General features: G+C 38.8%; 9 protein-coding genes across 30 annotated transcripts; 2 read left to right on the forward strand and 7 right to left on the reverse strand.

Annotated features, from left to right (window-relative positions):
• Positions 1-17,546: 17,546 nt before the first annotated feature.
• On the forward strand, positions 17,547-23,845 carry LOC102225576 (prolactin-releasing peptide receptor-like). Its single transcript, XM_005814275.2, has 3 exons — positions 17,547-17,660; positions 20,250-20,730; positions 22,485-23,845. Exons 2-3 carry the CDS (start codon positions 20,270-20,272, stop codon positions 23,119-23,121), a joined length of 1,098 nt encoding a protein of 365 aa, XP_005814332.1. The 5' UTR covers positions 17,547-17,660; positions 20,250-20,269; the 3' UTR covers positions 23,122-23,845.
• Positions 23,846-26,185: 2,340 nt separating this feature from the next.
• LOC102218111 (rab11 family-interacting protein 1-like) lies at positions 26,186-64,763 on the reverse strand. 2 transcript variants are annotated; one of them, XM_023344086.1, is made up of 6 exons: positions 64,070-64,763; positions 56,634-57,070; positions 55,580-56,501; positions 52,429-54,102; positions 51,711-51,813; positions 26,186-27,368 (listed from the first exon to the last, which is right to left on the reverse strand). In XM_023344086.1, the coding sequence occupies exons 1-6, from the start codon at positions 64,417-64,419 to the stop codon at positions 27,165-27,167; spliced, it is 3,690 nt and encodes a 1,229-aa protein (XP_023199854.1). In that variant the 5' UTR covers positions 64,420-64,763; the 3' UTR covers positions 26,186-27,164. The 2 variants fall into 2 exon arrangements, with proteins under 2 accessions (XP_023199854.1, XP_023199855.1); XM_023344087.1 differs by lacking the exon at positions 52,429-54,102.
• A 1,232-nt stretch (positions 64,764-65,995) lies between these two features.
• Positions 65,996-113,615, reverse strand: adgra2 (adhesion G protein-coupled receptor A2). The gene is made up of 19 exons (XM_005804363.2): positions 112,584-113,615; positions 93,310-93,381; positions 77,032-77,103; positions 76,105-76,176; positions 75,939-76,010; positions 75,092-75,255; positions 74,024-74,237; positions 73,766-73,930; positions 73,483-73,681; positions 73,252-73,401; positions 72,749-72,910; positions 72,312-72,512; positions 72,008-72,197; positions 71,359-71,567; positions 71,143-71,270; positions 70,935-71,058; positions 70,704-70,852; positions 69,634-69,723; positions 65,996-69,489 (listed from the first exon to the last, which is right to left on the reverse strand). Exons 1-19 carry the CDS (start codon positions 112,883-112,885, stop codon positions 68,073-68,075), a joined length of 4,152 nt encoding a protein of 1,383 aa, XP_005804420.1. The 5' UTR covers positions 112,886-113,615; the 3' UTR covers positions 65,996-68,072.
• Positions 113,616-119,342: 5,727 nt separating this feature from the next.
• LOC102232818 (PDZ and LIM domain protein 2-like) lies at positions 119,343-157,778 on the reverse strand. Its single transcript, XM_005804333.3, has 10 exons — positions 157,456-157,778; positions 148,570-148,697; positions 146,449-146,600; positions 143,635-143,704; positions 143,053-143,204; positions 140,516-140,579; positions 126,517-126,635; positions 122,683-122,831; positions 122,411-122,522; positions 119,343-120,477 (listed from the first exon to the last, which is right to left on the reverse strand). Exons 2-10 carry the CDS (start codon positions 148,660-148,662, stop codon positions 120,285-120,287), a joined length of 1,104 nt encoding a protein of 367 aa, XP_005804390.1. The 5' UTR covers positions 148,663-148,697; positions 157,456-157,778; the 3' UTR covers positions 119,343-120,284.
• Positions 157,779-158,499: 721 nt separating this feature from the next.
• On the reverse strand, positions 158,500-190,732 carry LOC102218622 (vinexin-like). Of its 11 annotated transcripts, none has more exons than XM_023343524.1 (22): positions 190,555-190,732; positions 188,904-189,345; positions 178,206-178,276; positions 176,114-176,296; positions 175,694-175,766; positions 175,342-175,475; positions 175,182-175,245; positions 174,378-174,410; positions 174,212-174,299; positions 172,588-172,696; positions 170,444-170,497; positions 170,175-170,282; positions 169,500-169,552; positions 165,413-165,483; positions 164,783-164,841; positions 164,616-164,662; positions 164,312-164,426; positions 163,532-163,657; positions 161,720-162,235; positions 161,509-161,594; positions 161,318-161,424; positions 158,500-159,810 (listed from the first exon to the last, which is right to left on the reverse strand). In XM_023343524.1, the coding sequence occupies exons 3-22, from the start codon at positions 178,215-178,217 to the stop codon at positions 159,749-159,751; spliced, it is 2,100 nt and encodes a 699-aa protein (XP_023199292.1). In that variant the 5' UTR covers positions 178,218-178,276; positions 188,904-189,345; positions 190,555-190,732; the 3' UTR covers positions 158,500-159,748. The 11 variants fall into 11 exon arrangements, with proteins under 11 accessions (XP_023199292.1, XP_023199295.1, XP_023199293.1 ...); XM_023343527.1 differs by having other exon boundaries at positions 162,134-162,235; positions 164,783-164,844; XM_023343525.1 differs by having other exon boundaries at positions 158,500-159,243; positions 164,783-164,844.
• A 1,265-nt stretch (positions 190,733-191,997) lies between these two features.
• LOC102219017 (E3 ubiquitin-protein ligase NEURL3-like) lies at positions 191,998-194,860 on the reverse strand. 8 transcript variants are annotated; one of them, XM_023343280.1, is made up of 5 exons: positions 194,694-194,860; positions 193,799-193,897; positions 192,683-193,186; positions 192,405-192,557; positions 191,998-192,319 (listed from the first exon to the last, which is right to left on the reverse strand). In XM_023343280.1, the coding sequence occupies exons 2-5, from the start codon at positions 193,863-193,865 to the stop codon at positions 192,132-192,134; spliced, it is 912 nt and encodes a 303-aa protein (XP_023199048.1). In that variant the 5' UTR covers positions 193,866-193,897; positions 194,694-194,860; the 3' UTR covers positions 191,998-192,131. The 8 variants fall into 8 exon arrangements, with proteins under 8 accessions (XP_023199048.1, XP_023199052.1, XP_023199047.1 ...); XM_023343284.1 differs by having other exon boundaries at positions 193,835-193,901; XM_023343279.1 differs by having other exon boundaries at positions 193,799-193,901.
• A 3,873-nt stretch (positions 194,861-198,733) lies between these two features.
• Positions 198,734-203,427, reverse strand: LOC102218753 (E3 ubiquitin-protein ligase NEURL3-like). The gene is made up of 5 exons (XM_023343257.1): positions 203,245-203,427; positions 201,522-201,696; positions 199,780-200,286; positions 199,511-199,663; positions 198,734-199,401 (listed from the first exon to the last, which is right to left on the reverse strand). The coding sequence occupies exons 2-5, from the start codon at positions 201,550-201,552 to the stop codon at positions 199,241-199,243; spliced, it is 852 nt and encodes a 283-aa protein (XP_023199025.1). The 5' UTR covers positions 201,553-201,696; positions 203,245-203,427; the 3' UTR covers positions 198,734-199,240.
• A 3,041-nt stretch (positions 203,428-206,468) lies between these two features.
• On the forward strand, positions 206,469-208,921 carry nkx6-3 (NK6 homeobox 3). Its single transcript, XM_005814912.2, has 3 exons — positions 206,469-206,938; positions 207,416-207,585; positions 208,515-208,921. The coding sequence occupies exons 1-3, from the start codon at positions 206,527-206,529 to the stop codon at positions 208,743-208,745; spliced, it is 813 nt and encodes a 270-aa protein (XP_005814969.1). The 5' UTR covers positions 206,469-206,526; the 3' UTR covers positions 208,746-208,921.
• Positions 208,922-210,880: 1,959 nt separating this feature from the next.
• On the reverse strand, positions 210,881-230,780 carry LOC102217982 (type I inositol 1,4,5-trisphosphate 5-phosphatase-like). Of its 4 annotated transcripts, none has more exons than XM_023343941.1 (16): positions 230,441-230,780; positions 223,634-223,675; positions 223,293-223,393; positions 223,118-223,205; positions 218,431-218,494; positions 217,723-217,826; positions 217,462-217,514; positions 215,256-215,375; positions 214,754-214,838; positions 214,547-214,642; positions 214,384-214,458; positions 214,109-214,182; positions 213,902-214,013; positions 213,743-213,811; positions 213,599-213,658; positions 210,881-212,589 (listed from the first exon to the last, which is right to left on the reverse strand). In XM_023343941.1, exons 1-15 carry the CDS (start codon positions 230,465-230,467, stop codon positions 213,617-213,619), a joined length of 1,152 nt encoding a protein of 383 aa, XP_023199709.1. In that variant the 5' UTR covers positions 230,468-230,780; the 3' UTR covers positions 210,881-212,589; positions 213,599-213,616. The 4 variants fall into 4 exon arrangements, with proteins under 4 accessions (XP_023199709.1, XP_005814967.1, XP_023199710.1 ...); XM_005814910.3 differs by having other exon boundaries at positions 230,234-230,780; XM_023343942.1 differs by lacking the exon at positions 230,441-230,780 and adding an exon at positions 230,062-230,174.
• Positions 230,781-233,581: the final 2,801 nt, after the last annotated feature.

The raw sequence follows: 233,581 nt of genomic DNA on the forward strand, positions 1-233,581 counted from the left end.
CCAAACAGGAGTCTGGGCGCTCGCATGCTGCAGGTTCTGGCTGGGTTCCTGATGAACTGACCCAACAATAGCGATGATGAAAAAGAGATGAAGAGGGCGGTCGACCATGATGGGAGACCCAGGAAGTCATCTGTCCATGTTTACAAGTCAACCTCTGCAGAGTCGATTCCAGAAATAAGGCAAGGCTGAGCCTGTGGGCAGGAAGAGATGAGCAGCATGCTGTTTCTTTGGGAAGTTTTATTAAAACTTTATTTTGTCTTGGAAAAGAACCTACCTCACTATTGGTTTTAGTAAAAATAGCACAATATGTCTTTACCCATTCAATATCTCAGAGACAAAGTGTACATGTCATTGCACTACAGCCTAAGCTGTTATCTACTGATTTCATTATGTCAAAGCTGCTAATTTCTCAAACCATAATCAGACTTTTGGAGTTTAATACTTAAGGAATGGTGAAGGTTCTGTATGTCTGGATAGTCTAAAAAAAGTCAACCCCCCCCAAATTACTATGACATTCAAATCCACAATAAACTTATGTAAACTTTTAGCCAACTCTATTTAAGTCAGAGTACATTTTGAAGTTACCTAAAAGAAACAAATGGGTGTGATGAGATTTAAATTACTTTATTGCACAATGCAGAACAATCTGTATTTATCACATAACAATAAATTATGAGGATCAACTCTTGATTATACCTGCACTTGTGGACTTTTAATCCTGTTCCAGTTTCTGGAAATCCAGTCTCTTTGATTCCTGATGACTCATTTGATTTTCAAATGATGAATCCACAAAAAAAAAAACAAAAAAAAAAACCCCAAAAGAAACAGAAAACATTGATTTGCTGTCAACATCATTCTCATTTCTTACAATTGGAAGGACACATTTTAAAAATAGACAAAACTGTTTAAATGTTGATGAATTGATGACAGCTGTTCATTACTATTCTGGAGATGAAGTCATACATTTTCTGAGAAAAATCCTTACAGAAAATCCATGTGAGTTTGACAGGCTGAATGTGCTATAGAAAATTAAAGGATGAAAGATTTTTTGTGATGTAAAAGAAAAGGCCTGCAAACACGTCAGATATCGCTAAAAAATTGCTCTATATGTTGTATGCAAAACCTTGTCATTTTCACTGAAATCAGTGAAATGCTTGGAATTTAATAGCCTTAACTCTCCCCAAAGTTGCTTGTGCTTGAAAATGCTAAATCTATTTGATGTTACGGTTCCAGCAGCTGAAAACTACAACAAGCTCAGAAATGCTGCTTCTACCCAAAGGACAAAAAATAATAAAGACTTTAACGCCATTTAACCTATTGTAATTACATGCTGGGGGATCCAGATTTGCTTTAGGTATTTAATAAAATACTGCCTTGATCCTCCCTGCAGATTTTCTCAGTGTTCCAGGCAGCAGAGATCCAAAGAAAACCCACAGCTATTGTTACTGGGATGTAATCAGAGGGTCGCCGGTTTGGAGAAGCTTCTGGAGGATGAGGAGAGACTTTCGGGGTGAAGTATTGGTTTTCCAGCCTCTGCCCACAGTCAAACCGAGGCAGACCTCTATCAAAATTAAGGTTTTCAAGGTGAGTGATGATCTGTGTAATCAACCGTATAAAAGAGGCTGTAATAATATTTTCTTTATCAGACAAATAGTTGTTTATTCCAGCTTAAATCATCATTGCTTTCTTGGTTGTTGTTTTTTTTTTTCCACAGGCAGAGACTTTTTCTTTTCTTCCTAGTTCCTTTGCAGACGCTGTTATGGAAATTAGGAGCAAGATGTTGGCCGATGCAGTAATAGAAATGAGCTCTACTCCATCATTTTCCCATTGCTCTGTGCTATACAGCGAGACAGCAGTGCAAAAAAGTAGGAAACAACTGCATTACAAAGTCATTTGTGGTGTGAAATTGATTTACTATACAGGTCTGGTTCTCTTCTGCTTTCATAAAAGAATGAAAAAAGGTCCCTTTAATTTTCTTGTTCCTCTTGTTATTGTTAATGTTGGCGCCACACAAAACAGCTTTAATTAATACTTTTCCTGAGTGTTTGTCACCAAAGATACATGTACCCTCAGTTATTCAAAGTGCAGCTTAATAAATCATTAATACAATGGAAAAGTTAATTTATTTCAGTCATTCAATTCAAGGTTTGAAACTCACATTTAAATTCATTGCACGCATTATGTTAGTTATAATGATCATGGTTTTCAGCCTACAAAAGCACAGAACTTAATTTCTCAAATTTCAACAATCCATAGAGTAAGACCAATAAAAAATATTTTCTTTTACAGAAATGTTATGTCTTGTCTGTATTACGGTCTGCACAATCAAATGAAAGGCTGGTGACTCAACAGTTGTTCAGTAGATAGTCAGTGATTGCCTCCGAGACAAGGGTAAGAGACAAAAGGAAATAGCTAAAAAAGTTGCCCGTGTTGAATCTAGATATAAAAATGGAAAGTTAAGCAGAAAGAAAAGGTGTGGAAGAAAAAATGCACAAGCAATAAAGATAAGCAGAGGAAGTAAATGTTACATTTAACTTGGAAATTAAGGTTACAGAGTCCAGAGGAAGAGAGTGGGGCTATGTTAAGATTTTGTGGCAATAGTTTGTGCGATGTTGACTATTTATGGTCAGAGTGAAATTTGTCTCGTGAAGAGCTATTCAGGGGCTGTCAGCATGTGATGTTTTCAAAGCATAAGCCGCTGTTGTGAGAAGAGTGTGAGAAACCTTGAGCAGTTTTTACATCATTTGTGTGGAAACATTTTGGGTGTGAAAAATCATGATTCGCTTGTGGTGAACATTGGTGAAAAATTCAGTGTCTCAGGATTGCACATAATTCTTCCTTTTTAAAAGTAAATCCTGATCCATTGTTAGGATTTACATGCTGCTTACACCACAGTAACAAAAGGAAAAACAAAAACAGATAAATATAGTTCTGCCATATCTCCTAGTCCTCCATTTCTCTGCCCCTTCAGCTGATTGCTTCCACCTGTCATGCTGCCCATATAAACACCTGAGCCACACTGAGTCAGTGCACTGTCATCCTCGTCCAGGTATTTTATTTTGTCCCTGGTCAGTTTTCCTGACCATTATCTTTGCCTGCTACCCATTTGTACAGTCTGTGACTCTCAACCCCACTTCATGCACCTGGATCCTGATTGTTGCCTCAGGGATTCTGGATCTGTTCTGCTGTGTCTGCCTGTCTTTTTGCAAACTTGGACCGATTCCCTGACCGTTAAGCGTTGTCTTCCATGGCGTTCCCAGTGAAGAGGATTGGAGTGTGCACACTGGCATTCCCCACCTTAGTCTGATATATCTACTGGTTTGCACTGGTCATCCTGACTGCACTGATTTCCTGTGAGGGAAACAGTCTTCCGGTAAGCAGACCATGGAGAACCAATCTTGCCTTAATTAAGAATGAAAATAAATTAATGCTCCATAAATAAATAAGCATATTATTATGGAGCAAAATACAGTGAATAAATGAACATTGGCAGTAATTTAATTATACATTAATTAAATATCTTTATAAATGTCTAATCAAGAACATTACCACAAATAACTTTTGTACTGAATAGATCCCTTTATCTGAAATTAATCTAGATAACACATGAGCTTCACATTTTGAAACATTTAAATCCATTAATTTTTTAACAGTGTGTGAATGTGTGCCATCTGGATGTGACTGTGGAGTTTTTCCTTGTTTCTGAATGATGTCCTGTACAACCTCCTACTCAGAACTGACTGATATTTTTATTTCTTTCTAATATCAGCTGGACAACATCACATCCCTGCCATTCACCTGGTGAGGCTCTAGTCCTTTGTGTGTGTGTGTGTGTGTGTGTGTGTGCGTGCGTGTGTGTGTGTGTGTGTGTGTGTGTCTGTGTGTGTGTGTGTGGGCGTGTGTTTGTGTGTGTGTGTGTGTGTGTGTGTGTTAAAGCAGAAATCCAACTTGTTAAACTGCAAGAACTGTATGGCTGTTTGTGGGGTCAGAGTGTGTGACGACCACATGGCTCAGTAACTCAGGGCAATGAGCTGATGACAGAGACATGCTTGTTAATAAAAGATTGTGAGTGCTTGAAAATAATCTTTGCTGCTTTATGAGAAGATGACTCATGACACACAAGATCTACGTGTTTTTACTCCTACTGAGACGGTTTAAAATGCTATATCTCATCAGAATCTGTTCGAAACAAAACTGGTGTTTCTCCAGGACGATTTATTGAGCATCTTTTAATTCTGTACAGATATTAAACTATAATCTTTTTTTCTAAATAGAGTAAGGGAGATCTTCAAAGCAGGGTTAGTTTCTAAAATATAATCCTGTGTGTCATCAGAAGACCAGGACATGGAAATTATGGATATGATTTTGTTAAAAGAAAATCATAAGAAGGTAAAGTATATTGGCACCATCAAGATGGTGAAACATGGTGGTGGCAACATCATGCTAAGTAGAGACAAGTCCCCAACAAAAAACTGTTGATGTAATTGCAGCAAAATGAGGTTTTACAAAGTACTGACTCGGCAGGCCTGAATAAAAATAAGCACTACATTTCTCTGATTTTTATTCTAAAATGAACGCTGAGAATATCATATTTGAATTCCTTCCCACTTTACAATTGTGAATTTCTTTATGTCTTCCATAACATAAAATATCTCCCAGAAAATGTACTGTATACACGGAAGTGGAAGTCTCAATGTGACAACATTAGAAAAACGTTTAAATGGCATGAATACTTTTCCTGCCATCTTAAATTGGCCAGAGCCTCATGCTTTGAAAAATGTAGACAGCTTAGAGACGTTACAGCTGAATTTTATCCAGCATAGACAAAAAATAAATAAAACCAAACAGATTTGAATTATTCAACGCACAAGGCTCTTCAAGAACAAAATCACATGTAGCTATATTAATATTTAGTTTTCCTGCTTTTCCTTCCTTTGTAGTAGTGAGTAACCCTTTGCAGCACAATTTTTGCATATCAATGAATCTTTACAATTTTGAGCTTTATGCAAGTTTTGAAATGCATTTAGCTCTTTATATACTGAAGCAGTCATAGGTCTCAGCCTTAATCAAATCATTCAGACCACTTTTCCGATCACACTCATTACATAAACAGGAGTAAAAACCCTGCGCTGCTCTTCTGACCTTCATCAGTATTAATTAAGTTATTATTCAGAATGCAAAATAGGATTGCATAATTGCAGAAGATTTGATTACTTCTTGTTTTTCTCAACAAAACATTCTCACCATTTTTATCTATCTTCTTTTCCCTGTTCACCAGCTGAAGTGTGCGCTGCCCACTGTTCCCCTCATCCTGAGCACAATCAGAGACCATAACCTGGACAGTACGATCGGATCAGTCCTTCTGGCTCAGAGCACCTCCTGCTGATCCTGTGCCTTTTGATCAAGACCCTAAAATCTTTCTGACCAGAGCTTTTCAGCCCCAGCAGAGCACCGCAAACGCAAGAACCCGAACGTTAAAATGTGCCGTTTCTGGTTCACCCGGTTCACTGCTGCAGGTTCAGCTATTGCTTTGTAAATGCCACAATGCTGTTAAAGCTCCAGGAATATAGAGCACATGATACTAAAGCTAATTTAGTTTTTACAGCAGAGGTATATGTAACATTTAATGTATCAGAGAGCAAGCTGTGAAGGTAATGAGCAGCATGGATTCATGCTTCATGGGTATAAATGCAGTGTAAACAAGAGAGATCAGTTATAATGAAAACCTTTGAAGCACAGCTGTGGAGGGATTTTCTCATAAAACATTATGTTCTAATATCTGACTCTTTCTGTCTTCACTTTATGGAAATGAAGACGTGACTAAAATGTATACTTTTATAATTGAACTGAGTAATCTCCAAATAGGCAATGCTCTGCGTAGTATCACTCTGTGGTTTAATTGAGGAAAATGCATGACTGTTGTGAAGACTGAGCAAAAAAGTTCTTGCAAGGTTTTCTTCAGGTTAATGGCAATTTAAAGAGCCCTTTGGCTGATTTTGTACAATTTGCTTTTTTTTTTAAAATGAAGTAAACTCAAAAAGCAAGGAAGAAAGCAAGACAAAAAAAGAGATCAATAAAACAAAACACACAAAAACTGATGGTCAAACACAGCAACAGGTGAAGCAGAGGCTAATAATAAGAAAACTTGGCAGTGACTGAATGACCTTGAGAGGACAAAAAAGACGAGGAAACTGAAGGAAAACTAATTAGAGGTAATGTCTGAGCATGGACACAATACCCACTAAAACCATTGAGGGATACTGGGACATGGAGCAACAACTAAACAAGACATGAAACTAAATGATCTTCTAAAAGATCAAACAGAAAACAAAGCCCATTGTATCAGTACCAAAGTTCTATACATCATGATATTTTTCCCATACATCATTTTCTTAAAGAAAAAATAATTGCCGATGAAGATCCAGTCACTGAAACGCTCCAGCTATCTTATTTTTTTTTTTTGCTTCAGGAAGGAGGAAAAATAAAATGAGATGGTGCAGCTTGTCAATCATTATTTTGTCCTTCTTCAAACTTGTGACCTCGTTCGTAATAGTTGTTCCTCTTTGCCATGATAGCTGTGTTCCTAGACTGGAACGCAGCTGCACATACGTCCAAACACATACTGTACATAAAGTATGTGTGCAAAAACCAACGTCCCTCAACCACATGACCGCTTGCCGACTGTTGGAATTGAAAAAAAGAAACGTTATATCCTGCTTAAGATCAGAGCATTTTATTATCTCCAGATATTGAAAGAGGATGTACCTTGTTTTAACCACCACTGTAGTTTCGGAGCCAAAAATGTAATTAACAACAATCCTCAAAGAGCTCACTCTTGTTTGACCGATGCAGACAGAAATGAGAGGATGGGGATTTCTTCGGGGTATTTAACACAACACAATTCACTGTGAGAACATCCAGGAAGGCCCCAGATGGCTCCAACATCTCCTGCAATATTGACTGCCTGGTAAACAGATCACACTTTGTGTGAAGGAAGGATAACTTGATAAGGCGGGTGGGTGGTCTGCAGTGCAGGACCCCTGCAGGAGCCTTTTCTCCTAGTTTTTCTGTAATTTATACACCTACACTTCCAGTCCAACTCAGAGCTCTGTCATCCTGCAGAAATGCTCAGATGACTCTGCAATTTAATTTAGTTTTTTTTTTTTTTTTTTGCCATGGACGGTCGTAAACCAGTTCACATTATTTAAATCCTCTCAGTCACTGTGACAAATGTATTTCCTGCCTTAAAGAAGTTTTCCCTGGAGATTATTGGTTTTGTTTTTATGTGGCGGGAAAGTTATAATAGTGAATTTTAAGAAGGAAAGTAGATGAATATGAAGTTAAGCAAAGTAAGAGTTAACCATAAATTTATTTGTAAATGGGATTACAAAGAAATGTTGCAGCTGGAAAATATAATAAACAGCACCACCCAGGTTTCAAACAAAACACAAATTGGGCAGTACTGTGTTAGCAGTCATAAACCTTTCCTAAATTAGAGCTTAGTGCATGAAATTGTTCTATTACAGACCTTTAATAGTCTAATATAATGACTACTTTTAATGATGTCTATTTGGTCCTGTTTGGTGTTTCCTTGTGACTGATTATATCCGTTTAATTTTCTTTCTGTGTGATTTTATTTTGTCTTTATTTGGTCTTTAGTCATGCTGAAATAGTGAACAAACACATTTTAATTTCTAGGGTTTAGTATTTTGATTGCATCCATTCAAGATGCATACATGTGGGCTCTCTAATTATGTGGCCGGAATGTTTTTCTTACATCTTTATGAACAGTTCTTTTCTTCCATTAAGTTATTGCATATGGAATCTACAATGGTTCCATATGCAACCACTGAAGGGGCATGCCCACCTACATCACCTTATAGCGCGTTTGACAAGGAAGCGGATTTAGATCACCAAATCACGTCAGTTTGCCACAAATTTTCCAGGACATGTTAAAAAAAATCTTTCTTTCCTATCACTAGTATTATAGTAAAAACCAGCTCCTTGTTCTACGCTTTGCTTCGTAAAGAGAGTCTGAGCCCTCAGCTGTTGAGAAACGATTGTTTCCTGGAAGCATGGTCTCTGTTTGACTTTGGATCTGATTTCACCCAATTGCTAATGTTTGGTCGTGACTTGCGTAATGAACCAGCTCTAACTTGAATGGAGCAACACAATTAAGCTGAAAGGAAAACTGGGCGAGCTGTAAACAGCCATCCCTTCACTACTAAGAGAGAAATGCCGAGCAGAACAAGATGGCAAACTTTGCAATTCACAAACAGTGCAAATATTCAACGTTATTAACTTCTTCTGTTCTCTGATTGGCCAGGATTAAATGCAACCTAAGAAGTTGAGCTCAATGGGACAAATCCAAGATGGAGGACTGAAGGTACATGAGAATTGAGCGGAATGAGCGCAGTAGCCAAGCTAATGTGGCGTACTACAAGGTCTGGTTTTGGGCTCTTGTAGTTCTTTTCATATCCATTTTCTCTTTAGCATGTTTTATTTCTTGTCACTGCTTTATAGACTATGTTCAGCTATATATCTCTAACACAGAAGACCTAAATTGCTTTTTACATACTTGCTTTTGGTTAGTTAGTTGTTTTACTGGTCTCTTGCAGTATTTTTGTCTTGTTGTTAAGCACTTTGTAATATTTATTCTGAAGGTTAGGTAAGCCACGTCATTATTTAAATTAAATCTGGTAAGCTATCCAAATTTTAGATCTTTCAAATCCAAAATTTGAAAGATTTTAATTCATTTTGGATTATTTAGGAATTTAAATATTTTATATTTTCTCTTGTGTTTTTCACTCACATAAGAATCATTTTAAAAAAAATTGCGCCTGAATCACACAGCAGATGACTGTTCATCCGGAAGCATCAGTGAGCGATGCTCTCCTCACAGTAATTCTCTAATGCTGCAAAAGAAATATCACATAATTTCGGAAAACACATCGCTTTCATCTAACTAACTTTCCATCCCCGGCAGTCCTGTTCTCCTTTGAGAGATGCAGCATTGTCGTCGCTGGTCACTGTTTAGCTCTATGAAACAGGTTGGAACACGATATTTAATGGAGGCAGAGTGCTCAGTCTTTTCATTTCAGTGACCCAAAGTGATGAACCACAATAATCAGCATACACCACCATAAACAGTCTGAGGCACTAACATCTATTCAGACCCCCTTTGATTTAAATCTTAACATACCTGCAGGCCGTGAGTGTAGGCTGCAGGATTTCTTTTTTAGAAAACTTGTTTACATTTTTACCTACATGAATAAATGTTTATCTTCTGCGTGTAGAAATAAAGGGCACTGCAAGGTAAGTAAATGACATGTGAAACCTTGAGTATTCAGGAACCTTTGCATTTTGTAAAGATACGTTTTGACCATTTGATTTGATATACAGACTTTCAGTGATTCAAGTCCAGTTTGAATGAATGGCTGAATGATTGAACGAATAAATGAACGAACAAATGAATGAATGAACAAACTCTATTGAATGTAACGAATGAACAAACTGTGCATCGCATAGCAAATCCACTGTCGGTTTATCATAAAACCAAATTTGTTTTTGCAGTCTGATTTTCGACAGTTTTTTTTTTATTAACGTTTTTAGTGATTTAGAAAGTAACAGCTAATGCACTGTAGTCCTCATTAAGCTCAATTAGGCTCAGTATTCATGATGCAAAAATAAGAAAGAAACTGACTCAAAAAAATTTTCACTGCAAACTCACACACACACACCAACGCCCACACGCACGCCGAGGTACCGGTCTCATATGCGCCAAAGAAAAGCATCTTGATTTTTCCCAACATTTCAAGGAAACTATTTTGTGAACCAGAGAGACAAAACTGACACGAAGGAGTAGACAACACCAGGATTGATTCTTGATATACACAGATTTTATTAATGCACACAGAAAATTCGAATTAACTGTACTTTTGCCATTTTTTGCTTGAAGATAGGTGTAGAATGTAACAATGAGCAAAATACAATAAGATCAAATAATAAGCTGTGGCTGGTGAAATAACTGAGGACAGGTACATTAAAGTGATTGACAGGAACCCATTAATCCCTTTAGTGAAGATATGGACGGCAAACATTGTTATCCCTGACGGGCAGAAGAATCAGGATTAAATGGAGAATAAAAGATAGTGAAAAGATGAAGGTACGGTACTTGTTAGCTTAGTGGGATTGATTGGTGGAAGTGCAACACATTTGTTAAACATTTTTATCAAGTAATTATTATTAGCTCAGCTAGATTCTAGTTAGCGGGCTAGATTTTTATTCACACACACCTAGCATTTGCTCAAGTTCATGTCAAATCCATTTAGTCATGTTATAGCAGGGAAGGGGATCATTGTTTCCATCCAAAGAGAGTTGTTTCTCACATATTTAGCACTTAATATTACTTTAGGATTTCTTCTGATTAATTTATTAGGTATTGTGCACATCCTATTTGCCTCTAATTAGTTTCAGTCAGGAATGATATTGCATATTTATTAGAGTATCTATTTTGACCATTGTGTGTCCCTGTCGCTTTTGTAAATGAGTACCTGATTAATTGTTGTGCTTTCGCCTTGCAGTTGATTGGTTGGAAGGGATTTAAAAGGATCAAGCCCCACCCACCAGGCGAGAGAGGGAGTTTGGATGAGCACCTGCATGTTCATGTCACTCTGAACCTCCTGTTTTAATAGATGCCACTTTCTGTTCATAAACCACCTATATCTGTTAAGTTGTTTGGTCTGGGAATCGTAAAAATAGATCATGAATATCTGTGTTAGAGCAATATTGTACATGCTGATGATTTATTTAGCCTGTTTAGCCAAGGAGTTCTGCCTTTGCAGGATCAATCCTAAATTATTGTAGAGCTCCGGGCGCGTGAAGCATCAGTGTGTTCAGAACTTCCTGAGACCACGTTCATAAATTTTGCAGCTGTTGTCTCAGCAAAGGAGATATTCTCAAAACTGAAGCTGATCCAGAACTACCTGAGTGATCTATGGGAGCGGATCACCTTGCCTTTCCTGCCATAAGCAGTTTGAGTGATGAGGCGGGTAAGCAGCTTTCCTGTGAGAACGTTATCAGTGAGTTTGCATCTGGGTAAGCCTGAAAGCAGACATTTTGAGAAGAATAATAAACTAAATTAACTGCAGACTGGTATTTTTAAGTGAGTGGGTTTGTTTTGTTGCTAAAAGAAATTCAAGTTTATTGCATTTTTTTATTATTATTATTATCCCAGGAAACAACCTGTGTTGATTTCTACAGTCGAGTTATGTTTTGAAGCACACTAGCAAGTCTGAGTGGTATGTATTAAAAAGGTTTTGGCTTGGCCTAATCAAAACGTTTGGACTAAAAATTGATTGATGATTGATGAGGACATCCATAGATGAGGACATTGTTGTTACAAAAAAATTGTGACTGATTTGTGACAAGCCTCCAAAGATAAATAGCCCATAATTCCTACATTTGCTGATGTAAAAGACACAATGGCAGTTGTTTTCTCCAAGGGCGACAACAAGCAAATGCTTTTCCAACATTATCAGGCTTGTTTGGACAGACTAGTAAAGACTTTTATTTATAGCGTCTGAACTACATTTATATGGAAATCCTGTGCCCACATCTGGCTTTTACTCTATCAATATGCTGACTTTGAAAGTCAGAAACCAAGTACATTAGGCCAGTGGTTCTCAAATGGGGGTACGTGTACCCCTGGGGGTACGTGGAGGTACTGCAGGGGGTATGTGAAGCTTTTCAAAATATCTTTAAAAAATCAGTAGGCTCCTCATAATAAGTCTTGGGAAAAATTATTTTGTAAAAAGTTCGATAAAATATAAATGTGTGTTCATGCATTGAATTATTATTTATGTATATATTTAATTTTGTACCATTACAGAGACCAATATAAATTAGCAGCGTTTTGCATATTTCAGTTTTGACTGGTTTTATACCTTCCTGGTGGTCACCGTCTTCTGTTTTTCTTTTTGTTTAACCATGCAATGTTTGCAATATGGATGTATTTGTCAGGTTCACTGATATAAGTTGTTTGGCTTTAATAAATCAGACAGTGATTTTACACTGTCCCAGAGAGAAGCGTCGTTTTTTTTCCAAAAATGTTTTGCCCGTGTCAGGGGGTACTTGACTAAAAATATATTTTTAAAGGGGTACATCACTGAAAATTTTGAGAACCACTGCATTAGGCAGTTCGGTATTTTAACTAACTAGAATCACCAGAATGAGTGAAAACGCCAGTCATACGCATTTTTGCAGTCTTTTACATCCTGCTTTGAAAGAATTATTTAAACACTTAAAAACAATCATAAGAACCCTCAATAACAATGGAAACTTTTTTTTTAAAACCAGGGTTAGATGAGAGGGACGTTCAGGAAGTAACATGTCAATTGTGACCCTTTTGTTGCAATTTTAACCTAACTGAAGTCATAAAATCAAGATAATGCATGGAATCCATACCGTCTTACCTGGAGCTGTGAATCTTTGATTGAGCTCAAAGTGTTATCACAGCAGGAAAAAAACCCCAAGCGCTTTCATCCTTGGTCATCCGCTGTTCTGCTCAGCGCACACATCCAAACACACACTGATGTCAGTCGATACAGCAGGGCAGGCGCCTGCCATGTTGTAAATGTGTAAATAATTGTCCATTGAACCTTTTGTTGTTTCAGAGTAGACCTTTCATTTGTCTCAGAAAGAAGCAGACTAGGCAGTAATTTGAGGTGCCTCAAACTGAAGGCACACTAGGCTTCACTTGCCAGCAGACTTCAGAGGCTCCTGCACTTTCGCTATGAAAGGGATGAGCTAGTTGGCTGAGATCAGTAATTAACTATGACTCAAACTGAGCATTGAGAAAATGCTACTAACACAGAGGAGACCGTTGTACAATCTAAGTGGCAATTATCGCAAATTGTCTGGCAACACAATTGCCTCATTGTTTCAAGCAGATTATGAATAGAAGTGATATTCTCTATGACTCCCTCCAGATGCAGCATTTTAAATTTATGTCTTTTAACGAAGGTTTAAAGTCTTAACAGCCTTTTTACACTGAGATGCGTGACTCATTGTCAAAACCTTTATCAAGCCTGAGTGATATCCGAGTTCACCAACCGTTACCTTCAGGCAATGAGTAAGAATTGGAAGACTTTTTAAATGGCAGACTTCAGAAGAGGAAATACACGCCATGCAGTCATCCTATTAGGAAACCAGGCAATTAGATGAAAATCTGACAAAAATGAAAAGGTCATTTTGGAGAAAAAAAAAAAAAAAGCTGGTGTAGACTGTTGGAAGAACAGATGAGGGGAAAATGATCTGGGTCACTGCTGCAGGCATCCTGAGGGTGACCGTCACGGAAAGCCATAAAAATATATGTGCTTAATGGCAAGGGCGGAGTGGAAGCCTCGATTTTTGGAAGGAGGCTCTGAAAATGTAAGAACATCTCAGGGTAATCATGAATCAAAGGCGCACTCTGTTACACTGATGAAGTGGATAACTGTGATGCTTTTAGCAAGTTGTTAGACATGTTTTCACAGATTTTCTATAAAGCATTCCAGAGTGTACTAAAAAGCATTGTCATTAAGGATTGCAGCCCAATATCAGCTGCGAAGAGGCTTAAACACATCCGTATCGTTGGGCTTTTATGCAAAAAATAATAAACTCTTCTTGATGGAGAGGCTTCAGAGCATTTTTCACTGTGTTAAATGGGCTAAATGTCAGTTAGCACATCAGGGATAAGTTTTCTACTTTACTGAAAGCCAAAGTGACCATTAGGTAGCCTACCTGTGCTCTCATCTCCCCTCTGAGGCTACCATGAGGCTATTAGCTTCTGGTCAAAGCACTGAAATTTGAACCAGTGCCTCAGTCTTGCAGCTGCAGTCTATCTTTGTTTTTTATCCTGGTGATGCTCTATGTAGACAGGGGAGTGTACTTTAAATGTATGACTCTTGGCAGATGCACAAAATGAAAAAGAAAATGGCATTTAGGTGAACACTGTGGATGCACCCAGCAAGGTGAAGGAAGCAACTGAAGGCAAGTCAGATTGTAGAAAATCCTGTTAGAGCAAGAAAAAAAGAAACAAATTCAAAACAACACTGCAGAAAAAGTATGGAATGGGTTGCAGGGCATCAAGGTCTTCTTTGCAAAAGTCGTAGAAACTGAACATTTCAATCAAATGCGATTTTTCAGCTCCAAGTGAAACAACAAGTTCACATTTACCTTGTGTGTTTTCTCTCAGCACAGTAGAACTGTAGACATGAGAACATTTTTGAAATTCCTAACATGTGTTCAGTGAAAAGACTTGCACATTTATGTATAACAGATTTATCATGTTTACAATCTTAACTGCAAATTCACAGCATCAGACAGGACTGAGCAATAATGTTTGATTTGGATCTATTAGAAAGCTGGTTATTATCCTGAGGGGGAATTTAGAGATTCTCACAAGCCAAATTCAAGCACATTAAATTGTCCATGTTGGTCCACTGAGTGGGAAACATGTGTTTTCTGGCAGTAAAGCTGTTTGCAGGCTGCAGAATGACACCACATTTTGAATCATTGTTTCTCCATCCTCTTTCCAGTCCCAAGTTTCCTTGGTGTTTTTCCTCAGAGACTAGTGATCTATAAATGTGGAGCGCTTGAGTGGCTCACGACATGCTGAGCCTTATTTAATGGTGCTGGGAGCTGTTATTGAACTCAACCAGCCAAGTGTTTGTTGCTAAAAACAGAAAATTCAACTGAAATTGCATTATTTTGTAATTTTCCTGTCAAAAATGAATAATAAAAAATAAACACCAAGGGGGTGAACTGCAGCTTGAGTTGTTTGAAAATACAAAAACTCAAGCACTTACTTGAAAGTGTTATTATTTTGGATGATAAATGTCATAACAAATGGTAATCAGCAGCAACTATGCCTAAACCAAAGGGTCTTTTGTTAGTAAAAACATCAACAACAAAAAGATTCTGCAACTCTTAAGTTTTCCTTGAATATTTAAAGGACATTTTAAGCAGTTCTTTTAATTTTCCATCATGTTGTTTATTCAATATTTGAAAAAAATAAAAACATTTTGAAACAAATATGGTTTCCTTTACAAAGATATTTAAAGGTTAAATATCTTTAAAAAAGTCAAAAATCATTGGAACTCAAATTGAAAGACAAAGTGTTTACTTGCTGTTCAATCAGAGGCGATTCTGTTTGCCTCTTCGGCGCCCCGGGCAAAACAACCCCACGGGCATATGAATTTTTAATATTCATGAAACGACAAGGAAATTACTTTTATGGGGAGCATACAAGGAGGAAAGGAACTTCTACTCTCTAGGAGAATCATAAGGTCTAGTGGACGGTGACAAAGGCATGTTTGGTTTAAACCAAACATCAATTCAGGAAAAGAACCTCATGCAAAACTGTGAAGCAAGGACGTGTCATGGTTGGGGGATCCTTTGTTTGAATTGAACCCTTCAACATGACAATGAGACAAAATATATTTACTTGACAGTTAGTCACTGACGCCCCCCCACAATGAGGGAAACCATTTACTACTAAAGAAATGACCTGTTCACAGAAAGTCAAGTGGAAGGAAAATGTGTGGCATAAAAACAAATGCAAAAGTAACAGGGACAGCTTCAACCTTTGGAGGAATGTGAACTGAAGCCCATCCTAAAACTGTAGGGGGATTCATAAGGAGCGTAATACAACTGGAGTCAGTTCTTCCAGATACATGGACATTTCCTGGACAACTGTCATGTTCCTCTTGTTAAGGCATTTCTGCACCAGAGACAATGTCGGAAATGCCTGGGCATGATTTCATTGCTTTAGTATGTAAGTTTTATAAAGAATACGTTTTTACATGTTTGTTAAAACTGTCATGTTGTAGTGACAGTGTAATATGAGACAGATAATCTGTGAAAAGATTGATCTCCACCTCCTCCTTATTAATGTCTGAAGAAATGCATGAGCCCGACCAACAACAACCAATCAGAACCAGGAGGAGGGTCTGAGCGTCATTTAGTTAAATGAGCTAATGGCAGAGAAACAACTTACAGTCCAGGAAAACTGTTTATCAGCGCCTATGCTAGCTAGCCTTAGCAGTCAAAACTGGATAAAAGATGTAGTGGCAGCAGAGAGGAAGGGGGAAAGAGGAGAGTTTGAGCGGTGCCACACGTGATTGTGATTGACAAGCGCTAAGACCTGCGTCCAGGCTCTGATTGGTTGATTCTAGATAGCACTGGGAGCACTGGGAGAAGGCAGAGGAGCTTGATTTTCGGCACAGATTATCTCTCATAACATAATCTCACAACATGGTGCCAGCTTCAACAAATATGTAAAAAAAAAAAATTAAAAAAAAATTCTATAAAAAGTTACATGCAGCTTTAATTGCCATATATTGACCTTTAAATATTGATCAATGACAAGTTGATAAATTGGATTTATGTCTCCAAATGAATTTCTGCTAAATGCCACAGCCAACTCTGCATACATAAATAAATAAAAGAGTATAACCTTCCATATGAAAAGCACTGGTTGTGGTGCTTCATCATATTTCCAGAACAACTGATTGCAGGTTTTTATCAAGTGACCTTTCGTTCACAACAAAAGGTGGGAATTTTCTTGCGGACAGACTGGACATAAGCAGCCTTACTTGTTCTCACCATCTCAAGTAGAATCTGGTAATCAGGAGCTCCAGCAGGTAAGAGGTTTTGTACTTTTACCAACCGGCACCACCACTGATTACATCTGTCTTTATAGGAGCGTGCCTACACCTTAGAAACACTAGATAAAACTCCTGTTGTGAGCAGAATCCCATAAGGATCTGGACCATGTCTGGCCATAGCTTCACACAATGATGGGGATTCAGGATCGGCCCATCCCCTGACAGCATAGCTGGTGCAACCTTTTCCTCTGCTGCAAACTGGCTTGCTTTAGAGAGGAGGGGGAAAAAAACAACAACTGAGATTTCATTTACATAAATCAGCCACTGCTCTGAATGTACAGCTCAAAAAATGTCACTTAATATTCACATTACATCACAGCCTTGTCAGCCTGCCCCTTTGCCCTTTTTACAAATATCTAAGCATAGAAGGATACAATTCAGACCCTGCAGTGATGTGAACAATAACAAAAAGGAGTCATTTTGCCCATGAAGAAAACTTATTTTTAACAAAAATCAACCAGTCGTGACTCACATTAGCAATCAGAAAGCAGCTATTTCACGTCTCCTTTCGCCTTTTCAAAAACATTTATCAAAAGCTGGTCCAATTTCTTTTTAACATTCCCCGGAGTGAGGGATTACTATAAGATCACAAATGGAGCTGTAAATCTCTCCAACATTACATCCTGCCTTTTCTCGGGGTGAGGACGTTTGAGATTTTCTGCTGGATTTTGAGGGCTTCACCACCTCACAAACTCCTTCAGTCGGCCGAGCCGTCAGTCAATTTCGAGGTAACTACTAAAGCGATCCGTCTCCGAGAACCGAACTTGTTGATTTTCCTGCAGCACACAAACCCCGAGCGCTTATCTGAGTCTGACACATGAGCAATAAAAGCGCACATCTGCTGCAGCCTTCATCTGTGAGAGGAGCGCGCAACGCAACAACTCCTGAGAGGAGGCGCACAGTCTGTCGAAGTACTACCCTGCCACTAAAATCTGGGAAATTGAGCATAAGGTAAGAGGATTTAATCGTCTTTGAAACAAAATGTGTCGGCTTTTTTTTGTTTGTTTGTTTGTTTTGTTTTGTAACCCCAAAGATAATTTAGCCTGAGCACAAGTGAGGACTTGATAAATAGGACAAAAAGAGAAATTACGCGTGGGAACGCTTGTAATTTAAGGGAATAAGTAAAGTTCTTCAAGTATGTTTGTAAATCATTCCATCGGTCTTTAGCCAATTATGTCCAGATGTCTTGCCTGACATTTTTTTTTCTGCATCCAATTGAGACAGTGGAGATAAATAAACACTTTGAATTTCAGATAAAAGCCAATATGAGAATTAACAAATATCAATCGGCACTACTATCTGCATTTTAAAAATGTATTCCAAACACAAATCGGCATTTTGAGGAGAAATGCGTTCCTTTAACCTGAAATCCCACATGTTGAACCGTTCATTTCAAGCGTCCTATTGTTTAAACTGAAAATCTTAAGAAACAAGTCATACTTTTTAAATGCTGCCTGCACAACTGGGAACATCACCACATCCATGCCAGGTGCAGCCCGCGCTGACCGGCAAGCGGCAATTAAATACCGTTTAACAGCTGATTAGAAGAAACAACTACACACATTTAACGATAACTATTGAATTACCTCGTCTTATAATCAAATATTTATTTTCTGTTTGATTTTTTTATATCCGTGTTTATATGCACTGATTAGAAAAATAATTGCATCACGATTTGAATAGCTTTGTCCTCATCGTGCATCTTAACAGATATTAGTTCATCTTGTAATTCATCACCATCCACTTCATTTAAACTGCCTGAATACAAATTGTGAAAATGCAAGTTTTTCTCATCAATTTGTTTCCCACCTAGCTGAGTCAATTCAATATCCCAAATCCTACCCGTGCCCTTGCCAGGCACTGCTGCGCATTTCAGACCGCATGTGTATCCTTCAAATATCCTTACATGAGCTAAATATAGTGCACCCAGAGCCACCACCTCTGGGGTTGTGCACATGAAGCTGCGCAGAGCATGGACAGCAGTTTGTCCACAGCAGGTGAGTCACGCAGCAGAATTTGCTTTATTATTCAGTGTTTGAGCTGAAGGTCTGCTGAAGCTATAGATAAGCTGAAGAGAGCTTTTCTACTGCATACTTGATGTCAGAATTACACTGCAGCTGCAACTTTCATTCATATCTTTGTGGTCTCTAAATATGGCAGTGAAATGATTCCATTTAAATGTGTCACTTGAATCATTTGGTCAGGGATTCTCATTGTTCACACAAAGTTCTGAGATACATTAAGAGGAAAAACAAAAGTACGGAGATCGCCCTGTCTTAACACCACCACTACTGTTGACATACAACTAAGCCCACTTACAGCAACAAGTTTTCTACTACAGCTCTTATAGAAAGATTAAAAGGGGTATTATTTAAATTGAACTTCATATCATGTTACATTGTTATTCCCTCGTCCAAAACATACCTGGGTTGTTGCTCTAATCTCCTGTGGCAGCCATTCAGGAGAATCTCTGCCACACAGAACATCCCAACACGGCTCCTCCAGACTAGCGTCAGCAACTGTCAGCAAACACCTGGTGAAACTTTGCGTCTGTTGAGCTCAACATACGAACAACTTCTCAGTCCGTGGGTCCTAACAGTATTTATAGACTGCATATTGAAAAGCACTGTTGCGGGCATGTCGCAAAGGGTGGGAGCTCGTAAAAGAGACAAAGGTCCAATTTTCAAGGTGTTCAATTACAAAGTAAAATTTCTTTTAAATTATGTTTTTTATATATTAATATATAGTATTTCTATAACAACATGATGGAATATTTTATTTGATTTTCTGAAATGTATGTTATTTTTGGAATGAGTGAGAAGCTAGGCATCATCTTCATAATTCAAAATAAATAATACAAAGAAACATAGTTACTTAATTGTGCTATATAAGCACCACATGTGCCTGGAAAATACACTTTAAAAAGTAAAAAAAAAAGAATTCTGTTTTATCACATACAGTGGAGATTTCACAACTCACTAACTCTATTCTAAAACATCTATTTTCAGTAATGCCTCAACATATGGTGTCTCTATTAACAAGAAGGCCTTGAAAATGTTTTGCGTGTGCGTGGGGGCGTGTGTGTTATTCACAACAAATAAAGGTACCATAAACATTAAATTAAAAGAGCCAATTATATGTGCAGACTTAATCAGTCAAGATCCAACCACTATAAATACTGCATGTAAGATTTTGAACCAGTAGTGACGTAATGCAGTACACCTGAAAAAGTGTGAAGTACGCTGCTTAATTAGCACCTATTTCAGCCACTTGTCTCCAAGTGGCTGAAATAGGTGCCACTTGGCACCTATAAAGCTTTTTTATACACCACAGGGTGGCATCCAATCCTGTTGAATAGAAAGACAAATAAGGAATATTTAAAAAAAATAATAATAACTTGATCAAGCTCTATGACGGGTAACTTTTGTTTTTGCTTCTTTTGATCCCTTTTTGGCCAGAGGGCCCACTTCAATAACTCCACCGTGAATGTTGCATGACTACACACTGCACATGATGGTAAACATTACTTCCTCCCTTCAGGTCCACACCGTCCTCTCTGGATGGAGGGCACAGGCAGCAGCTGGACAGCCGAGCACAGCGCCACATACGTGGAGCGTGGCGACGGCGGGAACGACACGGCTCCGGTGTTTGAGGTGGTGCTGCAGAACAGCTCCTCCGCGCGCATCCCTCAGTTTGCTGGTGTGGAGCTACTTCAGTCATTCAAGCTGCTTATAATACCCTGCTACACCCTTGTGGCCATCGTTGGCATCTTTGGCAATTACCTCCTCCTCTATGTGATATGCCGCACGCGCAAGATGCACAACGTCATCAACTTCTTCATTGGAAATCTGGCTTTCTCTGACATGCTGATGTGCGCCACGTGCGTCCCCTTCACTCTGGCCTACGCTTTCAACCCTCATGGCTGGGTGTTCGGCCGGTTCATGTGCTACCTGGTGTACCTCATCCAGCCGGTGACGGTTTACGTGTCGGTGTTCACGCTTACTGCCATCGGCGTGGACAGGTAAGTCTGTCAACTTGCGGAAAGCTCAAACACAGACATTTTAGCAGCGACATTTTTATTTCTGGTGAAAGTGCTCACTGTTTGCTGCATTGTGATAAGTGACAGTGCGTCAATGTGACAGATTATATGAAATAAGAGGAAAAAAATGACAGAATTTAAAAATTTATTACCAAAAATTCCCCCTGAAAAATATGGCATGGATTTTTGTGTTCACTTCTCTTTACGCTCATTCTCCTAAAAAACAAACTAACAAAATAATCCAATTGTCTTCAGAAGTTATCAAATGTAATTAGAGTCCACCTGTTTGTTCCCGTTTGCTTAAAGCATAATTTAGAATAAAACAACATCTGACATGACTTTCCTCCTAAACTGAGAGCATTAATTAGGGAACTAGTTAATAATCTCATAGTAGGGCTGCAGGGATCCATATTACAGGAGGGAGAATCTGCAAATAGGGCAACTATTAGATTCCAGGACAGGAATTATGAAAGAGTCACAATATGCAAGCTAATATTTAATCAAGTCAGAGCTTCAAGCTTACCAAAAGTTATTTAGAGGACACAGCATGCATGTGGAAAAAGATAAAACGCCCTGAGTCTGAAAAACTAGGGTTCCACCACGTTGCATGGACACAGTACTTCAACAGTGAAACATGGTAGAGGCAGCATCATGCTGCAGGGATCCTTTTTCTCTGAGTTTACTGAGAAGATTAACCAAAGATAAAAGGAAAATCCTGGAAGAAAAACTGAGACTTGAGACTGTGGAAAAGGTTCACCCAACAAACCTTCACCGAAAGAACTACGATGGAATGGTTTAGATCAGAGGAAGTTTGTGTCGGAATGGCCCAGTCAAAGTACAGACCTAAAGTCATCTGTTTCTACTCAACTTGACTGAACTTGAGCTATTTCACTAAGGAGAATGGGCGAAACCTTTAGATGGGCAGCTGCAATAGCTGAGAAATGCGGCTCTCGGAGATATCGACTCTGGGAACTGCATAAGAATGTGGTTCCCAGAATGTAGTTTCAGATTTTTGAATGTGTAAAGACACATTCATACCTGCGTTTTTCCTGCGTTTATCACATTAAATTCAAATAACACACATGGAAGTTTGTGGTTATTAATGCAACAAAATGTGAAAATGAAGAGTTATGAGTACTTAAGTTTGCTACACTGATTTAATCAGATTTAATGCCCTTCCACATGTCCTGAACTGTACCCTTTTATTAATGGGATATGCATGAGAGGATTAGAAATCTTCAGGCCGTTTTCTATGTGCACAGCAGGGCTTTTGATGAAGATTTCTTGTCATCATAAAAGTGTTTTTTCAATTCTTTCTCACAGTGTTCTTTGGCTCTGAACACATATTATCCATTAACCTTTATTTTAAGTTTGGTTTATTCAGATGTAAATCTGCCTGAATGAAGGACAAGCAGGATGAAGGATTATTTGTCATATTGTAATACATTTTCACTCTTGCTGTGTTGCACAAAGTCTACCCTATCTGACCCGAATATTTTTGAGGCCAGAACAAAGTCGTATTTTCCTGGTTTAAAAAGTACACATTTCACTTCCTACAAGTCTGTTGGCAATTTCTGAGCAGGTTTAATTTGCAGTGCTTCAAAGCTTACAATAATATGTTAATTCCTAATGGCAAGCATTGACTGAAGTTGCTCATCTTACACCCCTGCATTGAGTCATGTATGATGACATTTTCCCAATGCCTCTTTTGTAACTTTCCTTCTGCTTCCTCTCAGATATTATGCCACCGTTCACCCGCTGAAGAAGCGAATCTCAGTGTTGGCGTGCACCTACCTTCTGTCTGGGATCTGGCTGCTGTCCTGTGGCCTCGTGGCTCCTGCTGTGGCTCACACCTACCACGTGGAGTTCAAGAACGAGGGCTTCACCATCTGCGAGGAATTCTGGATGGGTCAGGAGAGAGAGCGGCTGGCTTACGCCTACAGCACTCTCCTCATCATTTACGTCCTGCCTCTGTCGGCGCTCTGCATCTCCTACCTGTGCATCTCGGTCAAGCTGAGGAACTGCGTCGTACCGGGCCACCACACCCAGAGCCAGGCGGAGGCTCAGCGCCTGCGCAAGCGCAAGACGTTTCGCCTTGTGAGTCTCGTGGTTGCAGCTTTTGGCATCTGCTGGATGCCCATTAGCGTGTTCAACGTCCTGCGTGACATTGACATTGGTCTTATTGATAAGCACTACTTTCTGCTCATTCAGCTGCTCTGCCATCTGTGCGCAATGAGCTCGTCTTGTTGTAACCCTTTCCTCTACGCATGGCTGCACGACCGCTTTCGCGCCGAGCTTCGCAAAATGTTCACATGCCGCCGCCGGATTGGCATCTCTGCCAACAACTGCGCCACAGCAAGCGTGGTTTTGTGAAGTTCCTCTGCTTTGTGCCACAGTCAAGTAGAGTCATCTCATTCTGATAACTGTCTAAGGTAGATCTGTTCAAGTGCAGAGGATATCTTGCACTTGAACAGATCTCACTTTCTTTTAAAAAAAAACAGACCCTTGTTCTACACTTTGCTTTGCACAACTAGGCGATTTTTTTACTAGTGAGAAACAAATGATTGCTTCCTGTAGGCGTGGATTGTTTGAGGTTTTAAATTTCATCCAGTCGCTAACATTTGGCCATGACGTATCTATGAAGCTTATTGGAAATTGCCTGCACTGTGAACAACTATCCTCCACTGTGAACAGAGAAGTGCCGAGCAGAACGAGGCTGCTGTTGATGTTAATTCGATATTTGAAAACGTGACCAACATAGACTGAACGGCTGCGTTCATGTCCTGCGCTGAAGTTACTAAAACTACTGGCAGTCTACGATTCTAAAACAGTGCAGAAAATCTACATCATCATTCACAACTTCTTCTGTTCGCTGATTGGCCAGGATGAATTTCAACCAGAGAAATTGAGATCAATGGAAGAAAGCCCAGACAGAGCACTAAAGGGAGATTAGAAACTAACGTATTTGCGTAGAAAGGCAATAGCCAGGCTAGCTCCAAACTCAGTGTAGCCATATAATATAAAAATGTAAAGTGTCCCATTTTGTCAAGTGTTTTTTACTTACACACTGAACTGAAAATAAAATCTATTAAATGTATATTGCTGGGATGTCAAATTTGAATGCTTTCTTTTTTTATTTATTTATGTTAATATGTTAAACAAATAGTTATGTATATTTTAAGCCTAGGTTTCTGTTAACTTTCATAATTATGGCTCACAGCTTTAATCCAAACCTGAAATTCAGTTTCCCCAGACAATTCTTACTGTTATGCTTTGTCCTACATGATTATGGAGGGAGATTAATGACTTACAGATTATCTGGAAGACAGTCTCCACATGTAGCGTAAGCCACAAAAGGTCATTTCTAAACAAGCTGGCTGTTCAGCGAAAGCTTAATCAAGCAAACTATTGGAAAGTTGATTGGAAGGCAAAGGTACAGTAAAAAACAATGCTTGAGCAATGTTTTTCAAATCAACAATCTTGAAGGGATTGTTGATTTTACAACAATCTTGAAAGGATTGCAAAGCAAAGTCCATTCAAGAGTTTGGTGGAAATTCACAAGACATGGAATGTGGGTGGAATCAGTGCTTCAAGAGCCACCAGACACAGGCGTGTCCATCTGTCACATTCCTTGTGTTAGGCCACCTGTAAAACCAGACACAATGTCAGAAGAGCCTCACCCGGGCAAAAGGTTTTTCTACATGGTTTAACTGATGTAGATATGTTTTTTTTAAACATATTACTGGCCATTTAAAAATTTGCCTTCTCTTTTCACACTATAACAATTCTAATGTTGCTTTTTGATACTGTATGAGTGTTGCTAATTGGTTGAAGAAGCAGCTTGATATTTCATCAGGGGCGTTCATAACAGAGACATCCTATGGTTGATCACATGCAGCAGCCACTTACTGGCAATAAAAGACAGAAAGATTAAATGTGAGCGCGCTGTGGTGTGATGGTGCAGCGCCGCATCACACCATCACTTGTGGGTCTAAAAGCATGAATGCTGGGTTAATTTTAGACCTGTAATTGTAGGCCTGAGTGTGTTTGTATATGGTTGTTTTCTGATGGATGAGCAATGTGTTCAGAGTTCGTCCCACCGTAAACACAAATATGAGCAAAGTGAGTACAGAAAATGATTAAGAATTGTTGGTGCCAAAAAACTTGCATTGATCATTACAGGTGATCGTGAGTGTTATTTAAAGTTATCCTCTAGTAGTGTGTTTTATTTCCACTAAATGTATTCTGACTTTTAAAAAAAGTATAGATTCCACACCCCAAAACACCCTAAATAAATAAATGCTAATTCCTCTTTGTGTATTTTATGACATCACAAGAGGCATGTGAATTGAGCTGCACTATGGCAGATGAGCAACGTTTAGAATGTTATAAAAAATATATTTGTATAATACAGTATTTTCCAGTGTTGCTGGATGTTTCAACATTACAGGCTTGTACCATGAACTGTGAGTATTTTCAGCTTCAATGAATTGTGAGTATGCCAGCACTGATGCCTGTCTGATACTTCAGCTTATTCTAACAGTTTCTTGGTTTCTGAGCACCAGGAAGTGGGAGTTTTGTCTCCTGTCTTTCCTTTACTGTTGATTAGACTGATGACATCAAAGGCCTTCTTCCTTTTTGCTTGTCTAAACCATGGCTGAAAGGTTCTTCTTATTTTACAATAATGACCTGCAAGTAAACATGAAAAAATAATGATTAAAGTACAGGCTTTCCTTCCTTTAAAAAGTGTTTTCAACATGAAAGTTTTCAAAAGTTGTGTGTTGCCAGGTAGCTTCTAGCACATCGAAGTGTTTGTCTTATAGGTGAGTATGAGACGGAGGCATGTGCTTTTCTGAAATAACCCGTTTGGTCCAAATAAAAATAATTATCAATCTTTGAAGGCAAATTTTAGACTGGTAGCACTGGTGATTTTTTTTTTTTTTTTTAAAGAAATACCTTTACATACATTTCTGGAGTTCCTCTTTTAACCTGAACATTAAACATGATTGTTGACCATCTGCACCTTGCAGGATGTTTAATCTCTTAGACAAGTCAACATTTATCTATTTTTCACCATCATTCTCATACCCAGATAAGAACAGGATTTAAAAACGGAAAAAAAACAAAACAAACTTGGATTGTTTGATTTAGTACAAGCTGTTGCAATAGGTCATGTCATTACATGTTTCCATGGAAACACCTTGGATCCGTATCTTGTTGGTTATGACAATAGGCAACATTCTTTTCTTCTTAGTGTAATTCAAAACTGGCACAAGTGGGAAAACCCAGCACCTTGCTTTGAAACCAATTAAAGATTGTAGCTATAAATGGCACAAATCTTTTGTTTTGGTACCAAATTCCATATTAAAGTTTCTTTAGACGAAATGTAAAATAGATCTTCTTGATACTGTTGAACAGAAAACATCTCAGACAAATAATCTGGTAATATTTAAGTGTCTTTATTCCAAATAAAGCAAAATTACAGATTTTTTATGTACCAATATGTTGGATAAATACTTCATCAACCTATGCATTCCAGAGATGAAAAGGAGATGTTGTCCATCAAATCTTTGGGGAAAAAAAGGCTTGAAGGCAGTTGTCTACATACTGTATGTAAATATTTCTGCAAAGGCTTTAATTACTATGACATAGGCAAGGTTGCATTAGTGTTATCTCTGGTTAACATTAAACACATAGGAAGACAATCACAGTGATCAATACATTTACCAATTATAGAAAGGCAGGTTTCAGTACTATTGCTTTTTCATATCCTAAACTGTGTGTACGCTGCTAAAAAACAAAATCATATAACATACATTATGAAGTAGCTGCTTGCTTTGAGCCACTTATTTCCTAAATAACAGCTCCATGTAGCAGCAAAGGGCACAAAATGCCTGAAAAGATTAAAAGGACAGTGTGATATTCCACAGTGTTCGCTACAAAGTGATGGATGTCAACAGGTTACAAAACAGATGCTTTCAAAAATAATAAAATCTAGAATATAATAATTAAGACTTCAGCGTTGGGAGGAAAGATGAAGTGAGTGAAAAGGGATGGGTATGGGATGAATCATCAGGAAGCAGTAAATTACACAGAGCACCAGAGTAAAGAGATCAAAGAGGTAAAGGATAGTCTCTGACCTTTGAGTTTACTACATAAAGTTCATTAGGTAAGGTTTTAAAACAACCCAATCAAACGGCAGTACCTTAGAGTTAAATATTGTCTTTTATGTCAATTATAAAGCTTTGTTGCTTGTTAGTGATGCTAAAATTCTCCGAAAACTTTTTCCCCTCTAAAACTAATAAAAGTGCATGTATTTAAAAGACATTCATAGTGCATCTACCTCTTTGAACAACAGCAGTACAAACACATTTCTGAAACATAAAGAGTTCATAAGCCAGGCTCACTCTGATCCCTCACACTGGCTTGGCAATGTCGAGCGCCTGCAAGATGGTGGGCTTCTCCTCTATGACCCGAACCAGGAGGTTGTCGATGTACTCCTCCAGCTCTGTGATCTTGGCGGCTTTCTTGGACAGGTCAGTCTGCTGTTTGACCACCAGCTTGACCAGCTCCTCGGTTGTCAGCTCGCTGTAAGGGCCGCTTTCCCCCGACTCTTCGAACTGACAGAAACAAAGACAGGGAAATCCTTTGATTCTATTGCTGGAGAAAAATGCTTGAATACTTATTACAAGAGACAGGTTTACATTTACAGCATGTCACAGTGAGAAAACAAATGCTTGCTATATCAGTTCTCAACCTGAATTTTCTTAGGCCTTTCAGTGACATACAGTACCTTGCAAAAACAAACATTCATTTTTTTTACACTACAATAATTTGTGTAGTTGACTGGGATTTTAAGTGATACAGAAACCCAATATAGTGCATAATTGTGAAGCAGAATTATGTGTTTTCAAAATGTTTTACAAATACAAATTTGAAAGTGAGGCAGTGGCAGTTTTTGTCCTTTTAGGCAGAAACCTAAAAAGAAGAATTTAACTTTGTTTTTTTTTGTAGAATGAATGACAAACAAGACTTTTGTTGTGTGAATGCACCTGTGGAGAGTAAACCTGGACAAACTGACCTCATAGACATGAGCAAATTTTCCTGGTAAGAAAAAAAATCTGTAATAAATTAATATAAGTGGATTAAATCAAAATTTTTAGGACAGGATTTTGAGGGGGGATAACATTATATAAAGCTCAAAAAGTACATTTTACATGATACTGCCCCTTTAATAAAATCTCCATCCATCCATCCATTTTCTGTACACCCTTGACCCTAGTGCGGTCAGGAGGGCTGCTGGTGCCTATCTCCAGCTAACGTTCCGGGCGAGAGGCGGGGTCACCCTGGACAGGTCGCTAGTCTATCACAGGGCAGGAGAGACAGGACAAACAACCATGCACACACACACACACACACACACACACACACACACACACACACACACACACACACACACACACACACACACACACACCTAGGGAGAATTTAGAGAGACCAATTAACCTGACAGTCATGTTTTTGGACTGTGGGCGGAAACCGGAGTACCCGGAGAGAACCCACGCATGCACAGGGAGAACATGCAAACTCTGTGCAGAAAGACCCCGGGCTGGGAATCAGCTGTGATTTTTAATAAAATCACAGCCGATCAGCTGTGCAGTCCTTTAATAAAATCTGTTGCAATAAATTTCTTCCAGAAATTACTGAATAATTCATTTGTATTTTAATATCAACTCCAAAGACCAACATCATAAGTAGTAGTTGTAATTTAAAAAATGTTCTTCCAAAATACATAAAGGCATTAAATCCTGAGTTGTTAATGGACAGTTGAAATTGTAAAAAAATTTCGGAAGAAATTTAGCCGGGGCCTGCCGAGGCGCGCCCGTGGGGTTCGGGCCCGGCGTCGTCGCGCCACAAATCGGCGTCGACGCCAAAGAACGCCGCGACGTGATCAGTGGCACGCGGAGAACCGCAAGAACGTTAAGCGAGGCGGACGTGCACCGTTCGGTACGATTTAAAATGTTGTCAAGGCTTTTATTTTGGAAGTTTCAGTATGCTTCATTTCAAAGGGCCAAACTAATCCCATGCGTAATAGTCCTTGGGTTAAAATAGTTATATATTGCTCAAAACACAAGTAGCTGATGTAAAAATATTCAAGGCTTTTATTTTGAAATTTTCAGTATGCTTCATTTCAAAGTTCCGAACTAATACCACGTGTAACAGTGCTTTGGATGAAAAAGTCAAATAAAGCCAAAAAGAGCAATTACATGATGTAAAAATATTCAAGGCTTTTATTTTGAAATTTTCAGTATGCTCCATTTTAAAGTTCCAAACTAATCCCATGTGTAACAGCGCTTTGGATGAAAAAGTCAAATAAAGCCAAAAAGAGCAATTACCTGATGTAAAAATATTCAAGGCTTTTATTTTGAAATTATTATTATGCTCCATTTTAAAGTTCCGAACGAATCCCATGTGTAACAGTGCTTTGGATGAAAATTCATATAAAGCCAAAAAGCGCAATTACCTGATGTAAAAATATTCAAGGCTTTTATTTTGAAATTTTCAGTATGCTTCATTTCAGAGGGCCAAACTAATACCACGTGTAACAGTGCTTTGGATGAAAAAGTCACATAAAGCCAAAAACAGCAATTACCTGATGTAAAAATATTCAAGGCTTTTATTTTGAAATTATTATTATGCTCCATTTTAAAGTTCCGAACTAATACCACGTGTAACATTGCTTTGGATGAAAAAGTCACATAAAGCCAAAAACAGCAATTACCTGATGTAAAAATATTCAAGGCTTTTATTTTGAAATTATTATTATGCTCCATTTTAAAGTTCCGAACTAATACCACGTGTAACATTGCTTTGGATGAAAAAGTCACATAAAGCCAAAAACAGCAATTACCTGATGTAACAACATTCAAGGCTTTTATTTTGAAATTATTATTATGCTCCATTTTAAAGTTCCGAACTAATCCCATGTGTAACATTGCTTTGGATGAAAAAGTCATATACGGCCAAAAAGAGCAATTACTTCATGTAAAATATTCAAGGCTTTTATTTTGAAATTTTCAGTATGCTTCATTTTAAAGTTCTGAACTAATACCACGTGTAAGAGTGCTTTGGATGAAAAAGTCAAATAAAGCCAAAAAGAGCAATTACGTCATGTAAAAATATTCAAGGCTTTTATTTTGAAATTTTTGTTAAGCTTCATTTTAAAGGGCCAAACTAATACCACGTGTAACAGTGCTTTGGATGAAAAAGTCACATAAAGCCAAAAACAGCAATTACCTGATGTAAAAATATTCAAGGCTTTTATTTTGAAATTATTATTATGCTCCATTTTAAAGTTCCGAACTAATCCCATGTGTAACATTGCTTCGGATGAAAAAGTCATATACGGCCAAAAAGAGCAATTACGTCATGTAAAATATTCAAGGCTTTTATTTTGAAATTATTATTCTCCATTTTAAAGTTCCAAACTAATCCCATGTGTAACATTGCTTTGGATGAAAAAGTCATATACGGCCAAAAAAAGCAATTACCTGATGTAACAATATTCAAGGCTTTTATTTTGAAATTATTATTATTCTCCATTTTAAAGTTCCAAAGTAATCCCATGTGTAACAGTGCTTTGGATGAAAACGTCAAATAAAGCCAAAAACAGCAATTACCTGATGTAAAACTATTCAAGGCTTTTATTTTGAAATTATTATTATGCTCCATTTTAAAGTTCCAAACTAATCCCATGTGTAACAGTTACTGAGTTAAATCAGTTATATACAGCCCATAGCAGCAGTAGTTCTAAAGGCCAGTTCTCAGTCCTGATCTGTTTCAACTGAGGATAGATAGAACTACAGTGATGCGTATTCGTAGTCCTAACCAGCAGCCAATAGCCTCTTGAGTTCCGTTGCTATGGCAAATAATGGTCTCAGCAGGTGTGAGCTCTGAGCTGTGAGCTCTCAAACACACAAGTGTGTTTGAGCAAACACACTTTACTGAAAAAAAGCATTGGAAACAAATCCTTCTTGTTCGGGAACCGTAATACATATTCGAAAAGCGTTTCGAGCGTATGACAGTTCAATGTGTCTTCTGCGATAGTCCCGAGATTCATATCTGTACCTCACTCAGAGCATTTACAGTGATGAGAGAAAGAAATGTTGTGCCCAGATATGAACCGAGATGGGCTGTCACTGTAATTTCAGCAAAAATGAGAAAGTTTGGGTCGCTTAGAGGCAAATTGTGGACAAACCGTAACTGGTATCGACGAGCCGTCTTCACTTTCGAAGAGATCACAGACGTATCTACAAAATGAAATTTGAATGGCATTTCTAGGTGAATTTGTGACGACACAGCAAATCCTCAAAAATAGGGTATTTCCAGGATTTTTCCCATTGACTTATAATGGGGGTTTTTTCGTAGTTTTTTGCGAATTATGTCGCCACGTTAACCCCAAATCCCACCAAAAATAATAGCTCCAATGGCGTGAATTTTCTGCACGTTTTGATACCTCATTTGTAGGTGTGCACCCAGCGGTACGAGCCGCATTAACGGTTACGGAAGAAAAATAAAGCTCTATAACTAGAAAATTTCGGAAGAAATTTAGCCGGGGCCTGCCAAGGCGCGCCCGTCGGGCATGGTCCCGGCGTCGTCGCGCCACAAATCGGCGTCGACGCCAAAGGACGCCGCGACGTGATCAGTGGCACGCGGAGAACCGCAAGAACGTTAAGCGAGGCGGACGTGCACCGTTCGGTACGATTTAAAATGTTGTCAAGGCTTTTATTTTGGAAGTTTTGTTAACCTTCATTTCAAAGGGCCAAACTAATCCCATGCGTAATAGTCCTTGGGTTAAAATAGTTATATAATGCTCAAAACACAAGTAGCTGATGTAAAAATATTCAAGGCTTTTATTTTGAAATTTTCAGTATGCTTCATTTCAAAGGGCCAAACTAATACCACGTGTAACAGTGCTTTGGATGAAAAAGTCAAATAAAGCCAAAAAGAGCAATTACGTCATGTAAAATTATTCAAGGCTTTTATTTTGAAATTTTCAGAATGCTTCATTTCAAAGGGCCAAACTAATACCACGTGTAACAGTGCTTTGGATGAAAAAGTCAAATAAAGCCAAAAAGAGCAATTACCTGATGTAAAAATATTCAAGGCTTTTATTTTGAAATTATTATTATGCTCCATTTTAAAGTTCCAAACTAATCCCATGTGTAACAGTGCTTTGGATGAAAAAGTCATATAAAGCCAAAAACAGCAATTACCTGATGTAAAAATATTCAAGGCTTTTATTTTGAAATTATTATTATTCTCCATTTTAAAGTTCCAAAGTAATCCCATGTGTAACAGTGCTTTGGATGAAAACGTCAAATAAAGCCAAAAACAGCAATTACCTGATGTAAAAATATTCAAGGCTTTTATTTTGAAATTATTATTATGCTCCATTTTAAAGTTCCGAACTAATCCCATGTGTAACATTGCTTTGGATGAAAAAGTCATATACGGCCAAAAAGAGCAATTACTTCATGTAAAATATTCAAGGCTTTTATTTTGAAATTTTCAGTATGCTTCATTTTAAAGTTCTGAACTAATACCACGTGTAAGAGTGCTTTGGATGAAAAAGTCAAATAAAGCCAAAAAGAGCAATTACGTCATGTAAAAATATTCAAGGCTTTTATTTTGAAACTTTTGTTAAGCTTCATTTCAAAGGGCCAAACTAATACCACGTGTAACAGTGCTTTGGATGAAAAAGTCAAATAAAGCCAAAAAGAGCAATTACATGATGTAAAAATATTCAAGGCTTTTATTTTGAAATTTTTGTTAATATTCATTTCAAAGGGCCAAACTAATACCATGTGTAACAGTGCTTTGGATGAAAAAGTCAAATAAAGCCAAAAAGAGCAATTACGTCATGTAAAAATATTCAAGGCTTTTATTTTGAAATTATTATTATTCTCCATTTTAAAGTTCCAAAGTAATCCCATGTGTAACAGTGCTTTGGATGAAAACGTCAAATAAAGCCAAAAACAGCAATTACCTGATGTAAAAATATTCAAGGCTTTTATTTTGAAATTATTATTATGCTCCATTTTAAAGTTCCGAACTAATCCCATGTGTAACATTGCTTTGGATGAAAAAGTCATATACGGCCAAAAAGAGCAATTACTTCATGTAAAATATTCAAGGCTTTTATTTTGAAATTTTCAGTATGCTTCATTTTAAAGTTCTGAACTAATACCACGTGTAAGAGTGCTTTGGATGAAAAAGTCAAATAAAGCCAAAAAGAGCAATTACGTCATGTAAAAATATTCAAGGCTTTTATTTTGAAACTTTTGTTAAGCTTCATTTCAAAGGGCCAAACTAATACCACGTGTAACAGTGCTTTGGATGAAAAAGTCAAATAAAGCCAAAAAGAGCAATTACATGATGTAAAAATATTCAAGGCTTTTATTTTGAAATTTTTGTTAATATTCATTTCAAAGGGCCAAACTAATACCATGTGTAACAGTGCTTTGGATGAAAAAGTCAAATAAAGCCAAAAAGAGCAATTACGTCATGTAAAAATATTCAAGGCTTTTATTTTGAAACTTTTGTTAAGCTTCATTTCAAAGGGCCAAACTAATACCACGTGTAACAGTGCTTTGGATGAAAAAGTCAAATAAAGCCAAAAAGAGCAATTACGTCATGTAAAATTATTCAAGGCTTTTATTTTGAAATTTTCAGTATGCTTCATTTCAAAGGGCCAAACTAATACCACGTGTAACAGTGCTTTGGATGAAAAAGTCAAATAAAGCCAAAAAGAGCAATTACCTGATGTAAAAATATTCAAGGCTTTTATTTTGAAATTATTATTATGCTCCATTTTAAAGTTCCAAACTAATCCCATGTGTAACAGTGCTTTGGATGAAAAAGTCATATAAAGCCAAAAACAGCAATTACCTGATGTAAAAATATTCAAGGCTTTTATTTTGAAATTATTATTATTCTCCATTTTAAAGTTCCAAACTAATCCCATGTGTAACATTGCTTTGGATGAAAAAGTCATATACGGCCAAAAAAAGCAATTACCTGATGTAAAAATATTCAAGGCTTTTATTTTGAAATTATTATTATTCTCCATTTTAAAGTTCCAAAGTAATCCCATGTGTAACAGTGATTTGGATGAAAACGTCAAATAAAGCCAAAAACAGCAATTACCTGATGTAAAAATATTCAAGGCTTTTATTTTGAAATTATTATTCTCCATTTTAAAGTTCCAAACTAATCCCATGTGTAACATTGCTTTGGATGAAAAAGTCATATACGGCCAAAAAAAGCAATTACCTGATGTGAAAATATTCAAGGCTTTTATTTTGAAATTATTATTCTCCATTTTAAAGTTCCAAAGTAATCCCATGTGTAACAGTGCTTTGGATGAAAACGTCAAATAAAGCCAAAAACAGCAATTACCTGATGTAAAAATATTCAAGGCTTTTATTTTGAAATTATTATTATGCTCCATTTTAAAGTTCCAAACTAATCCCATGTGTAACAGTTACTGAGTTAAATCAGTTATATACAGCCCATAGCAGCAGTAGTTCTAAAGGCCAGTTCTCAGTCCTGATCTGTTTCAACTGAGGATAGATAGAACTACAGTGATGCGTATTCGTAGTCCTAACCAGCAGCCAATAGCCTCTTGAGTTCCGTTGCTATGGCAAATAATGGTCTCAGCAGGTGTGAGCTCTGAGCTGTGAGCTCTCAAACACACAAGTGTGTTTGAGCAAACACACTTTACTGAAAAAAAGCATTGGAAACAAATCCTTCTTGTTCGGGAACCGTAATACATATTCGAAAAGCGTTTCGAGCGTATGACAGTTCAATGTGTCTTCTGCGATAGTCCCGAGATTCATATCTGTACCTCACTCAGAGCATTTACAGCGATGAGAGAAAGAAATGTTGTGCCCATATCTGATCCGAGGTCGGCTGTCACTCTAATATGAGCAAAAATGAGAAACTTTGGGTCGCTTAGAGGCAAATTGTGGACAAACCATAACTGGTATCGACGAGCCGTCTTCACTTTCGAAGAGATCACAGACGTATCTACAAAATGAAATTTGAATGGCATTTCTAGGTGAATTTGTGACGACACAGCAAATCCTCAAAAATAGGGTATTTCTAGGATTTTTCCCATTGAGTTATAATGGGGTTTTTTTCGTAGTTTTTTGCGAATTATGTCGCCACGTTAAGCCCAAATCCCACCAGAAGTAATAGCTCCAATGGCGTGAATTTTCTGCACGTTTTGATACCTCATTTGTAGGTGTGCACCCAGCGGTATGAGCCGCATTAACGGTTACGGAAGAAAAATAAAGTTCTATAATAATAATAATAATAATAATATTAAAGAGACGCTTCTCTCCGACAATAGTAATAGGTTCCTGCCATTGCTTTGCATGGCAGGCCCCAATAATAATACTAGAAAATTTCGGAAGAAATTTAGCCGGGGCCTGCCAAGGCGCGCCCGTCGGGCATGGGCCCGGCGTCGTCACGCTACAAATCGGCGTCGACGCTAAAGAACGCCGCAACGTAATCAGTGGCACGCGGAGAATCGCAAGAACGTTAAGCGAGGCGGACGTGCACCATTCAGTATTATAAAGTAAGTATATCAGCTAAAATCAGCAGAAACGCTAATGTTAGCGTCATTGCTTTCATCAGTATGTGGGAAATCACTAGGATATTTTCTGTAATTGATTTACTCCATTCAGTATACTAAACATTGCTAAAAAGTAAAATAAATAGCTAATAGCTTATTGAAGCTAAAATGCTAACGCTAATGAACCTTGCATTGAACTGTTTAGTAACAGTTCAATGCTCATAAACTGCAGGAAGGCAGTTCATTAGCATTTACCTAATGATTGTCACAAATATAAATTTTCAATAACGCACACACACAACATATTACAGTTTAAAAATATATATTGACCTTATGTTAAAGATTTCTACAAACTTTTTACAGGTAAAGTTTACAATGAACCAAAATTACAACATTTAAAGAATACCATAAAATTAAGAATCTAATGTCTCTGCAATAAAAAGAAATTGCTATCTTTTTTATTTTTAAACAACACCTCATATTGTTAAATAACTGATTTTATGTATTCAAGTTTTAAATATTACATTTGAGTTTGCATGGATGTAAAATTACTGCTCAGTTTAAAAATTACAGTATTTTTAAACTGAGCAGTTTAAAAATATGCTCAGTATTTTTAAACTGCTCAGCTAAACTTCGCTCTTTAGCTCGTTAGCTTGTCGATGTTTCAGTTTTATTCGCTGGGAAAATTATTCTTTGTCTGCTTTGAAGATAAGCAGACAAATAATAAAAAACAAGTTTTGATATTAACTCTCAACTTCATTCACAAAACTTTTTCGTTATTTATTACGCAACGAACTGTCCTTGAACACAACGCTGATCCCTCTTCACCCTGTCACCAACTCACACACATCCTCATTGTGTTGTGTTCTGTAAATAAACAAAACACAAGCAAAATCAATAAACTATATGCATATTCCAGTATACTGAGTTTTGGTTTTACATTCATTCTATTTAAATGTAGTTTGTTTGTGCTTACCAATGTTTTCTGGCCGGATGTCAGGCACCGTTTTCCCCTGGTCAGTTCGTCGATGTCTGGTTTTAGTTCTATTCTGTGGCAATCCGCAAAACGGCGTGTAGGTTTTCGTCAGTAATGCGCGATCTGTGCTTGGCCTTGTTTAAAGTCATTATTGAAAACATCTGTTCGCACAGATAGGTGCTTCCAAACGTGGACAAAACACGAGCTGCATGGAGTCGAAGCTGTGGCATCAAATCAGGGGGCAGTAGACGGTAAAAGTCCTCGATTGAAACATCACGGGACTTCGCTCTTTAGCTTGTTAGCTTGTCGATGTTTCAGTTTTATTCGCTGGGAAAATTAATAATCAGCTTGAGGTGACTCTGCTGCACTCTAGTGGCGAGAAGCCGTAATGTTGGTTGGTAAGAATCGGAAGGCATTATGGGATATGTAGTTTGTAGTCAATTCGTGCTCAAAACCTATTTTAAGTCAATCAACGGGGCTGTCAAACGGTGGTAGGGGGGAGAGGGCCACATAAAACGACGTAGCCGGCCACATGTGGCCCGCGGGCCTTGAGTTTGACACATGTGCAATAGAGGATCTATCTGCTGCTCATGCAAAACAGTCTATTTTAATCCCATGTGTAATAGTCATTGGGTTAAATCAGTTATATAATGCTGAAAACGCAAGTAGTTGATGTAAAAATATTCAAGGCTTTTATTTTGAAATTTTCAGTATGCTTAATTTCAAAGTTCCGAACGAATCCCATGTGTAACAGTGCTTTGCATGAAAAAGTCAAATAAAGCCAAAAAGAGCAATTACATGATGTAAAAATATTCAAGGCTTTTATTTTGAAATTTTCAGTATGCTTCATTTCAAAGGGCCAAACTAATACCATGTGTAACAGTGCTTTGGATGAAAAAGTCAAATAAAGCCAAAAAGAGCAATTACATGATGTAAAAATATTCAAGGCTTTTATTTTGAAATTTTCAATATGCTTAATTTTAAAGTTCCAAACTAATCCCATGTGTAACAGTTACTGAGTTAAATCAGTTATATACAGCCCATAGCAGCACGTAGTTCTAAAGGCCAGTTCTCAGTCCTGATCTGTTTCAACTGAGGGTAGATAGAACTACAGCGATGCGTATCTGTAGTCCAAATCAGCAGCCAATAGCCTCTTGAGTTCCGTTGCTATGGTAAATAATGGTCTCAGCAGGTGTGAGCTCTGAGCGCTGAGCTCTCAAACACACAATTGTGTGTTTGAGCAAACACATTTTACTGACAAAAAAGCATTGGAAACAAATCCTTCTTGTTCGGGAACCGTAATACATATTCGAAAAGCGTTTGCAGCGTATGACAGTTCAATGTGTCTTCTGCGATAGTCCCGAGATTCATATCTGTACCTCACTCAGAACATTTACAGCGATGAGAGAAAGAAATGTTGTGCCCAGATCGGAAATTCTATTCAAATACATGGGAGAGAGCCTCAGACAGCCTCAGAAAATCCTGTCGCATGACTTTGCTCTGAAGCACCGTGACAGAAAACCGTACGGTCTAGATAAATTTCGAAAACATTTTACTGGAGCAGACAGGCGTATCAATGTCAGGACCAATTTTGATACTAATCGTGCAATATTTGTGGGCGTGATGGCGATTTCAAAAATGATTTGGGTTGAAAAAGTTGTCTTCATCTCTCACTCTAAGCAGCCAGAAACGCACTCTAACTTGAGCAAAAATGAGAAACTTTGGGTCGCTTAGAGGCAAATTGTGGACAAACCGTAACTGGTATCGACGAGCCGTCTTCACTTTCGAAGAGATCACAGACGTATCTACAAAATGAAATTTGAATGGCATTTCTAGGTGAATTTGTGACGACACAGCAAATCCTCAAAAATAGGGTATTTCTAGGATTTTTCCCATTGAGTTATAATGGGGTTTTTTTCGCAGTTTTTTGCGAATTATGTCGCCACGTTAAGCCCAAATCCCACCAAAAATAATAGCTCCAATGGCGTGAATTTTCTGCACGTTTTGATACCTCATTTGTAGGTGTGCACCCAGCGGTATGAGCCGCATTAACGGTTACGGAAGAAAAATAAAGAAGTATAACTAGAAAAACAAAATTTCGGAAGAAATTTAGCCGGGGCCTGCCAAGGCGCGCCCGTGGGGTTCGGGCCCGGCGTGGTCACGCCACAAATCGGCGTTGACGCCAAAGAACGCCGCGACGTAATCAGTGGCACGCGGAGAACCGCAAGAACGTTAAGCGAGGCGGACGTGCACCGTTCGGTACGATTTAAAATGTTGTCGAGGCTTTTATTTTGGAAGTTTTGTTAAACTTCATTTCAAAGGGCCAAACTAATCCCAAGCGTAATAGTCCTTGGGTTAAAATAGTGATATAATGCTCAAAACACAAGTAGCTGATGTAAAAATATTCAAGGCTTTTATTTTGAAATTTTCAGTATGCTTCATTTTAAAGTTCTGAACTAATACCACGTGTAAGAGTGCTTTGGATGAAAAAGTCAAATAAAGCCAAAAAGAGCAATTACGTCATGTAAAAATATTCAAGGCTTTTATTTTGAAATTTTCAGTATGCTTCATTTCAAAGGGCCAAAGTAATACCATGTGTAACAGTGCTTTGGATGAAAAAGTCAAATAAAGCCAAAAAGAGCAATTACGTCATGTAAAAATATTCAAGGCTTTTATTTTAAAATTTTCAGTATGCTTCATTTCAAAGGGCCAAACTAATCCCATGTGTAACAGTGCTTTGGATGAAAAAGTCAAATAAAGCCAAAAAGAGCAATTACGTCATGTAAAAATATTCAAGGCTTTTATTTTGAAATTTTTGTTAAGCTTCATTTCAAAGGGCCAAACTAATACCATGTGTAACAGTGCTTTGGATGAAAAAGTCATACAAAGTCAAAAAGAGCAATTACATGATGTAAAAATATTCAAGGCTTTTATTTTGAAATTATTATTATGCTTAATTTTAAAGTTCCGAACTAATCACATGTGTAACAGTGCTTTGGATGAAAAAGTCATACAAAGCCAAAAAGAGCAATGACCTGATGTAAAAATATTCAAGGCTTTTATTTTGAAATTATTATTATGCTTAATTTTAAAGTTCCGAACTAATCACATGTGTAACAGTGCTTTGGATGAAAAAGTCATACAAAGCCAAAAACAGCAATTGCATGATGTAAAAATATTCAAGGCTTTTATTTTGAAATTATTATTATGCTCCATTTTAAAGTTCCGAACGAATCCCATGTGTAACAGTGCTTTGGATGAAAAAGTCACATAAAGCCAAAAACAGTAATTACCTGATGTAACAACATTCAAGGCTTTTATTTTGAAATTATTATTATGCTCCATTTTAAAGTTCCGAACTAATCCCATGTGTAACAGTGCTTTGGATGAAAAAGTCAAATAAAGCCAAAAAGAGCAATTACGTCATGTAAAAATATTCAAGGCTTTTATTTTGAAATTATTATTATGCTTAATTTTAAAGTTCCGAACTAATCACATGTGTAACAGTGCTTTGGATGAAAAAGTCATACAAAGCCAAAAACAGCAATTGCATGATGTAAAAATATTCAAGGCTTTTATTTTGAAATTATTATTATGCTCCATTTTAAAGTTCCGAACTAATCCCATGTGTAACAGTGCTTTGGATGAAAAAGTCAAATAAAGCCAAAAACAGCAATTACCTGATGTAAAAATATTCAAGGCTTTTATTTTGAAATTATTATTCTCCATTTTAAAGTTCCAAACTAATCCCATGTGTAACATTGCTTTGGATGAAAAAGTCATATACGGCCAAAAAAAGCAATTACCTGATGTAAAAATATTCAAGGCTTTTATTTTGAAATTATTATTATTCTCCATTTTAAAGTTCCAAAGTAATCCCATGTGTAACAGTGCTTTGGATGAAAACGTCAAATAAAGCCAAAAACAGCAATTACCTGATGTAAAACTATTCAAGGCTTTTATTTTGAAATTATTATTATGCTCCATTTTAAAGTTCCAAACTAATCCCATGTGTAACAGTTACTGAGTTAAATCAGTTATATACAGCCCATAGCAGCAGTAGTTCTAAAGGCCAGTTCTCAGTCCTGATCTGTTTCAACTGAGGATAGATAGAACTACAGTGATGCGTATTCGTAGTCCAAATCAGCAGCCAATAGCCTCTTGAGTTCCGTTGCTATGGCAAATAATGGTCTCAGCAGGTGTGAGCTCTGAGCTGTGAGCTCTCAAACACACAAGTGTGTTTGAGCAAACACACTTTACTGAAAAAAAGCATTGGAAACAAATCCTTCTTGTTCGGGAACCGTAATACATATTCGAAAAGCGTTTCGAGCGTATGACAGTTCAATGTGTCTTCTGCGATAGTCCCGAGATTCATATCTGTACCTCACTCAGAGCATTTACAGTGATGAGAGAAAGAAATGTTGTGCCCAGATATGAACCGAGATCGGCTGTCACTGTAATTTCAGCAAAAATGAGAAAGTTTGGGTCGCTTAGAGGCAAATTGTGGACAAACCGTAACTGGTATCGACGAGCCGTCTTCACTTTCGAAGAGATCACAGACGTATCTACAAAATGAAATTTGAATGGCATTTCTAGGTGAATTTGTGACGACACAGCAAATCCTCAAAAATAGGGTATTTCTAGGATTTTTCCCATTGAGTTATAATGGGGTTTTTTTCGTAGTTTTTTGCGAATTATGTCGCCACGTTTACCCCAAATCCCACCACAAGTAATAGCTCCAATGGCGTGAATTTTCTGCACGTTTTGATACCTCATTTGTAGGTGTGCACCCAGCGGTATGAGCCGCATTAACGGTTACGGAAGAAAAATAAAGAATTATAATAAAGAGACGCTTCTCTCCGACAATAGTAATAGGTTCCTGCCATTGCTTTGCATGGCAGGCCCCAACTAGAAAATTTCGGAAGAAATTTAGCCGGGGCCTGCCAAGGCGCGGCCGTGGAGTTCGGGCCCGGCATCGTCGCGCCACAAATCGGCGTCGACGCCAAAGAACGCCGCGACGTAAGCAGTGGCACGCGGAGAACCGCAAGAACGTTAAGCGAGGCGGACGTGCACCGTTCGGTACGATTTAAAATGTTGTCAAGGCTTTTATTTTGGAAGTTTTGTTAAACTTCATTTCAAAGGGCCAAACTAATCCCATGCGTAATAGTCCTTGGGTTAAAATAGTTATATAATGCTCAAAACACAAGTAGCTGATGTAAAAATATTCAAGGCTTTTATTTTGAAATTTTCAGTATGCTTCATTTCAAAGGGCCAAACTAATACCACGTGTAACAGTGCTTTGGATGAAAAAGTCAAATAAAGCCAAAAAGAGCAATTACGTCATGTAAAATTATTCAAGGCTTTTATTTTGAAATTTTCAGAATGCTTCATTTCAAAGGGCCAAACTAATACCACGTGTAACAGTGCTTTGGATGAAAAAGTCAAATAAAGCCAAAAAGAGCAATTACCTGATGTAAAAATATTCAAGGCTTTTATTTTGAAATTATTATTATGCTCCATTTTAAAGTTCCAAACTAATCCCATGTGTAACAGTGCTTTGGATGAAAAAGTCATATAAAGCCAAAAACAGCAATTACCTGATGTAAAAATATTCAAGGCTTTTATTTTGAAATTATTATTATTCTCCATTTTAAAGTTCCAAAGTAATCCCATGTGTAACAGTGCTTTGGATGAAAACGTCAAATAAAGCCAAAAACAGCAATTACCTGATGTAAAAATATTCAAGGCTTTTATTTTGAAATTATTATTCTCCATTTTAAAGTTCCAAACTAATCCCATGTGTAACATTGCTTTGGATGAAAAAGTCATATACGGCCAAAAAAAGCAATTACCTGATGTAAAAATATTCAAGGCTTTTATTTTGAAATTATTATTATTCTCCATTTTAAAGTTCCAAAGTAATCCCATGTGTAACAGTGCTTTGGATGAAAACGTCAAATAAAGCCAAAAACAGCAATTACCTGATGTAAAACTATTCAAGGCTTTTATTTTGAAATTATTATTATGCTCCATTTTAAAGTTCCAAACTAATCCCATGTGTAACAGTTACTGAGTTAAATCAGTTATATACAGCCCATAGCAGCAGTAGTTCTAAAGGCCAGTTCTCAGTCCTGATCTGTTTCAACTGAGGATAGATAGAACTACAGCGATGCGTATTCGTAGTCCAAATCAGCAGCCAATAGCCTCTTGAGTTCCGTTGCTATGGCAAATAATGGTCTCAGCAGGTGTGAGCTGTGAGCTGTGAGCTCTCAAACACACAAGTGTGTTTGAGCAAACACACTTTACTGAAAAAAAGCATTGGAAACAAATCCTTCTTGTTCGGGAACCGTAATACATATTCGAAAAGCGTTTCGAGCGTATGACAGTTCAATGTGTCTTCTGCGATAGTCCCGAGATTCATATCTGTACCTCACTCAGAGCATTTACAGTGATGAGAGAAAGAAATGTTGTGCCCATATCTGATCCGAGGTCGGCTGTCACTGTAATTTCAGCAAAAATGAGAAACTTTGGGTCGCTTAGAGGCAAATTGTGGACAAACCGTAACTGGTATCGACGAGCCGTCTTCACTTTCGAAGAGATCACAGACGTATCTACAAAATGAAATTTGAATGGCATTTCTAGGTGAATTTGTGACGACACAGCAAATCCTCCAAAATAGGGTATTTCTAGGATTTTTCCCATTGAGTTATAATGGGGTTTTTTTCGTAGTTTTTTGCGAATTATGTCGCCACGTTAACCCCAAATCCCACCAAAAATAATAGCTCCAATGGCGTGAATTTTCTGCACGTTTTGATACCTCATTTGTAGGTGTGCACCCAGCGGTATGAGCCGCATTAACGGTGACGGAAGAAAAATAAAGAACTAGAAAATTTCGGAAGAAATTTAGCCGGGGCCTGCCAAGGCGCGCCCGTCGGGCATGGGCCCGGCGTCGTCGCGCCACAAATCGGCGTCGACGCCAAAGAACGCCGCGACGTGATCAGCGGCACGCGGAGAACCGCAAGAACGTTAAGCGAGGCGGACGTGCACCGTTCGGTACGATTTAAAATGTTGTCGAGGCTTTTATTTTGGAAGTTTTGTTAAACTTCATTTCAAAGGGCCAAACTAATCCCAAGCGTAATAGTCCTTGGGTTAAAATAGTTATATAATGCTCAAAACACAAGTAGCTGATGTAAAAGTATTCAAGGCTTTTATTTTGAAATTTTCAGTATGCTTCATTTTAAAGTTCTGAACTAATACCACGTGTAAGAGTGCTTTGGATGAAAAAGTCAAATAAAGCCAAAAAGAGCAATTACGTCATGTAAAAATATTCAAGGCTTTTATTTTGAAATTTTCTGTATGCTTCATTTCAAAGGGCCAAACTAATACCATGTGTAACAGTGCTTTGGATGAAAAAGTCAAATAAAGCCAAAAAGAGCAATTACGTCATGTAAAAATATTCAAGGCTTTTATTTTGAAACTTTTGTAAAGCTTCATTTCAAAGGGCCAAACTAATACCATGTGTAACAGTGCTTTGGATGAAAAAGTCAAATAAAGCCAAAAAGAGCAATTACGTCATGTAAAAATATTCAAGGCTTTTATTTTGAAATTTTTGTTAATCTTCATTTCAAAGGGCCAAACTAATACCATGTGTAACAGTGCTTTGGATGAAAAAGTCAAATAAAGCCAAAATGAGCAATTACATGATGTAAAAATATTCAAGGCTTTTATTTTGAAACTTTTGTTAAGCTTCATTTCAAAGGGCCAAACTAATACCATGTGTAACAGTGCTTTGGATGAAAAAGTCAAATAAAGCCAAAAAGAGCAATTACGTCATGTAAAAATATTCAAGGCTTTTATTTTGAAATTTTCTGTATGCTTCATTTCAAAGGGCCAAACTAATACCATGTGTAACAGTGCTTTGGATGAAAAAGTCAAATAAAGCCAAAAAGAGCAATTACGTCATGTAAAAATATTCAAGGCTTTTATTTTGAAATTATCAGTATGCTTCATTTTAAAGTTCTGAACTAATACCACGTGTAAGAGTGCTTTGGATGAAAAAGTCAAATAAAGCCAAAAAGAGCAATTACGTCATGTAAAAATATTCAAGGCTTTTATTTTGAAATTTTCAGTATGCTTCATTTCAAAGGGCCAAACTAATACCACGTGTAACAGTGCTTTGGATGAAAAAGTCAAATAAAGCCAAAAAGAGCAATTACGTCATGTAAAATTATTCAAGGCTTTTCTTTTGAAATTTTCAGAATGCTTCATTTCAAAGGGCCAAACTAATACCACGTGTAACAGTGCTTTGGATGAAAAAGTCAAATAAAGCCAAAAAGAGCAATTACCTGATGTAAAAATATTCAAGGCTTTTATTTTGAAATTATTATTATGCTCCATTTTAAAGTTCCAAACTAATCCCATGTGTAACAGTGCTTTGGATGAAAAAGTCATATAAAGCCAAAAACAGCAATTACCTGATGTAAAAATATTCAAGGCTTTTATTTTGAAATTATTATTATTCTCCATTTTAAAGTTCCAAAGTAATCCCATGTGTAACAGTGCTTTGGATGAAAACGTCAAATAAAGCCAAAAAGAGCAATTACCTGATGTAAAAATATTCAAGGCTTTTATTTTGAAATTATTATTCTCCATTTTAAAGTTCCAAACTAATCCCATGTGTAACATTGCTTTGGATGAAAAAGTCATATACGGCCAAAAAAAGCAATTACCTGATGTAAAAATATTCAAGGCTTTTATTTTGAAATTATTATTATTCTCCATTTTAAAGTTCCAAAGTAATCCCATGTGTAACAGTGCTTTGGATGAAAACGTCAAATAAAGCCAAAAACAGCAATTACCTGATGTAAAACTATTCAAGGCTTTTATTTTGAAATTATTATTATGCTCCATTTTAAAGTTCCAAACTAATCCCATGTGTAACAGTTACTGAGTTAAATCAGTTATATACAGCCCAAAGCAGCAAGTAGTTGTAAAGGCCAGTTCTCAGTCCTGATCTGTTTCAACTGAGGATAGATAGAACTACAGTGATGCGTTTTTGTAGTCCAAATCACCAGCCAATAGCCTCTTGAGTTCCGTTGCTATGGCAAATAATGGTCTCAGCAGGTGTGAGCTCTGAGCTGTGAGCTCTCAAACACACAAGTGTGTTTGAGCAAACACACTTTACTGAAAAAAAGCATTGGAAACAAATCCTTCTTGTTCGGGAACCGTAATACATATTCGAAAAGCGTTTTAAGCGTATGACAGTTCAATGTGTCTTCTGCGATAGTCCCGAGATTCATATCTGTACCTCACTCAGAGCATTTACAGTGATGAGAGAAAGAAATGTTGTGCCCATATCTGATCCGAGGTCGGCTGTCACTCTAATATGACCAAAAATGAGAAACTTTGGGTCGCTTAGAGGCAAATTGTGGACAAACCGTAACTGGTATCGACGAGCCGTCTTCACTTTCGAAGAGATCACAGACGTATCTACAAAATGAAATTTGAATGGCATTTCTAGGTGAATTTGTGACGACACAGCAAATCCTCAAAAATAGGGTATTTCTAGGATTTTTCCCATTGACTTATAATGGGATTTTTTTCGTAGTTTTTTGCGAATTATGTCGCCACGTTAAGCCCAAATCCCACCAAAAGTAATAGCAATCATGGCGTGAATTTTCTGCACGTTTTGATACCTCATTTGTAGGTGTGCACCCAGCGGTATGAGCCGCATTAACGGTTACGGAAGAAAAATAAATAAAGAGACGCTTCTCTCCGACAATAGTAATAGGTTCCTGCCATTGCTTTGCATGGCAGGCCCCAATTATAATAAAGAGACGCTTGTTGGGTGTAGAGTAATAGGTTCCTGCCATTGCTTTGCATGGCAGGCCCCAACTAGAAAATTTCGGAAGAAATTTAGACGGGGCCTGCCGAGGCGCGCCCGTGGGGTTCGGGCCCGGCGTCGTCGCGCCACAAATCGGCGTCGACGCCAAAGGACGCCGCGACGTCACCAGTGGCACGCGGAGAGCCGCAAGAACGTTAAGCGAGGCGGACGTGCACCGTTCGGTACGATTTAAAATGTTGTCGAGGCTTTTATTTTGGAAGTTTCAGTATGCTTCATTTCAAAGGGCCAAACTAATCCCATGCGTAATAGTCCTTGGGTTAAAATAGTTATATAATGCTCAAAACACAAGTAGCTGATGTAAAAGTATTCAAGGCTTTTATTTTGAAATTTTCAGTATGCTTCATTTTAAAGTTCTGAACTAATACCACGTGTAAGAGTGCTTTGGATGAAAAAGTCAAATAAAGCCAAAAAGAGCAATTACGTCATGTAAAAATATTCAAGGCTTTGATTTTGAAATTTTCTGTATGCTTCATTTCAAAGGGCCAAACTAATACCATGTGTAACAGTGCTTTGGATGAAAAAGTCAAATGAAGCCAAAAAGAGCAATTACATGATGTAAAAATATTCAAGGCTTTTATTTTGAAATTATTATTATGCTCCATTTTAAAGTTCCAAACTAATCCCATGTGTAATAGTCATTGGGTTAAATCAGTTATTTATTGCTCAAAAGAGCAATTATCTGATGTAAAATATGTCAAGACTTTTATTTTGGAATTTTTGTTAAACTTCAATTCAAAGGTCCAAACTAATTCCATGTATAACAGTCATTGGGTTAAATCAGTTATATAATGCTGAAAACGCAAGTAGTTAGCAAAATGCTAATGTTAGCATCATTGCTGTCACTAGCATGTGGGACATCACTAGGATGTTCTCTATAATGGACTTACTCCATTCAGTATACTAAACATGGCTAATAAGTCCAATAAATAGCTAATAGCTTATTTAAGCTAAAATGCTAATGCTAATGAACTGCCTTGCTGTGCAAGGCAGTTCCCTAACCTGAGAGAAACAGATAATGCAGAATAATATTATTGCACTGCCTGCGGCGGTGCACTAACCTCAGGGGCATGTTGAGGCTTTTATTTTGAAATTTCAGTATGCTTCATTTTAAAGTTCTGAACTAATACCACGTGTAAGAGTGCTTTGGATGAAAAAGTCAAATAAAGTCAAAAAGAGCAATTACGTCATGTAAAAATATTCAAGGCTTTTATTTTGAAATTTTTAGTATGCTTCATTATAAAGTTCTGAACTAATACCATGTGTAACAGTGCTTTGGATGAAAAAGTCAAATAAAGCCAAAAAGAGCAATTACGTCATGTAAAATTATTCAAGGCTTTTATTTTGAAATTTTCAGTATGCTTCATTTCAAAGGGCCAAACTAATACCACGTGTAACAGTGCTTTGGATGAAAAAGTCAAATAAAGCCAAAAACAGCAATTACCTGATGTAAAAATATTCAAGGCTTTTATTTTGAAATTATTATGCTCCATTTTAAAGTTCCAAACTAATCCCATGTGTAACAGTGCTTTGGATGAATAAGTCATATAAAGCCAAAAACAGCAATTACCTGATGTAAAAATATTCAAGGCTTTTATTTTGAAATTATTATTATTCTCCATTTTAAAGTTCCAAAGTAATCCCATGTGTAACAGTGCTTTGGATGAAAACGTCAAATAAAGCCAAAAACAGCAATTACCTGATGTAAAAATATTCAAGGCTTTTATTTTGAAATTATTATTCTCCATTTTAAAGTTCCAAACTAATCCCATGTGTAACATTGCTTTGGATGAAAAAGTCATATACGGCCAAAAAAAGCAATTACCTGATGTAAAAATATTCAAGGCTTTTATTTTGAAATTATTATTATTCTCCATTTTAAAGTTCCAAAGTAATCCCATGTGTAACAGTGCTTTGGATGAAAACGTCAAATAAAGCCAAAAACAGCAATTACCTGATGTAAAAATATTCAAGGCTTTTATTTTGAAAATATTATTCTCCATTTTAAAGTTCCAAACTAATCCCATGTGTAACATTGCTTTGGATGAAAAAGTCATATACGGCCAAAAAAAGCAATTACCTGATGTGAAAATATTCAAGGCTTTTATTTTGAAATTATTATTCTCCATTTTAAAGTTCCAAAGTAATCCCATGTGTAACAGTGCTTTGGATGAAAACGTCAAATAAAGCCAAAAACAGCAATTACCTGATGTAAAAATATTCAAGGCTTTTATTTTGAAATTATTATTATGCTCCATTTTAAAGTTCCAAACTAATCCCATGTGTAACAGTTACTGAGTTAAATCAGTTATATACAGCCCATAGCAGCAGTAGTTCTAAAGGCCAGTTCTCAGTCCTGATCTGTTTCAACTGAGGATAGATAGAACTACAGTGATGCGTATTCGTAGTCCTAACCAGCAGCCAATAGCCTCTTGAGTTCCGTTGCTATGGCAAATAATGGTCTCAGCAGGTGTGAGCTCTGAGCTGTGAGCTCTCAAACACACAAGTGTGTTTGAGCAAACACACTTTACTGAAAAAAAGCATTGGAAACAAATCCTTCTTGTTCGGGAACCGTAATACATATTCGAAAAGCGTTTCGAGCGTATGACAGTTCAATGTGTCTTCTGCGATAGTCCCGAGATTCATATCTGTACCTCACTCAGAGCATTTACAGCGATGAGAGAAAGAAATGTTGTGCCCAGATATGAACCGAGATGGGCTGTCACTGTAATTTCAGCAAAAATGAGAAAGTTTGGGTCGCTTAGCCAAATCCCACCAAAAATAATAGCTCCAATGGCGTGAATTTTCTGCACGTTTTGATACCTCATTTGTAGGTGTGCACCCAGCGGTATGAGCCGCATTAACGGTTACGGAAGAAAAATAAAGTTCTATAACTAGAAAATTTCGGAAGAAATTTAGCCGGGGCCTGCCAAGGCGCGCCCGTGGGGTTCGGGCCCGGCGTCGTCACGCCACAAATCGGCATCGACGCTAAAGAACGCCGCAACGTAATCAATGGCACGCGGAGAACCGCAAGAACGTTAAGCGAGGCGGACGTGCACCATTCAGTACGATTTAAAATTTTTGTCAAGGCTTTTATTTTGGAAGTTTTGTTAAACTTCATTTTAAAGTTCCGAACTAATCCCATGTGTAACAGTGCTTTGGATGAAAAAGTCATACAAAGCCAAAAACAGCAATTGCATGATGTAAAAACTATTCAAGGCTTTTATTTTGAAATTTTCAGTATGCTCCATTTTAAAGTTCTGAACGAATCCCATGTGTAACAGTGCTTTGGATAAAAAAGTCACATAAAGCCAAAAAGCGCAATTACCTGATGTAAAAATATGCAAGGCTTTTATTTTGAAATTATTATTATGCTCCATTTTAAAGTTCCGAACTAATCCCATGTGTAACAGTGCTTTGGATGAAAAAGTCACATAAAGCCAAAAAGCGCAATTACCTGATGTAAAAATATTCAAGGCTTTTATTTTGAAATTATTATTATGCTCCATTTTAAAGTTCCGAACAAATCCCATGTGTAACAGTGCTTTGGATGAAAAAGTCATATACGGCCAAAAAGAGCAATTACATGACGTAAAAATATTCAAGGCTTTTATTTTGAAATTTTCAGTATGCTTCATTTCAGAGGGCCAAACTATTCCATTGTGTAACAGTGCTTTGGATAAAAAAGTCACATAAAGCCAAAAAGCGCAATTACCTGATGTAAAAATATTCAAGGCTTTTATTTTGAAATTATTATTATGCTCCATTTTAAAGTTCCGAACTAATCCCATGTGTAACATTGCTTTGGATGAAAAAGTCATATACGGCCAATAAGAGCAATTACGTCATGTAAAATATTCAAGGCTTTTATTTTGAAATTATTATTATGCTCCATTTTAAAGTTCCAAACTAATCCCATGTGTAACATTGCTTTGGATGAAAAAGTCATATACGGCCAAAAAGAGCAATTACGTCATGTAAAATATTCAAGGCTTTTATTTTGAAATTTTCAGTATGCTTAATTTTAAAGTTCCAAACTAATCCCATGTGTAACAGTTACTGAGTTCAATCAGTTATATACAGCCCATAGCAGCAGGTAGTTCTAAAGGCCAGTTCTCAGTCCTGATCTGTTTCAACTGAGGATAGATAGAACTACAGCGATGCGTATCTGTAGTCCAAATCAGCAGCCAATAGCCTCTTGAGTTCCGTTGCTATGGTAAATAATGGTCTCAGCAGGTGTGAGCTCTGAGCGCTGAGCTCTCAAACACACAATTGTGTGTTTGAGCAAACACATTTTACTGACAAAAAAGCATTGGAAACAAATCCTTCTTGTTCGGGAACCGTAATACATATTCGAAAAGCGTTTGCAGCGTATGACAGTTCAATGTGTCTTCTGCGATAGTCCCGAGATTCATATCTGTACCTCACTCAGAACATTTACAGCGATGAGAGAAAGAAATGTTGTGCCCAGATCTGAAATTCTATTCAAATACATGGGAGAGAGCCTCAGACAGCCTCAGAAAATCCTGTCGCATGACTTTGCTCTGAAGCACCGTGACAGAAAACCGTACGGTCTAGATAAATTTCGAAAACATTTTACCGGAGCAGACAGGCGTATCAATGTCAGGACCGATTTTGATACTAATCGTGCGATATTTGTGGGCGTGATGGCGATTTCAAAAATGATTTGGGTTGAAAAAGTTGTCTTCATCTCTCACTCTAAGCAGCCAGAAACGCACTCTAACTTGAGCAAAAATGAGAAACTTTGGGTCGCTTAGAGGCAAATTGTGGACAAACCGTAACTGGTATCGACGAGCCGTCTTCACTTTCGAAGAGATCACAGACGTATCTACAAAATGAAATTTGAATGGCATTTCTAGGTGAATTTGTGACGACACAGCAAATCCTCAAAAATAGGGTATTTCTAGGATTTTTCCCATTGAGTTATAATGGGGTTTTTTTCGCAGTTTTTTGCGAATTATGTCGCCACGTTAAGCCCAAATCCCACCAAAAATAATAGCTCCAATGGCGTGAATTTTCTGCACGTTTTGATACCTCATTTGTAGGTGTGCACCCAGCGGTACGAGCCGCATTAACGGTTACGGAAGAAAAATAAAGAATTATAATAATATTAAAGAGACGCTTGTTGGGTGTAGAGTAATAGGTTCCTGCCATTGCTTTGCATGGCAGGCCCCAATAATAATAATAATATTAAAGAGACGCTTCTCTCCGACAATAGTAATAGGTTCCTGCCATTGCTTTGCATGGCAGGCCCCAATTAAAGAGACGCTTCTCTCCGACAATAGTAATAGGTTCCTGCCATTGCTTTGCATGGCAGGCCCCAATTAACAGAAAAACAAAATACATATTTGCACTCGAAGGTGTTGAAAATCTTTGAGGTTTTTAAATTTCCCCCCTCTGTAACATGTGTAATTATGGTTTACCTTAGTTTTTCCAGGGGTGGTGTCCCAAACTCTGTTCTCTCTTACAGCAGAAGAGCTGGTGGCTTGGTTCTCAGCTGAATTCAAGGGCTTCACTGGATGTGGCCTGTTGAAGAACAAAAAAAAAAGGTTTAAGTTACTATAAAGTCCACATAGGAGCTAAAGTGGGTAGTAATATTGTTAACATATTGTTCAAAATGTTAACAATAGATTATAAACAGATGTTAAAACCAATTAATGTAAAATTAAAGATCACATGTTATGCTTTGGAGGTTTCTAAAGCATTATTGCTGTTAGTCTGTTTTTCCATGCCTTGGACACATTTCTACCAAAGAGCTGCCTCAGTGCTGGATGGAGCAAGAAGAAGAGATGTTAAAGAGCAGAAGCTAAAAGAGTGTTTCGCAAGTAGAAAATAAAAGTTTAAATGGACCCCTTAGCCGTTCCCAAATGAAATTGTAATCTGTAAATAAGCATAATAAGGACTCCTGAAGAATCATCCACCGCAAAGTGATTCCAGACAAAAAAAAAAGTAGGAAAAAATCAAATCAAATCAGAATGAGGACAGTTTCCAAGAGCCAGGGTCAACATGACACCCAAGATCCATATGAGAAACCTCGCCTCCTGCCTCTGAATGCACCGTGTTGGAAACAGTTTGATCACAAGTGAATCAGAACAAAAAATTCCCAAATACAAACTCAGAAATCAGCCTGTTCGATCTCACCTGCGTGGACTCAATCCTTGTCCACTACTGACAGGTTGAGCTTCAGAGGGGGATACCCACGCTTTCAAGAGCGGTTTTCCCCCTGACACATTTTCTGCCTGTGCTGCTGGTTCCTCCAAAAGAATAGAGAGGGGCTGCGAGGAAGAAAAAGCTGAAGTCGCAGTAAAAGATTCAGCTGGTGATTGAGCCTCCTCCCCATGAATTTCAGGCTGCGGTGGGACAGATGAATTGGAGAGACCTCTTGCAGAGACCACCTGATTATCTGTGGGTAAGGCTGTCGCCTCTTTAGGTCCCGGTTGTTGCTTTGGCATAAAAATGTTCTCGGAGCGAATTGAGGACGGGAGAATCTTTCTTCTCGATGAATTCCTCCTTTGGAAGGCGGGACTGCCCGGGTTTGATTGCTCATCGTTTTTGCTGCTCTCACCTTGTTTAACTGATTCAAAGCCATTTACATCAGCAGATGATTTGTACTGATTTAAGGTGTTATCAGAATTATCTGGTATCTCTCCTGTTTTTTTAGGTTTCTGTTCTCTTTGCACGTTGCCTGAAACAATATCCACTTCCTGATCATGCTTCAGCTGTGCCATTGAGTCTTGAGGTAGGCGTTCAGAGCTGGAAAACTGATTAGACTGTGTAAAGTTCTCCTTTTCTTTCTTGTTCATGCCGCTCATGTTTAAACTGGACAATGCTTGGATGTTCGCTTTCGCAGCAGGTTCCTCTTCGTTTGCTGGCTTCGCGCCACTAGCCCTTTGTCTTGGTTTAGCTGTTGGTGCTTCTTTGTTCAAGGCGACTTTTCTTTGATCATCTGCTGGGGTTGTATCGGCAGCACTCAATCGACTGGGTGTAGGTGTAGCCTCAGATGAGGAATATGGCACTTTCCTTTCTCCATCTTTTGACTTTCCGGTGCTTGTGGAAGATGCTTTTACAGATAATGGGACTGGAGGTGAGCTGGACCTCAGCAGAGATTGAGGAGTGATCTTCTGACCGTGTCTCTGACTGGAGTCCACCACTGCAGGAGGGACCCTAGAGGCCATGTGCTGAGGCGGAGCAGGGGCTGCCACCTTTTTTGATGACACAGGTCTGGTCTCCTGATGTTTCTTAATATCAGGAGTCTCCTGTGTTACTTGCAACTGAGGACTTGGTCCCTTTACTGGTCCATCCACACTCATCTCAGGACCCATAAGTTCAGGTGTACCGTCTCTATGCTTCAGACTGAACTCAGAGACCAGATGGTCCCATTGAGTTTGGCCTTTCACACCGTGTCTCTTCTGGGGATAGAGCATGTTGTAATCCGGAGGAGGCAGAGAAACCTTCTTTTGCTGTGATCCATCATCCTCTACATACGCAGGGTTCTTGAACTCTCTGACAGGAACCTGACTTTCTTCAGGCTGGGTTCTGCGTGCAGAATATGAGGGTGGTTGGGTTGATCTCCTGTGATCCGCCATGGGTTGTGAAGATCCTTTGTATCCGACAAAGGATAAATCTTCTGTGCTGCCGCGAGGAGAACCAGATGGGCTTACGTTAGGTGGAGCCAATGATGAGTGCAAGCTGCAGAAGGTATTGGGGGAATCTGGTGGAACACTAGAAAGGGTAGACTCAAATTGGGCTGGGGAAGGACATGGCTGACTGGGGCTTTGGTAGTCAGCTGGTTCAGACTCCAAAATCTGAGGCAATCTGCCAGGGAATGAAAACAAAGGCCTACAAGTCAGTGTGACCAAAGTCGCTTTTAGCAACGTACAACCCGCCACCAGTTAAACCAGGGCATCACATGTCAAATTTTGAGAAAGGGCTTTATAACTTTGACAAAGAAAGTATAGAGATGCACCAATCAATTCTCAAGATTGACATGGAATAACAATAACCAGGTCAAATACTGAAAAAAAATCGGACATCTCCCCTGTTCACAAGAAAGACATCAAGTCAAAATCTGTGGTGTATTTTGGTCTTTACACCCATCTACGAACAAAATTTACTTTCAGGTGGGATTTATTTTTTGAGGTTACAAAAATCCCATAAAGTTGGGTATATACATATAAAATCCTAATTGTGGATATCCTCTAATATTCTTTTGAACTCAAACTACTACTTCTATTAGAGAACCTGCAGCTTAGGCTTTTTTTTTGTTTTATATCTGATGTTCTATTTCAATTTGAAAAAAAAAATTAAATTAAAACTATGATAAGTGTGTCATATTTCAAAGAAAAGTATTTAGTATTGGGTGGGAAAAGAGTAATTGGTGCATCCCTAATCAAAATAATGCTTCACACATAATAAAAAAAATAATAATAACAATTAGCAATTGTTGATCATAAAGGCCAACAACTAGACATTCTCGAGTGTAGCGCATCATGTTTCTATTTTTATAGAATGACTGTACAGAGATCATCACATATCAGATATAACAAGCAAAACAACATCTTGACAAAATGTGAAGAAACTGAATGACATTTAATATGACCTTGAAAGGACACAACCTTGTCCTGTTTATACACTGTAACCACTTAAAACCTTTTAGAAATCAAGTTTGAGTGTAAAACAAAAAGGGGAACAACAAAAACAATCTTACCATTTTGACCAAAAAGCCTCCAGATCAGTCCAAAAGACAAGCAAAGAAACGAAAAGAAAAGCTAAAAATCAGCCATAGTCTAGAGTTGCACAAAGAGAGAGATAGACGCCACGGCTTAGTGACTGCTTATGAGCTCTGGTCAGTCCACAACCTGTTCAGCAGCATCTTTCCTAACAACAGCCACGCCTACATTCAGCAGCGAGACAAAACTAGTTTAACAGGTCTGTCAACCACTGGCTGGCATTGTGAGCTGAGATAATGCAATTCGGCTAAAAAGGCAGAGTCACAGTGAATATGAACAGGATGAAAACTTGTGGAAGGACCCAGTTTCAGTGTTTTGCAGGGATGATAAATAGAAAAAGTGTAAGAGTTTCTGACTCTATGTTTCTAACATATCTGTGAATATTGCTCCAGTATATGTGTCAGTTTATGCAGTGCACTGCTTAGGTAAAAAAACAAAAGTATATGGCAGGGTATTTATATTTCAGTCAAGCAAGACTACAAGGAAAAGGCTCAGGGTCACAACGTTGCAGTGAATGGAATGACATAACTGGTGCAGTTTGGTGTAATCAGTGCAACACCTACCTGGGTTTGACTGCAGACACTTTGGCAGTACGGTTGAGGAAGAGCGTGGCAGAAGGTGTTTGCTGGTTGCGGCTGAATTTCTGGGGGTCAGAAGGACTTTCGTTGCCGACAGGTGGAGGATCTGAGTGAAGAGGGATGTTGTCAAATGGATTAGTGGAGTGGTGGGAGACGGGGAGGTCAGGGCTCTTGGACTCTGGTGCTGCAGGAGGCTGCTCATCTTTGCTTTGCCGTTGCACCTCGTCCTTCTTGTCCTCCTTCTTTCTGATCATCCCGAACAGAGATGACAGCCTTTCACTCATGGAGGCCTCTTCCTGGCGTTTCTGCTCTTCTGCTTTCCGGCGCTCCTCTTCAAGCTTCTGGTTCTCAGCTGCTTCCAGCCTCCTGCGCTCTTCTTCATTCCTCTTTTCCTCCTCTTCCTGTTTTCTCCTCTTTGCTTCATCCTCTAGATAGCGCCTTCTCCTCTCCTGCTCTTCCTGCTGCCTGCGCTGCTCTTCCTCCTGCAGTCTCTTGGCCTCTGCCCTGTATTTCTCCTCTTCCTCCAACCTCTTGGCCTCTGCGATGCGCTTTTCCTCAGCCTGCCTTCTATTCTCCTCCTCTTGATGGCGCCGTTGCTCCAGTAGTTCTTTATCTGCAGCATCATGACTGTATGAAGGCACAGCTACACTTTTACTGTCATCTGCAGAGACAGACGTGCGTTTGTGGACGTCCTCCACAGAACCCAGGCCTGAGCTGTTCAGACTGACAGTAGATCCGGTTTTAGCTTCGGCCTCCTCTGTGTACACGTGGCTGCCGTTGATGCACAGGTTGTTCTGCTCGCTGTTGCTGTGCTTGGAGCGGCCCAGTAAGGAGAACGCACCCACAGAAACCTTGCTGTCAGAGCTTCCTGTTCGCTTGTGCCCCAGGAGTTTGAATTTCTTTTTTCCTGCAGGAGGAAGGGAAGCATGATGTCATTGTATAGATGCAAAACACCACATTTAAATAGAACTGCACAGCAGAAGGAAGCCAGAAATGTCAACACAAACAGAGCACGCAGCATGCAGGGAGGTCAAATTACCTTCAGAGGAATCCACATTGAGGCCAGAGGAGCGGCTGGCAGAGAGCGATGAGTTCTTTTCAGGGAGCGTCCCGAGTGTGGACAACGACAGGGATTTGTTATGGTGCAAGTTTGATTTGGAGGCAAAGGGATTCTTGATTTTTGACTTCTTCTTTAGACCGGGAGACTGATTCAGTGACTGCGCATCAGCTTCCCCCTCACTGTCTGTGAGCACCTGGCTGACAGGGGGGACGATAGCTGAGACAGAGTCTGAGGGACCCTCCTTCTTTTTTCCCTTCACTTTGTCCTTCAGCTTAGAGAGGCGAGAGCGCGGCTTGTCCTGCATCGAAAGGTCGAACATGCTAGCTGACATGTTGTTTCTCATGAACTGGATATCTAGGAGCACCTCCCCTCGCACCTTGTCCTCCTTTCCAGTCTTGTCCACCAGTTTGTACCAGCTGTAATAAGAGCAGAATGTGACACATGAAATGACACCATTTTGTTTTATGACAAACATCTTCAAACGAGCTTTAATATGCACAGATTTCCTCCTGCAGCAAACTGTCCCCTTAATATGACACCGCAAATCAAACTGTGGCCTGAGACATTTATTAATAAAATCTGATTTAGATGTTAACATTGCGTCAGTACATACAGTTGATTTGTACAGAATACAGGAGGAATAATACTAGCTGAACATTTTTGGGACTGACTTTTATATGTGGCTAAGAAAAAAAAAAAAACCTAAACATTTCAAGAAAAATATTTTATAATAAGCAAAGTGGACATGAAATCTAAAATTTGACCATTTTTACCAACATGAACTCTGCTTCTCCATTCAAAATGCCCAAGGCTGATTTGTGGTCTATTCAAAACAACTCCATCCAACACAGGGCGCTCCCAAGGTCTAAAAACGTAAGAAGCTTATGACCTCATCAGCTGAAACGCTGAGAAAAAGGATTCGCTCGAATGCCTGTTAATTAAGAGATCCAGCAAGCTTTGAAATAAGTCATAATTAGTGGCTACCTTAGTTTGTCTTATAATTTATAGGTATAATCTTTGACGCTTTTAATACAGAAGTTCTACACAAATCTTAATCCTGGTAAAAATATTGAGAAAACTTTAAATTAAATACCAAATAAAAAAAGGCATTTTGTAAAAACATTTTGTTCTCTAGATGTCTTTTTACCAAAATTACTCAAACCTAAAATAACATTCGTTGAGAGATAGAGAGTTGTTGTAAAGGTTAAAATTGAATTTATTTTTTTTATGTTTTGTGACTAACAGCAGAAGAGCTCAGAGATGGTGTGTTTACTTAAGCCTGTCACTTTAGCTTTTCAGATTTCTCAAACTGTTTGCACCCTGAAATATTTTGACATATTAATTTGTTGCATTTCTTCAAGGTTCCTGTCAACGTCTCAGTTTGTGCGCTACAAACTCATTCTAACAAATATAACAGCTGCACAGTTTTCTGTCTTCGTTTTGTCTTGCTTTTGCATCTTTTTTTTTTTTTTTTTGCAAAACACTGATACATTAACGCCCTAGTTACCAATATAAATTACTTTTGGAAAAATGAGACCAAATGAGTTTCGAAAACATCAACACAATAGCCTCAAAACAATTGCCATAGCTGAGGGTGGGGTAAGAATTTGGAGCAGCTACATGACCTGAGCGCCTCGCAGGCATGAAGCTGATTAGAAACCCAATACTCCAACCATCGGATTGTGTAGTGAAATGTGGGGCACAAATAATAAGAAAATGATCCCCACACAGACAGAGGCTTAAAAAAAAATCAAAGTATTAACACTATACTATCAAACTAACACAGGAACTATCAAAATTTGAGCCTTAGGACACATGAAATGTTGTGGAAAGATGCCCAGGAGAGCTTTGCTTGACAAAATACCAGCGAACACAATCAGCTGAAGGTATGCTGTAAAGACAAGAGAACCCAAATTCCTCACTGATGAGAGCAGAAAGGTCACCCCAACCTGAAATACTTAAAGATAACGCTCTTAAACTAGCTTTACAAGGGTTTCAACCCAAGCTTGTTGGTTTTTTAATTTTCTCCACATGCACACTGCCTCTGTATTTTGACCTATAGTCTGTAAATAATAACACTGTGGGACCAGATAATATGTATATAATCTCATGTCCTGAAATATGAATCTCAAATCAATTAAATGTTTAATTTTAACTGCAAAAAGTGTTTTCAAGCATACCTGAAATGTTAGCAAGACAATGCTAACATTGTCTACTTCAGGTGAATACAAGTTAGGTTATATGAACAAAATAAAATGTTTAGTTTTATTTGGGGACATGTTCAAGTGGAAACAGTTATTAATGGCGTTAAGATACATTTTGAAGATAGAATCTAACAAGCTTGTTTTTAACCAGAGAAATTAGAACGGTGTGCATGTTATTAATTTGTGTCAAAATTACACTTTTTTTTTTTTTTTTACTGTGAATAGACCAGATACTGCCAACCTTAAAGGTTGTCTGCTGTACGCATGTAAGCAATGCAGTCAGGCTGTTATACATACATTGTTAGACAATTATAGAGTAAATTATTGTTAGTGGGCAAAAAAAGTTTAAGATAAGAATTGTGATTTATTATGAAGATGAACCCAAATGAAACTGATTCAAATTCAACTCATTCCCACACCCACTTTTAGCACCATAAGAGCATCAATAAATGTCAATATATTGGAAAATATGATTAAATGGAATTACTGCACAATGTTTATTTGCAAAACTTTACTCCTTAATGCATTCAATGTACCAAGCTGATGTTTCACCAAAATAATATGTTATCTTATTGAACTTAAAGGAATATTTCTTACTTTTAAAGTGACTACAGTTTAAATGATTTATGTTGGTGACAAGGTCAGTATTTTATGCTTTCTGGCAACAATAATGTAAGTAGGGTTGTTGGAAATCTACCATTTTAAATTACAGTTATTGTGAACAAAGAATCACAGAAATGTAAAATGATGCAAGTAAACTCGCAGAGACCAGACATTAAAGGTGATGTGACGACAATTTGAAAGAAAACTGAAGTTTGATCCAGCTTATCAATTTTTAGCAATGTTTGGCAAAACGACTTCTTCATTTAAAAAAAAAAAACAAGAATGAACATAAATTGTTGTTGTGGCTGTGATTTTGGATAAGAACTTTCTTGTGGGGATTTGTGCAGCGTCGTAGGTCTGTGTGAACCGACCTTTGAGCTAGCTCTTGTGAAGAGTGAACTTGGACAATACATTTGCTGTACAAAAATCTCACAAAGCTGGATTCGTTCTAATAACTTCCACTTCAAATACTTCAGGAATGAAATTAAACAACTGTCTTGGCGGATTGGCATCATCAAGCTTTGCACAGTTTGTTCCAGGTGATTTTGCGATGCTAGAATAGGTGCAAACAAAGCCAGACAATTGCAGCTTTGTTCAGGCAACCCAGTCCACACCCCAGTCTTTTTGTTGTGCAGCATCACCACTTATTGTCAGTAAGGGCAGGTAAGAGTGTTCTGGACAGCCCTTTTTAAAATGCAAACCAAAAACAAACAAAGTAATGAGGCTGGTAATTTCAGCTTTAATCACTCAAATTTGACAGTCATAGATATACTAATACTGTGGCAGAATGGCCAATATTTTCACTTTAATAGCTTTTCACTTTGAAGGGAGAGTCCTACAGCTCTCTGACTTTAAGTACAAATTCATGAATCAATGTTTTTCTTAATCAAACTCCTGAATGTGCTAATCTTACCCATATATTATTTGAGGAGATTAAGAGGTCTGCTTCAGACATGAATCAGTGCATAAAGGCTTGTCTGGAATGAACAAGTTAGTTATCTGCAGTCCATGTGGGATTGCTTCACTGAGTTTTCCTGTCGTAGCACACATCTAGACACCCTCTTGTGGGAATAACAGCCAGGAAACAAGTTTGGGAGTGAACCAACATTCCTCATGCACTTTCAAGCCTGCAGAGAGGATCTGTACAGCAATCAGCTGGAGTTACAAAGAGTCTAATTCAAATATTTCACATCCTCCCTAAACTGAAAAGGCTGAGTCAAACAATCCCTAATGAACCACAAGGAGAGGCCAATAACACTCTCCCAAGTCAGGCGAGAAATGGTTTGTTGCTGTTGTTCATAGCAATTACAGGAGGGCGGGCATCTAAAGTAAAAACGTTGATATGGTTATTAAAGGGATGTCAGGGTGTTTTCAAGTTCTGTTTGTTTGCATATAATAGAGCTTTAGCCCTGACGTTATGTGCTTACTGGTCCTGCTGAACAGGTTTCCTCTGTTAACTGTTAAAAGCACTTCTGTTTTAAATGTAAATGATTAACCTGAGACTGGGGTCAGACTGAGCAGGAACAAGCTAATTAAAGGAGCCTCACAAAAAAGATAGAAAATCTCTCTAATATTATGTCTTTACTGTCAAAATTCACTAATATTAAATTGTTAGGAGAAGCTTTCATAATAAATAAAAATCATTTTAAGGGCACTACAAGAAAGAAGTGTTCAGCTATGATTAAGTTCAGTGTTACTGCTGGGTGAGTTTGTTAGCTTTGGTCATACGTCAAGACAAGAAACTTTGAATGTAATTGCTATGCTCTGTGTTTACAAGAAAACACAGAGGCTCAAGTGTCTGGACACCCGACACTAGGGAACTGCAAGACCTGTAACTTCCCCCATGATGACCTCAGTATACTGGTATCTAGGAAAAAACATCCCAAGGCACTTTGCAAAGAATTATTGGCACAGTAGAATTTGGGTCAATCAAATTCACCCACCACCTCATTAATGTACAGTGGTGGGGCCTATTTTCCATCTTTTGCCTTCTCACCGAGATGTTGAGCTAAACTGTGGGTTTTGGGCAACAATTTATAAACTACTGATGCTCCATTTTATCAGCCAGTCACTGAAATTACCCATAAGTCACACATTGCTCAATGGCACTGTCTTCTGAGTATAGAAAAGAAATGTTATCAGATTTTTTTAATTATCATTATTATTATTATTATTATTATCAATAGTCATAGAGGTGTGAAAATCAGGTTTAGTCTGAGATTCTGGTTTTCTGCCAGTATTTCATCTGACAGCTGGAGATTTTTTTAAATGACTAAAAGAAAAAAAAAAGTAAAGAAAATTGGTGAGAGTTTCACAGACAAATCCCACAGAAAAAAAAATAATCATTTGCATTTATCTTTGAGCCAAATGCTTTGAGTATTTGGCTCAAAGGATTTTAAATTCAAAAATACTGATGCATTTGTAAAGAGAAATAGTGGACATTCTTAATTTTAATGTATGTATTGATAAAGAAAAAAATAAATCTGATTGGTCAGTATTTGAATTATTGACCTCCAATTGGTACCAAACTTGTTTAAATTAGCCGATAGGTGCATATTTAATTGTTTAATTATATTAAAGTTGACAGAAATGTATGTCTAAGCGTTACGATTCTAAAAAAGATTGTTTTTGAGAGGTCAGATCTGAAACACAACCTGAAATTAGTACCGACAAGTAAAACCCTAATCAGTGAAATCACAAGATAACCAAAGATGTCAACCTATGCTTCATAAATATGTTTAGAAGGATAATAAATTTTTTTATATATTCTAAAGATATTATTTACTACGGAAGTGCATATGGCATCCCAACGCCAATAAAAGAAAAATAATTCCTACTTGCAGTAACAAATTGTAAACAAAAAAAGATTCAACAGCATATCTCAACTTTTGTATAAGAAAGAACAGAAAAAAAGGCTCCCTTTCAGGTAGAAAACAAAGACTTCAATGTCACACACTGTCTCAGCACAACAGGGAGGAAGGACAGTAATCTAACACCACACACTTCAAGGAAAAAGCAGAGCATCCAATTCCTGTCTGCACACTAAACCTTGTGGGAGTCTGAGTGAGCAATGTGGGTAGGGAGAATGAAGGAGAAGGAAACAGCAAGATCTGAACTTCGACACTGAGCTATAAAAACAACCTGAGCAAACATTAGATATCATAACCAATGAGGTCATTTCAGAGCAATATCTAGGGATCTCCTGATTGTGTGGTTACAAAAAACTTTCAGTCTCAACTCAGTTTTTCAAAAAGGTCATTTTAAAAATAAAGGCAAATCATGAAAACACATCAAGAGTGACGAAAACACAGAGTCCAAATTAGGCTTCTTTTATTTGTACATTTTCTAACAAAAGAGGGTGTAAGCCTTCCAATTCAACAATCGGGAAGTGTTATTTTTACCGTGGCTACACTCACACCGTACGTCAAACCACGAATGTCATCCTGCTTTATGTAATGCACATCTGGGTGTGGACACATGCAGTGTACACATCTAAATGCGTATGAGTGAGATTAGCATGGTGTGAGGATGACTCGTAGAAAGGCCTCTGTCATCAAGTCGGATGACTTTGACTTCAGACCAATTTAACAAGTAAAAGTTCCAGACAAATATTTGGAGCTGGTCTAATGATGACAGACAAAGCAGTGAAATGTTTTCAATTTTTTTCTATGAGACATGCAGGAAAGAACAGTTAAAACATTTTCATAAAAAAAAAAACAACCCATAAATACATTCCTGCTTCTTTTAATTTTAATACAGTTCACACTTTCATACGGCTTAATTATTATACGCCTTCCCTAAGCAGGCCTAAAACCCATTACCTGCTCAACCATGATGGAGCTGGCAGGTATCTAAAATATTAATTCAGAAGATAAACCCTTGAGGACTGGAAAAGGACATTGCTGGCCTCAATAAAACTCAGTATCTGAGGTATTATTCTAAAGGTGCATGAAAGTTCAACCCAGATCAGGTTCCTCTTTTAAAAAAACAAAAAAAAAACAGGTTTTAGTGGAGCAGGTAGGTAAAGTAAAGAGGACATATTGATAAAAAGTACTAAAGTCATCTTTAGAAGAGCTGTTTCACTAAATAAAATGACTTGGAATTAAAGTTAGTTTTAAATGATCATTTCTTGCTTAATTTATTTAACATTTTAATATTCACATGTTAATTTAATTTGATATTTATTCTACATGTTTTTTACTGTATAGTGCAATTATTTCAGATATAAAGTTATTTGAATGGGACATTTTCTGAGTTTCTTTTTTACATTTTAAATATTAGGTTTAGACTGAAAGTTATTGTTGCTTTTTTTGTTTTTGTAAAATTTTACTGTTTTGAAATTCGGAAATAAATGTATTGTGATGGGTCTTTCTTTGTAAAAATGTACTTTTAGTGTACTAAAGTTACTCTGGTTGGTCATTTTTTTTCCTTTGTAAAGTATAATTGTTAATGTAACAAAGTATAGTTTTAAAAATGAGAAGGTATAGCTACTAGCTGTGTATCTATGTGTTTTAGGATGAATCTTATTAATCATAATCAAAACTGGACTTAAGGAAATAATAAAAATGTTTGACCCAATTTGAAGAAAACGTCTCTGAAGCCACTTACTCCGTCTTCGTGCGGGACTTGTTTGCATGATGGTCCGTCAGGTTGATGACGGCCTGGCCCAGGAACTTGTCCAGTCCCACCTGGGCACGGTGCATGACTATAACGTACAGCGTGCAGCGCTCGGCATTTCCCGGGTGGAAGAGCGGGAGGTCAAACGATGCCTCCTCTTTCCACACCGGAGCGACACACTTCTCCGCCACCGAAGTGGAGAACTTGTCTTTGGCCACCTGGATGATGGCGTAGGCGTCGTTGGTGCCATTCTTGCCCTTGGTGCGCAGGTTCCGAGCCTGGTGCACCGTTACCACAACACTCGTTGGGAACAACTGCTGGCTCTGGTCGAGCAGAGACATCTCTAAAAGTCCGGCAAGTTTGACTAAAAGTTGACTCGGGTTGTGTAGTAACAACAACTTAAAACGTTCAAGTGCTGGTCGTGAACTTTTAGTTCTTCACCTTCGCCGTCCTCCGTTGTTGTAGGTGGCCGATTACCTCAGCGTTTGTTCGGTTCAGGAAGCTCGGTGTCGTAAAAGTCCACCTTCCTACTTCACCCTTACAGACCGTTTTATTAACTTCTGGTAAACATGGCGCTGAGCTAGCCAAGATAATACATCTTTTACTGAGTGGCTTTCTGTAGAGCGACTTATAAACACAACTCCCTCTTTAAAGCTCCGCCAAGTTTCACAGCTCACTTCCCTGATGCCATCAAGTCCCCACCCACAGGTTTGCATACGGCCCTCTGATTGGCTGAAATAAGAGTCAGTTCTTTAAAGTCTGACTATGATTGGACAGAGAAAATGTTGTGAGTACCGTTAATTTGTTTGTCCCACTGCTGTGGACTAAATAGGAAATTAGACGGTATATGACAAACCACAATATATTTATGCAAATTTTCATTTTCAAACACAAAACAAGTTAAAAATACAGTACAGACCAAACGTTTGGACACACCTTTTAATCCAATGAGTTTCCTTTATTTTCATGACTATTGACATTGTAGATTCACACTGAAGGCATCAAAACTATGAATAACACATGTGGAAATATGCACTAAACAAAAAAGTGTAAAACAATTGAAAATACCCCTTATATTCTAGTTTCTTCAAAGTAGCAACCTTTTGCTGTGATTACTGCTTTGCACACACTCTGCATTTTCTTGATGAGCTTCAAGAGGTCGTCACCTGAAATGGTTTTCACTTCATAGGTGTGCCCTGTCAGGTTAATAAGTGGGATTTCTTGCCTTATAAATGGTCATGAAAATAAAGAAAACCCATTGAATTAGAAAGGTGTGTCCAAACTTTTGGTCTGTACTGTATTTGTCTGTTTATACGTAAAAATTAAATGCCACATTTTTGGTGAGTCAGGGAGATATTTATCTCACGCCCAGTTGTCAACAAGAAAGCAAGCAGCCTTTTATGAAAAGAGTTTTAATGCATCTTGGGATTATTGCGGTGTTGGAACATCCAAGATTCGGAAATCGGACCCTCACTGTCTGAACGCTACCAATGTCAAGTACATTATAATTAGGTAATCCAGAAACACTAGGGACACTGTCCACAGTCAAGATAGTTCAAGGTTATCTTGGAGCGAGAGAGTGCCAACTAGAAACTCCAAAATTCTCATATCAACTTAACTAAAATTTGGAGCAGAACTCTCCTAAGCCAAGTTTCTCTAAATTATTTTTTTTCAATCCCAAGACTTAGTTGCAAGAATTATTTTTAAATAACTCAAGGTGAGACTTCAAATCTGAAAACACTGTACCAACCAGGCACAGTAGTGTAGAATCATGCTGAGGCTCTGCTTTGCTGAAAGTGATGCTAGTGCATTACAAAAAGAAAGGGAAGTAGGAAAGATCTAACTTCACATCCAATCATTTGTTATACGGTTAATACATGGACACAATTGTGAGCTCCAGCAGGACAGTAAAAACAAACTGGTTAAAAGTCAGATCTGTACCACGAAAAAAAGAAACTTAAAGGAGTTCTACCATTTCTGATTAAAAAGAGTAGTAGAATCTTGTCAGGACCTTGTTGATGGTTACAAAAAGTGCACTCTAACTTGCAAAAGGACATTTGTTCCAATGCATGTGTGGTTATGTCTAAAATTCACCCTGAATGTATAATTTTGTCACTCTATGGATTAGAGAAAATCTACAATATATTCAAATGTGCAAACTCAACTCTCGTTCTTAAAATCAATTGAAAAATGTTTCAATACCAACCTTATCTTTAAATGCATTGTTAAAAGCACATAATGAATGTGATCATAATGTTGAGCAGTGTACTGTATGCAAGCTTCTGACTGGAACTTAAATTTGTTTTGAAGACACCCAGCTGTCAATTAAATATTCATAAGGTGGCAACTATTAAACCTACAGGACAACTTAATTCAAATAGACATGCGAGTAGAATGGATCTATTTAGGAGTTTAAAATAGCCACGAGAGATATGACTCACAGTCACATCCTGGTTTGGACTGACGTAATTTTACCCACAAATTATTCATCACCAGGAGCATGTTGAAAAACCCAAGATTAGCAAACTGTAAGACCTTACCCATAGAACAATGGAAAACTTTACAGTGTTGTGGGCAGACGTGCTTTTTCCTGTTTGGGTTATTTCCTAAACATACTAAAAATAGAAGTACGCCTGTGTTTGTTGTGCATATACTTATATGGACAGGTATTTTGTGAAAACTAATTGAAAAGGACTTCATCATCTGTATAGTAACAACAAATGTATGTATGTGAAATAAAGTTAGATTTTTGTGTTTGGAAGATTTTCAGTCTAAATATTTTGCTGCTATCAGAGCAGTGAATCCAACATAGTTGGGGGGAAAAAGTCTTTGTCAAAAGTAAAAGTTGTCAATACATTTGAGAATAACTCTTTCTTCCCTCATAGAGTGGCTTGTATATTCTTGAACATTTCACATTTTGTCATGTCGCAAGCACAAACAGCAATTTAATTGCTATTTTATCTGACAGAACAACACAAATTAAATGGAAGAAACACAGTCTCATTGGACATTAAATCTACAACACTGATCTTTTAGTATATATACTAAAAAAAAAATATATATATATATATATGAAATTTCTTCAAATTTTCCTTCATAAATATTATCTGCCAATGTGAAGGCTTGGTGAAGCAAGCCAAAGTAATCAGCACTAGATCAAATCATGCAGCTTTTAGCCAATCAAATTACACTCCTTTGATCACATGTCACACAGTAAGCTAGTTAGCATGTCTATCACATACAAATGTGAATAAAATACACCTTTGTATTTTTCCTGTTCATTCCCACAGAATAAAACACACCCTTGTATTTTATTCAGTGTGACAAAATCTGAAAATATTTATGTGGAATACATTTGTAAGGCACTGTATATTGTTTTCTTCTCAAATCATAAATAATTTAATGTAATCAGAAAACAGGTAACTTCTACTATTGTCAAATATCCCACATTTTTAATTCACTCTGAGATTGTACAACATCCATACACAGCTCTCTTTATGTGTGCGCACACGCCCACACACAAACACACCACACACTTACACACAACCACTGCAAACATACAAGTGCATACATGAGCACATACATTAACATAAGTGTCAAAGGTTTTCTTCAGATTAAATGCATATACATGTGCTTTGGAAACAGACGGCTTGCACTCCATTTTATGCTATAGTTCAAATGCATAGAAAATGTACAACTAAAACAATAAAGCTTTCATGAGGCATCCAAATACAACATCAAATGCCAAATTAAAATATCTTCTACACATTCTTTTGTAAAGTGATTAAAATAAATGTGTACGCTTGAACATGTCAATAACAGAAACTGCCTTAATATTTCACATCAAACTTACAAAGCTACAGAGGCAAACGTACCAGTTTAGGGTCCTGGATGCCTTCATGATATTATATCTTAAATTATATAATTGTTAAGTGGACATTAAAACACAACCCAGTCATTTCATTAAGGTCATGCATAGAAGTTCACCCAAAATTTATACTGTGGTTTCACTTTTCCACAAACCAGTTTTCATTCCAACAGAACTCTGGGATTGGTCCGTGCCACTCATGTCCTGCTCGAGCTCGAGCACTGAGGTTTTCAGGGTGCCATTTGGGGCAGCAGCCCCGGACACGGTGTTGGCGACACAGTTCAAAGGATATGAGCAGCGCTTAGTTTCTCGCTCTGCAGATGCTGCCACTTTCAAGTTGTCTCTGCTGGAGCATCGTCTTTGATTGCTGTGCATGGCCACTCTGCTGGCAGCAGAGGGCGGCAGAGGGAAGGGTTTGCGGCTCCCGCTGCTTCCCCCGTCGCTCCCCTCAGAGGGGCTGGTGGCTACCGACTCCTCCACTCGCTTCCCGTTGGTCAGCAGGGTGGCCTGGTTCTCTGAGAGACTATGATGGATGCTGCCATTCTCACTTGTGGCTTGCTTGTAAAAAGCATGCGAGGAATTGAGGTGCTCCGAACCTGTCGGCCCTAAAGCGCCAAGACTGCCCCCTCCAGCAGTCCTCAGAGCTTTCAGGCGGTAGTGGCCTCTGCCCTCACCTCGATGATAATGTTGACTACTCCCTTGTTTAGTTCTGCTACTCACTTTTTTTCTCTGGGGGTGTACTGGGGCCGAAGAGTTTATGGAGGGAAGAACATTGTTTGTTGGCTTTGTGATGTTGTCTGTACTGGTGCTCGTGTTGTTGCCTGTAGGGACTCTTGAAGCATTGCTGGGATTGTCCTGTGCCACCTGCAACAGGTTTGTGAGTTTGCATGGCCCAGGTCCGACGCTGCTGATCCCACTTGGTGTGGACGATGACCTGGCTGAGGACGAATTGTGAGAGTCAGCGGGTGGATGGCAGTTGATGAAGAGCTGGGATCCTTGCTCCGATGTCTGCACTCCACTCACAGTGGTGCAAGTGTTCGTGTAAGTGGACATAGGATGGGAGCGACGATAACCTGGGAAACAGCCCAGCCACGACGTCTGCACGTCACGGCGTCGAAAGCAGTGGTGCACCACCAGAAACACCCCTAAAACGGTGGCGACTATCCCATAGAGACAGCTGAACAGCAAGCTAGTGCGCTCTGTTAGCCACACTGCCATGGCTCCACAACACCAAAGAGTTGCGAACAGGAAGTGGGTGGCTACCAGTATAGAAAACTGTGTCTTCAGCGAGTACTGATCCTCTGGAGGGGTGGCTGGGGTTATAGGTCTCCCCGCTGAGTCTGTGGAGAGCAGGCTGGTGCTTCCTGCCAGAGCAGGATGGCCTTCTGTCCCAGGAGAAGACAGAGTGGTTCCTGTGCATTCTTTGGACATACGATGCCTCAGGCGAAGCACAGTGCACAGGAAATAAATCCAGGTCACCAACACCACTAAACCAGCAGGGACAAAGAAAGATCCTAGACTTGAGCGCCAGATCAGCCAGCAGCTGAAAAAAAAGAGGAAAGGATGGTCAATGCAAAACAAGGATTTCTTTGTGTATTTAACGTTGAATAAGTCAAAGCTGCACCAAGCAAAACAAAACAAAGTCAAAAGATCACATTTCTAGAGGATAAAACAGCAATGGACATACTAAGGGCTATTGTCTCCATAGTTGTTGACGTTGACAGCTGCAGTGATTCCACAAATGATGAGAGGAACTCCATCGGCTATTAAATAGAACCTGAAAATACAAAGAGAAATGTGAGCACAGTTTCTGAACTCTAATAAACCAAGACAATCTATTCCAAAAGAAGCAGTGGGAACATTGCATCAATGTTGACTCTGAAAGAGCTCTTCCCTTTTGACTCTTCATATAAATGAAGATATACATAAACAGAATCTTGTGAATCTGAAATTGTGATCTAATAAATCCTGTTCAGAAAATAATAAACCAGTGTAAGTACTTTACATTTTTAATTAGATTACCACATGCAGTCCATTGTTTTTCAAAAACATTGAAATAGCCTTTCAACTCAGACTTTGTTAATAAAAGACCTTCTCCAGTGTCATTCAGGGCGTCCTGAGTGGGCGAAACCAGCACCACTTATTGGGACTAAGTGGTATACGTTGACCTAAAATATTGATAATGTTCATTTTTGAGTTTTTGAGCTACACTATTACCAAACAGACAGTCAAAAGGGAAAAGTGTCAGAGCGCATGCCAGAAGTCATTGATTTATCACCTCCTGACCCATTTGGTTCTGTGGACAACAAAGGCACTGACTGGAGATCCAATGAGGTCAGGGGCACAGTGCACAACTGCAGTTTTAAGATCACAGGCAAAGGAAAAAAAGGGTTGGGGAACAGAGGGAAATTGTGATGAAGACAGTGCAGTCCTTGAATCACCCAACTTCAATTTATGACAACTCCCACAGTTTCTGTTCTGTTGGTGTCACAAATTCTTCCTGCCCACATCTCTAAAATTATCCGGTAGCATGTCTTTTTCTTGCCTCACAGCTGTACTCGGTCAGTTCCCCTCCTCCCTTTCTAAATCAGTAGGACTATGGTTATCGGACACAATGACCGCCTTCATGGGATGGCAATTTGGGTGGCCAAGCATGGGAACTTCTGCAACTGTCTAAAGTAAAAAACATATGGACGGCACACAATACTGTCATGGTGCAGAAGGTGAGTATGGGATCATGGTGGCTTGCTCACTGACCTGAGCATAGGTCGCTGAGTAGGTGGAGGGGAAGACTCTCCTTCCGTCTGCCGGGGTGTTCTCCACACAGCCTCTTTGTAAATGACCCTGGCGCTGACCCCAATCCACAGCAGTGTTGACAGAGAGGAGTAGTGAAGAGCGATACCCACCTGTCACATACAGCAGCAATGTGACTGGATGTGAAGCATAACATACAAGTAGTTAAAAATAGCACCGTAAGGTAAAACATACTGCCTGACAGACAAGAGGATAGCTGGTTAGGCTTATGCCTCCTGCATAGATAGCTGATGTCATGGCGATGTGGAAACAGGTATTCAGCAGAGTGTGCCAACTTTTTCTTGATATCTGTATGGAACTGTAGAAAACATACAGAAGAGAAAATTATTAGAAAGAAGCAGCCAATGGCCAGCGCTAGCAGGACGTTTGACCAACACACTACCTGTGGTGTAGTATGTGCGTAATGATGATGGTGAAGAGGCAGAGAAGCAGCACTGCAGTGCATGCGTAGACCACAGGGTGGAGCACCCTCACAGGGACTAAGCTGGAGTTCGGGAAGGTGGGAACTTCCTAGAGAGAAATTGAACATGAACTGGATTAAGTTTTCATCAACAATCTGTCACAGTCATCGGGATTTAACTGAATACGCGTCTGTTACCTGCAGCACTGCATAGTTGCCGAGCACAGAGCAGCGCATCAATGAAGTGCTGCTGTCAGTGTGAACAAGCTGGCAGCCTTGCTGGCTCCAGCCTCCCTGCTTCCCTGGTTCTGTGTGGCTCCACTGGGCTGCCACTGCATCTGTGCCCGGGGTCAAGTGGCGCAAGGACACCCAGATGTGATCAGAATAGTTCCACATGGTGCAGCCATCTGTCACAGAGTGGGAGATATTTGTCAACATAAAACTACACAAATTGTTCTCTGTTCTTAAGTATAAAAATTGCCTGCAAAGAGTTAAAACAAAGGCTCAGATTGCCAGAAAAAGGCAAGGGTTCATGCACTTTTACCCAGATCTGAAGTTATTTATATAATTTAGTTTTTGCAACAGAAGTGTTTAAGTATCAAGTCTGTAAGATGCAACAAGTGCAACATTGATTAGTAGCACTTGGTGCAATTTGTGAGAGCTAAACATGAATATGTTAAATATCTGATTATCAGATTTTTGGCATTTGAAAACACAAACTTCTTGACTACTAGGTTGTTTAGTCCTTATGGGGATTAATGTTCTCTTTGACTACAGATCAAAGAGAGCTTTAAGATATTTTGTCATAGCAAAATTAAAATAAATTGTTTTTTTTTTGGTTTATTACCAAGGCCTACAAAGATGACAGGAGTGTTGACACTTCGTCTGCGAGATTGTTCAACAGCGTTGCTTGAGTTTGGCAGTAGAGGAAAAAAGCTTCCCGTTCGGAAAGCCACAAACTGCAGCTTGCAGTCCGCAGCAGCATCCGGGGCAAACAAAGTGGCTGGAACAGTCACAGAAGCAAGGGCTACAGAATTCTGAAGAAAAGAACAAAAAAGCAAGCAGATCATAGTAAATGAAGTCCATGATTATGGCTTCACACAAAGAGCTACGTTTGGTTGCTAATGGAGCAGCAGAAGGAAAAGCCTCACCTTCAAGGGGAAGTTGGTGAGAGAGATGTTATGGGAGCCAGTGCTGCAGCGGAAATGAAGGAGTTGTTGAGGTGCAGACTCTGACGTCTCCACTCCTGGCCGTCCTGTTGGCAACTCGCGGCGGTAATATGCGGTGCAGGTTATACCGGTGAAGTGTGCAGGTCGGATCAGGTGAGCTTCCATCACTATGTTTTTAGACACCTTCAAAAATCAATTTGAATATTAGTGAAAAGAAACACTCCACATATGCTACATACGTTGAAATGAGACGATTTACAACAACCACTCCAAAGCTTTGTTTTATCACACAGGCAAAATAGATTACCAATAATAATTTCATATCCTCACGAGCGCCCTACAATGTTGCTATCACAGAAGTACAAGAAATATGTGTGTCACGAAAACAGACAAAACTTTAGATCAAAATTCTTACGTACCACAGAGTAGTCTTGTGCTCGGCCGTGTAACTGAGGCCAGGCTAAAGTTTCCAGAGAGTAGACGATGGAGCTACATGCTCTTTTCTCTCTCTGAGAAAGAGCAAGGATCTGGTCGTCCACCTGCATCAGGTTGCTGCCCATATCAACAATCACCTCCGACAACTACAACAAACACAATTTGTTATTCGTCATCTATAAGGATAAAATCATTAGCGTTAAAAAAAATTCTTATACATAAAAATCTCACTTTATGGCGCAGCAGTTTAAAAGGATGCTTAGTTTTAAAAGCTGTACACAGGTAATGTGTTTGCATAAATTTGTATTCACTGTTAGTATTGATTTCAATTGGATCTTGTTCAGAAAATTGTATAGTTTGGGATAAAAAAAGGGAATTGGAGAATTATAACTTTGTTTAGCTCTTAAAGAAAGATCCAATCAGAAATTGTATCTCAAAACAATATGAGTGCATCTCTAAAGAGAGTGAACTTTGAAAATGTTCTCACCTTTCGCTCCTGCCTGGCATATTTCATAAATTTTTCCATTATCTGGGCAATGTACAGCATTTCTACAGAGTCAGTGAAGCCAGCCACTTCAAGCGTGTATGTCCGCACTTGATAGGCCACGGTGATGGCGTTGGACGCGTTTATGGGTGTCTAAAATGGAGACGTAAAACAGGGTGAGTATTGTTGCCAGGCCTTGAATCAATGTAAGGTGGCATCAGCAGTGTTACCGACCAAAAGGAAGGTATGCAAGACACGAGTGATGTCGTTGGTGTACTGGCAGTTGGAGTAGTCGCCCTCGTGCCACTTTCCGGATCGGTCACAGTATCGGGAGGCTTTTTTCTGCTCCGTTACCCCCTCCACAGACAAGGAGGGGTAACGAAGCTTCAGACAGTACTGATGGGAGGTGATGCCTGCCAGAGTTCTTGGCCACCTGAGGAATAATAAAACACAAAGCTTTCAGTGAAATGCTGAAACTCAAATCTACTCAAAGCAAATCACTGTCATGACAACTAACCGGAACTCCCCACGGTTGTTTACAACTTTATCTTCTGGGCAGAAGGAGGCGCTGTTCTCCAGCACTACGATTTCAACAGTGCGCGAGGCATTGCCCCGCCCAGTAGTGACCACACACTCCCACTCTCCACTTGCCTCCATGTGAACGTCGGATAATATAAGCTCGCTGAATGCAAACAGATTGTTTTAAAAGACTGGCACGTTTTCTACTTGGACAATACATCATAAACAGGTTCTCAAAGAGCAGCAGATACTGTACCTGGTGATGAAGGTGCAATCATGCACCACACTATCCTCCAGCTGGATGCCTCTGTCACGGTCAGATATCACTACTTGACCATTGTGACGCCAGTGTATGCTGGTGATCTTGTCCATCAAGGCAGCAGTGCAGTGGAATGGCAGCCGGTCGTATCTGAAGACCACCTGACGCTGGGACGGCAGCAGCGACAGGGTGTGCAGCTCCAGTGGACCGTCTGAGCAGCAAAGTGTTAAAAAACACATGTTTAGCTCTTACAGAGTAAAAAAAAACAACATATTTTTAGCCTTTGGACTTTTCCATATTTTGTGACTAAACAACCAAAGCTTTATTGTATCCTCTTGAAATTTTAGGTGATAGAACAATACAATGCAGTGCGTAGTTGTGAGGTGGAAAGAAAAAGATCTTAAAAACACCATATATGAAGCTCTGAACTTTGACTAGGTCATTTAAACAAAAGAGAATGCCCTGATCTGAATCATTCCTAAACATTTCAATTGCAGCTCTGCCTGTACGTTTAGGATTCATCTGTTCACCTATTCTGCAATAGGTGAACAGATGATTTAGTTTATTTGCTGTGCAAATAAACTAAATCAAAGGTTATTTTTGTTGGCAATAAAGGGGGTGAGGGGCAAAAAAAATCCCAGCCATATCTTTCAGATTGTTTTTTTAACCCTCCCGCAACTTTATTGTTCAAATTGACCTGTGTAATTTTTCTTTCATGTCTCAGTTCTAGACTACTTTGTGTAAGTCTACTACTTAAATCAGAATAAATTGCAATGAAGTTTGTGATTGCCATGTGACAAAAATTTGCAAAAGTTCTAGTGGTATGAATAGTACTGCAAATAATTGTGCTATGAATTTGCTTTTCAGCAGCAGCCAACTGGACGCAGACAGCAGCAGACAGTTAAAGTAACCCACAGGGATGGATGCCAACACAACATTGCTGAAACTTGTGAAAAGATGGTCTTGAGCTTCATTACAGAGTGACAGTCATTTGCATGGTAACGCTCTCTGAAGTAAAGCGGTAACCCGCCTCATTCCTGCGCCTCAGCGAAGCCAGGAACTCACCACAGCTTAGCTGACTTTCTCTCAGGCCTCGCAGGGGCTTTCCCCTCAAGGTCCTCGGGAAGGCGCACAGGGTATCTTCTCCCACACGCACCGAGCTGCTGCGGAGGAAGCTCGGCATCCAACGCAGCCCACAGTCACAGGACAAGTAGTCTGACTCGAAGTTTCTGCGGAGGGAATGATCGTTCATTTAAAAAAAGAAAAAGAGTCACGTGAATTCTACCTCTGGTTAAACTCATGGAAAAGCATGGAAATGAAATGAAACAAATGCATGTTGTAGCTGATAAAAACTATAAACTGTCTTAGATTTTCTGCAGTCCTTAGCAGAAGTATTTATTTTTTACAGACTTTTTCACTTTTTGCAACATTATAACCAAAAGTCTCTGCATTATTTTTCCCAGGACTTGTTTTATTCTAATTCTAGAAAATAACAATTCTGTGCAACTAACCATGTTCATGTATTAGAATTGCCTAGTTAAAGTCCAGACCAAAGTTCAACCAAATATCTATTTCAAGCCTTGAATGTTGCTATTCCCATTTGTTCTCCATTTATTTGTAAAGAACAATGAACCATTGTGAGTGAATTGTAGGGACAAATAGTAGCGTATACTGTACATGCTACACTTTACATGCTACACTGTGAAAAATTTTTAACATGTAAAAAGTGTACACTTTTCCTTCCAATTCACAATTATACACTACTTTATGTGCTCTTTCACATCCAATCCTAAGAAAACATATCAAATTTTGTGGTTGTAACATGCAAAAAGTGGAAAAGTTTGACTGCCCTACTGAGGAATTGAGTGTAATTGAGCCATAGATTTGAGTCACTTTTTTTTTTTTTGCTCACACTAGTTTCAGGGAAGGCAGCTCCTCAAACACTCCTGGATCCAGGGTTGAGATGATGTTGCCAGATAGGTTTCTGTAAAAACATAAATTAGGCATAAACAAGTTCTCTCAGTACCTCAACAGCAAGCCAGAGTTTAACACATTTCAATGTAAGTGATGGGTCTTACAGCCTGGTGAGGTTGGTCAGTCCTAGGAACATGTCTGCGGTCAGGCAGCCAATGCGGTTGTTGGACAGGTCGCTAAGTGTGTGAAAGAACAAAGGAATGTGTTAGCTATTATCAAATGAATATCTCCTTGGCAACAGATTGTTGTGTCTTGACTCATTCATTGCCCCCAGATGCTATATTACGTGTCCATTTGACATGCAGCTGAACTGGGCCGGCCCTCTTCTGTGTCTGCTCAGACCACAGCAGAATGCAAACTTAATTTCAGAATCATAGACGGCTCACATCTAAAAACTCTCCCCGAAGGACCCGGCCAAAGCTTTATCATCGGCAGGGTAAAGCAGGGCCCCTGTTCTACAGTCAACCCCTGAGTGTGATGTATAGCTGAAGCCAGAGAGGGATCTGCTCTGCTGCACCTCTGACACTACCCAGCAGAGAGCTGTCCAGAGCATGTGTTTATCTCCCCCTGTTTGTTTTGAGAAGCCCCAGACCTTGCAGGGAAAATACAAGAAGAAGGAGGAGGGACGAGGACTCACGCGGCGTAGCGCAGACAAACACTTTCGACCCACGCTACAACCAAGCATCGGAGTACAGAGATACAAGACATGAGCAGCAAGCTGCCGCACAAGGTTGGCTTGTCACATTCAGTGCCTTGTGAGGAGACTTGGAGCAGCCCTGATGTTTTCCACATCATGCCACAGGGATGACATCTGATGGTTTCTACTGATGTCAGATGAAAAATTTGAAAACCTCAGGTTTAAACTGAACATAGCAGTTGTTTTATAACATATGTAGCTGCCAAAACAATTAATATCTGTTTAACTCAGCTACTGACTTCTGGATAGAAAAGGGGTTTTCATTAATTTACATTTGCATGTTTGTTGCTCTGTACATAATCACACTTTGAGAGATGTTACTACGTCTACTCACAGCTTCCGAAGCTCAGACAGGCCTTGGAAGGCTCCAGGCATGATGGTGCTGATTAGGTTGTGCTTCAGATCCCTGGAAACAGAAAAAGAGAAATGTTGGTGTATGCATGCAGAGATAATAATCACAAAGATTCTCTGTTTTGCTTTTTATCTGCGTGCAAAATGTTCAGGTTTTTATTGTATGTCTGAGCACCATTTCTAGAGAGCAGTCAGTTCACACACCTTGGGTTAAAATGTTGAACATGCAGGTAAAGGATTACATGAAGCCCATTTATGGTACAAATGTTTCCTGATTAACAGAAAGCAGAAAACTCTCATTCCAAGTCCAAATGTTGAAAACACAAGTTGAGCTGAAGAGGTCACAGTTTACTGGTTTAAAGTGAAATAAGATAAGATAAATCTTTATTGTCATTGTCACAAGGACAACGAAATTCAAAGGGTGCCATCAGTCGGTGCACATTGCCCAAAAACAAAAAATAACTGTCTCACAATTCACACACAACGCAAGAATCAACAAACTGGCAAAAAAAAAAAAAAAAAAAGTAAGAACAGCCACATTCTCACATACATCATTTATGATGATTAATGGTTGTTTTTGATTGCATTTAGTTTTGTTATTGCTATCGGGTAGAAACTGTCTCTGAGACGGTTGGTTCTTGTTCTGGTTGCTCTGTATCAAAATGGAGCAAATGATTGAAGTGATGTTTGTGGACAGTGTGTACACGCCACCGTACACTGTGAAGCATGATGGCTCAGGCATCGTGATGTTGGACCTGATGAATTTTAGGCATCAGTGGTCAGTTTAATACAGGACATATTGTCTTTTGCTGAACAAAATAAAGGCCATAGGAAGCACTTTTCTGAAACAGTGGCTACACAGCTAAATATTAGTTAAGTAGGGTTACTAGAAAGCTAACTCATCGAGCAATTTGACGAGTTAGCATTTGTAAATGTAGAATATGTAGCTACATTTGTAGCATACAAATGGGTCTGTGTAGCATACAAATGTAGCATAGAAATGTATGCTTGTATGTTTGTATGCTACATTTCTATGATACATTTGTAAATGTAGCAAAGAATTGTTGGTGTACGCATTCTTTACAAATTTCTTTACAAATTTACAAAATTTGTAAAGAAAAATGCTACATTTTGAACATCCTAATATTTCTTTTTTCTCACTTACTATTATAAATAGATTGTTTGAAGAAATTGATTTTTTTTCTTCATGTTTTGGCTGAAGCAGCCAGTGCAATGTTCGCAAATCATTAATGTGTTTGGGAGTAAAAGCTATCGTTAGGCTTTGGAGGTTTAATCACCTTTTTAAACATGTTGCTGTTATTTTGAACATAACTGTAAATACATATAAATGTTTGCCGTATGAATTATTACCATCATTTCTGATTTCCACTGTGCTCTGCATTGAAACAGTGGAGATAATATCTTTATCCCTTTCTGGATGTTTCATTTTGTGTTATCTGCTACTTTTATCTCCACCCTTCTCTCGTTTCACTTTCCAAACTATTTGTCAATCCACTCAGCCAGATGTTACCAACCAACCTGCATATGTTTGGAACCAAAGACTTTAATAGCTCAGTGGAAGCAACAGAGCTGAATTATGGAGATGGATATGTGTCCACAGGTCATGAAAGTTTCTGCTGGAGCTGATATAGAAGTTATTTTTGGCAACAAAAAAAAAAAGATCTGTAATGTTGTTGCTGTTTTTTTTAACCACAATAGCTCAGTAGTATGGAAGTCCTCATGGGACTTTTAGGGCACATTTTCAACAATGATTGTCTGTGATTGCTGCTCTTGACCACACTGCCTCATGCAGTTCAAACCCTCAGGCATCTCCTAACCGCTGCTCGGTCCATTTTCCAGGAGATGGGCTTTTTTTGGACAAACTAGGGTAGGGGAAATTGTTTTAGAAAATGGCTTCCAGCAAAAAAAACAAAAACAAAAAAAAAACTACAACATGCGGTGTGGTGGGGCTCCGCTCAACAGATTATTGGTTTTGTCCTGGTCCAAGATCTTTCTAAGCCCTTGCTCATATGATTACAGACGGAAGAGAGGTTCTAATGATGGGGCAGAAGCTTTCTGGCCTCAAACCAAGGCATTGTGTTGGAGAGCACAGCCAAGCTCTGTAAGTGTAAGGCACCGTCTCAGACAGGATGTGAGGAAATGATTATTTTCATAAAGGCTGACACATATTCACTTTTTACCCTCAAGTTAAAACATATGTAGCCAATAATTTACAAAACAAAATAGTGAAGATAAATATAAATACTTTATATTTCTGCATTTGTCAAGTGTTTATGGCTTTGTGGATCTGTTACAGTTTATGTGCTAATTGTCTTACTCTGAATATACTTGTTTTTTTTCTGTGTGTCAGTTGGATTTGTTGACCTGGACAGCAGGAGAACAAAGCTCCGGCTTCCTGTTTGTGTGTCGCTGGGCTCATTAGCGTGGCGTTGAAAGATGAGGCACTGCTCGCCTTTTCCTCTCCCTGAGGTGTCTCTCTCTCTCTAACTCTCTCTCTCTCTCTGTCTGTCCCTTTCACAGACATACTAAAGTAAGCGTTTGCTGTGTTAATGCTGACCTCCATGCATTTCAGTCCAATATTTCCATTTGGTGATAACATGCTACAACTATAACCGTGTATGTCGAAAACCAGCTCAGATTTAGTGAGGAGATTGATATTTTGCTTTCAACAAGATAAACAATTAAAATGTTCATATTCTTTTAATAAACCACGTTTGCACTACTGCTGCTGCCATCCTGAAACTATAGTTAGCATAAATTAATTTGCTTTCATTTGGTTATAAGGGGATTATTTTATTAGCCTATTCTGTATTAGTTGATTCCATCTAGCATTGTGTTTCTGTGTTTTTATGATGTAAAGCACTTTGAAATGCCTTGCTGCTGAAATGTGCTATACAAATAAAATTTGATTGATTGATTGTGTAATGCCACATGATTATTTATTTCATGTAGATTTTTGGTCAATGTTCTAACTATTGAGAAAACCTGGGACTCTGTGCAGAGCAAAAAGGAAAAGAGAATCAGTTTATTTTAAATAATAAGTTAGGAAGAATATATTAAAATTTCATCCATCAAGTTTCTAAACTTTCTTAGTCCTTCAGCTAACATGTATGTTTTTGGACAGTGTTAAAATGCTTAAATCCACATTACGAATCCAAAATGCTATTTTAAAATTTTTTTTTTGCTTTCAAACTGGTTTAAATTTGGAAGTTTTATCATTGTAACAAATTTGTCATTTGACATTTTAGTGCATAAAAGTCAAAAGACAAAGATGAAGGTTTTGCTAAAAATAGTGTGGCCTAACAAGAACACACAGCAAAGTGAGTATGTTTTGCTGTAAATTGGGGATTTACTGACGTAGACCTGTGTATCCATCTAAGCTGCTGGTTTTAGCCTGAGGTCTCTTTCTTTATTTGTCAAAAGATATTCCTGCTTTCTGAGGAGAATTCAAATCTTCGGTTTACAAGATCACAGCACGGGGTTTCCTTTCATCCCTGCCCATCTGAAGAAACTTGGACAGCTTGTACAAGATGGAGTGAGGGAGCGATAGATTATGCTGCACCACAATGAAACATCAGAATATTGGAGGTTGAAAGACAATGCTCAAATTATCCCATCATCTCTTAAACATGTACGCACAATGTTGAAGTAAGCCAGTCTGGTTCTGTTATGTTGAGAGAAGTCTTTTTTTAATCACAAATCATTTTGCAGGGTCATTGTTGTGTGTAGAAACTCAAACGTGGCTTCAGCATCTAACAGGCCACAACAAAATGGCATCTAAAACACAATCAGGTTATAGCAGATCTGTAGAAATCAGGAATGTACTAAGCAACACGATGTTACCAGCTGTCTATCAGTCACACAGCAAGTTTTTGAAGGTGAACCTTTTAACACAATCTAGTGGTGATGCATTAAAAAATGAACTGAGTAGAATCGGTCAATTTTCTGTTTGACTGGGAGATGACCTGTGACCAGTCAGAAACCACAGCGTCCAAGCTTTTATTCAATCAATAAATGCATCATACCAAGTGCCGTCTGGTTGCAGTATCAACAACACGATCACTGTGAGAATTCAACTTAAAGTTATTTACTTTTAGCATCAGTGAGGTGTTCAAAATGGCTTCCAACACAAAATGTGTCATGTCTGTATGGGTTTCTTCAGGCTGTGAGAAGGTGAGAGAGAGCAAGACTTTCAGTACATAACAGAAAGACTTAACTGAGCAGTAGTGCAGTAGTTAAGAGCAGTAGTGCTCTGTTTGCTTATTTGCAAAGTGTCTATAGAAAGGTTGGCAGACTTTTTTTAAATCACAGAATTAAACACTCTCATACAGGGACTGCCATTTAGGTAATGCTAGCTTTACTTGCTAACATAAGATTGTAAAGCCAGATTAAACTGTCAGATATTGAATAACTGGCTTTGTCTTAAAATGTTAGTGAAACAACTATGAAGTTGTATGATAAGTCATGATGTTGCCTCTGCTGCTAATGTAGCTCATTATTAACTGGCCAGGCTAGATGGAAAATATTTTAAGAGCTCTTAATTATAGGTCTTTGGGAGAAACCTGCTAAAATTTGTATTGGCAAGACAAAGCTTTACAAAAGTAAAGGTCAGGAAAGTTCTGGTTGGTGAATCTCTCCTTAGGATTTGGGTGAAGACATATAAACACATCCCAGATATGTATTTCCTGTCTGAATAAATGGGTGAAAATTTGTTTGTCCATGGATCTACTGGGTAACAATAGCTAACCAACTCTCATTCATCGCACTCTCTTATCACCAAGCTGGGGAATGTGGAGGAGCTCCCACCGAGCCAGGATGTGAGGCTCATGTGTCGGCCCTTAACACCATCTCAGTCCACCCAGAGCCTCAGGGACTGAGCCTTAGCCGTTAACTGTACACTTCTGATATATTTCCAGCCTTATTTTTAACCTACAGTAGCTTTAGCTCCAGGTTTCACCTCAAACTGAGGCGATGACTTGTGTCTACTCCCTCTAGAGTTGGCTTTCGCTCTCCCTGACAACAACTTCAAAGCTCAGCGGTCTTGACACTGATGACAACAGTTGTCACAGAGGGAGAGGACAAATGCAGTGAGAAGAGATACTTTGAAGCCTCATTATTGCTGACAGTGAATATATCTTTGTCTAAGATCCTAGAAATAAATGTAGCTTTATTCTTTTTCTTCTACTGTGCTCCTCAGAAGCAGCATTTTTCAAAAAGCAGCATTGCTGTTGTTGAATCACGACTGTGAGCGGTTCGTCTTCTTGAGTTTCAGATTATGGACTCCAAAGTGCAGTGCGCTATCCAATTCTCTAAATGTGGCCTGTATCACTTGACTGTGACAGACTCAAGCTCCCTCCCTGCCAAAAAAAGAGTCATTGTCTGACATCTGAGGCTGCAATTAAGAATGTCCTCTTTTTTCTCTTCATTCCTCATAAACTCCCCCTGATCAATAGAGCTGTTCCTCCGGCTGTTCTGAAGAGTCACCACTCTGCGGGTGTGCAGGCGATGAGCACCTGGGCCCCATGCAGTCCTACAGAGGAGCCGTGTGCTCCTACGGCAGCGGGAGGGTTTTAATGGAGACGTGGAGTGCTCTATTATCAGAAGGCCAGCAGCAGGGCCTGGAGAGCGGACATTGTTTGAGCCTTTGGGCCAGGAGGGAGCTGGGAAAAGCACAGGAACTAAGCAGTGGCCGCTCATTATCGCCAGACTCTCTGTGGTCCACATCGTGAATGGACCAGTTTTCAGACTTCTCACCTGGTTAAATAAAGATTAAATATTAAACAAGGAGTGGAATCAAGAATTTCCTGCTGATGATTATTCAAGAAAAAGAAATACCAATTAGGAGATCAAATCTTTACTTTAAATGCACCTTTCCCTTGATTTCAGACCAGTTTGTTTCTAATAAGTACCTGGTATTAACTTGCACCTTGGCTGCTGACAGAGATCACTGGAGACCATTCCTATGCCGCGTGTCATTTCCTGTCTGGTTGGCGTCTCTCGCTGAGGCCCTCGCTCGTTTATTTTTACAGTTTCCTTTTTCTGCTTTTTTTACTAGCTAGCTTTCCCTCAGCGGGAGGGGCAGGTGGGTTAGGGGATTCAGAACTGAGCAAAAATTGCCCCTGCGTTTGGCCCTGTGGAGCCCACCTCCCTACTCAACAACACACTTGCTCACAATGGGGTCTCTGTAACGCAGGGCCCAAACGAGCTCCTGCCTTCCCCCAAAACAGGAAACCAGGATTTGCAGAGCTCTTGTTTTTTATACTAATTTCCTGCTACGCTGCTCCTTCCCCAGATTATTTTCTTTCTTTTTTTTCTGGTTCCTCTCAGATTGGACACACCTGATTGACTTTAGGGTTGGAAGTAACTGCTGTGCCAGGAAACATCAAGAAACAAAAGGTACAATTACTTTCATAAATCTGGTGTTATGCCAGCTGGCATGTGCTCGAAATACGTATGTCTCTACAAGCATATAAAATTTTTCATTGATCATTATGTGCAGATTGCACGCACGATAGACGTGGACATAAACTCTGCATGGCAATCAGCAGTCTGAACGGGCATGTTTTTAAAAGCATACTTTTATTTGAATTCTCATATTACCTTAGTTGATTATATGTTTCTATAATCTGTAGCACAAAGAGATGAAGACCGTCCCTGCCAAGAGAAACACTGTAACCATTACTGACTCCAGCTGAGGCTTGTTGAGAGGCCAAACTGAGTGGTTTTTAAGAGACCTACAACCAATCAAAGTATCCAAAAACAGACATTTCAGTTATGGGTTTGATGGCAGAGTACCTTGCAAAAGTTTTAAACCTCCTTGAACCTTTTCGTATTTTATGACAGTAAAACTTCAATGTGCAGTTTATTTGAAATGTATGCTATCAATCAACGCAAGGTAGTGCGTAATAGTGGAGCATAAAAGGTTTTCAATATATTTTAGAAACAGAAATCTAGAACGTATGGTGTGCATTTGTGTTCATTCTGCACTGAAAGGCCTTTAACACTTATCAGTTCCAGGTTTGCACATCTTTTAATCCACTCTTATGTGCAAAATAGCTCAAACTCAGACAGATCAGATGGATCATGACAGGGAACAGCAATTTTCAAGCCTTGCTGTAAATCCTCAGTTTGGACTTTGACTGGACCATTCTAATACCTAAATGTGTTTCGATCTGAACAGTTTTAGAATAGATCAGGCCGTTTGCTTAGCTGCTTCATTTTAACCAGTTTCCCTAACCATGCTCAACATGGTGTCGGTGCACTGAAGTCGCGTTTGACATCAGTTTCTCAGTAAATTTATTCCTCCAACAAAAGTTTTAAAGACAGCTTTTCACTTTTTTTTTCATCAAACTGAAGTCAATATTACTAATTGACTTCTCATTGAAAAGGAATGTTTTTTCCAGTAGGTGGATCACAGCCTGCAGAGAGCCTAAAATGGAAGGAATGACCAGAGAGCCAAAGAGCTGACATGTAGAAAAAGAGGAAAAGGAGCAGAAAAGGAAGTGAAGGAAGCAAGTCCAGAGACTGCTTGAGTGCCTCCAGAGGAAAAAATGCCAACATGTTTGCAGAAAGAGTATGTGACAAAGCAAGGGGGATATGAAGCATACAATATAGTAATGGACTTATGAGACGACTTGCTCGCTGTTTGAATAAACCCCCAGAGCCTTGACTGAGCTAGGCTTGCAATACAAACACACCCCTTTCCTACAGTTTATCTGAAAGACACATCTGGAGTCTATCAACTCCAGCAGCACCCCCTTTTCTGTTTCCACTCTCGAGTACGCTTAACCCCTTCCTCACCCACTCCACCCCTTAATGTCATACAGTCTTATTAGGTAACTTCTGCCTAACAAGCAGCGACTCACTGTTGTGTGGGTGAAAACAGACTTACGCAAATGTGCATTTTGTTGTTAAGTGGAAACAAGATTCCTGTCTGTAACCTCCACAGCTGTCCTTTGTTTCCTTTGGAGTGGTGGGTTGCTGCAATCTGACCCTCGTCTTACTGAGCCTATTCAAGACTGAGAGGCTTCTCGCCATTTCTGAAAACGATCCACTGTTTTTAACCCACTATACTGCTTCCCACTTTTGATATATCATGAATATAATTTCCTAAGCCTAGGCAGATGTAAAGTTAATCTCTGTTAATATAAGACAAACTGTAGTCGTACATTTTTGTCTTTCTAACCCTTCATCTTCCTCTTCACGATCCTCTCTGTTCAACCACTAGCGTACCATGTTTAGCCAGCTTGGCTCCACTTCCCTTGTATCAGATGGTAAAGTTGTTTAAGTTGGACCTCTTCCTAACCCCAGCTACATAGAATGGCAGAGGTAATTTTGCAGTTCGCTCAAGAGAGACCCAGTCACTGTGACCAAATGCAACCTTCTTGTAAAAGCAGGGAATATCGTTTCCAAAGGTTATGAGCTGGGTTAGACTAAGCATGAGGTAGTAAAGAATGTCAAGGTTTTAAAATGGTTTATGGTTCAAAACCACAAAAATTTTCCATCCAACTGTTGCTCCAGTTCAGGGTCCTTTTTATGAGACATCAGAGAAAGTGTCGGAGTGACCCGGGTTTTCTCCAGCTGCATGGGCACAGCACTGACCCTCCCACATCTGTTGCTGCACCCTGCCAGTCAGCTGGCTGAAGGAAATCACTTCCACTTTTCCTGGTGTGGAATCTTAAGGATCATCATCCATCACATTTATTATGTGTGGCAATAACTCTCACACTTCTGAATCTCCGTCTTATGCTGAAGAAGGAGGCTGCCTGTAAGTGTAGTGATATAGTAACAGCACAAAAGCTGATGGGTTAATTAATCACCACATTGATTAAAGGAGTAATTAGTAGCATCATCTAGAAAATTGTAGATTAAATTAGATACAGGTTGTAATATCTATTTTGGTTTGAGGTAGTCTGAAATTGGGGCATATTACATTATTAATTAATGATAAATGATAACCTGGAGGGCAGAGAGTCGTTTGTTAAGATCAAATCCAGGAGGTGGGTTGATTGAGGCTGCGAGAAGCAGACACTTCTGACACTCTGTTGGTCACTAGTCTTCACTTACAGGGTCTTGTTTGTCATATTAAAAGTACATTTTGAAAATAACCTTTAAGCAGTATTAAACTAAATCCACATTTCAGTTTTCACATATATATATATATATATATATATATATATATATATATATATTGGTCTGATGTAATATTATAGTAGCCATCTGTGTGTAGCTAATCTATAATGTGTTTCACTTTGTGATAAATTCACTTTTTACATTTATTGAATGAAAATAATACTCTTTCTACACTCTTAGCATCATTTCGTGTATGTGTCAGATTAGTTTGCACACATTATATGTGCATCACCATAACAACATTTACACAATTGCTTATCATATATCGCAGCAATAACTCAATAGAACCATCACTTCATCTCGTGAAAACACTTTAGTCGAATTGATGAAGATTCATTACATCAGCATGCCGAATGCTTGAAATCAAAAGCCAAACTGATAGTGTGACAATATATTCAATTAAATTGGCTAATATTTATCTGACCACTAGGGGGCTTTCATAAGGATTAAATTACATTACTAAATGTTCTATTGATTCTCAAATATTGAAAAAATATTAATTTAAAATACAGTGTTAATTTCAATAAATATGTACAATTTAAATTGGGAGACATCAAAAGTGACACACTGACTCTAAAAACTTGACACGGTTCCACATCACTTTTTCACGGTTATTGTTTTGACTGCAGTAGCAGTAATAGTTGCTTTTGTTTCAAATTAAAATAACTAGATCCTGCTATTTTGTTTAAAACTATTGTGTACATAAAATGATATCATGAAACTGTTTTCTAAGCATATCATCTTATTCTCTTGCCCTGAGAGTCACTTCACAAACCTAACCTATAACTTGTTGTTTTACATGTGTAAATCAAAACTAACCCTAAATTTCCTGCTGTTGAAGAAAGCTAATGTGAAATCCGCCTAATATTTTGTGTGCATTCTTCTTTAAAATGCAGCAGGCACAGCAATATTTTTACTGTACCTACTGTGTTGGTCACTTCAGACTCTTTTGGTGACATATCCCATCATGCTGCCAACACCTCAAACCATCAAATACTCCCAACCACAAGCCTGGCTCCTGCCTCTCAGAGCTGTCCACTTCAAACACCCTGCTGATGCCTCATCCATCATCAGTGCTGGGCCTCTGCACCCCTCCTCTCTGCACCCTCTCTCCATGTTGGGTGAACAGACCTGGTAATGAGGGCCCCTTGTGCCCTGTCTGCCTGTCCCGTGTCCCATGGTGCAGTGGGGCCTAGTTGGACAGTAGCCAAACTGCCTGGGCTCTCTTTGCTCATTATTCTCATTACCTTACCTCAAATCAGCACAGGACAGGCTGCTGGGATCTGTCCACAACTCATAAAGTTCTTGGCTCTTTAGTGCAGCTGCCAGTGAGAGCTTCTGTCATTAAGGGTTTGCACTGAGGTGGAGAAACTCAAATAAGTACAGAAGAAGAGGACTCATGGTGGATCTTAAAGGGACTTTTGAAGTAAGGCTCTGTTAAGGTTGCAAGCAGGTAATATATTACCTGCAGATAAATTGTCTTGTAGGAGTCATGTTAACTTTGAATACACAAATATCATGGCTTTACAGTACTGACACAAATATTTAATATGCATACATAACACATAAAGCCCATATCACCGCAGCTAGCTACTGAAAATAGATGAAGTTCATGGGTCCTGATCCATCCCAGAGTAACTTTTAGATTTGTCTCTAGGTCAAACTAATGAACTTAAAACCACTTAACCAGACCTCACTTTAAAAATCCAGAACTATCTTGTAAAGGTAAATTATTGTGCATGCAAAGAGCATGGACTGCCCCAGGATCCAGATATGATTAATGGTTGTGTTCAGCCTTATAGTGGTGGAACGACACAAGGTATTCCAAGATTCAAATGTAGCTGTTGGATGGAAAGTCAGTTTAAAAGAGTTACAAAAACACAGCAGTCCAGTAAAAGGGCAAAACCAAACAAGCCTAAATTGCTCCTCGGTACTTGGGTGGTTTGGCAGATTTTGAAGGCAACAGTGGCTTTGAGGCGTTTTGTCCCAATGAAAGAGCTAACTGTGTGGACTGCTGCGCTGTCTGGCCCCAGCCTGAAGGAGGGTGGCCTGCCCACGAGCTGGATTCTCCCAACACCAGCAGATCAGTCTGCTTTCAGCACTGAATAGATGATGGTGAGAGCAGAGTGTAGGGGTGAATGTGTGTGTGTCTACCAGAAGAATTACCAGACACTTTTAAAAATAACAGTCTATATGTTAAGCTTTCCATATTAGGAAGTAAAGAAGTCGGTGTTGGAGTCACACCAGAAATAGACCAAAACTGTGTGCGTGGGTGTGTGTGTGAGTGTGTGTAGTTAAGGGAGCAGGCTTTGTTTATCCTTGTCACTTTGGGGCAGAGATGCAGTGTAATTCCCTGATGTGTGTTTACTCAGCCCCAGTGGGCTGGCCTTTGATTACAGCACTGACCACATAATATGAGTAAGTGTTCACAACTACTGCAAATGACAAGCACATGTAGACGCCAAACTGGAAACAATGAGAGGACCTGAGGAGTCACTGTGGGGCGAGGAGACAAAACAAAAACTGTAATCTCGCAGTATGACGAAAACTAACAGTGAAACCTTCGCTGTAAGCTCACATCCCGGTCGATCCCATCAAACCCTTCCAAGGCTACAGCTGTAAATTTCAACGGGCGTTTTTTTTTATTTTAATTTTATTTTATTTCTTTTACAACAGACGGTGATTTTCCTATGAGCTCAAATGTAATTACAAGCTATGTTGAGTACTCAATTAAAAGTTGGAGACGTCAGAGTGAGCGGAAAGACCTCCACTGCTTTGCCTTAGAGAGGAGGCCGAGGCTGCGGCGGAGGAGTGAAATGCGGTCCGCATGATTTATGTTATCTCTTCACAGCAAAAGCTTGCATCTCCCACTGTGGACCATAAGCGACTGTCTGTGTTAGTTGAACTCCATGTTGTAGTGAATACAAACACATATATCTGACCTTTCCTTCTGCAGGTCATTTTCAAATCTCGTTGATTTCAAAGTGTCCTCCAGGAAGAGGGCCACCATCAAATCTCATTGTTGGACATTGAGATTTGACAACATTTCTCCCGCAAATGTCGTCAGAGGTTCTGACGTGTGAAAAAAAGTATTATTTGAATTTTTATTAGCACTTTAATGCCTGAATTTATGTATAATTATAAATACTTTTAATTCAATCTGTATCTACAAATAAAACATATGAATCCTGATATTTAGTATGCAAATGAGCTTAACTCTTACTGTTGCTTCCAGAGCAATCTTTCATATGAGTAGAATGTGTATTTGAAGACATTAGTGTACATTTACCACCTTGGCTGTGTAAGTAGTTTGAAGCAAATTCATACATAAATAGCTTGCAATGAGTTTATTTACATATAAATGATCTAAATCAGAACTTCAGAAAGGTTTAATTAGTAAATAACTAATGCACGATGAGTCATGACTTTAAACATTGGTTAACATACAAAACCATGATGCAGGTAAATATTCTGTGCTGCTTATGTTACATCTGACTTCAGCTTTTCATACTGTTGGCCATCCGACCCTGTTAAATGGGCTAAATAGGTGTTGGGTTAGTATATCAGGTTCTGTTTTGAAGTGGTTGTCCTCATTCTTATCCAGTAAATTAGTCTTCTTGTTCAGTTTGGTGTTACACAGGGTACTGTTTTAGGCCCATAGTTGTTTTTGCTCTCTCTGCTCCGTCTTGGTTCCATACTGTCATATTTTATTAATATCTCTGGTCATTGCTATGCAGATGATATCCGGTTGTACATTTCTTTTCCTCCTAACGAGGTTTCCAAACTGCACAATTTGGTAAAAGGCCTACATTCAATAAAAAAGCTGGATGTCTAACTGTTTTCTGAAATTAGATGAAGAAAAATAATAATCTTTGCACCAGATAAATTAACTGTAAAGTTAAAGGAGATCCTTGGTTTTTCTTGGTATTTTAGCAAAAATCTAACACTAGAAACCTTGGTGTAGCCACTGACTCAGTTTTTACGTTTTTTATCATTTTAGAAATGATAAAAATGGAGCTCAGCCAAACTGAGCTCCATAATGTCTCATCATGAAATGGAAATCTTAATCCATGCTTTTGCTTCATCTCGTCTGGATTACTGTAATGCGCTCTACACAAGTCTAACCAAATCTTCCCTACAAGATTTGCAGTCTGTACACAATGCTGCTGATGCCAGGCTTCTGACTAAATCTTCAAAATTTTCTCATGCAACTCCACTGCTAATGTAGCAAATGCTTTGTGCTTCCAGTGCATGTTGAGGTGCATTTCAACATCCTGGTTTTGACTTGGAGAGCTCTTCATGGGAAGTAACCAGTTTATATCAGCGGACTTCTGCATCCCGACACCCCCACCAGGTCCTTGAGGTTCTGTGATCAGAGCCAGCTTACAAAACTAAAGGAGACTATGGAACGCTCTACCTCTGTCACTGAGATCAGCGGACCTTTAAAAGTCAACAAAAGACATACTTTTTAAAATCTGCTTTTATTTAATGCACCTTGTATTTTTACTCTTTGTTGAAGCACTTTCTGATTTTTCTTCTCTTGAAAGATGCCATATTAACAAAGTTTTCATTACTTCCATTGCTATTAAGTTTCTGTGTTGCTTGTCCTTCATATCACTTGCTTCTGAACCCGACGTAAGAACTCACAAAGACAACCAATGAAGTGACCCTGTCTCTGAGCACAGCTGTTGTGTCAAGCAGAATGAAGCTACTATGGGAGCCGCTCCCTTGGAGTGATCCAGTCAGCTCTGTAAGTTAGCTAACACCTCTATTTCCAGGCAACAGCAGGCACTCTTTTTCTGTCCTGTCAACTGGTGTTCTGGTTTGGGAAGCTGGCACGTCAAAGGTTGTTTTGAGACTTTGAATTTGTCCTCCCTTTTCATTTTTCCTCAAAATTAAAGTTCAACATTTCAGAATACTCATCCGTAAATTCCCTTTACTTCCATTTCTGAGACTCTGTAAGTTAGATAAACTTTCTAAAAGTTATTGTTTAAGCAGCTTAGATAATATTTTGAGTATATTATCTTAAGTGTTTATTTTACAACCCAATTGCATGTCATTAGTTTTATCCCTACATCAGGTATACAGCTCTGTTTGTGAGCAGGCTCAGGTTACCTAACCTATTGACCCTGCAACACCATAAGGAGCTCTGTTAACAAAAACAAACAACTTGGGTTCATTTCACATGACCTCCTTTCAGCTACCATCCTCTTTTGTTTTTAATTTAATATCCATGACCATCCAAATTGCATTATCACATTTTTGTCTTGTGATGTCGTTCTTCCCACAGATCGATTGAGTCCATGGTGCAGCACTGTTGAGGCAAGAACCAACAACTCTGGTGTTCTCTGCATATTTTGCTCGCTGTTCTTTACTAGTACGTCTGATGTGAGCTCCAGTAGGTAGGCACTAACAAGTCAACAACTGCGGGCAAATTGCCGTATTTTTCTTTCTCTCCATGTTTTTTTAGAAGCTCGTTAGCTTCATGGGTGGCATCTCCGACTAGCATGTGGTAGTAATATTCTGTCAACATAACCACAAACCTCCCCAGCAAAATAAGCGTTTCTGCCAATCTGCAGGAACCAAACTGGAGCTGCACATGTTTATTGTTCCCATTAAGATTTACTGGGAAGTAGACAAGACATGCTGTTACATCTCAGAGTACATAAAAGCACTAGTTTGCTATAAGCACCGACATACTGACCTTTAAAAACTTGATTACTATAAATTTCCTTTAATACATACAGGATCCTGTTTATATATATACTGTACTGTATATGCAAATGTATACATGCACCACAACGATGTCTGGATAAATGCCTAGCTGCAGAAAAACTGCAAACAGTTTGTGGCCAATAGCAATTTCCTAGTATAAGACTATGTCAATATAAATGAATTTGAGGGCATTGTTCTGTGTTAATGTCCAACTGTGTGTAAGATTAAACCTTCTGATCTGAATTGTCATCTTCAGATGAAAGAAAACTTCTAAGGATGTTGAGCAACAACTGGAGGATTAAGCATATCATAAAAAAATATTCATGGAAACTGTTGTAAAACAAGTATCTGTGTCCTCAGAGGGGTTATTAGACTTAAAGGACCAAAAAAAAGAGGCATCAAATATAAAATCAATTCCTTCCAGCTGCACAAGCAAAGCATTTCAGAAGATAATTTCTGGAGTCAGACGAGATGAAGATTGAGCTATTTTCCACAAACATGAAGCAAGTTTGGGGGTACAGTGGCACAATATATTAAATAGCTGTCATCATTGCAATACTGAAATATTGCTGTTGCCATGCAAAAGAAACTCTGATATCCAAAAATATATTTACACACTCTAGTGACCAAAATCAAAAGCTCAATAAGAGTTGAGACGGATTGTGAAGAGGTAACAGAAAGAGCGTAAACAGGACAGTGTTGTTTAGTGTTTGTCTCTATCATCCCCAAAAGCCAAAAAAATGATTCAGGACAATCTTTTCTTTTAAACACTTTAACACGTTAAAATCCTTCAGACTTCTTCCCATCTTATCTGTTGTGTGTTTATGGCTGCTGCATTGTCAAAGAAAGCTCCATGACCGTCACCAGAAGCCCCGGGAATTGTCAGATTCGTCCCCAAAGTAATCGTGTCCATCCCTTGTCTCACACTCCATTAAGATTAAGGGAGATTATGAGTCTGTGAAGGAGGGCCAGACTGTTTGAAAGCTGCAGGTAGAACTGCCAACACAATCCTCTTGCCAGAGATCTCTCTTATCTTGTCTTCTTGAGTGGAGTTTATCAAATAATGAAGGGCTGAAGTGTAATTATGTGAGGTTTTCAACATAACTCTGCGATAGCCAGTCTGAGTGTATCATCCTCCCTGCTGGAATCAAGCCCGTCTGAGGGGAAATGCACACAAAGCTGCTCAGATTTTCTCTGATGCCATTCATCTCTGGAAGGGCAAGTCCAGAGCCAAGCAAAAAAGAGGCATCACATAAATCTATAAGATAGGTTACCGCTGATGCAGAAGTAATGCCCACTAAAATCGGGGGGGAGCTATTCTAAAATGCCAAGTGTACAACTGAGGCTGTCAGTCGTTTAGGGTTTTGTCAAAAAATGTAAGCTTAATACTCACAGCTTTTCCAAGGAGTTAAGTCCAATGAAGGATCCATTTTTCAGAACTCGGATTTTGTTGTGGCTCAGTATTCTGCGAATTAGGAAAAAAAAAAGTTACAGATCATCTATTTTGGCCCATTAGGAATGCAAAACTAGCCTATAACATCTATTTCACAGCCCATAGAGATTTAATTACACGTGAAATGAAGAACAAAGTCAAACAATAAAAACAAGAAAAAAAAATTCACTTGCTGCAGTCACATGAGAGATTAGCCTGACCAAAGACATTAGCTAAAGATGGTTCCTATTAAAGTTAAGACAGCAAAGAACTGGAGAGACGTTGTGATCTTGATAATCATTCAGAATGGTTTTTTTTAACATCAAAAGAATGTCTTTACAAATGTGACGCAGGGCTTGTTTATTACTTCTTTCTCTACCAGCAAGTCGGGCCTGGTAGAGAAGTCTTGTCAGGCCAAAGGTCAAGGCATTGCAGCAAAGAGGAATCATGGCTAGGAGCACTTTGTCTAACATGGAAAATGGAACCATCAACAAACCTCTGACTATTTACAAGTCATTGTACATTAATGGCATAGTTCTGGGCTGCACAGTGGCACAGAACTGTTGGTAGAACTGTTGCATTGCTTTCTGCATGGAGTCTGCATGTTCTCCTCATGCTCTCTCAGGGTACTTCTAATTCCTCTTCCAGTCCAAAAACATGAATGTTGGATGAGTTGGTCTCTCCAAATTGTACTGCAAACGTGTGAAGCCCAAAACTCATTTTAACTCCATTCTAGTTACAGCTGGGAAAACATCAGGATTTATCAGCAGCTTCCCTCATAATAACTATTAGCACAATAACAAAGCATGTTTCTGCATCTTCTAAAGTCAAACTTCAAATGAACACTTTGACAAACAGATTGTAGTACCTGCTTGCATGAGTGCATGTAAACATTTTCATGAGACACAAGATGGCAAAAGTTTAATAAACTGTTAAAATAAACTGTTACTGGAGTTTTTTAAGTTTTAAACACACGGTGGACATATGGCATTTTGAGGTCTGGGTTTTATTTGTCCAATTTATAGGCTGGAAGTTTTCCATTCAAGACTGCAGTGCAAACTGAGATTTTCTTTTTAAACTTAGTTTCTTTTGTGTGATAAAATACAACAGATGGAAAAAGACAAAATCCAGTTGCATTACTTTTTGCATGTGCAGAATTTAGTGGGGTGGAACTTGCTCTGACACCACACCATAAATAAGTATTTATAAAATAAATATTACCGCTTACTATGAAACCAGAAAAGTCAGTGCTGGTTTTTTTCAATATTAAAACTTAACCAACATCTGTGACCTCGCCAGTTTAATTTTAAGGAAGCAGACTTCTGCACGCTTGCCTCAACTCTGTCTGGATCCACAGACCTGCCACGGCCTCGCCCTGGCAACCGGCAGCGATCATTAACACACCCTTCAGTTTCACATCGTCTCTGCTCCTACCACATGGTGCTTAATGGGCTGTTTGTGACATTAAGTGCGTTCTTAATCGAGAGAGGGAAACTGTGTGTGTGTGTGTCCCTTTAAAAGTGGGAGCTGACTGTGAACAGTCTGTGAGATTTACAGATTCAGCAGCAGCCGTCAGCCCCTTCTGCTCTCCCCCCCCCCCCCCCCCCCCCCCCCCCGTTTCCTGCCACATCAATAAAAACGCTGCCTTTAGCTCCGCGCCTTGCAGCTCAAGTTAATGACCACATTTAATCGTCCAGTCTTGGTAATATGGGGATAAACTGGACTGACTCACCTCTTTACTTTAGTCTTCCACAACCACCCACGACATCAGAACAGTTTGAAAACAAAAGCCGGCGCATGAAGCAAATACATTTCTGATCCAGTTACCGTGGAAATGTTGATCGATATTGTCAGGAAGTAGCATTTTCCATAATTACGTTGTTTAAAATCAAAAGTCTGACACCTCCCCACTAATAATTACTGTAAATTTGTTTTACTAAGCTTTTAAGACAAAAATGATTGTAATATATTTAATACAGTTGCCTAATATGTTCCTTATCAGAGTTATGTTTCTAAAAAAAATTAAAATAAATAAATAAAAAAGAGGTGATGTTTATAAACCCATATAGAGCCACTTGTTAGAGAAGAACAGCCTTTTCACAGCATAGCCTGAATTTGAACCCATGACTCCTGAGCCTTAAGGTCTTTCACTCAACTTTGGGCACAGAATCTATTCTGTAAATGGATGCAGACTGAAGCTGAAAACTGCAGAAGACCCGGAAGTGGCTGAATAATTCAAGACAGATAGGAGAAAGTCACATCTGGGAAAGACACAAAGCATTTAACTCAAAGCAGACAGTTCAGATATAGATAGTTCCTTTTTGGCTGAGCTTATTATGCTGAATAATGATTATTTGATGGGGGTAGGACACTTGTTGGCTTTGGTTGTGCTAGGATGCCCACATGTGTGTCTGTTCACAGGGACAACATATTTCTTTTCAAGTGTTCACACTACAACCATTGACAGAGGTGCATATTGATGTGACTTGTAAGATGTAAGTCACAATTTGTCATCATAATTCTCAAATTAACACATTAGAGCAATCTAAAATATACATTTCTCCAACAGACCATGAAAATCAGATGCCTGCAAGAGCCAAGATGAGCTGCAAAACCTGGATCTTACTGCATGGACCCCAAAGCCTGAAGTTTGAAGTGTAGCTATAGCAAAACACATTGTTCTTTCATAAACAATGCAGGGAGCACAACTCCGAGAAAGAGGGCCAGGCACAACTCTGTAAACAGACAGAAATAGTCAAGCATTCCCATCAGGCTAAACAGGAAACCCAGCCAATTAGCTGTTTAGTCGGAAACCGGTTTCAGAGGTCAGGGGTTGTGGAGAGAGCACTTCCTGGACAGCCATCAGACAGACAGAACAGTGTCCGGAAGCAGGTGACAGCCGAGGCAGAGCGGAGTGCATCTTTTCATCCCCGCAGCGTATAAAGAAAGTGAGGCAGCGACTTCATCCTGCAAGTCCACATAGTGCAGCACTGGCTGAATCACTCCTGAGGTTTTGGTTTACCTGGGTTGCTTGTTTCTGCACGCCATGAGACATTGATCAGAGGCCAAATTGGCCCAATCTGCCTTCAAGACCTATCAGACGTACAACAGCACACGCTGCTAATTTAGTTCAGACTACACCATGGATGCTATCTTCAAACCGTTTTTATCATCTCTTATTCACTTAACCCCTTCAGAGCACAAAGGGGTTTTAAGAAACCAGATGAGCTAATTCAATTTATCCAATCATGCAAAAAAAAAAAAAAGCGGCCACATGTCAGGCTTCAGGATCTTCTTCAGCCATTTTATTTAATTTAGTTATGCAAAGATCAAAAAGCTTAAAAGGTCATATGAAGAGGGAAAGGTGAAAAGGAAGAACAGCTGCGAAATTGTCTTCTACTTTTCTCTCAATCTGCGCCGTGGTTAAGCTTATGGCAAGAAGAAAACTAATTTGATCAATAAATCAATCTGCACAAAAAAGAGATGAAGAGGTTTTTTTAGGTTTCTTGAAATAATAAAATGCATGATATTTCTCATATAAAAGACATATTTCACAAAGTACTCCCCAGTGACTTTCTCAGGTGAAATAAGTTTAAACTGTTATGATGAACCTCAAACATGAAAGTGTGCCCTTAAGGCTTGGCATGACGTTGTACCGTATAATTGACTCTTATTTTGAAGTAAAAAGGAAGGGCGCCTTTTTCTTCATTTGTCCTGTTGTGTCAGACTCAAATGGTTAAAGCTTCAGTTAAATTGGCACAGAAGAAGAATCCACGTCTCCAAAAAAACAAATAATGACAGACAACCAATCACAATGAGAATATTAAGCCTGGCTAATCGTTAGCTGCTGATGATGCTAAAGTTAGCTGCCGCTTCAGAGGCTGATCATGAAAACTAAAAGCATGTTTCACTGTTAATTATTGATCACTTCTTGTTCAGAATCAAATATAAGCAGAAGGAACAAAAGTGAATTTTCTGCGCTTTTTCACCACTTTAGAGTGTGATCATTGATTATTTATATCAGAATATTACTCTGTACTGATGGCACAGTTGTTTATTTACAGGCAAGTATGGTTGCAATAGTACGTCAGTCACAATTGTTTAACAACAAATTGATTTCAAATGCTGAAAAAGATGAGAGGTGTTTTCAAATGAAAGTAAAATCCCTACAGTTTTCCTATTAATCGTATTGGGAAAGAAAAAAATCCACGTAAAAGCCAGAATGCTGTAAATCCAAACACAACAGGATGTCCTGTGAGTTGGTCCTTCACACTGTGAGTTCGGTGTCTGTATGCTTTCACTCTTCATCCTGCTTCTCTGCCAGACACACTTCAAACTTATCTCTTTTTTTTGTTTTTCTGAAAGCATTTACAGGAAATACTCCAGCGTGGTTTGGCATTTAGCGTGGGATATTGATGAGAAACACTTGAGTAAAAAGCACTGATTTCAAATGGTCTTTGTTGCCCAGTAAATATTTAGCTGGACTCTGACGGAGAGCTCTGCCTACCCCGATGGTTCCACAGCAAACAAACAGAAAAAAGGGTCACAGAAAAGATGTATGTACTAAAGATTCATTAATTGAGTCCACTCTTTCTTCATTCTCCTTTTTTTCAAAATGTGCTGAAACTCCAGCAAAATTGTTTGCACTCCATCATGATCAATGCAAGTGTTAAAGCCACCACTATATGCACTAGCTTCTCTCCAATATGGTATTACTGTTTCAACAACAACTTACCCTTATTGACTAGTTAGTGAGTAGCGTTCTTAAATAAATGACCTGGAGATAGCCAAGCCCAAACCAAAGACGGCCAAAGTCTGAGACAAACATCATTCGTGGCTTCCTTGCAATCATGAGAGTGAAGAAGACTACTATAACACCAAATCTGAATATCAGGAGGAATTATACTCAGAACTGAGGTTAATAGTGCACGGAGATTTTATATAAATACTCAAGAGGAGTCAAGGGTCAAGTGTTCAGAAAGTTCACACATTTACAAAAATCTGGAGGTTTATTTTCACTACCGTGCACTACCACAGGTTTTTTTTGTTTAATAGACAGAGTAACTTGTCTTGAGACACTTTATGGGTGTCGTCTCGTAATCAGGAAGAAGCCTCAGGGTCACCTGCAGAAGAGCCAGTCCGCTGACAGAACTACCATGTGCATGACTGAATCAACAGCGTATAAAACAGGTCTACCGTTACGGCCTTTCTCTACTTATTTTAGTCCCTTGGATCATGAACAGCTGCAAGTACTTTTGGACACTTGAAGATTAGTCAAGGTTGTGCTTTTGTTTTTGACTGGCTGTACAGCCGGAGTGAAGAACTACATTTCATGGAAGTTACTATCCCTTCTCCAACTCATCTGAATTACCTCATCAGCATAATTCAGATCAGCAGAGGTCTGGTAAAGATCAATTCATTCGATTCAGGTGTGTTAGAGCGGGGACACATCTAAAAGTTGTGGGATGATAGCAGTCAGGAACTGGAGTTGGCATCCCCTTTGGTCTCTGGCATTGTATCTCTTTTGCATTTAGCAAAGAGACACAATGACCAGCATCTCCTTGCAAAGAGGCAAACATTGTTTTTGTAAAGTATCAACACATAGATAATTCTAAATATTTATTTGGTTTTACGCTTCCATTTCTTTTGCGGAGAAAATAAAATTGCTCCAACAAGCAATCTCTTGGCCACTTAAACACTGATCTAACTCTTTGAGAGTAAAAGACTCAAGCAGCTCAGGTTTTGGTGTGACAGCGGGAAAAGGGAGCCCGTCAGGCTGGTGTGTAAACATCAATTTAACTCTGAAATGGTCCCTTACCCTCAAGGACCTCACGCAAAGGGAAAGACAAGAGATCCTTAAAAGAGTTGGTAACATGGCAAAAATCCAGTCCTGGTTTGGAGACCAATGGGAGCCACATAATGAGAGTGATTTCAAATAAGGGTCTCAAAGAGTCATTACTGAGTTAAGCTGGACTTAATTGGCATGCTGATTTGATAATACACATGCTGGCTTGTGCCATGGCAGTGCTTAAGTTAATGTAAAATATAATAGAAAAACATTGAGCCCTGAGGGGACAGATTCTGCTGAAAGCAATTTGATTTGGTCCTTGAACACTAACAACTCTGCATTGTTTGTATTATAAAAAAAAAATGTACAGTCGGTTTTTGTCCAATTTTCCTCTTTGGGATTTTCCATTTTAGCAGCGAGGCAGGACTAAGTGGATACGTCACTATTTAAGAATATAAACACATGACTCAAAGAGATGAGGAGAGGAGAGAGAATCAGAATTTTCATTGAAACAAAAAGAATGTAATGTTTGTCATCTGTTAACTATCAGCTTAATGGATTTGCTGCTAAGACATTTCATGTCTCATTTTAATTAAGATCAACGAATTGAAACTGGGGAAACTACATATCATCATCTGTACGTTAGAAATAATTCATGTTGCAGCAACAGGCAGTATCTCTGTTGGTGTCTTACAAATGTACATTAGATGAGAATTTCTAATTATTTATTTATGAAAAACACAATGTTTGCATTAGATTTAGTTATCAAGTGACTTCAAAGCTCTAAGCATACAGAAGTTATATTATAACGTTTCATGCTAATTTTCATTAACGCAAGCCTGGATATATTATTCTCTCGTGTAATAAAGTAGATTAATAAAATAAAATGAATTATTCTGCATTATTGTATTGCCATTAATATGGTAGCGTATTGTCGTTATGCCAATGGAATAAAATACTCTTTAGAAATGACACTATATGCCAACTGGCAACTGAATATTATAATCATGGATAATTGATGTGTAAAAGTAAATTGCTCTTCATGCAAAGTGGAAAACACATTGAAAATAGGAAGGAAAATGAAACCTATACTAACAATGAATCTTTTTTAACTTATAAAAGTCCAGTTCCCTGTTTCACCAAAGTCCCTGTTAGTACAAACGCGGTCGTTAGAAGTTGTTTTGCTGCAAATTTCCTGTCAAGCTTTTATGTTGTCATCAAATGAAAACAAATGGGATGAAATTACTGGATTTGACTGCTTTCTTGGTCTGAAGCTGTCTGTGTCCTGATTTATGGGGGTTCATTTTTATTTCTGCAGTATTTTTGTCTTTGGCAGCTTCTGCATATCATCTGAAAGGGGGGGTGGGGGGGAATAATGTCGCTTCATTTAGATGGAAGATAATATGTTATGAATAAAATGTTTCATTTTGTCTCTGATGACTGAGGTTTTGGCTCAACTTGGTGTGGCTTTTGCGTCCTCGTATAGTTTCGGGAAAGTAAATTGAAATTTTACAAAAATGGCTGTCTGCAGACTTTGAAGGAAAAACTGTGAGAAAAAAAAAATCATGATGGCGGGTCACTTAGAGCCAGCCCAGTATAAAAATAATCTGCTGCAGATGCAGAATATTATCTTATTTTGTTTGGGTGAACTATTGTAGAGTGGCTACTGCTTTGGTTACGTATAATGTTTTTTTTTCATTGCATTATAAATTCTAAAAACTGTTTTATGGACTAAACATCCAGTTCACTCATGTGAAATGAACTTGTAAAATCTATGGCGCCTTGTGAAAAGTGGTTTGCATTTGTATTCAATCCCTCTGAGTAAATGCATTGTGGAACCAATTTTCTATTAACCAGCTTGGTGTTTCTCAACAATTATTCCCTCCCGTCTCAGAAATTCATAACAAAGTTTTTTCTCAGACACCTATAACAAAAAATGCTGATAATCAAGTACCATGCCAAATCTTCACAGTTTTATCACAGTTTATCAAACAACATCCTAATAAAAATCATTTGAAGTTTGTGATACTCCAGCTACTAACGTTTGCAACCGTCCATAAAAAACATGCAGTCTTGTCTTTCATTGTTGCTAGCGGACACATTTGAAGAGGGAGGCACACAGAAGAGAGATATGGAAGTGCATGAGCTGAGAAATCTCTCAGGCTGGGAGGTGGTTGTGTCATCTTTGCTACAATGAGTACTTTATAAGAGGCCTCCAGACTATGGAGGGCCATTCAGCGCATTGGTGCATCCAGAAAGCTTAACCCTTTCGTTGTTAGAAATACAGAGCTCTACCTATAGCCTGTGGTCCTGGGAGCCCTTTGCACCCTGAGCCTTTCCTCGGAGAGTCACGACACCGAGCGCAGCAGAGAGACTAAATGCCCTTGAGCACAACAGGCACTTTAGCAGCAAACACATGTCAAGATGTGAATGTGCCCATTGTGCCTGACCCACCAGAGGGCTTGTAGCAGCAATAAGGGAACACTGCCAAGCTGAAACTCCCATTTACCGCCTGTCATGAAAAGGAGCATCCATGTAATTGAATGCCAAATATTTTTTATGAAATCATTCTGCGTAGCCTAAGTGATTCAGTTATTAAACAAGGTTTCAACATGCATAAAGGAGGAAAATATTAAACGTGTTTAAGACAAAATCTTGATATCCTTGGTTATATGAACTTCTCATGACTCATAAACCCTTTTACATTCTGTCGCACAACAAAAAGTCAAACGCTGATTGAATTTGATTAGCATTTTTGCTAGACAAATCTATACCAAGCACCATAAAAATTTTCTAAGAGAAAATTGAGACAGTTTTCATTTTTATTAATGAATAATTTGTTATTGTTTATATTCAGCCACCATTACTCTTATACTCTTAGTAAAACCTGCTGCAGTCCGAAGAGACGACCTCAGTATGACTCCAGGTGTTCTTGTGAAGGACTCAAAGGTGTGTTTGAAGCCTTAGAGAAGAAACTGCATCACAACACCAAACAAAACAGCAGACAGGACATAGATAAAGTTGTGGAGATGTTAAAAGCAGGGATGGGTTATAACCAGCTAGAGTGAGTTTTGAACATCTCACTAAGAATTGTTCAAGAAGCTGCAGAAAACAACAAGTGGAGTTTGATTTTAAAGAGTAATGCACAATTAAGACATAGCTATCCACCTAACCATTCAAGCTGGGTAAGGAGAGCATCAGTCATAGAAGCAGCCAAGAAGCCCTTGGTAACTCTGGAGGAGTTGCAGAGAGCCAAAGCTCAGGTGGAACAACCTGGATAACTATTAGTGTTATGAGATACAGCTAATGCTTGTCCGAGTTTATTTGACCCACTTTCAGGACAAACATGCAGGAGGTAACAGATGACTGGACACTGGGCCAGAGGCTCATATTCCAGCAGGACAATGACACTGAACAAATATCCAGAACAGAATAGTGTACATTAATGGCACAACTAAAGTCCAGACTTAAATCATTTTTTGAACCAGTGGCAAGACTTGAAATTTATTTGTCTAATCTGCAGCTGCATGTGTCTGCAAGGTCAGGGATGCTGAATCCAAATGCCTGTCGAGTTTTTCAGAATTTTATTTTTCAAACATTTGAATACTACACAAAATATTCTTCCCACTTTACAGTTGTGCACTGCTTTGTGTTAGCCTATCCAAAACAATACAGAGAAGTGTATGGCTACAGAAACACAAAAATGTGAAAAAGGTTCAGTGGGTACAAATGGTTTTGCGAAGCGCTGTAGTTCCCTGTCCTGATGCTCAGCATAGTGAGCGTGCCTCTGCATCTGATATGTCCAACCACTTATTACAGAGTGCACTGCATTGTGCCTGGGTTAGCAGGCCGGGCCAGGGAGTTTGGCGTTGTGGTTGCAGGGTGTGCGTGCGGATTTAAGATGCACAAGTGTGTGACCTATCAGTTATTTTTATGGAAAGTGTGCATTTAACTCTGTGTGTATGAGCAAGTGGCCCAAAAGCTGCCAGTCTAAAATTAAAATCCGGGTTTTCAAAATGTCTCTAATTAGAGAGGGGAGGACTGGGGTCTATTTTGAGAGCTGTGGCGGTGCACGCCCTTCCCACATGTGTGTGCACACGCCAACTAACACACATCCACATTTCCCCTGCTCGCAGTAAGTCTTATTAGACAATCCATCAAGTCCTGCAAACAGAATGTGTCCATGGAATGTGTTTCTATACACAATTTATTACAACAGTACAACCAGTGGCCTTTAAAGACATAAACAAGTAGCTGCCACACAATATTAACAAAAGCTGAATCACAGCTGCTTTACTGTAAAGCTTCAAGAAGTTATTGCAAAATGTAAAGTCCTAGATTCATCAAAACAGCCCAAACTGGAAGGCTTATGGCTGCAGAGCAGGAACACAAAGGCCAGTTTAATCACTGTCTAAAGTGTTTTTACAATTTTAATGAGGCAATTTAGTGCATTTAGCTGTTTGAGAGAGAGAAAAAGAGAGAGGAAGGAATGTGGTGTATGCCTGGCTAACATTGTCTCATTGTTCTGTGTCATAACAAGGCTCTGTTTTCTGCTCCTGAGCAAAGGTGGCTGGGAAATATGGCTGCTAATTTCTATAATTGTTTTTCAAAAGGTTGTCTAAACACATTTCTGATCATTGTTCCTTTCCTAAAATGTATCTAATGAGGAACAAAACGCTTTGTTTGTAGCCATTTTTCCTAAATCACAATGACCCTGTTTGCTACCCGGCAACGAGTTTCAACATCCAGCGCGTACCGCAAACTATTAAACAACCAAGATAGATGTTACAAGAATATGGTAGACCAGCATGCTTTCCAGTGACTGATGTGATTACGCATTGAGGAATATGGGATTACATTATATCTACAAACAGTGGGTTATTGCATCCGCAGAGATTTTAATAAATGGCCAATGTTTCATTTCACAACTGGCTCTGCCCCTCTGATTGGTGCAATAAACCAAAACAGATAAAAGTGAATGTGGCAAAGGACTTTAAAATTTTGCAATCTCTTGCCATCTTCATAAAATCACAACTAAGGACACACATTTATATGCAACACATTATTTATTGCATATCTTGCTGAATTCATTAATGACATTACCTTAAAAATCCTAACAAGTTCTATAGTACATCAAGTAGTTATTCTTCAGCCATTAAATGGACAAAACTAGTTAATTTCTCACCTTACTAAAATAATGGCCTAAGTCTTTTTTTGTTTTTTTGCCAAAAGTTATTTTTTTCTTTTACTTTTTTTTTTTTTCAAAAATCACTTTATGCAAAAAATAACAATAATAATAAAATGTATTTGTATTATAAATGAGTTTGTATATTTGTATTGGTATATAATACATGTTATTATAAGCTTGGATTTAAAACACTGTATTTAGATCATAACGGCGCCTTCATAAAATGAAGTTACTACACTGTAACAATTGCTAAAGAATGCTCATATCAGAAAGAAGCCCACACAATGCAGCCGCAGGCCTCCCCAGAACAGACATTATCTCAGCCTGTATTCCTGTGTTGTTGACCCCGAGCAGGAACTTTACGGGCCGCTGTGGTCAGACACAGGGAGAGGGAAGTTAGCGCTGGCAAAGAAACGCCGAAGTCAGGCATTTTTGGAGTAAGATAAGAAGAGAGCGGCGAGAAAGGAAAAACTAAAATAACACAAAGCCACTTGGGGGGGATGAAATTACTATGACAACACGCGGCTGTTTTTGCCAAGTTTTGAAATATGTCAGCCGCCCAATCAACAAACACAACAAGGTGATAAGTGAAATATGCGTTCGGCATCCAAATATGCAGGAAGCTCCGGTGCTGGGGACTGGGGGCGTGCGCTGGTGTCCCTCTGTCTGTGGTCTTCCTCCAATGACCTGCATTGGCATAATAAAGTCCAGGGTTTGTGTGGCACTGGCAGGTGCTGCTCCAAGTATCCAGTGTCAGGCCTTTGTTTGCTTTTTTGATTTATTGCTCACCACTGCTCCGCCTAACATGTGCAGAGGAGAGCCTGCTGCCCCTTCCTCTCAACACCTTTCCACACAAAAATAAACCTGATCGCTGCAGGAGTTCCAACTTTCTGCCCACTATTGGAATTCTCTCCGCTGATAAGAAGAAGGCCTGGGACATTTTGTCAACATCTCAACACGTATGAACCAAGGATAAACCTTGAGAGCAGATGCAGGCTCCTCAGTGGCACAGCTGAGAGAGTGGCGATGTGACTCAGAAGATAAAATGGTTTTGAAATGCACACAGAGATGTGCTGTAGCTTTTAAATCACACTGTGGTAACAGGGAGGGGGGCTTTGAAGTGACACAAATGCAGAGGAGTCACCAGACGCAGAACCAGAAAATAAAAACATTAGGGTCAACCACAGGGAGAAAAAAGGAAAACAGACAAATGTGATTAGATTAGATTTATAGTGCCTTGTAAAATTATTCAGGTCCCTTAAACTTTAATGTGAACAAAGAACAAATTTCAAGCTATTTTATTAGGATTTTATGTGGCAGAAAGTACAGTGGAAATGTGGTCAGACAATGCTATTCACGGATTTATCTTTCATTTTATTTGATGAGAACCTACACTTATTCACACAATTTTTTATATGAGTATATCTAAAATGTTACAAAGAAAATGCAGCTGGAAGCTACAGTACCTAGATACAATGACACATGGCGTGCTATTAGCAGGCATCTGCAATTTTCCTTGGCGCTGACTGACTGTGAGTGGAGATAAGGAAGATTGTAGGTGGCAGATTTTGCATTAATACTATGACAATTTCCACTGTGCACATTACTGCGTGTTAAAATATGTTTGGCGTTTGAACAATTAGTTCCAAGCATTTTTAGAGGGTTCTGAAGTAGGGCTTAATGAAGAAGTCGAAGAAATATAATATGTGGTTTTTAAAATCTTCCACAAATAAAATCTAAAAAGTGTGATTGTTGGAAGGTGAACATCCTCGCTATTCTACAGCGACCTCTAACATACTTTCTTTCTAGATTGCCCTGTGTTTATTTCCATCCATCTTCCCATCAGGTCTGACCAATTCTCCTATTCCTAAAACATTTGGGGTTGTAATGTAATAAAATATCGAAGCGTTAAGGTGGCATGAATAGTTTCACAAGACACCACGTAAACAAAGCTCCACACACTGTCATAGCCTTCATTCTCTGTTGCTTAAACTTTTAGATACTTTCTGCTGTAATAATATGTCATAATAACTTGCTATCCAAACAATGGCCACATTTTGTTTCAATATTTCCTTGGGGGAATTTGACCGAAAGTTAGTAGTCGTGGAAGCTGTGGTGTTTAGCCGCGACAGAGATAGTGGAGTGTAAAATGTCGACATTCTGGAGAGACTGAACTGAAAAAAAGCCAGCTTAACCCGAGTTTTAAAAATGACACCCATCCACAAACACCCTCTGGTTTTCATAACTTATATGTGGTTAAAATCAGTCAGTGAAAACTGAAGACAGGGCAAACATATTGAACATTTCTAAAAGAAAAGAATCCTGCAAAATGCAAATGTTTATCTATGTTTCCGTTTGTTCTGCCTCTTATTACAACATATTGTTTTAGTGATGCTGTTTAAAGTAGCAGGAGGACTTGACTTAACCAGAGGTGGGGTACAATCATAGGCGTAAATCCCGGAGGGGGCAATCTTGGAAAAGTTTAGAATTAAAAAAAAGAAAGTATATGTCAAAAATTTGGGTTATCTGCAACTATTTTTCAGTCAGTTCCCTGTCTGGGGAAAACTGCAACTGGGATTGCTCTCTGGTTTTTTTTTTTTTGTTTGTTTTTTTCTTGCCACTGTTCCATAAAAGCATTGTGTGAAATGAACAATTAGCAGTTGTCCAGTCGCCAGGTTCTCATACCTGACCTCAAGATCTCTGCAGCTCCTTTAGGGGTCAGAGCAACAGAATAAAGGGTATTGAATAAAAATACATGAAACGTTTTTTTTATACTTGTATTTGTAAAAATAAATAAACACAATTTCCCTTCCACTTTACAGTTCCTACATTTCATTTACTATGTCCACCACACAAAATCCCAATATAATTCATTGATTTTGTGGACATAGCATCAGAAAATGTGAAGAAAGTTAAAGTGTCATCAGTACTTTTGCAGGGCAATGTAACAGCCAGAAGTGTGATGTACAACTGTTCTTTTGCAGCCTCAGTGGTTGACGGTAAAAATATATCTGCGCTGCCAGGATATTTTCGCCTCAATCCCATAGAGGCAGACAACACTCATGTTCATTCAGGGCTTCACTGCAGCTGTCTTGAATGAACAGGGCACGGTGACCCCCCACCCTGAGCATTTGTGCCCACTCATTTGGGTTGGCACCCACCAGGGCCAAAGCTATCAGTCACTGGCGACAATGACAACTGAAGTATGCACGGGGAGGAGTTCGGTTATGACTTTGGTAAAAGCCACAGGAAGAAGCACAAGCCCATTCACACATGAGCTGCCACTGTACATTCTCTCCATTTGTCTGTTATCCATTAAAACATTAAAACAGACACAGCTGCTACCATGGGGCACTGAGAGAGTCTGTTTCCACTGTGATTTCTAAGTAATGGCTCTAATGCATCAAACCTCTATTTATCTCTAGACAAACATATTTTTATGATTAAATTAGCACGGTGCCTTTGCCTTGTAAAGTATTCTTACACCTTGTGGTTTATGTAACAGAGCAATAGAAGATAGTCCAAGAGTTTCTGCTAAAAAAGAAAATTGCCCTTGGTTTAAACAGCAGAAGACATCGAGTCTTTGACGGTTTCTATAAACTGAAAGACGAGAATCGGCTGAGAGACCTTTGGGAACTCTAGGGGAGCTGCAGCGATTTACAGCTCAGGTGAGAGAATCTGTTGAGAGGACAATAATTAGCTGGGCATTCCAGCAAAAAAATTGGCTTTGTGGCAATGAGAAAGGTGCTGTTCAAAGAAAGCCTCAAGACGTTTGCCACAAGCCGTGGTGGAGACACAACAAACGTGGAAGAATGTGCCACAGTCAGATCAGAACCAAATTTGAACTGTTTGGCCTAAATGTGAAATGCTAAGTGTGGCAGAAAGTTAACACTGCACATCAATCCAAAGAAACCGCAGCGGTGGTGAAACCCGGTGGTTGCAGCATCATTCCGGGGGGTCGTTTTTCTCCTCTGGGGACGGAGGAGCTGGTCAGAGTTGATAGGAAGATAGACGGAGGTAAATACAGGGCAGTCCAGGAAGAAAACCACTTCACATTCAGTCCGAAGTGCTACTTTGCATCGGTTTATCGAGTAAAATTCCAACAAAATGCATCGAAATTTGTGGCGGCAATCCGAGAAAATGTGTTGGAGTTCATGGGGTATGATTACTTTTACAAGTCGCTGTGATTGCTGTTCCTTCACTTTCCTCAAAAGACAAATAATAATTTGGATGTGAAGCGGCGCTTTGGAGGCAAAGTTATGTTGCTTCTAGAGGCGCCTTGCCTCCTCCTCTCCTCTTTCACCCCAGTGCTGCAGATCTGTTAGTCAGGGGCCGGGGAGTTTTCAGTCTCCAGGGGCACATCCCTCTGAACCGCCTGCCAAGCTTCTCCCCGCCATCCCGCCATCCTCTTTTTTTTTTTTTGGACTCCCCTCCTTTTTACTTCTTTCCCACTTCTCCTACCCCTCACGTTGAACTTTCTCCTCCTCCTCGACCTCTTATCAACCTCTAGCTTCTTTGCTTTTTTTCCACTTTCACCCCAGAACATTTCTCTTCACTCTCACCCTTATATCTGCTCTTCCCTTTCCTTCTCTCTTCCCTCCCGTCCCCTTTTCCCGACGCAGCGATCTGGCTCCTTTGCAGCCATGCATAATTAGGCCTAAACACAAGCCTGCAGAGGCTCACATCTGGAAGAAGTTTGGACATGGCAGTTTCCTACCAAGTGGACTAAATATTTAGGTTGAGAGTTACTGCATGTGGATGAACTCATGATAGAAGGGGTGGGAAAAGTAGAGGAGCTGGGGAGCTGCAGATAAAGGAAAATTGGGGACAGTAGGAGCTCATGAGAGAATATAGAGGCGACGTTCTGTATTCTCAAAGAGGAATAAGTATTATTTTGCAAAACAGCAACAACAAACAAGAAGCAGTTTTAGTAAAAGTGCAGTTCAGGCTCTGTAAAGTAGGAGGTGATAAAACTGGGTTGCTCCTTTTTGGCTGGCAGGAACAACAAACAGCTAGCTAATAGTTTTAATAAACAAATCCCCTCTGGGATTTCCCATGATGCTGAGGGGCCTCAGCTGGAATGTTCACAGGGGCCAGCTGTTGTGCATTATACGAAGCAGCCGGCCCCGGAAGCCGAGGACCGGGTGTCCTTCGGTCCTCGCCTCCTCCACTTGGAAAGAGAGCGTATCTCCAGGAGAGAGAGGCATTCGTCGAACCGGGGCAGCGGAGAGCGCTCCCCTGCCGCACCTGGGATACTGTCTGCAGGCTCTGAGCAGCCTGAGGAATGTCAGGAATAACACGAACATCAACAAGAGTTCCCAGCATTCCACATCTGGAGCTAATGTCTGAATGCATCGGGAAAAACAAAACTTTCCAGACGCCGCAATTCTCGGGCAAGGTAACAAAAATGGCGCCCCGGATTGTTTGCGCCTTGTAAACGTGCCACAGATCGCCAAGTGGCTGCACAAAAACAACCCGAGCAAAATTAGTAGGTGCGGGAACAGAAGATTATCTTCAATCACCTCTACCACTGCCAACCGAGCCATTTCGGCCTCCACTTTTCAGCAATGTGTTCTACAGATGTTTGTCTTGCCTTTATTACGCAAAATCACAAGGCCCTATAAATGGCCTGGTGGCTGGCTCATCGCCTTCATTCTTTACCTCATATGCTTGCTGCAGTGAAATGTAATTAACTCTCTCGTGGATTTCTTCTGCGTTTTTTTTTTTTTCTTTTTCTATTTTGTCACAGATGAATGCTTCCGATCATCACACGAATGTTCATATCAAGGATAAAACGAATATCAAAACACGCAACATCTCAAACACTGAAATCATAAATTGTCTAACAGCATGAAGTAGGCTAAAAGATCCCAAATAAGTAAAAAAAAATACTTTCTCAGAGAGAAAAAAAAAATCAAACGAATGTGACACAGTTGTTCATATTTATCGGTTTAGAAAGAGTTAAGCAGTTATTTCTAAGACTTTGGGATGCAAGCGAACCACAGCGGGAGCCATTACATACACTGGAAAAAACATGGAACAGGTGGTGAACCTTCCCAGGAGGTAATGGCTCACCAAAATTACTCCAAGAACAACTTCTTAAGGAACAAAGACATTACTTGCCTCAGTTAAGATCAATGTACCTGACTCAACAATAAAAAATAAGTAGAAATTGCATCCATGGGACTTTCCACGCTGAAACTATTGGTGACCAAAAACAACACAAAGGTGCGTCTCACCTTTGCCACAAAAAAATATATATATTGTTGAAATTTTCTGTGTATTGACTAAGCAAAAGATGGGCTTTTCGGAAGGTGTGCCTACCGTTCCATAGGTAAGGTAGGTACAGCGCTATGGCGCTGACACAGACTTTCAAAAAAAAACTAAACAAAAACATGTTGCCAACATTGAGACATGGTGATGGTGAGGTAGAAAGCGCAAATAATGTGGGAATGAGCTACATGTGAAGAAACTCTGAGCAGCTGTGAAGAAAGTTCTGCATTGCAACGGACCAAACCCCCCCAAATCAGACCAGCAATCTATCAAGAATGATTGTGTGTTTTGGCCCGTGTTGAGGCGCTTTTAAGTTTGCTCCAAAAGAGACCACACAATGAAGCGCCTCATAATTAAAAATATCGAACTAGGACCAGCGCCGTTCCCGCTCTCAGAAGGAGACGGAGAGGCAGGGTGTGTTGCTGTCTTCGACGTGAGAGCCGGGTCACTGGTTCAACCGCAGACTCTGATATAAAACACTCTGAATGTGTTTCTGTTTATTCATGTTTTTTGCAGCGCAGAGTCAGCTGGACCATGTTGTGGAGGTGGAGGGCTGAAGGCAGAGTGCCTGGCTGAGGCAAATTTAAAGTGACAGAGTTGTGTCAAAGAGGCTGGACTTGATGATGAGCACAGAGCTTCTTAATGCTTCACAGAGACGCATCCCTTCACGTCAACGTGAGAGTGGTTCAAGATGGAAACGTCTGACCTTACAAGTTCAGCAACAGCTACAGGTTCTCAGTGCAGTGCAAACTGACAACGTGGAGGTGATCCAAGTGCAGTGCCTTGCAAAAGTATTCGTACTTCTTGAAAATTTTCTTTTTCTTTTTTTTTTTTTAAGTTGCAACCTCAAACGTCAGCATGTTTTATTGCCATTATATGTAGAGCGACACAAAGAAACTCTTGATTGTGAAGTAAAAGGAAAATATTCTCTAAGAATTTTCACAAAGTCACCATTGGATTTAGGTCTGAACATTGGATGGATGCTTTGATGTAAATTCTTCCATTGTAGCTCTGATTGTATGTTTTCCTGGCTTGTTGGAGGTGAATCTCTACCCAAGTTTCAGGTTTTTTGGATCCTCCAAAAGATTTCCTTCCAGGAATGTCCTGTATTTATTGTTGTTTATTTATTTTTTAAAAAAGACAATGCACATTATATTATCTGCCCTAGTTAACCATAAAGGCTAGTTTTCATCTGTAGTCCCTAAAGTAGTATGTAGCTCCATTTAGCTTCAGGTAACTAGCAAACCTTTGAGCAGCTTTCCTGTCCCTGCTAAGCAAAAGCATGATGCTGCCACCACCATGTTTCACAGGGCTGGAGGGTGTGTTCAGGTTGATAAGCAGTGCCAGTTTTCTGCTACTCATAGTGTTTTGCATGCAGGCCAAACAAGTTACATTTGACTCTCATCAGGACCCTCTGCTATGTTTACTGTGTGCCCTACATGGCTTGTAGCAAACTGTCGTTCAGCAATGGCTTCCTTCTGCTTTCATTGAGGTCCAGTTTGTGGAGTGCATGCCCTGCAGCCCTCCCAGAGCCACCTTCTCTGATTAATGCCCTCCTTGTCCTGCCTGCCAGTTTTGATGGGCAACCATGTTCTGGTAGTTTAAAGGTTTTGCCATTTTCTTCACATTAAACAGATGATGGATTGAGCCATATTGCTATATCAGAGAAATTTACTAGCCTGCCTTCTGAATGTTGCACTGGGTTGCTTTTGGGGGTATCTGAGTAAAGGGGTGGGTGGGGGGGGGGGGGGGGTGTTTTGCGGGTTTTAACAAAAAAAGAAACTGATCAATTTTGCGGAGAAATAATTTTGAAAGGGAACTGTAAGTCTGCGCATGGGAACTTTTAAGTCAATAGTGGCAATCGTTGAAAACACAGTTTTCGCCGGAGACGTGCTTGACACACTTTGCTCAAGTAAGAGGACGCAGTCTGAAAGGAAGGAACCTGGATGCACATGAGTGTGTTCAGAAGTTAATGTTTCTACTTACAGAGTGACGGTCCTGTTGGGGAACAAACTGAAGTCCGGAAGTTCAACCAGCTCCTCCTTGCTGCAGCTCACCCTCCTGCCCACAGATTGAGGGCTGTGCGCCTTGGGGCGATCCTCCGTGCAGCTGCAGCCGCTGGTGGAGGCGAGTGGCCCAGGGCAAACCTGGACGAGTCCCGCTCCGGAGGCGGACAGCAGGAGCAGCATCAGTACCAGACGCCCCGGCAGCAGAGGGATGCCAGCTGCGGGCGCAACCATTGTCCTTCGCCTGGATCTCACCTCAGCTGCACCCCCGCCTCCAGTCATCCCATATCTCCACCACGAAGATCTCGGTTGGAGTTTATGAAAAGGAAGAATGAAGAAGCACGCTGAGCTCAGTTAAATAAATGAATGAAGGGTGAAAGTCTTTCGCTCAGCAGTGAACTCCCATCTCATCCGGTCATTCCAGAAACATCAGAGGCGCTGATTTCCCAAATGTCCCGTTATGTCATGGCAGCCTGGGCGCACGGCTCCCCTTTGCTCCAAAAGGTTATTAAATCCAAAGGACGAGAGTCCATCCGGTGGCTTACAGCAGTTATACCAGCGATGGCTTTCTGGGTCCTGGAAAACTTGGTTGTGATTAAGACAGAAAATGGATTTACACTTTTTTTCAGGACTCACGGGAGTGTCCAAACTACCGTTATCTTGCCCTTTGAAAGTCAATCCACGCGCTGCTGAGATTTACCGCAGGACCCACGCACATTCATTCCGAGTCGCAACTATTTCTAAAGAAGAGATGAATAAATTAACTTTACTGTCTTGTTCCGATGATTCTTTTCAAAGTTTTCCTCGGCTTTTTCCTCGATTCCCGGGAGGTCCCCGCACTCTCACGCACAGTTTAAACTGAATTTAATCGGGAGGAAGGGAGGGAGGGAGGGGGGGACGGGGGACGGAATGAAGTCGGACAAGAAAGGAGTTTGTTCCTCATCTGCTCCCGTCTGATTCCTCAAAATAAAACGGGGGTTTTGCCTGTATGCCTCTGTCAGTCTCACTCAGTTGAGGGTATACTACCCAAAGTGCGCCCATTCCTTCCCCGTCTGCGCTCTTTTCCCCGCGGTCCTAGCGCATCCGGATCAGGGTCATCCCACCAGAAATCACTTCATACAGTCCCAGATCCGACCCAACACTGAATGAGGCCCTGATTGGATGATTATGTTAGGGGACAACTTCCTATAACACCTCAGACAATTATTGTTATTATTTTTATTTTATTTTGTGTTTTTGCGCTCCACAGTAATTACAGAAAGGTGTTCTGTGCTCTGCCTCCCCACAGTTACAATACATGATACGGCTGCTTGAAAAACAAACAGTTCAATAATTTGAACTCATATTACAGAAATATACTACCACAGTCTATTACGGTTAATTTACGGAGTTACGGGTAATGAAAGCCCAGAATGTATTTTCAGAAAATTACAATATTACATAAGAGCAATGAAAATCCTTTCTAATTCAAAACTGTTGTGTTTTGACGTTGTAGGCTTGGAATGGTCCTGTCTAATCCCAAAGAAAACTACCAACTGAACAATCCAGAAGACACTGACAAAAGTTGCTTCCCTAAGAAGCTGACTGTTCACAGAGAGCCACATCCGAGCGGAAAGTCGAGTGGATGGACAAAAATGTGGTAGGAAATGTTGCACAAGCAAACAGCTATAACCACGGCCTTGAAAGGAGTTTTGAAGTAAAGATTATGCAAGTGTTTGAGGAGACACAAAAGGTGGACTGCAGCTGGAGTCAATTCTTCAAGAGCTGAACGCACCAACGCATCAATGACATGGGCTTCACTTTTTACATTTATGGTCCTCTGTCATTCCTGAACCAAATGTCTTATCAAGGCTGATTGATAAGATTAAAGTAAATTTCACATTTTACTTCCAAATCAAAATTAAAGAGTCTGGAGGAAAACTGGAGAGGAACGGAGTTTACGCTTATTGAGTTTCCACAGGCAGAGATGATTTGGGGTGGCATGTCATTTACTGCTGCTGGTCCACTGTATTTTACCAAGTCCAAACTCAGTGCAGTCACAACATTTCAGACCATTTCCTCCTTCCTTATGCCAAGAATCTTTTTAGAGATGCTGATTTTGTTTTCCTTCAAGAGTTGACACCTCTCCGTACTGCCAGGAATGCCGATACTTACTTTAAAACCACAGGCTGATCTCCTGGTGTACAAGCAACCATGGTAACGTCTTGAGTAAATGTGCAGTACAGTACAATCACTACATGCTCTCGGCCAGGTAGAACTTTTTTATTAGTCTTATGAATAGTCAAATCTTCTGAGAAGGTACTAGAAATAATAAAATTACTAGAAATAAGAGTAAAATTATATCACCTAGTGTGTAATTAGTTTAAAGTATAGATAGCATATTTAACTTTTATTGAATTATTGAAAGGTATTGTCCGAAAGATAAGCAAATATATTGAGCCTTTAAGATAAGATAAGATAAATCTTTATTGTCATTGTCCTTGTGACAGTGACAATAAAGATAGTTTAAATAGTTTAATAGTTTAAATAACTATATCATAAATAAAATGAACTAGCTAATGGGCAGGATGAAGAAAACTGACTGTCTCATCAGTTTTTCTTTACTTCAAGATAACTAAAGTATACATAACTTTACAGTTAAACCTCAAATAGCTAAACCATGATGTCACGCAGGGAAACTAATATAACAACAAGTAGCTTTCGGAAAAAGCAAAATTTCCTCAATAAAGAACAGGGAATACTATTGTTTTGAATTAGCTGCCTCCATCTACAACACAGGAAGCTCTTGCTTTCAATGTGTGTCTGGGCTGGAGGAGCAAAGTAAAGTTATGAATGAATGCCGAAAGCCTCTGGTGTATTGTGTGCCTGAGCAGATCAAAGACTGTCCATTCAATCGGCGGGAACGAGAGGAAGCAAAGACTTTTATAGATAGGGTGCACTTCACTAAATTCTGTATTGTTCCTGGAAAAAGACTTATGATCAAATAGAGCACTGTAAGCGTGAAAAAGAACAAAGCCGGAGCTGTAATAATGCTGGTGATAAGTGTTTGTTGGCAAGGCTGTTCATTTTACAGTGTTGGAGCACACAAGACAGCAAACGACACTGCTCAAAAAAAATAAAGGGAACACTTAAACAGGTGTTTAACACTTAAAGTGTTCCCTTTATTTTTTTGAGCAGTATATTTTATTTTCCACAGTGTCTCCAGATCGTCCACTTCTCAGGTCTCCCATGCTTACTTCTGTCCACTTCACTCTACGAGTTTCTAATGGGGTTTGATTTTGATTTGATTTGAGGTCATTTTTCCTAGACTGTCTGGTGCTACCACTCATGTAGCAAAACCCCCCAAAAAACCTGACTTTGCATGTTCACCTTGTGCTTGCGTTGGTTCTCCAACTTCCTGCCACAGTCCAAAAACTTGCATGTTAGGTTAATTGGTTGGAGCCTTTGTGCATGTTGTTTGTCCTGTGATGGACTGGTGGTCTGACCACGGTGTACCCCGCCTCTCACCCAGTGACCAGTCGAGGTATGCTGCAGCCCCTCGTTCAATTTAAGTATTTTGACAAAGTACAAAATTTAGTTTAAAACCACCGTATTAAAGACATCATGCAGCCTAAAAAGGTTCATATCACCTTGTTGGGGGGAGGAGAATGTACAAAAAACTGTTGCATTTCAAGTCTACTTCAACTAAGTAGAGTTTTATGTTTGACAAAACTAAGTGCAGTGTTAATGGGTGAAAAGCTCAACCTTAATCTCTTCTGTCCGGGTTTCTGATAAAGCCTCAATAGAGTTGAACAAATTCAAATTTACAGATTTACAGTTGTAATGGTCGGACAGAACAGGATTTATTTTGCCGTCACTCTAAGACAATCGGTCGGTATGAATATACCCAAACGGTTGCCAATGACACATAATGACCCCAAGATGTTACACCTGTCCATCTTGCTTTGTAGATGTTTTTCTTCATCCCTGCATGCGTTGGTAAAATAAACCTGAGTATTTGTCCAGCCTCGTTTGCCTTAGCTCTAGTTGTTTTAAACTTTGGTGTAGTTAACCTGATTCTCACCAAAGGCCAGTTTGGTTCAGTAAATATTTTCTTGTTGCCTATTTCTGATTTTTGAAGATCAGACATTTGCCTTACTTACAGTAAGTGACATGTTGTTTTGTCTTTCCCATTTTGAAGAGTGGGACCTACGATGGATTATATTTATACCCAGGTGAAAGAGGAAGACACATATTTTATCTTTTCTTCCACCAAAGCCCACTTAGAATGTTTTCTAGGAAACTTATCTTTATTCCCTTAATGCTTTGCTTCTTACTGGATGTCATAGACAACAGTAAGCTCATCATAGTAATAATGCCGGCCTGTTTTGTAGCAATCTCCACAACAAAAAGCTAATGCAGTGAAACCCTGCTGGCTCTGAATACAAATGGGTTTTTGTCCACTTCAAACATGTCAAGCTGTAACTAAACATAAATGTTTCAAAGTTGACTGAGATTGAGAGTGTTGCTCTTTGCATACCATGTTGTTGATGTTGTAAGAGTAGTGAAATATATGGACTTCCAGATCTTCCGAATGTGTTTGCACAAACGAATACTTTGATTTAATCCCGGGTCTACTCTGAAAGAAAAAATAATATTCCCAAACCTCAATCTTTTTTTTTTTTTCAAATTGAGCTCCACTTACTTTATCTTTCACTTTGGTCTGCGGTTCAGTTTTATTTTTTTTAGCTGTGTGCACAAAAAGTTCCGAAAATACAGAAGATTACTTCTGTTTTAAAAATACTTTTTGATATACGAGAGGCCTGGGAGGACAGAGGCTGTGGTGATTCAAATCTGGAGAGCGTTTCAAAATACGAGGCGGTGCAGGAGGAAAGCTTTTGAAAAGGTTACTTCTTGCAATTGGGCTTGACATGTGTTCACTAACACATTCAAACTACAGGTTCCCCAGTCATGCAAGCAGCCTGGCAGTATATAATAGTGCACTGTGCTCTGACCCCTGCAGCAGACCCCCGGTTTGTTATTCCTGTATGTGATACTGTACTCTGGAGCAGGCTCAGACAGCCAGCATGGTTACTAAAAGAAAGCACAAGGAGTAGATGGGCGCCTGTTCTGTAATGAAACAGAGGGGTGTTTATCCAAGCTGTTAAATAAGGCTTCAAGTGCAACACCCCCCTCCAGCCTCACAAGGCCCAAATCTCTCTCATCTGGAGAGCACAGTTTCCATTTTAAACATTGCGTCCCAAACTGCACATTACATCAAATTGTACTTAATGGTATCCAGACAAACTTTAATGTCGTTCCAACATTTTCTCTGCAGCCCCCAACCCCCTTCGCCCTGTATAGCTAAGCAAGCAATCTCTCCTTTCTCTGTTCCACATCTGGACTCCATCCCAGGTGAAGAATGGAGAAAGCAGAGAACACTGGGAGAGAAAGAGAGAGAGAGAGGTGAATCGTAGCAAGGCTTGGAAGTGCAAAAAGACAAACTATGCTAATGTTTGATTTGGATGACAAATATTAAGAGATAGCAGTTCATAAGAGGCATGAGCTGTGATTCCTCCAGAGGGACAGGATTTTCCTATTGTCCCACAGATGGTTGAGAGGAAATAATCAAAACATAGGAAACTTTTCTCTGCACAATTAAGAGCAACAGACCAAGTGACTGTTGAGATGAGGTATAGTACAGTATTGTGTTTCTTCCACTTCCAGCCAGGAAACTTTGTGTTTAGTAACACAGTTACACCTAGTGGCATTACATAGAAAATGGCAACAGAGACTCCCGGTAGCTCAGCTATTGCTACTCTTTAAAAGGTTGGTTGGGGGGCTTATGTAAAATTGACTTTTTGAATCAGTAATGTTTGTGTTTTCTTGCTCGTTAAATATCAACTTCTAGCTTGAATACTGAAAACTCAAAATAATTTATAGTTTGTCCATCCGCTATAAACTCTTGAATAACTTCTCTATCACTTTTGGCTTGTAAAGCAGTTGACCTGAAAGATGCACTAAAAATTGGATCAAAAATGTTACATTGAAGGACAAACACAGGACATATAAAAGCTCTAATCTCTTTAAGAAAAAAAGATGGTGGAGCACCATCATTTAAAAACAAGTTGAATTGTCACCATAAAACAAAAGCTTGCTGAAAAGTTTGCAAAATGCAACATTTGTTACTACTACACATTTTAACCAGGGTTAAATAGCTTACCGAGTCTACACACAGTTTCCCCAAATCCACATGGATAAAATAATTTTTTTTAAACTGCAGCAATAGCACCATCTTGTGGTAGATAATAGAATTGTGTAACCATTTATTGAAAGTGTAATATTTTACATTAAAATTCAGTGTTACGAGATGAACTAAGGTCAGTACTAATTATAACCTGTCCTAACCCACTACTGTAAACTTTACATTCATCACACTAATAAAACCTTAATGCTGCCAGACGTTATTGAGTTTGAATAAATATTTTTGATTTCTCGATGTAAGGGCCTTCAGTGGAGCTTAACCTGTTTGGTTGGAGTAACAAATGAACATAAGGTCAAACGCAATTTAAAAAAAAAAACAACTGTTTTAAACATTTAACTGGTTAGCTGTAACAAAAGAAATATATATATATATATATATATATATATATATTAAAATTCCATGAGTTGCATTGACACAATTGTTGCAGTTGTGAACTGAAGAAGGCATAAGATAAATTACCCAACATAACTCCAATAAAAATGACAAGGCAGGAAATTAGTCACACATTAAACAGACCTTCAAAGTCCTCCCAGGAGAGACTTCAGGTTGTGCAACTTTATTATATTCCACAAAAAATGTGAAGATTAAAGTCCATCTCCGAGTACTTCTGGAACTGGACATGTGCTGCAGTATAACTTTGTATCACATCAACTGTCCCATGCTTACAATATGCATTTTAAATGATCTACATTATATCATCATCAAAAGAATATCAAAAATATTTATATATTGAAAAGATATTTTGTCCCTCTAAATTAGCAAAAGAGCCAAACAACAAGCAGAGCCCTGCGCCCCTTGCTTTACCGATTCTTATCATTTCATTTTACAAATAAGTACAGATAAATTCAAGAGGCATTTTGCCCTGAATCAGCCACTCTCCACAACTCTACAATAACTTGGCAACCATCTTTTTTTCTAGACTTTGTCATGTGGAAACACACACAACCATTCACACACACACAAAATGAAGCAATGCTTAACCAGTGTTTGCATGAGAAAGCATGCAATCACACACACTCGCACAGCACCATCTGAACAACTTTAAGGCAGCATTCAGAGTTGATTAGTTATTGGTCCCTTTTTTTATTCAATCTGAAAATTCTCATACTCTGTTCTACTCATTTTTTTTATATATGTTTTTTTTTTTTTAAAGCATCTGTGTTCTTACATCTGGCCTGAGTATTATGTGGGCAAAGAATGACAGAGACCATGAAGGATGAACCATATTGGGAAAAAAGTTCTCATAAAGCAAAAAGTAAGGCAATAAAGTGTATATTATACATTGCATTATTTGATTAAAGATTAAAGATCAGAAATTAATGTAATGTCAACCCCACAAAAAATATTTCCAAGGCGTATCGGTGAGTCAGATGAGGTGGTGCTTCATTGAGGCAAGCAGCGCTCTGCGCAGAGTGGAACAGGCGTGCAGGGGCCAACTCATTGGCGGGGGGACACGGTGGTCTGAATGGAGTTGCCTGGGCCCTGATACCTCTCTTTGGCATGCTTCTCACAATACATTACATTTCCAACCCAAAAGTGACCTCTCATCTTCAGGTTAAGCCCGCAATCTGTGCAGGTGTAGCACTCCGGGTGGCGGAAGGAGCTGTCCGTGATGCGCACTGCCTGTGTCCTGTGGAGTTGAATAGAGAAGTAAACATGTCAGATATTTGAAAAGCATCTTATTTTCTGTCTTCTCTGATTCGCTCTGCCGGATAAATGCAGTCTGTTCCACTTTTTTATTCAAAGGTTCGTCCTTTTTCCAGTTCTTACTAAATTTCTTTCTGCAAGTACAATATGTTTATCAATTTCAGATGGCGCTTCTGTAAGTGCCCCCTTAATGTATATTTAATATTAAATTCACAAAAAAACCATACAAAAGATAGATACATAAAACAAAACCTTTGGTCCATAAATACGAATGTTCCACTGCCTCAGCAATGTGGAAAATCTCAAAAAGCCTAATTTGAGGAGCTTACATATACTTATTTGGCATAAATGTAATTAATTCTGAGCTTTCAATGATCCATATAAATGTATTTTTCCAATTTGGAATGATGCAACTAATGACTGCAAAGAACTTGGAAAGACAAGAATTGGGTGCCCAAGTTTGAGTTTGTGGATTTTTTGTTCCACAGGCTGGTCCCCACAAGGGAAAACGCTGTTTTTGGGTCAGAGGTTAGATTTAGAACTAAGGTGTGAATTGAGTTTTGGTTAGGGTTAGGTATATAATGGATAGGGTTAGGTATATAATGGATAGGGTTAGGTATATAATGGTTAGGGTTAGGTATATAATGGATAGGGTTAGGTATATAATGGTTAGGGTTAGGTATATAATGGATAGGGTTAGGTATATAATGGTTAGGGTTAGGTATATAATGGTTAGGGTTAGGATAAGGAGAAGGTTTAGGCTGTAGAAATAAATGGAAGTCAATGGAAAGTCCCAACAAAGATAACCACGCAAACGTGTGTGTGTGTGTGTGTGTATCTACATGTGTGTGTTTGGGATCATTGACCTTTCCAAACATCCAACTGTATGTAAAGTCCATCAAAGCTCAAACCTGTGTCACTCACAACAGGAAAACAGTTTTCAGATTGTAGATGTAGAAAGAAATCTCTGCTTTAAAATCTGTACATTGAACCTGTTTAAAAACTACAGGTCAGAGATGACAGACATTTTTAATTTACAGGAACCACCAAGGCTCAGACTTGGCATTAAGTGGAAGCTGCTGGGACATCAGCATCATGGTCAAGTGTCTTATGGATCATAAAGATGACAAGAAAGAAGTACCTGCACAAAAACTGTGATGAAAGATTGACTGAAAACTGCAGCTGCCCAAATGGAGAAGTCAAATGTATTTGGGGAAAAATCTTTATTATCTAGCTGAAAATGATTAAGCAGTAGGAATGTTTCAACTCCAGGAGAACATTTGAACAGGAACTAAAAAGCATAGCGGAGGCAGCATCATGCTGAGGGTTTGTTTTACTGGCACTGGTGCACAGGACAAATATGAGAGCTTATCTAAAAACAGCTTGATGGTTCAAGCTTTCAATGATCCCAAATCAAAAGCTGATAAAGCAGGCTAACATTAAGTTCATTGAATGGTCTTGATTCTATTGAAAGTTTATGGAATATGCTAAAAAAGTTGAGCCTGTGCCAGAAAACCCACCAACATAAATGACCTCTACAATTTATGGACGGATTTATGGTCAAATATGCAGCCAGAATTAAAAAAAAGAATGTCTATATCTCCAAAAAGACTGGCTTAGCAACTTGCTAAAGGACATTTATCCATCCATATCAATGGGGATGTATGAGAGTTTCTTTAGTTTTGAGCTTATCTGGATTAGAGAAAAAATACAAAACAAACTCAAACTTATGCATCCACATCTTGTTTATAAAGTTAGTTGATTTTTTAATGTTGTATACTCCTTTAACCCTTGATAAATAACTGTTCAAATGCATTATTAAAAGTTCAACGCAACATTAAGATTGGTGTGTGAACACAACCTCTGATGGAAACCATACACTACCTCAGTGGTAATAAAACTACAGGAGGACTTACACAATGCTTGTGCCACACTTCTCACAGGTGTGGTGTTTGCTGGCTCCTGTAACAGATGTGCTCTGTTTCGGTGGGTTGGGGGAAAGCTTCCCCGGAAACCGCAGGGCTGCCTCTGAAGACAAACATAGATATAGACAAACCTGCTGATAAAGACTTTCTGACAACATGCTTTTCCAACTTTTTTTTTCCCCTTTCAAATTTAGAAAAAAACAAAACAATTCTCCTGACTGATGTAAATCCCCCACAGAGTTGCAAATCCGCATGCTTCTAACCTTTCTCATCAGCCTCCAGCACTTCTTGCAGCATTTTAAAGGTGTTGGACTGACGAGGTGGCGTGCGTGACTCCTTGTTCTCCTGGATCATCTTGTACACCTCCGAGTTCCTGTCAAACCTTTGCATGGCAAAGTCAGAACTGGAACTACTGCAGAGGGAAAGCAGAATAACATAGATAACAGTTTAGCAAACACTAGAAACCCGAGGTCAAACTAGTTTCCACCCAAACATGACATAATCAACATTAATCCTTTGGCCTTATAATCCTGTATAAGATTTTCAAAATAGTGATCATACTGGTTTCATGCTTCTACTCAAGCAACTGAACTTTGAACTAAGATACTATTAAAATTAGGACAAAGAAATAAAATAATGTCTGTCCCTCCCACTGGTTCCACATATCAAAAGCTATCGGTAGATGTGAGTGTTTGCCGTTGGCAGGAACTGGTTGGGCAGGTATTCTCCAGTAAGGCCAGGTGTTTGGTGCCTTGCGCCTGTTGACAACTCGTCGCTCAGAATCAGTCAGCGAAACCTGACAGGCTGTCCAACCTGTTGCCACTCAGCAAAATACTTGGAGAGTTAGCCATCAACACACACGTGTTGCAGGAAGAATCTTCAACAATTCAATGAGCTCACCCTCAAAACAGCAACCAGCTTGGTTGCAGCTCAAGCTGGTCAATGTAATATCAGCAAAGGGTCAATGAAGGACCTCGTTTCGAATGCTGAATTTGGTGTTTGATTATTTTTTAGAAGCATATCAGTAACAAACTTAATAAAAAAATGGATTTCCATTTAGGAGTATATGTTAAAATATTTTGACATTTATTTCTTCACAAATATCCAAATTCCCTTCTTTCAGACAATTTCTATATATTTCTATATATAAAAAAGCTAATATATATATACATATATATATATATAAAGGTGTGATTACAATCAGTAATTACAAAACCTGAATATTTCATAAAACTGATGTTATGGTTTCACCAATAAATGGACACACCACACCAAAAAAAAAAAAAAAAAAAAACATAAAACAAGGTAATGCAAAATACTGACTAGATGTTAGAATTTTAATTAAATGAAGATAATTTAAAATCTTTGATATCCGTGTTTTAATAAATCAACAAACATGTCGTGCACAGCTGAAATGATAAATGGAGAGGAATCTTTATTCATCTTACAATTTTGTATTTAGGCTTTCAAACTAGTTTGATTGAACTTATAAACATAAAAAAAAAGTTGTTGTTTTTTAACCAAGTAGGACTTTTGTACAAAAGCTTATAAGCTTAGGTTTTCTGAGTTAAACTTTTATTTCTTTTTTGTATGCTTGCTTGTCTGAATTGTATCGGCTTCAGACAGGACTCTGTATCAACATGATTTCAACAGGACACAAAAAACAAACATGCTTTGGGCCTTTCCTCTGCATCAATGAGAAGGTCCAGATTGGAAACAGACCTCTGAAGCACGACCTCCAAGTTTTCCACATGCAGAGCTCCACCCAAAGCTACCCATTTCCCCCTTTTCCTCTCACATTATTCTAACAAACAGTCATAAAACAGCTGAAAAACAGGAACAGACAACAAACCCACATTAACAAGCAGTCACGTACACTGACAGGTGATTTAAAAACTTACAGATTTAATACATCCAAATGCACCGATACTTCCTAAACACTGAGTGGCGTTAAATATTATCACATCTGCAACAAGCACTTGCATAGATTATCTATGACACAAAGATAGTGCCCGCTGACACAAAGTTGCAGCAGGCCAAGAGAAGTAATGATAATCTAGTACATAACCAAAACAGAGTTCAGACCGCTAAATATCTGGACCTAACTTCCTGCTGGCAGAAAGAAAACAAATCCAACTTTTGTGCTGAATTAATATCTAAATGACAACTCAATGACTCACCCCAGAAAGAAGAAAACGTCACAGGAAAAGCACAACTCTGCAAAAAAGCCCCTGTAATTTCTAAGTCTGTGAAACAACTCAGAACATGGAAAAATAAAAAACTAATATTGTCAGAGACTTCACTCTGAACCAGACGAGACAGAAAAACAAGATTGTGAGTGAAAGGTGTGCCCCGGGCTGAAATTCATTGGCCACGCGGCATGAAGGAGGCGTCACTGCTTCTCTGATTGGCTGCAGACAAGCGGGGAGAGGCTTATTGTGCTGGCTGGGGGCTACAGACAGGGGGCCAATCAGGGGGAGAAATAATTGCTCTTTTTTGGGGAATATCAAGTTCTTGGACAGGACTTGCAGCTGCAGACATGACCTGTGGGTAGCCTGAGTTAACCAGCAGGGAACCAGGGCCAAAGCAAACTGTCCTGCGCGGTCAAAACACAGACACCAGCTTCTGCAGCAGAATGTGTGGATGAAAGGATTAGAAAAGGAACTACAAGAAACTTTTTTTTTACATTAACAAAATACATTCCAAACAAAGGTCAGGAGGCAGCATTTGAACACTGGAAAATGAGTCAAATTACAGCTCCATCAACTCCAAGGGCGCGGCTCCGAAACTCTGCAGAGTGAAACTGTACAGAGCTTCCCGAAGGCTGAACATTTTATCACTATTCATTAGTTCAGTCAGATGTTTCTACATGCTTGCATGCAAAAACATGGAAGCTGCTAGAATGCTCGAGCATGCTCATAATGAGAATAAACAGTCAGCTGCATAGCTGAAAAACAAAATCATTAAAATACATGATTCACACTGAAATTAATTCCAGTTTTAAACCATTTTCCACACAGGCCTTTCAGAGAAAGATTAGCTAAGAGTAGGAGAAAATCTCTCCAGAAAATATATATTTAATCAAAGAGAAAAAAAAGTTAAACACAAAGACTTAAATTCCATTTTTAAAACCATATATATCTGGGCAAACAACATCATAAAGAGTGTGTTATTCTAAGTGGCTTTCACACCTGAATTTTGCAGGCATTTTCTTGACAAACACCATGAGAGATGATGAATGATCACCATCAGATGGTGTATAGTAAACTTTCAACCTTATGATAAAAATACAGAAGTAACATCCTACGATTTCAGTTTTGGCCAGGATGCCATTTATATTTTCTCATGGACTGACTGGAAATACAAGGAATCAACAATTTCTCTGCTGTTCTCACAAAACAATATTCCTCATACAGCTGGCAATGTAAAAAAAAATCAACAATAATTATATTTTTTATTATTTAGGTTTACTCACATGTCACTTGAAAAATGGCACTGTTTTGTTTTTAATCAAATATCAAGACATTTATTTGTAATCATTCATTTATTCTGGTGTAAAAAGTATATTTTCAATACATTTAAAAAAAATAGCGCACATGGTGTTCTTTAGTTTTTTTTAACCTCATCTAAAGTTAATATGTAGCTAAACTGAGAAGCTGAAGTCAAGTTTCTTGTTTATGCACATAAAATTGGTCATTAAAGCCAATTCTAAATGATTGCTTGACTTAAGATTTGTTGAAAAATTATTTTTATTTTCCTAACAATTTTCTTCAAGCTGTTCAAATTCGTACTTCTAATTAAAAGCAACTTTTTGAATTAAATATTTATTACACTTCAAACATTTATCCCATGCAAGGCATCTCAAAGAAAGCATATTTAGAATTTTATTTATTATTTCATTAATATTTAAAAATCCAATGCTTTTTGAGAAATCGTTATATAAAACTACATACAGCCTTGTTCATCTGAAAAATGAAAAATTAGAGTAATTTTCAATTGTAATTATGGAAACTTTTTAATATAAAATATAAGAACAAACATTTGGTCACAAAATGGGGAGTAAATAAAAACTAAGTGACAATATGAGGAGAGTTAACCTGCGCCTGGGGGACATGGGAACATCGCGGTCAATGGGGCTGTGAGGTGAGTAGCGTCCTGGTGGGGTTGGTGTCCTGCTGGACCCAGAGGGGTGTCTGAAGTCAGAAGGAAAAAACTCCTAGAAGAATAACAAAAAAATAAATAAAAAGGTACAATGATACAAAAGCAAGTATCACAGATTAAAGACTTACACATAGACTGTGAAAACATAGAAATTTGTTTTCTCTTACACAGGTGTAAGAGCAAAATGACATTTCTCTTCTCGTAGCTTATCAGCGCATTAACTCATTTCTTCTGCGATGCCTGACAAATTTGTGATTTGTCAGAAATTAGAATTGGACGTAGATACTATACTAACAAATACTGAAGAAAGAGTGGCCTATGAGCACATAAGTGCTGTGCACTTGAGTGTCTTGTAAAGTATGAAACGTCCTGGGAAGAACAAACTTTGTTCATGCCAGCTGAAGAAAAATTATTTTTTCATCTGTTCGTGTGGGGGATGTAGAAGCATAAAGAAGGGGGACCGGTTCTGATACGCTCATACAGAAAGCAAAATCCTGATTCTATCAGGCTCTAAACCTCAGATGACATCAGTTAAACACAGCTACATGATCCAAAAATCAAAAACAATGATAACCCAAGTACTGCATACAAAACAATAGAGGTTACACATCATCACATGTGAATGAAACATATGTTACAGTTTCATCCAGCAAAAACAATACATCATCTGACTTTGTTTTTGATATCCTGAGTTTCTATTAACAACCAACATCCATCACTGCTGTGCTGATGAGTATCAGCAGCCTGCATCAACATTTTAAACCCAGATCACCTTTTATAGCAAGAAACTTGCTTCATTCCATCATCTAGTTTTAACCACTCCAAATGTTCTGTGTTAATAACAGTGTTGGTTTTATAAATATGCTTTTATACCCTTTAATAGTTTTCATCATGCGTTTTACATCAGCACCAATCAGGAGAGAATGTTGATTCATTCCATGAATTACGTTCTTCTACCAGAAGAGGGAGCCACATACCAAGTGAATACCATCAGCTAATGAACAATGTATCTCAACAGATGCGAATTGATGCGTCAGCTACTTGGATAAAAAGACACCTAAGCATATACTTGCATTAAGAGCAATGGTGGATTTGTTCAACTTAAATTATATCAGTATTAGAAGGTTATGTTAAAATGACAAACTACATGGGTGTACACTCTGAACCCCAAGACAAAGGCTCAGTACATCATTCAGGACACTTTTATTGTCAGGACTTTTACTACTATGAGGCCGTCTCCTTTCTAACTATGTCCACCTGTAAAGCTGACCAGCCATAAAAGCATTTTTAACAGACAAGGTTAATCAAATGCAAAACACATTCAAACTTCAGCTTAGAAATTGTTTGAGTAACAGTCCTCATAGTCCCTAAAAAGTAATGAAAACTCAAGAAAACATCTTGCACAATAAAGCTCAGCGAGTTTTCCTGCCTGTACAGTCACCAGCTGGCATCAGTGCTGCACAGGCTCCATCCAAGAGAGAAAATGACTCCACCCAACTTTTCAAGCAGTGCGAGACTAAAGTCGGAGCTGATGGTGGAACTCCACAGAAACGCTGTGGCACGGATGAAATGGATGATTTTTGTGGTTGATGCCAGCACCCGCTTCCAATTCAGCATGTCTTTGAACAATAGCTCTGTTCTCAATTGAGTCCAATTTTCCTCCTTTTTTTTTTCTTTCCAGAGTGGGCAGATTAGTGGTGGATGCCAGGAAGCTTTTACCAGAAACGATGATTGGGACGGCTTCCTTCAAATTTTTTCCCCCTATATAAACCCAGTAATATGACTCGGGACTCAGACAATCCATCAGACTACAAAACTACTCATTCGTTTGCTCTCCTGCTGCAAAGCAATCTAAAGTTCATATACCTGATGGACACACATGCTTTAGAGACTTTTTTGAGATAGACCAACTAAAGTCCAACAGCATGTGGATATAAATCCCTGCTAATGCAAACAAGGTGAATCTTACATAACCGTGGATCTTCAAGATCTACCGTCTAAAAATGTAATATATACGAGTAAAGAGAAATGCAATGAACGCAACAATAGAAAAGCTGTAGAGTGAAAAACCAGCCACTTTAAAGGCACATATCTGTTCAATTACTTAACACAAACAGTGAAAATTGCTTCCAACTCAATGTATTTATGCATCTAGATGTGGTGAATGAAACTTGAAGTTCAGCATAAGCCCAACAATGTGGATAAAGAAGGGGATTTAAGAGACTTTGAACACTGAATGGTTGATAATTCCAGACAGATTGGTCTCAGTACTTCAGAGATCGCTGATCTACTGGGATTTTCCCCTCACAACTATTGCTTAGGTTCACAGAAAACAGACTGCCAAATTTCCAGTTGTAAGGATGAAAATGCCATGCTTATAGTAGAATGGGTAGGCTGGCTTGAGATGAAAAAAGGCAACAGTGCCTTAAATCATCAATCATAACAACCAAAGAATGCAGAAAACCATCTCTGAATGCACAACCTGTTGAACCTTGAAACAGAAGAGATTTAGTGGCAGAAGACCACAACAGGTGGCAGCAGAACAGATAAGCTACAATTTGCACTGGCTCACCAACATTTGACAAAAGATTGAGAAAATATTGACTCATCTGATGAATCTTGACTTCAGTTGCAACTGACTTTAGCATAATCGGCATAAAAACATGGATCCATCCTCGCCTCATTCACACACTGGATAATATTAATTGTATTATTCTTTAGGGGATCTTTTTTGCATCCTTTGTGTGCATTGACACAAATTAAATCTAGTTAAACAGGCAGTGGCCTATCGAAATATTGTTTACCTTTTTCTTTGCTTTATCATCACTTTGTTACCCATCGTCTGATGACTACTCCCAACAAGATAATGCACCATGTCACAAAGGTCAAACCATTAAAAAACAAATGATTGAACATGAAAATGACTTCACATGTTCACTGTGCTTGAGTGGTGTTCCCAGTAAAGTACTATTGAGATGTGGTGGAATGGGAGTTTTGCATCACCAACATGAAGCAGCAAAATCTGCTTCAACTACCAGATATGTCAATTTGGACTGAATTCATTGAATGTTTCCAACACACTGCTAAAAATCTTAAGACTCATCTGAGATCAAAACAGGTGTTTGGGGATACAACGATGGTGGATTCTAGGCTACAAACGTACTGGCCAGATTTTATTTCTCATTTTCTGTCAGAAAAACACTTATGATTGAATAAAAAATTTCAATTAAAACCTTCCCTGGGCAAGGATAATTTGGGCAATATGATGGTACCGCCTTTACAACCAAACCTCAGTCTGATGTTTATCAAACCTTCTACATTTGAGCTACATTTTTGTAAGGAAAAATGTTCATTGGACTTGATGAAGAAGCTTCAGAATCCATGTCAGTATCTGTCCAAAGTCGCTCGTCCAGTAAAGCGTTCAGTAAAAATCAACAAATTACACACAATTTTGTTTTCTTGTGTCTTTCCTACAATCCTGTGTTCCCATTAAGGGCCTGAATGTTCCTGACAAGAAAACAATAAAAAACTTTTGGCCATGATTTTTTTTAAAGTTTTTTTTTTTCCCTGATGGTTCCCTTTAGTATAATTGTAGTTTTGGAAAGAAAAATGCATGTTTTCCCACTTACTTTGAATAAAAACTAAAAGTTGCACAACCAAAGCAGGAACCTCATTATCATTAACTATTTTGCAGAATCCATCACTAGAATATGAGCCCAGTAACAGTGGCATAGCTGACTTACTGTACCTTTAAACTGTAGGATCCTTCATTACAACTACAAACATTATTGCTCCATTCAAATGTATTACTCATGGTGGATTTAAAGCTGCAATGCCTTTGCAAACTCCAACCTTGGCACTGCCCACAATGTCCCTTTGTTTTATCTAGCCGCAGACCTGGGAAGGGATCCTGGCTAAAGTAGGGAAGCCTGTTTGTTTTGTTGCTTTTTTGGTCTTGGATAGCAACATGGCCGTAGATGGGAGAGAACGCAGAGGAATATCAGCCAGTTTTCAGCGGTTCCTGTGGCTGCCAAGAGGAGGAAGCTTTGATTAAAGCTGTACAGAACTGTAATCAAAAGTTCATAGTCAACAAACCCAAGATCATTAGGGCAAGTCTCTGGTATGCTGCCCTCGCTTCAAGTTGCACATCCAATAACACATACCGCTTTTTCACTTTACAACCCATGAGCATTTAGAGGAATGAGAGCACTTACATTAAAAAACACAAGTATGCTTTTATAATATGATAAGGTCTTTTACAAACAGCATTACTAAAATTAGAGGTCTCATCAGTCACATCTTTATTTTGACAGTCAGTTTTTGATGAGAAAAGAAGACGGTGACTTTGGGGAAAGGTGGAATCACATTTTCCAGTTCGTTCTGAATAAACAGATCTCAAAATGAGACAACCATGAATTCCTTTATATTCATGGTTGTAAAGAACAATTTTTAAAATAAATGGATATTTTTTTAATTTCTGTGTGTGGAGTTTGGCCCAAGAAAAAAAAGACAAAAAACTTGAAGCAACTTTTTGTCTTTCAATCTCCAAAACGTTTCCATAAATTGTGGTTGGTGCTGCAAAGACAGCTGCAGAAAAGATGTTTCCCCTGTCAAATATTTATTTGAATAATCCCTTTATTTAATTAATACTCTACTCATCCATGAAAAGGGAACATGTTTGAAAAAACCAAACAGTTTCTTTCAGAAAACTATTTCAAGCTGGAATCTTGCAGTCCCCCAAATCAATAACGATGCCAGTTTGTGTGTTGCAGACTACTCAAAAGTTGTATATAGAAAATACAAGCGCCAAACACAGAGAAAATGATAAACTGTAGTAAAAGGGTGGCTGTCTGAGGCCAATGGGAGACACAGAGGACGGTGCCAGCAGATGAAACTTCAGTCTGGCTCCAAGCAAACCACTTTGCATCATCATTACCACCCTGCAGCTTCAATTACAGGGCATTGGCTGCAGCATAGGAGTGATGCCTAGAGCAGTTCGTATTTTGGGAAGTCTAGCGCTGCTGTGAGAGGGTGCGATAACTGATGATTTTGTATTCTCCACAGACATGAGTCCAGCAGTACAGCAGGTTCTGTAGTAAATTGGAGCAGTGCATACCGTTTCCCATCAGTCTACGTTTGGTAAAGGTCTAGAATTAAGATTACGACCAAATAACCTTTACTTCATCCATTGTTACTGAGAGACTTCGTGTGAAAACTGAACCCGGGCAATGGCTGCCATTTTCAAACCTGGTTATAAGAAAAACATAATGGCTATAAAAGGCAAATCTTCACTTCAAACAACATTAACTTTTGAAATGTTACATCCTACCGCTGTATCTTTACAAGAGCCATAAAGTCCATTGCAAATATGAAACTACTAGAGCAGTGAAGTCTTGTGCACATAATAACACTATCAGATCCATCTACCCAGCACCTGATGGTAATACCAGATTATTCTGCTGGTCTTATAAACAGCAGAATGATCTGGCTGCACCCATCATCATTTCTGTTGGAGTGGAGGAACAAAGCATAATGTATGCAAACCTTTTTTTCAGAAAATATTAGAAGGGCCTACGAAGGGCCTCGTTATAGCACTAAACAAACCATGACCATTGTTGTTTGTTGGGCAGAAGGTGATAATATTAAAGGGAACCCTGATAAACACAGATAGCAGGAAGAAGATAATACTGCATAACATACAGTCCCAGTAGTTTAGACCAGCAATTACCTTCCACTGAGTTAGATTAGGTAGATGCCAAAGAGCTCAGATAAAAGCTACTTGAAACAACAAGTCAGCCCAACATACAGGGGGGAAAAAACTGCTTTAAAATATTACATTTTCTCATGAACTATTATTTTATTTCCTATCAAACGTATCCATCATAAGCTCACTGCAGTGTCCAACTATTACAGCAATAAATTCTGTTTTAAAAGCACAACAAAGTCTTTTCAAATCCTCTAAAGTATTCCACATATGAACTCTGGGAAAAGGATGACAGTTCACTTTTCAATAACAAGGAATAAAGTGTTGCAGATTTTGGGCTAAAAAGGCTAATACATCCATCTCACCCCATTCATTCACAACAACCATGCACCATCTGACTGCTGCAGATATAAAACACGTGTGTAAACTCAGAGGGCATATGAACAGTGGAAGGAACATAACATGATCACTTTACACTATGCATAAGACATAATATAAAGTAATACGTGCCATTTCACACCTCTCTACAATTTAAATTATACAGCAACAATAATCAACCAGATACCTCTATGAATACTTAGGTCTGAGGACAAAAATCTGATAATTTCTCTGAAGACGATTGCTGAATGCTGCATCATCTCCAACAACATTGTTGTGCAAATATGTTGTGGCACAATAAGAAAATTAGGACTGTGAAGAGGAGAGACCTGAGGACAGCAACTTAAGGTTTTTCATCGTAAGTGAGTAAATAAAGATGACAAAGTCCTTCTTCTAAAAGCACAATTGAAGCATTGACTGTGCAATTTGCAAATCTGTTTTAAAGACAAAGGTAAATTTAAATAGTTTTAGTAGTGAGTCTAATACTTTGAATTTTGTTACTCATTTATGCACCATATATGATTCTTGAAGCTTAGAACAATAAATAAGTTTTGAAGTAATGTAGGTGGTCTGAGTCAGCCTCTACCACACATTACCATTAAAAATCTGAGGGATAAAATGTGTGTTTATTTACACATTTTTGGTCCCATGGGAAACAATTTCTCCAGACTTCAATGAATTTTCCCCAAACGGCTTCAGTGGATATGAAGCTCATTACACATCTGTAGCTCATTATGGACAATAAACGGTCACACAAATCTCCTTACTTTTATCAAAGAGAATCACAACATGTTCACTGTAAGAAAAAAAAGAAAGAAGAAAATCAAAATAAAAATCACAATGTAAGAGACCCATGCCTTTTACTACCCTGCAAAAAAAATAAATAAATAAATTTTAAAAAATCTGAATTTGGGATATGCATGCATAAGTAAATGCTTACAACAGGTTTGATTCAAGCATGTAGCCAGCAGTGGGTTATAAATGGAAATCTCTGTGTGGAACTCAAGATAGGGGAAAGGAAAGCATAAAATTTTTTAAGTAAACAAATATTAAAGAGACATACATTTCAAAGTCACTAAAAACAACTTAATCCCATCTTTAAAACTTTAAATTTTAGATTTGCATAGTACCAAAAAACAAGTTAAACCATACACTAAAAAACATGAGCAATTAAAACTGCTGCAGATCAGTGATTAGTACGACTGACTTTGTGCTTCTTATCATGCCTTCGTAAACATGGGCAGCCTGAAACCACAAACCTTCACCCAGTCTCTAAATGAAACATCTATATTTTAGCCAGATGTATACAGCCTACAATTTTATCTGAAGCTAAAGACACACTAACAGCTTTTCTGTCATAATTTATGCATGATTCCAGACAAGTCAAGTCTGAAGTAACTGGGAAGAGATGGCAAGGCCTGTTGGCATAAAAATCTGTTAGAAAAATAAAAAAAACACCCTCTAAAATGTACATTCAAAGTCTCAGTTGCAGTTAAACAGGTTTGTATATTTTAATCCAAATCTGGATGCAGACCCACAGAGTGAGCTGATTACAGATCTGACAGCATCCACGAATGATAAAAAGACTAGGTGAGACACAGGAAATGGTTTCATAAACAACATGCTAGCTTCTTAGAAAGACTCTAAACATGAGCAATGTTTATTTATTTTTATAATAGCCAAAGAGGAAAAATTAAAAAGTGATGACAGATTATCAGTCATGTTAGTTTACTTCCTTCTCACGTTCTTGCTCATAAAACTCAACAAACAAATTGCCTCATTATAGCCATCAACTGGTATGTTAAATCATATTATTCATGACAGTTTGTGTATTTTTATGCATCAAGTTGGTCTGAATTGGTTTAACCAATCAGATCTGGTGTCCCATATCAGGCATAGGTGTTGAGTATAATGAATAATTTTAAAGTTTTTTGACCAGAAATCAGTCTGTTTGCATTTACTTTAAGTCTCATAAAATCTCTAAATATGTAAAAGGGGTGTAGTGTACACCACTGTATTTATCTGCATCAAAATGTACCAAGTTATCCTGCTCAAGCTCAAATGCTTCACTAACTTTAATTAAAGACAACTATGAGTAAGTTTCAAATCCAAAATTTTAATGAAAATTTTCACAAATGACTTAACTAAGATACGCATCAAATTTTGTCCAGTTTAAAGTGCAAGTGTCTTCCAACTATAGCAACGATTTATGACCAACAAATGAAAACCATTGTTCTAAAATATAGGTGTTCTCTACTATAAAACTACAGGACATAAAGTCTGTTTCTGTTGGAATGAATACATTGAGGATCCCTTATTAATGCTGTTGCCTCGAGAACAGCTTGTGGAATGATGAATCGCCCCTCAGCCACCTTCGTAAAATGCACCAACTCACAAAAAGAGCCCTCTCCTTCCCACCAACAGCTCCAAATAAAATGCAAAAGGCCAGCTATTCCTCATGTGCATACCCCGAGGGCTGGAAAGCTCAGGCAACCAAACAGGGACCCAGTTTGCTCTTCCACTCCAGGGGAAAGAAAAACAGACAGGCTCATCAGTCAGTGGGGATGAGGAGAGGCATGCTGCCCATGGAGTGGCCACAATAGGCCCAGGCTTAACGGCTTGCAGCCCACGTGAAAAGGCCTCACACTGGCCAGTCACAGAGCTCACTGTGCAGAGGAGAAAAAAACATCCATCCACTAAAACCACAGCCAGTAGCATTCCCTGGACACTGGCTTGGCTTACCCCCTCAACAACATGCCAAACCAAACAGGAAGAGCAGACCTGAAATAGTAGATCATTCAAAGCCATCATCGTCAAGTAAAACATGTGCATTTGTGTACTTTGTGAGAAACGAGAAACTCCAATAAAGTGAATTTATTTCAGGTTTCCTCAAGTATCAGCAAACATTTTCTTCCACAGTCAACAAGGTTTTTATTTTTCCACAGATAAACTTTTTTCTATGTCTGAATCTTTTCAAAGATTTGTTTCAAAGCAAAGACCACACAGCTTTGTAACACCATAACTTTGAAAATGGACCAACACAAAACCTTATGCTGCTATGCCTGCTAATACTCTCTGGACATGTTCGCGACATGATTTATGGAGAGGCTGACCCCTCCATCTTTGGACAAAGTGCTTTGTGGTGATACATTTCAATGCCCAGAGAAATAAGTTGAATTTAGCAAAGAGGAAATGTTTGGTCTACAATTATCTAAAAGTGTGTGTCACCCTGACATATTTGGCCGTGTTGTGCTTGAAGGAATATTTATACAGCAACTGTTGTGTCACAGCGCAGCATCAGGCGAGCCACAAAGGGCAAGCCTTCCTAACCTCAAAATGGATCCTTAAAAACACAGACCGGGAGCTCAGACATAATGACCGAGTTATGGTTCATGTCTCATGAGAAGTCGTTGTGTTTTGGCCCTGTTCAGTGCAATCAAGATCTCATTGTGGCCACTTGATGATATAAACAAATGCTCTGAATCATGACAGTCACCAAATGCCTCAGATATAATCTCAGTTTACAGAAATCTAGGAAATATTTACCTTTTGACTCAGTGATGAGCTAGCAGATATTAAAGTCTGCAAACAAAACAACAAGTCAAGCACATCCTGGCATGACAAGACAAACACCACATATGTCAAAAACCATCAATATTGGACTGAAATTGAAACTTTTTCCCCACATAGACACTTCCTTTAATATTATGCAACACATCCAAATCTATGAGGTTTGTAAGGGTTTTGTATTAAGGGTGCAGAGTTTGGTTGATTCAGGACACTTTAGCAGATCTGATACTTTCAATACTGAAGAACATACTGTGCCTTGCAAAGGTATTTATACCCTTTGAAATTCCACATTTTGATTACAATCTTCATTGTATATAGGAAGATTGTGTGTGACAGACAAATGGAAACTACTGCATTGAAAACCAGTTGTGGTTCTCCTCAAATTCACATTTTTTAAATCTAAAATTGGGGTGTGCATTGTAATCAGCCTGTTTGTTATATACAAAATGTATACAACATTTTGTATACATTTGTATACAAAATTTTGTATACATACAAAATATTGTATGTATAAAAAATGTATACAAAATTTTGTATACATACAAAATATTGTATATATACAACATTTTTCTGCAGTTAGAACTGCAAGGCTTTTGGTGTAGTCTGAAAACGTCTCGCACATCTAGATGCTGTGCTGCTAAGTTGAATGAGCAAAACATGCTTCATGGTTTGTGACAACAGAAAGTCAAAAGTAGCATGGCTATCTTTTTGTGGTTGCACATTGGTAAAAGAGGAAAAGTTGGAACATGAATACCTTTGCAAAGCACTAGATACTTTACAATATATATAAAATACATTAAGAAGTCAAGACCCGGGTCTTAAAATGCAGTACTAGTTTTAGGAAAGAAATCTTAAGCCATTCAGGTTACTATGCACATGTTCTGTGTAATGCTGCAGGCACAGTTAAATCCAAATTAGGAACATTTCACATTAAGGGCAGCTTGGGAATGTCAGGAGGCTCCCTGGTGTCCATTCTGCTCCACCTCGACCCCCTCTAGTCGCCTCCCCTTTCTCTGTTCATCACACAACAACAAGCCTTGTGACACAAGGGAAAAGCAGCACCAGGCTTCCACAGCCATCACAGCCACTATTGTCAAAGGGCTTTTTCTCAAGCTATCCAACACCATGAAAAACAGGGGATCTTGTTGCGCATCCTACTCTCTCTGCTCAGGAAGCCAAGTGAAGGGTGGAAAAACCTTTTAGGGGCTTTTTCAGTGAGCTTGATCACCTGATACAGCAGGGCTCTGCACCTTTCACGCAGGACAGAAGGCCTTGTCATGGACTCACCACATCTCCACACTCATTGGGCTGCAGTGTTTCTGCCAGCCTGAGCAGCATAATGCACAATGAAGCCATGGTAGGAATCTTCCCAGCCATTTTCCCCCAAACAAGCTGCATGAAAGAAATCTACTCTTATAGAGCTGGAGTAGGAGGTTCACCATCACAACAAGGTAGTGATCAATCATACCACCGAGTCAGGTAAAACAAAATCTCAATATATATTAAATTACAATAAATAAAATACTTGGCAACACATTAATAGATGGAATAAAGTTGGTGGCAAGGACAAAGGACCATAAGGATTCCGATGCAGGAAAAGCTAAAGACATACAAACAGATTAAATAGAAACTCCATTAATATCAAAAACATGCTAGCTTATTTGAAAAGCATTTGTCCTCCCAAAAAGCTTTCTGATGACTCCTTCCACCAAAACATAGCTCGTAATGTACCCTTAAGATGGCTGACTCCCAGTTCTCTCCTCCAGGATTTGCAGAAAGCCACATCAAGCTGAACCCCACTGTGGGGTTTTGAATGTGGTTTTAAATGCCAAAAAGCCTACTCTAATATTTCAGTGGGTTACTTAAGGCTTTAGTTAGAGAAGGCACCATTTCAAGCCTGACGGTAAGTCAAGCCACAATTTGCACAATTGTGCTTAAAAAGAAGATGTAGCAAACCAGCTGCTGGCAAATACTTTTTCAGCAACTAAACAAACCAATATCCCCTGGCCCAGAGTCAGAATGCTGCATGGAAAATTCCTACAGTTCCCTAAATGCACCACAATGTTTTTGTTAGATCATTCCTAGTGAAACAGAGACAGTTCACTGAAATCAATAAATCACTTCTCAAAAAGATGAGTTGTGCTTTTAAGTCGCTGAACTTTCAAATGTAAAGTCTCAATTTTAAAAAATTGATTGTCAGAATATTTAATTTAAAAAAAATTAAATAACCACTTTGATTTAAAAAAAAAACTTTTCTAAGATATAAAAAGGGAAATGAGTTTATCAAAACAACTTAATTCAATTGTTGCAACATTTATCAAGCAAATTTTATCTCAGACGGTGACAAAGGGATCTGTTGTTTAAGTTATACTGACCTAAAATCACCCAGCTGAGTAAATGGCTGGCTTTTGAATCACAAGAGATAAGGAAAGACTGTTTAAATAGTGTGAACTCATTTTGACTTCAGAGCTTAAGTATAAAAGCTGTAAAAGCTGGTCTATAGCAGCTCATAATTGCCCAAAAACTATTGCTTTCATTGAGAAACATTGCAGTTACTATCAGATAACTGGAAAACACAACACAAGGGATTAATAATACTCAAATACACTGCTTTTCTTCATGTAAAAAAGCCCTCCAAAACTAAACTATCCTTATAAATTGAGCAGAAAAACCTGAAGGCACCAGGTCCTTAAAGTGAGATTCCACACTATTAGGAACTATTCATGATATATATATAACAAACTATAATGATCACCAGACTTTTCCAATTCTGCATCATTTTCTTTCCACTTTGATGGCCAGCACTGTTGTGTGCTTTGCACAAAAGGCATCTGGAAAGAATGCCTGGCAATAGTTTACTCTAGCGCAGAACAATGGTCTCATCTCTTGCTGCAAAAGATGTTTTCTGCACTCCTGGCAGGTCTCACATGAGCAGGGAGCCAGTTTTAACACATGCAAAAGTTCAAACCAAAATCCTCAACTTCTGTTATTATCGGACAAATTTTCAAGAAAACTGAAAACACCTCAATATCCTCAAGATCCACTTGCACCCACTGGACCCAAGTTCCAGCACAGTCTCAGAAAATCATTATAGGCATGGATTCAACAAGCAAGTAATCCATGTTCTCTTCATGGTCTCATGAACTGGACCTTCTCAGCCAGCTGCCTTCTAAAAAGAACGCTTGATTGTTTTTAAGTTCAAACCTCTGAGTATTTATCTAACTTTATGCCTTATCTCAAGTTATAAAAAAAAATGTCTGGAATTTTTTGAGCCACCACAAAGGTCGTGAATGTTTTCCCCCCCCCCCCTGTTGTCATTTCACATGTTTTGTCATCTACTGGGACCAAATGTATGAGATCAAGTATGTAAGCATAACTGAAATAGCTCGTGATGAACTTTCCCACAACATTTTTTTCTTTAATTCAATGAAGTCTTTCCAGATGCCCTGGTCTCTCTCTCTTTTTTGTTGGAAGGATAACTAGACACAGCATAGATTACAAGAACTCTTAGAACCCCAAGTCTGTATTTTACTTCTCGTTTGCCATGCTTGGAGAACAATGCGTCTCCTTTCAGACAGTCAAAGGTTAAGCATTGTTCTGACACAATGCCATAATTTTTTGTGGAAATGATCTCTAAATGGCTCCAAACTGCTGTAAAGCATAATGCCAAATATTTTTAAAGGCTGACCTTTGAAGCCTATACACTCCCTGCTATAAAAATGTCAAAGCTCCCTGTTCCCTGCCTTTCCTGTCGCATGTATCAGGCCGTCCACAAACCCTTTTAAGGGCACCTTCTGTGGCATCAGAGACCAACAACCCAATAGGAAAGGCAAAGAATTATTTTTTTTAATTCTTGCAAACTGGGCCATTGCAGTTAAAATAAATATGGAAAGGAGGGTAAAAAAAAAACATGTTTCTCAGTGAACACGAGTCCAAAACTCCAGCTACATATGCGTGACAGATTTATTTTCAAGGAGCCAGTATAGGCTGCATGTACCCAGGCAATAATTCTGGTGCTTATATTCAATATAGAAAGAGTGAAAAAACAGATTCAACCAAAAACCGCAGCAAACTGGAAACAGTTAAGACATAAAAAAATATTTATATACACTTTATTCCTCCTAATTCTAATTAAACGCATTTTACAGTACAAGAACATCTACACTGTTACAGAATAGACATAAATTAGCAACTGAAATGGTGGACAAGTCACAAACAAGTAAAAATCTGCTCTGATGGCAATATTTACAAGAAAATCCAAGAAGAGTTTGGCTGAAACCAACCTGAGAGTGCGGCCTGGACAGACGGTTGTTTTTGTCCTCTGGTGACCAAGAGCGCAGCTGCACACTGTAAAATATGGACAAAAATAAATCACTGATGAATAACAATTCCTAAGTCAGCCAGCATACAGTGTCTTGCGACTTTACGAACCCCCATTAAACTTTTTCCTCATTTCGCCACATTGGTACTATACACTTCAGCGTAACACAACAAACATAAAGTAGAGTAAGTGGAGAGAACAGTACTGTAGACATGATTTTGGTGCCAGCATCATGCTGTGGGAATGCTTTCCTTCAGCAGAGATAAGGAGGCTGGTCAGAGTTCATGGTAAAAATATATAGCAAGGCCGCAAAAGACTTTTAAACTGGGACAGAAGGTAGCTTTCCTGTACACTGAGTTACAGCGCAACAGTTTATGTCAAAGCAAATTAATGTCTTTGAATGTCCATATCTCAATTTTGAAGAGTATTTTGCAAAAGCGATGTTTGCAAATACAAAGACAAAGAAATGGAAAAATAAAAAAAGCTGTAAGAAAGACAGCTTTGTCTTTCTCACAGCTTTAACTGCAGCAAAAGGTTGTTTTTCAGGATACTGACTGATGCAGGCTGAAGAAAAATGTATGTCAGATATTTTGTGCAAGATCTTGAAAACCCTTCTAATGTCACGTCATCTTGACAAAATGAGAAATTTTTTCCTATTTAAAAGATTAAATAGGAACAGTGAGCAAGATGTTTTCTTGTATTTTTTTTTTGTTTGTCCTGCAGTAGCTTTTGGGAATTTAAGAACATATTATGCCCCAGAAAATGTCCTAACCATCATGCCTTAGTCTGATTTCACATCCTTACAAAGCAAGAACAATTTGACTCTACTGATGATCTACAGTAGTTCAGCAGCAGATTCTTATTTATTATTTTAAAACTGATGACAAAACACTGCTGAGCTGGAACATTTATGAGTCCAGACAAAAGCAACAAACTGTTTCCAATAAAAATTGTCCAGGAGAGCGAGCAACTGCACCACACACACAGAAACTATGGTGAACATTCCCCATTCTGCCTTTTGTTGAACTCAATGCAAAAGAAGGAATGTGATATCCTGTGCATATCTTTTGTTACAACAGTACAACCCCATGGCTCCACCTTCTGTGTGTCACTCGCATACCTATTGACTTGCCTGTTGTGGAGTCAAGAGAGCACTTGGTGGTGTCTTTTGTAAAAACACAGCTCTGTTTCTGCTCTGAATACCTGGGCTTCTGAAAGACGCTCAACTGTGTTTATGGTCTTTTTAGAACAGGTTGAAGTTCTTTTGATATCTGTTTGTTCACTTATTGCACATACTCTTTTCTGAGCAACATTAGCAGGAGTGTGGAGTTTCTGAAATGTTATACGCTGCTTTATTTGTAACAGTGAAAGGATTCCTAAACTAGTTGTTTGTCCCCACCTTCTTGGTTCAGGGCTTCCTCCAGTGTATTAAAAGCATGGCATTCCTCCAAAGTTTACTTTCCCCACTGCCAGGCTAGATACACCAGTAACGGTGATGGCAACATAGGTTTTATAGTTGACGCAGCAAAGAAGGTGCTAGGCTGAGGGGTGAGCATCACTTGCGCCGTTCACATCCTGTGTTCGCATACTCAGCTCAGAACAAAAAACCTGGTCATTTTACTCTTCAAAATTTTGTTACTCGGCATGGACCACACACATCACCTTTCACTCATACTGGTCTATTTAGAAGAGACTCTTGCAGAGCAGATTTGTCTATACCAGCATTAATATGATCTATGAAGGTGCTCAGTAGAATGATGCATTGTATGTGCATTTATATCTCACACATTGTCGCTCAGTACGCGTTCTGTCACGCACTTGGCTCTATGTGTTTGCCTGCAACTTGATGAAGTTAATGTAAATGAACCACACCAGCAGTAAATAACAGACTGATGTTTTTTTTTATCAAAGTATTTATTCGCTTAGATAAATAACTAATCATAATCAGCAAATCAAAACACTGCATCAAGTCACAGACATTACTAAAGATACTCAACATCTTAATACAAGAAATAGATGAATGTTATACCTAAGAATATTTAGTTTATTTATACCTAAAATGGACAGTAGATATTGGTAATATTTATTTTAATCCTTGGGGCTGGCCCAAGGTAAAATGGGGCCTGAAGCAGGATATAATTCAGGGACGCTCTCTTTCTACTGAGAACATTATCATGACTAACAGCGTTTCAATACAGATTTGGTGGGATCTGAGAGAGGAGGACATGTTTAATAGGCCAAGATTAAAAACAACCAGTGAAATTTGGTTCTTTTTTTCTAAGCTGTATTTGTGAACAAACGGAGCTCAAAACAACTTTAGAAAATGTTAACACAAAAACATGGTGGGCCGCTGGTGGTCACCTACCACCTACCACCAAGCTTAGCATGTTTTCTGGTGGAAACTATGTGGCTATACCTTTTAGGAACAGAATCTATTTGAATCTGCATGCTTGAACACGGTGTACACTGATATTTACAGTATTGCGTAACAATAGCTACCTCTTGTTGATGGTTGGCGTCAGTCTTTCCCCTCTTCTTTCAGGGCTGACAGGAGAATATGATGAATAGGGTCCTGGGGACTGTGACGTAGGACTGGAGATTTTATACTCACTGTAGTTCTGGTTCTCGTCTCGACTCACTATGACTACCTCCTTCACAAAGAAAGAGGAAAGGAAAGAAAAATTACATGATTTCCTGTCTCTTTAATGTAACTTGATTGGACCCACGCCACACAAAAACATGTAATGTAACCATAACAGTTTAAGAAAACTGCATAAAGGCCACTGAAATCTCACTGATAAAAAAGAACAATGACTAAATCCCTATTGTGTGTTTCGCTGTTTTCCTCTTGAGGACAGTAAAGAACAACATGCAATAAACAGGTGTGCGATGTATGCACGAGTATAAGTGCAGCAAAAACTGCTGTAGTTATAATAAGGCATATATTAATATGTATTTGATAGCTTTTCATGGTATTAAAATTATGGTACACTTGAGGGTTTATAAACTACACCTGATGTTTGACTTCAAGTCATCAGACCAAATAAAACATGAAAAGTCCCTCAGAGCTCCAGCACTGACCTGGAAGCGTCCAGTGAGCTGTTCAGGGCTGCTGATGCCGTTGGTCTCTGTAGAGCTGGGAGTCTCGGGTCTTAAAAAGAAGAAAACCACAGAATTCAGATGGATTTTAAAGTCAATACCTTACAACCCAGAGTTTCATTTCACAGCTCTGCACCTGGGTTAAGGTCTGATCCAATTACAGCTGAATTAAAAGGAATGTTAGGCAGACAGAAACTTAAGGCAATATAAATATTCTGAGCATGTAAATCTGGTCTAAATGGAATTATGAAGATGCTGATGTATTCTTGATTATGCTGAAAAGGGGAAAGTAAAGATTTTCAAAAGAACACCAGGTATTTGTGAAATGTTTATTTTGCATATATTCTAATCCAATGTGCATCTTAATTTTTTAGACTTCACTACTATTCTAAACATGAGCATTATAGGCCCTGACACAAACATGTCAGTTGAAGAGCCGTAAATAGTCAGCTTCTTGGTTGATCCAATGTGGAGAGGCACACAGCAAGGCTGGGATGCTTGTGGTAAATTGCCATGAAGGAATCTTTCTAGTGGCCTTATGTCCACACATTGCATTCAGAGGAGAGATTGTAGGAATTTGACTGCTAATGCACCATCTGTTTGCCATTTCTCACTGATGACCTGCTGTAGGTAAGAAAAACTAGATTTGAAGACTTCCACAGCTGCAAATGCCCCCAACTACATGGGTATTTACTGGAATCAAGGTAAATTCAAGAATTAAAAAAAGAAAAAAAGAGAGAGCGAAAGAGCAATTGGGCATTAATTAAATCCATATGAGGGATCTAAGGCAAAAACCACTGCTAATCAACAAGAACAAGGACACATCTGCAGAAAATAAAAACACGTTGAGGAAAATATTCAGTGGACTGTTGACATAAAAGTGGAACTATTTGGAAGGTGTGTGCCTCGTTAAATCTGTCTTAAACTAACAGTATTTGAGAAAAACAGTCTACCAGTCAAAAATGGTGGAGGCTGTGTGATGACCTTTGGCTGGGCTGCAAACTCAAGCATACTTGACTGTTGTCCTCTAAAAAAAAAAGAGACTAAAGACTAAAACCTTCATTGTGCTTGATATAAAACAAATCTACATAGAAGAGTAGGCCACAATTCCCCCCAAAAATAGTTTAAAGTTTTTTCCGTGAGTTGGCAGAGTAGGTGCTGAAGTGACCAGAGTTTTCTCATGTCGATCATAAAGTAATTCATCTCCAAATGTGTTTGTGGGCATTTCTGATCAGCAGGCTACTAAGCTTTTCTTTTGCTTACATGGGAGACAAATTCAAATGTTTGGAAATATTTCTGGTTTGTGAAACTTCATGGTGTTTGAATATGACAAACAACATCGTTTGTCATGCATTATTATTATAGATGGCAAGATATGAGAGTCATGAAGGTAAGCAGTTCTGTCTGAGCCGGCAGCCTGACTACTTAACTCACTGACATCAGGGGTGATGAAGTCCTGGTAATAAAGTGTCATTCTTAATAAACCCATGTGAGAACTGTTGCATCATTTATCAAACTACAACCTCTGCAAACTACCACCTACTCAACCCCACATGAAATTATTTAGTAGTCTAGACTTACAAGAACCACTTTTAACTTGTCTGTCAATACTCCTCCCAAATGTCTGAGCTTCTGTATTCTTACAAAAAAAAAAATCAATTTAATCAGCAAAGTTGTGTGGTAAAGTACAACTTAGGTTGTACAATTAAGATGAGAAGTACTCAGTCAGCATGACATAAAATATTGCAAAAACTGAGAAGCCACGTTAAAAAAGAAAAGCTACAAAGATTTAAGAGATTAGAAGAAGGCTATATAGATTTTCTAACTTGGATGCTACTTTCCGTTAGATATCCCAAATAAGGTTTTGCCATCAGTACAAAAACAGCCAAAACCTGATTATATAATTCCAGCTTCTTTAGGAAGCTGGAACTACAGTAATAGCTTGTGAAATAGTTCACAGACTACTTCTCTTTTGAAACCAAGCAGCTGCTATGCCATGAAATAAAGAAAACTAAGCCCAATAAATCAAAAGGTAATTGGTGCAAATCTATCTTAAATTCACACCATAGAGTCTGTATATAACTCAAAAGGCCGACTGGTTTGAGCAACCACACTAAAGAAGGCTGTGAGGTGAGTTTTAGGTGCTGAAAACCCCCCGAGGGTTTGTGTGATCAACAACAGGGCGGAGGCTGCACAGTGGCATTGTACCGGGCAGCCAAGGAGTAATGGTGTTTTTGGCTTGACTGTAGACATGAGGTCAGGAGGGAAAAATTCACTCACATGGACGTAGGACATCCGAGAAGGAAATCTGTGGAAACGTGTGCAAGTGTGTCTCAGTGGATGTTTGCATGCCATAAGAGTACAAGACAAACAGATCAACCCAGACCACAGCAGAATTTAGGGAGGATCTCTAATCAAAATGCCAGCCGACAGAAGCACAGGCTCATAGGAAAAGTTTTTAGTAGCATTCAAACAGGGTTTCTGCAAATCTTACAAGGCCTATTAGGAGGGAGCGGGGAAAGGAACAGAGTGGCTCTCATACATCCTGGCATTTCCCCTGATTACAATCACTTGTTTTGTTTGTACAGTGCTTGCTTGGTGGAGGTGAACACAGCGCAAAGATTGTGGCTTTGGAACAAACAAACCATTGGAACAAACAAACCATTTGGGATGTAGAAGATATTTGTGATGTTCAAGCATGTCCAAAGCATTTGTTTTGTTTATATATCCAACATATAAATATCTGCAAAACTAAGTCCACAGTTACTGTAAAAGCAGATCAGTGTTTTTTTGTACCTCTCCACCAAAAGCTGCAGATGGGTCTTTGAGTTCTTGATTTTGTTCTGGGCCTCCACATTCAGCATGTCAGCTGTGTTTTCACCGTTGATTTCCAGGATGATATCACCAGCATGCAGGTCTGCTTTCTCTGCCTTGCTGCCTCCATTGACCTGTTAAGAAAAATAAGGTCCAGTTACTGCCGTACGTCCTAAACATAACCTCCAATTGAAGTCAGTGGGCAAGCCACACAATGAGTGATAAATAGGAAAAATGTGCAGAGGAAATGAAGTGCTCGTTAAATTCTTTGCAGAGAAAAACATGCACATAGGACTGGCTGTGCTGTGCTGATTAACAGTGGAAGTATTTGTGACACTCTTGTGAAGAAATCCTTATTGTGACATTTCTTCATAACTTGACAGGCTCTGACCTCTGCTACAAGCGTCACCACACGTCAAACTCAGTACTGCACCACCACAAAGGGATTTTCAGATTAACGAGCCAAAACATCGCATCAGTTACTCCCCTTCTACAGTGGCTGGGAGGGGTTTTCAAACCATTTTTTTAACCTTTCGCCATTTTGTTAGGTACTAACAGGGCTGCCTCATCCATCACAAATTCATAATTCTAGCAATATCCCTGAATGCAATAGAATAGAATAGAAATATGCTTTATTGTCCCACAGTGAGGAAAATTCAATATGCACATTGCTACTGCAGTAAAGCCCTAATTACAAATGCAAACAAAAACAATGATGCACAGGATTTTGTATACAATCCACCTTGAAGAGTTATGAGCAATTTAGCTTTGTTTAATTGATTATGTAAGATCCAAATAAATACATTGAAGTTTGTGGTTCCAATATGGGGTAGCAATACTTCTGTAAAGTACCATAACATCCGCAAACATGCATAGGAAAAAAATATGGCAATGATGCTGTATCTTTAGACATAAGGATGATATTTGCCTGTGTTTTACTGACAAGTTAAAAAACAGGCAAAGGAGCAAAGAAAAGTCTAAACATGAGTAAAAAGCCAATCATAAAAATTGGAGCAATGAAAAGGAGTCCAAACAGAAGGCCATTCAGCATCCAGTTCGCCATTCAGCTTAGAGAAGTATGAGGCCAGGGGTGCAATGTCAGTAGGCAGACTTGGAGGCAAACAGGAGTTGCTGTGGTGACCTACAACAGTGCATGTCTTCTCTGATCAGAGCAAGCTTGATTTCACAAACACAAAGATCAGCTAGAGCTTCTTCTACGAAGTTTAGACTCCAAGACAAACAGAGGTAAGCCATCTTTCAGGTCAACAGAATAAAGAAGTCAGGCACGTCAACACTGAGCCGTTGCCAAAAGCTTAAACTTCTCCAAACATATCGCTACAAAATCAATCCTGTTAAAAAGCCTCAGTATTTCCCATGACAGTTTTTCAAAACAGTTTCTGACATCCCCATTATTTACAAGTGCAGGCATTTTCTTTTGGCATTTGCCATTACTTATAGGGCCAAATACTAAATGTGCTTTAAACTTCAGGCCATTGAGGCATAATATATCCTCAATGGTATCAGGAACTACTGAAGAAGGGTGTTGCTGCAAAAGGGAAAAAATAAACTGTTGTGAAGGACCAGGATGTGCAGCGAGCAGGTCAGGGTGCCTCAGTTATGCATAAGTCAGTCTGAGCAAGGTTTCCGGATTTTGTTTATTTCACTCCACATGATTACTGCTTCTTCTTTTCATGTTGCACCTTTTGTATGAACTGGAACATATCTTGAGTAAAAAACATGAAAATGGTTCATTTAAGGTGCAATGGATGCACCTGCTGATGCACAAGGGGTGAACAGAATCTGATCCCCAAACATTGCCCTGTTCAGACCAGACATCCTTCACCTCCCACCTCAACTTCCACTGCAACTGTAATCAGTGGCTTCCTTCCAATACCGTCCACATCCACTTTATTCTAACACATCCAGTATTAGAATACTAGGAGTAGTCAAGGAAATGGGCATGACACAGCAACAGACATAAACAAAGAGAGATGAAATGAGGAAGTTTGCTTTCTATGACATACCATTACAACGTGCATTTTGTGAGGAAACAGAGGATACAGCCTTTTACCTAAGATAAGTTTGAGTAAAATGAATAAGTACCTTTGATACGGTAATGGCCTTCTTGAAGTCCCTTCCTCCATATATTCTGAAGCCCCATGGAGAGGGGCCGATCAGGTTCAGTGTTAGTGCCATTGAATGATCAGATGAACACAGGCTCAAGTCCAACCCTGAAAAAAACACAAGGACACTGTAAACATGACATTAGATGCAAGTGATGTGCCAAACCGCAGCTTATGTGCAGCTCAACGCTTTCATCAGCCGTACATTTCTTTCAGCCAGACTTAGCATTAGATAAAATTGTGAAGACAGTCAACATTTCAGTGAGCTTCCTTTCATCTTCATGTTGACTGGTTTAAGTCCCCTTGACATGGATTGTGCAACCACATCAAATAGGAATGGGAAGAATCTCAAACCAAAGACATCTGACTAAAATTGCTCAAGAGCCTGCAGAGCCAAAGACTCATTAAATCCAACTGCTTCTTCTAGACAACGAAAATAAATAAACTAAATCCTCCAGACAGAGTGAACAAGAAGCGAAACATTTTATCAGGGCTCACTGCACCCATTTACACATAATGTGTGTTTATCCAATATACAGCAGTGTATAAGGATCTGGCATGTTTGACATATGGTAGCACTTTAAGACATGAAACACTCACATTACAGAAACAAAAGTAATTTGTTTAACAATTTCAATGGTCAGGATTTGCATGATCATTTACAGATTCTGTAATATTCTATTCGTCTGCGTTTCTAAATCTGCTTACAGTAATGTTAGAAATTCCAGCATTTAAAGGGAATACACCCTTTAAACCTAAAAATTTAGCATTCATTTCCCTTAGTATTCAAGTCTGCATAATTTATCCTAAAAGTTCTTTGACAAAGCTTGAAATAAAATACAATTTGGTTAAATTTAAACCACATAGGGTTTTTTTTTCTTAAATTAATACTGAATTTACATTGTGTCTAAAGATTTTCATGTGGCTAAATGAACTTGCTAACTATTAGCCACAGAGGCTGAAAAATAATGCAGAGATTTTCCCAAGCTAGTATTTGGTAAACGTAGGTGAAACCAAGACCCAAAGGTGTGCCAAGTACCAACTTCAGCCCAACATAGCTCAGGTACACAAACCTACAGTTTAATTATTCTCTTCTGTTTCAATTTATTCATTTTGCACAAATCATTAAAAAAAAAATTACCTTTATTTTTGTTAAAGGGTCAGCACTATTGTGCTTTGTGAAGTGTCTAGAGATTTGGTTATGCATAATCTGATTCAATTTATAAAGCAGAAGTAACACTAAATAAAAACAGATGAAAAAAAGGCTTTTCAGATGCAGTTTTAAATACTGAAAAATGATTTTTTTTTTTTTTTAAATGCATGTTGAAATGCTGATTGGTGAACTGGACCAAATCATTTTTGGCAGTCATGCTCCTTGTGAGCATCAGAAATCTTTCAACAGGTTGTACAAGACAATATTAGCAAATGTTAGGCTTGTTTGTTTCATGAAAATTCTTTTTCCCCCCCATTTATTCCCATGTTCTCTGACAACATTATAAAGATGATGTCAGCAAGGTACAAAAGGGTAATTAGATAAGAAACTACAACATTGATATCCTTTACAGGAAGTCTAAGAATGGCTAAAGGGTAAAGGACACATTCCTTACAAGCTGTTACGTAGTTTAAGCAAATCAAGCCTTATTAATTTATATAAAATTCAGATTTTTTTTGTCCCAAATGAGCTCAAACTGCTGCTCTTTGACTAAGCTATAACTTGTAATTAGCTTCAGCTTACCCTGTTAATTGCTGTGTATTAAGTTTGCCTGTTATTGAACTGCCTACACAAACATATTTGTAGCAATACAATGTGATGATGGGATAACTACTGCATGTACATACATACATTTGAACTATAAACATACATGCAGAGCTGTTGTGACTGGGATGGATAAAAAAAAAAGAAAAAAGTAAATGTGTAGGTGGATACGTAGATGATCCTGTAAGTCATTTTATTATATACACTCTACTGAATGCAAAAAAACCAAAAATAAATCACCTGATATCTAATTTTTTATTCAAATAAATAAACAACCTAAAGGAAACAATTCTATAAAATTACAGCAGGAACCTCTTAGTTTTAAAGGTTAAAATAACCCAGTAAAAATGGAAGAAATCATTAAAATAAAAAAATGATTAAACAAACAGGATGTAGGAATAAAAGTACAAGTGGTTTTTTTCATATGTATAGGTTATAATGTGTAGCTTTATCAGCTATCAACTAGCAGATAATATGGTTATAAAGTCATTCTCAAACTACTGTGCTTAAAGATGTGTCAATTTTATTCTACTGAAAGTAAATGACTTAAAAAGCAATAAAATTCCCGCCAATTATTTTATAATGGCAAAACAGATCGATTGGAGATCCGAGTCACTGATGGCGTTTCTTCCCTCTCCACATTATAAATCAACAGATGTCACATGCTTAAATAAACTGCACACTTAAGATTTCAAAATAATTAAAGTTTTATAACTGCAGAATAGTGAAAATGAACTGGGAAATGTGACCAACAAGTCTCCCAATGCTTTTAGCATCCAGAGTTAATATGGAAACTAAAACTGATACAAGTCAACTTATAGCAGAAAGGAAACATAAAATATGAAGATTAAAAAAACATTGCAGGCTTGAGTACATCTAGGACAGCAGTCACACTCCTCCTCTCCCGCCCCCCACGCCCATTTCATTGTCTGGACATTCCACAAGTGTTTAGGACAAACGGTGCATACCTAGTTTCTCATTAAAACTCTGGGCCAATTAACAGGGTTACTGGGCTCACCATCATTAGGGTCTCTTAATTACTGTGGCCTGCAAAAATAGGCACAGTAGTGCTAATGACAGGGAGCAACCGCCTAAACTTTCCCAGCCTCTGGGGGAGTCTTTTAGCTGTAGGAGTGTCTGCAGCCGTTCCTATAAAGTGACCAGAACCACCCCAGCACCCTGCCAATTTTGTGAGTCCTTACTGCTGGCATCACACAAATAAAATGAGGGTGACAGCTGTGGCTGGGCTCAGAGGCTGGAGAAGAGGCTAGAGAAAAATACAGCAGCAGTAAGAATCAGTAGTGAAGTTATGTATGATGTACAACTGGAGAGATTACAAAGTGAAAGCTGTTTGAGAAAGCTTTCCTTTCCCACAGTCGCTGTCTAGCAGTTGCCAGCACACAAAAAATGTTTTGCTCACTTCTTGTTGCCACAAAAAGTAGTAAATGACTCAGTCACATAATTAATGTGGAGCATTAATTAATTAGATCATTTTGTCTGGTTCCGCATCGGCTGTAAAGCAGGACACCGTCCTGATGAGAAATCGCTTTAAGCTGTAGAAAACCCACTTCTGACGACAGACAGTTTTATGACTTCACTGAGAATCTGCTTGCCAACGAATTAATGTGTGACATTTGACACACAACGAGACATGGCATACTGAAACAAGTCTGGATCACATTCTTCAATATTGTATTACTAAAAAAAAAAAAAAAAAAAAAAAGATTTTTAGAAAAGGGATAAGTTGGGACACTCTATGCCCTAATAGTCTACTACAGTATGTTATTTCATACAAAGAATACCAATGAGTCCAAGTTCTAGGTTTTGACTAGGCCCCTGTTTTACATTTCCGAGTTTTAGGTGAGTCTATGGTAGATTTACCGGTAAATTTTGGATCATTGTCATATTTCAGGATCCAGATTTGCTTCAGCTTCAACCTTTGTACAAATTACCTCACATTTCCCTCAAGCTCCCTCCCTCTGACACACAGCAGGATTCATGGTGGATTCAATGGTGATGAGCTGATCAAGTCCTGCTGCAGCAAAGCATCTAAAATCTACCACCTCCATGCATCATTGCCGAGGAGGTGGTCTCCACATGTGTACAATCTCACTTCAACAGAATCTGAAGTCAGATTCCTTGTTTGTTCACACAATCCTGGCCAATAAAGCTGACTCTCATTCTGTAGAAAATATAATTAAGTTTCAAGTTAGGAACTGACATTTTTTACAAGTAAGATTAAAAAAATTAATGCAGCTTTACTTTATCCGCCTTTTTTCAGTCTGTTCATTTTCACAGAGAGATTCTTCTTTGGGTAAAGTTCAAGCATGTCATGTTCATACGCAATATGTTAAAGACTCTTTGGCACTTTGCATGTCTAAGAGCTTATCCCTACAGGCACAAACAGAAATACGATATGACAAGACAGCATCGCATTCAACTCAATACTCACCACTATGATTTTCAGAAAATCTTGACAGTTCAGCCAAAAAATGAAAACAAACAAAAAACCACTTTTATGTCCCACATTTAATAAAATTATTTGTAAGAAATAAACAGCTTTTATTATGTGAAGCAATATGTACTTTTAAATGAAGAAAATTAAAATCTCCATAGACTGAAGCACATTGACAGTTTTCTGTAGATATCTTTTTCTTGTAACAAAAGGCGCATGCAACCATTACCACACAGACATATAATATCTAGCATGCAATCATCAACATTTAACCTCTGTACTTATGGGTTATTCAAGCTGAATAATTGATACCTGTGCATACAAGTCTGAAACTGTGCATGTAGCTGACTGGAGTGAGGTAAAATGACTAGCCTTTGATGAATCAGTAACTTTGTTTAGCATGGCAACCATTCCTTATGTTTACAGGTAAATTTGTGTGGAAAGAATGAGCTTAAGCAGAGAATTATTGCAAAAAGTCAGATCGTTAATATAATAGTAAACATCACGGGAAACAATTAAAATCATTGCATTTAACAATGCCAACTTGCTAGATTAGCACCTAATTTTTAAACAGGAATGAAATTTGGAAAAATAAGTTGCTTCCAAATGCGCTTTAACTGGAACTTTCGTACTCTGATAAAATGTTAATTAGATCAATAAAACTCCTGGCCACCTGACCACCATTTCTTTTGCTTAACTAAAACTTTCCTCCCCTGTCCTTAAAGGAATGTGTTAGGATTTTAGAAGATAGGTTCTACTGAAAATGTTTTGGGAAATTAACAGCTTACCTGCAGTGAGGAACTCAATTTTCTTCCTTATTTAGTCTAAATCCACATTCATCGGTCCCTTTTGTCTGAGCCAACAGTGGTCCCATGGGAGGAGGAGACCAAAGCAGACTTATAACAAATCCAGAATCAATTATGTTAGTGGTTTATGCAAGCATTATTTTTATGCCATGGAGTTTTTATGTTTAAAATGGCAAGCTCATGATTATTTACATTTTCACCTTTTATGTCAGACAGTTTCCGACAGCAACATGTTTCTATGTTCAGTTCTCTGGATCACTGGTTGTGCAAAACCTCCCACATTCAGTTGATCCATAAGTAATCATCAACCTCTGAGTAAATAACTGCACAACTAATGTTCAAAGGTTTTCAAAATATCATTCGCATAAATAAGACATTTTGGAGTTTGTTGTTGTAAGACAGTAGAAATCTGGCTTGATCCAACTAGCTGTTATCTTGATCTTCTACTTACTTTCACTCTGGGATTATGAAATTATTTAATTGACCAACTAATCTGGATTTATAAAAAACAAAATACCAAGAGAGTCATTCACAGCAGGTAGGACATTACTCAGTCACACAACATCAAGCTAAAGAGATTGAACATTATAGTAGATATATGAGAATCTTTTTATAAAAATAAAAATCTTATTTTTGTTAGCGGTAAAGTTTAGCGCCAATATCAAGCTCTGGATCAGATGCTAACATTAGCATCTTATAAAAGTTATTGTCACAATGCTTGTAAACGGGTATCTTGAATGATGAAAGTAACTAATATAAAAGGGGAAGCAAAGTTTCATAGCAATTTAAAGGAAGATATCAATTAGCCAATAGCTTCAGCCTCCAGGACCAATGAATTTGGACTTATACTAAATTAAGATACCCAAGATGTTATCGACTAACTATCGATAGTTGATGTTATCGACTACTTTTTGCTAAGCCTCATTTTAAAATAATCTTGACCTATCCCTTTAAAGTTTGGGTTAAAATATACTTAACTGTCTTCCCAAAACTGAAATAGCATCAGTTGAACAGAGGAGACAAATGTAACTTAGAGCTCTGTTGTGGAGTAACATGTAGATGAACCACTGTAGCTTCAGGGGAAATATTCCCAACATGAATCACAGACACTTGTTTAGGCTCTCTCTATGTTTGCCTTTCACAAAATGTGAAGCTTCCACAACCCACTTTAGCAATGACATCACATGCCGACTCTAACTTGGGTGTTGTGCACCGCACCGACAGCTCAACCAACTATACCTGAACTCACACCCTGTGAACAAAAAGGAGAGGAATGCAGCAGCATAGCCTCTCCCTGGGCAGAGAAGAGGGAAAAAAACTTCCCGTATATTCACCAAATCACACCCATTTGGTCAGATATAGCTGCAGTCCCCAAGGAGATGAGAAAACATCAAACAACAACAAGGTTTGTGATGTCAAAAAGGGGTGTATGTTCATTATCCTTTGTGTCTAATGTCGCCATATTTAATTGCTTATGTGTCAGCACATTAATAATAAGTTGAAACATACCTGTAATTTTTGTGGGTTACTCCCTTTTCGAAGGAGAAAACTTCAAGGGTGGAGGCTCATCTTTAGCATTCTGGTCTACAAAAGCATTACATGAAGCACCACAACAGTGGACTGGAATGAAACTTTGAAGCAGTACTTGATAAAGACAAAAAGATGCTTTTTACTCAAAACTCCTTGTATCGCATTTGATACCACTGTTCTTGCTAAGGAAATCAGACAACAGCCTTGACTGTTTCATAATTGGAGCAGCTCACCACATCCTCAACACACACTGTTGCATTTTTAGTAAGAAGAACTTTGTTCATTTCACTGCACCCTCAAAATACACAGCTACAACGTTATGTTTCCAGATTCATTGCCAATGTTCACTGAGCATCCGTTTTTCATTCTTGTGCTAAGTTTGACTCTGAAACTTTGCACAAAACTTGAAATGAAAGCAAGAGTCAAAACCCGTCTGCTGAAACTAAAACACAGACTTCCTGCTGACAAGAAACATGCAGACCTTTCTTTTGCGGCATATGTGTTACGGAACACAGCACAAGAAAATGCTCATCTAAAAACGTCTTCAAATATTTACTTCACTTTAGGGGACCACAACTGAAAAACAAAAAGACATCTTTTCATCAACTTCTACTTGTTTTCTTGAAAAGCCTCTGTTTGTTTCTACCCAAAATTATAGTGCGACTGTCTTTGGTTTTGGATGACTTTAACCAGTTTTCATCTAGCAAGCGTAGCACCAAACTGTCAGTACAAGAGCAAGAGGAGGGTAGGTAAAACACAGAGATGAAAGACTGCCAGACACAATGGAAAACATATTCAAATTGCAATCACAGGAGTATTGAGAACAAGGCTGAATTACTGTGACTGTTCGGGGCTGTGCTCTGAAACCCCTCAAGTAGTTTTCCATCTGCTGAGCTCGCAGTCAGGTCCAGTTATTTCTAAAGACCTTCTGTGAAGTGCAGCAGGAGACGAGCATGCCTATCCAGACTTTTTTTTTTTTTAAAAAAAGGGAAGAAATGCAGCACTAAACAGCTGACTTTTCAAATATGAAGCATGAAAGCACATCATTACCGTTCAACAGGCAACTCTAAAGGTTAGGAGGGTAACAGAAACAGCTGCTGGACTGATGTAATGTGTCTGAGAGCTTCAGAGGTTTGCACCTGGTTCAGTGCCATCACAAATCAAACTGAATACCTAATGAAAGAAACCTTCGGAACAGAAACAGGGAAGGCATCAACACATGTCAGTTTTTTAAAATCTCACCACTGACGACCTTTCTTCTTTTTTTTCTCATTGATTTGCAAGTTCAAATGTGGACTTTTAAAGTTTTAAAACATCTGGCCACATCATATTTACATGTTTTCCTTTTGATGCAATGCTTAGTGCAACATCCATCCATCCATTTTCTGTTCACCCTTTGTCCCTAATGGGGTCGGGAGGGTTGCTGGTGCCCATCTCCAGCTACGTTCCGGGCGAGAGGCGGGGTAAACCCTGGACAGGTCGCCAGTCTGTCGCAGGGCTTAGTGCAACATGAAAGTGTCAATTTAATGTTCAAATTTACCTGCCCTTTGACCTGAGTATGCACAATACCTTAAGTAGCCATGAGTAGCCAGTGAAATTTGCTCATGGGTAGCCAGACATTGTCAGATTAAACACAATGGTAAATGGTCAGACAAGACAGAGTTGGGAGCTACCATTATGTCAGCACAAGATCAAGAGTATGGTGACAAAAGTAAGTGGAGAAGTGAACATTTTGGGTAAAACCTCTTGAGTTCAAGGTCGTATGTTCAGGCTATTAAGAGACATTTCAAGAACTATGAGACTTTTCAAGGTAAATGTTTTGCTTGTTAGAGGAAGACCCACTAAAAATTATAGACTTCAAAAGACTTTCCTCATATACCCATCAAAGAATTTGAATGGTCTTTATCAAATGATTTTATTTCAAAATACTGTTGATTGTTTATAGCTCATAAATGGTTTGAGTACTTAGTTTTATTTTTTTGTTTTAATTCTATTGTTTAACCAAACTGTATAGCTCTTTTGTCAACCTTCAATGTTTTAAATCAGATGTAGAAATAATTTTGTAAAATTGTAAAAAATTTTTGTCATTTATTACTTCAGTACAAATTATCGACTCACTTATTGTGAAGCCACAGTTGTGAATTGTAACTTTAACAAGCACCGAAGGCTTCAATATAAAAATAAATCTAGGTATCCTGCTTATCATTAAATTAAACCCACGCTACTTGTTATACAAAGCTGTATGCTGTATGGTGAACTCCCACAAGTGAGCTGTGTCAAACAAAATGTATAAAGATGGGAAATAGCGGAGCTACTTACCAAGTTAAATGCGGTGCAATTAAATCTGTCTTCTCCTCCACCTGTGAAATGGTATTTCTGAACTACAAAAAACCTTCTGCAGCCAGCAGTCAGCACGGTTAGTCGCTGCAGTCTGGCAGACACTGTCACCAAAACAGTTATTTTAAAAAAGAGAGAATAAGGGCAGCTTTTAAAACACCGGAAAGCCGCTGCTGCTGCTGCTGCTGCTGCTGCTTCTCAGCCAGTTGTGTGGAAGGTTCAGAAGGCACGCGAGAATGCCAGCTGTAAGCGCGCGCACTGTGGTATAACCAGGATAAGCTCGCGATGCCATGTGCAGTTACCAAAATAAAAAAGGTTGACACAAGCTGAAAGCAAGGGGGCGTGTCTTACCGCAGAGCAGAGCAGGGAGCAGCAGATAATCGAGCTATTGATCCAAAACCAACTGAGCTTTGTGTCCATGCGCCTCCTACTGACAGCAAGTGGGACGTGCAACAGGAGACAGGTTAATTGAGGAGCTTGAGCAGCTCTATGAGAAAGCTGAGTTTAAAATGTGAAATAAAAAGACTTGAAATACCAAGACACTCCCATGTTGGTGATTTAAAGGTCATTGCCAATAAAAGCACTGATGACACCTTGATCAAAGGTGCCTTAATGTTGATTCATGGTTGGGTTGTGTGATCACTCCACAGCCAAACCTATTCAAACCTGTGACCTTAAATTGCACAATATTGTTGTAATGTTCCTATAATCTACATGAACCATGTTATGTAATCTTAGAGTGAATCACAGAGGAAACCAATAAAAATCCCACAGCTGAATGATTTTCATAAAACGACAGCATTATCTTGGAAAGTATTTAATCTACTAAGTTGTTTGTATGCGTTTCTAAGTAAATGTGTTGCTCCATGAACTTCTGATGCAGTTTTATTTTGATTTAAATCAAAATTTTATTGTCCAAGAATAAAGAATGAGAAATCAGCTTTGAACTTTCATTGATCTTCTGTCTATAACAAACGATCAACGATATTACTGAAACATACAACAAAATGAATAACTAGACACCAGTCGCTTTTTATCACTGTGATATTTAATCAACTTTAATATAAATTGCGTACCATAGATATGCAATACACTGTTCTTTTTAAGCAAATATATATTATCCTTTCAGTTTTACAACTGTTGCAATCTGTACAATCATCTCAGGTGGCTAGTAAATGAAAATCATTTTTTACAGTGAAACTTTCACTTAAAGTTGAGTCTATTTTTAGATAAAGTCTTATTAACTTATCAAGTTACACTTGAACCAAAAACAGATGATTTTCTTGAATACTGCTTTCAAATAACAATGTAAAAACATCAAAGAAAAATATCACAAAAGCAGCTGTTGCAAACATAGCAGAGAGTGAGCTGGGAATGTTTCACGGACATTTGAACAGACGCATGTCGTCCTCAGCTACTTTTGGCACATCACATACAGCATTAAATTTAGCACTTCAAAGGATAATTTAACCATCAGAGTATTCTTGATCCAACCTCTTTAACACAGCTGCAGCTGTAGCATACATGACAATTTATTTGAAAGCAGAGACTATGATGGAGATATTTACTTTTCACTATCAGGCAGAAAACAACAGCCTAGCACTTTGCTGTAATCAAATAAACTAGTGCATGAATTACACCATAGACTTGGTGTGATTTATTCACGGGCAGTAAACAGATGACAGTATGTCAAAGCCCTTAGTGTCCTAAAGTCGATTGTGATGCTTCTTCAAAAACTGCTGCAGTTATTTCAGACATCTGAAAGAAAATCTGGGGGAAAATATGTGAAAGAAATATTAATAACTCAGGAAAACGCTACAAAACTCTCTATCTTTGTTTTTACATCCCAGTCGTGGTTTGTGTAGGCACTGTGGTGACAAAAGGCTGAGTGCAGCAGTGTGCTGTTTAAGGACCTCGGAGGGAATGGTGCTGTTCAGTGGGAAGGGATGCAGATTTTCTGCAGCTGCAAAAAGTTGTGGAATAAGGAAAAACTAAAATGTTCGTTTTGTGCATAAGAATCAGTCACATCAGTGTCGATCTAAAGTGTATAAAAAAACGCTCCTGAAGTCACTGTGCAACACACGCTCGCATTCAGTATGTGCTCACACATGCAGGACAGTGAGGAGAGAAACCATACAGTGTCCCTCCCTTCTCTTCTGGAAAACAGAGTGCACATGCAAACTCCACAAAACATAAGCAATAAAAGGGACAAGGAAATGTTCATTAGCTACGCTCATCAGTCCCACTGAATATTGGCAAGCAGCGAGTGAGGAAGTCAGACTGGTGTCACGTAATTCCCAGGAAAAGTCCCAAAAGTATGAGTCCGTTCTGACGTACCTGCAGACAGTACAGTGCATACACAAGGTCACAACATAGAAACAAAGAAGGATTATTGATACATTAGAAATTTATAACAAAGAAACATGTAATGTCTTGTTATGTCCAGGAGAGGGGGCTCTCACATAAAAGCACTTCACTTTTGTTGTTTAATGTTCTGTCATTTGTGTCTTTTTAAAGTTACTTCTTGCAAATTGACACTGGTAAAAAATGTGAAATGTAATTGAAAATATAGCAATGATTCTGCAGACAAGTGCTTACTGACTAGTAAATAATGTTGCCATAAGGACGCATGAACATGGACATCCCTGCTCTTCTGCGCTTCATAAAGATAACTCTCCACTGTCTGTAGGTAATGGTTCATCTAGATGAATATATATCTGAGTTCAATAAAAACTCTTGTAATATTTTTCAGAAAAAAAATATTATCAAGAAAGAAATGTTAAATCAAGGAAAATAATTGCTCTCCTGTTTTTGGTCAGACTATTCACTAACTATGTTTCTACATCTTTAATCAGTTGGAGTATTTCTGATGACGTTTATCCTGTCTACAATATATAAAATGGCTTTTCTGGTAATAAAATTTCTCTTTTTAGCATTTTCACATATGAATGATTGTACAAATCTTATATTGTGCTTCAAAAGGCTGTGTTCAGGGTAGAATAAACCAGTTCAGGTATGATTCATAATATAGATTATAAACTAGAACTGATCAAATGCAGCCTGGAATCGTGAAACAGCCCTTGAATTCAGTGCTAAATTAGAACCTTTGATCAGATAGCAACTTCATCATCATTAGGCTGCACAGGAAGAAAATGGTCATATTTTAGTGCTTAATCCATTCAGTACTAATTGAACATGTCAACCAGGCAATAAAAACTATTACAGGTATAAGAGACTAAAAAATAATGACCCCTGGCTGCCCTGGTTAAAGAGCCAAATGACACATTTCAAGAACTGCTAATGATGAGGATCCACAGCGACATGTTATGTAACATGCAATCTCAGTGCTCTGGAAATGTTCTCTAGATTCCCGTAGCATTGAGTAAACTCATGATTTCATGACATAAAATGGACAGCAGCTTAGTCAGCCACTGTGACTTCTTTTTTAAGCAAGGGGTAAAATAAGTACAATTTAAAGTGTAGTCTTTAGTAACTTGTTGAAGATTAAACTATTTGGTGAACAATTTATAAAAATATATGCAAGGAAAAGTTTTCGCAATCTTTATTCTGGAATTTAGCCTTTTAAAACACAGAGCAAAAGAATCTAAGAGGCACTCTCAATGTAACAAATGTGTCACATTAAAGGACTCGGACACTAGATGGTGCAATTGAGATCTATTTCTTTTTCTCCAGAAAATTGATATTTGTGCTTCATTTGGTCTGACCTATGTACATTATATCCTACATAAATTCAAGGACAAGTGTGCCTGGGTTCCCATGGGTTAGTTAGTTCGCAGTAAGATTTGCCTCATTTAAAGTGATGATAAAAACAGAAATCCATTACCTACAAACCAGCCGTCATCACATTTTTCCATCACTTGCACAATGTCCCCTTCTCTGAGCTCCAGCTCATCTGCATTCTGGGGTTTGTAGTTGTAAACAGCTTTATACCTACGGTTCAAAAGACAGACAAATTAATGCAAATGGTTTCATATAATCCATCTGTTCTGCAGTAAAGCTAAAAAATAGACGTACGGTTGACGTTGCCCCTCTATTGAACAAGGATTGCTCTGTGAGTTGACATGCGCATTCAAGGGAGTGTACGGGCTTGGTATTGCACCCTGGGGGGGGGGAACAATTTTCACATCAGTTAAAGTGACATCATAAATATGGCTGTATCGACACAAACAAGGAAAACACAGGTGTGGGCATGCTGTGATGTTTGAGGGCGGTGGTGAGAGCAGACCTGTGAGGGACCAGTGTATCTGGGAGTGCTCACTGAAGGAGCTGCTGCTCTGTGCACAGATGATGAAGACTGAGAAGAAGGTGAAGCTGCTCTAAATGTGGAGTGTGCTGCGACCAGGTTGCTGTTCTGGTTGGTGGGAGAAGCCGCACTGGGGGTGCCATGGGGAAGTCGATGGTGTGACAGTGTCTGGTTGGGGGAGCGTGACTGTGAGCCCGGGCCGCCATACGGGACAGGTGAAGATGGTTTCAGAGGGGAGTGCTCAAGTTTGGGGCTGAGGGAAGGTGGTGTGAAAGGGATCAGTGGTGATCGCGGGGACGGGGAGTGGAGTGGACGCCCCGGACTCTGCGGTCCAGGAGACATGGGGCCCGCTGAGTAGTCATCCGTGGAGTATTTGGTGCGGGGCATCTTGTTGACCTGGACGTAACTGGCCGGGAAGATGCCGCTACGGTTCGTTCCAGAGATCCTGCCCTCCAACCACTTATCGTCAACTTGCCTGGTTATGCAGATCACTTCGCCCTGTCGGGGAAAGGAAACAAAATTAGGAAATGTTGCTTCATATATAATGTTTTGGTCATTCTGAGATGCAGAAGTTAAAGTGTTGTTTTCTGCTTAATGAGCTCTCTGCTATAAACCCATCCAAAGAAACAAGGATACGCTGCTTTTTAAAAATTGTTTTGTACTGAGATTTTATATTTAAACAAGTAAAGTAAGATAAGTTTATTTAGTAAAATCTAAAAGTACATAGAAGAAAAAAATCTATTAAAATTAAGTGACATAATGCCAAAAAAGGTAAAATAATACAATAAAAATAAACAGGCAGTTAAAATATGAGTAAAAGTATTATTAATATTTTGAAGCATGCAGAGTTCCTCGTTATTGTATTTTTTGGACTTATTTATTTATTTACTACGCAGTTTCTCTGAACAAAGTCTGAGATTTGATTGAATTTACATTGGCATTCTGTCCTTGGAGAACTGGCAACTGGGTTAAAGATTTCCCCTTGTGAGCAATCTGTCTCACTCTAGAATTGACTTAAAATTATTTGACAATTTGTTGATTAACTTTCCCAAATTTATTGGCAGCAATAATTGCTTCTACAAAAATAAAGCATTACTCAATCTTCATAACTTGATCATGTATTTTACATATCTGATCAAATATATGCTTATATTTTAGATGGAATTTCCAGCAGAATGTTTGATCTGCTATCAAACACAGAATTTCATTTTTAAAAACTTATTTACTACATTTCCCATCAAATCTACCCAACATTGACTTCAATATTTTGACTGTAACCCCCACAGGCCTGTATGCTCAAATTTCATCTCAGTATTTTTCTCCTCTGAGTACAGTTTACCGTATAAGGCAGAAAGAACAACTTATTCTGTCATTAAGATAAGTTTTGATGGGATTTTTTAACAAGAATACTGAAATATCTTATGAGCATAAAAAAGGAGCTTGTCTGGGAGTCATTTAGCTCAAGTCCAAATTGCTTCTGGGTCTCTGCCAAGAAAAAGACTGGCCCAGTGCAATCACAAGTTGTTATGATACCCCCCACTTTGTCATGGATTAAACAAACACCTGACCGTATAATGAGTTTGAGCAGTGCTGATGGGTGGATCTTATTGCAAAGTCAGGTTAGCTGATTATTCGTTTTTTGAGGTACAAAGCTAACAAACTCTTCCAAAAGTCTTTAAAAAGTGTTTATATATATAACAGCAAAACTGTCAGTCTGCTTAGTCCTACTTTAAAGTCTTTTGTTTTGACGTCTTTTTTCTACAGTAATGAAAATTGTCAAGGTGAGCCACTCACTTTGCGAAAGGAAAGCTCAACAGGAAGGTCAGCATTGAAGTTATATAGAGCTAGAGCTTCTCCATACTCCAACACCTGGAGAGTAGGGGACTTGATTGGTGTCGGTTTCTCTGTGGGAGGTAGAACCTGAAATAAAAGACAGAGTTAAATATAAAATTTACAATTACATTACTTTACAAAAGTATTCATATATCCCTTAAAGTTTTTTCATATTTTGTTAAACTTCAGAGTGCCTTATTCGTATTTTATGTGATGGATCAATACAACAGAATGTGTATTTGTAAAGTTGAGGGAATAATATGCAGAGTTTTATTTATTTTTGTGCTTTAAATATTGTGATCTGAAAGATTTGGCATGCATATGTGATCAGCCCCTTTACTCTACATAAACTCCAAGGTAATAAATTGCCTTTTGGATGGGTGGAATCCAAAAAGTTTCCACCAATCCACCAGTTGGTTTCCAGTAAGATTAAATTACTGGACCATAATTTAATTTTATGGTCCAGTCAAAGTCCAGACCTAAATCCAGATGAGAATTTGTGGCAAAGTTTGAAAAATAACACGCCTCCAGTCAGATTAAGCTTCCGCTATATTACCAGTAAGAAAGGCTAAACCTTTCAGCCTCAAGATGTGTAAAACTAGCGATGTGGTCCAAAGGACTTGCACTTACTTGTAGCAAAAGGCTGTTGACACAAGGAAACTTCCTTCACATCACATAAAATACATGTGCAACACCCTTTGAATTTATCAGAGAAGTAAAAGACAGTAGGCAGAAATTCACCTCCACATAAGAAGTCGGGAAAATGCCAGCTCTCCCATGATGCTCCCCTTCAAGCCAATTGGCATCTACCTGCCTGTGGATGTAAACAATGTCGCCTTTCTGCAGTGTGAGCTCCCTGAACACAGCACAACACAAGAAGAAGGTTGTTTTATGAAATGCAACACAAAAGGTTGAACAATTATTACAAATTGGTATTGTGAAAAAAAATGTGACCGCAAATTTGACCCCTAAGTTTACATGTGAAATTTAAGAGATCACATTGAAAGGAGAAGTTTACTCTGATTTATCTAGGTACATATTTTACCTGGGTGACTGAGCCTGGAAATCAAACTTGACTCTTGCAGCTTTCATCTACAAAATCCAAAAAGAAATCTGTTAAAAGATTTTCTTTTACCATGTTAGCATTTAAAATTTTGCACTGGCTTTGACAATTCAGGTTTTTTAGATCAATAGAGAATAATAAAAACACACCTTTTTCTCCTCTTTTTTTGATGAAGGCTCCATACTTTCATTTGCAGAGGAGAGACGTCCTACTGGGAAACACAAACAGGCATAATGATATCAGAGAATATGTATGCTGGTTTGTTAGGCTTGCTTATTTTTAAATGCTCGGCTATCTAAAGGCCACTGCAGCCTTAACAAAGGCTAAAGTTCAAAAGGGTACTTGAACTTCCCAGGAAAAAAAAAATCCTTGATAATGCTAATCTTTAATCAGGTCTTCTGAGTTTTCACTTCCTATTTTTGTGAGCTTCCTCCCCACCCATTAACAGCTGTTTCTAAAAGGAAAGAAAAAACAGCTCAGACTTCCCACAACCTCACTATCGTCTTCTCATGAAAGCAATGGCAAGAACAGAACATGAGCAACAAAGTAGAACCATGAGACCATCAGGATATATTAGATTACTTTAAGCTTTCATCAAATTTACTGGATGAATGGTCTGCTTTCTAAATATGTCAATAAAAGGCCAGTTATTCACAAGAGAGAAAAAGCCCAACAACTTGTTAACAATGCATTATTGTTCTTGAAATCCACCTCTTTTCTCATGTTTGTCTCTGAGGAAAAATAGGTTTAAATACATGTTTTTATTTTTATTTTTTTACCATGTGCAGGAACAGAAGCTGATGGTAAGAAACCAGAGCGCTGGATGGGTTGCTTAGATGCTAACAGATTGCTGGAAAAGAGAAGAAAGTTTGAGTCTTTATTGATAAATCTTAACAAACAGTAACAGCAAAAAGCAGAAACATAATTATTTTCTATGAATGGGGCAGATAACATCAATGAGCTTTATTAGAGTTACGATATGAAAACCACAATAATTTTCTGCCACACCATTCCTTCCAACAAGAGTTCATAAAAACTCTTGTCACCCTTTACACACATGTTGCTTCCCACTGATAGTCAGCTGGCTGAAAGAAGATTGCTACCCTTTTCTCTCAATTTCTGATAAGAAAAATGTGTTTTTTTTAAAGTATTTCTAGTATCAACAAACACAAAGTCATGAGTTTGTAAACTAAAGGTTCACAGCATTGTGAACAAGAAATGTAGTGCATTATTTTCCCAAACTTACAATAAACAATCGTTTGAAATAATCACAACTTATTAGTGGTTATTGCCCTAAATAACCACTAATATAATTTCTACATAAACAAACAGCTCTAAGTCGATCTACCAAACCCTTTTATTAGACTGTTATTTAAACGTATAAATACCCATGTATTTAAATGTATTTATACATTTAAATACATATTTAAATGTATAAATCATAACAGGCATTTTGATTTTGCCTATTTCCTGTTTGTGTTTGTTTCTTCCTCCACAAAAAAACAAGACAACTTCAGAATTGGTATCTGTTCTATGTTTCTGCTAAAGTGTTTGTGTCAAAAGCAGAATAACAATAAGTAAATGTTTAAGATCACAAAACTATCTTAGAACCAGTAGGAATAACTATTTTGTTTCATTTTAAATAAATACAATTAGATAATTTTATACATTGGTCTTTTAATTCTTTATTATATAAGTGCTTTTATGGTATAATAAGAGTATTTTTACTAAAGGATTGTCATAGAAATTACCAATAATGTAAATAAGCTTTGAAAATTCTGACCCTGAATGTCAAACATTGAGTCAGAATTATTTGGACTCAGCCAAATACTTTCCTGTGCATCTGTCTGCAGCTGGCTATAATACCCTGAATTAGGAAAAAAATAAAAAAAAACATACTAATAACACTTAAAGAGCCATAATCGGACCTGAAGTTGAAAAAGATGCATAAAGACAATTACAAAGCTGGCCTTCTAACACTTGAAGAATATTCACAGGATTAAAGGACTAATGTCCCAACAAGATCTCGAGAAACTCATCCATGCGTTTATCCTTATTAAATTGATTTCTGCAACAGCGTTTTCACAGGTCTGCCTAAAAAGTCAGTCAAGACAGCTGCAGCTGATCCAGAACGCCGCTGCTGGCATTCTGACTAAAACCAGGAACATCGAGCACATCACCCCAGTTCTAAAAGTCTCTACACTGGCTCCTTGTAGCTCAGAGAATAGACTTCAAAATACAGTTGTTAGTTTATAAATCACTGAATGGCTTAGCACCAAAATACATTAAAGATCTGTTGTTGTTGTCTCAACTTCCCAGACCACTCAGGTCTTCTGGTTCAAGTTTGCTTTGTGTCCCCAGAATGAAACATGGATAATCAACATTTAAATTTTATGCAGAAACAAACTTCCAGAAAACAGCTAAAATGCTGAAACTCAGAGTTTCTTTAAATCGTGGTTAAAGTCACATTTGTTTAGCTGCCTGACTGATAACTGGAACATTGTAAAGCATAGTCTGTGTTTTAACCTGTCATTGTTTGTCTTATTTTTGCCACTGCAATGCCATCATTTTTGCTTGTTTATTGTTGCTATTTTTCTTCTAAACACGTAACAAACTTTGAATTTCCTTGTTGCTGAAAATCTGCTATGCATATAAAATTGCCTTGCAGTTCTAATGCTAGCCATGATCAGAATAATGACTCAGTGTATTTCTGTGATAGGAATTGACTTATAACTACAAAAATGTCCACCTTGCTTGACTCTTTTTCTTTTTTTAACTCATTTGCATGGTTTGAGGCAGTGCATCTGTGTGTTGTGTTTGCAGCTGGACACCAATAGCTGAGAAAAATCCAAAACGCTGTTTGTTTTACATTTACAAATCCAAAGAAAAATTCCCAGAGGACTGGAAGAGGTTCACAGTGCATGAGCTCAATTTAGCAAACAACAGCCAAGAATCATCCAGGAATGTATCGCACGCAACGTAGGAAATGTGGAATGCTGTACTGTTCTGTCAAGGAACAGATACTGAAATGAAACCTGGCTAACATGACAGCTTTACAACACTTACTTGGAAAGCATAAATATTTAGCTAGCCGATGCCCAGCTAGTTGTTACGGTGATGTTCTATAGAGATGCAGTTCTGGGATTCCTGAAACAGCAGGAGGACTTCAGGAAGGCAATGACGTAATATCAAAGATTAGGAGGAGGGGAGTTACGTACAGAGGCAAACATTTATTTGGGGGATTTTCTATGAGATGTTCCTATCTTATGCCTAAATGATCTAATCCAAATAATGTCAAGGATAGGCAGGTTTATTTATGTAGTGCCTTTATTGCACAAGGCAATCCAAGCTGCTTTACAGAACATAAAAGTAAAGATAAGAATGGAAATTTGTAGTAGTTTAGGATTTAATTAAAATAATGCTTAATATATCAAACATATCAAAACATGTAGAACAGATTTAAGAGTCAAATTTTAATACAAAATTGTCACACTTTAAAATGGGGAATTAGCTAATTGGTCAGATTCCTTGACCAGAAGCTGCAGTCCTTTAAAGGAATCAACAATACATCAGACCACAGTTTTTTAGGGAGTTTGCTTCAGAGCTGAGAAGAGTAGACACTATGCTATGCTTAGTTCTGGTCCTGCAATCAGAGCCAGTGATTTAGAGAACATTAGCAGAATTTTAAAATCCATTCTTTGACAGAGAGCCAGTGGAATGATTTAAGATATGATCCATGTTCCTGTTGTTGACGAGGACGCTACAGAGACCAGAAAAGACAATCTTGCAGTAATGTAAACTCCTGAAAATAAAGACATGCACCAGCTTTTCTGTGTCCTGTTTCAACAGAAGTCTCTTTATTTTACTCTGTGAAAGTCTTTCAAATGCTCATTTAAATGGTTGTAGGAATTAATAATAACACCAGCTCATGAAGTGACTCGAAGATATGAAGCTGTGTGTTGTCAGCATACATACTGTATGGCAAGAGATGCTGGAGTACTATATGTTCTGCACTAGGGAGTTTATTTAGGGGCTCAATAAAAGAGGTCAAACACTAACCCTTTAAGGAGCCACACAATTCATTTCTTCACCCAGATTTATAATTTCCACATGACACAAAGTGTTCCTTGTTTGCCAGATAAGATCCGAACCAGCTTAGCACAGTACCCAACAATCCCACTCATTCTTCTGGTCTGTTAAGATTAACTGTTTTAAATGCAGCACTTAGATTAAGTAACACCAAGGCAGAAGGTCTAGATCCATCACTTTCAAGATGTATGTCAATGCAGTCCTATGTGGTGTAGAGTAATCTACAGCCTGACCAGAAAATAACAAAAATAATTTCACTTCTCAAACTACTCCTTATCAAGCTTATCAGTTTCTCAAGCTACCTTATTTCATAAAACTGTTTACTTTTCCACTAAATGGTGAGAAGAATGCATTATTGTAACATTAACATGGACAAAACGGGACACATTTGTTACCCTTTATGTGCTTCAACCCCATAATGCAAAGCATTGTTGGTGGTTAATGTCTGTGCATCATTTACGATGCGAAGAAAATCTGTAATAAATCAGGTGATGCTTTTTGTAAAAGTCAGAATATGTGACTCTGACTTTAATATGGTATTTTAAGGAGACTTTTAAAGTTGCACATTAGTCAAATCAAAGTTTGTTTAAATATCCCATGAGAGAATGAAACTACAGCATATCACATCTATAGAACAGAACATAAGCATCAAAACTCACGCCAACATACCAAAAAACTTTTAAAGCTGCCACTGAAGAAAATCAGATGTGACATTTCTTGTATTATTCACCTGTTTTTTATCAAATGATTATATTTCTGTGCTGTCTTTGGACTAACCTGTGGTTGGTGGTGCTAGCCTTTGGAGCCAGTGGATCCCTGCCTGTGGCCTCCTGCAGGCACAGGGAACAGTGTGTGAACACGCAGTTTGTTCTCTGCAGAGGCTCTCAGGCTTCTGTATGTTCTCACAGCTCAGAGGAAATCTCACAACAACTCAGACAAAGTAGAGGTGCTGACCACTCCCAGCTGAGCACAGGAATCCCCTGGGTCCTATCCTCCTCGGCTACAAACAACAGCCCTGCTCTCGGTTTGTCTGCGCTGTCTGTGAGTTCTCCTTTGATTCAATAACGCAAAAAGGAAACAAAGCACTCGGCTAGGAATTTTTTCTACAAGTTGCTGTGAAGTAGAAAAGAGAAAATGCCAAATAACGTGATCAAAAGGATTTATTTTGGTTTTGTTTTATTCTGAAAGGTCTTCATTTGCTGTGGACTAGTGGCAAGCAAGTGAATCAGAAAGCAAATCAGTCTGAGTGCAGTTCAGGCAGGCAGTTCTCAGGCAGTCATCCAGATCAGAGAGAAAAAGAATGTTCATATTCACAGTTTGCAAGCAAAGGGTCCACACAGCTTTCATTGAGGACGTGGGGAGGGAAGGTGTGCTGGGATTTTTGCTAAATCACAGAGAAGCAGGGTGGGGGAGTGGTTCGTAGCAAAGATATTCAGTAGGGGGGCTCAGTACCTCACCCCGGCCTCGACGCTGCTTCTTCTGAGAAAGTGTCCTCTCCAGACCCTGAATCTCCGAGTCCAGCTCAGCTTCGAACTGGCTCAGCTCAGACTGCAGACTGGCCTGAGCCCCAGCAATTATAGTGTTGGAATGCAAGAATAAAATACTACCTCAGAGTCTGATATTTGTAGCTTGTAATTTCCTCTCTAAGCTCAAAAAAAAAGTGAAATATTTTTAGCATAAATTAGTAAAGGCTACATGTAGTTTATGTTGTAGATGCTCACCTCAATGGAAAGGGATGCTGGTTTCTCAGGCTGTCTCTTCTGGGACAAATGAACCTAGAGAGGGTATAAAACCACACTGCAGTTGATTTTTGGCCTCATGTTGGAGTTGAACTTGCTCATAATAACCTACCACAATATGGTGTACCATAAGTACTTTTTACGGGAATTTAACCCTAAATAACAGCTATGTAAAATTCAAATTAAACTAGAATAAATTATCCTTAAGGCATAAACCGTATAAAGCTGTATTTAATCTAAAATTAGCATTAAAATGTTACAGAAAGAAAATTACATCCTATCATTATGCATCATGGCATGATTGTGATGATCATTTGGAGTGTCTTTTGGGACAAGTTTTTAAATTTATCATGCATTTTATACCTGCCTGCATATCACTATTTTTGGTAGAATTGGCAGAGTTTATTTAAATTGGTTGTTCCTTAATTAGTTTTTAAGCAAAGTCCACAATTTTTTGGTGGGATTTAGGTTAGAATCATCCTGTAAGTTTAAGATACTCTTTCTGAAACCAGTTTTGATGTATTTGTAGATTATTGTCCTGTCGGGCTTCACAGCTCAGGATTTAACCATAATAACTAAGCTGTTATTTAGCTTATTATTTTTCCTTTGAACTATTATTTAGCTCACAGGAAATCTCTTATGATCTTCAGAAACACCCCGAAAGCTATTCTATTATGAAAGCTACTAAAAATCGGTGTGTATGATCAAAAGCAGGGTCCATGCAAGGGAAATTCAACCAAGTAAAATATACTCCACCATTAGAGATAATAGGAGCAGTTAAATATCCTACCAGAGTTGGAAAACTATTATCTTCAGCTAGGAAACACAGCTTACATACATAATGAAAAACCCCAAAAGCATCTATCCCAACTGCGAGTGCGTGTGAACTTTTAAAATGTCAGAGTATTTAAAGTAAAATATACTTTACAGAAGCTGAGTGTATGTCTTACTACCCTGGTCCTTTCTGTAAACTTTGGTTAGTAAAACGCTGCTTTATCTGATTTGGCACAAATTTGTGGACATCTAATAAATTCAATAAATCATCAAAATCATTTTAACCCAATAATAAAAAGGTCAAATTCCAAAACGCAGACATCAAAGTAACATATTTAGAACTTCCCAGAGCATATGTTGGACTCCAAATTACAAACCAACACATTTTGTTACTTTTACTAGCTGAACAATATTCCTTTTAGCTGGTTCTGTCAAACATGTCTATAAAAGGCACTGAAACCCAGAACCGCAAACCACTTGTCCCATTTTTTTGTAAAACCTTGGCTGAATTCTTCTCTCTGGATGCCAGACATATTGTAGTCATCCCGTCTACAATGTCGCATGGAAGCAGCACAGCACCTGATATGGTCCATGAGCTGCTTTTCTAAGCACCATCCAGGGGATACAATATTGTTCATACAGACAAAATGAAATAAGTCCCCATGCTGCGAGCCATTATGCACTAGAAGAGGTTAACACCATAATACAGATCACAAGACCCATCAGCTCCCACAGGGGAGTGGAAACAAAGATTTATTTTCTTCACAAGACCTAACTTACAATGTGCTCACCAGATCTGGAGCAGTGTTTCAGTGTTAAAAAAACACAACAACTTTGAAGCGCCACACCTCCGCAGGGAGAGAGGGTTTAAACCCAAACAATAAAAGAGATGGTGCAGAATAAACAGCACTAAATCACAGCAATCTGACACTATGAGATTAGTAGATTAAAACGTTTAAAAAATGTTTACAAGACTCCACTCTGCAGAAAATCTGATAACTACTACAGATCATGCCTTTTCTTGCCTGAAGTTATCTTTAAAATCTGTTGAACTCACTAACTAAAATAACTGAGCTCATCTTGTAGGACTGAACACTGGAAAAGGGGAGTATTTACTGGCTGCCTTGCATGAGAAGATGTAATCTGAGGAGTTAGACAATAATCCTTCAAGAAAAGGTGACCAATCTGCTTATGAGCTCCTCACTGGGAAAACGCCAAACAATTACAGCTATAGAGCCAACAACAGCTCTAGATCCATTTAAAGGCTGAAGAATTAGACGTGGGCTTTGAGTTGGAATCAGAGTTGGAATCGGAGTCTATATTTAAAATGTGACAGCATGGGGGGTCCATACCTGGCTGTTACTCACTGAAGCGGAGCTCCTGTCAGGCTCAAAGTCAAATATGCTCTTGGGTTGAGGTTGTTGCTTTCCAGGGTCAGACAGCTTATCTACATCTTCGCTCCTAAAACGTAACACCCCGACACAAACACAAACACAAACACAAACACACAACAACTTAAACATGGCGTCATTGTAGGTGCCTGTGACAACAAATCCAAACTCGCCTCTGCAGCACGTTTTCTCTGAAAAGGAACTGGCACAATGTTTTGGGTTGGTAATCAGAAGCAGTCAGCTGCAGTCTGTATGATGTAAAAATAACTCATCACTGATGAGTTATGTGCTTGGGTTCTAGGTGCTGAAAAATGTCAACACATGAACTTTAGCACAAGCATCAATTTAATTCCAACAGGCCTGACTGACTAACAGTGTAATATTTCTTGCTTTGGATGAGGAAATTAATTTTTTCTACAATTTCTTTTATTTGTAGATCTTTCACTTTTCCTTCTGTTGGTCACAATACATTCTGACTCAGTCACCTGTGTACCTCCACATTACACTTGCACTTGGCTCAGCATAGTGCAATATCCTCACTTTACGGCATATGCAATACAAGTAAATTGATTTCAGAGCTCAACATAGCTTTCGTACATCATGACCGAAGGTGAGGTGATAGACACACCTTCTTTCTGGGTAAGACCATAAAGTAAAACTGGAGGAAATTTAAAGTATAAACAGAACTTTAACTAGAGCTAAGTAATGTGGTCTGAACCACAATATCACTCCACTTTATCAGGTTGCATGATGCATACAGCAACATTTCAAATTTGTGGCTTATCTCTAAAGATGTTTCACAGATTTGTAGCTGGGAGAAGTAAGTCAGGCTCTATCCCTTCTTTCAACAGGAGGAGAAAGACAACAAATTTAGCAGTTTTCTTAACCATTTCATTTTCAATACAAAGCTCCAGTTTGGCTGCACTGAAAAAACAAAACACTTGCAGAATTATGTGCAAGTGTTTGCATTGTGCTTATACATCATAAGGTACACGCTGTAACTTATGATCTAAGATAGCTATGACTTCTTTTGACCAAAAATCATATTACACAGGTGCTGAACAAAAATAGCGCAAAATGCAACAAAATTATCAGAAAAACATGCATAGAGCCGAGCATCAAATCGTCACATCAGCATCCAGCAGTGACCGATGACTGGAGATTAAGAAAAACATCTTCCTTCTGCAGCCATGAAAGAGCAACATGTATAAGATCTATATAAAGTGTTTAATTAGATCGAATTAGATCTAAAATCTGTACATCAAAATGACACTATATGTTACAGGATGAAAGAATTAATTTAAATTTTAAGTAAAATTCTGTGTTTCCAAAAATATAAAACTCACTGCACAATAGGTGAGTTTTACCTATTCTCATTTGTTTGATTTGACTGCAGGGCACTGGCTTCAATTTTCCAACCACAGTGAAAACTAAACATTTAAGTTGTAATGAAAATGCATAAAGGCATGACGTGAGTGACAGCCTATCTCAGATTGTTATTTTTTTAGCCCGTCTTCTTGAATGCAGAATAATTAAAAACTGTCCAGCAAACTGGAAAAAATCACATCAGATCCAATAAACTCACCAATCGGGCAGGGATCCGTAAGGCGTCAGTCTAAAGAGATTCTTGTCTTCTTCTATGATTTTTCCTCTCTCTGCAGATGACTGGAGCCCTGCGGATTAGTGAATCATGAAGGAAGAGTCCAAAGAAAAAATGCAATGATAATAAGCAGTATGTTGGGTCCACTCACGTTCTGGTGACCACCGCTCTGAGTCCTCTAGTTCTGGTTGAAGTAAACAAAGAGACTCATTTGAAACTTTTCACAACTGTAAAACGCGGCAGTAAAAGTCAGATATGATTTTTAGCACATCCACAGGATAAGTAAAGCAAAAAATGTCAAACTGGAAATTCTCTCTATTTGCACAATCTTGAATGACTTCTTTGCAGTACACTGGGTATTAATCATTTTCATAAGCGTGCTAGCACTAATGTGTTAAATTAAAACAGATAGAACTGGTTAGAGGTACTTTGTTCAGTACTTCTTATAAATTCACCTGTTAAAAGTTGTCGACAATTTTTGAGTGGGGTAAATTATACCAATACTTCTTTTAACTGGAACGTATTTATAGTGTTTCATATTGCACTATGATTTGTTTTAATCTTTAGTCACTAATAAAATCCTGATTTAGTTGCCAGAAAGGTGAGAGTCGGCTGCATTTTGTCTCAAGGCACCAGTTCATAAGATAAGACAAACATCCAAAAAATCTCTTTAAGACAACAACACCCAAATTCCTGCTAAAATAGCAGTGAAAAAAATTGTTTTTCACGGCACATGAAAGAGAAGAATGATTAAGGCTTAGGAGGGGCTGGGAAAAGAACCTGGATTACTGTCAGACCTCGTGAACAGAAATGCCAGAAGACGTTTATGCTCTTTTTTTGTGTGTCAGTAATAAATTGTTTGAGCGATGATCTCATTAGAGGCTGACATATTGACACGGTGGGATTTATTCCACATTTGCATTTGTTAAATAAAAGTCGAGTAAGAGTTTCTCACCCTCAGGCTTCTTGTGAATCTGTCTGAACATGCTCCTGTACCAGTCTCTGGGCTTGTTCACGCTCTGGTGCATGGGGGGAGGAGAACAGACAAGAGAAATCAACCTGACCATGTTGTTGGATCGCACTGGTTTTAGAAGTTCTGGTTATTTGTATTTTACCGATCTCGACGCAATGGGCATCCCGGTCTCATCCACTGGACCGATTCCTGAGAACTTAATAAGCTTCCCCTCGTTATTTGGTACCCAGCTCTGCGGCAAAGTGGAAGAGCCCTGGACTCCATTGGACAGTTCACCTGATACAGACAGCCATGAAAAAAATCACTTTATTTTTCTGATTTATTACTGAGTGACAGGGTCCAACGAAAACATACAAAATCAGATTTTAAAGGTTCAGTTGATTGTTCTGATTGGGAAATCGGAACTTCACTGTTCTGATTACAACTGGAAAGTAAAAATGCTTTCCAGTTGTAGAAATTTTAAACTTTTAAAATTTGAAATGTTATAAATTTACCTTGCGACTGTGAAGGTCCATAGTACGATCCATAACTCGGAGTCACTGGACCTCCTCCATTAAGCTCTGGCTCCTTGAATAAACAGAAATATCTAAATAAGGCCTGCAGTTCATATAGACAGTAGATTTCTGGTTGTAAATGGTGTCAATAACTGTGCCACAGGTGACTTTGTTAAAAAGATATTTATTGATTTGAAATTGTTCTCCAAATTGAATTGAATTCAAATTAATGGTTGAATGAAAAATAAATGAAACATGGAGATGTTTTAAGTCTTTTTTATACACAGTCAGTAAATCTGACCTCTCACATGCATGCCTGTGTGTACAAAGCATGTAGTGCAGTCTTTGTCCACAGGGAGGAGCACTTGTTTACTATTATCACAGCCATCACACTAATACAGCCTGCAGGGCTTGGTATACCTTCACAGCGCCAGATGTCAGTCCTGTGGAGCGAAACGGACTCAGCGGAGGAGAAGGGAGTCCAGGGGAGATGACCACCACATGCTCTGGAGAAGTCAGGATGTGCTGGCTTGAAGAAATGTCAAGCTTCCCAGAAAGATAACTCTGGGAGCCATTTGGATGGCCCGCTACTTCCGCACTTTGCTGCACACAGAGGAAATTATAAAAATATGGATGAACCAAAACAATGCGTGAACTCTGCTTTATCGTGTCTTCCTGTGGACCCTGGATAAATAATGCTCTGTGGAAAGGTCATGTGAACTTGTTAGCAGTCCTGCTATTCTCCAGGGAACAACTGTCCTCTCCGAGGGAAGCCTGTGATGAAAAGATCCTCCAATTTATTTAAAGCACAAGCAGTGGGAAGTGGTGTTTCACCATTTTCATCATTTTTCTCACAAGAGCTGCAGAAAGGCTTCATCGAAGAATTAAAGTTGATGAGAAGGACTAAACGAGCATTGGAGTGTTTAATGAGCTCATTAAGCATTCACAAGTCAGAGGGTGGAGCAAGACATCAGGATGAGGATAAAAATGTCAACTGAGAAGTCCAGTGGTCTCCTTGGTGATTCTTGTCCTTCTCAGCCACCTCATGATTGAGAGTTTAAGCCCACCATTGAAACACTTTGTGTTTGAATCAAGTGCTTTGGTCTTTTCTGTGTGGTTGTCAGGGGACATGGGGAAATACCTGTCTCTTAGTAACAGCAAACCAAAGATATGTTGTTGTGACGCAGACAGTACTGACTTGATCAATAGCAGGACTGTTTGTCACTTTTACTACTACACGATTTAATACTAACTTGCTTTTTCTAGTTTCCATATGTCTCAAATGTTTGTCACAGTGAATAATGCTACCAGGGGTTTCCTTATCTGGTCACACCATTAAAAAAAAATAATTTCTGTCAGTTCCTGATACCTGCAGTTAGTCTGCTGTCTGTGATTTTATGCTAGCTGCACTCTATTAATTATTTTATATAATACAATTAGGACCTGTTTGTGTGTACAGCTTGTAGTGACAAAGAGACTGTATTGGCTCCTGCAGCTTCATGCTTGTCTGAGTCATGTGACCTGCCCTGCACGCTGCACTGTGCTGCACAGAGAGATGTTGAAACGCCAGTCATTAACTTTTTCAAATCAAAGTGCTCAGTTTCTGAAGCAGGAGAGCAACATTTTGTCCACAAACTATTAACTGTAACTGCTGTAAAATATGTTGCAACCCAAATTATCAACAGGTCACATATACACAGCGCAAACATGCTAAAATTAGCCTAACATTTTAGTTAACTGGTCCACATAAAAACATGGTCAACTGGAGAAGGGTAAGAGTTTATTGAAGGCTGTAGCTGCATGCAGATTCACATATATCTTTATAAACAAATAATAAAGCTATGTCATTCTGCACAGTAACTGTCTTAACCAAGTTAAGCCATATTGCAGCATTTTATTGAAGCCATCCTTGTGGAAACTCTGATTGGGGAAAATCAGCTGATGCCAACAAAAAAAAAAAGAACAGATCCTGCAGAGTCCTTAATGATGTTGGTGAGTGAGACACAATAACAATGCTCAGTGGTGGTTTTTTAAAATTGGCCATAAATGCATTTGGTGAAGGTTTCATTAGAAACAGAGTTGCATGAGTGCCAGTTTAAAAAAAACCACCCACAATTTATTTGTCACTTGTGGCCAAAGCAAATCTTCTATTGGTTTTATGTCTGAGCTGAACTGGTAATCCTTTGATTACTGCTGAGAATAGCATTATGCACTTTGTTCATTCCCAAAATCTCAGATAATTTATAATATTTTAATTGGTTGAGGTGGATAGCAGAAGAAGGGCACCATACATGGGAGGGCCACAAGTTACAATACTATTGTGGACTATGTAGTAAATGTAGTGTGTTATTTTACTCCAGTTCATAGTTTCTACTCTTCTGAGCATTGATTTGAATGTAGGATTACACTGGAACATGGAAGAAAAAAAACACATTCCCACTGATAAATAATTCTGACTGCTAACTGAGGCAGAGGATTCTGATCAGGACATTTAATAAAGGAAATGCTTTACCTGAGTCTGCATATGATCAGTTATGGTTCCTCTGTGGCAGAGATCAATATTTTGCTCTCAGCATGAAGGATCTGCAAAGACACATAGTGAATATATCAGGTTTGTTTGTGGATTTGATTCCATATGAAACACATCCCACAGTTTATATTCATTTACTTATGTTTAGTTCATTTCTTGTGTGTGTGAGTGTGTCTGTGAATATTACTCTTTTTTAGAGCAAGTCATATATTTGCCTTCTGCAAATATTACTAAGCTGGAGTGAAGAAATGCATTCAAATCCCAAGTCTTATTTATTGTAAACTCTTTAAGAAACTTCAGAAATTCCAGCTCAAAGCACTGAACAAAACATAATCTTATCAAAATAATGTGAAACCATTTAACAAAGTTTGCAAAGGAAAACAACATTTGTGCTGTCAGCTGAAACTTAAATACTTTGCATAAGCTATAAACTGAATGACAGAGATTTGCTCACTGTCTTTTATTCAAACTATCTAATTCATATTAATAGATGCCTCTCTAAACGCTTTAAGACTTTGTCTTATCTATTTTTATTCATATGTGTTTTTAAACCCAAGTAGTTAATATTCATGAGTGATTCCTGCAGGCCTCTCTGTCATAAATGTGCTTTTTTCTCCCAGACGGATTCGACAACTGTTCCATTATCCCATCCAAGACGTTTCCCAGTGAGGGAAAGTCAACGTCACCCACATTTCCCTGCAAACCCATCCAAAACAATGAGAGTGACTCACATGCCCCCATCATTTTTCCCAGTAATACAATTCTGTAATGACCCTGATTTTTGGATTGGATGACGGAGAAGAACAACTACTGAAAGTTATACATCAGTTATACCTGCTGTTTCAACATCAAAGACATTGTGGATGGCGAGGAGGGTGCGGGGAGCTCTTTCCCACTCTGAATGAGGCGGGAGTCTGTAGAAACTAAATAGTCCATAATGACTTTGCAGGGACGAAAAAAAACCACAGCTTCTACACTGCTTCAAATCCCTAAAGCCCTACTGAAGAGCGGCAAAGTTTTTGCATTCTTATGTTGCCATCAAAACTGTGTTCCCATAGGAACGCTAACTGAGATGAATAAAGTTGGAGAGTTAGTATAAGGTTTAGACTCTGTTCTCCACTGAAAGCTACTGCTTTGCAGCTTGACGTTGAAGTCTGGACTAAGTGTTGGCCAGACTCCTACAGCCTGGAAGCTGCCTGACACAGTTTGCACTAATGTGTTTTCCATGTGGCATTTGCAGCTGACTATCAGAGTCCATAATCACTGTTGTCAAGAGAAGAGCATGAAGACTAGAAACTCTCAGTCTCGCTGTTCAGCTCACTCAATGACTGAATCTATGTTCCAGTTGACTGACAACAGCGTCGCTCATTTGGATCGTCATCTTCCAATGAATTGCGTTACATAACAGGAAGAAAACAGATTGGGAGATTGTGACAATAACAACGGCGTTAATGCTCAGGCATGCCGATTGATTCATCATCCCTAGTCAGAGTTGTTGGATTATTCAACCAACTGTGCAAACAGCAACGTTACAAATAACGGCTTAAGCTTACTGCCTGTGTGTTTTTACAAGCTGCTCTCTGTTCATACCTGATCACTGTAATAGGTCTATTGAATTTATGCACAAACGGCAGAATGAATCATTTTCAAGTTCTTTTCATGAGGAGTCTGAACACATGTTTTCTCATTCAGTCTCAAAACACAGGTCCAAACAGAACCTAGTGTCTTACATAAGTGTTTACATTCAACCATGTTATAAGACAAACTTCAGTGTGTTTCTTTTTGTGTGATAGAGTGGCATACAGTAGTATATAAATGTAAAGATTATGTAAAAGGATACATGGTTTTCACTATTTCTTCAAAATAAAGATCTCTGGGCGTGCCGTGGTGGCGTAGCGGTTAGCGCGACCCGTATTTGGAGGCCTTGAGTCCTCGACAAGGCAGTCGCGGGTTCGACTCCCGGACCCGACGACATTTGCCGCATGTCTTCCCCCCTTTCCTTCCCTGTTTCCTGTCAGCCCACTATCACATAAGGGACACTAGAGCCCACAAAAGACCCCCTGGAGGGGTAAAAAATAAATAAAGATCTCTACAAATCTTAATTTGTCATTTATAGGTCCCGTAGATAGCACATGTTAAACTGCAAATATGACTGTCTTTAAAAAATGACTTTTTTTCTTGCATGAATCAAAACCTCATAAAAATCTGAAAAACCTAGAAAAATCTGCAGTCAACAGATTTTTCTACCTCTGCTGTGAATCTCTGCAGCTCCTCCAGAGTCACTGTGCTCCATCAAAAGTTCAGCTTGCAGCTTGACATTGAATGATCTTTTCATGATTGATTGAAAACAGACAAAGGTACAATTTCCATGTATTTGACTGTAAAATATTTTAAAATCTTGTTCCATTTTTCCATTTAATAATTATGCAACATCTGTCTTGATAAAATCCCAATAAATCACAGTTCAAATTCAAGGCTTATGAATATCTTTCATAAGCCTTGAATAAAAGATCGACAGAGAACCTTTGCTGCACTCAAAGAAACATTTACACCAGAAAAAAAAGAGACATTTTTGCAATTTACTTAAGTTACCGACACTGTGATATTCTGTTCAATGATCAAATATCAGGTGAAATATCTCTTTCAAATGTAACATAGATTATGTGCAGCACAAGTTATTTGAAGTCTAAGTTCCAGCACTTGACTCATCGTTTGTGTTTGTTTTTTATTCTTTTTCAAAGAAGTAGCAGATCTGTTTTATCTCACATGGTAATGTAAAAACTTGTGTCATAACAGTGGCTTAGTCTGGGTTTTCTTGGAGGCACAAAAAAGAAAATCCATCCCAGGACTGCTTCAGTCCCTCACGCATTCCCCGGCTTTGAAAGCGCCAAACACGACCCTACCTAATAAGGAAAATTCAGAGATGATATCAAGCGAGAAAAACCTGATTCAGAAGTCTGACTCCTTGAGTTTCTTTCTGAATGCTCGGAGCATTCTTACGTAATTACAGAAACTCAAGCTCAAGACGCAGTTTCGAGCTAACGCATGAAGACCAGGTTTTAGGACCTTGATGCAATCCCTGTGAAACGTGAACGTCATACTTCACATATTTACAAGGCTGGACCCCCCGCAAGGTGAGAGGTCCATTATCACCACCGGATCAGAATAAGAGGGGAAGAAAAACAGAACCATAAAAGGCCCCATGTCTACCTCGGAGAAGGAGATGATGTTCTGTTTCAGACATGCTTTCAGTCTAACTGGATTTTATGTTTCCAGCTCGTTTCATATCGGCTAAGGTTTCACATGCAGCTCAGCTCAACGCAGCCGAGAACCTGGGAAATGAGAATCAGAAGACTTTGACTTGAAGGTCTCTGCATCTGTTCCCAGGAAATTTAAACAGATTGTTCGCGAACTGAACCAGATGTTTCTCTGAATCTGAAGCAAACAAAACTGCACAGAATAAACAAAATGTACTCAAGTTACTTTGGTCAGGCATGTTTTTTTTGTCTTTCCCCTTTTTTTCTTTTTTTACAATAAATTATTATCTGAAGTTCTTGAGCCAAAGTTGAGCAACTCAGCAGCTCCAAGGTCAGTGAACTTAACCACACCCATGCAGTTCCTGTGAACCACAATAGGAGGTCTCCCCCACACACACCTCTGATATTAACAGTAGCACAACAGCAGTGCAACAGGAACTAATTTTCCTAACTCCTGATAGAAAAACATGCAAACAGGCATAAATCACACATCAAATAGCTCTTATCTGACACCAGAACAGAAAAGACTATCACTGAACATGCAAAAATCAGCAAATCTTTCTCTTTTCCAGCAGAAAAGAGAAAGATTGGGCCCCAGTGAGAAGGACCAGATGGATTATCTCCTCTGTTTCACACCCTGTGGAAGGAACTGTTGTTTTTCTACCCACCAACGTAGTTGTCAAGTTGACAGGCCCGCTTAACAGAAACAGTGGTGAGGCTGACCCCTGGGACCGCTCTGATCAATACCAGCTAAGACATGATTTGTGGTCAGAGGCTGAATCGTCCTGTCATTAAGTCAGGGACAAAGAGCTCTAATGAAACTGACCTGCATTCATTAACACATGCTTAGTCGTCTGCACACAGGGCGGTGAGCAGAGTTAATCATTGACTTCAACGGGTGGGGGCGGTTCAAGTTGTGCTTACATCCACGACAGTCCGTGTTCAGCCGAACACTGATGGCCTTGTAAAGTAACTACAGCCTTTGAACTTTTCCACATTTTATCATGTTACAACTATGAACCTCAATGTGTTTTATCGAGATATTAAGTGACAGACTAACAAAAAGTAGATAATTGACAGAAAATAGCACGTGGTTTTCACATTTAAAATAAAATAAAAATCTGAGAAGTGTGGTGTGCATTTAGCATTTTTTACTCCATGGATAAAATTAACATCACCTGATCAGCGAACAGGGTTGCCTGAGCATGAATTCAGCTGTTCTGTGAAAGTCACAGATGTTATTTATGGAACATTAGAGAGTCAGCATCATGAAGACAAGAGAACACAGCAGGGAGAAAGATGTAGAAAAATTTAAAACAGGTCTGGGTTATGAAAGGTTGAACTTCACAAAGCATAGTTATATGATAAAAGAAAGAATGAGCTACAACCGCAAACTTACCAAGGTGTGGCTGCCCATTTAAACTGACAGAAGAACAGCGCTAATCAAAGAAGCAGCTGAGAGGAGCTGCAGAAATCAGCACATCAAATTAGACAATATATTATAATTAGCCTTTCATCATTCACTCCATGATTGTGGCCCTTATGGCACAGTGCTACGAAAATGTTGGGGACACAACAAACATGTCAAAGAATGGTCTCTGGTAAGAAGAAACAAAAATTGTAGCTTTTGGCAGACATTGAAAATGACATGTGCGGTTGGAAAACAAACACTCAACTTTATCCTGAAATTACCACACACAATGTAAAACATGGTGGGGGCATCAGCATGCTGTGGGTTGCTTTTCTGCAGGAGACACAGGCTATCTGTTCAGAGTTGATAGGAAGATGGATGGAGCTGAATACAATCCTAGAAGAAATGCTGTGAACTGATGCAGAAGATTGAGTCAGAGCTGCAAGTGGTTCAAAGCATGTTCAGCACGAGACCTTTTCAAAGTCAAATTAACAATCTGAATTAAAGCTGATTATCTCATCTCTGTCTAAGTTCAAGCTGTTTTAGGGTGAAGAAAGGTCAAACCTACGCAAAATTCGTAAAGAAATTCCCGTAAAGAATTGCAGCTACAATTACAGCAAAAGGTGTACTGCATCCCACACTTTTCAGATTTATATTTATGTACCACTTTCCTTTCAGGTCACAACAAAGCAGTTTTGTAGAAAGCTACAACAGACAGTCACATTTTAGACAATATTAAATTTGTGAGTATAATCTGATAACATGTGAAAAGGTTTGATGGGTTTGTATGCTGCTGTCACTTAAAACATGTAAAAAATAAAAAAAAATTATAAGAAAAGCCAAATCTTATCACACTCGCAAGAACATGGATTTGCTTCTCTTCGACAAGTTATATAAGTGGGTCATAAAACCCGTTAGCCCTGGTCCTGGAAAGTGATGAGAGTGCTAATTACAAGCACATCACTGGATAAATAAATGGAAGTTTTATAGACACAATAAATGAGTCACGGTTCAGCTACGCGAGAGGTCAGAGCCGTGAGGCTGATCACACAACCGCGCTGCCCTTTTGCAGCTCTGCAGATGTTCAGACCCATACAAGGTCCTGCAGCTGTGAGTTTATTATATGTAGTTGTAGCTGCAGATACACAAATTCATCAGGGGGAGAAGTGTTTCACCTCCATGTATGGTGCTCCTCTGGCCACAGCAACAGGAGGGTCTGCGTGCTTCTTGTCAATAGAGAGGCAATGCGTTCCCAGAAGAAGCTCCGGGCTCATAAATCAGAACCTCTCTCAACAAGAAGAGCCCTTTCCAAGTAGATTCAGTGCTGTGAAAAAGTATCCCCGCCCCCACCTTACATATCATACATATTATTTTTGTTTGTTTTTTTAAATCAGATTTGAGAGTTTCAGGTCATCAAACAAAGGTTAATATCAGACAGAGGCCAACCTGGGTGATTACAGTTAGACGTGTTAATTACATTGAATGCATTTCTTACTCAAAAGAGTAATTTTCACCTAAACCATTCGAGGCTTTACAGTATCTGGCTTTGATTCTTTCACACCACTGTCAGGAATTTTACAGCAAAGATGTTTTTGTGCAGAAATGTCTTCACTCAAGTCACAACGGAGCGATATTATGGTCTGTTTAAGGTAATGTCACAGCAGCTCAACTGGATTCAAACATGAGCTTTGAATAGACCAATCCAATATATATATATTTTTTAATTTATTGTCAATCAGAGGTGGACTTGTGAGTGCTTTTTTTGGATCATTGTACTGCTATATGACACAAGTGGGCTTTAGCTTTCTCATGTTTTTCTGTTAGAGAGCTCTAATTGATGGCAGCATCAATTACAGTCAGTCCTTCAGGTCCTGAAGGGTACAAATGCTTTTTCAAAGCACTGTAAACCCATTCTGATTTGGTTCTATAAAAATAATATAATTTGAGACCATTCCTCAGTGAAGTCTCAAAGTCAGGGACGCTCACAATGCAGAAAAAAAGTCCCAAATCCTCATGCCTGTCACTTTGCATCCTCAAAGCTTAGTGCAGTCTGTGGATATGAGCCTCGGCAGCTGGACAAAATGTAATGTGACAAAAAAAAAAAAAGAGAGAGAGAGTCACACAGAGAGTCAGGGTCAGCTGTGAAATTCACCCCGACAATCTGGGGCCCATTAGGCTTAAAATCTCCTGCAGGATGGGAAAAGGAGGGATTATATATTTTCGTTCTCGAAAGCTTCCCTGCTCTACCCAGTTCAACTGCGGCTACTGTAAATACCTATGATGGATGGCATATTTGCAGACGATATCCACCAACTCTTTGCACGTGCGTCCTCTCTCCTTACCCAAAGGTGCTTTTGTTTGTACACGCAGTGGCAAAAGACACCAGACACCACGGAACCTGCCTTTAATCCCCGAACAGTCAAACAGGTTACTCCGCACTCTCCAGAAACACCAAACACATCTCTCTATTCGCCCACGCAGTTACCACCTGTTGCTTTTAAATTCAGCGCTTCAACTCACCGCCCCCGGTTGGCGTCGACCTGTGAACTCGCGCGTCTTTCTCTCCGCCTCAGCAGCGCACCGACGCCTCGACGCAGGCCATCTCTGCGCTTTCTCTCACTCTCTCTGACTCCTGAAACTGGCCAGGACACACAATCTCTCTCACACTCCTAGCCCTTGTTCCGCCTGCCTCCGCGCGGAGGACTTCCCGGTTGACAGCCATTGTCATGGCAACCCACATTTCAGCACTACGTTCAAAAGCCACCACCCCCCCCAGCTCCTCCTGGCCTGTCAGTTTCTACGGACGCCTCCTTCTCACATTGTTGTGATGAGGTGATATATTTGCAGGCGGGGGGGGGTTAGCCGAAGGGAAAGGCAAATAGTTCATCACCTTCACCTCCCCAAACGCTGCTCCGTGACTCCCTCATGTCCTGTCCTAACTTTATCTCCCTCATGCCTCGCTCTCCTTTTGTAGACATGGCTGTGTGTGTAGGGGTGTGTGTGTCGAGGTGTGTGTGTGTGTGTGTGTGTGTGTGCGTGTGTGGGCAACGACCAGATCCCTGCCTGGCCAAAGGCTTGATAGGAGGGAAAAGAGCCTCTTCTGTTCCTGATGCAGCTCTGGGAGTGCTTCAAGGTGATTACTCTATCCCACATAGTCAAGCACTGACAGCACAAGTCCTACAGAGTGGTTTCCCATGATCACACACACGCACACACACATGCACACACACAGCTGTAGTTTTGTATGCCAATGTTGAGAAAATAGCTCGGAGCCTGATAGGTGTTTACCCTGGTGAAGGCAAATTATTCAAATCAAGAGATGTGTTCTGTTCACAGATAAGTCAGTCAAATTTCAGGGCTGATCACCGATTGTCACAGCCAACAACAGCCAAAAAGGAGCACAAGCTGCTGCTTTTGCACGTAGTTCCTGGACAATTGAAAAACTAGGATTTCCAGTTTGCCCACGGCTCCTGCCAATGAAGACAAAGCTCAAAATCTAACTTTTTGACTTGCCTCGGCCCTGTCCCTGCAGCCGGCTGTGCAATACATCCTCACCCTTAATCAGGTAAGATTGTGAGCATTTGAAAAGGGAGACGAACCTTTAACAATTAGTGGTGTCAATGTATTTACTACACGGAAATGTTGAAAACTACTACCCAGTCACAATTTTTCTTTTTTTTTTTTTTAGTCATAAATGCAAAAAATATTTCACTGTGAATTTTTAGCTGTAAACTATCCATGGTATGTTTTACTGAAAATATTCAGATTTTGTTGAAAAGAAAAAAGAGTTTTTGGTCAACTCAAATCATGAGGGGAGGGGTTTAGATTCTCATTCCACAAAAAGAAATACATGACCTGATTTTTTTTTTTTTTTTGGAGGCCGGGGGGGTCAATCGGTTTCTATTTTCTTGGTCTAGAAATACCTTTTTATTTGTCTATTCTAAGCAACACGAATGAGATTTGGGTCAGTCTTTCTTTGAAAACTGTTATTGTTTTTCAAGAAAGTGCTATTAATCAGATTTCATCGATGTGTCCCTGAGTTTGTTATTGAGTAAAGGTTACTGGATCTTTGTGCTCCTTCATACTATGAAATAAAAATGAAAGAAAATAATGTAGCTATTAAATCACTCTTTGGTTTGTACCTAAAACTTTGCATTTGACAAAATTTTGCCCTGAAAAATGATTAAGAAGCCATGTGCAACAACTGCCTGTTCTGGCAGGCCGAAATCCTTTGGAGAATCTATCATAGTGTCGACATCCCCGGCTTAACGCCACCTGCTAGACGTGAGATTATTTCATGGACTTCCAGATATTTTGGTATTAATAAAACAGGTGATGACTATTTGGGAAAGGTACGTGATTGGAATAAAATAATCAGACTTCGTCATCGGAGATCTTCAGTAATAACTTTGAGCCCCCATTCTTTTTACAGCTTACACACCATCAGAAAAGAAATCCCGTCACTTTGCAGTCAAAAAGACAGAAGTTGCTTGAGCTAAAGTTGTATGAGATCAGACTGAAGTCAGCGGCACAGAAAAAGGAAAAAAAGTGCCGTATTATGTGACATCCTGCTGAGGGAATTTATGCTTTACTCCCAAAGTGTGTTTGTATTGTCGGTGGAACACAATACACCTGAAGATAACATCTTTAATGAGTAATCTATTTGTTTTGCCATCATTATGCTGCCTGGCTTTATGCTGAAACCAAAGCACTCAGCCCTTTCAATAATTTAGTGCTGTGGCTCGGCTGAGCGAAGCCTGGGGGCCGATATCCATTTACCAGGCCTGTCGCCTCATGGGGTTGTTTTTGCCAAACACTTTAGCTCGGGAACATGATGGGCATGCTGGGTAATGAAGGCTCCCAGGAGGTGAGCTCACTTCATAATGTGCGTCCTGCTGGAGCAGACTTTCACCCCGCAGTCATCACATCTGACAACCTGTCACTCTACAGCTAAATGAGGCAATCACGTAGGAGGACACCGGGAGATTTGGCTCGTTCACACATTCGGTTCGCAAAACAAATACAAGAACGAGATCCTCTTTTCCAGCTCTGTTTTTTTTTTTACTCTGAAAACACAACAGCAACTGAGACGGGAAGGAACTCGGCGCTGAATCTGGCGCTTCATGGCGAAGGATGGATTCCAGCAGACCATTGCTGCACCGTAAAGACCAACTGCTGCTCCCATAACACACGGTGCCAGCAGCTTCACTCCTGCCGAGCCTCATTAAAAGGATAACGGCCAGATTCCAGTGAGCAAACAAACCATGACATAAACTGGTTATGTCATCAAAACCTACATCCATTGCTGATTATGTCCCAGGGCTTTTTTGTTTTGTTTTGTTTTTTGTTTCTTATTATTTGTACCACCAGGTTCCCTGAGACAAGAGACAGCAAGTCTGCAGAAATCACTGGATGAGAATATCACCAAATGCAGATATGTCTACGTAGAGACATGTACAGGTAGATTTAAATCAAAATGTAAAGAAAAGATAGGAACCTGTTGCTATCATGCAAACCTCTAAACACTGATGGTTTGGTTTTTGGCAGCAGATAGCAGTTTTGGATCATAATTATAAAAAAAATTACAAATTCCTCTGTGTTGATGCCTGTTGTTTTGTTGGGTTTTTTTCCCCAGATTGTATGAAACTGTAACTTGGACACATTTGTAACAAGTCCAACCTAAAACAGGAGGCAGAATTCAGATAAAGATCTGGTGATAACCTGTTTCTGAACTGAAGGTGTTAATGTGGCAATATCTACCTCATGTTACACATGGTTGCTAAAATGTTTCCCAACAACATTGTGAAGATAACTGAGAAAACATCTCAACAACAACAACCCAACAGTAGCCATGCAATGGACTATTTTTTCAATCAGAAATGACATCAGCGAAAAGGATTTCAAATCAGGTTTTGGTGATCAAATAAAAAGGTATGAAAATCAGAACCTCCATGTGATTTTCTATTTACCTCCCTGTCAGCCTGATCTTGTTAGGAGTTGTACGGTACTTACAGACGAGTGCCGGCTGCACAGCGATGTCCCCACAGCTCTGCAGACGAGAGGAAGTGAATGAAAAGGAAGGAGTGAACCTCACATCCACCACTCCTCTCTCCCTTCTTTCCCCCTCCCTCTTGTTCTTTTTTTTTTTCTTTTTGAGGACAACAGGGTGGCTTTTATCTGTGCTGAATGATTCAGTCCAGGCTCTGAATGTCTGAATGTTTGACTGGCTGTCCGTGGGCATGCACATATACGTTGAACACGGGTCTGTGTTTATCGTGTGTGAGCTTGTACTTTAAAGCTCATCAGGGAGAAGCTGCTCAGTAATAGTTTCCATCCACAGCTGGAAATAATAGAGATTCCCATCCAGGCACGGGCTGCACTGGAACCACCCTCCGGTGTTTCACATGCTGCTGAGAGAGGGAGTCCGTTTCGATAGCCATCCTAATAAATGGGACTAAATGACACACACGTTACTGAATGTTAGTCAGTGACTCCTTTATATCAAAGGCAAAGTACATGAAATAATCTGCCAGTGAAACAGAACATTTTCCCACATTGAAAGTTATAATATGGAAATATGTCTTGTTCCACTGGAAGACTACTTCACTTATAACTCGTACTTTGTCATCAATATTAAGGAATCATTGACTTAAAAGAACCTCCTACACCAAGTTACTTGCAAGTTAATTTGGTCTTTTTTCAAGTTTAGTAAGATATTTGTAGCAATGCCTAGCACTGAAAACTAGACCAAAAATAATTGGCAGGATTTTATGTTTTTGCAGTGTAGAACAAATTGCTATGGGTATTTATTTCAGGAAGACCAGCTGACTGCATCCAATCATTGATTTTGCACCACTCCCTCTTCCTGATGAAGAATGTGGAGAGTGGAGTCAATCGATCAATCAATCAATCAAATTTTATTTGTAAGGCACCTTTCAGCAACAAGGCATTTCAAAGTGCTTCACGTCATATAAGCACAAAATTACCAAGTCATAGAACACACAGTCAACAACATTACATTTTGCACATCAGATTTTTGATTAATGTTTCATGATTAGGTTTCAAAAGCAACTCTAAACAGCTGGGTTTTTAGTCTAGATTTAAAGGAACTCAGTGTTTCAGCTGTTTTGCAGTTTTCTGGAAGTTTGTTCCAGATTTGTGGTGCATAGAAGCCGAATGCTGCATCTCCATGTTTGGTTCTGGTTCTTGGGATGCAGAGCATAATCAGAACCAGAAGGTTGATACAACAGCAGATCTTTAATGTATTGTGGTGCTTAACGGTTCAGTAATTTATAACCTAACAACAGTATTTTAAAGTCTAGGAACCCTTTTAACAGAAGAAGACTCCAACAGAACGAGGTACAGTATGATGGGATATTCCCTGGGCATCGGGAGGAAGCACTGGTCCATGAGTATTTTCCATGTGGTAAAAAATCTTAGGACATGGCAGGACTAAAGACAGCACAAACGCTACTGCTGTTTCATAAGGCACATTTTGAGAATCCCGATTCTAGAAGAAATCTGATGGTAAATTCACTTATTTTTTGTTCCTCTGCAGGGCTGTAAAACTATTCCTGACTAAGCTCTGAAATGTAGATGTTAGGAAGCCCACATATTCATAAAATCGCATACACATCCTGTTTCAGCGCAAGTCACTACTTACCCTCTCAGTGAGAAGAAAACAGAACAGTCAAGTCAAAAAGGTAGTGTGAGAAATGTCTTCTTACATGTTATCAAGTGATTTGGCTGTTTATCTGTGGAAATGTGAAGTGTCTGTTCAATGTCTGAGTAGTTTATCTGGTAATTCCCACTCCAAGGATTCCTTCACAAGGAGATCAGAGGCAGCTCCACTCAGCAATCCAAGATAAATATTTAACAGGTAGACTGTGTGATCAGAGACCAAAGGTCACGCCTCTGTCCATTCCTCTGGAGCTTATCCACACGTCCAACTACTCCACTCTGAACATAATCTGTTCTGACTGGACTGTTCAGATAAGTAGTAAACTCTCATGGAGGAAAGAAAATTCAATTTTCTGGATACTTCATTCTTATAAAGCTGAACGAAACTTACATTGAAATCCTCGATTCTGGGGAAAAAAATAACAGAATGCCTTCTCTGTAACAGGCAGCAGTTTCTAAAAAAAAAAAAAAACATGGAAACACAATGCATTTTGCCAAAAATATCACAACTACTGAGTCTTGTAAGGAGATGCTCACACTGCCTCTCAGTGGTTTCAAAATGAATTGCAGGTCCCAGAGGCTTTTACTGTAGAATTGATGAATGACTGAATGTAGTGTGAAGCACTTTGCGGTCCTCTGGGCTTAATAAAACTCTACTTAAGTACTGGTCTTTAATCATTTTTGCCATAGATAAAAAAAGATTAAGATATACAGCAAGCCAGCAGACAGGACAAACTAGAAGTGCTAATATCCATAATGGTGTACCTTGGATTCAGAAGCTTAATAATTTAACTCAACCCAGTTTATTTATATAGTATTTATATAATTTATATATATACAATAATTTATTGGAAAACAGACAACATAGTTATCTGGAAACTGATCCATCAATATGTTACCATGGTTCCTGCAGTTTCACTCAACTTTTGCCAGATTTAGGCTGAAAGGATTGGCTCTTTTCATTTTAAAATAAAATTAAAAATAAATTAATACTGTTTGCCTCCCTTCTGAAGCTGCTACGCCCGTGACCCGACCCCGGATAAGCGGAAGAAGATGGATGGATGGATGGATGTTTGCTAATGTTGACTTGAGCATTATGTATTAAGTTTTCTTGTTTGCGTTTCCAATGTACTAATGTGCAGAGGATTAATGGAATGGGGTTATCAGCAAGTTGCAGATCCACTACTTCAAAGATGTAGACGGAGACTTACTGGCCTTTTAATACTTTGCATTAAGGAAATCAACACCCATTTCATATTGGGTTTTTTTTAATACAACATGAAAATATATATATATATATATATATATATATATATATATTTATAAATAAAAAATTAATACACAATAAAAAAACATCAGAATCTCGGAATTTTTCATCCTGTGTAATATCCATGTTTAAATATTATTTATAAAAAAGCTTTCTGGATTTTTTTTTTTTTTTTTTGCATCTTCATATGTTCTGTTCTCTTGAACTTGGCTACTCCTCAGTCAAAAGGTGAAGTTCATAATGTTTTCTTGGTTGCAGTCAAAATACAGTCTTACAGTAGTTTCAGTTTGATGCTAGCTGTGTCCAGTTTTGGAGATCATGCTGCCTTTAAACGTCACTCCAGTGTCAATCTTCACTCGACACAGTGGACAGGTGCCAAACTGCACCAGGACTCTGGAGGTGCAGCCGAGGCAGAGACAGCGGTGAGCACAGGGCAGCGTGATGTCAGCCTCTCGCGTCATACACACCACACAGCGGTTGTCTGCCGACAGAGGAGAGGCGTTAAAGTTAAAACATGTCAGAATTTCTCCATCCTTACCTTTCATGAGTTAAACAAAATTCAAAACCTGCTGGGATTTCTTTGGTTCGGCAGGAGATACAGTCATCAGATTTTTCCCTATGTGTCGTAGAATCAGGTTTGAGACTGAAGGGTCGTCTGATCAGAGGTTCAAGTGCAGGACAAGATGTTCTTTTGAAAAGCAAATCCTTTTTCTCTGAGCCTGCGGCAGGGAATCATTCAGATATTTTTAGCATATGCTGAAGGCTTTGTCAGCAAAGAACAAGAAGATCAGGAACAAGAAGATCAGGCTGTTAGTCAAACAAAACCTGGGTGTGTTACAGTTACCTAGAAGGAAGATGGAGCACGTCTGACCGTAGACATCAATCATGGCCCAGAGAGGCTTTCTGACGTCCACATCCACTGGTAGCTTTTGTTTATTGCCATTGTTCTTATAATATATGTATCCATCATCAGAGACCCAGAATTCCAGCACTGAACCTTCCTGACAGTAGGACTCATGCACAGGAGCAGCCCAGTGGCCCGAGGTTTGGGTGAGGTTGGGCATAGAAAACGGGGGCAGAGGCAAAGATCTGGGTAATGGAGGAACGTTGGTGAAGCCCACACGCATGGCTCCTTGCCAGTGTAACACGTGCTTCTCCACCAGCACCCGGATCTTCTCGTGGGTCCTCACAGGCCGGCTGGTGAAAACCACACCACCTTTGAAAGTGTCTTCAGCTCTCTGGGCACGCCGACCGCCCTCGCTCAGATGGATCTTGTGTCCCACAGTCTTAGGATGGAAGGTCATGGGGCCGAGGCATTGCAGGTCGCAGCTGTGGGTCATGTTTGGATCTGCAGGGGAAGTAAAGCACCTTTACACCTTCAAGGAAGTTACACCATGAGATAATCTCCACCACAAACATGTAGGGATTTTTATTAAAATTTGGGGCGATTACATTTCTTTTATTGAGATCTTCATCAAGTTTGATACTTAAGTCAAAAGATTAATGTTGTCTGATGTTATTTTTGTTAATTTTGTAATGATTTTTTTCATACTTTCATCAACTTTGATTCCCTTTTTATGACCTTCCAGTTTTATTGCCACTATTTAAGTCCTGATTGTATGAAAATCTTTTTCATAAAGCATTTAGTAGGAGCTGAATTCATAAATATTTCTTAATAAGCCGCCAATATATATTTAAGGAACTAGGTTTTTTGTCTGTGAAAAAAAGAATACCTTGGCAAAATCTAGCATAATTTGCATATTAATGAAGCATTATATTAGCAAATACATCAAAACTATATGCTACTTTGCTGCTTTAAAAACCCCCAAAAAACCTCTGAAGGCATTTTTATTGCAAAAATGATTTTTAAAATAAAAATGCTTTAAAAACTACATTCGATATTTGTTTTTGTGTTTAGTTTCGGGTTTTTCTCACATTGTACTGCACTTGACATCCGTACCAAATTTCCCATCAAGATAAGTTGTAGTTATCCTACTCAGTCTCTTATTGTTATCGTCTTCCATCATCTTCCGGCTGTGCAATCATCCGTCTCTCGCGTCTAGCTTTAAGACAGGACACACAAAACAGGGGCATGTTTTTGTAAATAGCCATTTTAGCAATAAATTTTTTTTACCACCTTTCACTGGAATTACAGCTGCAAGCCTCTTGGGCGAACTATAAGAGTCTGCTGCTTCTTTTCCTTTTCAAAATGGTGTCTGTGAATGTTATTTTTCAACAGATTCCCAGTTTTCTTCAGGTCAGGACATTGTCAGGTCCTGGAGCTTCTTTTGATGCTGAAACAGCCAATTTACATTTATTGTTTCCATTTTGTTGTGTTTCATTATATATATATATATATATAAAAAAGAACAAAATACATGTTTCTATTCACTACATTGTGAAATTTTGTCAAAAATCTGAACTCTGAGAAAATATTTCCTTTTCCCCAATTCAGATCTCAAAGTCTAATGTAGCAGCAACATGCTTCCTGGTTCACAGTCGTCCACTCCCAGTGATTAAAATGTTTTACTCTGCACTTGCACTGTTCCGAAGGCCAGTATGCTTGAAAAATGAATCTCTTCTGCTTATTAGCATTTACATTATGGTTCAGCTTACAGTGGAATCTTTACTCTGTTTACATCGTAAATGGTAGCAGCAAAATTTCTCCTCAGTACCTGTCAAGGCTGCCAAAGTGAAAGTAGTCACACTTGTACCTCAGTTTGAGATCCATGGTTCTAGAAGAGTCAGATGGCTCAGTTTGACCGACAACCTGTCATCCTGTACTTTCCCTTAGAAGCCCTATAAAAGCCGTTTCAGTATTTCCAGGGCTTGCTCTGGTACAGGTTCTTACTTACCCTCTCAATGAAAGGAAACCACAACAGCTGAGTCAATGTAGTAGAAGAAGGGCTTCTTCAAAAATGTGTAGTCCAGTAAAATATTTTTATATAACAGTAAAATGTCTGCATAGCTTTTCTGTGAATTCCCATTTAGAGGATTCCTACTTGATTCGGCTCAACTCTGCAATCCAATGTAAATTTTTAACAGACTTTGTGATCAGAGACCAAAGGTCACATCTGCTCTCGAGCACATCCACACCTCCGATAACACTACTAGCGTGAGTACTAGGTGGTTCACGAATGCAATAAATGCTTACAGAGAAAAAAATATATAAATTACCATTAAATTGGTTAGATGTTAGACCAAAAATATAGACAGCAGGGGAGTTTCTATGAGTGGTCTTGAATTACACAGCCCATTGCTTGGAAAGATTTTTCAAACACCAGAAAGAAATCTCTGCAGCAGTCATCAGTTGCTAAAAAAAACATGGAACTAAATGCATTCTACCCAAAATATCAGAATTAATTTAGCTTCACAGTTTTTGCGATGGACATTCAGATCTTTAGTGGCACCACACTGCCCCTCAGTGGTTTCTAAGTTAATTGCATAAATCACAGTTATTTTTTCAGTACGGTAGGTGTCGCTAGAGGTGAGGCTTTACAACAAATCTGTGGCAAAAATGTGTCGGAATAAATTAAGTTTAGGAAGGAGACGGGTTTTCTGAACGTGTTTTGGCCCAAAATGTGCAGATTGAAACCAGAACAAACGCCAAAGACCTTGTAAAGATGCTGGCTGACGTTGATAAGACAGTGTCATTATCCACAGTGAAATGTTTCCTATAACGACATGGGCCGGAACCTTTCAGCAAGGAAGAAACTTTTACTTCAAAAGTAACATAAAAAGCCAGATTGCAGCTTGCAATTGCACGCAGGCACAAAGACCTCCAAACTTTCTTCTAAATCGACAATAGTGCTAAGCGTACAACCAAAGTGGTTATAAAGTGGCTTAAGGACAATAAAAGTCAATGTTTTGGCGTGACCGTCGCAAAGCTTTGATCTCAATCATGTTGAAAAGTTGTGGGTAGATCTGGAAAGGCGTGTGCAACTGAGGCGGCCAGAAAACCTGACTCAGCTACACCAGTTCTGTCAGAAGGAAGGAGTCAGAACTCCACAACACTATTGTGAGAAACTTGAAGAAAGAAACCTGGGAAGTTTCACCTAAGTCACACATTTTAAAAGGCAATTAACCCTAAAACTGAATAAGTGCATGTAAACTTCTGAATTCAAAGAAAGCTGCAAAAATAAATAAATATTTATTTATAATCTCTAAAAACGTTCTTGCTAATTTTTCTGGTATTTAGCAAATAGAAATAATGTTGGTATTTATAGGTAATCTAAGACAAGTGAAATTTGGTCTGACTTAACTTCAGGCAGTGAGATAAAAAAAAAACTGTACCTATATTTTTTATTCAGTGTTCAACTATATATAATTTCACATAAAATGGAAGAGAATACACTTGTTCAATTGAAAGAAAGGAAAAGCTTTTGTAAGGATTTGGTTTTTCTGTGTCAATTTAGTTCCTGTGGCGTCTTCCCTTGATTGCTCCCAGCTGTGTCTCGTGTTCCCTTCTTGTATTACCGCCATCAGCTGGACGGAGATGTAATTCAGAAATTAATTTTTCCTATATATCTTCAAATCTTAAAATAACTAAATTATATAAATACTTATACACTCACACACACCCACATACTAAATCCTCTCAGGTAATTTTGTATCTTTTACATATTTAATAAGTTCTTGAACGATATCATGTGATTGATGCTTCTTGTGTTCCTCGTGTGTTTAATCCCACCTGTGTTCCCTGCTCCTTGTTGTACATCATTTGTCTACACCTTGTCTCAGTTCTACTTGGATTATTTTGGTGCTAGTTGCTACTTGTGTTAGAGTATGTTGCCGTTAATGCTCACCTGTGCTGCCTGGACCTGCTGTCCAGGCAGCACAGGTGAGCAGCAAAGGTGAATTCAAACCTTCATCATCATTAAATCTGAATTTTCTCACTACAACCTGGATCCACCACGTCTACCTCTCCACCTTCACTCATAAATGATATACTGTAAACGTATATCATTTATGATATACTGTAAACGTATGTCATAAATGATATACTGTAAACGTGACAGCTGCTGTCAACGTGACAGCTGCTGTCACGTTTACAGTATATCATTTATGACAAAAAGATACTGTATACATACTGTATACATACTGTATAAATGATACAGTATATCATTTATCATTTACAGTATATCATTTCCTCTGATATGAGTGATCAGAGGAATTTATGATGGGAATGTTGAAGGGCTCTTATCTTGACATTTTTTGAGAAATATACAGTAAACCAATTCCAGGCTCATCCAGTCACAGATTGCTTTCGATGATATAACTTCTGTGACTCTAATCAAATTTAAAAAGATAATCTAAGACAGTTTATAGCCCCAGCAGAGAATTATCTATGGAAGAAAGCCCTGCTAAATATCACAAACACTTCCTTACAGATGCCTGTGCAATAAACACCAAATTTGTCAACAAGGAGTGTCAAACAGAAAGTGAATTCAGCTTCTTTCTTAGAACGGTGAATCTGTAACCAGTCAATCTTTGATGAATTATTAAGCTCTGGGTTAAATATGATTCTTGCTGACACCTTTAGATGCTGATGCAGGTAATTTCCTGTAGCATCAGCAGCATTTCTGTGTCAAGCTCCAACGCCTCGTCTGCGTTTTTTGGTTAATCTAAATCCATCTTGTTAATCGTTGACTTTTCAGGAATGATAACACAAGTTTGATAATGTATCAAATATGAAAAACAAGACCGTAAATAAGTCAGAATGAAACTGGCCGATGGATGCGGCCTGCTTTCAAAACTGACAAAGGAATCAGGACAGACACAGAGCAGAAGAACATTGACAGGGACTTTGCTAAACCCATATGTTTGGTCCAAGACAGTAAAACCTCAACTTCATTTTTTTTTTAAACTAGTCTTTTAAATACAAAAATAAAAAATACTGTAATCTATATTCTTATTTTCCAATCTGACTAAAGAATGAAATCTAATCTGCACTAACTTCATAGTGCATAATTCTTTAGTCTTTCAAAACCAACTTTTGAGGAGCTTTTCTATTAGCAGGCTGGTGGAGGAACATTTTGTGTTATGTGAAGAGGAAAGAGGCTAGAAGTGAGTTTTAAAAAAGAAGAAGAAGAAACAGAAAAGCCTCAAAAGACCTTCACTGTGATTGCACTATTACAGGAAAGTCTAACACATAATCCTAATTTTTTTTTTAGTTATCTTTTGTGCATTTAGCAGATTTTCTGTTAAGGTTTTCTTGTCTTTTTTCTATACCTATTCATCTTGTTATACTTATTGCAGCAACTGAAATAAATTTGGGTTTAATTGATTTATTTGTTTTTATGATTTCAATTCATTATTTTGTTATCTGTTTTATTGTTCGCTATCTCTGCTTTAATGTTCTTATCACGATTTGTCTTGCTATTCTTGTTAGATATTTTATGTCAAAGTTCAGTCTCGCCATTATAGTCATTAATGCATGTTTTTCGGACAAACATCAGCTCTGTTAGAAACACATTTCTGCACGTTTTTCTAGTTTCTGTGCTTAGTCTTCGTAAGCTCTTTCTTGTTCTCTGCTGTTGTGTGTTGAGTGTTAACACATTTTTATTTTCCCAGGCTTTTATCTCTTGATTTTACTATGTTTCTTATGTTGCTTTTATGGTTTGTATGGTTTTAAGGTTGATTTCTACTGTACAGTGCTTTGTGATTTTTTTGTCTGTGATAAGCGCTTTATAAATAAACCTTACTTGTCAGTTTCGGCTCCTTCAGCCCGTGTTATGTGACATGACAAACATTTCTGCAACGAGTTTCTGTGTTAAAATCTGCTGTCACCTCTCCCATATCAGAGTGCTTCAACTCCATTTTGATGCAGGTTTTCTTTAATATTTAAAGGACTTTATGGAAATCAAACAGGTTTAAATCTTTACTGTTGTCAGACATTTCATTGAAACAAGAATCCCGTCGTATAAATTTGTGGAATGTATCGTGGTTTATTTTCATGTCCACAGTTGATAATACAAAAAAATCATCCTGTATTATATACACTTTGTCCCTGAAAAATAATTTCAAAGTAAATATTATATTTACCATATAAATAACATCCTGAGTCCAAATAAGACTTTACAAATAACAAAAGAAAGTGCTTTTAGAAAAATTAAAAAAACACATTTTCTTTTTTAAAAACAATCATAAGCAACAATAACAAGTGTCTTCACATCTCAGCATCTCAGAACCTTTACTCTTGTACGAGTTTCAGGTTTATTCATTTTAAAATCCTGGTTTTACTTCACCCAGGGGATTTTTTTTTTTCCTTCAGAAATCCCCCAATTATTGGTTTCTGTACCAGGACACATTCAGTGGTTGCTGTCTCTAGTGTTACAGTCTGTCAGTAGTTTGCGTTTGATGCTTTCTGCAGCAGGTTTAGCGATCTGCCAGCTCCAAAGGGTCACGTCCACATCACCGGTGGAGGGCTGATCACCAGTCGACACAGCGGACAGGTACCAAACTGCGCCAGGACTCTGGGGGTGCAGTGATTGCAGAGGCAGCGGTGACCACAGGGCAGCGTGATGTCGTTCTGCCGCACCATGCACACCACGCAGTAGCCATCTGTGAGCGGAAGAGAGAAAAAAAATACAATTATGAGACATCCGAGTGACTCCAGCGTTCACTTTAATGGGTAAAACAAAAAGTCAAATGACACTGGCAGAAAACATACCTGCTGGGATTTCCATGTTCAGGCAGGACGTCCTGTCGTCAGAGCTTTCGCTCAGCGTTGTATTTTCAAGACTGAAAGTGGAGGGCCGTCTGATGGGAGGTTCAGGGCCAGGGCAAGATGTTTTCTTGAAAAGAAAACCCTTTGTCTTTGAGCCTGCAGGAGGGAATGATTCAGAGAATTATTGATATTTTTAGTATATGCAAAATTCTTTGCTAAGAACAAGAAGTTCAGGCTGTTAGACAAACAAAATGTGGGTGTGTTAAAATTACCTAGAAGGAGGACGGAGCACGTCTGGCCGTAGACATCAATCATGGCCCAGAGAGGCTTTCTGACGTCCACATTCGCGACTAGCCTTTGCTTCCCAGAGTTTTGAAATTTCACACATATGTTGCCGCTGTATGTGACCCAGAATTCCAGCACCGATGTTTCCTGACAGTAAGACTCGTGCACAGGCATGGCCCAGTGACCCGAGGTTTGGGTGAGGTTGGGCATAGAAAACGGGGGCAGAGGCAAAGATCTGGCCGATGGATTAACGTTGGTGAAGCCCACGCGCAAGGCTCCTTGCCAGTGTGGCACGTGCTTCTCCACCAGCAACCGGATCTTCTCGTAGGTCCTCACAGGGCGGCTGGTGAAAACAACACCACCTTTGAAAGTATCTTCAATCCTCTCGGCACGTCGACCGCCCTCGCTCAGGCAGATCATGTCTCCCACAGCCCTAGGATGGAAGGTCATGGGGCCGAGGCAAGAGGAGCCGCATTTGCAGGTCGTCTTTGGATCTGTGGGGGAAGAAAATCACCATTACAGCTTTATGACAAACATCAACAGGTTATGTTTATGACATTTACACAAAAACATGAGCTGCACTATAAAACCTGGACATGTAGTTTTACACAACATCCTGACAGGTAGACAGTAAAAGCATCAACATAAATGTCTCCAGATGCTGATGGATTGCAAGTTTGCAGCAGGGATCGTCAACTGAACTTTACTAGTTTAACCGCAAATACATTTGTAAATACGTTATGCAATAGGAGTGATGCACGGTTACACTTTGAGAAGTCTGTCAGGGTTTGGCATTCCCATTTAATAACTGCTATTAGTTTACAATAAGTGCAAGAAAATGACTTGAGACAGCTGATCTTCAAAAACCAGAAGTTCAATTCAGAACAATCCCATTTACTTCATATTCCTGTTTTCTATTTTTTGTTGTTGCAGGCCTGACTGTTGCTTCAGACTTTGTCAGCAAAGAACAAGATCAGGAGTAAATCTACCTAGAGGTGATCTGCAAACTAAATAAAATGGGTTAATCTGCGTTTCTACTCGCTTCTCTCCGACAAGATTCTAGGAACATCCCGACATAATCTTGACCTCAAGTGTTTTTGTTTACTTTCATTTTCTTATCACATTACCACCAGAGGAAACAGCGGCCAGATTGCACACTTTTGCTTTGAAAGCATGGACAGTGCTGGTGTGCAGAGTAACCTGCTGGAGTACATGCATGTCAGGACATGTCTTATAGTTGAAGGCAGGTTAGACTCTCCCTTCTGTTCTCGAAAACATTTACCGCGTCTTTTTACAACGCTTCAAGATCTTACAGTGAGTCATCCACAAATCCCCCGGCGTAGATCCTAACTCACTGCTTACTGGTCAAAAAACTTTCCTATCTAACATCATGTTTAAAGTTTCTAGCTATATATGGTTTATTACTCCAGGAGTTACATTATGAATGGACATATTTGTTTGAAGTCTCTCTTATCACCTGTTTTACAACCAACTTATGTTGCTTCTGCTTAGTTTCCCTGCCGTTCTTATTTTTCTGTAACTTTAAGAGTTTAAGTTACAGGATTTTTTTTATTTTTTATGAAACGCATTATTTTTTTCTGACTTGTATTTAGCTTTTTTCCTACTTTCATAAACAAAGAGCGTCTTACATCCTTAAATATTTGTTTAAAACCTGAAAGAGGCATTTTCAATTCAAATATAAAATGAAGCCAAGTTGTAGAAATCTTACCGGTCTTCTTATCGTGGTCCGCTCTCCCCATCTTGGAGCAGAAGTAATCTTTCGTACGTCGACACGGGAACTGTGCTCTCTTGTCTGTGTTGCGGTTTTGTTATGATCAGGTGGGAGTGTTCCGACCTGATTTAAAGTGAAGCGCACGTGTGGTGTGGAAATCAGAAACATCCCACTGGGTGAATGAATGAAAAGAGGAAAGGGGGGTGGGACAGAGGGAGGGCAGAATCAAGCTGGAATTTTACCAAACACTTTCTCATGTGACTTCTTTTAGGACGTTTGAAAAATAAAACAAAATGTTTTCCAATTTACGTTTTACTCATTACTTCTTTTTTTTTTATTAGTAATTCCTATTATGTTTAACTATTGTTTTCCATTTCCTTCTAACTTATGTTGAAGACAATTTTAAATTTGTTCACAGATGCAGAAATCCCCTTTCAGCTGAAACTATGACCTCTGACTAGGCTGGCAATTCCCCTCATAAAATAAAATAATGCAATACAATGCAATACAATACAATATAACATAATATACAATGTTTTGCTTTTTTCACCCCCCTTTTAACCTACTTCATATCACTAAACAGGTTTTATCAAGATTTCTTTAGTGCTTTTTTTAGAACAATCGGGTCTCAGTGAAATTAAAGTAATATTCCCCACCAAAAAAGATTTTAAGTTACATTTAAAACTACATTTCTTTCATTTATTCAGGTAACTTATGACTCATACAAATGTTTCAGATCATCTGATGATGTGACTTATTTTGGTGAGAAAACGAAAAGGCAAAAACTAAATAGAATAGAATAGAATAGAATAGAATAGAATAGAATAGAATAGAATAGAATAGAATAGAATAGAAGCAGATATCAGAGAAACTCTCATGTTGGAAAATTCCCACAAAACATTAGGGATTTGTGTGTGAGCTCTGACACACTCCGCACAGTTGTGTCATAATTTTAGCTTTGAACTGTGTATGTAATTTTCTTTTTCTCAGAAAGCGGTTGAGATCTATTGGCCAAGACTGAATATGCAGGATTGGTTCTGATAGGCCATGTTCTGATAGGCCGGTTTGTCTGGTACAGGAAATGCTTTGTGAGAGAACCACTGGAAATTTACTGTGTGTCTGCGCCTCTGGTTAAGAGCCATATTTATCTGACTTATCTTGTCTCACTGTACAAATTGCAGACTGCTTCACGCGTTGCAGCTGTTTTTCTGTCAGAATTTGCATTACAGGTAACTGGGAATCACAGGAAAAGAGATCAAATGAGCTTTATGGTCACCAGTCATTATGAAACTGAAAGCTCCTGGAAATCACGGGCCATAAAGCAATGAAATCATTTCCTACAAACAAACTACGCAATCTGTTCGGTGGGTTGCTTACATTTTGTAATTAGCGCGGGGAGTTACTAAATCTTTATCAGTAAAATGAAACAAATGCTTGTTCTGCGTAGCTTTTTCCTTTCATCCCCTGCGTGAACATTAAGCATTCATACTGTTGCAAGAAAGACAAATAGTGCTTATTGTTAATGTTTAAGCTGCTCTACAAATACAAGATATATATTTTTTTTTAGACAGAGTGGCCTCTGAAAACAGAAATTTGCTTTTGTTTTGGACTCAACCTCTAAAGTATCGCCTCCAAATCAACTCTATCAAATCTTTATCTCTGTTTCTCTGCGCATTTTGACATTTTTGTGTATGTTTGTTTAGCTTGGCAATATTTTTACCTAAAATATGCTGGACTCCTTCGGTCGAACGGAGCCTATTGACTGCTGTGGTACCGCTTGGTACTGCTTCCTCACAGCCCGGCGTCCCGGTATGAAACCGCTTCATCAGGCCCGGTGGCGATTCAGGATTTGAAATAGCAAGCTGAGCATGACCATCTTTGCAATTGTGTGATTCATTTGCGACGTGGACACGCGTGGAAAGGGAAAGGGACAACAGCGCTTCTTCCATCCCCACTCACCACCTCCACTCACCCCCACGTTCAGTCGTGTCTCTAGGCTCCGCCCACTTTGGTGGGATTTTTCCAAATTTCCAACTTTGAACAATTTTAAATCTGGTGTGGTTTCGCTTTCAGAGGGGTCTTCCACAACTTTTTATGTAACATTCAGGACTTGCTACATTTTCATTTTCCAACATGTCTGTACGGTGCGGCCCCAGTGGGGGCATTTTTTGTTTTTTTCTTTTAAGATGTTGCAAGTTATTCTGGGCACTCAACTGGCTTCTCGGGAAAAAAAACCATTTATTGTTTATTTTTATTGCCTTTGTTTTATCGGTTTTGGACTTCGTTACTTTAATACATAACTTTGCCTCTCAAACTCATGCCACTCAGACCCAATCTGATTTATTCTGGTAGCAACACAGAGACTTGCTCAAGTCTACACTGTGTTCCAAATTATTATGCAAGTGATATTTTCTCAGACTTTCTTAAATGGTCACTGCAAATGATGGTCAGTATAATTTTCAAGTCATGAACTATTACAGTATAAATCAAATTTTACTGAACAAAGCTCCCAATGAGAACAGTGTTTTTTTCAAAAATAAAAAACTCAAAATGCATTGTTCCAAATTATTATGCACAGCAAATTTTCTAAACATTTTATGGATTATAAAAAACTGCAAACGGTCATTCTTTGAATGTGCAGCATTAAGTGGTCACATGTACTAAAATCAAAAGCTATTTCAATCAAAAACATCTTAACAGACCCAGTTACATGTTAACATAGGACCTTCTTTGATATCACAGCACAATTCTTGATCCATTGAACTTGTGAGTTTGTGGAAAGTTTCTGCTTGAATTTCTTTGCAGGATGTCAGAAAATCTTCCCAGAGCTGCTGGTTTGATATGAACCTCATTCAGATCTTCTGCTTGAGGAAACTCCAAAGGTTCTCAATAGGGTTGAGGTCAGAGGAGGATGGTGACCAAACCATGAGTTTCTCCCCTTTTATGCCTACAGCAGCCAGTGACACAGTAGCATTCCTTGCAGCATGAGATGGTGCATTGTCATGCATGAAGATGATTTTGCTACTGAAGGTCTGGCTCTTCTTTTTGAACCATGAAAGAAAGTGATCAGTCAGAAAGTCCATATACTTTGCTGAGGTCATTTTCACACCTTCAGGGACTCTGAAGGGTTCGACCAATGATTCTCTCCACATGATTTTGGCCCAAAAAATGACTCCACCACCTCCTTGCTGACGTCACAGCCGTGTTGGGACGTGGTGGCCATCCACCACCAATCCACTACTGCGTCCATCTGGACCATCCAGGGTTGCACAGGGTTGTTCATCAGTGAACAAGTCTGTTTGAAAATTAATCTTCATGTCCAGCTGGGCCCACTGCAACCGTTTCTGCTTGTGAGTTCTGGTTAGGGGCCCAATAGTAGGTTGATGCACCTCAAGCCTATGGAGGATCCTCCACCTTGAGGTTCCAGAGGCTCCAGCAGCTTCAAATAACTGTTTGCTGCTTTGTAAGGGTATTTTAACAGCTGCTCTCTTAATCCGATGAATTTGTCTAACAGAAACCTTCCTCATTATGCCTTTATCTGTACAAACCCATCTTGGTTCTGAATCAGCCACAAATCTCTTCACAGTACGATGATAACGCTTCAGTTTTCATTAAATATTTAATGTTTTCATATCTTGTCATACGGCACAACACTATCTGATGATTTTCTTGAGCAGAGAGATCCTTTCTCTTTCGCATATTGCTTGAAACTTGTGGCCTGCTTAATAATGTGGAACATCCTTCTTAAGTAGATTTCCTTTAATTGAGCTCACCAGACAAACTAATCAACCCAGCTCTCTGAAATTAATCATAGTGATTCAAAGAGCCCTGACAGACAATACCATCTATAAATTTAATAGCACAACAAAAAAATTTATCTTTATGATGCTTAAATACAATTTGCATAATAATTTGGAACACGGTGTAATATAAACTGCTAGAAAAACAGCGTCAACATCCACAGTAATGCCAGTTTTACATCTACATGGACTGAGAATGAGCCAATGGAGAAGAAACCATGTTAACATTAGCACCTGCAATGGCTTAATGTTAATAGATTTTCAACAAAATATGTTTGGGGGGGGGGGGGTGAATTTAAGAACATGTTTGAGTTGATATGCAAAATTTTAAACCTGTGTGGATTGGAGAAAATCCACAATAAATTCAAACTCCAGGAGTTACATTATGAATGGACATAGTCGACTCAATTCTTGTTTTTAAAACCATTTGAAGTTGTTTCATAACCATTTTCCCCTCAAAAAACATAAGTTCAAATGCATCATTAAAAGCCCAACTTAATATGACATTCATACTGAATGTATGTAATCTACTGAAAAGAGCTGTACATCTATCATTACATTTTTTATGTATATGATTTCATATTTTCATTCAAACCAGGAGAGGACCCTTCCTCCTTCTCCTCCCCCTCCTCTGCTTGCTCTCGCAGCAACACACTTGATCAGACATGGCAGGCCATCAAAAAATCTACTTGTTCCCACTCCATCTGTTCAAAAAACTATTAATCTGCTGCCGTCCAATAAAATGTTCGGCCCTCACCGCGGAGCCAATGGAAGGGCATTAATGCTGCGAGACCCAGGCCAATCCCCGGCTGCATTCTAATGCGGGCCATCTTTATCAAGGAACCACTCCATTTCCACATTCTGCGTATTTATGATTTCTGAAGAGAGGGGCAGCAGGAGGCACGCATCTGTAGGACATAGCTGAGGTCTGTTTCCAGAGTGCTCAGATATGGAGCTATCCCATGCAAAACTGAGGATGGGCACTGCATGGTGCATTCTCAGGCGACTTTGAAAGAGTTCACGTTAAGACTGCTGCTTTTGGACTAAATCTTTAAGAAGCTAGCTGTGCTCCAGAATCTCGACTCCGCTTGCAGCTGTCACCGTTTTCCTCGGGGGGCCACCAGAGGCCTCTCCCCAGCTTGGATCTTACTGGATGTTTTCCTGACAGTGGGGGGGCGGAAAAAAGATTTGGAGAACTTCCCATGGATCCGAACGTCCAGGGGTCTTTTCTCTTCAACAACAGCCTGAACCAGTTCCCCTCAGACCTTAAGGCACCGGTGTGCCAGTACTCGGTCCCCAACTCTTTCTACAAACTCAACCCGGGCCTTAACACCCAGCTGCAGCCGGGGACTCCCCACGGCATCAGCGACATCCTGAGCCGATCCATGGTGGGGGTTGGCTCCACCGGCACCACCACGCTGCTGTCTGGGTACTCCCCCATGGGGGGGTTCGGTCCCTCCGTAACCACTACGTCCATGTACTACAACCGAGATTACAACCCCTCGCTGGGCTTCTCCAAAAGCACCGCGGAGTGCCCCATGAAGGGTCGTAGTATGAGCTGCTGGGCAGAGAGCAGCTGTGACTGGAGAGGAGGGCGACAGCAGTGCACCAGCGGTGAGTCTGCAGAGGGTTTCAGGATCGACCTCATCAGCGCACAGAAACTTGCTTCAGCTTGCCAGGTCTCAACAAGAGCAGGCTCGTGCTGGCAGGATCAGTCAGATTCAAGAGAAACGCGATACTGCTTCACTTGAATTTCATTTTAAATGGGACGTTCAGTTGTAACGTCACTGTTTTAACAAAACATCTGGAAAGAAAGATAACTACCTTGCACTTTTACATTACGTTAGAACTTAAATTCAGCATTTTTCTGTCACATCAGGGAATGAATTGTGATGTGAATTATAACATTAGAAATCCCCGATATGTAATCACGGCAGTCAGTTTTAACATTCAAAATTGTTAAATCATTTGTTTTCATTCAAAATTGGGTACAAAAAAACAAACAAATTTTGTCCAAATTATTGAAACAAATAACCCAAACCTGCACTGCTTTTTTGTTTTGTTTTCTCTTTTTGCTTTATACTTTTTTAGGCAGTGGTCCACTTGGGGAAATGCCCAACAGGAAGAAACACACCAGACCAACATTTAGCGGACATCAGATATTTGCTCTGGAGAAAACCTTCGAGCAAACTAAGTACTTAGCCGGGCCAGAAAGGGCAAGACTGGCTTATTCTCTGGGAATGACTGAGTCACAAGTTAAGGTGAGTTTCACCACATGTTATAATTACAGCCAGCTTTTGACAGATCCTCATTTTTACTCCGTTTAAAAATGTCTTGTATTTTTTTGTATTTACTGACCAGTGATGGGTTTGGATATGGGCGCTATGGCTCACTGCCCAGGGAGCTATTCTATCAAGGGGCTACAGTAGAGAGAAAAACAAAGTTGTGGCTATTGTGCCTCAAACAAGTTTCTGCTGCTTGGTGTCATGCCGGCTGGTCAGCAGAACGTTGATAGAGGACTGAATCTCTAATAGAATTTGTGATTGCAAAGTTTTTATTTTGTGGAACTTATTTGTGAAAATCCCAAATATAGCTCTGGAAACTCACAAATGTTTCATATTTTATTTGCAGTTTATGTGTAGTTAAGTTCCAAGTTATTAATATCCACAGGCTTAGATTAAATGTATTTCATTCGTCTAAGTTTGTTTAAATGAGACTTGTACTTCTCAAAAGAGGTTTAAGTGGCATTTTACATTTGAATAAAATGCCACTAAACTCAGTTTTAGAATTACAGCATCCAAACCCTTCTTTTTCCAATGAACTATAAGACTTTAGGCTGAAAGGCCTTTTTGTCATCACCTTACTGTTTAGAGTATTTAATTATAAATCTTGCGGGAATGAGTTTTGCAACACGGAAATAATGAAAAATAATTTTTTTTTAAAAAGGCCTCATAAGTGAATTCCGTTGCTTTGCGGCGCTCTAATTCCTTTGAATGCGCATGTTGAGCATCTCTTCGGTCGCGATTCGTTTCGACTCGCACCCGTGGAGCTCTCGGTGAAACAAGGAGAGACGGCAGTGGCAGCCCGTGGCACTTTACGGCAGCTGTCGGAAGTGCCGCCAATCCCTGCCACTGCCACAATATGAGCCAGGTGTTGTTCTGCTGAAAACAGGGCTGTGTGTGTGCGCCAGGTGTGGTTCCAGAACCGACGCACTAAGTGGAGGAAGAAGAGCGCCTCGGAGCCCAGCTCCACGCAGGCCACGCACGCCGGACAGGGCGGGGAGGCCTCGGAGAACGAGGTGGAGGACGAGGAGTACAATAAGCCCCTGGACCCCGACTCAGACGACGATAAGATCCGACTGCTGCTGCGCAAACACCGCAGGGCTTTTTCTGTGCTGAGACTGGGGCCGCACCCTGTCTAAACACACACACACACACACACACACGCACCCCACTCAACAGACCTGCATGCTGTGATTAATAAAGTAAACATTTGTTTAAAGTTGGGGGAGAAGGGAACGGACTGAGCATGTGCAGATGATGTCCCACAGAGGAGAATTGAAAAGTCAAGAGATTAGAATTCAAATGACATGAGACTTCCGGCCTGCTGTTATTGCCATTATTCCTTACATATAATTGTTCAAAAACAAATAAAAAAATTGTACATTAAAAACAAACAACAATAATTGAAATCTACTTGTAAAAATACCAAATCTTTTATCTCTCTAGGCCTTCCAGCAGTGTCTAAGAAATATATTATTTGAATTAAAAAGTGTAAAAAAATAAAATAAAAACGTGAAACAATCAGGATCTAGTGAATTGAATCAAAATTAGAAATTTTAATATCTCGATCGATTTTCTGCGTATACATGTCTGATGCTTTTAAGTTACTGAACACCCTGTAAAAATGTCCAGCTAAACAATGTAAAATGAACACACTTGAAAATGTGTGCAATAAAAGATTATGGGTTTGTTATCCGACTTTGTGATTCTGATCTTTTTCTCAATAATTAAGCGGAGATCTGATTCCTTCTCTTCATTTCTTTGTATTTGCTGTCAGGTGGCAGTTAAAAAGGCAAAGCACAAGGTGCTTAGAAGAAGGTCATAGGTCAAATCTTGTGTGATTTATTCTGTTGGGAGGGGGGGGGGTGTTAATTGAAGACAATGGTGCCTGCAACCCAAGCTCAATTGAAAATCAATGCCAGCAATAAATGTTTGTTCACCACTTAGACGTTGCGTGTTTGTCCTCCATATGCAACGTGCAGCAGACTGCAGACGATGCCACACTTGATGAAAGGCAGAGGAATGCTGCAGGGACAGTTCTGAAGAACATCGTCCACGACTAAAGCATAAACAAAGTACGCTGGACTAGGAATAGGGCAACATATTCTTAAAGCCATAAACACAAATTCTGCAAGTATTTTAATAGACATTGCGGCCATTTTCAAAATCTCATCCAAAGCTCGTGTTTTAAATTTTTTATATACTGGTAATCTAAGTCAAGAAATCCAATGAACAGAGCAGTAAGTAAGCAGCAAAGTTTGGATTTAGACGTGAAGTTACCAGATTTTCTGACTTTCCACCTGAAAGTTTACCGATCTGAGTAGCAGCCTGTCCTCAACAGTAATCTCTAACCACTTTCGGAGAACTATTTTAACCTCTCAAGGAGCAAATAAAGAAACACAATGCATGCAGCCAAAGGCTTTGAATGAAAATATGCAAACTGGACTGACAACATATTGCCAAACATCAACTCATATGGGAACCTACAGTAGGATCAGCTTTTAGTTCACTTTTACTTTGCTTTGTGTCCTAAATTTGACCCATTGAGGTTTTGACATCATTGAATAGATTAATTATATGAAACTACAAGAGTACCATTGAATAAGTAAAATAAGTACAACAATGTTTTTCTATAAGTGATTTTGTATATGATTGGAATACTTTATCCTCACAATTAGCATTTGGCTTTCTTTTAAAATTACTAATAATTTTAACATTCTCCTTTTGCATATTCAATAAATAAATAAATAGTAATGGACATGGGATGATTAAGATAACAGTTTGAATTTTGATTTTAAATAAGTAAAATTTAGTCAGTGAACATTATCACTAAAGGGTGGTGTTAAAATGCAAACGGTTCTTATAAAATTTATATGAACCCTTTTATTACCATGAATCCAGCACAATCAGTGTGTGTCATGCACAGTGATGTAATCAGAAAATAAAAACAATCTAAAAGTCATGACAAAGTCATTCTGAAAATGGATTAGCCATGAAAAAGCAAATACCTTTGGGTACTACACTGTTTATTCAGACATAGAAATACTAATTCCTAAATAATTAATGAAAAACATTTAAATACAAATACGATGTTATATCTTCACATATATTTTCTTGTACTCAAGTCTCTACATTTTCACCAAAGATGCTTTTTGAAGTGTTTTCTTATTAACAGGAATCCTGCCATTATCCAGGAAATGAAGAGATTCTTGGTGTGAATCTTTCACAATCAAAGATCCAAACACAGCACGAAGAGACGACTCAAATAACAGAACCACTTTGCATTGCATGCTTTATTTCCAAAAGACAAAAGTAAAACATGTAGTGTCTGACTAGAGTTAACTAAAGGTAATACTGGTCCTTCCAACCAACCACTCCTGTCACAACATTACATTATATCACACACTGGTTCAGACAAAGGAGACTTGATCATCACTGCGTCTTGCTATGGTGAAGCAACAGGCCAACTGTACAAACAAGACATCCAAAACTTCACTTCCGCTAATATTTGGAATAAATAGAGAGTGTACAGGTCCCTCATCACTTACCACAAAAATAAGCAAAACACAGTAAGAAGCGGTTTCTATCATTAAAACCAGGTTAAAACATGAACTGGTACCATACACATTAAAAAGATGTTACTGCACTGGAGTTACAGTTTAACAACGTGCATAATAAAAATCACTAATCAAGAAAGAAAACTTAAACAGTGCCTCATGCTTTATAAGTGTGTGTTTGTGTGTGTGTGTGTATGCTGCACATACGCAGCATCCTGCGAGGTTTCAATTAAGTCAGGGAATAAAACAGAAACCACATTCCGTATTTCAGTTAGAAGTAAACATAAGAGGACAGCATGATGACTCTTGTTTTTGGCAGTAAAAGAAGATGCATTTGAAAAAGAGTGAGAAGAGACATTCCAGTGCAGGAATGCTGCGCGGCACGGAAGTAATGATGAAAGGACAGACTGAGAACAGCTGAGATGTTTTGGGAGATAAAGCACTTGGTATTATGTACGGTAAGTACATAGAAAGCCCGTCATCGTCACACGGTGGAGAATGGGATTTAATTCTTCACGGATCTCCCCCCCTCCTTTTTTATTTGTCCCATTGAAATGTTTCAGATCATTGGACAAACCTTAACATAACCCAGGGACGTACAAAATCACATTTCTAACTTCACTTAAAACCAACTTGTTGTTGAAAAAGCAATCACATGTAATGCTGAATCAACAACATTTTTGTGAAATCTTAGTTATGTCAGTCAACTTTTTTTAAAAAAAGGAGAAAAAAACCCAGAAATCATAAAGGGGGCAAATATTTTTTCATGACAATCTAATTTCTTTTATAGCAGATGAAGACCGCTAGATACTTTTGCTGCTGCTCTAAAATTTCAGAGCCTTCCGGCCGTCAAGTGTTGTGCTTCAGTAATGTCAAACTTCAATTCCAAAGCCTTTTTTAAAGGTAGATTTGAGGAGAACATCGGTTGAAACATGACAATAGGAAGGTGAATAAGAAGCAGCGCTCCTGTTTTTAAAATGCCATAGTGGCAGAAAACAACAAATGCCTAAAGTATAGAGAGCGTGGCAGCCGACGCATCTAATCTACAGGGCTAACGTTCAGTTCTTGATAAGATACAATCTGTTTCGAAGTCAACAGCACGTGCACGAGGGTTAAGAGTTCTGAATGTTGAAACAACAACAAAAAAAATGAACTCATAGCTTTACAATATATATACACAATGTTTAGAAACCGTTTTACAACAATAATGAGGGTTTACATTAAAATGTTGAGAACTAGTAAGGATTAAAGGATCTGCCCACATGGCTGCAAGCAGGAACTCCATGTCGAATAAAATCAGCATGGAGAAAGCTGCAGCTCAGAGATCAGATAACATATGAAAGCAGACGGTTTCATGAGTCCTGCAGGTGGAAGAGAATAATGCTGGCGTCCAGGGTGGCTGAGTTGTGGGGGTGCAGCTGAACACCTGGAACAGACACAGAGTGAGACAAAACAAATGCACAGCATGGTTTTAAACTTCCTGTCTCCTCTGGAAGGATAGCTCAGTAGCTTTTGATTCAAAAATATTAACTCCAAAGGTATTTAAACTCCATTAATCTTTCTACAAACCCCAGGGTTTCATTGGGATGTTTTTGTGACAGACCAACGTAAAATAGTACAGAACTGTGACGTGGAAAGTAACTGATACATAGTTTTAAATGTGTTTAAAACATCTGAAAAGTGTAAAGTACCCGGTCCCTGTTGAAGAAAAGGGTCTCCACAACTCATCTCTTGAAAGAAAGATGTTTTTAATTTCAATGTGATCTTCCTGGTTAAATAAAACAAAACATCCTGTTTCACCTTTGGCACAGTGTGTTCAAGGTGCAGTGATGGATTCCTCCACACAGTGCTTTGTGCAGAGGTCAGACTGTAACAACAAGTCTTGAACATTGGGATTATATTGACCCCTCAAAATGTAAAAATCAAAAAGAAACAACGGATCTTTGTGGGATGTTCATCCCTGAGAGGAATTCATTATTTGACCCCCCCCACACACACACAGAAAGGCCATCATGATAAAGCAGTCCATCCTTAAACAAATAAATTTAAACAGCAGCAAAACAAAATCATGGCCGTAAAAATGCCAATATCCTGCCGGGGCGGGATGAATGCCTCTCCAGCCGGCCATCCGGATTGTAATTAATGAAAAGAAGTCGTGCAATGCACTTAATGTGTAGCCGCAGCGAGAGACCAGAGGATTCAATAGACATAGATCAGTGGAAGGTGCTGATCGCCTGTGCTTCAACTACACCGGACACAAAAGGAGCACTCGTGTCCCGCAGGTGCTTCATCTTAGTTCATATTCTGACTCCACTGGGCTGGCTTGGTTATGGCTCTCCAGGGAGAAGAACAGGATTACCACAATCTCTTTCTAAATCTGCCCTCTGGAAGCACTGCATTCTCACATATGGCGCTTTACTTATAGATATTCTTACCATTGAGAAGGATCGGAGTCAATGGTTATTCGTCTTCAGCGAGAAGGACAGGAATACGGGCTGCAGGGCACCAAAAAACACCAAAGAGTCAGTCTGCGGCTGATTTATTGCCTGACCAGAATAGATGGTTTGTTAAAAGCTTACCTTATGGTCTCCCATGCAGACATTAGGACCAATTGTGTTGTAAAAAACACCCTCCCCATCATAATCTCTCTGAGACAAACAGAAAATGAACACAATCTAATATTTGCCAATTAAGAGTCTCCTGGGTAAAAATGAAATGTGCAGACAGTTCAGTCTGACCCTGTTGATGAAATCGTTGGCAGTGGGAGACATGAGGATGCGGTCACACCAGGCGGGACAGCGTGTGTTCATGTACTGCCTCGGTTTATGGTGGTCCTCACTGTAGGGGTAGCTACAGGAGACGACAAAATCATATTTCGATTGTCAGGTAGATCAGGAGAGGCTTTTGTAGATTATCGTTTACTGTTAGGGTAAATTTATTCTCACCTGGGTGGAAATGTGATGTCCTCTTCCCTGACAGCATCAAGAAAGGGTGTGACCTCTTTGTCGTACTTTAACAGCTGAACGGCAAATAAAAACAGTAAATGTGTCTATATTTAAAATTCCAGGTAAACCCTAGTGAGCCGTCTTTTAAGTTTTGGTTTTGGTGTGTATGGGTTTATGTGTTTTGTAATCTGAAATCTTTGAGAACAGAGCCGACTGGATCGCAACAACCTGAGTTTCTTGTTTTTATGGAGCAAAAGTCTGGAATGTGACCCTACCGCTCTGCCATTGTCTTCTCGGAAAACTGCCTGGTGCACGTACTCAAACAGCTTCTCCTCGATCTGCAGCAGCATCTGAAGGGAAGGGCGGGGCGGACAACATGAACGCCAGTCTGGGTCAAATCCGCCGACGACTTTTTTGCTTTCTGGCTGCTGTAATTACCTGGCGGTCGTTGTCTCTTTCTTCAAATGTGATTCTCTCCACTTCGTAATTGCTGTCTTTCACATCTTTTACAACATCTGCTTCGATGGTCAGGAACTGGCCACAGCAACACAAGCAGAAATAAGAGGGAGTGGGCGGGAGTCTGTGTTCAAATATGAAGCTGGTGCACACACACACACACATATATATATATATAGTCCAACATACCTGGACTAATGTACGGGTGTCCAAACGGAAGTTAAAATCTCCGAACAGGAAGAAGGGCATAGCAGTGTAGCGGCTGTCTAATAACCTAGAAAAGTCAAACAATGACTTCATTTGTTTAACACAAAAGGTTACGGTTTATTTTATATATTCTTTAAATATTCTGGTTTTTAAATTGGAACAAAGTAATACAGTTGCCTGAAACAATTCTATGCTGTTTTCATCTTGCAAGGACATATGACAAAGTATTTTATTTAGATTTTATTTAGACAGAGAGGTACAATGCTGCTTTATCCTCAACATTTATTACAACGAAACATTTTAAAAGTGTGTCTCATTCCTTTGTGTTCAGTCCTCTTTAATCTTATATCCCTAAATAAAATCCAGTGTCACCAAGTACTTTAGGAAACTGGTAAATACAGTCTACAAATCTGTAATAATCCAGGTGTTCTGCATATCAATATGTTCGGGTGGCCCATTCAAATTGTACAGTTGCTGATCCCACCTGTTGATGACGTATTTGAGAGCGTTCTTGCGGTTGGCTGAATAAATGGAGGGACTGGAGTTGAGGGCAATAAGGTTTGAGGCATCGTGGAACAGGTGGATGTTGACCAGGTCGAGACCCCTGCGGGCAACACAGGCGTTGGCAAAAAACAAAGGAAAAGAAACAGTTTGATATCAGTTAAGACGACACGTGTGTGAGCAACAATGAAATTGTGAATGTACGATAGCGCAACTTTCCTATCAGTGTGTAGACTGCTGATAGTTCAGATGTTTGTCCCTCTTGTGCCAGGAATTATGCATCCAAGTGATAACTATTGCCTCACATTGTAAAAACATAACTGAAACTTTTTTTGTTTTTATCTGGCAGAGGGGAAGTCCGCGAGTAGTGGCAGATGATTAACCTGGTTCAATAAAAATACCAGGTTTATACAATCTTCAGTTAATAATTGTAATTGTAGGAATTGTTCAAGATTTAAATTTGAAGATGGCAAATTTATGAAAATGTGCCATGTTTCATAACCTCGTGAAAACAACACAAACACTAAAAAGGAGTGATGAAAATATGATTTTGTTGATAAGTTGTTACTGAGCTACGATTAATAAGACAAATGATTAATGACAAAGCATTCTGTTTGAATTTCCAAACAGCAACAACTAATAAATGTTTGATAATGAAACATTAACAAGCATTAACATTTTTTTTGTCTTCAAGTAGCATCACTGTTCAACAGTTAAAGTCAACTTTATTTGTTATGTGGTAAAAAAAAAATAAAATAAAAGTATTAGATTGCAGAGTAATCTATATGGAACCAAGTTGAATTCCAGGTTAAGGGGAATAATTATATTTATAAATTAATCAATTTATAAATATCTCAAAACATCTCAAAATGTGAAAAATATTCTTTATCACTCATTTCAAAAATGGAAACTCAGATTTATTACATTCAAGTGGAATATTTCAAGACTTTTTTTCAAAATGGTTGGCCATCCAGTGTAGAATAAATTCACTAAGTGGTACGAAAAACAAGCCGTATGACTGGCTGACAAAATCTCTATAGATTAAGAGCAGTAAACTGTAGAGCAGTAAACTTGAACTTTTGCCTTCAGAGATGATTCAGGGCGCCATGATGCAGAAGGAACAGGTACAAGAACTCCTTTGTGCCTTATTTCATCAAACTCCAAAAACCAGAGGAAACATAAACACACTATTGCAGATTGTATTTTAGTTTCATTTTTACAATTATCGTGATAAATGTTTATGATGCAGTTATGGGAAGCATCTGACAGATTATTTGAACCAAATTTCCATTTTTATGAGCAATAAAGATTTTATCTCATCTTAATCTAGATCAGCTGCTCTTCAATCTGTAACTCATAAGCTTTGATTATCTGGCATTCAACAAGACCCAGTTTAAGAGCTTGATCCAAGAGGCCAACAAGCTGTGAATTTGCCCCATTTCACATTTTGAAGTTGTTGATCTTCGTATGTTTTATTTTTTATCTGTGGGTTTCCCGTCAGTGACTGAAAAATCTTACTGATTAGTGCTTTGGTCAAAATCTTAAGCTATATGGTGACAAATCTGAGACTGTTGAAGTCAATTAAATATAACATCAGTGAAAAAAAGTTTTTTAAGTTTCAGAATTTCACAATTGTGTCTTTTAAATTCTAGGCTGTATAGTAAATTACTTTTACATAGTTAATTCCATAGCTGAATTTTTTTTCCAAACTTGAAAAATAAATAAGATCAAATAAAATGCAACACTTTTGTAGACTTTTAAAGACTGTGTGGAAACTCACTTAGCAACAACACTCTTCAGTCTGAAGTTATTACTGAAAAAGATTCTTTTATCAGTCAGAATCAGTGATTTTTTTTTTATACAAAGCCATATTGTGAAAAGCTCTTCAACTCTGTTGTATATAAAAAAAATCATTTTGCTTCCTAAATGTTTCTTTGTGAAGACAATTACATGTTCTGTTCAACCCAAAAACTAAGACAGGGTTTTATATAAACGCTGATCATTGAATTTCTGCTTTCAACCCTGTCTCTTCTATGAGTGTATCAAACACTGGCCTACATATCAATCCGGAAAGATCACAAAAAGGTCAGTTTTACTCTAAATACAAGTGTTATTAAAACTCTCTTAACAACATGACAATATAATTTATCAAAAAATAAAGTGTTTCACTGTTTCTCAGGGTTACGTACTGGTTGTGTATGAGCCAGCGGGTCCTCATGTAGCCCTTTCTGGACCACTTGAACTGCAACAGAGACAAATGAGAGAGAATCGCTAAACACCAGGGAGCCATGTCTTTAAAGCACCAAACTGATAATTATTGATTCTTGCAGATAATTTGTCTCATCTCTGTGTCAGCAGCCCCAGCGGACTCATTTTTCCCAGCATCTCCCTTCGTCCCGTTAGCATCCCCCTCGCCGTAGCGCTCCCCACACTCCTGCATACAGACTTACATCGGGCCAGAAATTCTTTGGGAATTTTTCTTTCTCCACGGTGGCGACGCCGTCCAGCGAGCCCACGTACTTGGTCTGTCCCACCACGGCTTTAAAATCCTTAACTGGGAGCAGCGGGGGGGAAGGCAGAGCGAGGGCGGTGACATGGAAAAGAGTGAGAAAACATGCAAACAGCGATCAATAAACTGGTGTTAACCTCATCAGAGCGGCATACGTGATGAGGGAATCTATAAGCGGGAGCCATTAGACTCCGTTTGTCCAACTACGATCGGTTCGGGCCACACAGCGAGTGGCAGCTCCGGGATGTTTATGGCTCTTCCATAAGCTTTTCTGCCAAGCTTTTTCACACCTAACGTGACTGGACTATACAGCAGCCGAAATAACAGCTCCACTTTAAATTTGAGTACTTTGCAAATACCTGCCTAGGCAGTAGAGCCATCAAACTCTCATTACACAGAAACATCTTAAAATATCCTATGAAAAATGACAAGAATTTTGCCAATCATATGCAACAGCAACCCGGTCCCTCACGGGGTGGGAGCAATTGATCAAAGCAGAGGGCTACACTGCTTTCAGTTGGATTTTAATCATTTATTTAAAAAAACAAATGTATCGTGAAAAAGCAAAAACATAGAAATATTCATCACAACTTGATTCATTATAAACCAATAAAATGAATGCAACTTTCACACTTTAAGGATTTCTTACCATTAAAGTCATAATGATAGATATTTTTCAGTGTCTTGTGGATGAAGTACATGCTGCCCAAAGCCTGTGGAGAAAATAAAACAGATGGTGTTCAATACCCAAGAAAGTAATCACAAACTGATTAAGTAAAAAAAAAAAATGAAGCAAAAAAAAAACCTGTTAAATTTCTTTTAAAATAATAATAATAATAATATAGTTGTAAAATAATTTATTAGTTGCCTATTTTAGTATTTAAGGCAAGCATGTGTAAAGTAATGAATTTTTTTTAATCATTTTTGCCACATTTCAGTATATCTGCAGTCAGAGTAGTTATTGGTGTACTACAAATATACTTTTGTGTACTTCTGCAGTCTGATATTTTGGGGCAAATTTGTTAGTCTTTCTTAGCATACTGGCAACAAAATATCAAAACAATTGAATATATTAAAATAGTTTTATTTTTAAATAGAGACTGTTGGGTCTAACATTTCTTGATTTTACTTACAAGCAGCATGGATAACTTCTAACAACACACCAGGGCATATTTGTTTCCAAAATAATAATAGCAATTAAAAAAAAAACAGTAGTAGCTGAAAAAGGTTTTTTAGGGGAATATTTTAACTACTTCCTAACATAAGTGTCACGGGATGAAAAGGGTGGCAGGATGGGCTAGGTAGATGTAAACATGAAAAAGAGTCATCACTAGCTCCATCAGCAGGAACCAAAACATTACCATCTAAGTCCCTAGACCGGGGGTGCCCAAGTCCATCCTGCAACTTTTAGACGTATCCCTGCTCCAACACACCTGAATAAAATGGCTCATCAGCATCCATTATCTCTGCAGAGGTCTGGTTTCATTTAAAGCAGGTGTGTCGAAGCACTGACTTGGGAACCCCCTGGCCCAGACCAAGTTCCTAAATCAAAACCTTACAGAAAACCTAAAGGGTAAAACGAAGAGAGTATAAAAGTTGACACATGGTTTTGGATGATTGGAGAGATGGTTTAATGGTCAAAGATGACTCTATCTATGGTTCAACATTGTGAAGCATTATAGTAGACAAAGTTTTGTGCTGTCTCCAAATGAAGGTTGCCCAAGTATTGATTGTTAACAATTGTACACCTTGTGATTTTGTTAAAAACATTTTTTTTTCTTATTGGGATATATTTTATGCCCATTGAAAAGATTAATTAAATTAACAGTTGGAATTTTCTATGAGTTTCAGTGTGAGATTATGCTACTGCAACAGCAGACGCAACTCTTTGACAAATTTATCCACACCAGTGCACTTTAGTTTTATATATCTGTTGCAGATATCCTGACACTGCAGTCTGCAAATCATAAGACACACAACTGTGCACAAACATGTGCCTAACCCTTTATCTTCAGGTCTGCATTTCAGAGAAATCATAAGCCATTCCTCAAAACGAAACTAAAACTAAATGTAGACACAAACACATGGCTAGTCTCAAGGACCAACTGTTTATTTTAGATAATAAAAGCCTTATCTTCCAGTTAGTCACTAAGTTTTTCTGCTGTGCAAATCAAAAGCCACGTGAAACTTTTAACAATAAAAACATTCAGCAGAGCCACTTTCAGTGTGCACACTTCAGCGCCCAATCATCCCTGACATGGAGCTGACAATTTTTAATGTACTAACTGCCTGCTCCACTGATCTGATTAATCATGGCCTGTGAAATCAATAAAGACAGAAAATTAAAACCATTTAAAAGGTATTAAGCAGTAGGCTTGCTGTCTGAAAACGCTGGCGCTCTAAGAGGGGGCCGAGATAAAAATAAGTGAGCGCACGGAGGGGGGTTAGGAGGTAAGGTCGTGACGGAGAGCTGGGCTACGCACACATACACACAGACGATCAGTCAGAGCATGAGAGATCTCTCCCTGAAGACATCGTTTATCTTCGGTGCCACAGTCATCCTCGTTTATTAAAATAGAGGTGTCTCCATTGACGGCTTCAGTGAACAACAGTTAGTGACCGACTTGTCTGACATAGAGCGACGGAGGAAATTACTGGAACTCTGCAGGAGTTGAAATGTTTCTACGAAGGAAAAAAAAAAAAGTTCAACTGTCAGGTAAAGTTCCTCTCTAGAGATTCCTGAAGGTAAGCCTAATTCATGTGCGATTAGTAGCAGTGTTACGCACAGTTAGGCACACACACACATTCACATAGTTGGCCAAACACCCATCTTCATCAATCAGGTTTGTGCACAGTTTAATAAAAAAATATTGACTTTCAAGTGATTTTTTATCAAAACACCATTTGTACTGGGGATGCATGCCCCTCTACGTCTGCAGCCCCTGAGAAAAGAGAGCCCCTCCACCCCCACTAAGCTCTCTCTCTTGGCTTTATAACTGATGATCCGTAGCCAGGGGGAAACAAATTGAAAATCAATGCGGGTGGCACCAACGAAATGAGAATGAGGCATTACGTGGGGAGGTGGTCGGGGAGAGGGGCTGCAACCCTCTCAGGGCAAACAGAGAAGGGTGCAAACACTCGAGTCCAGAGGAAAACTTAGTCCCAGCTGTCCACCGCCAGCCCCCGACGCTTAATTTATCGTGTACAGATAGCCTGGGATCAATAGTTTTAATCTAGAGTTAAATGTATTGACTTTGGCCCGTCTCTCTCTCGCACCTGGTCATTGACTTTCCCCCCTTTTGGCTTCACGCACCTTCAGTCTACAGATGCAGACATTGACCCCTACTGTCAGCCGCGCTGTGAGGGTTTCACCTGGGAGGAGGAAGGGTTAATAGTTGAAGAAAAACGCAGATACTTTTCTGTAAAGGAGAAGTGTTTCTCCCTGCCAGGACTGAAACTTTGACAAACCCCATTACAGCCAACTGCAAGCACAGTTTAAACCACTGGAAGCTGATTGGTGAAACATGAGGTTAAGAAAAAGGGTGGATACAAGAAATGACCTGCATGACCAGTGTGGAGACTAAGGCTGATGTTCTATGACCTGAACATCAACCGCACAGCAAGGAGTGATGTTCGCATGATATAACAATCTGGAGAACATAATAGTACAGTAATATGGCATCTCTGAATTTACAGAAATATTTTTCAGCAAAAATGTATAACAGGAATTATTTTACGTGCTGTTAAAATAAAACGAATCATAAGAGTTCTTATAATGTAATCTACAACATCTACTGTATTTGTGGACATTTTAACTCTAATACACAGACTGAGGCAAAATGCTCAATAAAACACTGGTGAACTTAGTACTTTTGATAATTTAATTCTTTATATGTTGACACAAGTATAGAAAACTAATATAAGCTCATTCGTTAGTCTGGCCAATTGTTTCATGGTTTTAATGTTATCGGAACGGAAAAAAAGATTACAGATCATTTTCTCCAATTACAAGGATAATTTCTGATGAATGAAGTTTGCAAACCCCGAAAACTAACAGAAGAACAGGACTTTTTGCTTTTACTGTTCAAAGGATCATCATTAGTGCCGTAAATATCCCAAAATATAACAAAATTACTTTAGGTTCATGCCATCCATTCGTAGCAGATAGTCTGCAGTAGATTTAAAATTGACCAACTGGATTAACGTATTTAAAACTGATGATATATATTTGGGTGATTAGATCCTTAATGCTCACCCCAGATGTATATCTTTAGTAATTGAGATGCTAAAGCTCACAGAGAGCAGTGGGAGCACTGAAATGGTGAAAAACAAAAGTGTTGGGGAAAGGAGGGTTAATCATAACCAGTACAGTCATTGCAATTGTCATCGATAGGATTACTGTTAAGTATTTTCCGGATATCGCACAGCTCTGTTTAAAACCGTGGTGTAAAAATGATGCAGGTGTCTGGCCCATCACTAGAACTGAATGATATTTGGAGCTGTTCAAAGTTTCATTCACCATGGCAAACACTCCAGTTATATCTTAAGAAAGGCAACATCAGATTACATTCTGCAGTCACCACCATATTTCATGGTGGTCATGTGTAATCAACAAGAATATTGCAGCTAAAGATTTTTAGAGTTTTGAAAGTATAACCTTGCATGAACTATGGCTTTATTGCACTAACCGGCTCAAACCTGCTCACAGCTCCATAACACCACTGCAGACGGCAGCTATGGACAGAAATTCTTGGTCCAGTTACTGAAAGCATCACGGCTGACCAAACAAATCTGTCTTTGAGGGCCTCTCATCTCTCTGTGCCTGCACCGCGTTACAGCTCCAACATTGTTTTATACTATATCTAGAAGATCCATGTCCCATACAAAGGGCTGGGATTTTGAACACAGAGTGCTCATATTGCACGGAAGCTTTGATGTATGAAGTTCTGCCGAAGGAATAAAGGTGAGCAAACAGAAAGAATGTATAAGAAAGCGGATTTCCTAAAGAGGGCGCACCTGCAATATGTCATTAAAGGTTGTGAACCACAGAAGTTCATTACTGCGCTTGATGAATTCATGCTGTTAGACAATCTATATTTATTGAAATAGCTAAAAAGCAACAAACAAAGCATGCTTTCAAGGTTTTTAAAAAATGCCCTCCTAACATTGTCTGACATGACCTTATTACACAGTCAAATGGTTGCATTTACATTAATATCAGCAAACATCTGCTGCAGATTCCTATCGAGCATCAGAGTGCCTCTGAGGCCACCTTTATGTGGAGGAGAGCGCCATCTTGTGGAAGAATATTGGAATATCTCCAATAGGTTTCCTACCGTAAAGCTGTCTTCCGCTTGGAACTGGGTGTCCACATAAATGCAAGTCCTGTCAAACTCCTTCATTTCCTCACTGGACTCTATGTTGCTAGGAAGAGGAAGGGGAATTAATTTGTCAGATGTAATGCACTGTGACTACATGGTCATTGTGGTTACTTTTTAGTAGTGTTTTTACCAAAAGAAGCTTTCTGCCTTGTCCATGTTGACCATGTAGTCCTTTCCTCCCACCTCCTGGAAGTGCAGGCCGATGAACTGCGGCTTGTACTTCCGGACTGTCTGTTTCAAAACCAATAAAGTCTAATGTTCAAGCTCACATTACAGAGTGCTTTAAAGCTGACCATTACAGCTCATCAGAGGTCTTACAGTTTTTTTTCCATATTTGGAAGAGCGACAAAAGTGGGAAAGAATTAGCAAAGATTGTATTTCTTTTAGCTGCATGAGATCGCCCACATAAAAATTTTATATGTTAGAACAGAGAGATCACTACTAATGCGAATATAAAATGTTCAAACTTACCTTATACAGTTCTTCTAACCATCCACTTTGGATTTCATCCACCTTCGAAATGAAAAAAAAAAAAAGCAAAATTATTTGACTAATAATCAGTCACTTATTCAATAGTTTCAATCAATGTCAAATAAAAACAATATGCCTCATATTCTGACCACATTCCCTTAAGAAGCTAATTAAAACAATTACACTTTTAGCCTTTCATACATGATCCTAAAAATCCAAATCTTCTGTTTGTGTTACAGAAAGAAATCACAACATAGCTTACTAAAAGAAGCAAAGAAAACAAACAACGAAAACTGAATTAAATAGAACAATATTCTTTCATTTCCTTTTTAGATACATCATCAAATAATTGACCAAAATCAACACTGGCATTCCATCATAAAACACATAGCATACATAGTTTGAAACCATGTGCAGTATGACTTGAATTGTGTCCGATAATCATTTGGGTAATACAACCATAATATAATATGCATAATAAGCAGTGAATCCAGACTTTGTGTGGTTTTTATCTGTGGTTAATTGTTTTTAAACAAAACCAAAACGCAGAATCACAACCTATGACTCAATGGATTATAAAAGCAGCTCCAGCAGCAACAACTAGCAGTTTCTGTCTTCTTCGTGGCCGTTTCAGGGGAAACTCTTGCTAACATGTCGCTTCAGTTTTACTGACCCAAGAATACTTTAATATAGAGGAGCTGATGGTGTACTTGGTGAGAATAAGTACACCAAATCATCGAGTTTCCACTACTGTGCTTGATAGTTATGATAGTAACTAGTGATGATTTCCACCAAAATATCCTCTGTGCATTAGAGATAAATATCTCTACTTTCCTCAAAAAAATGTTATTCTGGATGTGCTAAACACTTTTCATATGCAGCTTTCCAGATGTAAAATTTAACATTACATTTCATAATTTGAAACAGTTTCCATAATTGTTTCAAATTATGGATGGCCATTTCAAGTAAAGATGTTCCTAAAAAAAACTCAGTGAAATCATTTGTCTATTGTTCATAAATTGGATTCTGTGAATACACAATTTTAAATTGAGCACTTTAATCGTTAAAATCTTCAGGAATCGGTGTCCAGTTTGTTATGCACTCAGCGTTTTCTTTTTGTGTGTTTTTCAAATCATAGTGTTGTGAACTTTTGCTCTTCAAACGCTAAATGAAACATTTTACATTTGAGATGTATGGTCGTTCTGCACAGCCTAATCTGACTCACGGAAGCTAGCTGGGGAACCTATTTCAGGAAATATTAGCAGCTGTTTTGAATGTTTTTCAGTTGTGAATGAATCTTTGTTTGTGTCACTGCAGGTTGTTTGGTAATACCTGCCATTGCACTGCTTCAATGAGTTGTTTAAGGATCTGTTTTCTCAATAATATTGTATCGAAACACACTTTCATTGCAACGGACCAATAAACTGATAAACTGCTCATTTAATACAGGCTGCATCACATGTTAGTGATGAATGGTAGCCCCAGGCTGCTGTTATGTTTACCTTTTAGGTTTTGCTAAACAAATAATGTTTTGTATTAAACTTTTCTTGGTCAGATCCAGGCGATACGGCTGCTTGTGAAAAAACAAACAAACTTTTGTCCCTAATAATAACAAATGCATTTGTAGCTAAAGAAAAGCACATGTTAAGTTTTCAGTGTCAATGAATTTCTGGCAAAAATAATTTATTATTCAAAACTCTATTATTAAAATCTTAAAAGCTCCCAACATATCCACTTGTGGATTGTTATACTATGGCCTTAAAAAAAGCACAGACCCCTGGTCAAACAGCAGATCATTGTGTAATTTGACTCAGCAAACATAATTTCACTCTTCCAAATTAATTTGAGGTTTTCCTGTTCAAGTAAAACATGAATTTAAAAAAAACCTGTGCATTTCAAAATTTGACTACAAAAAAGGTAACACAGTTCTTTCTTTTCTTTACAGAATTAAGAAAGTCAAAGTGATATGAAGACTGTGTGATTGACAGATTATAGAAGCGTGACACCACTTTGCACATCTACAGATAACATCGGCAGCTATAAGTCTGCAGCCTGTTGTGTACCCTGCTCAGCAGATTCATCTCTAACTAAAGCAACGTTATGAGTTGAAATTACTGCAATGTTAACAAACTTGTAAAGTTCTGTTCCATTTATGTATTTCTTAGATGAAATTGAACCATTATGCATTTTTTGTTGAAAAATGATGGCAGATGTTTACCCAAGACCAAAAAAAAAGGTTGCAGCTGAGTCATAAGGTGTTTCAATAGTGAAGTGTTTTTTATTTCATTTTTCTTTCCATCATTCATTTGTGAAGATGTGATTGATATTTCTAGAAATCAAAGAGGGTTCAGCGAAACAAAACGTCAAGACGTAGGTGGAAAAATTACCATTAGATTCTGTTAAAGAAAGACTTTCCATCAACGGCTGCAAAAATGCTGCAGGGATTCTCCCTTTAAAGTAGTTTTTTTTTTAGGCTAGTAACATTCTGTTTAAACTTTTGGCATAAAAACAAAGCTGCATTTTTTAAATAGTGTATTTCAGTAAAATATCTCTGAGGAAAAAAGGTCCACTTGGAGCCTGGCTTTTCTTACACAGATGCTGCAAAATGTATATTTTGGTGTGTCAGAGGTCAGTGAAATAAATATATCTAAATGTCATGACTGCAAAACTTGCTTTGCATAGTGCATTTGCATGACAGGGATAACAGAGGCCCAGTGCAGGTGAAAGGTAGGAGACCTCACAGCACTCTGCCTGCAACCACAGCCATGTTTGCACACTAATGAAGATAAACACTTGACAACTAGATTTGTCTCCAAATCTTTATTATTAAAAAAAAAGTAAAGCCCCTGAGCAGATGAACACTGCAGTCCAGAATTAGACATGCTAGTTCTGTTTCAACAGGAGCAGCAAAGTCCGTTTTTCAGTGTTACTGAAGCAGCTAGTGTGTCTGATCCTAAAGTCCATTTCTGTGGAGCATTAGGATTTAATCTGCGGTCTGCTTAACATCCTTCTCTCACCCTGAGTCAACGTTTCAGAGTGTTTGTTTATAAGAATAGAAGGGGCCCTGCGTTAAGTAGAAAGGCTCGACTCCCCTAGGGAGAGTAGATATTCATCTGTTTATGCATTTCCCACTGTGGGATCTCACATGGAATCGTTGGACCGAAATTTGCTCAACGGAAATATGGTCCTGAGCCAAATTTCCATGACTGCAAGCGCCCTCCTTCCTGCTAAGTCTGAACGTTTCACCCAGCCAGCCCAGGCTGAAACAAGGGAGAGTAATGGATATTTACATACGTTTTATAACAGACTGGAGCCTCGAAGTTGCTCTAAATGTGGCAACTTGCACAACTATTTAGGAACATAAATAATGTTGTGTGAGAGACCAAGTACAAAATGACAAAGTTTTCTAAGATCTGGGTTTTGGGCTGGTCACTCCCTCGTGCTAATCATGTCTGTCTGGCACCTTGATGTTTCTGACTTATTGGAGTTTCTGTCTTGTTCAGTAGCATCTCATGTTCAGCATAAGGCAACATGACTTCTACAAGCTGACCCATAATCCCTGGAATGAGATAAATGTGCCCAAAAACATAGTATAATACATATTCCCAAAACATGATGCTCAAGCGGCCACAAAATACTGTGGCTTGAACTCACAGGATCAGTGTTGACCTTCACTGATCTCTCTGACTTAAAACTACTGAAGACACATGCGTCATTAAATAATAAACTGTTCTTTTAAGTAGCTGCAATCACAAAGGACTGCTAGGATGTAGTTTTTGGTGTGGATTTTTTTTTTTATTTCATGCATATAAATTGCATTAAATTGTCAATAATTTGCATATTTGGCTAGCTAGATGGTCTTTCACTGTTTTTTATGCTCACACCTGATATATACCAAGACGGTAAAGTTCAGGGAGAGTGCTTGGGACATACAGTAGTAATGATGGAAAAGAATGAGAAAAGTGAGAAAACTGGGTCCTTTCAGATCAAAATTTTCAGTGTTTTCAGTGTCACAATGGCAAAATATTTTGTCTTGCAAATATTGTGCAGCCCTATTCCATGTACACAAACCTCTAAGCATAGTCCAATATTAAAATAAAGTAAACTTTGTGTATTTAAAGTATGTCATGACCTTTACTTAACCACAGCGCTGCTTCTGGTTGAGCTACATTTCTATCTCAATAAATTAGAATATCCTTGAATAAGAATATATTCCAGGAATTCAATTCAAAAAGTAAAACTCATACAACATAAAGATTCAAACAGTAATATATTTCAAGTGTTTATTTCTGTTAACGCAGATGAATATGCCTACACCCACCATAAGCAAGGGAAGCCACAAAAGGTTATGTTTGAAGCAGCTGGCTGCTGCTTTATCCAACCATATTAATGGAACGTTGAGTGAAAGGAAACAGTTGCATGAGCAACAAGGATAAACTGTGAAGCCATACAAGACAATTTAAGAGCCATCTTGCACAAACATATCACGAACACGGGCTATAGCTGTTGCTTTATTTTTATGTGAACTTGAACTAGATACAACAAAAGTAGCGTCATACTTGCATTGGAGAAAAAGAACTGAACTCACTGGACTGTTGCTAAGTGGTCCAAAGTCCTCTCTTTAGTAGAACATGAATTTTGTGTTACATTTAGAAATCAAGTTAAAGTGAAGAGGAAGAGAATCCCCAAATGTTTGAGGTACAGTGTGAAGTTTCTACATTCGGTGCCGACTTGGGGAGCTGGGCCCAAAGCTCCAGACTAATGTTTTACACTGTTTGCCATGTCTGACGTTGTTTCTGTCTGTGTAAAGAGGACAGCAGAGCTGAGCCAAGCCCTTCTTAACCAGTTAAAACATGTCTGAGAGTTGCAGCGGCTGAAAGCCCACAGAAACCCACTTATTGTGAGAATGAAATGGAAATCTCTTTCCATTTTGCCTGTTGAATTTCAAGATTCAACAAGCTTGTTGCTGCGTTTTCTGCACTGTGGAAATCATAGGTTTCTGCATTTTCTTTTTCCTGGAGCAAGTGGTTACACTGGTGCAAACTCAGATTTGTCTTTTTAGGCAAACCACTCACAAATTAGGTCTCATGTGCAACCAGTTTGACACGGTTGCACAAGACCTGAGTAATGGTATTATTTTCAACAAAGGTTCCACAAAGCAAGTTTGACACGATTCACTGACTGGGTTCAGCCGCATCATACACGTGAAATAAACAACGTAACAACAAGATAAACAGAGTGCACTCTGTAACCTTGAGACAAATTACTAGTGTTGGTCCACTGTTGCTTCTCAAGTCCAAAGGCAACATAGCCGTCTGCTGCTTTCATTGTATTGTAGGACTTTGAACCTCCTACAGAAGGTAGAAATACTGATACTTTTTACAAGTACATGCAAAAAGTACCAATACCAATTTAATGACAACAATATTACTCTGCTTGATAGGGCATCAAACTGGCCTACAGAGAGTCTATACTATGTGTCAGGAAGAAGATCTGTACACATTGATAAACTTTTATTTATCTGAATCAGAGATGATGAAAGGTCAGCCCTCCTTCAGTCAAAACTTGGTCCTGCTGTAACCTGAATGGAGGGCTAAACAACATATCACCTCTCCAATGATGATCACAGCCAAGCGGGGGTCTCCTCTCACCATACAGCAGTAATCACCTCAACAAACCTTAGAGCACTTTTGAACAAACTGAAGTTGACTAACTTGCAAAGTGACGGTGTTATTTTCAACAAAGGTTCCACAAAGCAAAGCTGCCATAGCAATTGGAGCTCTACTGCTCCAAGTAAACTCATCCATAGTACACATTCTCTGCTCTGTCAAGAGGAAGATGAGAGATACCAGATCCAACACTACAGACCAGCAGAAGGCTGTTAGGAAAGCATCCTGGACTTAGAAATACTTTTCAGGAAAAAAATTTCCTGTTTTTTGCTTGTTTGTTTGTTTTTGGGCACATGTAATATTTAGAGTTTCAGAACAGAGGCTAGCTATAATAGTTTTGTTAGCTCTAAGACATAATAATTAAAACTAATAGAAATAGAAGGTTGAAACTTTTTTTTTAACCGAATCACTGAAATTAACTCTTCAATTACATTCTAATGTGTTGAGATGCACCTTTAAGTGTGGACAGCAACATAAACAGCAGTAGGTTCACGAGTTTGATTTCAATAAATCTTTTTACATTTATCCAAACTTATAAAGGTATATTAAGGTTTCACTTGGATCCTGACACTAGATTTTGAACCCGTTTGATCGGGTCACGTGACTCGTCGACAGGTAACGTTTGCTTATATACGCTACTCAAGAAAGCGGAAGGACACAGCTGAGCGCGGCTGTGATAAACACGATTCACCGACTGGGCTCAGCCGCATCATACACGTGAAATAAGCAACGTAACAACGAGACAAAACAATGTATCACCTGTAAGAACCTCACCCAACATGTATGTCAACATTAGAGACCTTACAGTAGCCTGCCCGTAACTTGCTGCAACTCGTTTCAGCGTGAGCCCTAATGTAATCCTCCGCTGTTGCTACCGCGGTGGGTGTTGTGTGCCTGTTACGGCAGTTTTATCTTTCTGCTGAACACTTACGTTGTTGAAGAGCGAGCCGACGTTTGCGGTGACGAGCAGCACGTTGGTGAACGTCTCCATGTTTAACCGACCACTTTCACAAAACCGTCCCGGTGGTAAAAAAAAAAAAAAAACTTCCGACCCGTCGGTAGCGCCTCTGTTGGAGCTTAAACAGGCTTACCGTGCGAGCCAAAAAAAAAAAACAAAAAAAACAACCCAAGTTTATACCAGCTGTGGTTGGAAGTAGGCCATCATCTCAGTATGTGAGCGCCGCTCGCGGTCCAACTCGGTTGCTGCTGATGGCGGGCAGTCGGTTCAGGTCGTCATCATACACCACGGTAGGGCTCATACTCATCGCCGAGTCTCCGGGAGCGGAGAGTTGAGCTGCGTGGATTTCCTCCCCCCCTGCGAGCTAATTGGACTAGTAGCTTCTTAAGGGACTAAACGAGTCGCTGCCGCTGCCTTCAAAAGTGTTCAAACGAGCCGGAGGAAGCCCACAGGTTGTTTTGACAGCCGCTCCGCCCTCGCGCAAGTAGGACGTACTAGTTTGAAATTTAAAAAATACTTGACGTGACAAAAATGCTCGTGCCGTATTCCACCGCCACGCACCAGCCCCGCTCACGTTACTCTAACCAAATCCCCGAAGGAGCGAAATACTGTTTGCGTTAAAAGTATTTTTTTGTTTTTGTTTGTTTGTGTGTCACCGTGATTTTAAACATCTCAGAATATATAAACTCATTGAGACTGAAACCATTCTGTAGCATCATAATACTAACTTTAACGTCTCCCACCTGGATTTGTGGACAAGCATTCATGGTGCACTCCACAAATATGCCACACAAAGTCGTAAAATGTCAGGTTGAAAAGTTTTCCACAAGCCATGACACAGCAAACATTTGAACGAAGGTGCTCTGGTAAGACATGTCCATGCATTTTTTTTTCCTGCATGTAAAATCCTCTGTATGGCTGAAAACTGACACTCTGAACATGCTCTCCTCATTTGGTGAACCTGGAAGCTGGTCAAAGCTGATCTGAAGATGGACGAAGCTAAACGTAGCCACAGCTCTTACGGGATGATTTAACTCAAACAAATATTTATGTATTTGCATTGCCCACACTTAATCCGTGTAGATACCTGAAAATATATGTTCAGCCACTCTCTGTGGATAGTGATGGACCTATTTTTACAAAGAAGAATGTGTAACACTTGTGATGTAGGTCAAAATACTTGCAGCTGTCGTTGCAATAAAAGGTGATTCTGCAAAATGCAAAATATTGACTAGTAAGATTTTGTTTTGCAAAGAAAATTGCTTCATCTTATATTGCAGAATATCTGAATGGCGCTTGTGGAAGATTCTGTTACTGTAAGAAGCACAAATCAATTTACTGCAAAAACTAAAATCATGATTCTTCTACCACCATGCATTTTGTTAAAACATTCTACTCTGAATGATTATGGAATGCACTGTGGGGACATTTGAGTGTAAAGGAGATAGAAATCGTGTGGTTTGACATGAAACTTGAATGTTGTTGTTTTTTTCATTTAAATGCTCTAACCCACAAAGTACTAAGAAAGGGTAACAGGTTTTGTTCTACCATCATCAAAAACCTCCATAAATTGCCTTCTTGACCAAACAAGAAGTCATTTTACTTTGCTATTTTTTGAGCCACTTACATAAATCATTACAAAAAAGAGGATCTAAAAACACTTTAATGCATTCTAAACTGGTTTCTCTACATACCACACACTTGTAATGTGACTGCCAGTGAACTGGAAACCATTTTTGAGCTCTGCTATCTCTGTACAACAAAAAACCATTTCAAATAATTTACATAACAAGAAGTTTATATTTGATTGGGCCATGGGAAACAATTTTTTTTTCCAATTTACCCAATTATTTTTCTGTGAACTATGTGATGGTGAGATGTATGTTTCTCAAGAAACGGCCTCAGATAGTCGCATCGTTTTCCGCAGCACCATCCGTTGGAGTCAGTAGAGCTATAAAACCCTGTGAAGTAAATGGATCTGTGCCATCCAGTGGTTCAGAGTAAAAGGCCATAAAGCAAAGGCTGCTGGGTGGCTGACTCTGTTTCTCCATGGTGCTATTACTGAGCCATAAACCATGGCTACAGGAGCTACACAGCCAACCTTTTGAGCGCCTATTCCTGCTTCCGCTCAGTCCTCCTCCCAACACAGTGTGCTCTAATTCATCAACATCAACAGATCCGTTTGAAACTGTTGCAAAAGACATGGCAGAACAATACTGCCGTGTGTACAGTACCGGTATGGGATGTCCAGCTAAAGGTGGATGATAGGCCTGGATGCCGGATGAACTACATGCCCATATAAGGAGATTTTATTCAGAAAAATGTATAACAGAATCACAACCAACCTGTCAGTGTGTGAAGAATCGAATTGCGACAACGCCATAAGGTAGAAATGCTTAAAAGGGTGGCGACGAAAAGAAATAGAACATAACAAGATCCTAAAAAATATTGCATTAAGTAATAATAAATGCAGTTCTGGTAACTTTAAACCATTTTCTTCTGGTGGATTTTTATTTATTTATTTATTTTTTTTACTTTAATGCTTAATAAGTGCAGATTTCGATGCATTAATTCAAATAAAACTTTAAAATGTATAGAATTTCTGGATACTGTAATATAGATATTTATTTATTTAATTATGTAATTATTGAGTACAGCTGGTGAAAATGAAAAATATAGTTTTTCAGGTGGTTAGAATGTTACAGTGAACCAGCTAAACATTCTTCCATTTTTAAAGACAGAAATGGCCGACACAGTCACGGGGAAAAGTGCTGACTTGACAAACAGTGACCGTCCACCAGGAGGGCTGCCAACAAAACGTCATCGCTAAATAAGCTGGTTGCTTACAGAACAGCTGTATCCAAAGCTGTAACTATCCAAAACGTTGAGTGGAAGGGGAAAAAAACACGATAGAATAATTTGCCTAAGTAATATGAACATTGGATTCATGAGAGTTAAACCTTCAAAGAGCCGTCATTCACTGAACCATCTGAGATGGATGGCAACTGCTTTAAAGCCACTCCTGAACCACAGATGTCAGAAAAGGGAATGGGCTGCTTCTCAGTGGTCTCTTTTTTATGTTCTGTACTAGATATTTCTGCTTCAAAAATCCTTTATATTAGTCTTATGTAACACTGTAATTTCCAGAGGAACTGAATTTTGAGTTTCAATTACCTGTAAGCCATGACCACATAATAAATACTTGAAAAATATCGTTGTGTGAGGAAGTGATGGAAAATACGAGCCTCACCTTTTGAAATGAGTAAACATAAATTAGCTGTTCAGTCATATTCAAAATCACCAGGTTGGATGCATGTCAGT

This window comes from Xiphophorus maculatus, chromosome 12, assembly GCF_002775205.1.
Source record: "Xiphophorus maculatus strain JP 163 A chromosome 12, X_maculatus-5.0-male, whole genome shotgun sequence".
NCBI lineage: Eukaryota > Metazoa > Chordata > Actinopteri > Cyprinodontiformes > Poeciliidae > Xiphophorus > Xiphophorus maculatus.

What these genes read in the sequence shown, in the direction of transcription:
- LOC102225576 (XM_005814275.2), top strand. Translation starts at nt 20,270, where the DNA reads ATGGAGGGCACAGGCAGCAGCTGGACAGCCGAGCACAGCGCCACATAC. An exon ending in ACTGCCATCGGCGTGGACAG is followed by an intron (nt 20,731 to 22,484) that starts GTAAGTCTGTCA and finishes GCTTCCTCTCAG; the next exon opens with ATATTATGCCACCGTTCACC.
- LOC102218111 (XM_023344086.1), bottom strand. Translation starts at nt 64,419, where the DNA reads ATGTCTCTGCTCGACCAGAGCCAGCAGTTGTTCCCAACGAGTGTTGTG. An exon ending in AAGTCCCGCACGAAGACGGA is followed by an intron (nt 57,071 to 64,069) that starts GTAAGTGGCTTC and finishes CTCTTATTACAG; the next exon opens with CTGGTACAAACTGGTGGACA. An exon ending in CAATGTGGATTCCTCTGAAG is followed by an intron (nt 56,502 to 56,633) that starts GTAATTTGACCT and finishes TTCCTCCTGCAG; the next exon opens with GAAAAAAGAAATTCAAACTC.
- adgra2 (XM_005804363.2), bottom strand. Translation starts at nt 112,885, where the DNA reads ATGACTGGAGGCGGGGGTGCAGCTGAGGTGAGATCCAGGCGAAGGACA. An exon ending in ACGCACATACTACACCACAG is followed by an intron (nt 71,059 to 71,142) that starts GTAGTGTGTTGG and finishes TGTTTTCTACAG; the next exon opens with TTCCATACAGATATCAAGAA. An exon ending in ATCCTCTTGTCTGTCAGGCA is followed by an intron (nt 70,853 to 70,934) that starts GTATGTTTTACC and finishes TGTATGTGACAG; the next exon opens with GTGGGTATCGCTCTTCACTA.
- LOC102232818 (XM_005804333.3), bottom strand. Translation starts at nt 148,662, where the DNA reads ATGGCACTAACACTGAACCTGATCGGCCCCTCTCCATGGGGCTTCAGA. An exon ending in TGTCCAGGCCGCACTCTCAG is followed by an intron (nt 126,636 to 140,515) that starts GTTGGTTTCAGC and finishes TTATTCTTCTAG; the next exon opens with GAGTTTTTTCCTTCTGACTT. An exon ending in CCCATGTCCCCCAGGCGCAG is followed by an intron (nt 122,832 to 126,516) that starts GTTAACTCTCCT and finishes TTCCCTCTGCAG; the next exon opens with TAGTTCCAGTTCTGACTTTG.
- LOC102218622 (XM_023343516.1), bottom strand. An exon ending in CTTCAGTGAGTAACAGCCAG is followed by an intron (nt 170,498 to 172,587) that starts GTATGGACCCCC and finishes TACCCTCTCTAG; the next exon opens with GTTCATTTGTCCCAGAAGAG. An exon ending in AGCGTCGAGGCCGGGGTGAG is followed by an intron (nt 169,553 to 170,174) that starts GTACTGAGCCCC and finishes CTGTGCCTGCAG; the next exon opens with GAGGCCACAGGCAGGGATCC.
- LOC102219017 (XM_023343280.1), bottom strand. Translation starts at nt 193,865, where the DNA reads ATGATGGAAGACGATAACAATAAGAGACTGAGTAGGATAACTACAACT. An exon ending in GTGCTCCATCTTCCTTCTAG is followed by an intron (nt 192,558 to 192,682) that starts GTAACTGTAACA and finishes TCCCTGCCGCAG; the next exon opens with GCTCAGAGAAAAAGGATTTG. An exon ending in AACCAAAGAAATCCCAGCAG is followed by an intron (nt 192,320 to 192,404) that starts GTTTTGAATTTT and finishes CTCTGTCGGCAG; the next exon opens with ACAACCGCTGTGTGGTGTGT.
- LOC102218753 (XM_023343257.1), bottom strand. Translation starts at nt 201,552, where the DNA reads ATGGGGAGAGCGGACCACGATAAGAAGACCG. An exon ending in GTGCTCCGTCCTCCTTCTAG is followed by an intron (nt 199,664 to 199,779) that starts GTAATTTTAACA and finishes TCCCTCCTGCAG; the next exon opens with GCTCAAAGACAAAGGGTTTT. An exon ending in GAACATGGAAATCCCAGCAG is followed by an intron (nt 199,402 to 199,510) that starts GTATGTTTTCTG and finishes TTCCGCTCACAG; the next exon opens with ATGGCTACTGCGTGGTGTGC.
- nkx6-3 (XM_005814912.2), top strand. Translation starts at nt 206,527, where the DNA reads ATGGATCCGAACGTCCAGGGGTCTTTTCTCTTCAACAACAGCCTGAAC. An exon ending in GCGACAGCAGTGCACCAGCG is followed by an intron (nt 206,939 to 207,415) that starts GTGAGTCTGCAG and finishes ATACTTTTTTAG; the next exon opens with GCAGTGGTCCACTTGGGGAA. An exon ending in TGACTGAGTCACAAGTTAAG is followed by an intron (nt 207,586 to 208,514) that starts GTGAGTTTCACC and finishes TGTGTGCGCCAG; the next exon opens with GTGTGGTTCCAGAACCGACG.
- LOC102217982 (XM_005814910.3), bottom strand. Translation starts at nt 230,293, where the DNA reads ATGGAGACGTTCACCAACGTGCTGCTCGTCACCGCAAACGTCGGCTCG. An exon ending in AAGGCAGAAAGCTTCTTTTG is followed by an intron (nt 223,206 to 223,292) that starts GTAAAAACACTA and finishes TCCTCTTCCTAG; the next exon opens with CAACATAGAGTCCAGTGAGG. An exon ending in GAGAAGACAATGGCAGAGCG is followed by an intron (nt 214,183 to 214,383) that starts GTAGGGTCACAT and finishes TTTGCCGTTCAG; the next exon opens with CTGTTAAAGTACGACAAAGA.